Raw genomic sequence first — 288,358 nt, 5'->3', positions numbered from 1 at the left:
TCGTTTATTCCAACATGAGCGATCTCTCCTCTAACGCAACAACACAGCGGCCGCAGCCCGCCTGCAGCGCGTTTCATAACATTCAACGGCTCAGCATACACAGTCGGGATGGCTGAGAAGATTAATCCTCCTTCTCACAGCCATCCCTAGAGCACTTGGAAACAAGTCTCGTCAGCCGCCAGATCGTCAAAGGGAAGAATGCCTTCCCGTGACGATTCAGCGAGCTCTATCCAGGAAACCATGACGTGAGTCCGCGCTCAGCCTCGGCATGAACGGGGACCGCATCATCAGTCTCGGATGCCAAACCCTCTTCTCTCAGGAAGAGAATCAGACGAGAGCAGAGCGATCTCAGATTGACAAACGCTCACATTAAACAAACAAACAGACAACTCGATAAGAGCTGACTGTGCATGCTCTTGATCCCAGGCAGAAACACACAGCTTGTGTGTATACAATAATTACCTTACTCGAAGCAATTCAGACAAAACAGTCCCTGAAGACGAAGAAGCGGTGTCATGTTGGCAAGGCGCCCTTTTATACTTCCTGGTCGCACCTTGATCACATCATAGGCTGTCGCCGGTCAATAGGATTGCCGTGATTCGATAGTAGTTCAGACACCTGTCACGCTGGAGGCGTTCCCCGTAGCGTCAAGCTGACGCAGCGCGAGTTCCCTTTCGAAAGGGAACTAACGTTAACGTTAATTATTTTATGTAAAAACGTACAAAGTTGAACATATTCGATGTTTTAGTATTTATCAGCGTTTTATGAGGTAACGTTAACGATATGTCCCATGTCAATGAGAGCGAACGTTATTTAAGCCGCGTTTCCACCAGCAGCCGCGCGCAGTCCTACATCACCGGACTAATTTTCCTAATCTTCCCGGTACTTTAGACCGCAGTGGAAACGCAGACAGTAGCAGGTCTGGGGGGGAAAAGTTCCTGTAAAAAAAGTTACTGGTACAAATTGTTCCGGGTAATTTCGGTGGAAACGCGGCTCAAGTCTCACCACCGAAAGTTCCCTAACTTTGAAAAAGTACTACCTCGGGAGCAGGGCCGTTCGGAGGGGGAAATATTTACCAGGAACTTAATTTAGACCCTGGTTCCTGTGGTCGAAACACAGAGTGTTCCTAGTTCCTGGGGAAAGTTACTGCGGTGGAAACGCGGCTTTACGTTACGTTAACGTGGTCTTTAACCACGTTTAAGTAATACAACTTATGTTAGTGTTAAAAAACTGTAATACTATAATGTATTTTAGTCTTAATCTCAGCATGTTGTGTGCTATTAATTCTTCTTAAAGGGATCCCATGGCGTTAAGACTTGTATTATTTACTTTTCACTTTAGATATAACCAACTGTGTTTATGTAAACCTTGCGTGTATTTGACAGTATTAGCATGAATGATAACTTTGTCCAGTAAACATACTGTACTTTTTAATTGACCTGACAACAGTACATTATTAATAAACATTTAGAACACAGAATTTCTCCCCCAGGGGATTCCGACTCCACCCAACCCCCACCATCCCAGCCAACAGAGCCATGTGGGGCCCAAATGGGTTTGACCTGGGCTATCTAACTGGGACCCAGCCAGTTTTGCACCCAGTTTCCATGTAGGCCCCACATGGATTTGCCCAGATGAAATGAACACTGCTTAGTGTGCACACTACAGGCTGTTTAATGTATCACTTAATCAGTGTTGGAGGTAATGAGATAATTAAGTGATTGAATAATGATTTTGTATTAGTGAAGAACACCTGCTGTTAACAAGCATAATCACTGAAGGAAAGAGAAACACAAGAACTACTTCCAGCCACAGCCTTGGATGAAATCAACTGAAGATAAAATACATTACATCTCTCAAGATCTGATTAAACAACTCCACAAACAACATTAGCTTCACTTATTACTAACCAGACTGACTTTGTTTATGTCAGACATCTACAGAAGTTCGTATTAAGAATTAAGAAGAGGCTTAGATGTTGATTACTTATTTGAAAGTAATAGTTTGATTTGATGTTACCATTGTGGCGATCAGTGTGTGCTTTAGTCCGGCTCTTGACTTTTTAACATTAGTTTTTCTCTTGACAGCTGTGTCTGTTTGTTATGGCGAGAACAGCAAGAGAAAATATAATAAGATGCTGTAAGCTGATTTATGATAAAAATATAGTCATCATATATTGGCTTAACTCATTGATATTATGTGGGAGGTTTATATGGGTAGTATGTTATTAATTCTGTTTTATTGTTATGATTCTACATTTTGTAACTAGTTCCACAGCAATTTATAGTAATGATTAAAACAATTTAAAAATGACGAAACCCCTAATTAAAACGTTTTAGTTGAATTAATTATGAAACAATTTGAATAAACGTACATTTTAATGTTGAAGTCAAGTTTAAGCCAACTAAAAAATATTAATTCAACTAACTTTAAAACTAATTGAGTAAACGTACATTTTAATGTTGAAGTCAAGTTTGAGGCAATTAAAAATAATTAATTCAAGTAATTTTGAAACTAATTGAGTAAACGTACATTTTAATGTTGAAGTCAAGTTTGAGCCAATTAAAAATATTTAATTCAAGTAATTTTAAAACTAATTGAGTAAACGTACATTTTAAAGTTTAAGTCAAGTTTGAGCCAATTAAAAAATATTAATTCAGGTAACAATTTGTAGCATGAAATTGAGTGAACGTAAAAAATCTGTGGAACTAGTTACTAAATAATAATTCGTTGAAAGCACTTGAAATTTTTTACAGTGTACCACCAGAAGCCTGCACAGTGGTAACAAGGCATGATGGATCCATGTTCTCATTCTGTTTACGCCAAATTCTGACTCTACCATCTGAATGTCTCAACAGAAATCGAGACTCATCAGACCAGGCAACATTTTTCCAGTCTTCAACTGTCCAATTTTGGTGGGCTCGTGCAAATTGTAGCCTCTTTTACCTATTTGTAGTGGAGATGAGTGATACCCAGTGGGGTCTTCTGCTGTTGTAGCCCATCCGCCTTAAGGTTGTGCGTGTTGTGGCTTCACAAATGCTTTGCTGCATACCTCGGTTGTAACGAGTGGTTATTTCAGTCAAAGTTGCTCTTCTATCAGCTTGAATCAGTCGGCCCATTCTCCTCTGACCTCTAGCATCAACAAGGCATTTTCACCCACAGGACTGCCGCATACTGGATGTTTTTCCCTTTTCACACCATTATTTGTAAACCCTAGAAATGGTTGTGCGTGAAAATCCCAGTAACTGAGCAGATTGTGAAATACTCAGACCGACCCGTCTGGCACCAACAATCATGCCATGCTCAAAATTGCTTAAATCACCTTTCTTTCCCATTCTGACATTCAGTTTGGAGTTCAGGAGATTGTCTTGACCAGGACCACACCCCTAAATGCATTGAAGCAACTGCCATGTGATTGGTTGATTAGATAATTGCATTAATGAGAAATTTAACAGGTGTTCCTAATAATCCTTTAGGTGAGTGTATATACTGTATATATATTTATATCATTTATATTATATATAATGAAAAAAATATCTCGTGCTGTACGGCGACTTCTCTATTTGGATCCCGTTTCAGTACATGAGTATATACAATAACAACAATCTCACCCACCCTCGATTCTCAAGCCAAATCTATATAAAAGTATTATCATTTTCTCTGTGGATAAATCAAAAGCGCAGTACTATGCACTTATACACTATATATTTATGCACCATGTACTCAACCATGTAGTGTATGAATTTTATAAGCTTATTTTGTCATTCAACATTGGAGCCCCTCCCCCTCCCCTATGTAATTAAAGCTATGAGAGCCGTCGAGTGCATGAAGTGTCCAACATTCCACACTTCTTTTTTTTCTCGGTCTATTAAGAACATCACCTAAGTATTTAATAAAGTGTACTTCTTGGGGGGAATTTTAGTGTGAACTCATTACTCGCACTATTTATTCAAAACCTCATTGAATTGTGCACAAATTCGGACGCTCTCCGGAACACTGTTTCTGTGCAGTAGCTGTTAATTGTATCACTTATTGCTTGTCGTTTTGGATTCGCTGTCAACCTTAAGTCACTTACTGCTCATAAAGAGCTCAGAAAGAGTTGGTGAAATGTTTCAAATTATTTTTTAAATGAGCTTGTCAGTGACTTTGCACTGCTCTGACCTCACCGCTACCCACTTATCAAATAAAAACTGCACTGCAACAAAAGACGTGTGCTTTTTATATTTAAGTAACTCTGTTTACTGTGAGTTTTAGTTAATAATGCATCATGCAGTCTAATATTCATAGTCTATCAACTCTATGTGTGATCAAAATCATTTTAAATATTTGTTTGTTGACAGTTGGCAGCGTCTGGCTTGTGGGTTTGGACTAATTTTATTAGCTATGTTGCTGGCAGTAACTGCAGCTTTGAAAAAACTAAAATTTAAGTTGCTTAAGCCGGCTTGGGCAGTTTCAGAATTTGCATGCTTTTAGTTTGACAGGTTTTTGTAGACGTAAAGTAACACATTATATCTAAACAGATCTGTTTAGATATAATGTGATTACTTGGGAATGCCATTGCAGTGGTTAGAGGGAACCCTAGGTTTTAGTGAAACACCACCACTGATTCCCGGCATACACAGAATAAAGGGGCGAGTTGAGTTAGTTAGTAATGTATTGAAATCAGTGATGGTAACGGGTGTGACCAGTGCCATCGCAAGACGGGTGGGAACTTGGTGTGCGAGTGGGTTGCGACAAATAAAAAAAGTGGTTTTGACCTTTTTCAGATTCGGCAGTTAGAATTTAAAATAGACTGAGTAAAACTCAGTATACAATCTTGGTCTCGCACACATTCATAAGAATCTACTGCATAATAATAATAATAATAACAAAAAAAGCAATTAAATAACCTAATTAAAGGATTAAAAGCGATTTAAGGGAATAAGTAAATAAGAATGGTAAGAATGGTATGGTTCTTGGTCTAATTGTAGTTATGAAGTAATCAATTTAAACTGTTTGAAAATAATATTTTATGTTAACCCTTTGACTGTTTCACCAATTATTATTACATATTCGGGTCTCTAGCGACCCGGATCTATCATCTGCAAATTTGTTTCCAGAAAAATAATTTGATGACTATGTTTCAGCATATAGAAAGGCACATTCTACCTTTACAGCTCTTACACAGATGACTGATGGATGGCTTAGAAGTATGGATAATTCTGAATTAGTTGGAGTGGCTATGTTGGACTTCAGTGCCGCTTTTGATGTTCCATCATATTTTAACTGAGAAATTGAAGAGCTACGGCTTCACTAGTTCTGCTGTTGCACTGATGAAAAGTTATCTTTCCCACAGAACTCAGCAGGTTTTTTACAATGGTTCCTTATCTAATTATAAAGGTTTAGTATGTGGTTTACCTCAAGGAAGTTGTTTGGGTCCTCTTTTGTTTTCTGTTTTTATTAATGATTTGCCTTTAACTGTCAAAAAAGCATCAATGACAATGTATGCAGATGACTCAACTGTTTACTATGCTGCAGACTCATGTGACAAACTTAATCATGTTCTGTCTAGAGAATTGGATTCGGTGTATGAGTGGGTTAGCGGAAATAAATTAGTCTTAAATATATCCAAAACTAAAAGTATGATTATTGGATCAAAAATTGAAGCTGGGATCGGAATTAAAGTTACATATAGTAAGGTTATAGTAAGGTTATATATAAGGTTTTAACCTTTTTCAGATTCGGCAGTTAGAATTTAAAAAAAAATCAGCATACAATCTTGGTCTCGCACATGTTCATAAGAATCTACTGCATAATAATAATATTAATAATAATAATAATAATAATAATAACAAAAAAAGCAATTAAATAGCCTAATTAAAGGATAAAAAGCGATTTAAGGGAAAGTAAACAAGAATGGTAAAAGAGGTTCTTGGTCTAATTGTAGTTATGAAGTAATCAATTTAAACTATTTGAAAATAATATGTTATGTTAACCCTTTGACTGTTTCGCCAATTATTATTACATATTCGGGTCTCTAGCGACCCGGATCTATATCTAACACAGATGGATTCTCTGTTGCAATAATATAAAACTCTCCTGATATTAGAGTAACAATTACAGAAGAATAAAATAAAGCGTGTTTTGTGATCTTTTGGAGCTTGGAAGGATTCAGTTTGAGCAGATGTTTTATACCTTTATCACTGTGCTCATCACTGTGCTCATCAGAGCACATACCAGTACATCCAGCATCTGGTTCATATTCGCCAAACATATTCTCAAACCTATAATTTTAAACATCTTCAAAATCAATATTTTGATGGCTGACAGCTTCTTCACCAGATCCATCAAGTGACAGTGACAATATTTGACTTTGTTCAGTACTTGCTCTACAGTAAATCATTGAGCCATTTCAAGTTTTGTTGATGATATTCCTATTATTTTGTTTTCTGCCTGCAGTAAGTATGAGTGACACATCACTTCATCATTGTGTATCATGCATCGCCACCTTCTGAAAAGCTGTACTCCGATTGGTCGGCTGGAGCAGTGTGTTGTGATTGGTCAAGTGCTTCCAGTGTGTTTGGGAAATGTCACACCCACTGTCACAAGGGCTGTGCCAAGTGTGCGACCGCACGGCCACATGCATCTACATATATTTTATGTTGTTTTTATGTAGTTTATGTCAAATTTTATGTTATTTACTGTTTTTATGTTAATTACTGTTTTTCCACCCTACATCGATAAAATAAAATACCTGCTATCTATCAATTATGCATAATCAAGGCCACATGGGGAAAACAAATCTGCAAATTATCATTATAATTAGAATTTTTAGGCTGCTCTCCTCAGTGGTGCTCATCAATGTCAAAATGACCGAGATGGCCAATCAAATCAAAGAAGTCAGGTCTTATTGTCTAGCTTTCACAATGCTCACAGAGAGTTCGTGGAAATATGTAATTAGATGCAAGCAGCCTATTAGACAACTGTTTTACAATAGAAATGTTCAGCGACCTAGAGTAATAGACTATCTAGTGCTGAAAACTACTCAACCTTTTATGAAATTTTGCCGTTTTGAAATTAGATATGAATAGGAGTGAATGTGTGAACATTTCAACCCTTAAATGCATACTTTGGGTCTTTAGTGACCCGGGATGTCATTTACTACCCCCCTCCTCCTCATTAATTTTTTTAAAGTTAGACATCAACCTTCTTAGTATTCCTCAATCAATTCATTGTAAACAATAATATAACAAGAAAACAATATATAATTGAATGCCTGTTTTTCCACTAGTTTTTTGTAAAAAAATTAAAAAAAATAATAAAAATTGTATAGTGTCACTAACGGCCCAAGGTGTGTAAGAGTATGGATATTTTTTTCTGCACAACAATCAATTCATCTATAATGATGAAATAAGTGTCACGTACGGCAAGGAAAAACTGAAGTGAGGAATTGCAGACAGAAGATGGAATTTATTAACAAAATGAACAAAAACACAAAACAAAACCCACAAGGGGGAAAATCAAAGTAGAAATACAAAATCAACTAGGAACGGAACATCAATAATCACAGGGAAAAACAGGAGACAAAAGACAGTGATCCAACACAAGACTGCAAACACGAGGAAACTGTAAAGGGCAATAATCAGGAGGGAACAGGTGGGGTTAATTAAACAATAATGAGATAACAAGAAGGGTGGGGTCCAGACAGAAGACAAGAAGCCCTCTCCGGACTCAGTGCATGGGACGGAGCCCTCTCTGGACTCGACACAGGAAGTGGAACTCTCTCCGGACTCTGTGCACGGGCCGGAGCCCTCTCTGGACTCTGTGCTTGGGCTAGCCATGGCAAGGCAATACACTTGGGCGGCTCTGGACACTCCTCCGAGACGACCGCGGGCTGCTCAGTAACAGGCCCCGAATCTCCAGAGGAAGCCCTGTGCTCCTCCCAAGCACGTAGGACTGCCGCCACAAAAAAACCCAGCACAGCCCTCCTGGCCATGTCAGAACTCGGGATCACCGGACCTGGAACTACTGGACTGGGAACCACCGGACTCGGGACCACCGGAACTTTCACAGATGAAGTCTCTCTTCTCCTCCTCCATCATGGTACCACCGGAACTGGAACCATCGGACTCTGAACCCTCCTTCTCCGTCCGCGAGTCCTCGGAGGGCTGGGGCCTCCACTGACTGTTGGTGGAAAACAGAGACAGTCAGTGGGCTGGGATGCTGCTGGCCGAAGACGTTCGGACTCCTTCAGGTGTTAAACAAAGTCCCAGAATCCCAGCTTTCCCAGCCTCTCCATCCCCCCAGGACAGAGTGGCATATCCAGGCAGAGATTAAAAACCTCCTTACTTTCCGTCTCACTGTGGACCAAATGATCCACCTCCACAAGGAATTGGCACGCAAACTCTCTTACGTCAGCCCCTTGCTGGCGGATGTATTTAGAATTCACGTAGCACATGATCTGTAGCCGTCTACAAGGTTCCATGAGGGAGGACGGGGAACAAGGAAAATACATCTCCTGCTGAGTCCTCTAATGGTCGGACCGTTCTGTCACGTGCGGAGAGGAAAAACTGAAGTGAGGACTCAACTGCAGAAAGAAGTGAGAACAAAATGAACAAAAACACAAAACAAAACCCAAGGGGGAAAATCAAACTAGAAATACAACATCAACTAGGAACAGAACATCAATAATCACAGGGAAAAACAGGAGACAAAAGACAGCGATCCGACACATGACTGCAAACCGAGGAGACTATAAAGGGTGATAATCAGGAGGGAACAGGGGTTAATTAAACAATAATGAGATAACAAGAAGGGTGGGGTCCAGACAGAGGACAAGAGGCTTGTTCGACTTGATACAGCGATGTGCAGACCGATCGGTGGCTGACTTGAAGCAGTGCATGCCGGTTAGAAATGTTGACCAACTTGAGACAGCGCCGACGCCACGTGACAGTGACGTATGTCAACAAGGTGCCGCGAGAGCGATTCGAGAGCAGCCGGCTAATACAGCCGGTGCAGTTTCTCTAGAGCGGCTGCACGGACTCTGATGACAACACAGCTGTTCCACAATTGGCCAGATTCACCGCATGACAGCGATCACATGTGTTTCGTGTTTATTCTAAAACTGTTCCACTAAAGTAGCCTGGATGCCAGCCGAACTTAGCCCCGCCCACAACATTTTTACTCGGGCAGTTCGGTCTGGACTTGATCGGTAGAGAAGTAATTATGCCTGAACAGAAACTGTTCGGACCAAAGAAATTGTCAGGGCGGGCTTTAGACGATGATGGACAGATGATAAACAGTAACGTAATCATCCACGTCACCAAAGAGTGCTTGGGTTGAATTTGTTCTAATCCTAAACGGAAAATTTGTTCGTATGCATTCACCTTTACTATTTCTCTCAGAAATGATGATCGTGTTGGTAAGTACTCTGTGTATCCTTAAATTCTTTTTTTAAACACCGGCAAAGATCATTTACACTCATCTTTTTCTTCTAACGTTAGGCTACTTATTCCAGCATGCGTGCAGACAGGGTTGCCAAGTTTTTGCAACAAAACCCGCCCAATTGCTAACGTTCCTCAAAACTAGCCAAAAACAAGCCCAAACGCTTTCCGGGGGGTGGGGGGTGGGTTTCTCCGGGAAAAAAAGGCATTTGGGGGTAAAATATGTTATTTTGGCAGGGCTGCCTGCTAAAATTCGCATTCCTGGGTCTGTATATCACATAATTGGTGTCGCTTCAACCCGTGGACTTGGCAAATCACAGTGCAGTTGAGTTCTGTTGACATTTGACAACTAACGTTATGCATCGCTCCATTGCTCTGATTGGTTGTAGGTCTATCCAATTGAGGTCTTTCCTGGTTCGGTTGAAACACGCCCCATAATCACAGCCCAACGGAGCAGTATCAGACTCAAATTCTGACTAGAATTGAGTATGACGATGTCACCACTAATGCGCATAAATCTGTTTTTTATAACAGTAAAACCTCCTTTCACGTAGTCGCGATGTTATATTGTCATGTTTATCAAAATAAAACATAGACCCCACTTCATTAATAGTGTAGGCTTATATGTTGAACTTTATTCTTGTACAAACACACGCTTTATTAAGCAGTGCACAGGGCCGTTTGAAGGAATTTGGGGGCCCCAAGCAAAATGGACATGGACCAACCTCTTTATTTATATAGCGCTTTTAACAATGCAGATTGTTTCAAAACAGCTTCACAGTGTTAAAAAGGAAAATAATGCAACAGAATTTTATTCAGCCGTACAGCCATTCCGGAGAAAACGGTGATGTCATCAGTTCATACAAAGCTATAGCAATGTAATTAAATATGATAAACAGTGATTCTGGAACAGATCTGCATCTTCCTTATCCCGTTAAAAAACATATTACAGTATGTAACGATTTTCCATCCATTCGGAAAAAAAGTTGCACCAACTGTTCGTTACAAGCAACATTTGCCGTCAGGCAGGTAAGTTAGCTAACATAAACATATTTTTGCTAGCCTACCTGCTCCAAAATTACACCATTTTTGTACAAGACAAGTAGAGCTATTTTATCCAGTGTAATTTATCACTTACCACTATCTTGTTTTTTCTTATCCTCCTCTTCCTTTCTCTTTTTTTCTTTTCTGGCTTCCTGAAGCATAATTCCGCTTCATGATGACTGCCGAAGAGGTTTTGTATTTTGCCGGCTGCAGAGATCATGTGGTTGGCTGGCTGCTGCAGCGACTACTGAGAGGGGCCCCTTTGAGGGGGATCCCGATAACAGTGTCATTGCACTTTACTGCATCGATTATCAAAGGGGCACTCACAGTTTGTCGTTGCATTTTATTCTTAACCTGTCGTTGTCTTGGGGCCCCAGGCCAGCTCGGGGCCCCAAGCAATTGCTTGGTTTGCCAAAAAGGTATTACATGACAATAATGTCTCTGAAACATCCGTGTATTGCGAAATATTACATTTATTTCACTTCAGCTGTGATAAAGTATGCAAACACAGCGCAAGCGTCACTACGGGATGCAGAAAGTTTCTACTCTCGGCTACTCTATGATCTTTGCATCCAGCCGGAGCCGATGTCGAACACACCTAAGAGCACATGGCCCAGATACAAACCACAACACCACATGTGCAAAACAAGACAGGGCAGACATGTGACAATAAGTGCAATTCACCTTTTTTCCACAAGGTGTCGATATCTGATACACAATGATGAAGTGAAGTTTCACTCATACTTACTGCAGTCAGAAAAACAAAGAATAGGAAATATCATCAGCAAAACTTGAAATGGCTCAGTGATTTACTGCAGAGCAAGTACTGAACACAATCAAATATTGTCACTGTTTGAGATGGCGAATATAAGCCAGATGCTGAATGTACTGGTAAATGAGCTCTGATGAGCACAGTGATAATGGTATAAAACATCTGCTCAAACTGAACCCTTCAAAGCTCCAAAATATCACAAAACACGCTTTATTTTATTCTTCTGTAATTGTTACTCTAGTATCAGGAGAGTTTTATATTATTGCAACAGGTTGCTAGAGACCCGAATATGTAATAATAATTGGCAAAACAGTCAAAGGGTTAACATAAAATACTATTTCCAAATAGTTTACCAAATTCATTACTTCATAACTACAATTAGACCAAGAACTTATTTTACCATTCTTATTTACTTATTCCCTTAAATCGCTTTTGGTCTGAGTCGTTACTAACTAACTCAACCAGGCCTCGCCCCTTTATTCTGTGTATGCCGGGAATCAGTGGTGGCGTTTCACAAAAACCTAGGGTTCCCTCTGACCACTGCAATGGCATTCCCAAGTAACCACATTATATCTAAACAGATCTTTTTAGATATAATGTGTTACTTTATGTCTACAAAAACCTGTCCACGGACATCAATACGAAACATGCAAATTCTGAAACTGCCCAAGCCGGCTTAGGCAACGTAATTTTTGTTTTTTCAAAGCTGCAGTTACTGCCAGCAACAGAGCTAATAAAATTAGTCCAAACCCACAAGCCAGATGCTGCCAACCGTAAACAAACAGATATTTAAAATGATTTGATCGCACAGAGTTAACAAACTATGAATATTAGACTAAAATATTAAACTGCATGATGCATTATTAACTAAACCTCACAGTAAACAAGAGTTATATATAAAAAGCACACGTGTTTTGTTGCAGTGCAGTTTTTATTTGATAAGTGGGTAGTGGTGAGACCAGAGCAGTGCAAAGTCACTGACAAACTCATTCAAATAATTTGAAACCATGGACAGCAATACGAAACATGCAAATTCTGAAACCACCCAAGCCGGTTTAGGCTACTTACATTTTTTTTTTTTCAGAGCTGCAGTTACTGCCAGCAATAGAACTACTAAAATTAGACACTTTATCAAGCTGGTAGCCTAATATCAACACACTTCATACCTGCTACTTCAGGCAGTCCAAACCCACAAGCCAGACGCTGCCAACCGTCAACAAACAGATATTTAAAAGGATTTGATCGCACATAGAGTTAACAGATTATGAACCTAAAATATTAAACTGCATGATGCATTATTAACTAAAACTCACAGTAAACAGAGTTACTTAAAGCTGCAGTCCGTAACTTTTTGCGCTCTAGTGGTTAATAAACAGAACTACATGCGTCTTGCGGAAGAACATTGCAGCCGGAGCTACTTCTCTCTGTTTATGTCTATGGTGAGTCATGCAGGGACTGTGCTCCTCCGCAGCAGTTTCTACCAGTCTGGCCTGAAATAGTCCCAATATAAACACTTATTATAAGTGTACCATAATGATTCAGGGTAAGACAAAAACACAGTTTGGAAAATGGATTCATGTTGTACATTCTCATTATATAATTTTTGTACATCTTGAACACTTTAATTACATAGGGGAGGGGGAGGGGCTCCAATGTTGAATGACAAAATAAGCTTATAAAATTCATACACTATATGGTTGAGTACATAGTGCATAAATATATAGTGTATAAGTGCAAAGTAGTGCGCTCTTGTTTTATCCACAGAGAAAATTATATTTTTGTTATAATGTATAGATCTTGCTTGAGGATCGAGGGTGGGTGAGATTGTTGTTATTTTATATACTCTTGTAAAATCTGCTATTGTGATTTCTACATTTTTAAAATGTATTTTAATTGCCAAAAACACTGGTGAAGAACTACACAATACCACAATCCTGAAAACGGGATCCAAATAGAGAAGTCGCCGTACAGCAGCGCTCATCACGAGATAATATTTAGATTATCTATAATAACGAATATCATCGTGAGCTGTTTATTTCCCCTGTTTGGTCCCCTATTTCATTTCTCATATTTCCCTGGCGGGAATTATTTAAATAAGGAATATTGTGACGCATTTGTTCCCGGAAGAAAACTCACTACAATGGAGGCGTTTCAGGGAGTTCAGAAACAGTGCGCACTGATATAGAGAAGTACTCCTGCTGGAGGGATTTTGTGCTTTGCAGAGCTTTTTCATGCTCAAACAGCAACATTACACACACTAAAGCCTCTCTAAAAGATGTGTTAACAGAAGCTTTGACAGGGGTTAAACTGAATGTATGTACATGAAATGATTTATGGGGGTCCCTAATTCACAGGGCCCACTGGGTTTGCAGCAGACTGGACAAAGAACAGCCTTGAGCTGCAGATGATGAGATACGTATTGAGTGAAAACAGTATCATAATCCCACACATGCACACAACAGATGCACAAAAACCCATTAATGCAGACAACAAATTCATGCAAACATCATGCACTCAGGATGTCATTTAATACACAAATAAATGCATTTATTAATATAGCTGTTTGTATCAGTATCAGTGGCGTCACTACTAGGCCCAGTTTAGGAGGGCTTTAGCCCCCTAAATTTCCACCCAGCCCCCCTATAAATGTGTAATTAACACTAATTCAGGATCGCCTCAGTCCCCTTTGAAACTCATATGAAACTGGCGGAATGCTTCAGCTGATCCCTGTATTAGTCTACAGTATTCAACATTTTCTACCCCTGCTCCTTCCAGCTTTTTATTTTGTGGCTTAAAAGGACTGAGGCTTGCGGCCCTGTATCGACTACTGATCCCTCAACAAGATTACTGTTAAATTCTGTTACAAACTCGCCACTTACCTTAAGAAGACCAGAGCTGTGTGGAGCAGTTTTATGATGGATAGATGCACTTTTATGGATTTCATAAACGAGGCAACAATTCACTGCCATTATAATTCTTGGATTAGCCAGGACTTTTTTAATATAACACCGATTTTATTTGTCTGAAAGAAGAATGTCATATACACCTAGGATGACTTGAGGGGGAGTAAATCATGGGCTGATTTTCATTTTTGGGCGAAATAACCCTTTAAAAGATAAACAAAAGAGAAAGTAATTCTACCAGAGTGTGGTCATGTGAAAGACTCTCTCATAAAAATTCACCATGTGTTTCTTATCTCTTTAAACAATAAGTTAATAATTCACTCCAATCAGCTAGTAAAGATAAGAGCTCCAGCAGGCTTTCAATAGAAGCACTGTTTTCGACTCATCTTGACATTGTGTCACAGGGTGTTTTGGTGACGGTTCATGTTCATTGTTCCTTGTTCATGTTTTAAAGGTCCCCTTCTTCACGATTCCATTGTTCAAACTTTAGTTAGTGTGTAATGTTGCTGTTAGAGCATAAATAATACCTGTAAAATTATAAAGCTCAAAGTTCAATGCCAAGCGAGATATTTTATTTAACAGAAGTTCCCTTTCAAAGCCTACAGCGAACGGCTGGCTTGGACTACATCCTGGTACTTCCTTCTTTAATTACGTCAGTAGAGCAGTAGAACAGACTAACCTCCGCCCACAAAGAAACGCGAAAAAGGGGGCGCGGTCTTGTTGCTGTCCCACGTGGAGAAGCGGACGGTCGCGTGGAGAAAAGGAACTGTTGCGTTGAGTGTGTTTATGGCCATGTCATCGAGACGCTGTTATTTTCATCCAGGAGTCAAATCACCTTTGTTTGGCTTTCCCAGGGACGCTGTAGAGATTATTGAACGCATACATCGCTCCGTTAAGAGGCGTGACCTTTCCAACGTGCGCTAAACTGCTGTCAAATTACAACACAGGAACCGCTTTCACGTGCGCTAAGCTGTGGTCGAATCACAGCACAGGAACCGCTTGCACAATCAGAACTCGTTACGTGTTTCTGAAGGAGGGACTTCATAGCACAAGGAAATCACCAGCCGTTTTTAGGACAGTGGAAACAGCGGTACACAGATAAGTAAATTGTGTGAAAAATACTGTGTTTTTTTACACGCGAAACATGAACACATGTTATATTGCACACTGTAAACACAATCAAAGCTTCAAAAAAACACGAAGAACGGGACCTTTAAGTTTATCATGTTCTTGGTTATGTTTTAGTGTGTCATGTTCAGTCTTGTCATGCACTTCCTGGTTTTGTCATGTGATTCCCATGCCCTCATGTGTTGTGTCATGTCATTGGTTCATTGTCTCATCATTGTTCACAGGTGCCCCTTGTCTTGTCATTAGTCTGTGTGTATTTAAGCCCTCATGTTTGCCATGTGTCTTTGTCGAGTATTGTAAGTGTAACACTACTGTGGGTGAGTGCTGTGTCATGTCAAGTTGGAGTCTATTGTGTTCCTGCTCACGTTCGGATATAATAAAGGCTGCGTTTGGGTTCACCAGTACAACTTGCCTTCAGTGGACATTCGTTACACATTGACACTGACTTTATTTTTCTACTGTTACAGTTGACAAGTGGGTTGTTTGTGCATGCACGTCATCAGATTCAGTGCTAAACCATCATTGAGCAAAGCAGATGAGTCCTGTCAGTGTTGGCAATGCGTAGGATTCATGCCTTAAGAGGTTTTTAGTGCAGAGTGGATGAGGCAACAACAGGCAGATTGCATGGCGTATCATGATAAGATGTTGTGTTAGTCATGAAGGCTTGCGCTCTGTACCGTGGAAAAGTAGAGATGTGGGAACTCAACTCAGAATTATTGTTTACTTACCACAATATGTGAGTCAGTGCAAGAGGAGTTGCCTGCACCCATTTCACTCTTATCAGTGTATTTCAAAAACATCTGTCAAGTTGATGAAAGCTGGTAATGACGTGGTTGTGTATCAGGGCGTGTTCACACTTGACGTGTTTGGTTGGATTAAAACAAACCCTGGTGTGATTGCTCTGTTAGTGTCGTTCATTTGAATAAGGCTGAACTCTGGTGTGGTTCCAATGAAATATAAACGCAACACGGACCAAAGACATGCAAACGAACCAGGAAGTTGAGACCCTAAAAAGGACAGAAAGCTCAAGCATACCTGTTTTTTCTCGTCAAGTCACAATATTGCCCATCACCAGAGATGGCAAAATTACACACATCCTTCACTCAAGAAGTACAGATACTCATGTTTAAAGTGACTCTGGTAAAAGTTGAAGTACACTTTTTCACTCAAGTTAAATTAAAGGAGTATGGGCTCTAACATGTACTTAAGTAAAAACTACTACCTGTTTTACTGGTAACTGGACCTCACATCATACAACCCCAAATCAGAAAAAGTTGGGACAGTATGGAAAACGCAAATAAAAAAAAGAGAAGTGATTTCTAAATTTACTTTGACTTGTATTTCATTGCAGACAATATGAACACAAAATATTTCATGTTTTGTCTGGTCAACTTCATGTCATTTGTAAATATGCATCCTTTCCTGTCATTCAGACCTGCAACACATTTCAAAAAAAGTTGGGACAGTAAAGCATTTACCACTTTGTAATGTTGCCATTCCTTTTCACAACACTTAAAAGACATTTAGGGACTGAAGACACCAAGTGATGAAGTGTTTCAGGTGTAATTTTGTCCCATTCTTCCTGCAAACAAGTCTTAAGGTGGACAACAGTACGGGGTCTTCGTTGTCGCATTCCATTCCATCCATTCCTCCCAAAAAATACCTCAAATACTGATTCATCTGACCACAGTACACGTTTGCACTGTGTGATGGTCCATCCCAGATGCCTCCGAGCCCAGAGAAGTTGACGACGCTTCTGGACACTGTTAACATAGGGCTTCCTTTTGGCACAGTACAGTTTTAACTGGCATTTGTGGATGTAACTACGTATTGTGGTACTTGACAAAGGTTTGCCAAAGTAGTCCTGAGCCCATGTGGTGATATCGCTTATAGATGAATGACGATTCTTGATGCAGTGCCGCCTGAGGGATCGGAGATCACGGTTGTTCAGCTTAGGCTTGCGCCCTTGTCCTTTACGCACTGAAATTCCTCCAGATTCCTTGAATCTTTTAATTATGTTATGCACTGTTGAATGTGAAATATCCAAATCTCTTCCAATCTTTCTTTGAGGAACATTGTTTTTAAACATTTCAATAATTTTCTCACGTATTTGTTGGCAAACTGGCGATCCTCGGCCCATCTTTGCTCCTAAAGGATTAGACCTTTCTTGGATGCTGCTTTTGTACCAAATCATAATTACAATCACCTGTTGACATCACCTGTTTCAAATCACATCATTATTTAACCATTTTACCTCATTACTAGCCCTAAATTGCTCCTATCCCAACTTTTTTTGAAATGTGTTGCAGGTCTGAATGACAGGAAAGGATGCATATTTACAAATGACCTGAAATTGATCAGACAAAACATGAAATATTTTGTGTTCATATTGTCTGCAATGAAATACAAGTCAAAGTAAATTTAGAAATCACTTCTTTCTTTCTTTTTTTTTGCGTTTTCCATACTGTCCCAACTTTTTCTGATTTGGGGTTGTAATACATTATTACAAAATAATTTACAACAACTTACTCATTTTGTTAGCTAATGAATGTATGCAGGCTGAACAACCACCATGTAGAACACAGGTAGAGAAGAGACTAAGCTGACAAAAAAAAACAAAATGCAAACAGAAAGTAAGAGTGCAAGCTTAATTTCACTTCACCTGGTTACCCGGTTCTACAGCATATGGAAACTATCTGATTAAACCTGTCAGAGATTTCGGATTAACAGATAAAAAAATTCACTTACCCTCACGTTGTCCCAGACCTGTATGAGCATGAAATAAGATATTTTGAAGAATGTTTGTAACCAAACATTTGATGGAGAAAAAAATACTATGGAAGCCACTATGAAACTCTTCAAAATATCTTCTTTAGTGTTCAGCATACAGGTTTGGGACAACTTGAGGGTGAGTAAATTATGACAAATTTCATTTTTTGGGGTAAACTACCCCTTTAATATTGGAGAAATTAAGAGCAGAGTATACATTTCCATATAATTTTTTTTTAAAGCATTTCTTTAAATCAGTACTGTTCATATTGGCGACACGACATTCCAGAGACAGGCCTATTCACTGGCCTGAACAATTTGAAATAACAATAAAACATGGAATTTAACTGTGCTTTCTCAAATTCGACAGTGAATTCTTGAAAGCCAGCACTTCGTGCTTTTTAGGTTGACACAATTCGCAGGAATCGTTTTTGATGCAGACAGTTTCGGACATCTCCCTCATATATGGCCACGTTGACATCGCTAGCTCCCTCTGTCTCATCCATAATGTTCGCCATTCTTCCTTCTGCCTTGCTCCGTGGTAGCTTCGTAGACTAGCCTATGTCTGTGTCGAGTGATAGCCTTGAAATGAAAAAAAAAGGCGTACAATGACAAGAAATATTGATTTTGCCACCAAATACAGTTTAAACCTAAGTAACAAGCCTAGTTTAAAAATGTAAGAAGTAGAAAGCACATTGTTATATTGCACTTATCTACACTCTAAAAAACACTGGGTTACAAACAACTAAATTTGGGTTGTTAGGAGCTGGGTAATACAAAAACTACCAAAACACTGGATTGCTACGGCTCTCACCCCAAAAATATTTTTTATCTTGCGGATCAAAAAAATTATCCAATCCGTGACTCATAAACCGTAATATGATCCACACCGTGAGTTTTGTGATCCATTGAACCACTACCTACTAGGCATATATCCCCCCCAAAAACGTCATCTAATTAACACATCTGCCGCTTTTGTTCTGACTAAATGAAAACTATATCAGTCACATTCCTGATGTTAAATCGAACGATTGCTCAGTCAGATCAGATCACACATTGCAAATTATCTCGCTACCTATTGAGCAACTGAAATGTCTGTTCAGCAGAAATAAAGCCATCTGTGTCAGTCCCTTCAGATCTCTGAGTGGTCAATATTTATTCTTGTTTCTAACACAGGCTCTGTCTCTTTCATTTCCATTTTTGACGCAGGTTTGAGATTTCTTGGTTTTGACAACAGTGACTCCAATTAGACCTTTCTAGGTTAAAAGCAGGCATCTAGATGACAAGTTTAAATTCAAAGCAACTGCATCCTCAGCACACGCCATATAGTAGCTGGATGTACTTCTTTCTGTTTGATGTGTCTTCCTACATTGCTTAAGAAATGAAGAGCCACATCAATCAGGGTTAAAACAGAATAATATGTTGTTGCCAAACATATAACATGCTACACTCTAAAAAAAAAGGTTCTATATGGCACCAAAAATGGTTCTTGGCTCGTAATCATAGGGGAACCTTTATTAGTGCTATATAGCACCAATTTTGGTGCTTCAGTGGTTCTTCAGCGGTTCTTCAGAGGTGCTATATAGCACCTTAGTCAAAGAACCGGTGAAGAACCTCTGAAGAACCACTGAAGCACCAAAATTGGTGCTATATAGCACTAAAAAAGGTTCCCCTATGATTACGAGCCTCAGATGTAAAAGATATTCACTGTCAAATTGAGGCCAAAATGAATGGGAGTCAATGAGATGCTAACAGCTTGGTTAGCAATGGCTGCCCCTATGGAAGGTATGCTTTCCGGGGGCTGGATTACCCCCTTGGTTTCATTAGGTGGAATGAAACTGCCGAAACTGCGTTTGATTGAAAGGGGCGGGAACAAACCACACAGTCACACATCTGTAATTCCTCACAGTTTAAAAGTGAAGTTAATCTGTCTTCACCTCGTGGGTTTTTGTGAGAGGAGAGAGATTTTGTGATAGCAGTGATTGTTATAGCAGTGATTTTCCCTCATTTGTATGCAAGTTAGCCTACTTGCTAAAAAATATTTGTGCATGCCAGCAACAAGTGTCCCTTGTGAGATGATTTTTTTCAAAGGCTGGAGAAATTATATGTAAAAAAAAAAAGTCGGCTAAGTCCTTCAACAGCAGAGCAAATAAAATTTTTGAATAAAAATGTTATGTAACAAATGTGACACATTCTGGCTTTACTTAGGCTATTTTTATTCATCTTCATTTTTCCTGACCAAAAAAAACTATAGTTATTCTCAATGAGTAGGCTAGAGTTTGAAAAACCAAGATCATGTAGTTGTCAGCTAGATGTAAATTTTTAATTTTTTTTTACATGGATCGTCAAGGTTATTTCAGATCAACACATGCAAGTGACCACTAGGTGTCGCCGTAGAGACGGGTGTCGGATAGGGATGGGCCATACCACTTATTTTGTTTTTCGAAACGATACCAATATTTTCAAGGCCAGTGTCACCGATATCGATACCGATACTTCTAAACTGAACTTTTTAATTATTAAATGTATTAAATTATTAAAATGACTAAGAGTAAAATGGGTAAAGATCCACACTTAACAGTATATATGAAAGGTATTTTAACATTCAATATGCCTTAATTGCAACTTATTAGATCATATTTTTGTTTACACATGGTTAAAATATGTTTACTTGTAGTGTTAACCATGGAAATCTACAAATAGTTGAACTATGGTCACTGTAGTAAAAAATAAACCATGGTTCATTTTCATAAGGGACTGCCAGTGGCAGGACGTTGCACCCATAAAATGCAACCTTTTTATTCTGACATGATTTATATTAACATTAGTTACAGAATAGAACATTATCAATATCAACTTTTAAAATTACATTTAAAGAGTGTAATTGCACTATGTAGACTACAATTTCTATTTCTTTATTGTGAAATAACTCAAACATATGTTTTTTTATCTTCTGATGAGTATTGTTCAGAGCTGCGTTTCCAAAAGCATCAATGGTTTCTTATGATAGTTTTGGGAAACGCTGCTCTGTTTGAATACAGTGTCATCAGTGTGCGAACGCTCTCTCTGTGATTGAATGGTTCTGTCTTACAGCATTTCCATGCGTTCAGATCATGGTTCAGATGAGCAGGAAAATAGTCCTATACTACACAACTATTCGGTAACAGGCTATTCGTATTGTATGCATTAAATAACCTTTTTAAACAAGATAAAATAAACCCCCCAAAAAAAAACTTAGTATCGATATTTTTATTTGAGTATCGATACTTTTCGATGCTCGCATCAGTATCGATATATCGATACTTCATATCAATACGCCCATCCCTAGTGTCGGATTGATTCGAAGCTTCGAAACAATATGGCACACTTGCTTCAACTGTTTCAGTGCTTCACGAAGACTGGTCTGCCCATCACTAGTTAAAAGTTTATTAAAATCTTCAATATACAGAAGGGTGCACACTTCTTATATTTCTCTTTGCTGTTTAACTTTACCTGAGTCCTAGATTACTTGAGGTCCATGGAGTGACGGCCGCATTCCATGTGGCAGCAGACAAAGGCGGAAGCGGGGCTTCAGCCTCCAAACTTATGCTGTTCCAGAGGAAGTTGGACTGTATCATCATGTGTTGATTTAGGAGGGATCTTAAGATTTATTTTATTTAGTTATTCCTTTGTTTGGTTTGAGTATTTTCTTTTCATAGACCGGTATGGTAAAATCTATTACATTAATTCATATAATTTATACATTGTAAAATCAAGATTAAGTTGGAACTATAATATATTAAGTGAAATTTACACAATTTATTCATCTAATAAGTTAACTGAGAAGAAAGAGTAAATTTTATCATATATTTACAAATACTATTTAATGTTTTATAGTCAAATCACATTCACTTAACCCTTGTGCAACCTTATGGACATTTTTGTCCATTTCAGTTTTGTTTTTTGTTAAAAGTGTGCCTTTGTTAATGCCAACTACATGAATTTTGGCTCAGGTGTTTATTTTTATTGGAATTTTAATATTTTATCCTCATTTCCTTCAAAAAATCAATTTTACCCTCCATACAAAAAATACTCACACTCAGCACCTTGTGGACAAAAATGTCCACATTGAAACCCATTAAAACTGGAATTTTTTAACCCAGGGCCATTTGACTATAAAATGATACAATATTTGCAAATAGGCATTCATTCTATTGGCAAATTTGACATTTTTAGAATTTTTTACTAGATTGTGCCATATTTTCAAATTTGGCATATAAAAGAAATACTTGCTTTATTTGTATTTTCTACTTATGCATATTATAGTCTATTATAGAGTCAATTGGAAAAATAATGCAGCTATAATTGTGTGGGTATATTGGTAAGGATGTCAGAGGGTAGTTTGCATGTGTTTACTGAAAATTGAATGCGTGTTATTAGTTTGAAAGAAATTATATTGTACTAGCAATCAAAAATCCCACTCCATGTATGTGTCACACCCACGGCAGGGTCATAGGGCCATGTGAAAACTATGAAAAAGGTCAAAGGAGGTTAATGAGCTTTGAGGTTTTTCTTTTTCACCCAAACACGCATCTTAACCCTTGATTGCACTTTTTCAATTGTTATTGTTTTTGTACGGAGATAAAAGGTGCGCTTGAATTTGAAGTAGAAGTTCAGAAGCCCCTAAACACATTGTTTTAGTTTTCACCACAACACAATGCTGATTGTTTAGTCTGGTAGGTTTTATACAAAGTTTGAGTTCACACAGGTTTTCTCACTTACAAACCTATAAATATGTGGTGCTTGGGGGGTTGATAATTTCATAATTTGCAAGATGATGAGAAGGTACTCAGCAGAGGAAGCTCTGAAGCTAGTGTTGCCCACTGAAGCTGGTGATGAAGAGTTGAGCTCAGAGGATGAAGATGAAGAGTTGAGTTCAGAGGATGAAGAGTTGAGTTCAGAGGATGAGGTTGAGTTTTAGCTGGAGTCTGACCCCTCTGATAGCTCTTGTTCTTCTGATGAAAGCACTGAAAGAGAGCACATGGAGGATACAGCACATTCTCAGTGGAATTCAAAAAATGGCCAGATTGGTTGGTCTTCCACTCATGCTGAGATGCTGCACTACTGTCCTGCCAAGGGTATGACCCCGGGTCCCACATGCTATGCCATTGCTTGCATCACAACTGTCCGGTCCTGCTTTGACCTCTTCATCACCGAAGACATCATTCAGCTGCTTCTGGAAAATACCAATTTACAAGGGATGCGTTCTGTGAAAAACTGGACTGTATTCGATTCCACTGACATCCAGGCATACATCGGCTTAATTATTCTGGCTGGAGTATACAGGTCCAGAAATGAATCAACACCATGTCCCACCGTAAACTCATGCTCCTGAGCTCCAACCTGAGGTTTGATGACAAGCTGACACGATCTCCAAGTCACAGGGTCGACAAGCTGGCTGCATTTCGGACTATCTGGGAGAAGTGGACAGATCGCCTTCCTATGCTGTTCAACCCAGGCCAAGATGTCTGTGTGGATGAGCAGCTGGTCCCTTTCAGAGGGCGATGTGGATTTATGTGGCATAAAGGTTTGGGTCACTTGTGACGTTTTGAACAATAAATATTGATTTTGTTCAAAGTGATCTTGTATTTGTTTTATTTCTGGAGCAAAGATGGCTACTATTCTATTATTCTATTTATTATCTTATTTATTATATTTTTATTTAAAAGAACAGCGGCATTATGTAAAGAAATAATAATTTTAATGATTTTAAAGCATTCAGATTTTGAAAATGAATGAATGTTTGGTAATTATGAATAGAAGAGATGCTGATAAAAAAACAGTCAGTGAAAGTGGAAAAAAATATTAATATATTTTTTAATATATTTTAAAATGCCTCAAAATTAATGTTGTTGTTATTCACTGACATACCCAAGAATCTACTAATCAAAGAAAAAAAAAATGTTTAGCATGTAGTATATGGAAAATTATTGTAATAATAATTATTTTTATAGAAAACAACAGTGGCGTTATGTAAAGAAACCAATTTGTAAAGCTTTAAAATTCTGAAATGAATGAATGTTTGGTAATTATGAATAGAAGAGGTGCTGATAAAAAAAAAGAGTCAGTAAAAGTGGAAAAAAATATTAATATATAATATTTCTATGACAGTTTTTTGGCATGGACATTTTTGTCCATTATGGAGCTAAGTGTTAGTTTTTTTAAAAATCTGACACTACATAAAAAATATAAATGCCTCAAAATTAATGTTGTTGTTCTTCATTGACCCACCCAAGAATCTAATAAGCAAAGAAAAAAAATTCTTCTTAGCTTTTAGTTTATGAAAATAAACTACTATTTTTCATTTTTTCATAAAAAACACCTATGGCATTATGTAAACAAACCAGCATTTAAAGGGTTAAATTTCTTAAAATTAATGAATGTTTGGTATCTATGGATAGAACAGATGCTGGTTAAAAAAATGACATCAGTGAAAGTGGAAAATTTTTTAATAAATCATATTTCTATGACAGTTTTTAGAACTGGCCATTTTTGTCCATTATGGACCTAAGTGTTAGTTTTTTTTTAAATCTAACACTACATAAAAAATATAAATGCCTCAAAATTAATGTTGTTGTTCTTCATTGACCCACCCAAGAATCTAATAAGCAAAGAAAAAAAATTCTGCGTAGCTTTTAGTTTATGAAAATAAACTACTATTTTTAATTTTTTCATAAAAAAAAACACCTATCGCATTATGTAAACAAACCAGCATTTAAAGGGTTAAAGTTCTTAAAATTAATGAATGTTTGGTATGTATGGATAGAACAGATGCTGGTTAAAAAAATGATATCAGTGAAAGTGGAATTTTTTTTTAATAAATCATATTTCTATGACAGTTTTTGGGCATGGACATTTTTGTCCATTTTGCGTCTATGCGTAACTTTTTTTTTTTAATGCACAAGGGTTAAAAATACTAAGTACATTTTAATCTGAAAAGCAAACTGCGTTTGAATGCGCGCGCACGTTTTTTTTTTTTTTACAACAAGATCCCGCTTGTTTAGTGGTGGCAGAGACGGTCGGTTGATAGGGTTGCCACCCGTCCCGCGAAATACGGAATCGTTCCGTATTTACAAGCAAAATGACGCGTCCCGTATCAAACCAATACGGGACGCGATTTGTCCCGTATTTTACACAGGTCCACACATGTGTCACCGGTGCAGGCCAGGGCGGACTCGGATGACCAGCCGCCCCTGACTCCAGACACCACCGTGAGGAGCCGACACCACAGCATTAATTCAGCGTGCATCAGGTAAGGCAAACAACTGCAAATCACTCACACAGTAGGGCTGATCAGAAGCCTCGCTTCATCCATGCATTTGAATGGGAATATTCAACTCTCAATTCCTCTCCAGCGTATCTGAAACAGATGTCCTCCTCAATAGTAAATTTCACATTCACATTCTTTTCTTCAAGCTTTACATTTGATTCAACGATGTAATTAATTCACTTATCTTTCTCTCTTCCTCTTCCGGCACAGATCCAAGCAGCAGTTCAATCCAGTAATATTCCACAAGCAGCTCTAAACGACAGACTCCAATGGCAGTTAATCACTTACACGAACTTCCAGGATTACAGCGTCCAATGTAAGCGCTCAAACAGGAGATCTTCTACCCCAAGACACAACGACAGAGACCCAGCCAAAACAGCTGATTAACTGAACACCGATTGACTTTTACCAGCTCGACCTCAACCCTGACCTCCTTCTTCTCTTCTGAATGGCTCTTTTATCCTCCTCTTGTGAAGCGGAAAGCTTGTGCAAACACCGCTCCTCTCTCTCTCTCACACCTGCCGTGCATCAGCAGTAAATAGGTTGGACAATATCTCTGCTACACCCGGAACCGGAGTGAGGTGTTACACCAAAATCATTCCCCTCGGGGAACATGGAAAGAAAGAAAGGTTCCGCTTTTCCCAGCATTTTGTCACCCGTGACATCCCCCCCTGCCAATCGGTTCTAGTCCCTAGAACCGGTCTTTCTAATGCCAGTCGCCATTTCTCTCAGGTGGCTGTCCTCGGGTGTCCCGCTGGGACCGTCGGGGTGGCGTGGGTGGAGCCACTCGGGCCTCCACTTCGGGGTTCCCTGGGACTATTGCCCACCCTATCATGGGCACATTGGGGGCAGGCGGCGCACTCTGTGTTTCAGCCGCTGGCTGTGGATAGTTCGGACATGGACGGAGCAAATTTCGATGAAGTACTCGTATGGGTCCCGGTTTTCCCTCAGGCCGTACCGAGTAGACTGGAGTATCAGGCCCCTGTCGGTGTTCCACCACATATGGTGTCGATTCCCAGCGATCATGGAGCTTTCCTTTCCCTGGACGTCGGTTGTCCCTTACCAGCACTCGATCTCCAGGCAGTAAAGGGGCTTCTCTGGCAGTTCGATCATACAGTCGCTTGTTCTTAGCTGCTGCAGCACTCAAATGGCCTGAAACTCGCTTTTAGGCATTTAGTAATTGTTGGTGGTGTCGATTTACCCAGTCCGTGGTGTTGTACTCTCCTTCGGTGGCCTCGGTGCCCAGGAGCAAGTCTACAGGTAGACGTAGATGACGCCCAAACATGAGATAAGAAGGGGCATACCCGGTGATGCTGTGCACACTATTGTTATAGGCTTGTAGTAACGTAGGGAGGCTCTCGGCCCATCGACACTGCTGCTCACTCTCCAACGTTCCCAATAGCCCCAACAGGGTCTGATTGAATCTCTCGCACCCTTCGTTACCCTGGGGGTGATACGAAGTCGTGTGTGTCTTTCGACAACCATAGAGATGGCTAAGCTCCTGTTTGACTCGGGACTCAAAATTTGGACCTTGGTCCGAATGGAGGATCTCTGGACAGCCGAACGGCTGTATTACTGTTCTCCAAAGGGCATTGGCTGTAGTTGCTGCCGTCTGGTCTACAGTGGGGATGGCCCAGGCGTACTTGGTAAACAGATCGGTCATTACCAGGATATTTTGATATCGATCCGCGGGTCGCCCTAGGGTCAGGAAGTCAATCCCTATGATGTGTAGAGGCGCCTTCGGCCGAAAGGGAACCAGTGGGGCTCGAGGCTCCTTCCGGCGTTTAAACAGCGTGCACCGTGGACAACTCTGAACAAACTCTTCAACTTTCTTCTCCATCTTTGACCAGTAGAAATACCTCCTCAGCAGTGACAAAGTCTTTTCTTGGCCCTGATGGCCAGCATGGGTGTGATAGGCAATCAGCAGCTCTTGGACTTGGTCCTCTGGGACCACCACTTGATACCTGGTTTCCTGAGTTCTTGGATCTCGCAGTGAACGACAGATTACCCCTTCTCTGATCCGCAATCTCTTCCACTGTTTCAGGAGCTGTTGTACTCCCACTGTCTGAGCCTGCCTTTCCTCGGCTCACAGCCTGAATCCCCGCCTGAGATGCGAGGCGACCTGACACAGGTCTTCATCTCCCTGCTGTAATCTTCTCCACCGTCCGGGGTCCCATCGCCAACTGGACGGAACATCCCCCTGGGTCCCGGGAGCTTCCACGACCGCCACCAACAATTCATCCTCTTGACCAGGGGTATCGAGGTGCGTTTGACCATCTCTCTGAATGGCTGGGAGTCTGGACAATGCATCAGCATTCGCGTTTTCTCTGCCAGGTCGATACTTAAGCCGATAGTCATAATTAGCAAGCTGAGCCACCCACCGCTGCTCCACTGCTCCCAACTTGGCAGTCTGCAAATGGACTAGAGGATTGTTGTCCGTGATCACAGTCACCTTAGCTCCCCACAGGTAGTCTTTGAATTTCTCGGCCATGGTCCATTTCATGGCTAGCAACTCTATCTTGAAGGAACTGTAGTTTGCTGCGTTCCGCTCTGCAGGGTGTAAACTTCGACTGGCATAAGCAATTACCTTCTCCACTCCTTGTTGCTCTTGGGCTAGTACCGCCCCCAATCCTGCATTGCTGGCATCGGTATACAGGAGAAACGGCTGAGTGAAGTCTGCATAGGCTAGGATAGGAGCCCTCAGAAGTTCCTGCTTCAGATTTTGAAAGGCTGTTTCACATGCTGAGTCCCATTGCACCGTCGATGAGCTTTTGCCACGGGAACGTCCAGTGCCAGCAAGAAGCTGGTTCAATGGCTTAGCAAACCCAGAGAATCCTTTAATAAATCGTCGATAATATCCTACGAAACCTAGGAAGGACCGCACTTGTCTCACTGTTCGTGGGGGTTCCCAGCCTTGGACTGCTGCAACTTTCTCTGGATCAGGGGATATACCGGCAGCGCTGACTCGATGTCCCAGGAATTGTACCTCTTTGCAAAACAACTGGCATTTTTCTGGTCTCAACTTTAGCCCATATCTCTCCATGGCTCGGAAGGCATTCTCCAAGTGATGCAGGTGAGTTTGAAAGTCAGGGGAAAAAACGATTACATTGTCTAAATAGACCAGCGTGGACTCGACTAGTTGCCCTCCCAGGCATCGCTGCATAAGTCGCTGGAAGGTCGCGGGGGCTTTGCACAAACCGAACGGCATCCGGTCCCACTCGAATAGCCCAAACGGTGTGGTGAAGGCAGTTTTCTCTCGGTCGCAGTCATCCATCTGTACTTGCCAGTATCCGCTGGCCAGATCCAAGGTTGAATACCATGCTGCTTGAGTCAAACTCGTGAGTGAGTCTTCGATCCGCGGCAATGGGAATGCATCTTTCTTAGTCACACTATTGAGCTTGCGGTAGTTGACACAGAATCTCCAGGCTCCCGTTTTCTTCTGTACTAGGACAATCTGGGCTGCCCATGGACTACTACTTTCTCGAACAATCCCTCCATCTAGCATCCCTTTTAGCAGAGCGCGGACTTCAGTGTAGAGAGTGGGGGGCACCGGACGGTACCGCTCCCGACTAGGTGTTGCTTCTCCGGTGGGTATTTGGTGCTTAATCACTCCTGTACAGCCATAGTCTTCCTCATGGGTTGAGAACACATGTTTCCACTTCTTCAGGAGCTCCTGGAGCTGTAACACTTGTCCTTCCTCCAGGTCCTCACCCTTCAAAGACTCCCCCATCAAATGGGTCGGCATTTCCCCTCTCACAGGTCCTGAACTGGCCTCCACTGGACGGACGGCAACTTCTACCACCGCAGGGCTCACCTGCCTGAAACAGACATCTTGTTGCTCTTGGACTTGGACAGGACGGACAGATGAAACTCGAACCAGACGTTGGTGCCGACGAAGGAGTACTGGGTAGGGATGGGCGTTTCGCACCTTCACTGAAACTGACTTGCTGCATGGACTCTTCGGCAATCGGCCAGGATCTGGTCCCAGTCCTGCCTTGCTGCTAACGGGGACGTTCGGGCCGGTCGGCCTTTAAACAGCTCTTCCCAGCAATCCAGAATGACATTCATCCCTAGCAGTGCTCGATGGAGACCCAAGCAGTGGTCTCGAACAATGACAACACCCTTCTGGTGGACAGGGACCCCTCGAACCAGAAAGTCTACCACGATGTACCCAGTGTAAGGAATATCCAATCCATTCGCTCCACGTAATGTGAGTCTTGAAGTTTCCGTCCTGTGAAGCCGATGATCCGCGAATAACTCCAGAGCCAGACTCTCTGAAAACAAGGTGACCTGAGAACCTGTATCGACCAGACAATTAATCTTCATTCCATTAACTTGAACTTCCACGGTGGGGCAACGCCCAACCCAGTCGTCTCTCATCACCGGAACAGAACAAGGGTCTCTTGAAGGGGTCCTGGCCACTTGACCCACAGTGACCGGTGGGACTAAAAACCCCCTTGAGAACTTCGATGACGGTCGCATTGTCCACAATTGATACAGATGGGTCGACCCTGGTGGTCCCACTGAAACCGGGGGCCCGTCGGACGCGGAGGGCGGCGTACAGGTCCTTGCCCCTCATCTGAATATGATCTTCCTCGCACCATCGGTCCACCCTCGACTCGACCGCGATGAAGCTCACTCAAAAGACTCCGAGACAACTCTGCCATCTGTCCCTTAACATCCTCCAGTAATTCTGTCCTCAATTTCTGCTTCCACTCATTTGACTCAACAGGCGCGGGTACTGTGGCGCTGCTGGCCGCCACACGAACTGGTGTCCGAGTCGTCTCTCCCTGATCTGACTCCAACGCCAAGGCCTCTTGTCGAAGAGCCTCAAAAGACATAGTGGGGTCTCGTCGAAGCTGGAGCCGTATGCCCTGGCACACCGGTCCTTCGCGCAGCCCCAAAACAAACTGGTCTCTCAATAAGCCATCTCCTTCTCCCAGTCCATGATCTTGTCGACCTTTCAGCCGGCCAAACTGCTCTCGCAGTTTCAGGGAGTATGCTCGCAGAGTCTGCTGAGGCCCCTGCTGACAGTTAAAGAACTGGGCATGAAGAATGGCTACCGGGGTAGAATCTCCATATACTCCAAACAAGAAATCAAAGATGTTCTTCGCAGTGGCCCGCGTGGCTTCTGATGCAGCAAGAACTTCTCTTTTAGCTTCTCCTTCTAACGATCCTAGCACAAACTGTACCTTTTGTGATGCGCTCAGTCCTTGTAATCCAGCCAGATATTTTGTCTGCGCTTTCCAGTCCTGAAAACTCAGCTCCGATCCTGGTCCTCCATAGCGTTGTGCCCAAGGGGCTCCCATCATGATGGGCATTACTTGCGAGCGAACTGGTGGGACCTCTTCATCCGCCATCGCGTACCTGTGGCCGCTACAACTCACGGTGGCAACCCTGCCGACGTACGCCAAATTGTGTCACCGGTGCAGGCCGGGGCGGACTCGGATGACCAGCCGCCCCTGACTCCAGACACCACCGTGAGGAGCCGACACCACAGCATTAATTCAGCGTGCATCAGGTAAGGCAAACAACTGCAAATCACTCACACAGTAGGGCTGATCAGAAGCCTCGCTTCATCCATGCATTTGAATGGGAATATTCAACTCTCAATTCCTCTCCAGCGTATCTGAAACAGATGTCCTCCTCAATAGTAAATTTCACATTCACAGTCTTTTCTTCAAGCTATACATTTGATTCAACGATGTAATTAATTCACTTATCTTTCTCTCTTCCTCTTCCAGCACAGATCCAAGCAGCAGTTCAATCCAGTAATATTCCACAAGCAGCTCTAAACGACAGACTCCAATGGCAGTTAATCACTTACACGAACTTCCAGGATTACAGCGTCCAATGTAAGCGCTCAAACAGGAGATCTTCTACCCCAAGACACAACGACAGAGACCCAGCCAAAACAGCTGATTAACTGAACACCGATTGACTTTTACCAGCTCGACCTCAACCCTGACCTCCTTCTTCTCTTCTGAATGGCTCTTTTATCCTCCTCTTGTGAAGCGGAAAGCTTGTGCAAACACCGCTCCTCTCTCTCTCTCACACCTGCCGTGCATCAGCAGTAAATAGGTTGGACAATATCTCTGCTACACCCGGAACCGGAGTGAGGTGTTACACCAAAATCATTCCCCTCGGGGAACATGGAAAGAAAGAAAGGTTCTGCTTTTCCCAGCATTTTGTCACCCGTGACACATGGTTCAATAAACACATAAGGATTTTGCAGTGTGGAAAATACTGATAGCAAATATAAAGAAATCAATTTCACAATAAGTAGTAGAGAAGTTAATTTGCGCGTGGTTGCGTTTTAGCGGCTTTGTTGCCATAGCGGCGGAGTCTCGAGAATATGCGCTGTTTTTTGAAAACAGATCGAGCTTGCGTCCCGTCCACCGTTTGAACGCAAGAGGATCTCCAGATATAGGGCTGAATAAAAAAAAGGTATCAATGGGTCTGTCCAGTAACTTGTGATGAACCTCAGGCGAACTGCACACTTTATGAGAAGCATTTCAGTTGCTCAGACTGACTGACTTAAAGCAGCAGCGCTGACACACACATCCGTGCTTCTATAGGCCTATTGTTTTTTAAAATAGATAATATATTTATATAATATTCCATACATTATCAGAGCTTGGCAGACATAATTATTATATATTTTTAGACAGGTTAATTAATAGATAATAGCCTAATTAATGTTATTATTAATGTTTAATTTTAATCATACATAATAAATAATCCTGCCATATAAAGTTTGACATTTATTAAGAGTATTTAGATAAAAATGGGACAAATAATTACATAATAATATAGTCATAATTTAAGTAAATTAATAAACAATTAAACATTTTTGAATTCCAGAATTGTCAAAAAAAGCGATTACTGGTTCAGAAGGACTGCAAAAATGAAAATTCTGTCATCATTTACTCACCCTCAAGTTGTTCCAAACATGTACACATTTCTTTGTTGTGTTGAACACATAGGAAGATTCATTCCTACTATGGAAGTCAATGGTGCCCCCAGAGTAAATGATGACAGAATGTTTTAGTTTTGGGTGAACTATCCATTTAAAGTGCACCAAATGAGCTACTAAAGAGTCTGAGCCTTACCCAGTCTGATTACCTTCATAGTAATTTAATGTTAGCTGGGCATGATTAAGCTCAAACTGTCATGATGTTACAGTCTGTAAGGAAATCGATGTAACGTGCTGGCTGCCTGTGTGTGTCCTCTAGCTAATGTTAGCCTTATTTAAAAGCGTCTAGCCGTTTTTATATCCACTGAAAATTTCGCAGCAATTAATTTATCAAAGCTGGTCTGCACCAAAGAAGGAAGGTTTGGGAAAATGCAGTATCAGATGGCAGGTGAACTTGGATACCAATGTGTAGCAGCAAGTGCCTGTATAATGTCAGCCATTTTATTTGAGTGAGCTAACGGTATGAAGGTCCGGTCACCTTTTTAATGAAAATAAAATATCTAATGTTTTTAAAACCTAATGTTAGACCACAGCCTTTCACGGCTAAAGTGAGGGAGGAGTTGGGCTAACTGTTAGCCCAAAGTTAGCATCAGTAGCTTCAGCCCTATGCATCTCAGTCTAGGAGCTGAAGCAGGAACAGTTAATGTTAACTTTGAATGCAATGGGCGGCAAGCCCCTCCGCCTCGTTTCCTTGCCAATTGTCAGGTCCAAACTCGTCACAAACTTAATGCTGAATTAAAAGGCATTAAAACACAATGTAAATGAGAACTCAATGCAACAATTTGTTTGTAACAATGACAGGCTCAGGATGCAAGTGCAAAACGTTCTTTATTGAATGACAAGGTTCGCAGTCAAAACCGGCAGTCCACACACACACACACACAGGTGGGTCAAACAGACACAAGCTGGATGGAAGGTGACGTAGGGACCTCGGTGGACAGACGGTGATCGTGCTCAATCCAGGTGTGGTGAATCCTCGTGAAGGTGCCCATAATCCCAGTGCTGAGTGGAGAATCCAGAACGAACACGACGAAGAACAAGGAATCCAGGAACCAAACGACAGCGAGGGACAACCAGGGCAGGAACACACACCGGGGAAACCACAACGATCTGACAACATGAAACACCAGTCACTGCACATATAAAGACACAAACAATTGGAACCAGCTGGTGCTGCTGATCAGCAGTGATCAGTGACCACGCCCACAGACACAACACGAGACGAGAGAGAGACAGCAGATTAATGAACCGTGACATTACCCTCTCCTCTAGGAATGCCTCCTGGCATTCCCAGACGGACTTACCTGTCGATTGTAATCATCGATCAGGGAGTGATCCAGAATGTCTTTAGCAGACACTAGACTTCTCTCCTCCGGACCGTAACCTTCCCAGTCCACCAAGTATTGAAATCCGCATCCCCTCCTTCTCGAATCCAGAATACGGTTAACCGAATAAGTGGGTTCCCCATCTACGAGACGCGGCGGGGGAGGAACAGGGACCGGCGGATTAATGTGTGCATGAAACACGGGCTTAATTTTAGATACATGGAAGGCGGGATGAATTCTCCTGTACGCGGGAGGAAGTTTGAGTCGGAGTGCCACCGGACTAATGATCTTGGTGACAGGAAACGGGCCAATAAATTTAGGAGCAAGCTTATTAGACATGGATCGGAGAGGAATGTTCTTAGTAGAAAGCCACACTTTTTGACCAACGACGTATACGGGAGGCCTCGACCGGTGGCGATCGGCTTTAGCCTTGGTGCGCGCCCCTTCCTGGAGAAGAGTCTCTCGGGCTCTGCTCCAGGTGTGACGGCACCTCTGGATGAAGGCGTGAGCGAAGGGGACCGCGACCTCGGATTCCAAACTGGGAAAAACTGGTGGCTGGTAACCTAAACTACATTCAAACGGAGAGAGGCCCGTGGATGACACTGGCAAGAATTGTGAGCGTACTCCACTATTGAGAGTTGCTGACTCCAGGAGGAAGGATTCCTGGAAACCAAACATTGCAACACTCTCTCCAAGTCTTGGTTGGCTCTCTCGGTTTGTCCATTGCTTTGAGGATGAAACCCCGAAGATAAACTGACACTCGCCCCCAGAAGTCTACAAAACTCTTGCCAAAATTTGGACACAAATTGGGGACCCCTGTCAGACACCACGTCCATCGGGAGGCCATGTAATCGAAAGACGTGATCAATGACAGTAACCGCTGTCTCCTTGGCTGAAGGTAATTTGGGTAAAGGAATAAAATGAGCCGCCTTCGAGAACCGGTCCACAACGGTCAAAACGACCGTCTTGCCCTGGGAGGGCGGTAATAAAATCTAGAGCGATATGGGACCAGGGTCTCGAAGGGACTGACAGCGGTTGCAATAACCCATCCGGAGGGCGATTGGAAGTTTTACCAGTGGCACAAACCGAGCAAGCCAAGACAAAATTGCGGATGTCGCGAGCCATAAGTGGCCACCAGAATCGTTGTCTTACCAAATAACTGGTGCGGTGCACCCCTGGGTGGCAAGCTATGCTGGAACAATGTCCCCACTGAATAACGTCGGACCGATTTCCCTCTGGCACAAACAAACGATTCGGTGGGCAATCGGGCGGAGGCGTTACCCCTTCTAAGGCTGATATAACCTTCGATTCGATCTCCCACCTAAGAGTGGAGACAAAAAGGGTCTCGGGTAAAATACACTCGGGAGTAGACGGGCGTTCGGATTGGTCAAAAATTCGAGATAAAGAATCGGGTTTGATGTTTTTGGAACCCGGGCGGTACGAGAGTGAGAAGTCAAAACGTCCGAAAAAAAGTGCCCACCGAGCCTGCCTAGAGTTGAGTCTTTTAGCAGTTCTGATATATTCTAAGTTCTTGTGATCAGTCCATACTATGAAAGGTACCCCTGACCCTTCCAACCAGTGACGCCACTCCTCCAGCGCTAACTTGACAGCCAACAACTCTCTATTACCAATGTCATAGTTACGTTCGGCAGGTGATAAACGATGAGACAAAAACGCGCAGGGATGCATCTTGTCGTCTGTGGAAGAACGTTGGGAGAGAAATGCTCCTACCCCCACCTCTGATGCGTCGACCTCCACCACGAACTGACGTGATGTATCAGGTGCAACGAGAATGGGAGCCGAAACGAAGCGGCTTTTGAGTTTGACGAATACAGCTTCAGCTGTATTGGACCTCCTGAACGTCGTTCAGGGGGAGGTCAAGGCAGTCAGAGGCGCGGCTAGTTGGCTGTAGTTGCGAATGAAATGCCGATAAAAATTGGCAAATCCCAGAAACCTCTGTAGGGCCTTACGGGAATCCGGACTTGGCCAATCTATCACAGCCTTAACCTTGTCAGGATCCATACGCACTCCCTCAGACGAGACGATGTACCCTAGAAAAGGAACACACTGTGCATGAAAAACGCATTTCTCCGCCTTGACAAAAAGCCCATTCGCTAACAACCTCTGAAGCACTCGTCTGACATGCTGAACGTGATCCTGGAGAGAAGATGAAAAAATCAATATGTCGTCCAGGTAGACATATATGAACTGGTCGACCATATCTCTCAGCACGTCATTGACGAGTGCCTGGAAGACCGCTGGGGAGTTGGACAGCCCGAACGGCATGACCAAGTATTCAAAGTGCCCCCTAGGGGTATTAAACGCGGTCTTCCATTCATAACCCTTCCTTATGCGAACCAAATGATAAGCGTTACGTAAATCCAATTTTGTGAAGACGGATGCTCCCAGTAATCGCTCGAAAGTTGAAGACATCAGCGGCAAAGGATAAGTATTCTTTACCGTGATGTTGTTCAGCCCCCTGTAATCAATACACGGTCGCAGAGAGCCATCCTTCTTCCCCACAAAAAAGAACCCCGCCCCCGCTGGAGATGAGGAAGGGCGAATGAATTTGGATGCTAGCGAATCAGAAATATATTTCTCCATAGCCTCCCTCTCTGGAACAGAAAGTTAATATAATTTGCCCTTAGGCTGAGACTCACCCGGTACTAAGTCTATAGCACAGTCATAGGGACAATGCGGAGGAAGAGAAGCAGCACGAGACTTACTGAACACTCTCCTCAGGTCCTGGTACTCCACGGGCACGTTAGATAAATCCACTACCTCCTCCTGGAACACAGAGACAGGAACAGATGAACAAGCAGACACTAAACAAGACTCATGACACAAACTACTCCACTCAGACACAGTGTTGTGGCCCTAATCGACTCTGGGGTTATGCTTGGTGAGCCACGGATGTCCAAGTACAACGGGTGCCAAAGGTGAGTTCATGAGAAAAAATGTGATGGTTTCTGTATGATTGCCGGATGTGATGAGAGTGATGGAGTCAGTAATGTGAGAAATGTTGGGTAGTGATTGGCCATTGAGAGCGTTGACGGAGATGCAGAGTGTAAGTGGAGAGAAGGGAATCTGAAGTCTTTGAGCCAGTTTAAAGTCCATTAAATTACCCTCAGCTCCCGAGTCCAGTAATGCCTTGGTGTCGTGCATGTGAGCTGCCCACCTTAGTCTTACCGGGAGGAGTGTGGATGATGAGGTCTTCTCAGCGGAGATCCCACCCGATAGTAGCCTCAATGTTACTACCGGGCTTGATCTTTTACCGGGCAGGAGTGGATGAAGTGGCCCGCCTTGCCGCAGTACAGGCAAAGTCCCTGGGATCTCCGCTTCTCTCTCTCCTCCCAGGAAAGCCGAGCTCTCCCCACCTGCATGGGCTCGTGATCAGCGACGGGGCTGACCGTGTCCCCCCTGCCGGAGCGGAATTCCTCCACGCCGCGAAACTGGTGATTCTGCTGGAATCGGCCCATTCTGCTCAACCGAGCGTCGACTCTTAGCGCCATTTCAATGAGTCCATTCAAGCTGGTAGGAAGGTCCAACATATAAATCTATCTTTGGACACGGTCTGCCAACCCATGCAGGAATCTGTCCCACTGCGCCTCCTCGTTCCAACGGCACTCTGCGGCCAGGGTGCGGAACTGGATGGAATATTCCGACACCGAGCGCTCTCCCTGGCGGAGATCGGCGAGTAACCTGGCCGCCTCTTTACCCGCCGCCGCACGATCGAAAACCCTCTTCATCTCCGCGGAGAGTGCCTGGAACGAGGCGCAGCATGGGTCTTGACTCTCCCACACCGCCGTTCCCCAAAGAGCCGCTTTACCAGCCAATAAGGTAAGAACGAAGGCCACTTTGGACGGTTCCAGATGAAACGTCTGCGGTTGCAGGGAGAAGTGCATTGAACAACGGGTCAGAAATGCTCTGCAATATTCAGGCTCACCTGCGTATCCCTCCGGGGTGGGCAATCGCGGCTCTCGTGGGGAACTCTCCTCCGTTGGTATAAGCTGCACGGGCGGTGTGGGTGGCGCAGTGGGAGTCCCCAGCAGTTGTAGTTGACGGGTGAGCTCGGACACCTGCGTCACAAGAGCTTGGACTGCCTGACCTGTGTGGGCGATACCTTCCTCTTGTTGATCCATTCTCGCTATGCTGCGTGCAGCGAACTCATTCCAACTCGTTGCGCTTGCTGCATCCATCGTTGGTCAGATCGTTCTGTAACAATGACAGGCTCAGGATGCAAGTGCAAAACGCTCTTTATTGAATGACAAGGTTCGCGGTCAAAACCGGCAGTCCACACACACACACAGGTGAATTGTAACATGAATTGTAAATACATTTGGCATTAACTTTTAGAGTATTATTTTAACATCACAAATTGTCTGGTCTTTGTGTGTGTAATTCAGGCCTGTATTTAATGTGTGTAATAACAACAGAGTAAAAAGGTTGGAAGGACCCCTTGCTGGATTAATAAAGTATACATTATTTCTATATCTACAGGATTTAAACTCGGCATCAGACTATTTGGCCTAGTTCCTAATTGTACTTTTGTATTTTTTTTTTGTCAATTCAGGTCAAGGAGGAATTCAGGAGAATAATTACGGTTTCACTGGAGCAGAGCTTTATGTACAAACATGACCACTACACAAAACTTATTGCCCTTATGATGGCCAAGAGAGGTGTCATCGGGACCAAGCTGAGGCCGTTCATGGACAGACTGAGCCGGGTAGGCTTATTTAAAATAGTCATGCATATATATAGGTATATATGCAGGACAACTCCTGCTTGTAATGCACACAGTATTGACACATTATCAATCTGTTCACAGAACCAAAGCATTGAGATGAGACGTGAAACTGTCTAAAAAGTAATTTTTAGCAAGCATGTTCGTTCTGCACTGATAATGAATATCTGTTGTATTTGTTTCTCAATAGAGTTGTGTTCTTTCTTTCTTATAAACTGTATGCAGGAGGACACTCGCAGTGATGCCGCTGAACATATCCTTAAGATACTGGTCGTCCATGGTGCTGAGTCCATCCTTTTGGAAGGCAGGGAGATGTTTCCAGGATGTTGCAGTACTTCTAAAGCTTGCACACTGCTGATGGAACTTATTTGTGCCCTCAACCTGGCATAGCCCCCAACACTGCGCTACACCTTTGAGGTGTTCCAGAAACTTTTCCTGGACCTGGATGGTGTTAAGATGTCCCCAAAAGTGCAATCTTTAAAGTTGAAGTTGCTCTCCTAAATGCTATTGACATAGCATGTGCTGTACAATCAAGGCTGTTGGTACACACCAATTTACATCTCAACGATTGTAACAAAAACTTGAAAAGATAGATTCGTCTCTATTGGACCCAACGCCCATGTGCAGGAGAGCTTGTCTTTATGGATATTTCACTGTCAAACACACAGACTTGGACTTGCCTTAAGTTTTGATTCCCCAAAAGACTGTTAATGTGGTTAAATTTGGCCACGACTACTTGTTAGTTATATTGTTGCATTTGTTGTTGACTATGTATTTTGCTGGTGAAAGATATAAAAAAGGGCACTGTGGAATGAATATTGTGTCAGTGTGAAGATAAATATCCATTTCAGAACACTTGACCACATTAATATGCAAGTCACTAGATAAAAAAAAAGTACTTGATGCAGAGAAAATTACATTTATTTGGTAACACTTAAAAAAAGCAACATTTACATAATAATAGTGAGTAATATAAATTCATTAAACTAAGTAATTCAAAATGTGAAATGGACAGACATTATAAAATCTACTTGAGTAAATGTTAAAGATTTATACAATTTACTTGATATTTTCACAACAGTGATGTTCCTTTTAAAATTAAATTTACTTAATTACTTCTAATAAATACACCCTGCTAAGTTAAATATAATTAAGTAACATTTACTTAATGTTTTCACAAATATTACATTTATAGTTAAGTACATTTTACTTGATACTGGCAAGTAAGTTGTACTTGATATCACAGCAGTACAATTTACTAAGAAAAATCGAGTGCAAATTGTTACAATGATTTTATCAAGTAAATCATACAAGTTGTTTTTATCCGTGTATGTGTGGTTATCTGATTGTATTATGTTAGGCATGATACGGGGTAGTGTGTTGTAAATGTTATTTTGTTTGAGTTTATTTAGTAAAGGTATTATTCTGATTCTTACCTTTATTTTTGTTCGGTAGAGGCTAAATGGGTATTTATAGCATTGTGGGGAAGAGCAGTTTTTGCCCAGCCACAGTAACATCATGACCTGCTGATCTTAGTGGTTTGATTTGTTGTTACATTGTTTACTGGGGAGATTTATTTTTTAGGCCTGTTTCATTTTGGTTACTTTCAGTTAACAAACATCTCAAGTTTTGCTTTTTGTATGAACTTTGTTTGAAATCTGCCGCTGAATATAATTTTTCTTTGTCTTTTTGTTGGAAGAAATAAACTTCCGTCTTTTGTCACTACCTGTCCTGCCTGTTCTTGGCCATGACCACCACAAGACAGAATTGCTAAATCAAACCGGATGTTTATAATATGAGTTACTGTAAGATTCTGATATTATCTGATCCCACAAATACCACTCTCTCTGCTCCCTCTGCTGGCGACCTTTCTGAATGTTGATGAGATGAGTATTACATACCCTGCATCTCAATGTGCACACTATCCACCCTACCCGCCCTAAATAGCATTGAATATTACTAATGTCACATACTATTTAGGATGGATATTATATGCACATTGAGAGGCAAGCAAGTCAGTTTAAATTTTTCATTTCATCTCCCAGTTTAGCTTTCAGAAGGAAACAAAAAATGTGAAAGAACATGAATTTTCAGTTCCTGTCAAATGTGTTTGTCTTATTTGAAAATGTAAAAGAAAATGCCATTTAAAATAATTCTGCTTTTACCGCACCAAAATAAAATATAAAATACAAAACCAACTAAATCAATCAATTTTGCAGAAATTAAGTTAACACCTTTATTTTTTTATCTTGGTCATGGATGACGGAAAATCTCAACACTTTTGATGAATGACTACACTGTTTTAAATTTTGTCATTTCATCTGAATATCAACACATTAAATTTAGTCGTTCAAAACCTAGTTTTGAGGTAAATTGATTTAATTCTGTGTTTCTGGAAAATAGTGATCTGACTGTATTATGTTGAATATCAAAGTTTTTTGTCTATTTTGTTAATGAGGGATTAGTAGGGGATTCGTGTCTATTTGTTAAAGAGGGTACAATAGTACCCGTGAAGACTTAAATGTAAACACAGCTTTTGTGTCTTTATCAACTCTTCCATATTATACTGGCCCTGAATCATCACAAATACATATATATACGTATAGCTTGCTCCATTTCTCTACGCGTTGCTCTGGTCTTCGTCAACAGCCGCTTGCACCACCTGCTGGTGAGAGCGACTAACAGCAGATGGTGATTATGCTCAGTAATCTACTGCTATTCCTGCAGTTCCCGGATGCGAACTATTTTCAATTTGAGTCGAAAATTGCCTGTCGAATATAATAGGTTGTATTTTTTAAACAGAACTAATATTTTGGAAGTGAAATCTGAGAGGTGAATATGGATTATTGAATTTGTAGCCTAATAATGAAAATGTGTGTGGAATGTTTTGAATTTAAATATTCACATTATACAACCATGTTGAATTTCATCCCATAAAAATGCAAGCCCTAAAAATACAATGCATTAAAATGCAAGCATGGTTAATGCAATGCATGTTTTTTCAAGTAGCGCAATTCAACAAGGTTTTTTTTTGCTTCAAAAACATTTGGCATTATACTTCCATAGGTATTTTGACATATTTTCAATTAAAATATGGGCAATTAAACATGTAAATATGCATATGCCTGTATATACGTCTTTGAATAATTTTACCTTTCAGATTAATCTCTTAGATTCTGCCTTCTCTGTCATCGTTTTTTTCAATTATTCAACTTCTTCATTTTCAAAATTCAATTTTAAACAGAATAGTTTATTTAGTATTTTACATTAATGACCCTTTAAAAAAAAAAAAAAAAAAAAAAAAAAATATATGTATATATATATATATATATATATATATATATATATATATATATATATATATATATATATATATATATATATATATTGATTGTTAAAAAATATTTCAAAAGACATACATTCTGTTTAGCAACAAGTTTAGCTCTTTGAATAATTTTACATTTTGTTCAATGACAACTAAATTAGCAAATTTATTTTCTATAATAACACACTGAAGCATCATCATCCTGCACATGCTAAACTTATATCTAAATATGTTACAATTTAAAAGTAAATGCACATATATAATATGCTTTAATTGAGCTATTTACAATATCTTCAGGTTGAATTTAAATGTAATGCTGATAAATACTGGTGTAGGAAAATGGAAAATTACATCAATGGATTACTGTACCAAATGTTGCACACACACTCATATGGGAAATGTAAATTCAATGAGTATATTTCACATTACGACGCCGCTTAATTTGAACTTGAATTGACCAACGAAACGCTCCTAGTCAAGTGTGCACGAATGCCATTTGGAATTCCCCCTCTGTGACCCTCAGGAACAAACCATTATTATCGAAAATAGGGGTGACGCCGCGACTCTTGCACATATAGTTTGTATTAACGGGGATATTGTGCTATACACATAAAATGTTGAATATATAAATATTTGTTCCAAGCGACTTGTTTCGACAGAGTCTCGTTAGTTGTTTGTTTTGGGTGCGATGAGATCAACGACGCCCCCGTCGGTCACGTGAGCAATGGATCAGTCTGATTTCGCAGCTCAGCGCGTTTGTTCGCGTCGGTCAGTGTGTTTGATTCACTGAAGCGGTGATCTCAACCAACGATAAACCAACATGTCTGTGGCTTTCGCACAGCACCGGCAGCGTGCCAAGGGCGATATAACGCCTGCCGGGATCCAAAAGGTAATTTCATTTAATCATTTATCAAGCAGAACGGAATTGCGTTTGCAGAAGTGGGCTCGGCTAGTTAGCCGTGACATCTCTCCCGCCAACACCATTAACAAAACACCCCAGAGACATGTCTGTCATCTCATTTAACGGCTCCTACGAGACAGAAACGAGTATAACGCAGAGCTGATTTTGACTCATTGTGCAGCGTTTTAACGATGTTGAAATCTGTTCATCTTCGCCGTGTCTTTGTTAGCCGCTACGCGCTCGACACTCGGATCAATCACAATAGAGGCTTGTGTACTAGCATCGCAATGAATGCGTTCAATCGAGGAAAACCGTGCCATCGACGTATTATTACTAATAATGTTACTATAGACATAATATGGTTATAATTCACATATCGTTACACGCACGTATGCTAATAGATTTCTCCTTATCGATTACGTATGTCTGATTTGAGCGGTCCACCTTGGCTTTTCGTTATTCATGTCTGATTTGCTCAGTTAAACATTTTTCTTATTGATGTAATGTTATATGTACCGTTCTTCATTTATCACGTTTGATTTGTCGATCCTTTGTGCTTCTGTTTTCATTACTCGGGTTTGATTTGGTCCGTTTTCTATTACTCATGTCTGATTCAAGTTGATTAGTTCCCCCTAGAGTATTGTTTTTGTTTTATTATAAGCGAAAATATATGATTTTCACAACAAATCTGCTGTAAGATATTATACCCCAGTACATAATTACTTGTGGCAAAGATGTTACAAATAAAATTAAAGTGCACAATAATAGAAAACCAAGGTTTTCATTGCTTCTAGTTGTGCTCATCCTCTAGTCTAAATCACTGCACATTTTGTGTTATCAGAAATATGATGATATGAATCGGTTTGTGCAATAAACACACATGCATGCATTCACATTTGTTTTGCTTCTATCTTTTGATGTAAGCGGTCAATATTTGGTCATGTCATATTCATTCATTTGAAATGGCATATCATTTTAGTTTGAGGAAATGAGGTTGTCGTCTTCTCTGAAAGCATTGCACACATTAGGTGTTTTTCTTCCTGTCTCGGGAATCTTTATTACTAGCTCAGTGTAACATTATGAATTAATGTTTAGGATTATTTATGTCAAAACACAGAAGTATTTAAGGCAGCAAATAAATGTAGTCTTTACTGGGTACATTTACAAAAAAAAAAAGAAAAACAGGATACAAAATTATTCAATGACTGAACAGTGCGGATGAATTCATGCACCCTCTAAAAAATAGCCATGCAATAAAAGATTGATCTTGGGACTTGATTTTGTTTAATAAGTGTGCACTGATGCAAACGGATCACTTTACCCCGGTAGACCACCATGGTTTTGCTTTTGATGTGTTGTCTTTTAACCAGTTTTCTTTAACTTACATCCGGTCTGATATGATCAGCTGAGCTTTTAATTAATGAAGTCAAACTAATTATTATGCTTTTACTCATTTTCCCTCTTTATTTTGCTACCTTTAATAATGTTTAATTAACATTGTGATGTTTCACTTGCAGTTACTGGATGAAAACAATCAGTTGATTCAGTGCATCATGGACTTCCAGAGTAAAGGGAAAACAGCTGAATGTTCACAGTAAGTTCGGTGACAAAGATTCTCATGCACTTTATGTCTTTGTATGTATGTGTATGTATGTGTGTTTTTCTTCGTACAAGCCTCGGGTAAGTCTCACATCATGTCTTAACCAGATGCGTGGTAAAAGAGAGATTTTCCATGTTAATCAGAGTTTCTATTACAACATCATTGAAAGTATGACAATGATAATCTCAGGTTCTGATTATGTGCTTTGTTTGAATATCATTTTCAATGTGATCTTTATAGCCGTACTGAAAGCGACAATGCATATTCACCTCAGATCTTAAAAACAAGTAAAAGGAAACAAGAATGTTCAAACTCGATTTGAACAAGAAGTGTATTCTATGACCAAGTCTAGGGCTGTCAATAACCATTATTTTGGTAATCGAGTAGTCGGTCGATTATTTTGGCGATTAATTGAGTAATCTGATTTTGTGTTAATACAAATAGACATAAACAATATCCTTTAAAATGACTTTAAAATATAATAACATTGATGCAATAATAATAGTTTCAAATAAAGTATCAAAATCATTAATCATATTTTAGTTTTATAGAAAAATGCTGTTAAAATGCATAATATAGACAATCAGCTTATGTCCATTATGTTTTATAATTGCAGAGGGCCTGGTGTCATTACACTTTACAGTAGATCAAATCCTTGTTTAACATTGGACAAACAACATTCAATTAAAATGTTTTCTTAATATTTGTCCACTTCTTTGTGATAGAAATGCTCCAGCCACTGCAATTTCTTGAATAAGAACATGCGGACATGTCGTGATGAACAGTTTGCATTTAGAGACATATAATGATGTATTCTTCTCTGGTGGAGGTTTATAAATGATTTACCTTACTAATCTGGTGAAATGGCGCACATTGCGCTCCCAGATGAACGTTATAAGCAACCCAAACTCGCAGCATATGCAGAGCTGGAGTTTGAGATGCTCCACGCTGGGGCTTTGATGACGTCGACTACGAAAATACGTCGACATGCGTGAAATGCATCGACGCGTCGGCGTCACATTATTTACTTCCTAGAATAGAACAGATTTAGAATAATGGCAGCTTCTGCTCCCGGGCTTTGTGAAAATGATTATTTATCATATAAAGCCAGACCGCGACATTCAAAAGTGTGGGAGTACTTTAAACAGAAGCCGAATAAAACTGTGCTTTGTTCGCTCTGTAACGCCGGTTTCACACTGCACGCGGTGGCAGAGCAGAAGCTGTGCGCGTGGAGAGCAGGAGCCGCGCTCGCCCGTTGGGCTTTCACACTGCCAGTGTTCGTCTCGCGCAGCTGAACCGCGGCGTGTGTATTGCAAATACAGACGAATATTGTCCATTCGGTCACATTTTCCGGTGTTCTTCTCCGACCCCAGTACGTCTCGTGCTTTTATTTATTATGGGCAGCATATATCTGCTGCAAATGCGACCGGGTTCCCCTCTGCCACAAACACATATGCATAATAACATGCTATATATAGGTAGTTTACATGATTAAAGTAACATTAAAGTTAAGATATGCCTCTAGTTTTAATCATGTTTGAAGTTTGGGCAAAAACTTCTGGCAGCTTTAGGCGTTGTTTATGCACATGTATATCTTCAAAATAGACGACTAGTTATACATTAACACTATCTGAAAGCTCCTGTTTGCGAACCTTTTGCAGATAAATATAAGTGCATTTTCGGTTACTATTGACAAATCAATAAGTAAATCATACTGAACTATTATAGTAAACAACTTTTCCTAATTAGGCCTACTCTGTATACATTTTATGATGAATAGTATCATTAGTTATACATAATGTTTAAAATGCTTCTTGGGTTCATATATTTCATTATAAGATGGCTTAAGTACACTACCCTTCCTGTAATACAATTAATATTGTCATCATTCATTGATTTCATGTTAAAATAATATACAAATTCACTACCCTCTTTGAAATACAATAATCGAAAAAAAAAAGAATCATCAGATGAATCTGGAAAAATAATCGTTAGATTAGTCGACGGAAAAAATAATCGTTAGTTGCAGCTCTACTCCACGCATGTAAACGATAACAGTTCATATGGAACAGAACGGAGCCGCTCTGAGATGCACGTAACCGCCATGCATGTAAATAATTAAAGCACTCTATAGCATTATCTGTGCTGTAGTATAGTTTTTAAACCGTTTTAATATATTGTGCAGCCTTAGAAAACGGTCTAAAAATGCGGTTCATGGATTCTCGTCTGTGGAATGCGCCATTTCTGGTATTTTGTCGGTTACTCGTCATGGATATTGCAATTGAGGATTTTTTAAAATCAAGTACTCAAATTTAATCAGAATCGTGACAGCCCTATTTCAGTCACTCCAGTATGTATTTTTAATAATCTTAAAATTGTGTAATATTTATGAATTTGATTATGTAAGTATCAATTTCGTTGCGAGTGCCATGTGTATGCAGAGAGACGCTTTTCTGATAGGCTGTGATTTTTAAAAAAAAAATTTTTATTGATTTTGTGGCGTCTTGTAGTCACGTCTGGTGTGGACAAGGGTTGCAAAATTCCAGGAATTTAAGGCTGGAAACTTTCCATGGGAATAAACTGGGAATTTGCAAAATTGCAGATTAGCCTATAACGGGGAACTTAAAGGGTTAGTAATTTGAATTTTCATTTTTGGGTGAACTAACCCTTTAAATGTAGTTTACATTGCATATTAATTAATTAGTTAATGCACTTTCAGTTAAATTTCTACCCTGCACATTCTTCCATCCCATGCACATTTTATCAAAAATACAGAATAAACCTGTAATATTATGAAATATTATTTCAACTTAAAACCCTTTTATTCAGCAAGAATGTGTTAAATTGATAAAAAAAAGTTATAGTGAACACTTATATCGTTAGAAAAGATTTCTATTTTAAATAAATGCTGTTCTGTTTTTTTTTGTAATGAAACAAGTGAAGTCTTTATGAGTGAGTCATTGAATCATTCACTCGAGATTCGTTCAAAAACACTTATTTTTTGTTTTTTACTTCATCAATGAATCCTGAAAAAGGTTTCAAAAAAATTAAGCAGCACAACTGTTTCCAACATTGATAATAAATCGGCATATCAAAATTAGAGATGTTCCGATACCCTTTTTCCCTTCCCGATTCCGATACCTGGGTTCAGGGTATCGGCCGATACCTGGGTGTGTATCTACATACAGCTGTATATACTACTAGCCCTGTATGAATTTCTAGAATTATTTTATGGTGTGCTTCAAACTTATCCCTTAATAAAACATGAACAAATACATGGTGAACTACTGTATTTATTACAGTATTTTTATTATCTGACATGTATTTGACAGTAATATTATTTATTTTTCTTAAGCGAAAAAGAACTTCAAATGCAGCCACAAATCTAACACTGCAAACTGAAAAAGGTATTTTAGTTTTCCAATATAACTGTATTAAAAAATAAATGTAGGAATATAAAAAATTATATTTTATATTAATCAGAAAATAATCTCTTTACAACAAAACAAGTGAAAAATAAGCAACCATCTAGGCATTATTATTATTAGTAGTAGAGACGTATTATTATTATTATTACATAGAGATGTAGCTAAATCTACTGTACAACAGTAGCCTAATATATTCTGTCAATTAAAAAAAAAATTAAACCAAACTTTTATTTTGACGGGTTGCCGTGAATATATTTGAGTGTCTGTGTTCCTTATATGACAGTTTTCACAAATTCTCATGAAGTGACAGTTTATGCGTTCGTGTCCTCATATAGTGACCATAGACTGTAAAAAAAAAAATGGACGTAGGGAAACTGGGGGAGGTTGCCGCTTGATTGTGACACACGGCAGAATTTACAAAGACCGCGAGCGTCGCGCGTGTGTGTGTGTGTGCGTGCGTGCGTGCGCGGGCGGGCGCCTGCCCGCCATCCACATAGAGACGAAATACTGCTAAACAGTGGACATAGCCTACTGCTAATGCGTTTTATATTTCTTCTTCGCTGCTCTAAACAGTGGTTGCTTGTGGCAACACAGCACAACTTCCTGTGTTTGCAATGCATTCTGAGCAGCGAAGAAGAACCGCGCAGTGGTTAGGATGGATTCAAGTACTCGCTGATACCGATGCCAGAATTTGTTGTGGTATCGGTGATATTTCTGATACTAGTATCGGAAACGGAACAACTCTAATCAGAATGACTTCTGAAGGATCATGTTACACAGAAATAAATAACACATGCATAACCATTCAGTGTTTCCCATACATTGATTTATTTGTGGCGGCCTGCCACAATATCATCATTGACTGCCACAAATAGATTTCAGTGCTTCCCATTCATTAACTTAGCTGTGTTGGGCAGAACATATATTTAAACTTCCCATAATAAAAGTCGTGTTTTGCGCCATTGCTGTCAAACAAACGAAAGCTCTAAGGCTTTGTGTACTTATCAAATTGCAAAACACTGTCTGTTAGACAAAGAGAAGTGTGCACTTCGCTCACGCAATCAGCACGTGATCAGCTTCACGTCTCAGTTCACAGTGAATGCAGTGAACTCCATCCGTGCAGGAGTTTAGCGTGCATTTGGGAACGTAGTGGGCACCAGTTACACATTATTTTTACATCTGCGTATTTGATGATTAGCGCATTTTACTAGATTTGTAGAGATACACTTTCTGCCAAAAATAAAAGCCTGCGTTTTTATCTCTTTCAAGTATAGAAATTAGGACAAAACTAGGGATGCACCGAATATTCGGCCACCGAAAATTTTCGACCGAAAAGTGCATTTTCGGTTTTCGGCCGAAATACTTTTATCACCGAAACAATATGGCCGAAATGTTGTGATGACGCAAACAGAAACCGCGACCTGCACGTGCTTGTCTGAAGCAACTTTCGATCATCGATCATCTTTTCCTTAATAATAAACATGAATGAACTTTGAGGAGACAACTTACGGTCACGTAGCATATGTGGTGTAATCGCTCAGTCTGTGTTTCAACGGCGGAAAGACCTCAATATAACTGAGGCTAAACTAAACAGTCATGTAAGTTAGCATCACATTTACCTCAGGCAGTCATTCAGTGTCCACAGCTGTTAGTTCACTTGAAATCAACTCTTTCACTAAATATATGACCTATATTAGCCGTTATATTCATTATATTCTACTTAACCTGTTAATGATATCTTGATTATTTCATGTATGTTTAAATAAACCTGTCCTGAAAATGACAGACACAAATTATCATATTTCAACAACGAATTGGATAATTAGATTTAGAAGTTATTGCAAATACTGCCTTATGTGAAGTTTACATATTTGCGTACCATGTTATTTGAGTGTTGATTATTAGACCTAAAAATAAATAGCAACTGAATTTAGGCTAATAGTTTGGGCTCTGTTGTTAACCTTTAATATTAATCTGCAAGTAAGGGCTCCCTATATAGTTTACAGCAATATCTTCAATAAACATTGTTATAATATAATTTATTTAAGGACAGATACGTTTTTTTTTTTTCAGTAAACCAATACAAATAAATAAAAGTTTTTTTGTTTTGTGTACCGCTATCCCTATTCTACAGTTAACATATGGGCTATGGCAGTCTTTGCTTTGATACACTATTATGTTGAAGGCCTACAGAGAAAGTAGTTGTATCTTTAAGCAGTTGCACTTGTTCTGAATGCACTTTCTTGTAGTAGTCCTACAGAGAAAAATTTTAAATGCACTAGACCTAAATGCACTTTGTTTTTATGAGAGAACATTTAATTTTAAAACCTTTCTGTAGGTCTGTACAATATTATTTAATGTACACATGAGTGGGGTCAAGTTAAACATTTTAGTTTGAATTTTATTTTATACTGTGCATTGTTGCAATGTGCTAAATAAATATTGGCATAATTTGTAATTGATTTATTCTTTGAAACTTTAATATTAATTTATGCAATTGCAATGCCTTGATTTTAGTAAAGTTAGTACACAGTCATAGCCATAAATGCAATGGTACTAATAATTGGCATAATTTCTTTCGGTGTTTCGGTTTTCGGCCTTTGTTTCCTCTTTTTCGGTTTCGGCCAAGAATTTTCATTTCGGTGCATCCCTAGACAAAATTAATTATGAAAGTTTCATTTATTTTTCAGTGCATTTGTTTTATAATATATGGCTATTAGTCCAGTCACCTTTATTTATAAAGCGCTTTTTACAATGCAGATTGCTTCAAAGCAGCTTCACAGTGGTAACAGGAAAATAATGCAACAGAATTTGATTCGGCTGTACAGCCGCTCTGGAGAAAACAGTAATGTCATTGTCCAGCTCAGTTCAATCATCATATAGTGTCAATGCGGGCAGATCAGTAATATAGTTGAATATTTAGTGTTCTCAACTAAGCAAGCCAAAGGCAACAGATATGCCGGTGGCAAGAAACCAAAACTCCATCAGGTGGCAGGATGGAGAACACAACCTTGGGAGAAACCAGGTTCAGTTGGGGGGCCAGTTCTCCTCTTAGACTAAGGGCGTTTTCACACCTACCTTGTTTGGTCCGGATTTTCGGACTTTTCAGTTTGGTCCGAATCAAAATTACAGGTGTGAAACCTCCCCCGTACCACGGTCCGGACCAAACAGACGAAATTTGGTCCGACGAAAAGAGGTAGTCTCGGTCTGGATCAAAAGCATTTTCTGTATGGTTCGGACTTTCAGACCATTTACAGGAAGTTCCTGTTTATGTTTAAATATTATAATGTTATTTTTAAATTCAATCTAGGCTACATTGATTATGAAAAGTGAAAAGATGCGCAATATGTCAGAAGACAGAAGGTCAGAAATGATTTTGAACGAAATTTTGTATGATTTTGCTTATGAGCCTTTCTTTAATGTGAATTTCGTTTTGTATAAATTGTATCTTCATTTTAATCAATGTTTCATCTGATAATTGCCTGAATTTAATAAATAAGAAGCAAATAGTCTATAGCAGACAATAATCGCGGGAGCGATCACATGCTTTACAAATTAACTTGAGCGCGTCTCAAATAAGCCGAAACTCAGCAGGCTACTTGTCTCACAAACATGAGAAATATGTGTATATAAAGCTTGAAATGTCAACTTTTAAACGTGACGAAAAGAACATAGTCAAGCAATGCGCACTGTTCAATAGAGGCAACGATATGCGTCCGTTCATTCATTCTTGTCAAAGACGCTGACATCAGACACACGTCCGTTTACAAACCAATCAATGTCCAGATGCAGCCCACATAGATGATGACGAGTGGACGCAATTGTGTCACGTAATGTTCTTTAGTGCGCTCGCATAATTGCAATGTGAAACCAAACCAAAACTAACCGAAAGTATCAAATGTATCAAAACGTGAACTTCGTTTCGGACCTTGGTGCAGACTTTCAGGTGTGAAAACGCCCTTAGACACTATATCACAACTATAAGAGGGTTGAGTGCCCTTTAAAGTTTATACTTTTTTCTTTGTTCAATTTGCACACTGAATATGGGTTGGATCTCTTTATTTTGAACTCTCAAAGTGCACCAGATTGATGAATTTAACATTTAAAATGCACAATTTTCTTAAAGGGGTGCATTCCCCTGGACCCCCTCAAGAGGAACGTAGATCCACCCATCACAGTTTCACCAAAATCCTGTGGGAAACACTGCAATTGCTGCAATAAAAATATATTTATTTCACATTTACTAAATTAGAAGTAATTAATTTAAAAATATATAAATTAGGGCTGGTCCGAATACCAGTTTTTGAGCTTTGAAGCTTCGGTAGTAATCAACATCGAAGCTTCGGAGGGAAGGAGCTGAACATATTCTTCTCTCTAATAAAAGCAGGAATCTCGAGAAGCAGCGCGCCTAATATTGTGCGCGAAAAAAAACCTAATATTTTAATACCAAATATGAAAATCAAATACCAACTCATCGAACGAATATTTGAATATTCTGGTCCAGCACTAATATCAATATGCAAAAAAAATAAACATGTCATCTTATGACCAAATAAAATGTTTATAATTATGTTTATGAAAGTTTATATACATTTCCCAAAATTTCCAATTAATTCTATAAATTCCTGTTAAGTGTCCCAGAGTAAGTTCCCTAGGGAAATTTCCAGATATGTTCCTCCCCTTTGCAACCCTAGTATGGACAGACAAATTGCTTGTCGCTGGAATCTCATCGCATCGTGTCCATTGAGGACACGGTGTTAGGTGCACTGTGTTTAATATATTAACATGCACAAATAATCAAGGATGCTGCACATTTCAGTCAGTGATCAACGTGCTTCTCTCTTTTCTCTCTGGCAGTTACCAACAGATGCTACACAGAAATCTAGTGTATTTGGCCACAATAGCAGACTCTAATCAGAACATGCAGTCTCTGCTTCCCGCGGTGAGTATTTATTCTCAGTTTCCCATCTGATACGGGTGGAACTGCTTTAGCTATGGTAAATTAAAATGGGAACAGACCTGAATATATTTATATTTAGTTGTACATGCTTGATGTGTGCGCTGTATGATGTTATGCAGCACAGGTTTGAATTGATTTTAAAGGATTAGTTCACTTTAAAATGAAAATGACCCCATGATTTACTCACCCTCAAGCCATCCTAGGTGTATATGACATTCTTCTTTCTGATGAACACAGTTATGTGGACCCACTTTATATTAGGTGGCCTTAACTACTATGTACTAACATTTTAATTAATCATTTGATACAATGCACTTATTGTGTACATGTTTTTACATTGTAATTACATTTTAAAAAATACCTGCATGTAATTACATCTGTAATTAATATCTGTACATTTGTAATTCAACTGTTGACCCTTCCCTTACACCTAACCCTACCCTTAAACTTACCCATACCACCACACCTGTCCCTAACCCTACCCTTAAACTTACCCATACCACCACACCTGTCCCTAACCCTACCCTTAAACTTACCCATAACACCACACCTGTCCCTAACCCTACCCTTAAACTTACCCATATCACGTGACCACACCTGTCCCTAACCCTACCCTTAAACTTATCCATAACACCACACCTGTCCCTAACCCTACCCTTAAACTTACCCATAACACCACACCTGTCCCTAACCCTACCCTTAAACTTACCCATAACACCACACCTGTCCCTAACCCTACCCTTAAACTTATCCATAACACCACACCTGTCCCTAACCCTACCCTTAAACTTACCCATATCACCACACCTGTCCCTAACCCTACCCTTAAACTTACCCACACCACCACACTTGTCCCTAACCCTACCCTTAAACTTACCCACACCACCACACCTGTCCCTAACCCTACCCTTAAACTTACCCACACCTGTCCCTAACCCTACCCTTAAACTTACCCACACCACCACACCTGTCCCTAACCCTACCCTTAAAATTACCCATACCACCACACCTGTCCCTAACCCTACCCTTAAACTTGCCCATACCACCACACCTGTCCCTAACTCTACCCTTAAACTTACCCATACCACCACACCTGTCCCTAACTCTACCCTTAAACTTACCCATATCACCACACCTGTCCCTAACCGTACCCTTAAACTTACCCATACCACCACACCTGTCCCTAACCCTAGCCTTAAACTTACCCATACCACCACACCTGTCCCTAACTCTACCCTTAAACTTACCCATACCACCACACCTGTCCCTAACTCTACCCTTAAACTTACCCATACCACCACACCTGTCCCTAAGCCTAGCCTTAAACTTACCCATATCACCACACCTGTCCCTTACCCTAGCCTTAAACTTACCCATATCACCACACCTGTCCCTTACCCTAGCCTTAAACTTACCCATACCACCACACCTGTCCCTAACCCTACCCTTAAACTTACCCATATCACCACACCTGTCCCTTACCCTAGCCTTAAACTTACCCATACCACCACACCTGTCCCTAACCCTAGCCTTAAACTTACCCATACCACCACACCTGTCCCTAACTCTACCCTTAAACTTACCCATACCACCACACCTGTCCCTAACTCTACCCTTAAACTTACCCATACCACCACACCTGTCCCTAACTCTACCCTTAAACTTACCCATATCACCACACCTGGCCCTAACTCTACCCTTAAACTTACCCATACCACCACACCTGTCCCTAACTCTACCCTTAAACTTACCCATACCACCACACCTGTCCCTAACCCTAGCCTTAAACTTCCCCATACCACCACACCTGTCCCTAACTCTACCCTTAAACTTACCCATACCACCACACCTGTCCCTAACTCTACCCTTAAACTTACCCATACCACCACACCTGTCCCTAACCCTAGCCTTAAACTTACCCATACCACCACACCTGTCCCTAACTCTACCCTTAAACTTACCCAAATCACCACACCTGTCCCTAACTCTACCCTTAAACTTACCCATATCACCACACCTGGCCCTAACTCTACCCTTAAACTTACCCATATCATCACACCTGGCCCTAACTCTACCCTTAAACTTACCCACACCACCACACCTGTCCCTAACCCTACCCGTATCCTACCTCAAAATCAGCAAAGGTGTTTTGCAATACAATTTGAACACAGTAAGTACATTGTGCTTATTTTTTGATGTAAGTACATAGTACTAAAGGCCACCTAATATAAAGTGGGGCCAGTTGTGTTAATAAATATCCCGTCTCTTCCAAGCTTTATAATGGCAGTAAATGGGGCCAACGAGTTTGAAGCTCAAAAAATCCATCCATCCATTAGAAACGTACTCCACATGCCTTCGGGGGTTAAAAAAGATCTTTTGAAGCAAATCGATGGGGTTTGTGTAAGAAAAATATCCATATTTAAGAAGACTTCTGCTTCTGCCAGACCACCTTCCTTATTCAACTTATGCAGAAAGTGTAACACCTCTCGCTGTTCAAAATGCTTATGCTACGTCCGATGTCATCGTCATGCCAGTTTCACTTTTTATACTCGCTTTCTCTCGCGCCCGGATGATCTGAAAACACCAATAAACAAGTAAGCTGCATTTCAGCAATCTCCATTTGGAATTTTCTGCTCATAATAAAGTGTTATTCAGTTCATCTGTGTTCTGTCACAACTCACGAGCCACAGACGACTAAATCTGCCATCAAACCTTCTCAGTGATGAACTGTAATCCAAGCATGGACAACCCTTACGCAACCTCTCTGTGACAATACAAAGTCTTTTTTTGCTGTTGTTTTAATAGAACAACATTAAAGTAATGTGGAATTTCACTGTTTTAAATTAAGAAGTTTCTTTTTACATTCGGCAATATGATAAATAGTAGGGCTGGCTAAAAAAAATTGATTTCTCGATTTTAATCCATTCTCATTTTTATGAACCGATATTGATTCTTAAATCCAAAGAATCAATTCATCCTGTTTTCAGTTGATGAATGAACCAGAATTTTGTAGAGCCCCTCCCATCCAATAAATCACAATCTTTGTGCTTCGTTACTTTTGATAAGATACAAAGTTTCAGATTTCAAATTGCATCCATTTTATTACGAAAACCATTGTGTCCATAAACTTGTTAGTGGGGTAGAAAAAATGAACTCTAGATATGAGCATTTTGATAAATATATTTACCATATTACATAGGCTATTATAATTTTTTATGTTCTTCCATATTATGCATGTTTGAATAAATCTGTCAAGTTTTTATGATTGCCACCATTTAAATGTTTATATTTCAAAAAACAAATTAGAGTAGAAATTTGATTATGTAATTGTAAAGTTAGTATTATAACTTTATTATTATAAAAAAACATCATTGAGTGTAATTTGTTTGTATTAAAAATCAGTTAGTTAACCATTAATATTAGTAATGCTCAACTTACTACCATGTATAGTTTACAGCATAAGTCATGTTTTATTTGCCATGTACTGTATGTGATATATATACACAATAATCGATATTGAATCGAATCGAAAACTAGTGAATGGAAATCGAATCGTGAAATGTATGTCAATACCCAGCCCTAATAAATAGCCTATAATAAATCATTTAACTAGATGAGGTAAAATAAACCATGCGTATTGGTCGACATTCTCTTGATTTGTGCTTATAGGTGAAAGTGCAACAATTCTGATGAAATGTAAAAATACATTTCTCAAATTATTATAATTTTGAGCTTATCAATTATTATATTGGGATTATCAATGCAGCATGACAAAAATGTGACCAAGTTTTCACTGATAAAAACTAGACTAAAATGCTCAGATATTTAGTCGACTAAAACTTAACTAAACAAAAACAGGACATGGTTGACTAAATATGATAACCAAAGCACATTTGACACAGGACTAAGGCTGCGACTAAATTAAAAAATAGCTGATGAAATTAACACTATGACACTCAACCTTATTTTCATCCGCATAAAATTCAATATGGCATCTACCCTGACTAATTGCCATTATGGGCCATTCCCAAAAAATGTATTAACCCCATATCTGTGTTATTTCTGACTTAAATGATTTGATGAATCAAAATTCTGTAGATGGGCCTGTAGATGATGCACACTAAAGTTTGTGTGAATCAACCAAACTGAGTTAAATTTATTAATTAAAGTGGCACCTTGCGGCCAGTTCTCACTAAATTTGGTAGACAGCTCTACAGGGCTGGAAGTGTGCAGAACAGGGACATATTTGATACTGGTGCATTAGGGGTATATGTGCTCCAGAGTGGACATCAGTGGTTGAGTAAATGTCTTTCTGTGTTTCTCTATAGCCACCCACTCAGAACATGCCCATGAATCAAAGTGGTGCGACTCCTCAGCTCCCCCATGGTCACAGTATGCCCCCAGAGGGGCCGCCCGCCCCACACATGCAGAGCCAGATGAACGGACAGATACCAGGTACATTCAGTGCACTCACTGTCAAACTCTGAGAATGAGCAGTTAAGACTGAATTCAGAACTGTGGCAATTTGTTTGAGAGTTGCTTGGGACTACCTGCAAACTACAGACTGTTTTGAATGCTATTTTACACAAGTTTGTATGTTTTCAAAAGAAATAAGTCTGAGCGCGATTAGGCGTCCCCTGCAGCGTTGGTCTGGTTTAACACTCAACTTGATTATATCAAACCCTGGTGCAATTGTGTGCATATTACGTCATATTACTCTGTGCGTGAATACACTGCAGGCTCAGACTCGCTCGTATCCAAGGTAAATCCTCATCGCGGCACAGTTCGAGTACAACCGGACTCAGACTCCTCCAGGCAGTGTCGGGTTTAGTCCCCCGTTGCACACCTGGGTCCGCATGATAGCTTTCACATTAGCAATTTTTAATGCGAACTGTGCCCCGTTCTGAACTGAACTGCCAGTGTAAAAATGCCCTGTCTTTTGTTGTTTGATTAACATTAATGACTCAGGCGGCAGCAGGTATATTTGGCTGCTGTCACTAATAGGGGTGCACCGATCCGACTTTTTCAGTCCCGATACCGATACCGATGCCTGGGCTTTGTGTATCTGTCGATACCCGATACCGATCCGATACTATTGTTGAATTAATAATAAACTGTATATCTTCCACCTTATACCTTCCTTGAAGAGACTAAAGGCACCAGACTTTACTAACTAAACATAACTAAGACAAAATAACAGATGTATGTAAGGTGTTGAATTCTTATTTATTTAAAAAACAATTGTGCATTCAAATCTAAAATAGAATGTAATCAAACTTCTTTAAATAAATAAAATGTAGCAGTGGAAACAAAAAACAGTGTACAATAGTACAATACAATAGTAATCTGACAGTTACCAAACATTTGTTACACTACAGATAATTGTTTTGGTATATAATCATATCAATATTAAAAAGTAGCATTACAAATTAACAAATAGTCTTAATTTTCTGCCATATGCAATTTTATGCAATTTTATGCTAATAACAACTTTGTTCTGGTTTCACCTCACTCTAATGAGATAATTAAAAATAATTCTTACTACCTACTCTTGCTTAATTGGGTAAGCACACTTGTGTTCTCATTTCAGATGCGTTCTGAGTAAATGATTAAACTGATTCGTGAGTTCAGTGTTGGACAGATCAGTTGTTCTAACCAATCGTTAAAATGATTTGGTTCAAAGGAGTCATTAGGTCACGAATCGGACATTAGCAGACGCGTTGTGTGCGAAATCTGCGAATCCCGCCTGTTAGAACATCGCGAAAGATGTCAACACACAGAAAAAACTTCATAACTGAATATAATTTGTCTCCCATTTATTGAAAGTATGCTTTATGTCAGCTGGTCAGAGAAGAGTCAACATTTTTTGAGCGCAATTCACAAACAGCGGTAATTCAAGGACAAAATTGTCCGAATGTGTCACGTGCAACATGGTTTCGGTCTTCCGACCTTTTGATTTGGAATTGGATTAATTTGTGAAATATGAGAGAGCTAACACTGATTATTTTGAAGACCCAGAGAGCGCGCGCGGGGGAGGAGCTCTCTGTCACTCAGTCACAAGCGCAGCATCTGTTCTACATCACTCGTAAATCACAATAACTCATCAAATTAGGCTTTGGCGGCCGTCAAAAAACGTTCAATGCAGGAAAAACCCTGACTTTGCAGTAATACCACCTCCCCTCGAAACATTTAAGTTACTTTGCAGACATTGCAAACAGCCGACGAACTAGTTGGCGTGGCAAGCGTGAAATATCTCCTCTCTGGCTCGCTCCATGTTGCTTCTAGCATGCGACCCACGTGAAGCTGACGAATGACGTAGGTTCTGCTGCGACGGAATAAAACACCTGGATCGGCTTGTGGATCTGTTCATTTTTCCGATCCCCGATCCAGCTATTTTGTCAGTATCGCGGCCGATATCCGATCCTAATATCGGATCGGTGCACCCCTAGTCACTAAGACCACACATTTGTGAGGTCAGGCACTGATGTTGGCCTGGCTCGCAGTCTCTGCTCTAATTCATCCCAAAGGTGTTCTATCGGGTTGAGGTCAGGACTTTGTGCAGGCCAGTAAAGTTCCTCCACACCCTTGCTTTGTGCACTGGTGGGCAGTCATGTTGGAACAGGAAGCGGCCTTCCCCAAACTGTTCACACAAAGGTGGAAGCATGAAATTGTCCAAAATGTCAAATGTCCTTTCACTGGAACTAAGGGTCCGAGCCCAACTCAAGAAAAAAAACACCCCACACCATAATCTCCACTCCACGAAACTTTACACTTGGTACAATGCAGTCATGCAAGCATTCTCCTGGCAGCCGCCAAACCCAGACTCGCCATCGGATTGCCAGAAAGAGAAACGTGATTTGAAAACACATCTCCACTGCTCTAGAGTCCAGTGGTGGCGTGCTTTACACCACTAAATCCAACGCTTTGCATTGCACTTTGATGTAAGGCTTGGATGCAGCTGCTCGGCCATGGAAACCTATTCCATGAAGCTCTCTACACACTGTTCTTCAGCTAATCTGAAGGCCACACAAAGTTTGGAGGTCTGTAGTAGTGTTGTCACGATACTGGATTTTCTAACTTCGATACGATAACCAAAAAAGTATCGATATTCGATATATAGATATATAGAGGAGAGCGCGGCTGGTATCGATGCTGTAGAAAAGGAGTGTCGTATCGTTTCAGAGATTTCAGTATCGATACATTTCGAAATATCGATATTTTTGACAACACTAGTCTGTGGCTATTGACTCTGCTGAAAGATGGCTACATCTGCGCACTGTGCGCCTCAGCACGCACTGACCCCGCTCTGTGATTTTTATGTGGACTACTACTTAGTGGCTGAGTTGCTGTTGTTCCTAATTGCTTCCACTTTGTTATAATACCACTAGCACTTGACTGTGGAATATTTAGTAGTGAGGAAATTTCACGAATTTACGTATTGCACAGGTGGCAACCTATCACGGTACCACGCTTGAATTCACTGAGCTCCTGAGAGCAACCCATTCTTTCACAAATGTTTGTAGAAGTAGTCTGCATGCCTAGGTGCTTGAATTTATAATGTGGCCATGGAAGTGATTTGGAAAAAACTGAATTCCATGATTTGGAGGAGTGTCCCAATACTTTTGGCAATATAGTGTATCTTCTTGCTGGAGACTTTGAGTAATGTTCTTCCTATAATTTTTGGATTGTTAAAGGATTGTGTTTTGGTTGTATTTTCACATTAAAAGTTATTAATCTCTGTCTGCTTCTGCAGGTCCGAACCACATGTCCATACAGGGCCCTGGGCCGAACCAGACACCCAGCATACCCAGTGGCTCCATGAACATGCCGGCCAGCAGCCATGGCTCTATGGGGGCGTATAACCATGCTGTGCCCTCCTCGCAGGGCTTGCAGTCACAGGGGCAAATGAACATGAGCCAGGGGCAGCCCATGGGTAATTACGGCCCTCGGCCCAACATGAACATGCAGCCCAATCAGGGTATATCTGCTCTCTAGTCTTTTGTAAAAAAAAATTAGGGATGCACCGATATGAAAATTTTGGCCGATAACCGATAATTCTTTATATTTGAAAGCCGATAACCGATATATTGGCTTATAAATATAAATCCAAATTTTTTAATTTTTTGTGTGCCTAATTACGAAAACAAAAGGCTCCCCATTAAAAGCCATGTCCCAAACACTTCAACATAAATCAAACCTATACAGTACAGTGACCTAGTTTGAACACTGGTTCAAACTAGGCTACTGTACAGTCCTATGGCCAACTGTTTAATTTTATTAGCATTAGTTAACATGAACCAACTAGGAATGAACAATACTTCTACAGGATTTGTTAATCTCAACGTTTTCTGAGACATTAAGTTCCAAAGTTGTATCTGTTAACATTAGGTAATGCACTGTGAACTAAGATTAACAAATATTTTATTAACTTACATTAACAAAGCTTATTGCTCTCTGTTAGTTAATGTTAGTTAATGCATTAAAGGCACAATGTGTAATGATTTTTTGATTTAAAATATTCAAAAACTACTAGAACAATGTTACATATTTTGTTGACTTGTGTACTTAAATTATCCCAAATGTTTCCAAGAATGTTTAAATCCAGAGAAATAAGCCATTTTAGCCAAGACACAGAATGTGTCCATGGGTCGCCTATCAATGACATCATACCCGCATTACCGATTTCCGGTTTTATTTAGTAGAAACCATGGAAACAACAAGGACACTTTAATATATTGTGTTTTTTAATCATTGTTATACAGCTCAACACAGTTAGTCTTATTGTTTAATTCTGGTTTTCTTGATTTACCGCAAGTACCATGTTTTACCATGCCTATTATTGATCTAGCCTACTGCAGTGTAGTGTTGTCACGATACCAAAATGATGACTTTGATACGATACCAGACTAAAATACCTCGATACTGAATCGATACCACAGCAAAAAACAGTAAAAGTAAATACAGTGCTTTATTTTTCAACTACAGTAGGTCTATTCAACAGGAGCATTCAACAAAGAAATGAAATGATCAAATGTAAAAAAAACCTGCGTAGTCTTCACTCTATAAATTCAGTTTACAATGATTTTTAATAAATATATTAAACTTATTCAGTCAAGCATGGGGTGTTTTTCTACTTTCTTTTGTTGTTTGATTGACATTAATCACACAAAATATTATGTCCAGCCCTTTAAGACCTGCACGGATCTAAATCATTGTAACGCATCCAATTTCTTACTCGACTCTGTATACGTTCACTAAAGACATACTCGACTTATTTTTGACCTTTCAAACCCAATAATACACGAAAGAGAACTGAAGTCACGATCCTATGCTGTCTGAAAGGCGTGCGCACACGCTTCAGGTCAGAGTCTGGCAGCGCGAGCACGTTCCGCACTGGGCTTTATTTTCTCAAGCATGCATGTTTCTGTTGCTTGCTTTTTCATGCACTGCGCATATATATTTGATTTTGTTGCTTCCATTGTTTAGTGAATGGTGGAAGCAGAGCTCTGCACGCACATCCTTGACTCCTGCTGTCACACATAGACGCAAATGAAGAAATACTGCTCTTATTAGAGTATTAGAGCAGGGTAATGCGATACTTTTTTAGCTCTGGTATATCGTGCAACGCTACTGCAGTGTGCAACGTGTCTCATAGTAGCTAGGGTTGGGTATCGTTTAGGTTTTTTACGATACCGGTGCCAAACGGATACTTTTAAAACCGTATCGGTGACTGAACCGATACTTTAAAAAAAAAAAAGAGCCACAAAACGACAGTGGATGACATTTAAAGAATGGCTTTCTATTGATTTTATTTAATTTTTTTATTCTTTAAATTGATCAATTTATTAAACGTTTAAAGTATACTTAAAAATATAAATAGATACAAAACACAATTTGCTTAACAAATTCACAGTAAAACCTAAGCCTAATTAGGCCTAATTAGGCCTAAATAGGCCTAATTTAACACTAAATAACAGTTGCAGTACTACTAATAACAGCAAAGTAGCCAGTATTCTTGGTATGCTACAAACCAGCTTCAAGGTTCAGCATTATTTTGCATAAATATGACCATATTCGCGCATCGCCTTATTGTTTCCATAGCAACGCGTCATGCTTCTCACATGACACACAGTAGCTGTAATAGTGCTGTATGACAGCTGTATCGGTTTTATTTTCTTTTTTCACAAACTTGTTAACTGTCATGAACCTTGATATTCTGATTTTCAAATATGTGTAAGTGAATGTGTTTTTGTCATTTAAAACCCTTTATAGTGATTTTAATCGATTCTCACTTTTACACAACAATATCGATTCTTAAATCCCAAGAATCGATTTGTCATCCTGTTTTCAGTTAATGAATTTTGCAGCATTTTGATAATTATATGCACCACCTTTCATTCATTGTCATTTTTAATGTTCTTCAATTTAATACATGTATGTAGCCTATAAATAAATCTGGCAAAGTTTTTATGACAGCCAAATGTTTATATTTCAAAAAACTAATTGGAGTATAAATATGATTATGTAATTGTAAAGTTAATATTATAACTTTATTATTATTTTATAAAAAACATAATTTAGTGTAATTTAAGTGTTTGGATACAAATCAGTTCATTTTTTACCTTCAATATTATTTGGCTAATGTAGTACAACTGACTCCCATAGTTTACAACATAGTTCAGAGATTTGTTTTCCTTGAGAAAATTGGCCATGTATTGTACCTGATATATATCTAAAGTAATCGATATTGAATCTAATTGAATCGAAAATCGAATCGAATCGAAAGCTTGTAAATAGAAATCGAATCGAATTGTGAAATTTGTGTCAATACCCAGCCCTAGTGATCATGTTATTTGATCTATAATGCGTGATGGGTGCCGCCATGTTAGTTTGCGCCTCAGAGAATCGGATCTGTCAGATTAACATCACGTAAATTCATCTTCGTCTCACGAAATACATGAAAGTGAGTGATCGCTGAACTGGGAGAAGAATAGATTAAACTATTATCTGACATAAATAAAACACGTAGTCAAGTTATAACTGTGTGAAAGGATTGTTATTGCCGCTTCCATAGATATCATTGTGTGTTTTTTGCTAGTACTTATGAGCATTTAAATGTCTGGAACCTAAAATAAACATTATGTGGTTGAAAACACTGAATAGTTGTGATATATGACAAGTGCTGAGCGCGTCTGTCTATGGCTCGGCACGAGCCAAAGCGCGAAAGCATGTTTAAATTTAAATGGCACCGAAATCTGCGTTCTGATTCGGTCTGGTTACATACATCGGTCGGTTTTGGTACCCAACCCTAATGCTGCGTTCACACCAAACGTGAATAGAGCGTCTGGCGCGAGTGATTTCAATGTTAAGTCAATGGAAAGGCGCGTTGAAACCTCACGTCTGGAGGTCCCGCGGTGCGGAAGGTGCGTAATCTGCCTCATTCGCGCGTCCAGTTCAAATTGGACATCTTGCGCATTACACGCGAGTGGTGCTTTTGTGCATTCACGCGTTTGAAGCGAATTCGCGTCTGACGCCCGAGTTGAAAATTTTTAACTTTGCCGTCAATTCGTGCCGCGTTAACCAATCAGGAGCCTGCTCGCTGCGGTCACGTGGTAAATTGACGTGATGAGAGAACCTGCATAATTTAAAAATACTACTATTGTGACACAAAATGTAGTTTTAAGACTTTTTCAGGTGAGAATGTAGTTGTTTAAAGCTCAAATCTGTGGTTTATTTATAAAGAGAGCGCCTATTTAAAAAAAATAATCTTGTGTTTTTGGAGTTGTGAGATCCAGGCGATCACCGGGCAATCACCGCTCTCGCCCCGGCGAGAGCAGCCTTTCCTCGGCTAGTCCTTCTGACGTTTGCCGCTGGCTCTATTCAGAATACATATTATGAGTAACTGTATTCCGTTACAGTTGCAATTTAAATAGTTGATATTTAGAATATATTTACATTGTTGAAATCAATGGATAACATTAACGATACTTCTCTGTTTCATGAGTTTATTTACTCTCTAAATAAATTAAGGCAGCTCGATGCATTTCTCAGAAGCCCCAAAATGAAAACGAAAAAATGCACGGTTTGCGTGATCAGTCACAATGGAGTCGGAAGAGGAGCAGCGGGAGCTAGAGGTAGATGGAGCCAGAACAACAGAGCCAGGGTCATATTAAAGAAAGAGAAGGGAGAACGAAATAATATATATATATATATATATATATTTTTTTTTTTTTTTTTTTTTTTTTTTTTATATAGCCTATATTATATTTATATAAATTCGTTAGGCTATATATTCGTTAAATATATTATTCGTTTATAATTTTTATTTTCAAAATGTAGGCTATTTAATTGAGATTGAGGTGTATATATACCTCAATTAAATAGCCTACATTTTGAAAATAAAAAATATAAGGCTCAAACATGCATGTTTATTTTAGTAGGCCTACTTCCGTCAGTGAAACAACATACTACAGCCTGTAAAACATTTAAATAAATATCTGTAAATAATCGAAATATAAATATAAGTTAAATATTAGTTAAAGAAAAAAATTGTTTATATTTCCCCACAGACGTGCGCCTTATGCCTTATCCCTTGCGCTGAAAGGGATGACACAAGCAGGAAAGAAGCATCGTTTTCTAATATCTTCAAGTTTTCTCCTGATGTTCCAAAACTGATAGGCTACTTGTAGTAAAATGTGAAGAACGAAATTATCTTCCGCAGGGTCAAGAACGTAGGCTTTGTTTGATTGTGCTGTGAGAGAAAGCGAAACTAAAAATCTCCGACGTGAATGAAATACGCTATACAAAAAAACCTGACCAAGTTTAATAGCAAGAACAAACTGTGTTAAATAAAGTAAAGTTTGAAGTAAAATGTATCTGTCAAACTCCGTTTTCTATTTTACCACAGTAAATTATGTGAATATAGCCTACTCCTAAATAAATCAAACAAGGAAGACACGTTTAATCCCCTGTGAAAGACGTAAATGAGGATTTGGAAAAATAAATAAGAGATTCCATGTCCAGTAGAATAAAATGGAGTAAACCTATTGTTAAATTCGTGGAAAATCGTGTGACCAGATCGCAAAACGCAAGCAAACTTAAATTTGTCTCACCACACAAAGCTTCCTCTCTCGTTCGGCATGAATCCATGTTTCCATGGCTGTGATGTAACATTTTAATTGCGAACCTATTATTTATTTTGTAAATAAAGCTTTGTGCTTCACTCGTGTCATAATATTCACAGCTTCACATACAAAAAAAAAAGTGTTTTGGCCGACCACCGCCGGTGCTCCTGCTTAGTTGACGTGCAACTTTACATTCTCCTATGTGCTGATTTACCAGCCCAAGAGCCAATGGCCCCGTTTGACGTTAGCTAAATATTTTATAATATATGTTTAGTTAGCAGGATTTGATGGCCGCATTCCTACACTTATAAAATGCAATTCAATGTGGAAGTAATCCAAGTATTCAAAATACGTTACTCAGATTGGCGCATGTTAACTGTTTTCCTTTATTCATCGTGTCAGGCTGTCTGTTGCGATGTGTTCATCGCGCGAGTTCATATCGCGATGACGATGAAAATTCGATGTATCGTTCAGCCCTACAGAGTAGCAATATAACTTTCAAAACACTCAAAAAATGTATCTAATATGATAAAACAGCACTGCATACACATGACAGGAAGACGCGGAAGTGGTGACTGTGACATAATAAAAGCTAAGTTAATCTTTGTTAACGTTAGTCCATAAAAGTTCATCTGTTCATGGTTTGTTCATGTTAGTTCACAGTGCATTAACTAATGTTAGAAAGATTTTAATAATGCATTAGTAAATGTTGAAATTAACATTAACAAAGATACATAAATGCTTTATAAGTGCAGTTAATTATTAGTTCATGTTAACTGATCTAGTTAACTAATGAACCTTATTGTAAAGTGTATAAAGTGCACCATAACAATAATGCATCAATGTTTTTGGGGAAAAATGCAGTTTCAAATAACCTCATTGCTGTTTAAGCTGCGTGCGCTGAAGCTGAAGAGCTGAATGAGCACCGGGAAACTGAAGCGCTTTGCTAGCGAGTTATTTAACTCAATGGAACGCATCCTATATAACATTTATCATATATTTATACTATATAAACTTAATATTACGACTTATATCTGCACAAAATGATGAGAATGCATAAGCAAACTTGACTCTTCTTGTCAGAATGTTTAACTCTTGTTGTGGATGCGCTCTTCCCAAAACAACACGCTGAAACAACAACTAAACCCAAAGGATTCACAATTTTGTATTATAAGTGTTCTCATTATAATGTTATGTATATGACAGTCCCAGTTGTTATTAATGTTGAACATTGCTGTTTGAACTGTGCGCTCTAAAGCTAAAGATGATCAACGGCACTAGAGCTGCAACTAACGATTATTTTTTCTGTCGACTAATCTAACGATTATTTTTTCGATTAGTCGACTAATCTAACGATTATTTTTCCGGATTAATCTTATGATTCTTTTTTACTGATTATTGTACTTCAAAGAGGGTAGTGAATTTGTATATTATTTTAACATGAAATCAATGAATGATGACAATATTAATTGTATTTCAGGAAGGGTAGTGTACATAGTAGGCTATGCCATTTTATAAAGAAATATATGAACACAAGAAGCTTTTTAAACATAATATATAATGCTACTATTCATCATAAAATGTATACAGAGTAGGCCTAATTAGGAAAAGTTGTTTACTATAGTAGTTGAGTATGATTTACTTATTGATTTGTGTCAATAGTAAACGAAAATGCACTTGTATTTATCTGCAAAAGGTTCACATACAGGAGCTTTCAGCATAGTTTTAATATAGTATAACTAGTTGTCTATTTTGAAGATACATGTGCATAAACAACGACTAAAGCTGCCAGAAGTTTTAGCCCAAACTTCAAAGACACATTTAAATGATTAAAGCTAGAGGCATATCTTAACTTTAATGTTACTTTAATCATGCAAACTACCTATATACAGCATGTTATTATGCATATGTGTTTGGGACAGAGGGGAACCAGGTCGCATTAACAGGAGATATATGCAGCCCATAATAAATAAAAGCACGAGACGTACTGGGGTCGGAGAAGAACCGGAAAATGTGACCGTCTGTTGCAATACACGCGCCACGGTTCAGCTGCGCGAGAGAACACTGGCAGCAGGGTTGCCAGGTTTACACAACAAAACCCACCCATTCGTTACTCAAAACTAGTCCAAAACAAGCCCAATCGCGTTTCGGGGAGGTTCTCTGGTAAACATCGCGTTCGGGGGGTTAAATATGTGTGTTTTTTTGCAGGGCTGCCGGCTAAAATTCTCATTCCCGGGGCTAAATATCACATAATTGGGATCGCTTCAACCCGCGGACATGAGACACAGCCCGCGGCAACAGTGTAGAAGTAGCCCAATTCCGCGGAAAAAACCGGGACTTGGCAACACTGACTGGCAGTGTGAAAGCTCCCGCTCTCCACGCGCACAGCACCTGCTCTGCCACCGCGCGCAATGTGAAACCGGCATTACAGAGCGAACAAAGCACAGTTTTATTCGGCTTCTGTTTAAAGTACTCCCACACTTTTGAATGTCGCGGTCTGGCTTTATATGATAAATGATCATTTTCACTATGCCCGGGAGCAGAAGCTGCCATTATTCTAGATCTTCTGTTCCATTCTAGAACGTAAATAATGTGCCGCCGACGCGTCGACGCATTTCACGCACGTCGACGTATTTTCGTAGTCGACGTCATCGACGACGTCGACGCGTCGTTGCAGCCCTAAACGGCACAATGAAGCGCTTTACTGCATCGTTAATTAACTCATCCAAACGCATCCTAAATGAGATCATGCATATATATATATACACATACATACATACATATATACATATATATATACACACACACACACACACACGGCAAACATAATACAACTTACAATGGCTCAAAAGGATGTGAATGCACAAGCGAACTTGACTGCTAGTCATGGTGTAACTCCATGGACGTGCTCTTTTCACAACAACACACAGAAACACGGGTGCACAAAGAATTCATAACTTTTTTACAATCGTGTTCTCATTATAATTTTATGTAGCTGATATGACAGACTTGTGCCGCACACATTGCACATAACTGTATTTTCTTTTTCGAAATTATTCCAATCATATCAAGCAATTCAAAACCATCATGACTGGCAGCACGCATCTGAAGTGTCTCAGCTGACAGAAATAATATATTTATCGGCTTTAATATATCGGCCTAATTTTCTTATCGGGCCAATAACAATAAAAATGAGCATTTATTAGCTGATACCGATATGGTGGCCATTATATTGTGCATCCCTACAAAATTAAAATAATAATTATAATGTCAATAATTTACATGTCACATCATGAAAAGAAGTGTCACGTTGAGTGTTCGGGCTTGTGTTTTGCTCTAGGGCCTATAATGCACCAGCAGGCTCCTTCCCAACAGTACAACATGCCCCCTTCTGGTGGAGGTGGGCAGCATTACCAGGGGCAGCAGAACCCCATGGGCATGATGGGTCAAGGCAATCACGTGATGGGGCAGAGGCCCATGCCCCCCTACAGGCCGCCACATCAAGGTACCCTAAACTCTGTTGTTTTGATAAAATGATGAACTTGATCAAGTATCATGTGATGGCGTCATTACTCCTCATCGTGGATTGTCTTAAAGAGGACCTATTATGCTTTTCCACATGTTCGACTTTCTTTAGTGTGTAATGTTGCTGTTTGAGCATGAAAAAGCTCTGCAAAGTTACAAAGCACAAAGTCCCTCCAGCGGGAGTTCTTCTCTATATCAGTGTCACTGTTTCTGAACTCCCTGAAACGCCTCCATTGTACTCTTGAGTTGTCCTCCGGGAACAAACGCGTCACAATATTCCTCATTTAAATAATTCCCGTCCGAGGCTTGCGCAAAATAAAGTTAGTTAGTAGTGTGTTGAAACTCGTGGTTATGGTAAGGTTACAGTTACGGATTTTCCCAATCACAGCACACTGGTCCAGCTGACCAATCAGAGTACATTGTGCTTTTCAGAAGGAGGGGCTTCATAGAGACAAGAACTGAACAGAGCGTTACTGACAGACTGAGAAGATACAAGCTGCAACAATGGAGAATATGGGGGACATAATCCACATTCAAGCACAGAAATCTGGATTTTGTTTTTGGGCTCTACTAGAACAGACTTAAAAAAAGGGCACAATAGGTCCTCTTTAATGGTGTCTGTGTGTGTATTTTTAGGACCTCCTCAGCAATATGCTGGTCAAGAGGAATACTACACGGAGCAATACAGTCATGGAGGACAGGGAGCACCAGAGGGTAGGATGCATTGACTTGCAACCTGCTTTACTTTTTGATGTTTGTCCTAATTCAGATCTGTGGAGAGTGTAGTAAATGTTTGTTCAGTCCTTGAAGGCGAACCTTGAAGTAGGGTTTGAAAGACTTGTATTTGTTAGAGTCGACGTCGACTAGTCGCTGATGACGTCATTAATGAATACTGCCCACAAGGCTATTGATCCTACATAACAGCTTATTTTGATCAGTTCTTTGGATCTTTATATTTCTCACAGATTTCTCCTCGTTCTAAATCAGATACAGATAAAGTAGCACAGTAAAGATTACATTTATATGAATACATTAGTGAGAGAGCGATTGCGTGTGAATTACCTGGCAGCGTCTCTCTCTACTAATAGTGAAGCTGTGGGTTTTAGTTACTAAGGAATATATGCTAGAACTAAGCTATTTTATTGATAAATCACAGAACGGTGTTGACCGTAAGTTTCTTCGCTCCTGAATGTTTCTATGTTGCGTGATTTTGTGCGTGATGTGCAAGCTACTGTGTTGTGTGTGTGTGTGTATGTGTTACAGTGCAGCAGTGCTTTAGTTTAGAATGGCCATTAACTTCTGGTACAATAAACTGTTTAAAACGTGCATTCACCAGATCAATTTTGAGCACCCAGATGGTATAATCAAACATATCTTTTGGAGCGCTCTCAGAGTATGCATTTATTGGTGATTTTTAACTGTTGGAAACGGAGTGTAAAAGTGGACTTCAAAGATTTCTTATACTGTTGTGCCCTCTATAGGCCATGACCAGCGACTAGTCGATGTCAAGCTCAAAGCGTCATGGCAGAGCATTAAAGTCGACTAGTCTGTGCAACTTCTACCTTGAAGCCCTTCATCCTTGCTATTATAAAACCCCAAAATCCCCAAACTAAAAATAAAGAAATAACAAACAAAAAAAATTGCGCAGAAGACAGAATGTGCTTGAAGATTATGAAAATCTATAGTGTGTACTAGGGCTAGGTTGACAAGATTCATTTTGATGAACCGATACTGGTTCTTACATACCAAGATCAATCTGTGATCTGTTGGTGCGTGAATAAAACTTCACTGAAGATTAATGCGCCTGCCATTCAATAATTACAAATAAGCTTTGTGCTTTGTTGCTTTTGATGTAAAAGAAACTCTTAGCTTTCAAATGTGTACATTTTATCAAAAATGTATCAATTTTATTCAAACAATTGATGTTTTAGCACTCTTTAATGTGGCATGACTAATTGCTGTAGCGCCTCAAGCGGCAAATGTTCAAGTGGCACATCTCTGAGAAGATCCATATGACACCACTGCTGGTTTCTCTTTCAACCGATAGCCAAGATCCTTCAGCGTTAAAGGGGTTACCCTCATGCCATCCCTGGTGTATAAGACTTTCTTTTTTCAGATAAACACAAATGAAAATGTTTAGGAAAATAATCATCTCTGGTAGTCCATATATTGCTATTGAATGGCTGTAGCTCAATTGACAGATACAGCGATCGTGATGGTGAAATCACAATTACCTGTGGATTACAAAGTACAACATGTTCCTGGATCAATGTCTTTGTTGATCCTGGAACAACTTTCCATTCAATCAGATTTGAGGGACAAGTTAACAGTCTCCACCAATCAGGAATAACATTGACCACTGACAGGTGAAGTGAATAGCACTGATTATCTCTTCATCATGGCACCTGTTAGTGGGTGGGATATATTAGGCACCAAGTGAACATTTTGTCCTCATAGTTGATGTATTAGAAGCAGGAAAAATGGGCAATTGTAAGGATTTGAGCAAGTTTGACAAGGGCTAAATTGTGATGGCTAGACGATCAGAGCATCTCCAAAACTGCAGCTCTTGTGGGGTGTTCCTGGTCTGCAGTGGTAGGTATCTATCAAAAGTGGTCCAAGGAAGGAACAGTGGTGAACTGGCGACAGGGTCATGGGCGGCCAAGGCTCATTGATGCACACGGGGAGCGAAGGCTGGCCCGTGTGGTCCGATCAAACAGACAAACTATTAATGCTGGTTCTGATAGAAATGTGTCAGAATACACAGTGCATCACAGTTTGTTGTGTATGGGGCTGCATAGCCACAGACCAGTCAGGGTGCCCATGTGGATCCCTGTCCACCGCCGAAAGCGCCAACAGTGGGCACGCGAGCATCAGAACTGGACCACGGAGGACCAATGGAAGAAGATGGCCTGGTCTGGGGAATCATGTTTTTTTTTTTACATCACGTGGATGGCCAGGTGCGTGTGCGTTGCTTACTTGGAGAACACATGGCACCAGCATGTACTATGGGAAGAAGGAAAACCGGCGGAGACGGTGTGAAGCTTTGGGCAATGTGCTGCTGGGAAACCTTGGGTCTTTGTTGCAGACCATGTACATCCTTTCATGGAAGAGGTATTCCCTGTTGGCTGTGTCCTCTTCCAGCAGGATAATGCGCCCTGCCACAAAACAAAAATGGTTCAGGAATGGTTTGAGGAGCACGAGTTTGAGGTGTTAACTTGGCCTCCAAATTTCCCAGATTCCAATCCAATCGAGTATCTGTAGGATGTGCTGAACAAACAAGTCCGATCCACTGAGGCCCCACCTCGCAACTTACTGGACTTAAAAGATCTGCTGCTAACATCTTGTTGCCAGATACCACAGCACACCTCAGAGGTCTAGTGGAGTCCATGCCTTGATGCGTCTCGGCTGTTTTGGCAGCAAAAGGGGGACCAATGCGATATTGGGTCCATAATGTTACGCCTGATCGGTGTATGTCAAGTTTAGGCTTACAACCAGGGTTAGGTGCTTCTACATCAGTATTATTCACCCATAATTTCCCTCTGATTCTAGGGATAAGTTATGGGTAGGATTAGGTGTAGGGATAGGGCTAAATATTCAGGCAGTAATGTTGTTCCAGGATCAACAAACTGTGATCAACCTGCTGATCGACCTGTTTTTTCCATCCGCATTTTCCGCATCGTGGAAATCATTGTGCCCTACTGTAGCATAAGGACAAACAGTTGTGTTTGTTGTAAACACTCATCGCTGGAGTTCCTGCACAACACATGGTTCATATTACTCAGCGGATAGCCTTGATAAAGTTTTTGTTAATTGCGTGGTGTTTTTTTTGTAGGAAACGCACAGTATGGTCAGCAGCAGGAGGCTTATCAGCAGGGTCCACCGCAGCAGCAGGGTTATCCACCGCAGCAGCAGTACACTGGACAGCAGGGATACCCTGGACAACAGCAGGGCTATGGTATGAATGACATCATCACATTGGCAGATTCATGTCTGTGACATCAGACATCTTTATTGATTAGTGTGTGAAATTTGTATTGTGGAGTGTCCTCTGGCTGGTCAGAACGTGTAATTAAGTTGATGAAGATGAACAGATTGTTGTTTAAACCAATATAAAGGCTCCTTGTAATTGGTGGAGTTTAATGAAGAAAATTCACATTTTGTGTTGTCACTGGTCTGTTTTAAAGCACAAAGGCTCCTTAATTTACTATCAATCACTAGGGGTGTAACGATACACTCATGTCACGAGTCGATATGAATCGCGATACTGAACTCACGGTACGATATGTATCCCGCTATTTTAAGCCAAAATAAAGAGGTGTTTTATCATTTTGGCTTTATTATTAAACAGTATTATTATTAGTGTGTTATTATCAGGACCCACACATATTCCCTCATTGCATTATTATACAATATATTAAACATTATATATAGTCGTTTAATGTAATAATGTCACTGAAACTCCGTAACTTTAATTTCTTCCCCTCACGCATTACTCGCTCTTTCAAGCTTTCAAAGCTCTCACTTTGAAGAGTGCCGTTCCAGCAGCGTGTGCGCTTCAGGTGATCGATGCAATCAATCACCGTTCTAATTGCAAGAAAACTTGTCAAAATGACCACTCTCAAACTGTAAATGTTTAGCGCATCCAAGAATTTAAATTCTGCGTTTACTCACTCGTGTTGTTTTCGTGCTTCAAGCAATCATTTGAACGTCCGTGTTTACAACAGTATGTGCTCTGTGTTAAATATATTCATCATATAAAGCCATTGTGTCTCTTCAGAAGACTTAGATTTGGATTAGACCACTCGATTAGTTATTTTTACGATGCCTTTATGACATTTATTGGATCTTTTATGTTTGAGAGGAATGACTTTTAAATGATTTATAATATTATGTTTCATAAAGAATATCTTCATTTGTGTTTGGAAGTTAAACGAAAAACGACATGAGTACATGATAACAGAATTTACGTTTGTGGTAGTCTACATTTGTAAATTTGTGTTTGGGTGAATTATACCTTATAAATAGGCCTACTACAACACGTTGAGCCTTCGATAAAACAACTCTATATTGCGAATCATATCGTTTCCATCAACGATACAAAACGTCACATTTTTATATCGTGATATATAGTTTAACGATATATCGTTACACCCCTATCAATTAGGTGTTGCCAAAGTCATGTTCTGTTGCTGTATAAATGTAGCAAAAAATGAACACAACCGTTTTCTCATGCATTTTGGTTGCATTTTCTGCCGGCTGCATGAACATTTTGCTTTCTCACGTCACTAGCTTTAAATATGCATCTTCACCGGCTAATGAATGCATAAGTGACCAGCTGAGTATAAACTAATGCAAATAGATTGTGACATTTAACATTTGGGTTGGATTTTGCGTGTATTATTTTAATTACTTATGCAAGAGTCCTCTCAGCCTCAACGGCAAACATGTAAGCTACTGCTGTTCTTTCTCTGCTAATGCAGCATCTCAGCAAATTAATTTCTTTATAATGATATGACAACACATTTCACTGTCAGTTTTACACGCACATCTGATGTGTCGGCGATCTCCGCAGCAGTCTCGCATGTCAAAACAAACACAACGAGGCATCAGTTTTTCCACCTCTAGAGGACGCTCTCTACTGTATGACAGTGCACCCATCTCATCCGCTTCAGCCTCCCCATGTAGCTCCAGCAACAGACACAACCCGGAACAACTATCGGTATGGATTTTTGCCGACAACTGATTGTTCCACCAAACAGCTATCAGTGCCAGTTAATCGGCAAAACCGACAAATCGGTCAACCTCTATGAAATATCATGACAACTGACTTGTGAGGATATTTTACTGGTCCTAACTAGTTATAAATGCTCATAAATGTACATGAATGTAATGGAATCTAATGAAATGCACAGGTTTGTGTGAGGGTTTGGTGTAGGTGGTAGGATCTGAGATATCATGCTACTTTCCATACAAAGCTAATTAATATTTGTTTATTACAGGGCTCTGAACCGGTTCAAGGAACGAAAACCTTAAACGAACTAAATTTTAAGAGGAACAAAAACCAAAACGAAATCAAAATCAATTTGAATCGTTCTGAACAGAAACGTTAATTTGAAATGACCATTAACCGGTTAATAACGTTATTTTATCGTTCTTTTAATATTTTAATCTGCCAGTGACCAATCATGAATTGAGTAGTACAGCATGTGACGTTGACGGATCAAGCGTGAGTGAAATGCCCGCGCACCAGTCATCTATGAATCTACCGGTAACGCAAGTCAGTATAGAGCACGCATTTTCATGCCTCAAGTAAATTTCTTTCCCCGCTGAGGTCTACAATGAATGTGCAGGTATTGGAGGACATTCTTTTCGAACGTTTAAATAAGCAGTACGGACTTTAAGCTCAAATAGACTGATTTAGGCTAGTTTATGGATTCCGTTTAAGCCTATCCAAGTAGGCTACTAGCATCTATCAAACATTTTTCCTATAGTCTTTCAGATTGCCAATACAGAACAGGTCAATGTTTTATATAGACGGTTGATGCTTCGTATTAAATGGTATGTTATATTGCATTAAATGATCAAGCTTTATTAGCTGACTGAATTTGATTATGTGATGCAAGGACGTGTTGCGCAGTGTTTGCTTTGAAATTACCAGTTGATGGTGCATTAAAAGAGCAATGGTTATCCAGTTTATTTATTCTTTATTCATGCAATTTTTAAAACAAGTCGTGTTGAAAAAAAGTTACGTACAAAGAATGTTATCACTCTTCTGAAAAGAATTATGTATAAGAGGGCCACTTTCGATTGTCTAACACTCCATTAAAACAGGTCCGCTGTTTATGCTTTGTAATTAATGCATGTATTTCTGTTGTGGTTTTAAAAATGTTATGAAATAAATATTCAAGTTTAATTACCATGCGTTATATTATTATTGAGTGAAAAATAAGTCCATTTATACATATTTGTTTAAAGTATAGGCTAAATTAAAATAACGTTATTAACCGGTATTTTTTCAAATCAAACCGTTTTCGGAACAGTAATGTTTATTGAGGAAAGCAAAAACGGAAACGCTATAATATCGATTCTGCTCGGTGTGAACCGATTGATATTTTTTTCCGTTTTTAAGCCCTGGTTTATTATCAGTAATAGTTTGGTTGTCAGTTTTTTTTTATTTAATAAATCTGCAGTCTGTGTGTCCAAGTCATTGTAGCGCTAAACACAGACTATAACTGGAAAGTAAACACAGAGTGAAGAATAATGAAGAATGATTAACATTCCATACTTTGCTTGTCTTACAAGTGCTGTGAATGAAAGGAAGAAAAATTGTGACAAAAACACTTACACTTTATTTTGATGGTCCACTTTAGACATTCTACTGACTATATGTAAATTTGCAACTACATGCCAACTAGCAGTCATTAGAGTATTAGTAGACTGTTAAGTTAGGATTAGGTTCAGGGTTTGGGTTAAGTAGTTGCAAGGTTGCTTCTAGTCAGTAGAATGTCTGTTGAGGAGCATAAAAATAAAGTGTTAGCAGATATTAAGCAGACCGTCTACTAATACTCTGAGAGTTAGTTGACATGTAGTCAAAGTTATTTATAGTTAGTAGAATGTCTAAAGCAGACTATCGAAATAGTGTTGCCAATAACCCATAAATTGGACAAATCGTGAAGGTCAGAAATCTACATTGTCTACATTCTTTGTAAGAATACGCAGTATAAACTTCAGCATTCATTTATTCCCATCAGTGAACACACTTCCTTTTATACCAACAGGCCCAACCCAGGGCGCTCCAAGTCAGTATCCAAACTACCCCCAGAGTCAAGGGCAGCAGTATTCTGCCTACAGACCACCACAGCCTGGACCACCACAGGGACAGCCGCAGCGCCCCTATGCGTTTGACCAGGTGAGAACATGGACACAACAGAGCTTTTTTCCTAAAAATATCCACTTGAGACAGGGCTCCAGACTTCAAATTTGAGAGCATAAAAGTACTATTGTTTTGCATTTAATAAGTACAGTTAGTAATATTACATTATTTGTTTATTGGAAATTTAACAAAGCACTGTGCTTGAATTGAGATGCAGATACAATTAAATTTTATTAACAACAGTAATGTGCAAAAAGCTCATTTTTAAAAGTTAAATATTCAATACATTTGTGGTGTTATAGTATCACACTGAATTGACCGACAGCTTCAGTGATTTTAAATGGAGCGCACTTGTTTTTTGTTTAATTCAGTCACAATTTGAAGAAAAGGTTTTGTTTTTCCTGAGACTTTGTGACTTCCTACTTTTTTCCATATGTTAGGGAGTGGAAATGGCCAAGTCAAGAAGCGCTCCTCTGCCGCCATATACTGGTTATAGTGGTCATTTCATGTCTATTTTTTTTTTTAAAGCTGTTTGTTTTCCACAAAGTTGTAGTTTTTCTACATCTTTTAACCTTTTAGTTCTACAAATCATCACATTGAAACTAACATTTAAATTGGATAATATTTAGGGCTTTCAATTGCTGGAAAAAGAACCACTTGAAAGTACTTGTATTTCACTCTCAAAATAAATGACAAAAACAGACTTTCTGCTACAATACCATGGTTACAGTTAGCATTACTACATTAAATGGTGAGTGTTGGCGATTTGTGGTTTGAGAGGACTTGAACTTGTTCATTCATGGCACAATGTTTCTCCTGGTTTCCACGTCAAGGCTGTTTGATCTGATATCTGTGGTTCATAACGGAATTCTGCGCTGAATTTGAATTAGGCATGCTACGATAGTCGGTGTTGCCGGTGTCCAGACTCAACACCGGTTACATCACTTGCCCACCGTGGCACCGCCCACCGTCTTTTTGATTTTTTTTATTGTAATAAAATAATTTAGTTCAGTTAGAGAACAGACAATACAAATAAAAACTGAACGTATCTGCTTAATAAAGCAGGATCCGACCGTGAGTCTCGGCAGCGGCAGGAGTCATTCATCAGATTTAAGAGTGAGGAGCTGGCTAAGATGATTGCGGAAGATTTGGTTTCAAAGCGAAACGTAAAAGCGCCTATTTAAGGGAGTTTGTCATTTGTTTTGTTGTTGTGTTTTTCATTAAAAATAATAGGCTAATGAACCCACAATTCAAACAACCCGCAGCCGAATTGGCGCTAATTCAAAACCGAAAGTAAAATGTGCATTGTTTCCTTTCGCCTGGTTCCGCAGTGCGAGCCTCCACGCAACCCTGACTGCGCGCATATATTTTTGCCGCGCGCACCCTCGCGCTCATGTCGAGTATAAACAAGGCTTTACGGACGAACTGTTATTCATTAATGGCGTGCATCTCAATCATAGACTGATCAATGCTTGATCAGTGCCCTGACTACTGAACTAGGAACTGATTGAGACGCACCCATGGCCTCACAGAGCGCGCATTTACAGACGAGCTGTCATTCACGGTGTGTGCACTGGCGCGTTTTCAGTTCAGAGCGGTCGTGTGCATGTTACTTTCGGTTAGATAGAATTAGTGATTTAAAAGCCTCCGCCGGTGATACCGGTATTACCGGTGTTGTCACACATCAATTAACCGGTGGGAAAATTTCCTCACCGTCACATCCCTAATTTGAATGCTTCCCAGTAGATCTCACAGCAATGTTATTCATTTTGCTGTGAATTGAAACGCTTTCTCACTGGCTCTCCCAGCACTGTAGGAATGGTGTCATAAACCTGTTCTGAGCTTGCGGCACTGCGCTGTCTATTATGGCTTGTTTCCACCGATTTTTGCCATTTCCATTGTCAGAAGTTGTGAATGGTACTCCAATTCCGAACCGTGCCACTTTTCTGGCACCCTTCCGTTGGGGTACCTAGCACAATAGTCTGGTACTAAAGGCTGGAGCTAGACTCACTGCAGAATAGAGATGGGCATTTCAAGCAAAAATAATATTCGATGATTGCTGGGAATTATTTGATAATTATTCGAAAATCGCACCCCTTCCCCGCATGCACGCAAGCTTGCATGTATTGGCTACACACACAAATAAACAGAGAAAGAGAGACCATTCACACTTTCAATCTGTATGATAAACTGTTTAATTCATTACGGTATAGGCTTAACTCAATCCATTTAATGATTGTAATGTGCTTAAAAATTTATATAATAAACATAACCAATTGACGGCTGAGCTGCTGAGCCACTTCAAGGAAACTTGTGTTTCACTTTGCCATCTTAGGGAGAAATCAACACACGTTTTTTTTTCCTTTGTTGCTGAGATTTATTGATAAAAACAGTACAAAATAAAATTAATAAAAAAAAACAACCATTTGTACACATTTACAAATAATATTAAAAAGTGAGTGAGTACATTCCAGCAATCACTCACAATCCTGGCACTGCCATGGTATCTCCCGTCTGCATTTACCACATGTGTATCTGTAGCAGTGAACACATCGCACAGTGGCATGATTGTTCTTGCATTGGTGTTTGGTGTTCCGGCTAAGAAGTTTATGCGCAAGTGACAGCGATGTGAAGAAATTGTCCGTGGTAACATTTCTGCCCTTGTCTAGGAATGGTTCCATCAGCCTCATCACTACATTTTCAGACAGTCTCTCTCCACTGGGACGACTAGGGTCCTTGCCAAGATATGGGAGGACATTACAAATGTACTTGGATTTTAGGTCGCAAGCCACCCAAAACTTGATCCCAAACTTGTCAGGTTTAGTTGCAATATACTGCAGGAAACAGCAGCGAGTCTTTGACGGGAAAAGCTGTTCATCAACGCTGATATGTAGACCAGGGTTGTAGGACGTGATGCAATTGGTGACAAATGATCCCCACACACTGGAAATTGCAGCAAACTTATCAGTCTTCGCTCGATCACTCCGGGTGGACCGGTCATCAAAGCGTAGGTGTCGCATGATGTCTTGGAAGCGGTTTCGCGGCATTGTTCCAATGATATGTGGGTTTCCCAGGTTTGCTGACCAGCAGTCACGTAGTGATGGAACCTTGGTAAGCCCCCGGAAGATGACAATTGCAATTAAAGCTGCGAGCAGCGATGACGGGCCCAAGCCGGTGGCACCGCCACCCCGGTGGCATCAGCTTAACTGTGCATGGCAGGCAATATGCATTTAAACAGGATAATTTTTTTTAATCGCTCGAATGTGTCACATTTACCGCAGCAGCTGATGCCACTATCACCACAAGCCACACCCATGATGTCATTTAAATGTAGATGATTTTTAATGTCATAGGATGAAATAGATCACTTTCAAATATGTAAAATTTATTTATTTACAAATAAATGTAAAATAACTATATCAAAGTAATCTGAATACACCACATTTAAGCCTACAAATGTATGAGTTAAACTTTACACCATCAGAATGCTGTTGTATGCAGAGAGAGAGAGAGAGAGAGAGAGAGAGAGAGAGAGAGAGAGAGAGAGAGAGAGAGAGAGAGAGAGAGAGAGACAAGGTTTTTTTTTATCCTGCTTCAAAACTAACACAATGCTGCCATTTTCTGTTCATTGAGGGGAGGACATACAGAGAGTGGTATATAGATGAATTATTTTAAATAAATAAATATATTGATCTGAAAAATAGTATATTCATTTTAAATTCATCCAGGTTCAAGAGGTAAATTAACATCATCAAGAGAGAAAGTCTCTCACACACACACACACACACACACACACACACACACACACACACACACACACACACACACACACACACACACACACACACACACACACACACACACACACACACACACACACACACACACACACACACACACACACACACACACACTGCCCCTGCCCCTAAACCTACCCATCAAGGGAGACATTCTGCATTTTTACATTTTCAAAAAAACATCACTTAGTCTGATTTATAAGATGTTTTCCTCATGGGGACCTAAAAATGTCCCCACAAGGATGAGGATTTCGGATATTGCCATCTTTGTGGGGACATTTTGTCCCCATAACGTAGGTGTTACCCATGAAATGATAACATTAATTTGGAAATTGTTTTTTTTTTTTTTACTTTTATTCCTCTTGTGCAGAACTCACACAGTACACATTTGGTCGTTGTTGTTGTAGTTTACTTTAGTTGAGTATTTGTGCACATTTATGTGTGTGCGTGTGTGGTCAAACTGCAAACACAAAACAATTCACAATTATTATCTAGTAGGCTAATGTTCACATCACCAAATACGTTTCTAAAACATTGTAACATCAGCTTTGTGTACTAAGCATTAAACTTTGTTTAACTAAATGCAACATATTTTACAGGCAGTACAAACTGTAAATGTCTAAAACAAAACAAATATATAACATTAGGCGTTTAGGCGCTAATCGCAAATAGCGATCTTCATAGTGATACACAAACCATCACAACACTTAAACAACATAACACTTCTCACCACGCTGGGAATATAATGTTAGATAATAGTTTTAGCTGGAATTGTTAAATGTTCAAATCTTCATTTGAGATCAACATGGCTTTCTCACTCAGTTCTCTAAGTTCAGTTTGTTTTTCCCTGCACTTCTTCCTGCACGATCACATCACTTGCGCTCACCGGAACAACCTTAAAGGGGCAGCACCCAACATCAGGGATTACCAGTCCACCCACCCACCCACCCACCCACCCACCCACCCACACACACACACACACACCCACACACACACACACACACACACACACACACACACACACACACACACACACACACACACACACACACACACACACACACACAGAGAGAGAGTGATAGAGAGGGGGAAGGGGAAAGACAGGCAGAGGGCATTCCATAGACTTAATGGTTTTTATACTGTACAAACTGTAAATTCTATCCCCCTACACTACCCCTAAGCCTACATATCGCACACACACACACACACACACACACAACCCCTAAACCTACCATCACAGAAAATATTCTGCATTTTTACATTTTTATTAAAACATTGTTTAGTATGCTTTTAAAGCTATTTTGATTTACGGGGACACATGAAATGTCTTCATAAACCATGATTATGTTGTAATAAACACCCCTCCAACACACCTATTTCTGAGGCTTTGCCCATTTCCACTGACTGACATCTCTGATGTGTGTGTTGAGTTTCAAGCAATTTCAAGCATGCTAAGAGCCTCAAAAACAGCCAAAAGATGATTAAACTTTGACACACTGCCATGGCAACAGTATGTAAAATATCAGGAACCCTTTCGTATGTCTACATCTGCCATGTTTTGTCATTATACTGATGAAGTTTGAAGTAAATCGGGTGAAAACAAGACAGTGATTTAGCATTTTTGAAAGTGACACACTTCCTGCTGCCAGTTGGTGGACACACAAACACACACACACACACGTTTGTTTTTGTGAAATGTGAGGACATTCCATAGGCGTAATGGTTTTTATACCGTACAAACCGTATTTTCTATCCCCTTACACTGCCCCTGCCCCTAAACCTACCCATCACACACACACACACACACACACACACACACACACACACACACACACACACACACACACACACACACACACACACACACACACACACACACACACACACACACACACACACACTGCCCCTGCCCCTGCCCCTGCCCCTAAACCTAGCCCTCACAGGAGACTGTGCAGTTCACTTTCAGTGAAAAAAAACCTTGTTCTGTGATTTATAAGCATTTTGAAAAGTGAGGACATGGGGAACGTCCTCATATTTCACCCTCTTTTTGTAATACCTATGTCATACCCATGTCATTATACACATTTGTGTCCTGATATTTAACAAAAACATGCCCACACACACACACACACACACACACACACACACACACGGAGAGAGAGAGTTTCAAAAATAACAACACTGCTACCTTTTAGTGAGGGGAGGGCAGACAGAGAATAAATATTCAGAAGAAATATATTAAATAAAATAAATATATTGATCTGAAAAATAGTATGATTATTTTAAAGCTATTTGATTACATTTGAATAAAACATTGTTTTAGTATGTTTTTAAACACATACACGTTGTAATACCAGTTTAATACCCATGTCATTATACAAATTTGTGTCCTCATAAATCACAAACAAGAGAGAGAGAGAGAGAGAGAGAGAAACAAGTTTTTTTTTTATCCTGCTTCAAAACTAATACAATGCTGCCATCTTGTGTTCAATGAGGGGAGAGCAGCAGACACAGAGAATTTCTGTTCCCCTTTTTTGTCCTTATTTAATTCCTTGCCATGGAAACACCGTTTGAGATATCCAATATCCGTTCACATTTTAGCATCTTCAGTATCTTTGTTTCATGTTGACCGAGTTTGGTGGAGATTGAATAAATCGCCTACGAGGAGAACGTAAAAATTCAGACCCCGATTTAATCAAAAATTCACCTTCAAACAAAAATATCTGACTTCCTGTTGGTCGGAGCTAATGACTGTAAATTAGAAAGTTGTCCGGCTCGATGAGGTCAATATATATACTGAGTTTGGTGATTGTAGATGAAACGAAGCCCTTCACTTTTGTCAAAAGGTGGCGCTAGAGAGCCCCTCATCCCCACCCGTTTCTGAGGCTTTGCCATTGTGTACTGACTGATATCTCTGATGTGTGTGTTGAGTTTCAAGCAGTTTCAAGCAATTCCAAGCATGCTAAGAGCCTCAGAACAGCCAAAAGATTATTAAACTTTGACACGTTGCCATGGCAACAGTATTTGAAATTTCAGGAATCCATTTCATAAGTCTCTATCTGTCATGTTTTCACATTATACTGATGAAGTTTGAAATAAATCGGGTCAAAATAAGATGGTGATTTAAAGCATTTTTGAAAGTGACACACTTCCTGCTGCCAGTTGGTGGCGCTATAACTTTGACTCACAAAAGTCATATCCATGTGATCGGCTTCTTACAACGAACACACAGCTGAAGTTTCATCCAAATCAGTCAATGTTTGCACAAGTTATAACACACTTCCTGTTTCCCTTTTCTCGCCATAAATTCGTTGCTTCGCCACGGCCAAACCATTTGAGATATCAAAAATCCGCTCGCAATTTAGCATCCTGAATATGTTCACTTGATGCTGACCGAGTTTGGCAATGATCGAAACAATGGCCTCGGAGGAGTATATTAAATTCCAGAGCATGCGTTTTCCGAACAACCCATTATAGCTCACTTCCTGTAGGGCTGACGCATAACTTAGAGCACGAAAGTTGTTTGGCCCAATGAGGTCTATATGTGTACCGAGTTTCATACATGTACGTGCAAGTGTGTTTGATATATGGACCAAGTTTTCAGACCCCACTTTAGGGGGCGCTGTCGAGCCCCCCTGCCACGCCCGGGTACCAGCTTCAGCCCGGCTCTGATGGCCGCGCATTCCGACGCCCGTGCGAAGTTTCAAGAGTTTTCGAGCATGTTAAGTGCCCCAAAAGTACCCGAGAAGTCGATAAAATAATAATAATAATAATAATAATTAAAGCTGCGAGCAGCGATGACGGGCCCAAGCCGGTGGCACCGCCACCCCGGTGGCATCAGTTTAACTGTGCACGGCAGGCAATAGGCATTTAAAATGGGAAAACATAAAAGGACTATGTCAAAGTCATCTGAATTCACCACATTAACTGCAGCTGTTGGTGCTGCTATGACCACAAACCACAACAGCCACATCTATGAGATCAATTAAATTTATATGAATTTCATGTCAGATTATGTCAAAGGTCAAATTGGAATGAGTTCAGAATACCATTCGAATGCTGATGTTGTTTTATTCTAACACTTCTCTTCATGTGTTTTTGAGCTACCTTAGCTACCATTTGTGCACCAATCTTATGCACCATAAAACATGCTTTAATTTCAATATGGGTGGTCCAATAAAATTTTTTTAATAAAAAATGTATAAATGGAGCCAAATCACAGAAACTGCAAAGATGATTTTAATATCAGTGTCAGGTAAGAGTAAGATGCGTGTCTACATTTTATGGAAGTTTATTATAAATAGCCACTTTTATAAAATCATGTGAAATTTATGTTTTAATACATTTATATTATATCAGTAAATAATTAATTTAAAGACATGTGCATCATCATACGTGATCTTGGCAAACACAACACATGACGTTTTTATTTCAAGTGATAGTTATTTGTGATAGCCTATATGAAAGGGTTAAATTATGATCAAGAGAGAAAGTCACACACACACACACACACACACACACACACACACACACACACACACACACACACACACACACACACACACACACACACACACACACAATGATAGAGTGAGAGTGAGGGGGAGGGGAAGGACTGAGAGAAAGGCACACACACAAACTCACAGGGTGAGAGAGAGACCCCCCCCCCCCACACACACACACACAGATAGAGAGGGGGAAGGGGAAAGACAGGCAGATGGCATTCCATAGACTTAATGGTTTGTATACTGTACAAACTGTACATTCTATCCCCCTACACTACCCCTAAGCCTACATATCGCACACACACACACACACACACACACACCATAGCTGTCAACCCTCCCGTTTTTTCCGGGTTTCTCACGTATTTTAGCTCTTTTCCCGCTGTCTTCCCGTTTTAGTATTTTCCCGTAAAATATCCCGTATTTTTACGTTCTGATTGTGTTAACTCAGAACACGCAACTATCTGGTTTAGTGCCAGAAGACGCGAATGAGAAGTCGCGCGCACTGTGAGAAAATTTTCCGTGCACTCATCCGAGAGCGCGCACACGTCTCTCAGCGCGCAAATATTGAGTTCTCTTTCAAGTCTTGCTCTTGAATGGACAAACTCACGCAAAAAGTATGTCAACATATTGATGAGTATTCTAGCAGACATAGTCTGTATATGGCTTAAGTAAGCTTTATACAGTCCAGAAAAGACAACGCATATCCGAGGTCTTAAAGGGGCAGTAGCCTTTACTGCTGTCTGTTTAATGTCAAACAAAAGACAAGGGCATCACTCACTGCTCTTGATTGAATAACTTTTGTAAGTTTAATAGGATTAATCTTTAATTTATACAGTCATATATGCAATGTTATTTTACATTCGATCAATTTCTGTAGGCCTACCTGAAAACTAATGTTAGACGTACCTGAAAAACCTGAAAAGCATAGTTTATTTTATTAGTATCTTTGCTCAATAGTATTTATTTGTGCTGCTGCTTGTATTTAAATGATTTGTTCTTATTATTTTCTTTTGTTTTATTTGACAGTAGTCCTTTTTTCCCTGAACATAGCAAATACTGAACCGTACCGAAACGGTGAACCTTAAACCGTGATACAAACCGAACCGTGAGCAATCTGTACCGTTACACCCCTAGCGTAACGTATGATAAAATGACTGAAAAAAGGTTGGGAAACACTGGCTTAGGCTACTATCGAAGAAGAAGAAGACAGTTGCAGCCGCGCGGTTGGGAGGAAGAGGGAAAAAGTAGCGGGAAGTAAACTTCAAGGAGAGTATAGTAATAATAAATGATAATAAATGGAATAAATAAATAATAAATGAAAATAATAAATGTTATATTTACCCATGGCCTTCCCTGTTATACAGAAATGTAATAGTTATCAAACCTTCCTTAACTGTATAAATAATAAATGAAATATAGATGAATCATCATTAAAGCTACAATTTTCTCTGTTCCCGTTGTTCTTTGATGAACATTAATGACAGGCTGACTCCACAAAATGACTCTAATTTGCCTCTTTGAAAAATAATTCTCTAATTTAACCTTATTACTATACTAATTGTAATATAAATAATACAAATATTAGAAGAAAAATATTTTAAGTGGTCATTATTGACAATAAATATTGCACAAATAGTATTTAGTACCAAAAGATCTCCTCAAAATATTCAATAAATATTATTGAACTAAAATATAGAACATTTATTTAATTGAAAAATAGTTAAGGTGTATGGTCACATTTGACCATCAATTAGTATGAGTATGACCAATTAGTATGGAATACCTGAAGGCTAAGTACAATAAAAAACATTAACATTAATGTTAACATTGTTGCATTACTCTCCATTATAAAACGATCCTGTATGGTTGATGTAATAATCAATGCACACTATGCTGTACTGTTTACCAAAACTTGCTGCAAACCCCTGTAAAGTGGAGCTGTTGTGTATCAAGCCATTCAAATGTATTGACACAGCGCTAGAAGTATTGAGATTTCTGTGAAGCACGACTGCGCGCGCCGCCGGGAGATGATAGAGCATGTCGCAACTCCGAATGGTTTTTCAACACTCTGGCTTTAACTGTTATGCCATATTAGCGCCAAAACGCTATTTATTGTTTGAATTTCGCATTAAAACTTTAAAAAATGTAAAAGCTTAGACATTGTTTAATATCAAAAGCAGGTTTGGCAATTTGGCGTGAGATTAAGTTGGGCAGCGTGAGAGCGTGAGACAGAGCCTGAAAGCGTGAGTGTCACGCCAAATGCGTGAGAGTTGGCAACCCTAGGCAAAAGAGAACTCGATGTGAGCATGAAACTGACGCGAGTCTATCTATGCATCGAGTGTGTGTGTGTGTGTGTGTGTCAGTGTCCCTTGAATAGCTGACATGAGACGCATCCACACAGACAGGACACTGACACACACACATACACATACACACACACACAGACAGGACACACACACACACACACACACACACAGACAGGACACTAACACACACACAGACAGGACACTGGCATACAGCGCGCTCTCTTGTGTCTTGTCGCGCTTGGAAGCATTTACATGAATAGGAGCGTGATCATGTAACGCTAAGCAAAAATGGATATAAAAACGGACGCTGTGTTATTTGCGTTAAATATTTTTAATGCGTTAAGCTTCCGTTTCACGTTGACCGAGTTTGGTGGAGATTGAATAAATCACCTACGAGGAGAACGTAAAAACTCAGACCCTGAATTATACAAATATTCACGTTCAAACAAAAACTTTCTGTGAAAAAAAGACACTTATAAACAGACACTTGTAGAAAATAATGTGAATTTTTTTTAAAAATAAATTTGAACTATGTCAGTAAATAATGAATTTAAAGACAAATGTGTCAAAAGTGATCTTTGCAAACACAGCACATGACCTTCTGTAAAGCACATGTATAGAAAACACACTCACACTCCTCTGTTTTAAAAAAAGAGTTCTGTCTGAATGAGTACATGAAATCACGGCTGTCAGATGATAAGAATTGTAACTCAAATGTGATTTAGAAAATGAGTTCTGTAGTGATATAGTGTCATAGTTCATGTCCACATTAACCACTACGTTGTAATACCAATAGCCATGTCATCATACACATTTGTGTCCTCATAAATCACATAAGCAAGCACAGAGAGAGAGAGAGAGAGAAAGGGAGTTTCAAAAATAATACAACACTGCCCCCTTTTGGTGATAGAGGGGAGGGCACACAAACAGTCAAAAACATTATTAAACTTTGACATGTTGCCATGGCAGCATTATTTGAAATATCAGGAATTCATTCATATGTCTCTATCTGTCATGTTTTCACATTATACTGATGAAGTTTGAAGTCAATCGTGTGAAAATAAGATGGTGATTCAAAGCATTTTTGAAAGTGACACACTTCCTGCTGCCAGTTGGTGGCGCTATAACTTTGACTCACAAAAGTCATATCCATGTGATCGGCCTCTTACAACGAACACACAGCTGAAGTTTCATCCAAATCAGTCAATGTTTGCACAAGTTATTACACACTTCCTGTTTACCTTTTCTCGCCATAAATTTGTTGCTTCGCCACGGCCAAACCGTTTAAGATATCAAAAATCTGTTCGCAATTTAGCATCCGCTGTGTCTTGACTTCATGCTGACCGAGTTTGGCACTGATTGAAACAATGGCCTCGGAGGAGTATATTAAATTCCAGAGCATGTGTTTTCAGAACAACCCATATTAGCTCACTTCCTGTTGGGCTGACACGTAACTTAGAGCACGAAAGTTGTTTGGCCCAATGAGGTCTATATGTGTACCGAGTTTCATACATGTACGTGCAAGTGTGTTTGATATATAGACCAAGTTTTCAGACCCCACTTTAGGGGGCGCTGTCGAGCCCCCCTGCCACGCCCGGGTACCAGCTTCAGCCCGGCTCTGATGGCCGCGCATTCCGATGTGTGTGCAAAGTTTCAAGAGTTTTTGAGCATGGTAAGGGCCCCAAAAGTGCCCGAGAAGTCGATAAAATAATAATAATAATAATAATAATAAGAAACAGAGGAAGAACAATAGGGCTCTGCGCCCTTTCAGGGCTTGGGCCCTAATAAGAAACAGAGGAAGAACAATAGGGCTCTGCGCCCTTTGGGCTTGGGCCCTAATAAATGCCATTAGTTCAGGGAGGGCCATGAACCAATGAACATGCTCCGTTTCCTGTGCATGTTGAATAGTCCATTCTTGAATGCTATGAAGCATATCAAGAGTGATGAAACACAGGAAGCTCTGAAGGCGACTCGAGATACTTTTCCTGGCCTTAGCCGTTGGCTCTCCATCTGCAGCGTACGCTTTGATTGGGGTGAAAGGGAGACACGTCCCCACCTGTTCTTCTCGCCACACTGTGCCATCTTTCGCTGTCTCTGTCAGGTCAGTCCCCAAACGGGCTCTCTTTTTTTGGTTGAGGAGCAGTCTCCTCATCTGCAGTGTGAACAAATTCAAATTGTGAGCAATGGAGAAGTCAAATGATATCACAAATGCATGCATAGATACTAATAATAATTCCAGTATCTCCTTCTCTGTATCGGAATAATGTCTGAAATATCTTCCTAAATAAAAAGATACAACTAAAGCAAAGAAACAACTAATAATGTTTTGCACTTCAGATGGCAGTGCTAAGTAGTACAAACAAAAAAGTAGACAATACAAAAAAGGCAGAGTAAATATTTGTCACTCCACTCTGCTTTTTTGTGTTTTTCTCTTACTGGTTTGAAATGAAATAGGAAATAATATGAAATGAAACTTAACCTGAAGACAGATCAGACAGCTCTGAGTCAGAATCCGGCTGAAGTTCTATGTCTTCTCCATCTGAGTCACAAGGGTTTATTTCACTCAGGATAATTTCCAAGGCCTGCCGAGTGGTGAGTCTTGTTAGCAGCCCTCCCTCCCCCACACATACAAACAAGCCACCAGCAACCATTCACACACACACCCCCAACCCCCCTGCAGATTGCTCAGGTAATGACCACATTTACACATGAATTGATGCTAATGATAGTCAAAAGACTAGCCAGTTAGCATCCACTTGGCTAAAGGAGGGGTCAAAATCTCCGGGTCTTCTAGTGTTAAGAGAGTGAAGCACTGGTAAGAGTTCCTCCATAACTCCCCAGCGATCATCAGTCAGTTTGAGGGTTCGTGCATCTGATAGTTTAGTGGAAGCTCTGTCTGATAAGACGGCAGATATTGACCATCTTTGCTCTAGTAAGCGCTCGAACATGTCATGAATAAAATTCCTCCTAGTTCGGCAGTACTGCACTAATTTGTGCTCAGGTAATAGGGCTGCACGATTAATCGGAAAAAAAATCACGATCTCGATTCAAACATAAATGCGATCTAATTTCTTGATGTTGGCGATTCACTTCCGTGTATTTCCCTCAGATCATGCTGCGTTCACGCGTTATTGGTCACACCAGAGCTTGTCACACTCACACAATAACAAACACTAACCAATCAATCATAAATCTCCACTTCTCTCCTCTCCCTCATTGGCCACGTTCCGCTGTTACTGATGTGTAACAAGGCGGCAGACCTAAACGGAGTCAGATTTGTAGCGGTAAGAGGTAAAAATTAACCCCAGTGTGGAAAATCCCGGTGGTGACGGTGAGAGTGAGGATGTAACAACAACACAGGTACAGAAAAAAGGAGCACATTCCACCGTGTGGAGCTTTTTCGGGTTTAAACCTGAAGACGATGCGCAAAGAGTTATTTGCAAACAGTGCTTTTGCATCGTTGCAGCACCGCAAGGTAACACCACTAATCTATACAATCACCTCAAACGTAACCACAAAATACAGTACGAGTTAGCCATGAGAGACAGGAGAGCCACACCACAAAATACCAGCCGCCAGACCACGCAAACTTCCATAACTCAGACGTTGTACGGAGCATCGCCATACCCTCCAAGTTCCCAGCGGCACAAAGATATAACAAAAGCCAGTAGGGCTGTCACTTTTCATTCAATATTTGAATATGTATTCGAACATGACGTGAAATATCCGTAATCGAACTATAAATAAACTATCCGGTTTTTAAAGTGCCATGCAGAGCGGGTACCCGCGAATATTGCTGAAACGGGTGAAAAACATCCCAACGGATGTCGGATACGGGTGCGGGTCTGACAAGTGAGAACACTGGTTTTAAACAGTCACGTGCAAACGAATATATATAAAAAAGATATGCATGTACAGTGCCGCCGCTCCCATTACGCGCATCACGCGCTGCGTGTCGGGCACCAAGTGCTGAGGGGGGCACCACAAGAAAATGCTCTCTCCACCTGTATTTCAAGATGATAAAATAATTTCAAATCCATATTAGTTTTTTTGTGTTGAAGAAAAAAATAGCATGCAGATAACTGGTAACAAACCAAGCACACGCAGTTTTATCGAACAGTATTTTTATGTTTCCTGAGTTTGGTCTCTTAATAACACTGTCTTAGTACATTAAGCCATGTTAAGCGTTTTCTTATAACTTTTTTTACAAAAACACAAAAACAAAAGAAACAACTAAATAAGACAACAAAAACCCTCTCTCCACAAGGCAAGATTAAATAATCATAAAAATAGAAATAAACAGTAATAAGCATAGATTTACATCTAGTCTGTCTACATTTGTTGTTTCTACATTTTAATTTAATTGTAACTAATTACTTTTATTTAAAATTTTGATTTTTTTTTTTTAAAGTATAAGAAAAAATGAGAATCGTGTAAGAGAATCGTGATCTCAATTCCCATGGAGAAAAATCGTGATTCGCATTTTAGCAAGAATCGTGCAGCCCTATCAGGTAAATTCTGTAGTTGCTGCATTTGTTTCAGTGCTTGTTGCAGTTGTGCTGTAATGGAAATGAGAAACGAGACAACTAGCAGATGCAACTACATGGTTTATGTGTTGAAGCTTGAAACCGTAATTTGTAGCGAGTTGGAGTGTGTGTGCAAAACAAGGCTGAGAGTCCCACTCTAACCATTCAGTGTTTGCAAGCACCATGTTACTCGTGTTGTCATGCACGCATGCTGTTATTTTCCCGCTTAGTCCCCAGTGGTCCATAGCAGTGGACACCGTATGTGCCAGATTTTCAGCAGTATGACGCTCTGGCATGGCTTTGGTCTGCAGAACAGCACTGCGCATTTCCCAATCAAGTATATAATGACAAGTGACCGTGATGTATGATTCGGATGTAAGCGCTGTCCATGAATCTTTCGTCAGTGTCATTTTTTTCAACTCTCGTTAAGTGACTGCGCAGCTCCCTTACATTGTCATCAAAAAGTTTCTCCAGCCTGGCAGTGATCGTTTTTCTAGACGGGACAGTAATCTTTTGGTCTATAAACTCAATAAGACTTCTAAAACCCTCTCCTTCTACAAAGCTGATCGGAAGCATACCTTTAGCGATCATCTTGGTGATGAGGGCCGTTGTTTGCTCTGCCCGTCTAGCATCCACCTTGGTTGATCTGATCATGAAACTAGCCACTGATTGCTGCTGACCTGTGGATTGACCTGCTGGGTGCTTCGCCCTCAGATGATTGTGCATTGTAGTGGTTGACCTATGATAAGCAAGCTTTGCATGTCAGAGTTTGCACTACACTTCTTTTTCATTAATTTTATTATAAGAGCTCCACACAGAACTCTTATTTGACATTGTTACCGTAAGTAGTGTGTGTGTGAGACGATGTGCTGTTCTTCTGTTGTCTGAGAGTTGATTGACATATTTTACGTGCTTTATTAGCAGCGCGTGCCACCCGCTGGTTACATGAACACGTCACCACCGCATCTGCACCGAAAACGTTTACTTGGGTTGGGTACCTATATAACCGGACCGAATCAGAGCGCAGATTTCGGGTCCCTTATTTCGGTGCCACTTAAATTCAAACATGCTTTCACGCTTTGGCTGGTGCCAAGCCAGAGACCGCGCTCGTCACATATCACAACTATTCAGTGTTTTCAACCACACAATGTTTATTTTAGGTTTCAGACATTTAAATGCTCATAAGTACTAGCAAAAAAAACACACTGATATCTATGGAAGCGGCAATAACAATCCTTTCAGACAGTTATAACTTGACTACGTGTTTTATTCATATCAGATACACATTTTGTAGTAACTATATAGTTTACTCTATTCTTCTCCCTGTTCAACGGTCACTTTCATGCATTTTCGTGAGACGTAGATGAATATACGCGTTAAATCCGACAGATCCGATTCTCTGAGGCGCAAACTAACATGGCGGCGCCCATTGCGCATTATTGATCAACTCACACACATTCACTTACACATATTTGAAAATCAGAATATCAGATAGTTTGTGACATAGTTAACAAATTTGTGAATATTTGGAATAAAAAAGAAATAATGAAAAAACTATTACAGCTGAGCTGTCATACAGCACTATTGTGGCTGCTGTGTGTCATGTGAGAAGCATGACGTGTCACCATGGAAACAATAAGGCGATGCGTTCTAAAATATTTAGCCAGAGAATATGGTCATATTTCAAAATAAAGCTGAACCTTGAAGCTGGTTTGTAGCAGACCAAGAATACCAACTACTTTGCTATTATTAGTACTGTAACTGTTATTTCGTGTTAAATTAGGCCTATTGTAGTTGGGTTAGGTGGCTTAGGTTTTACTGTGAATTTAAGTAAATTGTGTTTTGTATTTATTTATATATTTAAGTAGACTTTTAAACTTTTAATAAATTGTTCAATTTAAATAATAATAAAAAAAATCAATAAAAAGCCATTCTTTAATCTCATCCACTTCATTTTGTGGCTCTTCTTTTTTAAAGTATCGGTTCAGCCACAGGTACCATTTTATAAGTATCGGTTTGGCACCGGTATCATAAAAAAACCCAAACCTATTGTTTACTCTGTCGCTTTCTTCTTGGCACGAGAATGCCGTCGATCGCTGCATCACGCCTATCATTAGCATACTGTTGGCGGTGGAAACAGCTGGATCAGGGTTTACAGTCCCGAATCGTACTGTACTGAACCGTACTGCACCGCTCGGTGGAAACAAGCAATTATTGGTTTTGTTTGCCGTTTGTTGTTTCTTATATGCAACAGAAATGGCAATTATCTCATCAGATAAAAAAGGTTGTGAAATGCACCTATTTGGTGACAGTCTGGAGCCCTGACTTGAGACATTTGTTAATAAATACCCTGTTTAATGAGAATTTGAGTGTCTTATATAGTGTGACTGTTATCTGCTGGTGTCCTCATGTTCACTAATTTCTTCATGTGTCTCTTTTGAATTATTGCGGCTGTATTCATCTGTGATAACTCCTTTTCAAACATTTGTTTCTCACTGTCTTGGAATCATTAAATGAGATGATTTAAACGTCGCTTTTTATTCCCAAATATTCCTGTATTTGAAAGAAGAATTTTTTCTTCTTCAGTATTACAATGTCAATTGCCAAGTCTGTCTTACTAGCTGTGTTGTTTCACAGGCCTTCAGTCACCTTGTATCTTTCTTCACAGGGGCAGTATGGAAACTACCAGCAGTAGATGACGAGGATTTGACTTCCTATCCTAGCGTCTCACATTTGGAGCTGTGTGTGATCTGATGAAGGGCTACTGCGCTCTCAAGATCTCTATACATCACCTATGAAGAGATGAATCTTCCCCGCTAATGTAGACTGAACTCTTCATTCGGCCACAAGCATTTGAACAAACTGAACAATGATTGGCTCGATTCTCAGCACAGGTGATCTAATTGTGACTTGACAAAAAAAAAAGAGAAAGCGTACACATTTTAGGAATTTCCTGTCGACTCATATGTGCATTTTTGAGTTTATCAGAGAAGCAATTTCATAGCAGCAATGCCTTAAGTGAAACAGCTGCCTTATTTACAGCAACTTACAAAATCAGTGAAAATACATAAACACACACAGCAATGTTCATAAGCTATGGAACGTGTTTTGTTTTTATAATGAAATTCATTGTGTGTGTTGTTGTTGTTGTTGTTGTTGTTGTTTTTCTTCTCCTCTCCTGCTAATGTCAGAGAAGCAATAATGCTGAGGTGCGAATGAAGGCTAGCGGAGAGGTGGAAAATGGTTTTAAATTTCAGGTTCAAAACTATGCTATGATGTATAAATGTATTTTATGCTTTATCAAATAGAGCTCAGATTGAGTCCAGGTGTTGAACAGTAGCTCAAAGTGTCGTCCCGTGTGCTTATTGACTGTATTGAATTTTTGTTGTTGTTTTGTTTTTGGAGGTGGGACGTTCCATTTAAAATTACATGTATGTCTTGCTGAAATTTGATTAAAATGATCTGGTACTGTAGTGGTTTGTATTTCAGTCATGTTTGAATTATTGTGCAGGTTAAAAATATATATATATATACATTTAAAAGAGTGGACTGAAGAGTCTCATGGAAGTTGTCAAACTTTTTAGGGTCTAGTATCTTGTAGTGTGCCTGATTAGAGACATTTGCTATTGATGATTTTTAAACTGCACTCTTTTGCTCTTGAGGCAAGAATTGTTAATTAGTGTTTTATCTACACTTCTGGGGTTTCAGTTAGCCTATATGTATGTTTTTGCTTCTCCAGTTCAGTTTAATGTGTGTGTAAAGCTAAAGCGAACATAATCAAATATGGGCTATACACCTGTGAATATTTTTTTTTCTTTCTTTCTTTTTGAATGAAGGTATGCACATACAGCTTTCACCTTGTACAGTTATTCACTGTGGTTATGCGGTTGATTAGATAAAAAAAATGTTTGTACAGTAACAATGTACGATTCAACAGTGTTTTTCATTAATGAGCGAACAGCATGTCTCGGAAACTGTTAAGATAATGACTTAAACGCTGATATAATTGACATTTCAACAATATATACAAATAGCACTTAATTTCGATGCAAGTAATGCCATAGAATTTTTGTAAATTTGTGTTCTAAATATTATTGTTTCTTGTAGAGTATGAAGTTGAGAAGTTGATCAATGAGAAGCTTCACAACTTAAGTAAAATAATGTTGGCTGTTACGTATAGACTTAAAGACCCAATGAAATAAAAATGAGTTTTATGACTTTTGGTAAGAATATGATAGCCTTTAGGTTATCTTTATACACTCCTAAACATTAACACAAGATGTATGCTTAATGCTTTCAACATTTAAACTCTTTTCCACCAATAATGATCAACAATTTTCATTATCCCTGCTAAATTATGAATTCCACCTGCATTTGATTAAAGATAGTCACTTGCAGTGTTGGGGGTGACGCATTACAAGTATCTTGAGTTACGTAATATTACTTTTTCTAAGTAACTAGTAAAGTAACGCATTACTTTTCAAATTTACAACAAAATATCTGAGTTACTTTTTCACATTAATTTGACTGACAGCTCTCCTGCCTCCATGTTGAGAAAAATAAGTGCAGAGGCGTTGTGTGTAAACATGATGGTTATTGTAGTTCCAGACTATATGTGAGCATTTATTTATCTCACTTGCACAATAAAGATTCTGTACTCCTCAAAATGAATAAAATCAGTCAAATGCAAAATCAGAGAACTATGCAACCTCCAATAATTAAATGTTAAATAAAACAACAACTTTTATGCATAATCTACCTTTATATTTAATTTACCAATGTCTTGCTGCTGACCTTTGATGATGAAAATTACTAGATTTTTTGTTTTATTGGTAAAACTTTTTTCTCCTGCATCCTATTCTACCATTATCCAGAATGGCAGCACAGCAGAGCTGCTCCCTCTACTGTTAATGCGTGAATTTGCATTTTTACCTTAGCCTGGGGCTTATTTAAATTTTGGTATAAAGAGGTCTTTACCGTTGCACTGAAATATAACTTTTTTGTTTTAAACAAAAACAAGCCCAGTCCAGGTGAGAAAAAGTAACGTAACACATTACTTTTCTTAAAAAGTAACTAAGTAACTCAATTAGTTACTTTTTAAGGGAGTAAAGCAATATTGTAATGCATTACTTTTCAAAGTAACTTTCCCCAACACTGGTCACTTGTTTACTATACTGCTAAAAAAAAATCAAGGGAACACTTAAATCACACATTGGATCTTAAGGAACAAAATATTCAAGTTGAACATCTTATGCATAATGTGTAATTTTGTAACAAAATTATGTGACAATACTCAATGGAAGCCAAAATCATCATCACATTGAGGGCTTGTTTCAAAATCTTCAAAAAGTCTCCTGGACAGTCTGTGGTGCTACTTGGCAGCTTTGGATGCTCCGATACATAATGTCCCAGAGGTTCTCAATTGGATTTAGGTCCCGAGAATGTGAGTGTCAGTCAATGGCATCAATGCCTTCATCATCCAGAAACTGCCTACACACTCAGGCCACATGAGGCCGGGCATTGTCATGCACCAGGCTCCTGGCACCTAACGGATGGGTAAGGGTATCACTGGCTACCACACAGAGGTCTGTGAGACCAAAGGATATTCCTCCCCAGACCATCACTGAACAAAACTGGTCATCCTGGATGATATTGCGTGCACAATGTTCCTCACGGCATCTTCAGACTCTTTCATGTCTGTTGCGTCCTCAGTGTGAACCTGCTCTCATCTGTGAAGAGAACCGGCGCCAATTCTGTTGTTCTCTGGCAAATGCCAACCGAGCTGCACGGTGCTGAGATGTGAACACAGGTCCCACTGGAGGACACCGGGCCCTTATGCTACCCTCATGAAGTCTGTTTCTGACAGTTTGGTCAGAAATATGCACACCAGTAGCCTGATGAAGGTCATTTTGTAGGGCTCTGGCAGTGCTCCTCCTTGCACAAAGGAGCAGAATACCGGTCCTGCTGCTGGGTTGTTGTCCTTCAACAGCCCTGTCTAGCTCTTGTGTAACGGCCTGTTTCTCGGTATCTCCTCAATACTCTTGAAACTGGGATACACACCAAACCTTGCGATGGCATACGGATGTGCCATCCTGGACGACCTAGACTCCCTGTGCAACCTGATTGGGTTGCAGGTACTACCTCATGCTACAAGTAGTGCAATGACCCTAACAAACACAACTAAAGACAAACCAATCAGTGATTGACACAGCAATTGTCTGTGGCCACCATCTGCAGAACATTCCCTATTTGGGGGGTTCTCTTGCTGTGGTCTCTCCATTGCGCCTGTTGTCACTTTAATTTGCACCAAAGTAGGTGATCCTGATTCACAATCACTTATGCTTCCTAACTGGACAAATTGATATCCTGGAAGTTTAATTGGTTTCACGAGTTCACACTTACAAATAGTCAGATAGTAAATAGTATGCGTATTAGTATGTGTATTTGGCGTGCTGTCCGAGGAGAGGGCTCCGAGCTCGGTATTTGACCTGAACCCAGAGTACTCCCCCCTTATCTCTGGTTAGGAAGTAACCAGATGAGTGTGAGAAACACGGGGTGGTGGAGGGATGCTGAAAACTGTCAATGAACATTGGTGAGTATTTATATAGTCCTTCACTTGTGCTGATTGGGTAGACATGTTGATTGCTGACAGCTGGTTAGAATGACATAATGATTGGATAGATCGTTTGCTGACAGCTGGTTAGAAGGACATGATGATTGGATGGATCATTTGAACGTGTTCCTCCCAAACTTTTTTAATAAAACATAATTTCATGAGTTCACGAATCAGATAGTAAATAGTATTCGTATTTGACGTGCTGTCCGAAGAGAGGGCTCCGAGCTCTGTATTTGGCCCGAACCCAGAGTATCCCCCAAAAATTGCAAACCAATGCATGACAGCAGCCATAACATTACTGATGACCCCCAAAATTGCAATGCGTAGGCTGATTGTGCTGTTTGGGGGGTTAGTTTTGAAAGACCGGCAGAGTTCTCGTCATATTGGATGAAAACATCACTGCTGCGGCAGTGAAGGTGAGTTAGACAGTGTTGAGCTCCTGCGGGAGCAGAGGAAAACATAATTGTTATGGCAATGGAGAATTAGTCGGAAGAGTTGAGCTCCTGCGGGAGCAGAGGAAACATCACTGCTGCGGCAGTGGAGAAATTGGTCAGAAGAACTGAGCTCCTGCGGGAGCAGAGGTGACATCTCTGCTGCGGCAGTGGAGAATTAGTCAGAAGAACTGAGCTCCTGCGGGAGCAGAGGTGACATCACTGCTGCGGCAGTGGAGAAATTAGTCAGAAAAATTGAGCTCCTGTGGTAGCAAAGGGGACATCACTGCTGCAACAGTGGAGAAATTAGCCAGAAGAGCTGAGCTCCTGTGGGAGCAGAGGAAACATCACTGCTGCGGCAGTGGAGAATTAGTCAGAAAAAATTGAGCTCCTGCGGTAGCAAAGGGGACATCACTGCTGCGGCAGTGGAGAAATTAGTTAGAAGAGCTGAGCTCCTGTGGGAGCAGAGGAAACATCACTGCTGCGGCAGTGGAGAAATTAGTCAGAAAAGCTGAGCTCCTGTGGGAACAGAGGAAACATTATTGCTGCGGCAGTGGAGAAATTAGTCAGAAGAGCTGAGCTCCTGTGGGAGCAGAGGAAACATCACTGCTGCGGCAGTGGAGAAATTAGTCAGAAGAGCTGAGCTCCTGTGGGAGCAGAGGAAACATCACTGCTGCGGCAGTGGAGAATTAGTTGGAAGAGCTGAACTCCTGCGGGAGCAGAGTAACGTCACTGCTGCGGCAGTGGAGAAATTAGTCAGAAGAGCTGAGCTCCTGCGGGAGCAGAGGAAACATCACTGCTGCGCCAGTGGAGAAATTAGTCAGAAGAGCTGAGCTCCTGCGGGAGCAGAGGAAACATTATTGCTGCGGCAGTGGAGAAATTAGTCAGAAAAGCTGAGCTCCTGTGGGAGCAGAGGAAACATTATTGCTGCGGCAGTGGAGAAATTGGTCAGAAGAGCTGAGCCCCTGTGGGAGCAGAGGAAACATCACTGCTGCGGCAGTGGAGAATTAGTTGGAAGAGCTGAGCTCCTGCGGGAGCAGAGTAACGTCACTGCTGCGGCAGTGGAGAAATTAGTCAGAAGAGCTGAGCTCCTGCAGGAGCAGAGGAAACATCACTGCTGCGGCAGTGGAGAAATTAGTCAGAAGAGCTGAGCTCCTGTGGGAGCAGAGGAAACATCACTGCTGCGGCAGTGGAGAAATTAGTCAGAAAAGCTGAGCTCCTGTGGGAGCAGAGGAAACATTATTGCTGCGGCAGTGGAGAAATTGGTCAGAAGAGCTGAGCCCCTGTGGGAGCAGAGGAAACATCACTGCTGCGGCAGTGGAGAATTATTTGGAAGAGCTGAGCTCCTGCGGGAGCAGAGTCACGTCACTGCTGCGGGAGTGGAGAAATTAGTCAGAAAAGCTGAGCTCCTGTGGGAGCAGAGGAAACATTATTGCTGCGGCAATGGAGAAATTAGTCAGAAGAACTCAGCTCCTGCGGGAGCTGACGAAAACATCACTCCTGCAGCAGTGGAGAAAGAGAATTCCCATGTGGAATGATGGTATTAGATGAGTCGGATATGTGGGCTTGCGGGTATGTGTGGGAGAGCGAGGCCGGAGCTGAAAACCTAGCTGATGAGTGTTCATTGGGCTTCTTTGATATGGATGCAATTTGATCTGATATATTTCTTAAAAGCTTCTGAAGACCAACGACCGAGTGTTTGGATCTGGTGCTGGGAAAGGCCTTTTTGGGTAGCTGTGGTTGCTGCTCCTATGCTGAATGAATGGCTGGAAAAGTGGTCTGCTTGGATGCCTGATTGAATCAAGATGGATTTAAGGTGTTTTTGGAACCAAAAATGTGTGACAGGGCGGTTGGAATCATCAACAAAGAGTGGGTCGGATGGGAGTTTAGCCTGAGCATTTCTGAAGTTTAAGTTAAGCTGAAAGGGTTTGGTATGGCTGAATTAGTGCAGGGAGATTAAAGATGTAAATGAAATGACCTTTTTTCATTTTGTCTGTTTTACTTTGTTTAATAAAATAAGACATGGTGTCATCGTCTAACACTGTTAAATTTGTAATTGTGGGATGGATTTTTGGGTTGAAGCTGGATGTGGTGGTGAGTTCTGAACATCTGAGAAAACCAAAAAAGGCCAGTATGAACATGGTGTTGAGAGTGCGTGCTGTGTTGGTGGAGTGGTAGCTTCTGCGGAGAGTGGAGATGCATTTGGTGAGGATTTCTCGGGTAATGGGTTTCCTGGTGTCTTGCTGTGTGGGTTGGGATCTTTGGATACCTTTGATGAGAAGCGATGTGAATTGGCTATTTCAGGAGATGGTGGGCCAAATATAAGTTTATGAAAAAATTGGATCCCGCTTAGATAGCCTTTAATGGAGCTGGCTTGGAGGTTCTTAATGCTGTCTAGATAAGTTATGAATGAGGTAATTGTGAGAAGAGAAAATCAGGAAACGGTAGGCTGTAAGTGAGGTGGAATGACTTGACACATCTCCAAGCGGTCAAATAGGATTGTAGGGTTCTAGGGGATACGGCTTTAAGAATGTAGTTGAGAGAGGTGTCAAGGAGAGTTTTCAGTGGATGGTTTATGGGAATATCAGCTCTGAATAATGAGGTACTGGGGTTGGGAATGGGTCCACCTCTGGTGCCAACAGCTTGAATCTCTGAGAGAATCTGAGTCCTGATGTTAATGGTAATGGGAGTAGGTTCCAAGGCTGTTGTGTTTGGTGGGATGGGCAACGGCGTTACAGAGGACAGGGTAAAGGGAGTTTTGTTTTGGTAGATAGTATTAGGAGGAAGAGAAGCCGGGGTCGAAGCCGTTAGCAAAGGCAGCCTCACGCACGGGTCAGCCCCTGAGGCCTGGGGAGGAGCGAGAAAGTTAAGAAAAGAAGGAAGCTGAGAAGAAAAGTAAGGCATCTGGACCGGCGCCGTTAGCGGAGGCAGCCTCGCGCTCGGGTCGGCCCCTGGAGCCTGTGGGGGAATTAAGATATTAGAAAATGAGACAGGCTGAGAAGGAAAGTAGTGCATCTGAGCCTGCGCTGCTAGCTGAGGCAGCCTCACGCTAGGGTCTGGTGGTGGGGCTGCAGGCCACAGACAGGGAGGAGGGATAGAAACAGCATGAGAAAAAAGTTGTGACGGCTGAGCCTTTGCTTCTAACAGTCATATTTGCGTCAAAGGAACTGCCTGCGGGCAGAGCAGAAAGAAGAGGAGAGTTAGGCCTGGCAGACGCGGAGTCTGGGACGCAGCCCAAACTTGCTGAAAGCCTGCTGCTGCAGCCTGAAGCGTGAGGAAGCCCTGATCTTGTGATTGAAGGAGCCAGAGTTCTGTGGACGCAAAGATGGAGCTTTGCAACTTGTGCTCACTTTAGCATTACTGGAGGGAGAAGTGGATTTGGGAAAAGGGGAGGAAGATTGAAGAGAAACATACAGAGTATATAACTGTACTTTAGTCATCTTTCTAGAGAAATTAACCTCTGCACTGATGAGCGCTTGTCTTAGGCTTACGACTGTCCATTTCTCTATTGCTGGAATTGTCGGATTGGCCGAGGCGTAAGAAGATGTTGGAGATGCTGGTTGGTGTCTTGTTGGAGGAGCTGAGGGTAATCCTCTGCGACGTCCATGTATTGGCTCCGGGGGATTGAGAAATGACATCTGGTGGAGCATGGGTGCTCATGATATCTGAAGAATGAGGTGAAGATTCCTGGGAGATGGGGAACTCGTCGTCGGAAGGGTAGAGCTGGATTTCTGACATTTGCAACAAACTGGCAGACCAAATGCTGAAAACTGTCAAAGAACATTGGTGAGTTGACTGGGTATTTATATAGTCCTTCACTTGTGCTGATTGGGTAGACATGTTGATTGCTGACGGCTGGTTAGAAGGACATGATGATTGGAAAGATCATTTGAACGTGTTCCTTCTGAACTTTGTGTTAAATTTAGTGTTAGAGTGTGGCCGTTTACACAACATCCTACCATTTACACAAGTCCCTGCTATATCTTGCTTTGGCTACTGTGTATAGACCTCCAGGGCCCTATGTTGATTTCCTAAAAGAGTTTGCAGATTTTCTCTCAGACCTATTGGTCAACGTTGGTAAAGCATTGATTCTCTGAGATTTTAACATTCATGTAGATAATACAAATGATGCTCGTGGAGATCGGTCTTGCCAGGCTACCTTGAAAGAACAAACTCAGAAGGACAAGATAACACAGAATGCATCTTTGTCATAATAGAGATGTGCTTCGATCTTGTTGCTTCTTATGTATTCCGTTACTCCCCAACCCTGGTCATGAGTGTGCTAGACGACTCCTCTCTCTTGCAGATGGTAAAGGGGGATCCATTTTATAGAAGCTCCCAGTCCACAGACCGTCTCTGGGCAGGCACTCTCTCATCTCCATGTTGAGACCTGACCGGAAAAACACACACAGGCTGTCTTCGTCAAAATAGACGCAATGGTAACGATCCAAAAAGTCCTGTGTGTGCTCCTCGACGAAGCGAGCCCCCTGCGAGAGGAAGAGGATTTGTATTGCCGCTAGATCCATATTTCATGTTCGTTCTTCTGTCACTCACGGTTGTGAAAAAGATGGGAAAAGCTGAATCTAATTGCTGTCAGGAAGGATTTTATTAATTTCATGCTCAAAAACAAAACAACCAGTAAAATGTGACAAGAACAAACAATGAACTGAACTGAACAAACATAGGATTGGAATACAAAGGCAAACAAATCAATGAAATAAACAACAGGTGCAAATCAAATCAAAGAGAAACCATGGGAATTAATACAAGCACAGGAAAACCCACAAAAAAACAATCACAAACATGTATATTGTAAAATTCAGTGTACTGAACTTGAATTATGAGACTGGCGGAGACAGCAGCATAGAAACAGCCATGCATGCAAGTTTCCTACTTTTCTGCCGCTACCTCATAAGACATAGTTCATGAGTTCACACTTAACACACTTACAGTAAAGTAGAATGCGTATTTGGCATGCTGTCGGTATTCAGGCCCGAACCCAGAGTACTCCCCCTGTATTTCCGGTTAGAAAAAGAAACAGGCCAGTGTGAGGAGACAGGGTGGTGGAGGGATGCTGAAAACTGTCGAGGACCATAGGTGAGTCAACTGCCTATATTTATTTAGGCTTCAACTAATGCTGATTGGGTAGACATGTTGATTGCTGACTGTTGGAATGATGTGATGATTGGACAGATCATTTGAATGTGTTCCTCCCGGACTACATTAATAAAACATCATTAGTCCAGCATCGCAGCTAGACATTGTCATGTAAGACAACATCTGTATTGCAAACGCCTCCATGTTGCTGCTGTTGATTTTTGGCGTAGGGTTACCAATGCAATGTCATTGCCATGGAAACTAATGCAGATATTCCAGGAAATGAGAGATTGCCACAGGACGCACAAATTGAATCTGAACAGCTGAGATACACAGTGTGGAAAGTCAATCATTTAGATCAGATTTCAATGAGATACACAAATAATCTGATTTGGACAAACAGTGTGAACATAGTCTTAAGATATAATGTGTGCATTGTGATTCGAGGGGTCAGGAACAGGAAAAATAAGACTGCAACCAATATAAATCTGTGTTCACTAACTGCTATCATAAAGAACAACACAGCTTCTGTTCAGCTCACTCAATATTCAGACAATTATAATTCACAGCACCTCTCAGGGCAAGACTCTGAGCTGCCACAGTGGGAAATGACTGCAATCATTGCTGGAAGGCATGAGTATTCTCCCTCTTTCTCTCCTCTTTGTGTTTCTGTCTTTCTCTCTTTATGATAGAGGGTTTGTGAGAGGAGTGAGGGGGAAATGCAGCTCTCTGCACACTTTAATTGGAGATGTGTCACTCTAAATAAATAGTGTGAAAGCAACCAGCAACCAGAGGCTTGAACTAGCGGCCCTGGGGAAGCCAGCAGCTTTATTGGGCAGCAGCAGTGCCATGGGGCCATAGACGTGTAGCTACGTTAACCAACCCTTTGCCAGTGCTTTACATAACTGCAACCGCCATAACCAGAACTTTTATTATTCTAACTTTACATTTACATGGATAAACTTATTATGTGCCAATGTGGGAAAAATGGGCTTGAATATCTACACAGAGATAACATACTGTGTATGTTTCTTTAGCCTCCCTAATAAACATTTTAACTAGTTAGTTTGCCATTTTTAAAAGTAGGCATACATTGGTTTGTGTAACTGCTTTTGGTAACCAACATGTTCATATTAATGTAAATTATCGAATCAATGCTTTAAAATCTATCTCTACCCTGAACTTACTGTATTACATTCAGCGTTCAAACTGAAAATACCCTTTATGCAATATAAACATGCAAATGAATATCTTAATGTATGTCGATGTTTTTTAAAAACAGAACATTTCAGCATCAGAATTGTCACCTTGAATATTCTGTAACACAAGAAGGAACTCTCTTCATTTAATTGAGTCAGTGTGTCCTGTAGGGGGAGTAAGAGAACTTCAAATGAACCTTATATGAACACGGTACATGGCTTTCACGAACCTGAACACAGCTCTGGAAAATTCTATATTAAAACAAAGACTATCATATCGTATTACTATAAACACAAATAGGCAAGTTAACAATGATTTTCAAAATAATGCAACAAATAATGATAAAAATGCAAAATGTTGTGATCATGGTGACAGAAAAATCAGCAATACATAATGCACAGCCAAAAGACGTTTTTGCACGTGTTTTTGTTATAGACTAATAAATTGAATACAAAATTGAATGTGAACTGTACACTAGTGATATAGTGGTGCAAAGCAGCAAAGTAAACAATGTTTTACCTTTTACTGGGCGCATGATCGTAGGCTTAGTAAAGTTTTCCCAAATCTATTTAGCTATATCGTGTTAGTAAGTTAATGTTGACACTCTCAATGTTGAGCATTTTGGTGCTTTATAAAAAAGGGATAGTGAGTGAGTGTTTGATGGAGAGACAGAGAATGAGATTGAGTATTAGTTACAGTGTAGTGAAGATTGTGTCCTTGAGGTGAATCTCAGAGCCAGAGGATGATGGGCATGTGTTACTCTGGTGTGATGTCAGGGTCTGATGTGCTGTGCGTAAAAGAGATTTGAGAGGATGTTATAACATCTATATGCATAGACAGAAGCTGCTATTAGCCTATTTAATACTCTGCACAGAACTTACAACAGATGATAATCAAGTTATATGTTTATAGCATGACATTTATGCAAAAACAATATATATTTTCAAAATGATTTTGTATATCTTATATGAATCACCATAAGTCTTTGTGTTTCATTCAGCATAAATGTCACCTGCAAGCTTTTTGAGCTTCACTGAGAGCAATTGATACAAGCGTTTTGTTTTTGTTTGTTTTTTAAGTTGTGTTCAATATATCAAAACAATTTTTTTATCACAAACAGCATTTTTACAAATGCCATTTTTTTGCATCATTGGAAGGGCACATTTTAACACAGGAAACTACTTTTAAATAACCCTGGTCTTATTTTACATTAATATTTTATTCAGTGGCAGCCATGTGTGTATTTTTGCTATTATAAGTATGGATATTGGCCAAGAGCAAAGTTAAATATCCGTTTGAGATGCTTTTGTCCTTGAATGGAGTAGTGAGGGATCTCAGTGTGGAGCGTTGGTGAATCCTCTAAATAGCCCACGGCAAGAGAAAGCCTGATTAACATGCCAAGAACCGCTCCAGCTATCACTTACCAACTGTTTGTATTTATAGTTCCTGTCTGTGTGTGTTTGTGTGAAAGAGAGCTTGAGAATTTTTTGGCTTTTGATAGTGTGTTGTCCTGCTGTGTGTGTTACTGTGGCTTAGTCCTCACAGCTCCCAGTGGACAGGAGGTGTGTTTGTTGTAAAAAGAGCGCGGCTACATCTCACTCAAGGTCAAACAGTAATAAAGGTCAGGATTTGAGAAGAATTCTATGATGAGTTGATGTGCAGACAATGATTCATGAGTTTAATTGGTTTGTATTGACTGCTTTGCTATCCCAAAGGTAAAATGTTTGAACAAAATACATTTTCTTGAAAAAAAAACTTTAAATTTGAACGTTTAAAAAAAAAAAAAAAAAATCATAGGTTGCAAAAATCACATTGAATCCAAAATGGCTGAATTCAGTTGGTGAGTAAACCTGAGTCACCACTGACTACAGAGTTATGCCTAATGGCTGATGACTGATGTCTGTGCCAACTTTTATTTATTTATTTATTTTTAGCATGTTAAGTGCCTCAAAAACCATGAAAGGAAATATATTGCTATAATAATATCCTTAGAACAACAATAGGTCCCTTCTCACTTTCAGTGTAAAAATGTTACTTAGGTTATCCCATTGTTCTTCCAAGTGTTTCCTATCCACCTTGATATTAAATTAGAACTATAGAGAATATGAGAAATATTGAGTATAGGGTACAACCGGGCTAAAGGCATATCTTAAGAAAAATTTGCTTTTCACTACTCCCCATAGTGTATGATTGCATAAAAAATAAATATGTTTGTGTAACGAGGTTTGTTCGTGTTGGAAGAAGGAGGCGGGAACCGGCGAACGATCAACAATAAACTTTAATCAAATAAACAAACAAAGTGAAAGTAAAAGCGGCGGCCCCTCACGGACGACTGCCGCACACATACATAAACAAAACGTAATTAAAACACAACTTCAAGTCCAGGCCTGGTCCTCTCTCGTCCTTCACTGTCGTCGCTCCTCCTTTATACTCCTTTCACTCCTCCGTGAGACACGAGGCCTACGGCACGCAGCTGGCGCTTATCATCACTAATGGCCGCGGCCTCGTCCCGTTCTCACGGTCCCTCAGCCTCGCTGCTCGCCACAGTTTCTATTTAACATTTATGGAGCAACAGATTTTGTGTGAAAATAAATCATAAAAGGGGTATATTTACATAAAAAAAATTGTATAAATGTATGAGGTTGCCCCACACATGGGGCAAAAGGCACACATTATTTATATAAATACTTTAGCTAAAATAATGTTTTTAATAATGTCTGTTAAGTTTGCACTATTTTCTGTTTATTTTGATAAATAAAAGAATACATTTTTGTTCAATAAATATAATTGTCATTAAAATATGGTAATATAAAATTAAATTTTAAAAGTACATACAATTATTTTAAAAAGTAAAGAATCGGATAGCATTGAATGAGATCCCATAATAATTTAATAAAGTTTTACATAAGTAACATTAAATCACATGTTATTATATGATATGATTAATATCATATTTTAAATATGATGGTTTCATTATAAATACAGTGATTTTCTCTAAGGTGGACACCCAACTTAATATGATATTTACAAACTGAATCTAACCATGTATGAAAATAATTATTCCGTTATTGAAAAACTGTTGCTTCAATTACCTTGAACAAAACTTAAAATCATAAGAAGACCTTTGTCTCAAAATATATTCAATAATTTGCTACTTAAATCCACAACATTTAAAAAAAAAAAAAAAAATCAAATATTAGATCAAATTAGTACAGATTCAACTTTGTGCTGCTGCCCGTGATCGTGTCAAGTTTGAAAAGCTGATGATTTGTAAAGTGCTGCAGCAAGTTTTTGTGCCATCTATACCCCTTTTCCACCAAGGCAGTGCTGGTGCTGGTTTGGAGCCAGAGCCTAGTTTCAAATTGGTTCTTTGTCTTTCCACACCCAAAGCACCAGCTCCGAACCAGGAAAAGTGGTTCTTAAGTAGCACCAAAACATTGCTGGTCTAGAAGAAAGAAACGCTTGCGCCAGGGGCTGTGGTTACCGTGACCAACAAGATGAACACAAATTGAGATCCACCATTTTTTAAATAGCAGCTAATCGAGCTAATAGCTGCTCGATTGTAATCTCCTAGACGGATAAATTACGGCGACCTGCACGAATGTGTTGGATTCGCTGTGTTTTGATGCCTCTGTAGGATCGTAAACGCAACGCATCAATAGTGACGCAACGTTCGTCATTGTTGATGGAAGGCTAGTTCGAGATGCATTGGCGCTGTGCAGACCGGTCGCCTTATGACATCAAAGTACAACGAGAGCATACGACTCCTTAAGCTATTGAATCACTCATGTGGTATTTTGATATAATGTGCTGATTGGTCTGCGCAGAGCCGATGCATCTCGAACAAGTGTGCTTGTGTTTCCCGCTGCCTCGCTAGCGTTGCTGAGAAAGATGAGACGTATACAGTGACATATGACCTTGCTCTTGCCGTAAAGGCAAACCGGTTCTTAGAAGGCTCGTCAGTCGGACCAACTCCGAACTGGCACTAGCACTGGCTCTGAACTAGCACCCGGTTAATGCTGGTGGAAAAGGGGTACTAGTGGTTTAGAGGAAAATAAAAAAGGAGCCTTTAGCCATATTGTACCCTAAACTGTATTCTTGCAAAGCACCTCCAATATTATTGGCACTATGTGAAGCACATTTACTATAACAATTTTGAGTTACATTCATGGCTGTAAACATGAAGGTAATTTCAGTCGGAAACAAAAAAGGCTATCCCATTGGAATGTGGATGTGATAACTCTGGATTATAGTTTTCACAATGGAGTGCCCTATAGGTGTTCGAGCCCACTCTATAAGGGGTATGGCTTCTCATTAACATGGGCAAGCAGAACGTCTCTGGAGGACATTTTCTCAGCCGAAGGATGGGCTTCCCCAAACACTTTTCCCAGGTTCTACAGTCTGGACGTTTCTTCATTAGCTTCTTGAATACTATCGGGACAAGAGAGCTAGTTTCACATTGTGTGGCCAATATAAACTGCTTATAATCTACAGTTATCTGTTTTCTTCTTAAGTGTTCTTACTTCCTTACAACGTCCAGCTGTGGTGTTCGGATAGGCACCACCCCATTCCTCTACCACCCTGCCTGCTCTGTTATAGTGGACTATGTAGCAGGTTCTGCTGGTTATGTTTTCCTCATAAGCACTGGGATTCACTGCTTATTTCTAATGCTGTTGCAGCAGCTGTTATGCCCTTGAGATAGCATTGTTCATCTATGGTTGATATTGTGTTATTGAACCGGGATTCACTGTCGCTGTAGAGGCTGGATACGCTACTTGAACAGCGTTATTCTACTTCAGTTGAGCTATGTTAAGTGCAGAGATTCACCAATTCTATCACTTGTACTACTTGCACGCTTACAGTGGCTGTGTAGCCCCCCCACCCCACCCCCCTTCTTGGGTGCAGTGTTTCAACCAGGTCCGCTACTGCGCTTGTCATTACAAGGCGGCACTGGTACTGACGTCGCTTAATCAACCCATTTACTCTGGACCCCCGAAATACTGGTGTTCAACTAGGTCTGGTGGACTTCACTGCTGTGTGTCTAGCACTGGAGAGATACTGTCATAAGATATGTAATGTTATGCAACTTGTTACAATAGTTGTCTCATTAGCGTGGTATTTCCTACTGTGACACACTGTGCTTAGGGCCATTAGCTCCGCTTATGCTGTAGCACCCTTCACAGTAACACAGCATGATTTGACACATTCCCCAAAGCGTCAGCTCTGACGCAACATCGAGAGACTAATATTGAAAGGGAACATCTCCAATTACTGCCAATAGGCAAAGCACTATCGTTGTGTTCCAGGGGACATTGTTACAGCTCAAAGAAGTTGCCTTCTGCCAAAGCATTTTGAAAACCAGCTCCTTTCCTTGCAGACAAATTACAGTTTCCAAGGAGGCAGTGTTACTTTGAGCCTACTGTTTGTATAGTGTTAATCCAGTATTAGTTATCCTACACTGTTTATAGACTTGCAGCCTCCATGTTACAGTTAATGTTTTGAGATTTGAGATGTTTATGTTTTATCGTAAATGTAAAACAACCTGATCCTGTTTGAACAAGGCATGTGACTGTTCTGACTCAATTCTCCCAATTGTTTGCTGTCATTTTGGATCAAAATTCTGGCTACTTATTGCATGCATTATTGCACGACTAGGGACTCGAGCTGATGCTTCTTAAGCACAGAAACATCAACTGAAAGGTCTAATACTTGATTGACCGACTGTATGCACTGATGCTTTAGGACAAAATATTCCAAAATATTCCTTTTTTCACCATCAAATCAATACTATTGATGAGATTCCCCTACATAAGAGAGCCTATTCCATTTTTGTCAGCAAGCAAAAGTTCATAAATGAGGAAGTACACTGTAATAAAACCAGATGCGTTTTTGATGCCAAAAAGCATATGAACGCCGGTATAAGTACTATTATTGGTAGTCATCTTTGTATGTACTCAAGGTTGTAAATATGGTTAGTTAGCAGGTTAGCAACAAGCACAGTCCTGTGGGAAGAAGATGAGGCTCAAGCAGCCGAATGGAATGCAAGGCTGACTCTGTCAGTGATTGCGCTGCCCTAATCTCAACAGGGTGAGCCTTCTGAGGAACATCTCAATGAGTCAGAGAAGGGTGATGAAATCACTCTTCCAAGCACACAGCCAGAGGCCACCCCGGTGGCATTTTGCACAGCAGGGGATTTGTTTATTGCCGTCTGTCATCGGGCTGCTGTTCGTCTTGGCAATCAATGGCTGGCGGACTGACTGTGTCAAATATATAACCGACTGGAGGGGAATGTTTTGCCCAAACATCCTCTTTGCCAAAGGTGGTGGTTTCAGGATTGCAATGTGACAAAGATCTGGGAACGACCTGGCATGCATCCCGATTGTGGGATTTAGTGGGTTTTTGAAAATGGACAGAGAAAGGCTTCGCAGAATGCCCCAAGGTGGAACAGTCTTTGGCTGCATTCCTGGCCCCAGAGACGAATCTGAGGTTAAACTCTGCACCACAACTGTTGCACAAACAGCCAAAAGTATCAGCACAGATCTTGGACAAGGTCTATAAAGCTCAGGTGCAAGCTAGGGGCCAGAGCACAGAACTCAGTTTTGCTTCTGTTGGCTTACGTGGCAGTGCTGGACTTTGTAATGAGAACTACAAGGAGCACTAACTAAGCTGTCGGCCACCATATAAGCAGCGCAAAGAATTCTGTGGTTGAACCTGTCTAAAACCATGGATAAGGACTTCTGTAGTTTCGTGGTGCACCTTTGTCCCCTGACAGCAGTTGAAGCCATGCAATCCCACTGTAAGTCTAGGAAAACGGAGGACAAGGTTTTCAATTGACCCCAACCAACAGGCTGCCCGGCGGAGCATCCTCCTTACACTACAGGGCAGCACACAGGCCAGGGCACGTCTCACCATCATCGCTCCCTAAGGCGGCAGAGAACCCAAGGGCAAAAAAACAAGAAGAAGCAGGGGTAGCGATAGACTCGCCTCACGATATTCTGAGAGAAGTGGGGCCAGTGATAGCTCGGCCTGCCCCCACTCTTCAAAATTCACCTCACATCAAGCAAGGGATTTGTTCCACAAAGGACAAATAAACTGCCTACAGTGTGTTATCGCAACCCAGAGCATGTCATTTCACAGTTGCACAAGCACTTTCTGGGGTCAGCAAGGCACCAGTGCGATCACCTGCTTTTTTGCTGATACCAGCGGAAAGAACTTAAAATACATTGTCATTTCATGCCGATTTTAGTAATACATAAGCATGCATCATCTTGCTCCGAGGGACTGCATGCTTGGAAATAATATCGTATGTCTTTAAGCCCATTCAAAGTCGTGGCATCTTAAATATGAATGCTGTAGAGTGCGTCAGCATGGGTACGCATCGTCTACGTTTGGCGTAGTTGCGCCTGGTCCCAGGTTTAGTTGGTACAACAGATGTTTTACGTCCAGCTTGTGCAACCGGCCCCTGAATATCTGGTCAAAGAAGTGGTGATGGATGTAATCTCGAGCCACAAGGTGGTGACCCCGGACATGTCTCTATCTGGATGGGGTGGCAAACTGGCGGAACAAGCATAATGGGACGACTCTCAAGAGCCACCAGCATATACATTTCCTAGAACTTTTAACGGTGTTCCTAGCCCTAAATCAATTTCCTCCATCAATTTGAAATTAGGGAGGACTGCACTCTTTGCGTATCCAACTAGTCTACGTGATCTTAATGTGGGTAGGCACTTGGATGCATTCGCTAAGGTCAACGCAAGTCCCAGGACATTTAAACAAAGACAAATCTGCTGTCTAGAACTGCAATGTACAATCAAGAGTGGAGAGTGTATCCCCAGGGTATTCAGATGATCTGGGCACGGTTTTGCAGGGCTGTTGCAGATGTATTTGTATTGCACGAAAGCATGCACTGCGGGCAGTTTTTCTCGATCTAGGACGAGATGCGCCCAGTGACCAAGTGGTCTTCTTTGAACCTTCTCTCCTATCCACCTCATCCCGCATGTCCTGGTAAGGATGAGGGAGGAAGTTTTGACAATGATTTTGATGGCTAGACCTTTATTATTATGGCCAACCCACACCATGTGCCGACAAAAAGCTATTATGGAGCATCCAGGTCCTGACACCAGAACTGATGCTGAATTAAACAGAAGCGTCAGGACTGCTCCAACCACAAAAGGGACAGAAGAGCACACAGCCAAGGGAATGACCTCAAAGTGTTCACTCAGGCACAGGGATAAAACACATAAGGGGCCCAGTCACCAACCCCATACATAACAGAGCAAAGCAATACCCAGCAAGCAATTTTGCATTTAAAAAATGTCTAATAGCCGTCCAAACACAGCCCTGATGTCTCGGCTAATAAAGAAAATTTGGGCTGTCAGTTAAAATTAGTTTAAAGTTTAAATTAATAGACGTCTAACCATACCCCAAGAATAGACTAGTCATCTAGATCATGAATATGTCAGAGAAATGACACCAAAAACCTTGTAATCACTGTTGACAAGTTGCCAAGTTGTTTAGGCAAAAACGACATGTAAACAAATTCAAGATTATTTTGGCTAGAAGTGGGTTACTCATAGCTGGACTATATCAGGTCTATAGTTAACTGAGACGGTGCAATGACGGTGAAATGGTGGCTATTGCTTGCTAGGTAGAATCCTAATGCTAAATGTTCATTCACTGCTCAAAGCCCATGATGAAGCCTTCAGATCAGGTGACAGGGTGGCACTCACAGCAGCAAGGATCAACCTCACCTGCGGTTTCAAAGAAGCCCAAAAAAAGGCATTTAGAATAAAGGAGCACTTTTTAAGGAATAATTACAAATTCGTGACTGCATTACCACCAAGGAATAATTACAAATTCGTGACTGCATTACCACCTCAGGTGTGCATTATTTTTCGTCCTTAAAACACGTCCTGGATTCAATTATTCTGCTTATACTACGGGAACCACACCTCAAATAATTTCAGATAATGTATTTCAAGACATTTGTCAGGTTTTGTCCTTAAAACACTCTTGTGTGCAGGACTAATTTCTTACGCATCTAAACCCAAGCCTCTGTTGCTAATTCCAAAATGTAATTTTAGAGCTAGTAACGGAGGCTTGAGCCACTGATAGCAGACTAATGCAGTTATTAATGCAGTGAGTTATTAAAGTGAGATCGGCATCTACTAATACGAAACTGTAAGAACAGCGCCGTTAGTTCCTCGCTAGTGAGAAATGTCATGTAGCGTTTAAGTTGCTAAAATATTTTACTGATACAATTTTCAGAGCAGCGCTGACAACATGTTTCTGTGTGAGTATGTGTCCGTATGTGTTTGTGTTTGAGGGGGTGAAAGAGAGTATATGCTTTCTGTACATAATAAAATGTAATTTTGTGGCCAAAAACATGGAAATAATTGTTGTTTTTGTCCTATTGTTTACTATATTTCTGTTCTTGGTCAGTGTCGTTGTGGGTTTTGGTTCTTTTGCTGTTGTAGGCTGTAAGGATCTTTAACTGAAATACCTGTAATGTGGTCAAGACCTGCCTGGAACTACTTTAGCTGTGTGTTTCCCTGAAAATAATTGACTAAGTGACAAACGGGGCAGATTAGTTTTGATATCTCATGCGGACCTGGGTGCGCACCGGGGTTCTGAACCGGAGACTACCTGCAGGAGGTGGTCTGAGTTCGGTTGCATTTGAACTGCGCCATGATTTGTGTGAATGCGAAAGCAACACAGACTCGCGGTGCGCACTTGTTCGGGAAGTAAAGTAACCTGGGCAGTAAAAGCAGTAAAAAACGCTGGGAACAATCATGCTAGAATTCAGACCACAGCAAACGTGCCTATTGTGAAAGCCTCCAAAGACTAAAGGCCAAAGACAACACCTCACCTGTACAACCTCTAACCAGACTATGCACAAGCTGAAGCAGCTAACCCCAGGAAGGTGGTCAAGTTTAGAGACTTTGTATGTTAGAATGCTGTTTATTGACTTTAGCTCAGCATTCAAGACAATCAGACGCTAGTCAGACACACAGAAGCTAACTGAAAAACTGTCTAAGCACATCAGTGTGAATTGGATACTTGACTTCCTTAGCAAAAGTCCACGGGTTGTCAGAATCAACACACAGACCTCTAAACCCATCACACTGAGCACTGGTGCACCACACGGCTGTATACTGAGTCCACTGTTATACTCCCTGCTGACACGTCTGCATTGAAAAACACCAAAGCAGTAGCATCATACAATTTGCAGATAACACCATAACCTTTTTTAGATTGTTTTTTAGAATGTTCCAGTCAGTAAGTTAACTAGTTTCTTACAGATATCATATATCACATGACACAGATAGCACAGTTGCAGTGGATTTAGTAATTTTGTGTTTCCTGCAAGCATATCTATTTTCTTCCACCCTCGCAGTTCAAGTTCAGTAACTTGGATGTAGCCCTGGGCTATTCAGACCCCCCAACCCCCCCTTAAAGTCTATATTTTATGTTTTTGATATATTTTTTTATTCACCAATGATTCACACACAGACAAACACTATACAGAGCTAAACAGAATTCAGAGGATCAAAATAATTTAGTTAACAAAATATTATACTAACATACTGCATTACTTTTGCAGTTTTTTTGCATAACAATTACCTGTTCCTGAGTCTGAATTCAGTCTGTCTGGTGTCGTTTAGCTTTATGCTGTTTATGCTCGAACATCATTAATAATGTATAGCTGATGATGACCTGTACGTTGGAGCGAGTAAGCATGGATTCAAATAATCATCTTTGAAAATCCATCGTTTGCACCTTGAGCACAGATACCAAAAAAGTATTTGCCTGAAATTGGGGCCAGGATTTAAATACATCCAACATCGTAAGTGATTTCTGTTTGTAATAAGTGTCAAATTACACTTTGACTGACAACAAATCCAACTAGCATACAATCTAAGATGTTGTATTTTATTATCCATGAGTTATATCTTTCTATATGTATCTGTTTTACTTTGCATGTAGTTCTTGTTTTCTCCCTCTCCTCATACTTTACAGTCATTCACTATTAGTCCATTTGCTTCTGCTAGACATCATTATTCTGGGACATCTAGGGTTGCCACCTTTAGTGAGGCAAAATAATGGACACTCATACACGAACCCACCAAATAAACAAAATTAATGAAAAAAGAAATACAATTAAAAGATGTGTTGTGGAACTGATTATTTCAACGTGACAACTTGACAGCTCAACAATAAACCATGAGAAAACATGAGATCAAGTATGTGAACTTGCAACAGAACAGGTAACACTTTATAATAATGTTCAGTTATTTGATGGTGTAGAGGGTTTACAGTGCTAGTTAGGCTTTGTTTTGTTGATTTCTTTCCACGGGCACAGATTAAAAGCACCTCTTGTGTGGCTCTGAAAATCTGAGACAGCAAGGGAGCACTAAAGAAAGAGGGATGAGGGCTGTATGTATGTCATTTAGTGAGAGGAGTTCCATTTTGGAAAAGGGAACTGTGGGGATGTAACTTTGCTGTCCGTTGGAGCCGTTTGTCCCTGGGTCTCTCATGTCAGACCTCCTGACAGCAGAGATGAGACCAGCGCAGAGATCATCCCTCACCAGTGAAGAATATTCCAGTGTGACTATTTGACAGCACAGCTGAACTAGTTTCTCGAAACAGGGCAAGGGATCTGGGACCGTCTCCATCTTCAGCTGCTTTAAACATGAGTCCTCAAGGTAACCTGCACTCCTTTACTGATGAAGGCCCAACCCACTAGTAACCAGGACCTAAGTATTATGTCTGGCTCAGACAAAAATGATCCTTTGCAGCTTCAATACACTGAGTTTCTCACAATACACAGGACTAAACAATCTTCTAACTGAAGATAAAGAAATATTATGCAAGTTGCAAACATTTACAGAACGTCTAAAATGTAATTACACATTATAAAGTCATTATAGGAAAAAAAAAGTCACTGAAAAGAAAACCACTTTAAGTATAAACTATTGTCATAGCCCTATCTATGTGCAAGGTGTAATGTGTGCATTTAAATGTAAAAAAAGTTTTTTTTATTTGCATTTGCAAGAGAGGCTTTGTAAAGGTGTAAATCGCATTTCAAGTGAAAGAACATTTTTTTTACAGCCTTTTACTGTTATTCATAAGCTTAATTTGTGTGTTGTTAAACTCCAGCTTAATGTTAACGCAAGTAAATATGATCTGTATTCTTCTCCATTTTTCTGCACTTACACTTCTGCACTTACACCGATATACAGCCAGAAACATTGCAAGTCAGTGATATGCAAGCGAAAACACTTTAAAGAACTTCAAAAACGGATTGACTGCGTAGCACCAATCTGACAAACTGTTGCAAGTTTCTAAATTACTTCTTATGTGTGTAGGGCAAAAAGTTCCCGAAATAACCTGATATGTACTGTTCCATCTTTCTTACAGGTTTGGCACGATTCTCTCACTCATTGTGTTTTGGAAGCACGAGGAGGAAAGCGAGTCCACCTTCTTCTTGTAGCCAGTCAAATGAGGTTCTTGCTGACTCTCGATGTACTCTTATCTGATTGGTTCAATAAACATGCCAGATGCCAAGACATTTATCTTCATTTAGTTCAGCATCGTTCTCACTGCCTGAATGGTACTTTTAGTACACATACATAAACAACTTAATTAAAACATGATCCTTTATAAGCTCTGTACCATTAGGCTAGACTCCTGTGCGTTCATACTGAATTTCCTGCTTTTGGGGGTAGGGTGGGTTGGGGGGTTTCACTACCCTACACCACCCCATCCCCCAAAGACGATTTCAATCAATGGGGATTACTCAACCACCCATCGCAAGCCAAACCCTCCAACCACGTACCCCCAACTGGATAGCAGCCCTCCAGGACTGAGTTTGGACACCCCTGACCTAATATAAGTAGGCATACTCTTATTCTTAGCAGGTATTGTGATACAAACATTTCAACCCTCCAGTAATAATGATCCTATTAAAATAGTCTTAAATGATCAGACAATAGATAATTTGATGATCGCACCATTTAAAAACTAACAGCGATCGCAAAAACATGACTGTCCTTTTACCCACTGGAAATGTGCAAAACAAAAGTACTCCCACAGAAACACTGCCGAGGTGAACGGCTGAACATGTGCTGTGATGAAACAGGATATGAACGAGATGCTGCCAGACGCTGCTGTCATGCTCTGCCAAAAACCCTGATCAAGGGCACAATGTCCCACCACCCTCCATCCACAGACCTGATCTGATCTGTGCTGATGAGCCGGTGTCAGCCTTGCTCCGTGGGACGCCTCAGCCTGCACTGATCCAAACTGGAAGGTTACAAATATTAGCGGTCAGTCTTAACCAACACACTGGCAACATGGTGAAGGTGACAAACGATGTGTGTGTCAAAAGAATGCATGCCAATGAATAAATCAATGGCCTGTTTTTGTGACAAAGAGCACCAAAACATGTTAAAGAGTTCTGTAGTATGAGCATTACAGCATGAGGAGTTTGGCAGGGTTGAACTGCGTCATGGCACTAACCCAATGAGGAGCTGCTGTGGGTAGTGGCATCACATGGATATTGGATAAATGCAATTCACTTAAAGATAGGGTAGGGAATTTTCTGAGAGGCTAGCAATAGCAAGCTAGCTTTGAAAGCATAAGATCCCACCCTCATTTCAGAGTGTCTATAAAGCACCGTCTCCTCCAAAACACATGAACGTGTACAGCAGGGAGCAAACAAAAGTGTCAAGAGAGACGGCATTAAACTACCTCATGTCTCAAAGCACATAAAATTACAATAATAATGGACATAAACAACGTAAAGAGCTCTGACCTGTATCACCTGACTACTGCAGATTAATTTCAGAGTTGATAGTGTTGACCTTGAAATGCTTAAATTTGACGAACTGACAAATTGGATGAATATTTTATGGTTCTACGCCTTCCACAGACGATATATATGAGCAATATCACACATTTAGCAATGCGATATGGCTGTATATCAGCGCCGCTGTGATTAAGCTGTAGGTAATGTGATATACAGTCCATAATATTATATCCATTATAAAAAATCATCCGCTGAGGACGATTGTCCGCTGAGGAAAGCCATGGCTGCGTCCGAAAACTGGACGCAGCCAGTCTTCGGAGGACACATATCAAGGTAGGAAGGCATCAAGGCACGTCTGAATCCATTGTTAGCTTCACTCCCTTCCTCCTGAGATACCTTCATCTGATCAAGTTTTGTCAGCATAGATGTATCCTTCGCTGCCTTTGATATCCCACAATCCTATGCATTCCATTCGTTGACAGTTGAGCTAGAAAAAGAAAGATGGCTTCTGAAAGTTGTGTTGCTGGTCAGTTTGTGTGTAAATGTAGGTTTTTGACCAACGTTTTCCACTTCTGATGTTATTTCTAGCGAGAAATTACTACTGTAGTAATTAAATATTTGTTTCGTTTTCACCAAAGATCTATTTTGCTGTAGATCATTCAACTGTTACGCTGCCTTTTGTGAGGTCAGTTTTGTGCGCTTACGTTGTCTTACAAGTCAGGTTTTCAGATGCAGCCCATATCTTTGTCTATATCCGCGTTTCCACCGCAGGAACATTCCCCAGGAACTAGGGACTTTGGGGTGGTACTCTGTGTGTTTCGACCGCAGGAACCAGGGTCTAAATGAAGTTCCGGGTAAATATTTCCTCCTCTGAAAGTCCCTGTTCGGAGGTAGTACTTTTTCAAAGTTCAGGAACTTTTGGGGGACTTGGGTGCTGAAATGCTGATTGGTTGAGCTCACACAGCATTTTATTTCAACCGGAATTTTTTGTAGTATTTTTTGAGGTTCGTTCTGCGTTCAGTAAATATAAGTATTGCTCTTTCTGTCCGATGGCGTGCGTTCGTCTCAGCCATCTCACGGTCAATGTCCATAATATTTTAAATCTAGCTTTACGAGCTTTCAGAATACGCTTTAGTATCAGTGCTCGTCTCTTTTCCTTCGTTTTGTTATTTACCTCTTTAGTAAACCAATTCATAACCAGCAAAAGCAGCGCTGCTTGCATCTCCTCCATACTTGTTATTGTTGCAGACAGTGTCGTGCAAAAATGATTACTGTCCATCGCTGACTGGGAGCTTCACGGTACTTTAGACCGCAGTGGAAACGCAGACAGTAGCAGGTCTGGGGGGAAAAAAGTTACTGTAAAAAAAGTTCCTGGTACAAATTGTTCCTGGGTAATTTCGGTGGAAACGGGGATTATGTCCTTTTTAAAAGATTTCCCAAGACAGCTAAAACCACTTCCTTGTTTACAACCAGTCACTCATAAAGTCTTTGGCGACATCTAATAGTTTAATAATGTAACTGTCACTCTCACTACAGTTGAACTCGCAATCAATAACGGACCCTTTCTCAATACCAAATACGGCATATTATTTATATAAAATAATATTTATTGAACAATACTATTTATTGAACAATACCAAATACAGCATACTATTTATATAAAATAATACTTATTAAACAATAATATTTAAATCAACAACAATAGCATTATAAAAGACAATAGTAAATAAACACCAGCAAACAGCGCTCTAGTAAGCCCTACAGGATTTAAGTTAAATATAGCCTTATGTTTATATACGAGTCACATTTTGAGGTCTAAATAACTACATTGCCTAAAAACTCTTAAAACTACGTTCAGTGACACAATAACAGTAGTATTTAAAAAAAATAATAATAATAATAATTATGGTGGATTTGCTCAACCGCCATGACAGTCGTCACAAGCAGAGTGATACAAACGGTGAAACAGTCTCAGTGCTGATAATGGAGGAATGTCGCACGGCTGGAAAAGGCTTTCAGCCAATCAGATTCGAGAACCAGAAAGGACTGTTGTATAAATACATTTAGACCACTTAACTTAGTGATTGCTAGGATGTGAAGAGATTTACCAGCATAACACAAATGTTTCTGGAACAAATTGCCCACCCTTCCTTTAATGCATTAACTAATGTCAATACAGTGTTACCCTACATATAATACATGAACATACATGAAAATACTTGCCAGTTTCAGGCCATCAAAGTAAGGTTTCACATTTCACATAATAAACATGACAGTGAAAAGTTTCCATGTTGCTAACTACACCAAACTATGTGGAAGAATAGTGTTGTTTCTAATGAAAGTTGGAGAAGCCTGTGAGGGTTCGGCGCTCTGTTTGTTTGTGTTTGTGGGAAACGGCTGGGGGCTGCAGGTATAAAAGAGTCTCAGATTCGGGGAGAGAGTCTGACAGCGTGTTGGGACCATGCACACAGCTCACATTCAATTGAAAGACAACAGAGACCTCTTGACAGAACGAAACCACATACAAAAAATGTTTACATCCTGCAAACACTATGATTGCAACAAAAAAGCAAATCATATCAATCTTGCGTCTTTTGATCACACTTTGTTTGTGCTTTTGTCAGATGGTAAGTGGGGAATTTACTTGGGGGTGATTCCAAATATTTAGAGACACTTCTCAACTTGTAAAGGCTTTATAAATATAGTGAACATGATAAATAATACAGAGAATGGAGGTCACAACATGAGAGTACTTAGTGCTAATGAACAACCGCAACTTCAGCACCTGTTCAAAGTCCCAGTGCACAAGCAAACATTATCTAGTCTGGTTCTGATACTCATATCTGGTTCCAGTACATATGCTAAAGGTTATACCAGTTTGGGTGCTGTGTTCTGTGCTGAAGAGTTCTTGGGCACAATTCAAGCATTGTTTAGTTCATGAACTGAGCTTTTTTGTTGCTTGCTGTCTTGGGGACTCAAAGCACTGCAATTCTTGTATGTCTATATGCCAGTTCTCTTTCCCCGCCAGCGTTTTAAAAAAAAAGTTGCCAGCCACCGCCAGGGTTTTTGATCATTTTCACAAAAATGTAATGGCCTATAGAATATTTTGTTGTATTACCGTTTTATTCTAGCTTCATGGATTCCTTTTTTATCAACACTTAAATATGGGTAATTTTCAATAAAAAAAGCAACATTTTGAACAAAAAGCTGAAAAAAATCACGTTTTTGTCAAAGACTACATCCAGATCAGATTCAGAACGATGATCAAACACAGATGGAGTCCATCAACACCCCTAATGCTTGCACAGTCCTAGAGCTCGTCCTGGGTTGACATTTCATTCAGTAACATTAGGCAGTTTTGATTTATATGATGTTTAATATTTTTTTTTACAATTTTACATATGCATCTGCTTACATACGATCGCTTGTTTTTTTGCGGCTTCCTCGCTTGTGTTTTGATCAGGAGATTCTGTACTCATTCATAAGATGCGTAATAGCGCCCCTAGCGTCTAACAGTGAAAACCTGGAAAATTCTGTGTTTGGCAGGGAAGCGTTTTCTCACAAATAACGGAAAATTACGTGTTTGGCGGGGAAAGAGTTACAAGTCTTTTAAATACATTTTAATAAAAAATATATTGGCATGCAGCAATTAACGGGGTTCAAGTGCTTTAAGGCCTTTAAGCACATGCGTAAAAAATTTATTATATTTTATTTAGCTAGCCTGAAACCACATAGATCATAGATGGAAAATACCATTTACAGCCAAAACAGACACTTTAAAATGGTTTGATTGATAGCAGTGGACATAGAGCCAAAGTTGCTTAGAATGAGGAGTTCTACTACACCACTTTGGACAAAGACACCTCATGCCCGTTTTTAAGTCAGCTGGACTGACTGTTGCGTACGGACGGACATGAATCGGAATTGCGACTCCAAAGAATCTTTCTGCACTGGGACCCTAAAAACCTAGGACTAGTTCTGAAAAGTAGGCTTTTTGAAAAATCCAAAATATCCCGAAATTTTGCCAGGGTGAAGAATAAAATCCGACATTTGAGCCTGTGACGAACGATTTAGGAGAGCCAACACGTACTTTTGACCGCTGTAGCGCCCCCGTCGTGCCGATCAGGGGGCGAGCCTTGGTGACGTTTTAGACGGTGTGAGTACTACCAGCCCTCAAAGTTTCAAGTCTCCACGACTTACGGTTTGGTCTGTCCAATCACTTTTAGGGGAGAATGCTGATCCTTGGGAAATTTTACAATTAGGCCTACAACAGGGTTTCAGCACTATGCGCTTGAACCCCTAAAAAAAGCAGGAAAGTTTGAAAATGATTAAACAAATACAAAAAGCATAGGCTATTTAAAACAACAGCATACCATAAAATGTGTTTATATGTTAATCAACCCGGTACCTTGGAAGCACTACTTTCTTTTTCTAGAAAAAACATTCTTGTGTAACCAGCAGATAGATCTTACTAAATAGAGAAAGTGCTTTCAAGTTTTAAATGCAATATGCATTCGATTTTTAGGCATTACATCGTTTAACGTCTCTGCATGCTGAATATTCCCATCAAATATTTGTGCTCAGTGTGAAAAATCTTTAAACAGTTCCATAAATCTGTGTTCAGTAACCCAATGGAGGAGGCACAACCCTTTAATATCCAATTACTGAAATATGTAGAATGGAAATGGCTATATTTTAATGTACATTTCTCACAGAGACACTGTTGAGTCTTGTCTACCAGAAGGGGGACCAATCCGCCTTCATAAGACGCGACAGAAGTCCAGGGCTCCGGATCCGGCGACTCCATGATCCGGACGCCAGATCTTGCCGACGTCCCGCGGATTTTAATCATGCCTCTCTGTCAGTGTTTGAGAGCAGCAGGCTGACAATGATTTCCTCCGTGATTACGCACAGGGCGCGTCCCCGCGGGGATGGGGCCCCCTCTGGAGCCGTCCTCATGGCTTTGGGGGCCTCGCTTCCATTTTCCATTATTATGTGGACTACCGGAGCGACAGCGCAGAGCGAGACCTCGCAGGTTGGTGATGAGGAGGGAGCTCGCATGTTCCTCTCTGACTCTCTCTCTCTCTCTTTTTTTTTTTAAACAGACTCAGTCCTGATTCTCAGATGAAATTAGAAATTTGACAGCCTCAATTAGTATTTACTTCGTGCCATTGTGAGGAAGTAATTCTTTTTTTTACTCGTTTTTCGCTTTATTAGATTTTTTTTCCCGATCATTTACAGCGCGTTTGAGGTCTGTCGCGCGCACTTATAACAGATAAAATCAAGCATGTATATGCATTTACAGATGGATATGACATTTTAACTCTCCAGCTGTTCTAAACAGATAGGCTACAGGAATTGACCAACACTGTGATTTTTACCTCGAATGTACAATGTGCAGTATAATCTCGTGAATGCATGCGCTTTATGATCACATATAGAGGAGATATATAGATGTGTGATCTTCAGCGGCTTTCTGTAGGATGTCGCGTCGCAAACAAGCCAAACCAAGAGCTCTGAAAGGTAAGTGATCCTCCTCCTGTATAACGGGCTTTCAAGAAACGAAAACAGAATTTTGTAGGATGTCAAACACCTTCCCAACGGTAAACGCATGTGTTATACAACACCGTTATTTCCACAGGCAGCGCGCGTGAGCGCAAACAGGGGCTCGTTTGAATGCGCGAGACACTATAAAAGCCAAAGGTTTGCGTTATGAACTGCTTAATGTATCCGAGCAGAGCAGAATGAGTCGGCAACGGAAAGTAGACAACCATGCCATTCTGCCCCGTGTTTTATGTCAGTGGGTTTCATTGCATATTTCAGGACGATATGTGTATAAGTGATGATATCTGGATGTTAAATTGGCATGCAAGTTTGGAGTGACACATCACGTGACTGGAGTGGCTGAGCTCTGGCATATCCAGTTGAATAAACATTACGACATATCGTTTGACCATGGACTTGATCTTGATTATGTCTCTAAGCCAGAGACTTTGGCAGTGATGATATTCTTTATATGTTGCAATAGATTTAATAACTTATGCTTGCAAACAAACTCTCACACACTGGGGTGAATCAGACAATTTTATTATTTATTATGATTTATTATGAACTTTAAGACCAGTTACGGTCATATATTTATATGTTGATCTGGCAGTTATTCTGTTTTATTAAATAATTTTGACATTTTGTATGGACACTATAAAGTAATGCTCTACCTTACAATTCCACAAAGGAATCAAAATCCAAATTGATGCTATGCTTTTTTATAGTAAGTGTCTTTAACTACTGTACTGTACTAGGGTAAGATGCAACACGTCTCTGGAAAATAGGGATTTATTAAGTTGAATATCACCGTTTAGTGTCTATATGTTAATGAGGGATTTGTGGACACATTCACGTTTTTAGATTTTATTATTATTTATTGGCAGAATTGGCACAGAATCCCCCAAGTGGTTTTTAGAATTCTTATTATATTTAATTGTAAACTTACTGTAATTCATGGGGTTATCATTTATTAATTCCATGAGTTAGATGCACATTTCATCTTCGCTATTCATTCAAATCTATAGGCTCATTGAGTGAAATCTTCATATCTTCAATTAAAATATGGGCAATTAAACATGTATATATTCACATGCCTGTACATTTACCTTTTTGATGAATCTCTTTAATTTGGATTCTGCTTTGTCTGTCATGGGCTATTCAGTTTGTCCAAATACAATTCTAAATAGATTTTATTTAAATGTAATTATTTAACTCACATTGTTCTTCCCTCATCTTACCCTACTAACAGTTAAAATGGTAATTTTATACTAAACACTTTGTTTACATGTTTCTATGCTGTAAATACATCTGTAACTAACTACAGTTGTAATTAATTACATCTATAATTACACTGTCAATACTGCTAGCCCTTAAACCACACTTTAACCCACCCATACCACTTAACCTGTCACATTTTATATTAGGTGTCTTTAACTACAACATAAAGAAAATAAAAATAATGGTCGTTAGGTACAATGTACTTATTGTGTTCATATTGTATTGCAAAACATGCCATTGAGGTGGATACGGGTAAGGGTAGGACAGGTTTGGATGTATGAGTAGGTTTAAAGGCGTGTTAAGGTGTACAACAGTGTAATTATAGATGTACATTACAGCTGTAATTACATTCAGGCTTAGTACAATGTAAAAACATGTATGCGCATTATAGACGCTTAATATAAAGTGGGACCCAACATTCTGATGAACATTAGCTACTTGAATATTTTTTGACACATTTTGGCACTTTTATTCAAAACAACTTTACATTCAAGATCTACATTTTATCAATACACACATTGGTTGGTAATTTCACCCAGTATATTGGCATTGCTCGTCGCATGCTCTGCTGTTTGAGCTGTATAGAAACACTTATCCTGACTTCTTACTCCCAGTGTTCATGCCATAAAGCTCGGCCACTGGATGAGTGAAGTGTGTGATGGAGGTGAATATGTACCACAGCACTAGAGGTGAGGGAGGTCAGTGAGTGAAGGTGTGTGAAACCTTCTTCAGTCATGGAGACTGAAAGATTAAATGCATATGAGCCGTGCGTTTGATATTGAGGAAGAGATTTCATATATTAAAAATTTCTTATCGTTTTTTTTTTTTCTACAAAAGGCCATTTTAATATATAATGTGCTGAACAAGGGTGACAGCGTTATTGCTTAAGGGAATACATGTCCACAGGCCAAAGACATACATCATCCGCTTGTATGCAAACATGTTCTCCTCTCGTGCTGACATTTACTCAGAGTTGCCCATCTGCATCTCACACACGCGGACACACACGCGCACACACATTGTGTCTCCATGTGTTAGATGTAATGGTTTTTATACAGTACAAACTATATATTCTCCCCCCTCACACTAACCCTACCTCTAAACCTACCCATCACACAAAACTTTATCCATTTTTACATTAAAAAAAAAACATAATTCACTATGATTTATAAGCAGTTTTCCTCATGGGGACCCAAAAATATCCCCACAAGGTAAAGGATTTCGGATCTTAACATCTTAAGTGGCGACATTTTGTCCAATAACATAGGGTTTACATGCACCACACACACACACACACACACACACACACACACACACACACACACACACACACACACACACACACACACACACACAAACATTCTCACTCACTCACTCACTCACTCACTCACTCACTCACTCACTCACTCACACTTCCTCGTCCTCTCTGTCTATGAGACAGGGCTCTTGATGGCCATAAATGAGAATGCCTTTATTTCTGTACATTAGTTGGATGCTTGTTGAGGAGCATTTTATAGAAATGCTGGTAAATCAGTAAAATACCAGCTCTACAATTGTTTACATATCATGCAAATATTTTGACTGTATTAGATTACTGATCAATAGCTTTCTGGCTGATAAATGATCATAATTTGTAATCGTTTCAGAAATCTCTGAACAGATTTAGTGTTTGGCTGCTGTACACATTATTATATGCATACATTGTATACATAAGGAATAATCCATGCTAGGTGTGCATCACACAATTTTAGATAGAACCACCCGACGCAAAGTGCATTACAATCGTGTAATGCACAGCTTGCCGTGGATTATCTTACTTATACCATGATTACTTGCCAACACTGACAAGTTAAAGCTGACATTGATTTGCCTTTTATATTTGATTTGATGGTTATTATTTTCATCAGCTATGACTTGTTAGATCTAGCATTCGGCACCCTTTAAATCTGGCACAGAGATAAAGTTTATTTGACCCCCCACACACACACACATAGCACATAGAGAAGCTATGGTGGCCGCCACAAAGGACACAAATGTCGTCGTCGGAGAGAGCAGAGAGTGACTAGCGCTATGCAGAGAAGTTTGTCCGTTTAGAGCTACTGTAGAAACATGGCGGCGCAAAATGGCGATTTCTCTGTTAGGGGACCCGCGGTGTATGAAGATTGAAATGGCTCATTCTAAGGAAATAAAAACATAACGGTACATTTTGTAAGGTCTTTATACTCCACTGAGGACATCGTTATGTATATATTATATTGCATTTCTGTGAATAGATCCTCATAAATGCTACACACTGAACCTTTAAATGAATTATCAAGAGAGAGAGAGAGATGTGTGTGAATTACTTGCATCTGTGCAGCGTCTCTTTCTACTAATATTGAAGCTGTGAGTTTAGTTACCATCTCGTTGCTAAGAAATGTAATCTAGGAAAGTAGGAATACAGTAGCGAAGCTATTTTATTAATAAAATGTATCTGTGTGCGAGTGGTGTGTGTGTGTGTGTGTGTGTGTTTGTGCTTTAATAAAAGCAGCAAATTAATACAGAACAGTGATTTAAACTGACTGGAACTACCTGTGCATTACATGGTTTTAGTGTATTATTATAATAAATTGTGCATGATTATTTATGTCTTGGTTATATGCATATGTGATCAGAACACGGAGATGTATTTATTGTCATTGTCTAACACACATTCTTCAATATTGTATTGTGTGTAGTACGTTTCTTTACCATTTTCCATTGGATAATACAACATTTCCAGCTGAGAAACAGAGAGTCTGTTTATAGATGCAGTTTTATTGTTAGTGGTCCAAGATGAAGAGCTCATTAACTTTTGATGTTACATTATAATATGATGGTTATCAGTATCATTAGGAAGCATACAAATTCATTAAACAGTTTTATCATTGTGTCTTAAGAGCAACGACTTCTTAACTTCAATGGTGTATATTGGTTACTACTGGTAAAAACAAAGACGAGCTTGACTCCCGTTTCACGTTCATACAGACAGTATTTATCGAGACGCTACTGTAATTTGCTGTTTGAACGGGACTTCAACGAGACTCACACCTGGGAGAAAATGTGGTCGTCAATCCCAGAAACTGACAGTAGCCAAATATGTCCATAAGTAAACAGAGATCATGGGAGGGTTATTTAAAAAAAATATTCTAGTACAAATGAACAATTACTTATTGTTGTACCCTGCATTTTCATGCGCAATATCACAAAATCTACCTAAAATATGTTGATTGAAACCTGACAGGTGTTAGTCGTGTGAGGAGCAGAAATGCTCTGTGACACTTTAAAAAACGTTTCTGCCATGTCGCGCTAATTCACACATAACCTAGTTTGCTTGCATAATTGAATATTAATGTATTTTTTAACACTGTGTCACTTTATTGAATCACAGTGCATTGCATTCTTAATATTTTAAATGTATTATTGACTGACATAAATGATTCATGATTTAAAAGTCAAAATAGATGCAGACAAATGATTCATTGATTATTTGGGGAAATGAATGCCTCATTACACCTCTAGAAGTAATGATAAACGTTTGTCATTTTATAATACAGTTTGTGCAGCTGGGTTTACAGGGGTCAGATCTAGAAGGTTTTGACACAATCTAGGCAGAAAGGAGTAACTCGTCGCTTTACATGGATAAAATAGTGTTCACGTTTAGGTGAAATGAACATTTTAAAGGTTCTATGTAACTTTGTTTTGTTCAAAATGAGCAAAATTTAAATGATCAAATAATAATTAAATAATTATATTTAGTCAATGTATCATCAATCATTTTCCTAAACCATGTTTTTGTCTTACCCTGGTTCTACTATGGTAAGCCTATTATAGGTGTTTATATTTTAGACCTGTCGGGATGGTTTTCGTTGGGAATTGTGTACATGGGTCACTCGTCATATATTTAAATAGAAGTTGCTCCGGCTGCTTTGACGCATGTCTGGTGTGGGAGTGGAAGAGGTTAGTTGTCTCTCTCTCGCTCTTTTTAGTTATGAGAAAGAACCATATTCATCTGCACAGTCCAAAACGTTCTAACTCCCAACTCGTCACATATTGACTCTTGGTCAGGACCCTTTGGCATCACTTTTTAACACACAGAGTACCCCTTTAGCCGCATTTTTCGACGCACAGGGTACTCTATTGATTTCCATCAATGATGGAATGTTATCTCCATGATTAAATTATGTATTGGGTTACAATTTTGCCATCATGGCATGTTGGGTTGTGATTCTCAATTTAATCAGCCAGCATAAATTTATTTACATTTATTTTGTTTTTAAATTTTCGCTATTTAGATACGTTTGAACACGTAACCCAACCCAACCCCATCCCTACACCAACCAATTTGTGTATTATATGATATTAAACACATAATATAACAAGGAGTAGGGGTGTGACGAGACAGTTAGCTCACGACACGAGACAAGCCACGAGACTGGGTTCACGAGAACGAGACGAGACGAGACAAGATTTTTACACCATTTAAGAAATCCCCAATGATGAAATACATGACTAGAAAAATTGTTTGCAGCTGCATTTGAAATGTTTTAACTCATCATCTTGTAATGAATGTCATTTCGGCACTAAATATAGGCACTAAAATGTTTTTGCCACAAACTCAACTGACTGGCTTATCTCCTGTATGATTGTCTCTTTAGACCTTAGATCTGCACATAATTTATGAGCTTCTACAACTTTTGACCTCCTAACTGAACTCCTTTCTACAAATTGATCATAGAAATATAAACAGTATAAATCCAAATGAATAACACAGTTTTCTCTTAATCTTATTATAAGTCATATATCAATAAGTGTAACCATAATCAAAGTTTTCACGGAGCAGCGGGATGATTTCCACTAAAACATTAAGATCCACTCCGTTTTTTACATAAAGATATCATATGGCTTCAGAAGACTTGGAATGCAACATGAGTTAATACTTTTATACTGTTTTTGGTCAATTTTTGCACCTGCGACTCTACTTTTATTTGCCTGTTGCGTGTTTTATATTGTTGAGAACTGGGTAGGTTTAGGGTAGGAGTGGGGTTAGTTGCTCCAAAATATAAAAGTAGCCTATAAACATTAATATCATGTCTACTTTTACAGATGCAAAGAATTATGCATCTCAATCTGATGCACAAGGCAAACAATTGAAAGCAATGTGTGTTTAAAAGTGACGCCGTGGGGGCCTGACCAAGCATAATATGTGACGAGTTGGGTGTGAGAACGTGTTGCACAGTCACACTGAGCCAAAGCACAACCAAAACAATGTTCTTCCGCAAAATGCATGCAGTTTTGTTTTTTAACGCTAGAGGGCCAAAAGTTACATAGCGAACCTTTAAATGTGACACTGCTTTCTTTAAAAGCTAGATTAAGGAAGACACTTAAATGTAGGGTAGGCAATTTTCTGAGCGGCTAGCAATAGCGAGCTAGCTTTGAAAGCATGAGATCCCACCCTCAGTGTTGCCAGATTGGGTCGACGATTTCCAGCCCAAAAGCTCACTAAAACCCGCCCAATCCAAGAAAAAAACGCCCAAATTTGCCAAAATAATGTGATATAATTTGATTGCCATGTCAATCAATGTTGATTAGCACCATTTTATCTCCTTAAAACAAAATGATGATGACAAAATCAAATAAATACATACATTTCCCAGGAAAACAGATCAAAACACATTCAAATACAGTCATGCATGACTAAAATGTCGATGAGTTTAACCCATGGAAAAACACGTGCAAAAAGTGCCCAATATAAGTGATCGGAATAAACAACGTAATTAGCAGGCATTACACACACATTACTGCACACACCACAGCCAAAATATGTCATTCACTGATACTGTACGATAATCCTACAACAAAAATTAACAACAAGAATGCGTTTACCTTTGTGTTGTGCTTTAACTTCAGACAGAACTACAGTAATGTTATGTCTTTCATGAAGTACATATTTGTAGAACATAACGCAGAATTTAACACAGTCAGAATGGATTAATCGTTGATTCAAACCTCTTTCAGGAGCTGTTGGGATGAGTAGAGCGCAGTCTAGGCAGTTTAAAAGGTGCAGAGTCATATTCGATTTCAAGTCATTCAACTGTGCTCTTAGAGTTAGTTATATTTATAGAGTCTGAGAACCACAGGTGTAATCCACGTTTTGAGAGTATACTCTCCCACTCATTACTGTAGATAACTTACTATATATGCCACTGTGGCATAGCGATCACTTGATATCTAGCTATTAGGTGTGTTCGACATCGGCTGCGACTGGATGCAACCGATCGCCGAGAGTAGCCACGTGCAGATGGGGAGGAGCCGCAAATGGAGACGTGAAGTCGGACACTTTCTGCTTCCCATAGTGACGCTCAAGCTGTGTTTGCATACTTTATCACAGCTGAAGTGAAATAAATGCAACATTTGTCAAATACACAGATGTTTCAGAGACATTTTTATTTATGTACTGCTTCATACAGCATCTGTTTGTACAAGAATAAAGTTCAACATATAGCCTATCAATGAAGTGGGGTCTACGTTTTTTATCAGTTTTATTTTGATAAACATGACAATATAACATCGCGACTACATGAAAAGAGGTTTTACCTTTATAAAAACAATTGATTTGTGAGGATTAGTGGAACTGAAGGTTTTAGAATAAACACAAAACACACGTTATCGCTGTCATGCGGTGAATTCGGCCAATCGTGGAACAGCTGTGTTGTCATCAGAGCTTGTGCAGGCGCTCTAGAGAAGCTGCGCAAAATGCACCTGCCGGCTGCTCTCGAATCGCTCTCGTGGCATTTTGTTGACATTCTTCAGTCATGTGGCGTCGGCACTGCCTCATGTCGGACAACATTTCTAACCTGCATGCACTGCTTCAAGTCAGCCACCGATCGGTCTGCGCATCTCTGGATGAAGTCAAACAAGCCTAAAATTTTGCGCTGAAAACCTGTCATGAATGAGAGCGCTCCCTGCTGATCGCTAATTAGCTGTATAAGTAAAAAATCCAGGTGGATCCAGCGTTTTGGGAGCCTGATACCGGTGGATAAATCTGAAAACACCCTTGCGTTGTTGTGTAGAGCCAATCCGTATATTTTGTGAAACGATGATGTCATCACCCCACATCTCGCGCATGCTCCAAGTCTTCTTCTCTGTTTTTAGTGTATCTCTGTGGCAGAATTACAGCGCCACATATTGGGTATCGGTTTGAGTCAGTTTCAGTGGTTTTGTGTATATGCAGATATTTCTTAAGACGAGGGAAAAAAAGATTGGATAGGGAAAGCTCTGGCTTCATGTGGATGTGTCCCTAGTGATTGCTATCAGGATGTGAAGAGACTTTTAACCAGCATAACAAAAAAAATTCTGGAACAAATCGCCTACCCTGCCTTTAATAGTTAAAGATCTGGGATGCAAAGGTAGTTTGAAATAAGGCTGAGCCAAAGAGCATGATTTATAATTTCATCAGCTCTGAAATACACTGCCAGACTCTCCAGTATAGACTCCACAGGAAGACCGACCGCTGTACTGAACGGCATCTGCTAAATGGCAAATAACTCAGTTAAATTATGTTTTTTTGCATTTAGATGAACTTTGTTTTGGACCATTTGGCTGATGTTCGATGCATTATTTGTGCTTGACCAGAGAGCCTTCCGTTTGCATCAAATGGAGGACTTCTTTTTAAAGGTGCTTTTCAAAGCAGCGTTCTGCACTGTCAGTCAGTGCCAGCGACCAGCGGGGAGGTCCCGTCAGGCGGCCCTTTCCTCTGTGCCAGGAAATGAAAGTGCAGATAGTGGAGGTATAATGGAGACCGCAGGGGTAGAGCTGAAGTCTCCTCCCAGAAAGCCTCATTTCTCATGAAGCAGGTGGGAGTCTTTGTTCTCCTCCTGCTTCTGAAATCCAGTTAGTTCTGTACACCTGGCATACAGGAGGAACATTTCCTTTTTAATGGGCAGAGAATGAGGCTGTAATGAAGTGGCAGACACATTCTGCAGCCCAAACTCTGTTGGTGGAAGACATTGGTAGCTGTAAAAATCACTTTATTGGCAAATAAAGAAGAGTGTAGGTTATGTGTAGGCTACATATTCGCTGGAAAGGTGCCATTTGTACAGGAAAGTCTAAGGATTTAAACACCATAACCATAGACATCGGGGAAGCACCAGAGGGGGTTGCGTCCCCATCAATATTAATGGTCAACAAATATGGATTTTTCTGCTTTCTGCTATGGGCTTTAAAGGACATCAGCTTATAGTCAAATTCTCTTTCTCTGTAACCGGGGAGCCACAGGCAGTCTGCTATTTTAAACGATAATGTTTTCTGTTATTTCAGCATTGAAAACTCGGTGTAAAATCTATGTGGTGAGTAATTTGCATACAGATGGAGGTTTAACAGAAAATAGAAAAGTAAAATTTTTTTTTTTTAGATTTTGAGTTTAACCCTCTGGAGTCTGAGCATTTATAAATTACAGAGTAATTTAGCCTACTTACACACAGCGGGGGATCATTGCTTTCTGAAATGAACAGCTTTTCATGGAGAATTATTCCAGGATTATTAAACGCGTCTCAAAACGATGTAGTTGTAGTAGGAATACAGTACATGATGTGTTTGTTTAAGTTGATGTGTGTGTGGGCATCGACTCCGGAGCCTCAGTATTTGAAGCTCAATAGAGCACGCGCTTTGTGGGCGTGGTCGCATTAGTGTATAATGAGCCGCTCAGGAACGACTAACATCTCTCTGCTTTCAAACGGATTACATAAACACAGAATATTTGTTTTTGATTTGGTTTACAGTGTTTAATACCTGACATTTCAGCGTTTCTTTAGACATAGGTCTCATGTTTTTGAGACAAGTATTCACGAAGCTAGAGGTAATTTTCTGAAGACTATCTGAATGAACGTCTTTGAGAGAGAGGCTGCAGATCGTGCATCATGTTTGATTTCTTTATTGTGCAAAAAGCACAACTATTTGTTTTTATTGTGACTGTTCTAAAAAAAATAGAAACTTAACAGATTATAATGATGTATAACACTTGCCTGAATGATAAAAAACGAGTTATTTCAGTCTCTTTGGCACTGATAAGAAAAAAGCGGCGCGAGCGCAGACTCGAGAGGGTTTAAGCACGGCTAGCTGTGCATTAAAGGAACTGTAATAGGCATCTGCTGTTCATTTATGGTGCTCGGTGACCGCATGAAACACACTAATGACCGATGTCTGCGCGAGCAGGTGCGCGGAGGGAGGGAAATACACTACGCTGACACTCAGGCAGGTAGGACATCTTATTGGGCCAAATGCAACGATTGGACAAACATTTGCATTAGCTGTGCATTAAATGATTTTAATGCACAACACAGAGGCAAAGAACCACCACACGCGAAGATCAAAAATAATTTAATGCACAGCTAGCTGTGGATTATCCCGCTTATACCATGGTTATTTGCTGGTACTGACAACTTAAAGCTGTTATTGATGTTTGCAGTGCTATAATTGACCGGAAGGGTAAAACTGACAGTTATTTTTGTCAGTTACGGCTTGTTAGATCTAGCATTCTGCCCACTTTGAGTCCGACACAGAGATAAAGTAGTGCGTAAGATTACCTTTATTTGAATGAATGAATTATAGCATTTATTTGAATTCATTATCGAGAGAGAGAGAGAGAGAGAGAGAGAGAGAGAGAGAGAGAGAGATTTGTCTGTCTGTTCAGCACCTCTCTCTCTTTTAACAGCGAAGCTGTGCATTTAATAACTTCAAGATAGCGATGTAACCCCCTCGTTGCTGAAAAATATATGCAGTGATTCAGTAGCAAAGCTCTTTTATTACTTAAAGTCGCAGCATTGATAACAAGTTTCTGTGTTTGGGAATGTTTGTGTGCGTGCGGAGATCTCCGAGTGACGTATGTATGTATGTGTGTGTGTGTGTGTGTGTGTGTGTGTGTGTGTGTGTGTGTGTGTGTGTGTGTGTGTGTGTGTGTGTGTGTGTACGCTTAAATGAAAACAGCGCATTAATATAGAGCTGTGATTAAACTGAAAGGGAACTACTTGTGCATTAAAGGGTTTAATTGCACACCTTCCAGGCAATCAGAATCGAGTATTCAGACAGACCATGGTATAATTGTAATGAAAGCATGGGATAAGGTTTTGAAAGAATGACTAGCTGTGTTACAAGTGTGAGCAGTTTGGATTTTTGAAAATGTGCACATTATTTGTGAAAATAGTACCAAAGCAAAAAAAAACTGCAATGAGAGCAGCAAGTAGATATATTAGGCTGTTGTCACTTTAAGACCAAATGCACAGATCCATTATACTGATACACACATCCGGTTTACACCCAACTGTTTACTTTCACTTGAGACATAACCGGCTGTGTTTACATGAAAAAAAACTGGATTTGCGATCGCATACTGAGAGACGCGGCTTTCTGTGTCAGTCGGCGCTAGCGCCGGATTGAGTTCTTTCTTACAGCTTTTTGCGCCTCATAACACTTTTTGACAATCGAGCATGTCCCAAATTCGCCATTACCTTTTGAGAGAGGCAGCTTTCTGTGAACCTTTTTAGGATATATTGTGCTTATAACTCTTTTTAACATCGAGCATGTCCCACTCTTTATATTCTCATTCATGCATTTTATCACTGTAGTGTCAATAATGCTATATATTTACATTTCACAATATATACGATATAGCAAAATCTCTAAAGATAGACATTTTATATCGTGGTAATGATATATATCATCATAACACCCAGCCCTATTAAACAGAATGCAAGATTAGAGTCGTCTCTACCAAAATTTCAGTAGTCGATACCAACAACAGTGAAATTTCATGATACCAATTCCGATACCACATCAAAAATGGTCATACTTTTCTCACTTTTAACTAATTATTAACTATGACTATGACTTTTGCCTCAATAAACTCCTAATTACTGCTTATTAATGTTGCTTACTTATTAATAGTTAGTAAGGTAGTTGTTAAGATTAGGTATTGGGTAGGATTAAGAGATGTAGAATATGATCATGCAGAATAAGGCATTAATATGTGCTTTATAATAACTAATAAACAGTCACTATCCTAGTAATATGCATGCTAATAAACAACTAGTTAATAGTGATAATTAAACCCTAAACTAAAGTGTTACTGCAAAAATTCATGGCCGTCGGAACCATTGTATGTGGGTGGGGCAAGACCAAGCCACTTTTTAAGACCAATGATATTGGACCCACTCACTTTTAGTTCCACTTTTTGTATATTTTCTTAATTTTTATTGAAAATAAATGCCTTTCCGATCTGACATGTGATGGGAAAAGGGAGAAGAGCGAGTTCGGCAAAAGGCGGATTTGAACCTCAGGTCAATTTGCGTCAAAACTTTCTACCATATGCTTTACACCTACACTATTGCCCCTGCAAATAATCAGGTGTCTTCCATAATTTTGTATGGCCCGACCAGACATTTATTAAACAAGGCGGGCTATTTGCACTTAATGTAACCCACCCACAACGCCCATGCAAAAATTAATTATCTGTTAAACACACCACATTTAACTTTTTAACTATTAAAAAAGTTAAATATTGATGCAAATGAATAATTATAAAGAGCCTTTAAACATTTTTCCAATTAAATACACTTTGCTTTATTATAGTACCCAATTGCATCCCCATGTTACACTTCAAAAAAGTCAAGTAAACAATTAGAAAAAACTAATTACAAGAAATAGACAGAAAAGCAATTTAATGTTCTCAGTACATTACCTTTAGATTAAATTAGATAGATTAAAGGTACTAGTTATCCAGACAAGGTGGCATTTACACTGTTTTGAAGCGCGTATCCGTGTGTTTTTTTCAGCTAGTGACCTTTTCAGTTGAAAATGCGAGACTGAAGCGACCAGCAGCAGTTTTTAAATGTATCAGCATTTTACTGAATTTCAATGTAATGAATTTAACTAGCTCATAAATTTTAGATATAAGATTCCAGCACTTTTATAAACATCTCCCAGAGATCATCATCACTTTTCATATATCCATTATGTGGACACGTTATAGCTTAATGTGTCCCTGCTCTTAGTTTTTCCTGTATATCTGTGTGCCATGAAAGCCAGCCCAGATGGATAATGTATATGTGAATCTGATCTGCACATGGTGGAGAAGAGCTCTTTGTGCTGGCATATGGATGTGAGTTGTGGTGGTTTAGTAGATGAATGCCTCCTGTCATGTGCATGGCGTTCAGAGGCGGTGAGCAGTAATCAGGTCATGAGTGAGTCCAGCGGATCTGCGGCTTCATTTGTCTCATGTAAAGGTCAGCTCTCATGTGTGTTTATTTTAAAGCTCATATGGATGAGGGTACCTGGAGCCTGTCAGCCGTTAGCGCACTGTTGGCGCTGGTGTGAGGACATAAATACAGTACCACGGATGATGAAGGCGTCTGATATTTCAGGCCAAAAATGGCCTAACTGGGATATTTCTTGTTTGAGAGTTGCTTGTCAGAAAACTTGTGTTTACACGAACCTTGCAGAAAATGCAAGATGCTAATAATTTTAACAAAAATGTCATGTTCTTTTTTTAGTACTGTCCTGAAGCTATTTCACAGATGTTTGCATGCTGTATAATCCACAAGTCACAATAATAACTGAATTTACACAAATTTAGCAACAGTTTACACCCCCCAGCTCTAAATGCATTGTGTTGCCATTATGATCCCTGCTATTATGTTCCAATTATTAACATCTTGCATATATTTTGCAAGGGCATACTGTATACACTTGAACAGAAATGTAAGTGTCAAAAAAAGAAGAACATTTTACATTAAAAAAATAACTTTGGGCATGAATTGTTGGCTTGAAAAATATGTATAGTTTCAGAATAAAATAGAATCAGTTTCCCAGCATGACATGCTTTCAATGTGTCGTGCTATCTGGAGATTTATATAAACAATATGTTTGTACAATAAGTACAGTTTGACAAGTTTGTCAAAGTTTAAAGTCTCCATGAAATCAAAATGGATAATTCGCCGCCATGGAATTATAAGGTTCTATCTGCATTCTGAGCAGTTTTGAGATATTGAGCTTCAAAGATTTTGCATTCCATATAGCAAAAAGGATATGGTGAAAATGAAAATGACAGAGACCCTAAATTTACAATATCAAAATCCTCTCAAATTTGTAAATGGGGATTTTTGGAAAATGCAGAGAGAATATTCTAATTCTAAAAAAATCACTTTCACTTATAACGTTCCAACTAGCAAAAAATTAACTGAAGCAATAATTTTAAAGCAGCACAATTTATTTTCAAACTAAAATTATTTTCTAATAATTGGTTTTAAAACATAAAATTAGTGTAGTAACATGTATGAGAACGTCACATTTAATGCTTTCTATGATATTTATTTCATATTTTAGGACAAATTATTCAAGTAAAACATAAAAGACAGTGCTAAATATTTTGTCCCATGCAGATGTTAATTTTAGGTAAGAATATGGTGGGTAATTAAACCCATTATTGCAGGAACCGTTAGTTTAAGTTTGAAATAGTTATATATTATAGTAGATTTAAAAGCTAGAATTTTAGATAGATATGGATGGATGGATGGATGGATGGATGGATGGATGGATGAGAATTCTAGATAGAAGATAGAGAGATGGCCGTGATATTACTTGGCCGGGTGCATGTGCATCGCTTACCTAGGGAACACATGGCATGGCATGTGGGTGTTACTTTGACACGTACCACCTACCTAAGCATTGTTGCAGACCATGTACACCCTTTCATGGAAACGGTATTCCCTGGGGGCTGTGTCCTCTTCCAGCAGGATAATGCGCCCTGCCACAAAGCAAAAATTGTTCAGGAATGGTTTGAGGAGCACAACAACGAGTTTGAGGTGTTGACTTTACCTCCAAATTCCCCAGCTCTCAATCCAATCACGCATTAGTGGGATATACTGAACAAACAAGTCCGATCCATGGAGGCCCCGCCTCGCAACTTACAGGACTTAAAGGATCTGCTGTTAACATCTTGTTGCCAGATACCACAGCACACCTTCAGGGATCTAGTGGGATCTAGTGGAGTCCATGCCTCGTCGGGTCAGGGCTATTTTGGCTGCAAAATCGGGACCAACACAATATCAGGATCATAATGTTATGCCTGATCGGTGTACATCACAATAGGGAAGAAAAGACTAGCGCAACTTCCGTTTTATGGCGACTTTAAAAATAGTATAGTATACATATTATTATTGCTGTCCTGTTGTGTGAAACTTTCTGTAGTTCCATGTCTAACGTGAATTGAACAACCAAAGCGATGGAAAAAAACAGAAGAAAATCATGTCAAGGAGGGAGATGGCAGCGTTATTAACTGGCTCTACACTATGTGTCTTCGTAAATTATCGAAAGATAAATTATGGATGTAAAAGTAAAGTATGCCATTCTTCTCATAAAATATATGTCAAAAAGCATGAATTAATGTTTAGTTGCTGTGATTCTGATCCATCAGGTCACACACTTTATTTTATGCGTTATAGTCTCATAGAGCAATGGATGTTGTTCACGTCATCAGTGGAAACTTATAAAAAAAATAGTGTGAAAAGTAATTTCCTCCTAGTCATCCTAGCATTGGGAGAAAAAGAGCTCTGGAGCGGCACCAGATTTCATTGAGCTGACTGAGGCAAAATGCAGAAGCGTATATGGAGTTTGTTTGGTGATAATGTGCAGTAAGCAACAGTATATGAGTGAACTGTCTCTAAAATAACGTTGCTGTTCTTATATCGTGTTGCTGGGATCAGTGTTCAGACGTCTCATTATGCATCTCTCTCGCTTTCTCTCTCCATCTTTCTCTTATAAAACTGTATCTTTTTACTGCTCTGGCCCTCGCTATTCTTTGGACGAGAATATGAGTCAAGGAGTGCATTAGACTGAGTGTGAGTGTGTGCGTGTGTGTGTGTGTTTAGAGAAAGAAGATCGATATCCAGAATGAACTTGTGCTGCTGGAGGAATTGGAGAAAGGAGGAAAAAGAGAAATCACTTATTCATGGCATTTGTGTATTGATATATTGCACTTTTCAAAATCTGTCTGTTCACACAGGCTATATATTTGCGTTTTAGATTTTCCTGAAAATATATTCATATCATGTCATGATCTGCTTTGTGGTGTCTTGCTTATTAGACTTTATGACTGTAGAATAACCAGTGACAGTAAATAGAAGAGTGCCACGTTTCTCCTATCGGAAGGAGAAAGTGCTGTGCTTTAGAGATCTGCATATGTTTGTCTTGGTCTCCATACATTTGTTACTTGAAAAGCAATGTTTCAGAGTGTGACTTTATGGCATGCTAAAAACGAGAACCAAGTAGATTGCCTAAATGCTTTATTATGTTTTACTTAGTCCAGTAGTGCTCACTTTCTTCAGTGGCCTGCCCTGCTTTGTGTGGAGGCTCGTGTGTATTCAGGAGAGCGGTCAAATCCTTGAACGCTGTGTTATTGATCTGTCTCACTATAGTGCACATCAATGGCAGCATCTCGAGAGATTCTCCCAGACACAGATTGTTAAAGTTCAGTCTTAAAATAACTGCTACGTTCAGGGCATCTTTCAGTGAGTTCATTTACGATTTGCTTATGCTTGAGTTGTCATCTTGGTAAAAAAAACTGTTATGTAGTATAAACTTTAACAACATCCTTAGTCTGATGATGCAATGTGATCATGTGAGTATTTTTATGTATAAAATGTGGTTCTACCACTTGCACATTTACTTGCATTACTTGCACAGTAAAATGTACAATACTGATGTATGACACCATCTAAAGTGTAAATCATTTACATATAAACAACTTTACAGATGCAGAAATTTTTACAAAATCTATGAATTAGGGCTGTCAAATGATTAATCGCAATTAATCGCATCCAAAATAAAAGTTTGTGTTTACGTCGATGTCCGATGAAAAACACGTTTGTCCATTTTGCCGATTTTGAGATTTTTCGACGGCTTGAATGTCCAGGTTCATTTCCGTATACAGTATGCTTCACATATCTAAATGGCCAATGAAAAGCTGTGAAATCATGTCATCTGATTTTCACGTATATCCATTTGGTGTCAAAGCTGTCAATCACGCCGCGTATCTCCCGCCCTGTGGAAGCATCTCGTTGGTCTCGCCGGTCTCGTGAAGTTGTTTCATCGAAGCTCAGCACTGGATAGCCGAAAGTACGACATTGAAGCTCTCCAGTTTAGTTCTAATCTAGTTCTTCACAGATTAGTTTGCTTGCTAGTATGTAAATAAACTCGGTCTCATTGATAAGATTCAGCCTTTTTTTTCTTAGTCAAACTGATCAAATTATAGCCTGTAATGCTACTGTCATGATTGTCACTAGAACATGCCTCACTCATTCTGCGATCACCAGAGGATGAGAATGTCTAGCACATATTCCTCTGTCAATATGAAACGCGACTTGGCCATTCTAATTAATGATCGGAAGAACGCGTATCGACCACCGTTACTGTAAAATATGCACGTATGTCCATTTAAACTCAATTTTGGTCAAATGTGGATTATATCATTACACTGGCAAGAATATGGTTACATGTAAAGATGCCGTACCAAGTATGACAACGCTACATTCAACTGCTTTTGAAATACGGTGTTTTTTTCACTTCCTGAAAAGTAAGCGTTTTGGACATACGTGAGTTTCATCGGGCAGCGACGAATGTGTCTGTACTGTGTATAATTATTATATTTGAATACATATACATACATGCATATATTTTAAGAAAAAATTACATGTATATACTGTATATACATTTATATAATTTATATTATATATAAATATATTTACATAATATATATAATGTAAATATAAAAATAATTGTAATGCCCTTATTTTAATAAATAACAAATGCCCTTTTCACACGATGTGATATAAGTCTCGGGTGTCCCCAGAATATGTCTGTGAAGTTTCAGCTCAAAATACACCACAGATTATTTGTTATAGGATGTTTTGAAAGCCCCTATTTGGGTGGCAGCAAAAACGTGCGCTGGTGCTCCCTGCCCCCTTTTCAGAATAGGGCGGAGTCTTTACAGCTCATGCTAGTTTGGATAAAGGACAACAACAACTTGAGTGTGGAGAACCTCACCAAGTGAGAGGAATTCTCAACGATGGATAAATACCAACTGTTTGACCAACTTCATTTTTTGAACATGTAAGTACCGCATGTAATATTTTGTGAATGTACGCAAATCGCCTTTGTGAATGTGCTGGTTAGGACGCTATACAGTGGATAAAGTAACCATTGTCTCTGTATTCACAGAGATCAGAGCTATGCCATTAGTTTTATTTTTAAGACGTAAAAAAAGTGTTTTCTGAATTGTACAGGCGACTGTAAAAAATATGGACGTACTGTCCGTGACGTCACCCATAGGATTCTGAATAGCAGTTTTGAAGTGTAAAGTAGGGACGAGCTGGCCGTTGCCATCTTGGCAGCGCGTTACTCCCTGATAATAGAAAATGGGCAAATAGGCAGGACTTGGGCAGAGCTGAGGTAACGCGATGACTAACAGACAGCAGATAAATGGCTATCCACCTGTCACTCAAAGTGGCCACGCCCTTAATTATGCTGAACTTTAAGGCTTTATATAACGTAAACGAATGAGTTATATAAAAATTCACCCCCCTCACAATTGTTATGAAGGGCAAAGTTAGATATATAGACAAAAAACACAATTTCTACCAGGCTGTAGACATGTTTTTTTCTGCTGTAAATTTGGGCATTTTAACATGGAGCTCAATGAGATTCTGCTCCCTTCTGGAGCCTGTCCCTAGTGGCCAGTCGATGAATTGCAGTTTAAGTCACTTCCGTATTGGCTTCAAGAGAAACTGCGGGAGGTTGCCGCTTGGTTAAAAAAACAACTAGTCTCTGTGAATACAGTAAGAGAATGGTAGCTTTAGCCACATTAGCACATTCAGAAAGGTGATTTGCAAACATAACACATTATAAAGTGCGGTACTTACATGTTCTGGATATGAAGTTGGATCACGAAGATTTTATCCATCACTGAGAAGCAATTTTTGTGCAAATTGTAGTCCTTACCAGGCATTTGTTGTATTTCTTAAAAAGAGATTTCTGTAAAATAAAATATCTCCCTTTCCTTTGAACTTTGAGCGTCATAACGTTGCAGATGTTGTTTATGCTCAAACAGCAACATTACACTTTAAAGACTTTAAAAACATTTTTTAAAAGTCTATTTTACATCTGACAGGGACAACTCTGAGCAAACTCTCTATAAAAATACATCTTCCAGATGAAAACATGCACATGAAATCGTCTAAGGTTACGTATGTAACCTCTGTTCCCTGAGAACAGGGAACGAGCGCTGCGTCTAGCTGATGCTATGGGGAACGCCCTCGGCGTGACTGGTGTCTGAAGCTACTATCGAATCACGGCAAAGTCTTTGACCGACGTCAGCCCATGACGTCATATCGTGCGACCCGGAAGTATAAAAGGGCGCCGTGCCAACACATACACATCTTCTCGTCTGAAGGGACTGTATGGCAGATAGGCCCTGAAGCATGGCAACGCGACGCAGCGCTCGTTCCCTGTTCTCAGGGAACAGAGGTTACATACGTAACCTTAGACGTTACCTTTCGAAAGGGAACTCTCGCTGCGTCTAGCTGACGCTATGGGGAACGATATACCAACGCCGCCATGCTGAGGGGAGTGTCTGCCCATTGGCAGTGACAACTGTCAACACAAGTAATTCATAGAAAAACCTGAGCGATTCCCCCTCAGGTCACTGGGCTGACAGTGACAGCACTCCCTACGGTCATAGCCCAAGCTATGCAACTAAACGGAACCCTAACGCACTGCGTGGGGTTCCATCCAGACAGCTCGAAGGCCCGGGACCACTACTTCCACCGAAGGGGTCCCTTTAAGGGAATGTGGCTAGGGGACCCGAAGGAACCCCAGCCAGTCACTACTCGGGAAACCAGTTCTCCCGAGTGCCACCAGGGAGGCCTGACCTGGTGCCCTAAGTTTTATGGACACTTCGGTTTATCCAACCCTGTCTGTTCAAAACAGAGCCTCTGGATGGTGCCCAGGGGGCATCCAAGCTAAGGGACTGAAACACTGGCAGTCCTACTTAGCCCGGAACTCAGAGACGGGTTATCCAAGAGAGCAATACTCAGCGTAGTGCTTTTCAACCCTTGCTATCGAGGGGAGTCTGCCTGCTCAAATCAAGGATCTACCAGGTGCTTGTGTTTCAAAGCAGTAGGGAGGCCGAAAGGGCCTAATGACTGATCTAACAGGGAGGCCTCATGAGAGGCCTACGACCGTCTGACCAGGCTCAGGCGGCTGAGCACTCATAGACGACCCTCATTGAGGGGAGCAGCTGAGCCTGCCTGGCGAGTAACCTCCAGCTGTAGGCCCAACTACCACAAGTTCTCACAGAGAACTGGTAATCAAAGTACCCAGCTCAGGAACTTCACCTTCAAGGAGGCCCTGTGGGCCTACTACTTGATAGCGGGTATTCCAGGGATAGCGGGTATTCCTACTACCTAACCGCAAGCCATGCTGGAAACCCAAGCATCCTGGCTCGGGACTCCGTCCTCAGGGAGGCCTAGTGAGGCCTACTACCTGACAGCAATACCGCCAATTTTCAGAGCGTTCAAGCTCACTTCCAGGGAGGCCTAGGGAGGCCTACCACCTGCCAGCGAAGCATGGTCCTGCTGAGGTTACCCTTGTTTTCTCAAGGAGGCCTAATGGAGGCCTACTACTTGACAGTCAAGCTACGCAGGCTAGTCGAGCATCCTGTTTAAGGAACCCGTCCTCAAGGGAGGCCTATTAACTAACTACCTTAACTAACTACCTTAACTACCTGATAACCAGCCTTTAGGGAGGCCTGGAGAGGCCTACTACCTGTTTGCAATACGTGCTAACTGTTTCAAATGACTGGGTCCCAGGAACGCCTTAGGGAGGCCTGATGGGGCCTACTACCTTGTTCGAGTGACCACAATCTGGGAGCTCACCCTCTGGGAGGCCTATTGAGGCCTACTACTCGACAGTCAAGCTACGCAGGCTTTTCGAGCATCCTGATTAAGGAACTCGCCCTCCAGGGAGGCCTATTAAGGCCTACTACCTGATAACCAGCCTTTAGGGAGGCCTGGAGAGGCCTGCTACCTGTTTGCAATTCGTGCTAACTGTTTCAAATGACTGGGTCCTAGGAACAACTTAGGGAGGCCTGATGGGGCCTACTACCTCGTTCGAGTGACCACAATCTGGGAGCTCACCCTCCGGGAGGCCTATTGAGGCCTACTACTCGACAGTCAAGCTACGCAGGCTATTCGAGCATCCTGATTTAAGGAACTCGCCCTCAAGGGAGGCCTATTGAGGCCTACTACCTGATAACCAGCCTTTAGGGAGGCCTGGAGAGGCCTGCTACCTGTTTGCAATGTGTGCTAACTGTTTCAGATGACTGGATCCCAGGAACACCTTAGGGAGGCCTGATGGGGCCTACTACCCTGTTCGAGTCAGGGAGGCCTATTAAGGCCTAGAATTAACAGCAGGCCTTCAGGGAGGCCTGATGAGGCCTACAACCTGCCTCTGGGAGTGACCACAATCTGGGAGCTCACCCTCAGGAAAGCCTAGTAAGGTCTTAGAGTTAACAGCAGGCCTTCAGGGAGGCCTGATGAGGCCTACAACCTGCCTCTGGTAGTGATCACAACCTGAGAGCTCACCCTCAGGGAGGCCTAGTAAGGCCTTACAACTAACAGCGGGCCTTCGGGGAGGCCTGATGAGGCCTACAACCTGATAGCCTCCAGGCTAGCTGTCCTGATGCGCACATCGGTACATACCTCCAGTGAGGCCTGGTTGAGGCCTTCCAACTGAAAAGTGTCTTGTTCAAGAGGCCTACTGAGGCCTACAATTGACAGCCGACCTTCAGGAGAGCGTATTTACCCCTTTTTAACCTGATAGCCAGCTAGGCTAGTAGTACCTTGATGCTTAAGCATTGGCACCTGCCTTACTAGAGGCCTGATAAGGCCTACCACTGTCACCATACTCTTGAAAACGGTGCAATCCTTCCTGCTAACTGGGACAGACATATTTGCAAAATGTGGGTTGTAGTAATATTAGACCCTACGGCTCGTCTTCATGGAGGCCTGCTGAGGCCTAACACATGATAGCTACCCATTACTATGGGGACCCGTTCCAGGGAGGCTTTTAAAAGCCTACAAGCTGTACGAGTTTCGCAAAAACGAGAAATAACTGCCAGACAAACAAACTGACTGCTACTTAAACCAACGACTGGGCCTCCGGTCTAAGTGGTGCACAACCAAAGGTGACGGTGCCTCAGCAACGCGCCTCCTTCATCCACATACCAACTGACGCCGCAGCGCTCAGTCGTAACAGAGACAAACTAATCCAACTTGCAGTGGCTTAGGGAACCGAAGACACATAGTAACCCTAAGTGGTAGACAAACACTACATTCTATCAGAAAAGTGTGCTACCGCCTAGTAATCCGCAAACATTTCAAAGAAAAGAGCAGCGGCCTAAACACTACTCTCAAAATGAGAGGAGGCCCATCTTCTGATAACCATATGCGGTGGCCTACCTGGCGCCAACTTGACCAACCAGGGAAAGCCAACACACGCTCACATACACAGCCCAGAGACTGGTGCTGTGTTAAGCCTAACTAAGCAGGGGAAAGACAGTTCTCTCTGATGAATACCCAACTCTATACAGGAACCTGGGGTCTGTAAGAAATACATATTTTTAGTGTAACACACAAAAATGACCACTCTCACCTGCGGCATGCTGAGCGAAGACTCATTGTGCAGTTCTCACCCCCATGTTCTACCGCCCTTGAATGCCTGAAAGGGGCGTTCTCACTGAGCAAGTCCGGGCGGGCCATCAGAACATAGTTCTACTATCATGGGCCCGCCTCAGGCCTGATGTAAGAAGCGCCTGGGTAAAAAATCATAAAAAGACATTTAAAAAGGAAAAAGGAGAGGGCTAGGATGTAACCGCCCTCAAGGGAAGTGATCCATCACCAACGCCCTCTTTGAGAGCGTTTGTCCTGGATCACCTCCCTCAGATCCTTTTTCCCCGCGGGAATCCCGTCTCCTCTGTGCCCCGCCCCTCCACGGAAGGGGGGGGGGGGGGCACGAGAGGAGACGCTAGCCCTCTGGTCCTGCCTACAGTCCTCAGACCGTGAAGGACCAGGTCCCGCCTGCCTGGGTGGGGGCGCGCATCTCAGCGGTATGCATGCTCTTAAATGCCGCTGAGCGCGCCTTCGCCTCCCTGAACTTTCCAACCACCGCCTCAACGGAGGTGCCGAAAAGTTCAGTAGGCGAAACCGGCGAATCGAGGAGAAAGCACTTCTCTTTCTCCCCAATATCAGCCAGGCTCAGCCACAGATGCCTCTCCGTGACCACCATAGCCGCCATAGAGCGGCCGATAGCAGCAGCAGTCTGCTTGGTGGCCCGGAGAAAAAGATCTGTGGTGCGGCGCAGCTCAGCAACCGCCTCAGGGGACAGCCCGGCCCCCTGGTCGAGATCCTCCAGCAGGTCCGCCTGGTACGCCTGAAACACCGCCATGGTGTGAAAAGCAGCACCAGCCTGACCTGCTGCCGTGTATGCCCCTGCCATTAAAGCACAACGTGATTTAGAGAGGCAGAGTTTGAGCTCTTAGTGTTGATGCCCACGAAATGCGAGAAAAGTTCGCAAACTTTCCTCGCCAGTCGGTAGCCTCAACACATATCCATATTCCCCTATCCCCTCGACATCAGCAAAGTTAAAACGCTGATGTTGATGAATATTGGGTCGAATATGGATTCTTCCATGCCCTCTCGATCTCTGTAAGAAGATCAAGAAGGAATGGAAGGCTCATCTGAGCTGATGGTTTATGGCCAAGGAGAAATCGATCGTGCAATCTATCACGAGCGATCTCTCCTCTAACGCGCCAACATGGCAGCCGCAGCCTGCCTGCAGTACGTTCCATAACATTCATCAGCTCAGCATACACGGTCAAGGTGGTTGAGAGGATTCATACCACTCTCACCAGCCATCCCTAAGAGCACTTGCTGTTTAGTTTCGTTAGCCGTCAGATCGTCGCGACGATCGGCGAGCTGCATCTGAGAACCCATGATGTATGCCAACGCTCAGCCTCAGCTTGAGCGGGACAGCATCATCCAGTCCCAGATGCCAAACTCTCTTCCCTCAGGAAAAAAGCCAGACTAGAGTGGAGCGATCTCAGATTGAAAACCGCTCACACTCACACACAAACAACTTCAAATGAACTTGACAGTGCATGCTCTTGATCCCAGGCAGTAAATACACACTCGTGTGTATTAATAATTGAATTTGTTTTACCTTAACTCGTATAGCAGTTCAAACAGACAGTCCCTGAAGACGAGAAAGATGTGTATGTGTTGGCACGGCGCCCTTTTATACTTCCGGGTCGCACGATATGACGTCATGGGCTGACGTCGGTCAAAGACTTTGCCGTGATTCGATAGTAGCTTCAGACACCAGTCACGCCGAGGGCGTTCCCCATAGCGTCAGCTAGACGCAGCGAGAGTTCCCTTTCGAAAGGGAAAGATGTCTCTGCGATGTATGTGTGCTATCTGGGTTTGGTCTTCGTCAACAGGTGCTTGCACCAGCTGCTGTTGAGGAAGACTTAAAGCAGACTGAAATTATGCATCGGTACTCTACTTGTTTTCCTGCAGTTCCAGGATGTGCAGCGTTGAATATTCTGCCGAATTTGAACCACTGAATTTGTGGAAGCTAATTTCAAAAGCGAAATAAAATGGACCGAAAATTGCCTGTTGAATATTATAGGTGGTATTTTTAAACACACTGAATATTTAGGAAGTCTGGAAGGCTAAATTTGTTTATTTATTTTGAGTTGAAATTTACGTCCACGTGGAATTTCAGACCCTGAAAATGCAAACTCTGAAAGTACAATGCATTAAAATGCAAGCAACGTTGATGCAATGGATTTTTTTTCTTTCAATTATTGCAATTCAACATGCTTTTTTGTTTAAAATAAATGTGTCATTATTTTTCTTCCATATCAAGACTAGTAAATTGGACCTGCTGTGAGTGACGTGGTAAATCTGGTTGACAGCCTCTTAGATGGTAGACTGTGCAATTTGTGTTCCTCAGATTCCCACATGCTAGGCAATTTTGTGCAAATGGGCAGTTTGTGAGCGTACACAATGGAACCCATCTGAGATGTTCATCTGAATCAATGGAAGTTCCTCTGAGAACAGCCAGTTGTTTCTTCAGTAACTCCATTATAGAAAAAGCTTTGAGGTACTTGAAATCTGTACGTATATTTAGGCTCCTTGAGTACAGTAAGTAATCACAGAACAATGTTGAGGATCAGGGATATTCACATCAGGGTCCTGATCACCTCCTCTTGTTTATTTTGCAGTTTATAGTACATTATGTCTTAAGTAATCGATATGGTCTATTCAATTGGGGAACACATCCTGCAGAGTTTATTTCCAATGCTCTTAGAGCTTAAATCTACACTGCATGCAGAATTATTAGGCATGTTGATTTTCTGATCATATTTTTTTTTTCCAGGCATTTTTACCAATTCCAAACCACATTAATCTTAATAACTACTATTCATTTTGTATTTGATCATTTATAAGTGATACATAATTGTCCATGATGGCTGGAAATTAAAAATGCCTTATGTTAAGGCGTGCAGAATTATTAGGCCCGTTTTCTTTTACAGATAAAATGAGCCAAAAGAGAGATTTAACTAAAATTATGAAATGCCCATGAGATGGAAACAATACTAATGCAATACTAAAAAAAATGCAGTTAAGGCATTACCATTGGACAGTGAAATGCAGATTGGGTCAGCAGGGTCAGACAAAAGACAAATGTTAACTGCAAAAGAATTAAGGACTAAGTGTGAAACCATCAGAAACCCTTTAGTCTCCAGAGCAACCATTTTCCAGAACTGCAACCTACCAGAAGTGCAAGGTGTCAGGATCTCAGAGACTTAAGTAAGGTAAAAAATCCTAAAAAATGACCCCACTTAATAAGAATCACAAGCTGAAGTGTTGTAAAAATACATTGAGAGTGAGTCTTGAAGGACCAGCACCACATCCACATCAAGATGAACAATTCATCTTCCAGAATCTGGTAATACGTTTTGGGAGTTCTCGGTAATAAGTTATCCTATCCTGAAGTTTGTTTTGCAGAGATGGACTAAAAATTAACCCCCAAAACTGACTGCCAGATTCTGGAAGATGAATTCTTCAAACAATGGTACAAGAGGATGTGGTGCTGGTCCTTCAAGAGTCACTCTCAACCTATCTGTCTATAAAGCTAATAAAAATCAGTCTTAATGTGTTTTACAACACTTCAGCTGAAGTGGGGGTCATTTTTTAGGATTTTTTACCTTACTTAAGTCTTTGAGATCCTGACACCTAGTGCAAGGTGTCAGGATCTTAGAGACTTAAGTAAGGTAAAAAAGACTCCAGGTAGGTTGCAGTTCTGGAAAATGGTTACTCTGGAGACTAAAGCGTTCCTGATGGTTTCACACTTAATTTTTCACCTTTATTCTTAATTCTTTTGCAGTTAACATGTGTCTTTTCTTCACCACCTGTTTTTGTCTGACCCTGCTGACCCAATGAGCATTTCACTGTCCAATGGTCGCCTTAACTGCAATTTCTAGTATTGCATTAGTATTGCATCCTTCTCATGGGAATTTAATAATTTTTGAGTTAAATCTCTTTTTGGCTCATTTTATCTGTAAAAGTAAACGTGCCTAATAGGGATGCAACAATACAGTTAGTCCACGGTTCAATACATACCTCGGTTTTTAACCACGGTTTTCGGTTCGGTTCGGTTAGTTTCTGATGGCTTGTCACATCAGTTTTTTGCTATTCTATTCTTAGGCGACAGGAACAGCAAGAGGTTAAGGAGAAAAAAGACTTTTTTATTGCAATACTCTTTCTTTATTTGACTTAAAATAATTGAAAAACCTTACTTAAACTTAAAACTTTACTTAAAAAAAAAAAACCTTGCACACATTCCAGTGTATAGTATAATATAAAATAAAATAAATATATATATATAAAGATTTACACTGGCTCAGAGCTCAGAGCTGTACAGCAGCATTTAATTATGAAATTGAATGAACAAATGTAAAAATAAAACACTACATAGACTTCACTATTAAATGTACATTGATTCTTAGTTTAGTGCGCACGCTCGGAAAAGTTCATGTTAAAACCGTGCATAAGCACGCGAATGAAATGTTTAACCGGCAAGGCTTTAAAACGCATGCAAATAAGGAACTTTCGTGATTGTGAATAACTATAGTGTTCCGTGAGTATAACTCTACCCCTAACGTGTGATGTTAATGTATGTCGTGTTGTTCAGTATTGGGATGGAGGCAAATGATAGAATTTGAAGAAAAATAATTAATTAAATGCAAAACCGAAAAAAAAAGCAATTCACAAGCGCCTATTGAACCGTGAATGCCGTACCGAACGGTTCAACATTATATTGAGAATTGTGGCATCCCTAGTGCCTAATATTTCTGCACACCTGAATATGGGTGTTTATAAGGTGTTTTGCATTTCCAGCCTCCATGAACAATTATAAATCACTTATAAACGATTAAATACAAAATTAATAGTAGTTATTAAGATTTTTGAGGTTTGGAATTTGTAAAATGTTCCTGGAAAAAAAAAATATGATCAGAAAATCAAGGTGCCTAATAATTCTGCACGCAGTGTAAATGCAACCAGCTTTGTGAACACCTCTTCCTCAATACATTAAGTGTATTACTTCAACAAAGAATGCATTGTTGTTGTCAAAGGCCAATACATGACAATTTGTCCTCCACAGTAGCTGGTGGATACAATTATCTTCAATTGCCTGGCGGCAAGTGTCAATTTCCCACCCTGGTCATATATTTAAAAAAAAAAGTTTTTTGCTAATAAAATGTATGCAGTAATCAATACAATTACTGCTTGAGCAAAAATATCTCTATTATGTCTGAGAATCTCTGCTTGTCCTCTATAATAATATGAAAGCAGATCTTAAGGTCTATTGATGACCATCACTGGTGTGCTTAATCTCTCAGATCCAGACGCTGCTGCGGAGATTGAGTCAAAGGATGAAGGAAATGGCCATCTGAGGAGCCAGATCTGTCCCGAGGAGGAGGAAGAGGAGGAGGAAGAGCAGGCGTTTGAGCCCCTGAGCACTCTCACTCCACACAAGACTCATCAGTGTCACCTCACAGGTAAATAAGGACGCTTTTTTTTTTTTTTATCAGACACACACGATCACTTTAGGGTCTCTAGAATTTCTCAATGATAAGAGAAAGTGATAACAGACTAAATGTTTGGAACTGCACAAAAGTGCATATTAATTTCACAAGCTCCTTCAGAATGAAAGTGAACTGCACTGTGAACCACTCTCAGATCAAAATGGTCAGAATTTCTTTGGAACATTGACCTCGCTAGATAATAGCTAATAATATTGTATGTAACATATCTTTCTCTTTTATAATTTGAATACTGATTCATTGAGCAATACCTTGACGTTTCTGCATTGAGCCAATGTGTAGGAATTAGTTAGGAATTAATTAGGAATTAGTAGATCCATTCAAAAGTCAGTCAGACGCTCAGATCTGACGCAGTTCAGACACAGCCGATGTTGCTTCATTATTATTTTCATCCACTGCTTTATTGCAGTTTGTTGCTTAGGCATAAATTTTTACTCAAACATTTTATGTTTGGTCCCTAGGTTGGAGATTCGGTTTCTATAAATCAGTACTTCTGCATAATTGATTTGGCTGTATTTGATCAGCGACTTCTCTGCAGACTTCTGCCATCCGGGCAGGCCCTCATTAAAAAAAACCCTGTTTCGCTGACAAATACATCTTAATTGTTCAGTACTTGAGATGGTGGTTTAAATGAGTTCCCTGTGGAGGCCAAACTGAAGAATGTAATATTCCTTTGGGAGCATTGCAAGTCTGAAGAAGAGCAGAGAAGTGTGCAGGTGAAAACCGATTTAGAAGTAGCTCAGTGTGAACGGTTAAATAAGTTGCTTCTTCACATGGGTCTGATATTACTTGCATTCACTATTTGTATAACATTTTCACTGATTAAATTCAGCAGGAAAGGCTTGAACACAACCATTAATCTTCATAATTAGCCTGATTTACTGTGAGCCTTGCAAACCTTAAAGTGTAACTTAGTTGATTTTCAACCCGCTTTGTATTGTTACAATGTTGGTAGTATATGTACAATAAATTAACAAGGTTTACTTGATCTCTGTGTTACCGAGACTGAGAAGTTCATGCTTATTTGTCAGCAAAAGTTGAGACTTTTGACAGTTTTCGTGAAAACTACAGATTGTACTTCCACATTTTTTTGTCCCCGCCCACAGACGAAGAGGGTTATTAATAGAAGAGTTATTGTAAGGGTAGGTTTATCACTGAAAATTGTAGCAAACTTCAGGCCAGATTTACTAACAGCTTGCGTCAGCGCAAACCCTCTTTTAGCGTTAAAAAACTACTGGAAAATTAGCGCTGAAAAGGCATAGATAGTGTTATTTTTGTGGCTGACCTTATTGTATATGCATTTGTAGGAGTTTCCCTTTCAGGGACAGTATTTATTGGAGGAGAGTATTTAAATTAATCATGCGAGGTGTTTTACAAAGGTTTGTGCTTGTCAATTTACTGGTGTTTGCACCATTTTTTACCGCCCAAAAAAAGCACTTCTTAAACCAGACGTTAACTGGTAGATTGTGTTGGTCATTATGGAAATGATCCAGCTGTGTCTGTGTTCTTTATTTCGTCACGTCGTCAGTAGATCACACGCAGAACTTTCCACTCCCATCAGCACTTTTTTGGAATTGCGCTCTCATGCTAATTTGCCCTGTTTAGTAAATCTGACCCTTAGTCTACTCTTTAAACAGCATTATGGTAAAAATGAAACACTATGTCAACAGTTTTCTTACCACATACACAACAGCTTTTTGCTTCGGGAGGTCGAGTGGAACTGACAGAACAACAGTTTCTTTCAGTTTTCCCCTCCGTTTGGCCTAAATTACTGTGTCCGTGGTCCTCATGTTGCTGTGTTCTGTCCGTATTTACGATTCTTTGCAGCCTTTAGCCGCTGCCTACAACACGCTGGTTCCTTCACTGGAAACCAAAAGTAACCCACTCCCGCTAAACATTCACTCTTTGAATTCTTGCACAAACTGACACCATTATCTCTAAAAGTTTTTTTAAAATAAGTATTTCCTACTAAAGCAAAGAGCTATTTGACTCTTGTTAACCCTCTTGTGCTGCTCATGTGTCAGTCAAAAATTACCGAATTTGTATGTTCTTTTCTTTTTTCAATTAAATGTTTGTACTATATTTTAGTTTGATAATGTTTTTTATTTAATGTTTTGTATTTTTACTTGATGTTATGGTACTAAATTATATTTATGCAATAGTTATATTTCATTTGTAAACATTTTTAACATGGACCTGAAAAAGAAGTGAAAAAGTTTAAAAAAGTGAACTTGAACATTGTTCATTTATTGTTATGACATTTTTATATGAAATATATTCTTTCCAAAACACATTTTACAAATGAGTTTCAGGAAGATTTTGTTTGGGCGCAGTACCAAAAGCTTCCACTAGATTAAATTTGTCTTCCATTATTTTCCAATGCGCAAATTTTTGACCGCGTACAATACAGCGTTTTTTTCAGAACCATTTAACCTTTTCGAATCATGTCCATGATTGTTTTGTGTTTTTTACTCCAAAAAAAAAAAAAAAAAGTGGCAAAAACCTTTGCCAAGAATCGTACCATTCCGATGAAGTAAAATTAATATATATATATAAAAGGTAAAACAGCAGCCTTTTTTCTCTGTTTTCACTAGTCAGGGGCGCTATTACACATCTCCTGAACGATGACATCTGATCAAAACACAGGCGAAGAAGAAGCAGAAACGAGTGATCTCATGTGAAAATGACCAAAAATGTTAGTGGTGACTGGCAAGTGTCAAATGTCATGTTTACGTTCACTTTAAGACATAACCGACTATGTTTCAGATGATACTCGACAAGACAGGCACATAATTTTGTGTGAATATTCATGTGCTGTGAGACGCGTGGGCATGCTTGGGCACGAGTTCATATCGGTGGCATATCTGCAGCATATAAACCGTTGCCGTATCAGCCGATAAAATCGTCCGACCGATAAATCGGTCAGGCATACTTAAAATCCCTGGTAATAACACAAAATTTGACACACCAAGTCCACCCCAAATATCTATTGGAAAAAATACATATTGTACTTTTTCCCATGATACCACAATTGTTTGATTAACATTATGCAACAGACTATATATTAAGACCTACTGTACCGCACGGATCTAATATAATTTTACATATCCGATGTATTTCCCCAACAGTTAACCAAATGTTCACATAAGGCATAACAGATGATGTTTGCGTGAATATTAGACAAGACAGATATTTTGACTGTAATTCTGTGTATATCTGTGAATTTTTCATGGACAAAGGAAAGGTACTCCTCTCAGAAAACATACAAATAACGATACTTCTAGATGTTTAATTGCTATTTGGAGCAATGGGATCACTAGACGAGGGCTTAAAATTATCCTGTGCGCATTCCCACTCATTTTGCCAGCATGTTAAATTACATGTTAAATTGCCAGCATGTTAAATTACACAAATATTAATTACAAAAATGTATGTGCTATATTTCCTTGCAAGAGGTTTTATCAAGAAGTTGGCTGGTTAGCATGGTGTAGTTAACCTAGCTAGTACTATACATGCAGTAACTACACCATTCATGGAATAAAAATCATCTTTCTGCATTGAGGACAAGTGAAGGTCTTGAAACTGTGTTCTAATGCTACCATCAGCTATTAGTTATTAGACACATGACGTTAGTGGCTCAGGTGATTGGCTCGAAACCTCCCCTGCCCAGAACTGATTGCCCATAAGCACAGATGGAAGGAAGCAGGTTGTGTACGTCTGGGAAGTCCTGAGCCAGGTGAGATGATTACAAATGCTAACGAGCAGCTTTCTTTTTAGGTATTACAGACCCTGATGGTTTTGTGGGCAAAACAATAAATAAAATATTTGTGTTACTCCTATCTTGGATAGTATATATGTGAGGGAACACTGACTAAGGCTGTGACTGATCGAACTGATTTTCATGCGAAAATAAGGCACAAAGAGAGAGAGGCAGGAAGAGATGTCACGTGTCACCTCGATCAATGGCTGCCGTCGTCTCGGCTTGTCCAGAGCAGCTTTAACACCTCCCTGTGCACTTAAGCCATGACCACTGCATTGCGTTATGGGAATGGGCCGATGGATCCACCCGTGTCCCTGATGTGATTGGACTATTGATCGTGCTAATGCAGAACTGCAGAAGCAGGTTGAGAGAGAGAGACAGCTATAGGAATGTCTCCCACAGGACCTGCTGTCTTCCACAGGAACGGGAAAGGAAGAATGTATGCACCCCCTCAACATTCCTCATACTGACCCCCCAATCCGGCTGGCTGTTTTTCCCACCGCAGGGGTGCTGCAGATGATTCGTGCGGGGCTGAAGCGATGCATCCCTCGGGAGGGTGTCTTTCTGCCGGGGTAGAGCGGTAGGAACGCTCCCCAGAGGGGGATGGGAGAGGAATGTTTACCTCTTAAAGCTCTCAGCGCCGGTGGGGTTCTGGCTCCGGCCCGGCTGAGGATTGAGTTTCTGCGGCTGGTTTCAGCATCCTGTCGGTTCAGCCGCTGCTGTCCTCAGGGAGGCTGGAAGTGCAACAGCTGTCCATCTCCACATAAACGCTCAGTGATACAGCTCCTCAAGGTCACCATCATAGGCAGATAGGCACATTTATCCAGTTAAATGGGAAAAAAAATTATATATATATATATATATATATATATGCTGTCAGAATTACTGTATAAGAGATGACAACACATGTCGTTCTGCTCAGGGCTGTTCATGTCCTCGTAATTATGTGTTTCTATGGTAAAACTATCGACACACATATGAATCTGCAGCAGTCAGGTGGTACAGCGGTCTCATGGTGCAAGTCAGCACTCTCAGAAAAGTTCCACGAGGACGTGAACACTTTCTACATGCCAGAATCTCGTAATTACGGTAATTGCAACATTAAGAGTTATAAACTGCCAGCAGGTGGTGAAGCCACTCAAAGCACTTGAAAAAGCTTTATTTAATGTGTTGATGTAATTTCCACTAAAACAGGAAGACAGGGTGAGACATATCGAACAGCACCTCCCCTTTTTAAAATAGCTACTACTTACTTTTAAATGTACTAAAGGTACTGATCTTTAAGGGCTAGCTAGCTTTAAGGGCTATACTTCATTTCAATCAATTGATATGCTCCTTCCTAGTGCTTAAAACGCCTGTTTAAGAGGAGATGAGTCTAATGTCACAGGCAGACAGAGAGCTCAAACAGATGAGAGCTCACTCTGACTTTGAGTCATCAGATAGCCAGCAGTAAGGAAGATCACATGAAATATGCATGATTGCAACTGCAAATATTTTCTTGTCAAATATTTCATATTTTATTTAAAAGAAATATTAGGAAATCAATTAACGTGTGATGACAACATACTGTAAAAAAAGTTTTCAAATGTATAAAACTAAGAATAAATTAAAAAGTAGTCATATTATTTCTCTTTAAAACTACTACGGCAGCAGAGAAGATGCACTGGGCACTAATTTGTTTGCTTATTAGTGAGCATTTTTATTTATTAAATATTTACAGTTGTGCACCTTAAAGGGATAGTTCACCCAAAATTTACTCACCCTCAAGTTGTTCCAAACCTGTATGAATTTCTTTCTTCTGCTGAACACAAAAGAAGATAGAGTGAATATTGTTGGTAACTAAACAGTCAATGCGTATCGCAAACTTGGATTTTCGGATCATGAACCATTTCTTAAAAATGTTATGAATTGTGATTCAAATTCTCAAATTATTAGAGACTAGGGCCCTCACAGCCCTCTTTCACATAGTTCCTGTTTACAGCTGGTATTAAGATGCGTAAATGTGATTTTTCAGATCTTTCGATCTAATGGATGAAATAAGCTCACGCAATTTACATATGAACGCGACCGGAGACGACGGAAAAACACACGGAGAGCAGCAGCTTTTGTTTCTGCTCTACAAGACCAGCCGAACATGATGAGTGCGTGTTAGAAATCAGGAATGAAGAGAACATTGTGCTTGGTACGTTTTTCCTCTTCAAACCAAACTTTGGTCTCAAGCCGACAAAGTTTAAATCCTGTCTGGCTAGTGCATTTCCTATAATGTTTCCGCTTTAGGATCACATGAACGTCTACACTACGAAAGCAATCTGGTCGAATGTGTTTTCGACTACCTCTGGAAGTGGTGGAAAGTGGACAAGATCAAAACGTTTTAGACCCTGTTTACACCTGTAGATCGGATCGACCAAAATGTTAATCCAAATCTTAATATCAGGTGTAAACAGGGCCTTAGACACGTATTGTACTCTTTATCGCATTTTACTGGATGGCGCTTGCAATCAGGACTGTCACACAATCATGACATCTCTCTGACAATAGCTTTGTAGTCTCGAGTCAAACCGCTCAAATCACTGATAAAGCTACTCATTTGATTTGTTATTTTAAGCGTGATTTCATGCATCATTATCTTCCGAAAAACCACAGTTCATAACACAAAACATAATTTCAGAAACATGATCTGTCATGACAGGTTGAGGAATGCCATTGCCACCGCTAATGTTTTATCAGTGTCACAAATTAATGAGCTAATCATTAATAAATTCATCAGTTCGACAATTCACTGCAGTTATCTCGTGCTTGGCAGTGTTATGAATGTGTATCTGTGCCGTATGCCACAGTCTCAGTGTTCAGTGCAGCCCATATTAAAGCCAAAGTGTCATTAGATATTCAAAGCAGCTCCAGTCTCAGGAGACATATCTATTCCTCTTCCCTTCTCTCTCCTGAGCTTCACACCGCACATCCTATCCTGCTACATATAAACTATTCATTGAGCTTTGTCTGCCATCCATAGCTCTTCTCTATAAAGATGCAAACAAAGAAAAACAGGCGAGCTATCTTTCTATCGGTCTGTCTGTCTGGACTAAAGCCAATGGCTAATGAGTTCCTACTTTGCTTTCCATTGGCTGCCACATACAACAACTTTAAGAATCATAAGCATATAACAGTTAATAGCATTATAAAACTCATAATTTGTACAAGGTTTATAACAACACAGTTACATTTCTTGACCCCAGTAGACATATTTGCAGTCCGTGAAGCCCCGTTGAACAGAAATTACAACTGTGCATGTTTGTTTCACATAATGACTTTAGAGATTGGAGATTGGCTGTTTAGTTTGTAAGATTTAGGGCCTATTTTAACGATCTGAGCGCATGGTCTGAAGCACAATGCGCAGATGCACTTAGGGCCACTTTTGCTAGTTTAACGATGGAAAAAATGGTCGGTGCGCTAGGCGTATGGTCCAAAAGGGTTGAACCTAGTCAGTGTTGGGCACGTTACTTTAAAAAAGTAATTAGTTAAAGTTACTAGTTACTTCTTACAAATAGTAACTTTAATATGTCAAATAACTTGGATGCCCCCAATATTAGATATGTTAAATGAATGAATTGGACACTAAATAGAATAAATTATTATTATAAATCATAGTACATTAATGTACACTATTGTAATGTTGCTGTGGGACAATGTGAGAGACACCTATGAAATTCAATGCATTATTGTAAATATTATCAGTAGGCCTAATATAGTGTAAATATTATCAGTACTATACTTTCCTTTGGTAGTGGTGCTCACGTTATCACCTGGGATTTTAGCCACTAATTTTGTGGCATATGATGATGTGAGGCGCTTCAGAATCACTTGCCACCGGCGTGGAGAGACTCTTTTTTTCCTGGGCATAATTTGCACGTTACTTAAAGGTGAACTATGTAGGATTTTTGCAGTAAAATATCCAGAAACCACTAGGCCAGTGTTATATATTTTGTTCAGTTGAGCACTTAGAATATCCCAAATGTTTCCAACTATTTGTAAATCGTGAGAAATTGCTATTTTAACCTGGGAACCGGGACGTGTGAGCTATGCGTGTGAGAGAGCCGCCTGTCGATTGCGTCATATCTGCGTTCCCCTCTGTTTCCGGTTTTATTCAGTGAAACACTTTACTCTCACTGCAGTGTGAACAAGTGTCATAGCAGCCGCCGAGCGAATGTCATAACTTCCTTTTCAACACACTCAGATATATCTAATACGATAAACAGAGTTGCGTTACCTCATACTCATGACTGGAAAAGAGGAAGTGGCGCCGGCAACCATGTCATAATAAAAGTCCCGCCGGCGACTATGCCATAATAACAGTCCCGCTCTTCAATCGCTCCTGCTGCCTTGCTCAGCTCCACAACACTCGTCCTGCTCTACTTCATACTACAGTAATGTTAATAATCGCATCCATGAACATGATTTCTGCCCGAGTCCTATCCTGACTCTTTTCCACCGGCTGTGAGGCGAAGACCACATGTCCCAAGATTCTGCGCTCAAACATGGCGTCATCAAAATACGCCTGTTTTGAACAGGCAACCTCTAGTGGACGGAAAAGTTACATAGTGTAGCTTTAAATATTCTTACCTTTCACCTCAACGAGGGAAAAGTAGCACTTATACTTCCAATTTGCGAAAGCTACCTTTGAAGTCGTTGGACCATCGCTGAATGTGCACTGAATGTGCATATGCGTGTGCGTCATAGGTGTGTGTGTGTGTGTGTGTGTGTGTGTGTGTGTGTGTGTGTGTGTGTGTGTGTGTGTGTGTGTGTGTGTGTGTGTGTGTGTGTGTGTGTGTGTGTCTGTGAACCATAGACCGTGAAAAAAATAGGTGTGAACTCAACCTATCAACTTCAACCTTGTCTCCCACCCACCAATCATCATCAGTTATGTGTACCACCGCACCCACCCCCAACACGCATGGCTGGTGCGCGCGCACACGCACACACACACACACACATACACACACACACGTTGCAGGTCCGACTGACAGAGAGCCTGTTCGGATGAAAAGCGCTTCAGTGAGCTTAATTATAGTAACGCGACTAACGAGGGAACATTTTTTTCCCCGCAGTAACGCTAACGGCGTTGTAACGGGAGAAACAGTAATTAGTTTGATTACTCGTTACTGAAAAAATAATTCCGTTAGTAACGCCGTTTATCTGTAACGCCGTTATTCCCATCACTGAACCTAGTCTCTTAATGAGTCATGGGTGAGTTTTGGGCGTAACGTGCAATAAACCATTCAGAGTCTCATCTCCCATTCCCTTTAAAAGCCAGTTGCGCTCGGAATTTGCCAGCTGAAAGACTGAACGCTTCTCCTTTTATTTTTTTGTGCTGGTGTGCGTGAGTACGTGTGTTATACTCAGAGTGTACGTGTGTTGTGCACCCGCCTATAGACGCATATTACTAACATGCTCTTTAAATACCACAAAAATTGCTGCGCTATTGACTTTAGACCAGGTATTTGTTGGTCAATTGCGGATGTCGTTTTCAGTTGGCGCACGCCCATGGACGAACAGATTGGCGCGAGTGCATTTGCCATTTAAACAATGTGGCGCAGGACGTGAACATGATAACTGCATCGGGCTGAAATTAGCAAAAAACACTTGCGTCGCGCATGGCTTCGCATTGCGAATTGTGAAATGAGTGAAAAGTGTAGTCCAGTGCGGTATTAGTGGGATCCCAGATCCCAGTTCTGGCAAAGTTCTCTCAAAGTTATGAACAAACGTTCTTCCAGTAATGTTAATAAAATATTTGTTCAAGGTTATCTGTTCTCAAAAAGACAGCATAAAAACATTATTTATAGATCGTTCATGGAACGTTTTTTGCAATGTTTAGTTGGATGCTTGCCTACATATTTTTTAAATGTTACTACTTCTTTCAGAGAACATTCAAAGGTAATGTTCTCATTATGTTTACAAAAGGGTAAAATTGAATGTTCCCTTAATGTTCACATAACCAAGAAAAAAAACTAGATGTTTTGAAAATTAAGACAACATTCAAAAAATACAATTTTTAATGGGTGCATCAGCAAAACGTGTTTTTTTTTGTCAGCTGGGATATTATTAAACTCATGGGATAAGCAGATCATGAGACGATGTCTGTTATTTTTACACTGCGAGAGCAGAATTAAAATGAAAATCCAAGAACCTGCAACCCAAACAATGATAAATGATAAATAAATGGAACATTAAAACCACATAATCACATTTTAATTTATGTTGCAAATAGAGAACCAATCCTGAGCTTTGGTACTAAAGGTTTTTGAGACTTAACTGAACTAACAGACTTATTGTTCACATTACAATCATACATCTGGATTGAATCACTTTCAAAGGACTGGATGTACTGCATTTGATGAAGAATGTACGCCTTAAGCATCAATAAAGTATGCTCTGTAAGTATACAAATGTGTAGTATGAATGCTACTATATTTGTATTTTTTGAGCCTGATAAAAACACTGACTGAATGCTCATCAGATCAAATGTTTACTGTTTAATAGTTAATACAGCAGATTGCATATCTTTATTATTTAATTAGTGACACGAATTACCAGGCATGGAAATGTATTGGGAAATACAAAGTAATAAAAAATGAAAAAATAAGAAAGAAATTATCCTGGCCTTCATTAAAATCATTCAGGTTTTAAATATGGAAATCCTTCCTTTCTTTTTAGCAGCCATTTCTTGCTCCAGAACACATTGTCAGCTAAAGCAGGCCCATTCTTGATTCAGAAACCTTCATGCATGTCTGCAAACACACAGCCTATACCTACCATAGTTGTTGTTCCAGATGTTTGTGCTCTCTCTGTTTGCTTGCATGGTTGGAAGCCGTATTAAGTATTAAATGTTTATAAGTCTGTGTCTAGTCAAGACTGAGCTGGATTGCTCTCTCTCTGTTTGTCACGCGACTGCAGATAACAGGGATGTTCAACCAGTCTGTATGTGGAAAAATCCAGGGTAATGTAAAAGACTGATGCAATGAAAAAAGAGAGATTGACCCTTTTCACATTCCCAGGGTTCTCCAGAAGCGGAAGTTGTCATAGTTGGGTAAACATCTATAGTAGTCAATGAGAGACGATAGCAAATATAATTTTTTGAATTCCCATTTTGCTCCAATAGCAACAACCAAAAAAAAATCTGTTAAAGCTTTTCGACAACTTTTCAAAAGAGGTAAAAAAAAAAACCAGAGAGATTGATTACTTCAGTCATTGGAGAGAAAATTTTCAAATTTGCCCACAGCCATTATAATAGAAACACCCTCGCATTTTGTAATTTACTGACAAGGTAATATAACACAATGTACAGTGTTATAAATGTATATTAAAAAAAATTAAAATATGAAAAATGATTTGCAATGTTGATAACTGTGGAAAGGCATCATCACAGTCTGCGAAAAGTGTCCATGGAGAATCATCTACACCAGATTGTAGACTGTAATATGTCAAATTGATTCAGCTGAGATATCTATCTAGATAAGGTAAGAATTTAGTTAGCTAGCAGAAGTTATTTGGCAGAATAATAAAAACAGCATAACATTAGGAACAACAAGATCCTGCAGCTTGTCTGGGACCTTATCACCCTGTCTAGGATAATTTTTTTCTGACTGTGTATTCTCCCCTACTTACATTTTAGGGACTATATTTTTTGTGCAAAAATGCATTTTCCTAATGCGTAGACCATGCTATATTGTACTATACACTGGTGTGCATTGTGCAATGCCCCTTAGTATAATAGTCCAAAAGTATAGTATAACGTCCAAATATATTGTTGCTGTGCTGTGGAGGGTTAAGTCGACACTTGTAAATGCATGGATGTGTGTGTGTCTGAACGCCTAAGTAGTGGATGGGACGCAAGTTTGGGGTCTCTGCAATTTACAGTCTCTAACAACCACACAATTTTAGAGCAGAAAAAGAAAAGAAAATGAAGATCTATACATACAAAATAGTGTTCCAACAAATGTAATTTAATTTTAAAGGATAGTGGATATCAGCAGATGCACAATCTATCGCTGGATTCACACATACTCCGTGAGCAGCATGTTTCATTTCGGTGGCCATATTACAGAATTCACACTGGGAGCGTGCCGAGTGGTGTCACATCCCATTCAGTAAAATGAAAATGCCTTGCTTATGTTTCTGTGAATCCACTACAGAGCATCAGCAATGCACTTTAAATATGTACTTTGCAAGATGGGGGCAGAGTGTATATGAGTGAAAAAACTGTTTTAAATATTTAAATGTTAGCACATGAAGCCAGAATCTATGCTTGTTTCTTGACATGTCTCTGCAATGATGGATAAAGTAACCTGAGGGAAGCACTGCACTGCAGTCATTTGGACCCAGAAAACCTGTAAACCCTTCGCCTGAGGATGGCCAGAGGTCATCTCCACACCTCTCCCTATATACTGTCTGTTTAAATTCAGCTTATGTCTCTCATCGGACTCTGGAGGAATGACTGATGCTGCAGATCTCCAGTCAACTCTCATATATTGACCTGAGAGGTATTGCGAGGTGCACATAGGTTTAGATTTGCTACTCATGACTGTTTTAGGTCAGGTGTGATTGGGTTTGATTTTAAGCGTGGATGCAAAACACTTCTCTTGACTCGTACACCATCGGATGTTTTTTTTATTTCTGAGTATTGCTGCTGCTGTTTCCCCATTTGTAAACACACATCAGTCTTTTCTACTGTTTCGGCTTCTCTCCACACTGGCCTGTTCAGTATTCCAATCTTGTCCTCCTTTGAGTGATTTTGCTCAGACACGTCTAGCTCTAGGTAAAGGGTCCCCAGAGAGCACGCTCTCAACCCCTGGGTCGCCGCATCATGAATACATTATGATCCCCCCCTTTCCATTCGGTTGCCACGACAGCACTTTCTGAGCCAGCGGCCGATGAAGATGGCGTCACTGCCGCCTCACGTCTGGTCCTCGATCTTTACAGCTCTTCTGTTGTCCTTTTAACAGCGTTTGCATGTTGTCTTCTGGTCAATAAAAGAAAAACTTTGCTGCTTTTTCCTTCCTTCAAAAGACCTGCTTTGTTTACAATCTGTTCTTCATTGTCCTTTTTCAACATATGTATAAAACATGGCACCTCAGGTAGAGGAGGTTGTCCTGTAAATGGCCAGCGTGTGCACGCTCCGAACACTTCACTGAGCAATCTGTCAGCATGTCAGCAACACATGTTTTGTAAAAAGCTTCCAGTGGGAGCCAGGGGAAAAGATCGCTCCTGCCAGACCAGAAAGGAAATGCCCCCCCCCCTCTCCTTCCCTCATTGTGGTGGGTTTTCTAACGCTCGTATGTTCAGCCCAGAGCCGTCTCTCCTCCTCCCCTGAACTTCAGAAATTTGAACTGCGAGACCCTTGGGGGACTTCCAGCTCTTTCCTTTTTCTTCTTTTTCTGCTACTTCTTCCTCTCCCGCTCAGATGAAATGGTGGAGATATATTGTAGCCGGTCCCCAAGCGGTCTTCTCTAATACCTGAGTTTCTATAGAAACTGGAAATTACCGGCAGGATCCTTCGGGGACTGTTTTATCCGCAGCAGGATGAGGGAGGCCAAACCGGCGGGGAGGTGAACACACGGCTGAAATGAAGGAACGTCTGAATGACGGGGGCCGCGGGGCTTCGTCTCGTCTGTGGGCGGGGAGTCTTCACGTGAAGGGCTCTTGTTTAATAAACTTTCAGCACGGCATCATGGGGGTAGACAGCTCCACAAATACCCGTGTGTGATTCCTTTTGTCTGAGCGGCAGCTTTATGTGTGTTTCTGCAAATTTGATTTTTCAGACTGCCTTTTTTCCACTGCGACTGTCTTCTCCACCCCCTCTCCCATGTCTTGTGCCTCTTAGTATGCTGTCATTTTTCTCAATCTGTTTACTTCTCTGTTCTTTTCCTCCCTCATTCAGCAATGTTTTCTCATTGTTTTGCAGGTTTCTCTCCCTGCACAACAGCGGTAGTTTGTGTAGGTGCAGTGCATGTCTGGATCACTCCCGCTGCTGTATTTAACAAAAGTTGTATTATTAGGCTGTTCTGGTTCATGCACTGAGGCTTCACATTTTTGTCAGTACGTTTATTTTTCATATCGTAGCTGCGGTATACACATACCAAATCATGAAAAACAGAGATGGAACATAGACCTGCAGTGGACCAGGGAAGAGTAACTTTGGTCCTGGAGGGCCAGTGTCCTGCAGAGTTCAGTTCCATCCCAAATAAAACTCACCTGTTTGTAATTTTCAAGCAATCCTGAAGACATATGCTGCGTCCCAATTCGCCTACTTATACTACGTCCTAAAAGTATGTACTCTTTTTGTGAAGAAAAAGTACATACTTTTGAGTGTGTAGCAGAAGAGTATGCAAGCTTTGGGACATACTACTTCGTCATCTTTAACGGACTCTGTTACGTGCGTCCCGTCACCGTTTAAACTGCCCTGTCAATCATCGTCACAGTTAAAATCCCCCACTTTCAATTTAATTTCCTACCGTATCGGAGAGAAATGTAGTCGCTCGTTGATCTGCCTTTCGTGGGTCTTTAATGCAGAGACTCCTCGCATGTGTTTGCAAAGTTAATGGCCAAACGTATCATTACAAAAGTTCTCAATGCTGCTGAAGGAGAAATATAATGTGGATAATATTGAATAAATATCTTTTCGTCAGGTTAAATACTGATAATTGCTCACTCAAACCACTTTATCTAATCCTCTCCACTTAACTGTCAGTCTCGCGTAACCGTCATGTTTGTAGTTTTTTAACACTTTTTATCCGTGTTTGCAGTTCTAATCGAATCCTCGTCCATCTCGCAATGGGTTGTGGGCAATATCAGCCGTTAGAGTGCGCATCGATCTGCACTTCGGATTCTGACCGGAAATAGTAGACCATCCGGGAATTTTTGGAATACTCTTTTCAACATACTACGATTTGGACATACTAATTCTTTTTTCGAATACTATTTAGTACGGATAGTATGCGAATTGGGACGCAGCAATAGATTAGATTTTTCAAGTGTGATTAATTATTGTTGGAGCTAAACTCTGCAGGACACTGGCCCTCCAGGAACGGTGTTGCCCATCCCTGATCTAGACCAATATCTAAGACAGGATTCCTTGAATCCAGCCCTAGAAAGTCAGTGCTCTGCAGAGTTTAATTCAACCCCTGATCAAACCTACTGTAAATGTAATTTTTACATTTGCTACTCTGAAGACCTTGATTAGCTTGTTCAGGTGTCTTTGGGTGTGTTCACTCTTGGCATGTTTGGTTGGATTAAAACAAACTTGTGCGATCAGGTTGTGAACATATCCAAATGCCTTTAGGTTCGGTGTTAACATACCAATGTGAATGCTAAGCTGACCAGGGCTAAATTCTAAACCAAAATGCACCAGGTGAACTGAACTACAATTGTGAACAAACCCTTTGATTAATGTTGGAGCTAAACTGTGCAGGACAATTGCTCAAGATCCAGACCGAGGGCTGGCAGTCGAGGAACTTGGCTGTCTATTTTAATTAACTAAAATAGATAACATGCTACACTTAATCTCGCATTCATTTCATACACTGATATGTTTGTACAGAGGCAGAGTAGCATCCCTGCAATGGTGAAGACAATGTGTTGACCTGTGGATGAGTTCATGGGCCCTATTTTAACGATCTGAAACGCAAGTGTCAAAGCGCGAAGCGCAATTAACTTTGTGGGCGGGTCTCGGCGCTGTTGCTATTTTCCCGGCGGGATAAATGGCTCTTGCGCCCGGCGCAAATCTAAAATGGGTTGGTCTGAAGTAGCTTCATTATTCATAGGTGTGGTTTGGGCGTAACGTGAATAAACCAATCAGAGCGTCATCCAACATTCCCTTTAAAAGCAGGTGCGCAAGTTCCATTATGGATTGCTATTATTATGGCGTATTTACCAGGCGCACGCCAGGAGCGGTTCACAGCCGAGGAGACTGATGTTCTTGTAAGAGCAGTGAAAGACAGAGAAGTGAAGTTGTAATGTTGTACATTATGGTAAAGGTGATTTCACAGTCTTTTTTTTTTCAGTCTTTCAGTTTTTTCAGTTTTTCAGTCGATTTTTTTTCCTGGTTCTTGACGGACAAACCAATTTGTCAGATGTCCTTATATACATATATGTCTTGCCACTATTGGGCAAACAGGTCTTATCCTTAATTATTACAATTAGCCTGAATCATTTGTAAGCTAGATTTATGCCTATTTTTTCAAATCTTCGTGGCACACCACAATGATTTCCGTCATCTCATGTGTTAATATTTTTTTAGTGTAACAATTTATGATTTGCAAAAATAACTGTTGCATCTGTGTAGGTTACATGAGCAAAGTGTATGCGCGTTGTGCACGCTATACATTATGGTCAAGCTTGCGCCCTTAAAATAGCATAATGAACAACGCGCAACGTGCCACTGACTTTAGACTAGGTTTTTTCTGGTCAGTGGCGCAATTGTTTAATGGAACAGCAAAATAGCACCAGGGATTGTTTGCGCCGAAACACGCCTCCTTTTTTGCGCTGAACCACCCAGGGAGCGCAAGTTCATTCACTAGTATAGCAACGTGCTTCTGTGGAGGGAAAAGCGCGCTTTGCGCGGGTGCAAAATAGGAATGACACATGCGTCGGTGTACAAAGTCAATTGCGCTGGGTGCAAGATAGGGCCCCATGTGTAGTTCTTAGGATATGGACTGCAGTCTTGTCTGAGACCAAAAGCCAAGATACAGATCCAACAGGTTTTAAGAGCAAGACCATACGACCTCCGGTGGGAAATCCAATATCCAATCTACTCCACTCTTGTCTTGTAAAGATGACACTAATGTCCTGAAAATTATTTGGGGTTTGTAAATAAGTAGATCCAAACCTATTCCGATCCTCAGTTATTCTAGAGTCCACTAGCTCATGAATATTGCTTTAGACTTGAATCTTCAGATTTAGTGAAATTAATCTTCTTTTCTACTGTATCAGCTTGCTGGAACAGCCAGTCTTGGTCATTGTGAGTTTTTAGAGCAACCTCTAGACCTCACTTCAGGTCCAACATATATTAAATCTGTTTGTCTATTGCAGCCAACAATCTCATTCAGTGAAAAGTCCTGCTTTATGCAAAGCATATCTGAAAATCTTAAGTTGGCACAGGTCTTTACACATGGGTTCAAGGAGTGGAAATTTTGAAGAATGTAGCTACTAGTGTTTTTTTCCGCCTCATGCAATTAACAAGAATAGAGACTCTAGTATTCGCAGAGCCTGATTTCGCCAAGTGCAACATGTTCCTGGATCAGCATCTTTGTTGATCCTGGAACAGCATTCCAGATTTGAGGGACGAGTTTACAGTTTATATCAAGTTTAAGTTTATATGTCAGTGTTATTCACATATCACTTCCATCTGATTTTAGGGATACATTATGGGTAGGGTTAGGTTTAGGGGTAGGGATATGTTTAGGATTACATTTTTGAATGTTGTTCCAGGATCAACAAAATATGCTGGCCTATGCTGGCAAAATGATTTTCACATTTTCTATTAAAAAAACCTTGAAAACGATGTATGATTTGTTGGAATCAGACAAAAAAAATGGCTGAGCTATACCTGTTTGAAGTCAATAGAGGCAGCAAAGTCAATTTTGAGAAAAATCGAGTTAAAGTTTTCTGAATGTTCTAAAGCAAAATCATCCAACCATGTATTCAAATCCCTGGTAATACCACCAAATTTGGCACACACCAAGTCAAAAACAAATATATATAGGGAAATATTTTTTTACCACAGTTGTTTGATTAACATTAATGAAACACACAGCCTATATATTAATGTCTACTGTACTGCACGGATCTAATATAATGTTAGCAAATAATTTTATCTGATTTTGTGAAAGAAATTGGTCACAAATCTAGCTTTTTTACATCTCTCATAAGCATATTTAAAGGTTCCAAAAAATGTGATATAGACTTTTGTCAACTAAATAGATTAAGGAAGCATGCACCTGATTGCTAACAAGATTCAGTTGCTCATATCTTGGATTTAAAATTCATCACCATTTCAGCATGTTTTTTTTCTTTCTTTTACACATATGAACATCTTTCAAGCTACCGTTAATGACTCAATGATCAAAATGCATGTCCTTCATTGCTTTAAAATGTTAAAAGCTGTAAAAAAAATGATGTAGTTGTTATAGGGCATAAACAAGTGTGCCACAGCACTAGAGATGGAATTGGGACCAGAACGGGAAACAGTAATTAAACCCTGAAGAATAGACAGAGTTAGAGTCACTTTATAACATGGGTATGTGTAGATGCCATTTCCTGCATACTAATGAAGCACTGCAGATATCTTACAGTAGTACACACACTAAACTGTAAATGTGGTTTTGAATAGTGGTCATGGATGTAAATTAGGTTAAATTCAATATGCATCAATGATCAGTTGTTCTTTTGATCTGTTGTCTGCCTCTACTTGTGTTTCTCTTCTGTAGTGAGAAAAAGGGAGGGTGAGATGAATATGACTGTGGAGAAACGAAGATGTTTGCTCATCTGGAGCGGATTAGAGTATGTGCAGTTAAAAAGACCAAAGCAGAACGTCAGTGTTTGAGTCTGGTTTTCTCCACATTGTTGGGACAGAGTGTCCTCGCAAGGATAATAAAACTTGAAATCAGCTCCGTTATTGGGAGCAGCCAACGGTCCCCTTGAGCAAAACGGCTTAATAAACATACTAAATAATGTCTTGATGAAAATGTATGATGAAAATGTAAGAATGCTGCAGGGTTTTTGTAAGGCTTAGGTTATGGATGTAGAGGTAGGGTTAGAGAACAGAAAATATCATTAGCGTACTATCAAAACAAAAATCAGTGGACATTCCCCACTATCATGGCAAAAAAAATCCCCCACTATGTTTTGGAAAAAAAAAAAAAAAAAAAGAACACTTAAAGTGTAACTTCGCCGATTTTCAACCCGCTTTGTATTGTTATAATGTTGGTACAGTAGTATGTGTAAATTAACAATGTTTACTTATTTTCTTATTTTCTGTGTTATCGTTTCCGTCCATCGGATGACGCAATTTTTGTACAGCATATGTTAGCTTGAGGAAGCCAACATACAGTTATTTGATTTAAACTTGCTTGATTTAAAACGTGGTGCTTGTGAAGCAAAGCATTATCTCTCATACTTCTTTCTCTTAATCTTTTTTCTGGACAAATCTTAGGTGTGTAATTCGTCCCTCACTGTTTGCCGTAGACCCATGAATGAGGTATCAAAACCTTCAAACTTCAAGCTTTTCAAACTATATATTTTTTTTTATATAGTTTTATAGTTTTGGGACGCAAATCATTGAATTCAAGTGTTCCAATCACTTCCATGGCCACAGGTGTATAAAATCAAGCACCTAGGCATGCAGACTACTTCTACAAACATTTGTGAAAGAATGGGTTGCTCTCAGGAGCTCAGTGAATTCAAGTGTGGTTCCGTGATAGGTTGCCACCTGTGCAATAAGTCCATTAGTGAAATTTCCTCACTACTAAATATTCCACATTCAACTTTTAGTGGTATTATAACAAAGTGGAAGCAATTAGGAACAACAGCAATTCAGCCACGAAGTGGTAGCCCATGTAAAATCACTGAGCAGGGTCAGCGTATGTCAACAGCAGTGCATAGAGAGCTCCATGGATTGGGTTTCCATGGCCGAGCAGCTGCATCCAAGCTTTACATCACCAAGTGCAGTGCAATGCAAAGCGTCAGGCAGTGGTGTAAAGCACACCGCCACTGGACTCTAGAGCAGTGGAGACGTGTTCTCTGGAGTGACCAATCACACTTCTACATCTGGGGTTGTTTTTCAGGGGTTGGGGTTGGGCTTGGCCCCTTAGTTCCAGTGAAAGGAATTCTAAATGCTTCAGCATACCAATATATTCTGGACAATTTCATGCTCCCAACTTTATGGGAACAGTTTAGGGATGGCCACTTCCTGTTCAGACATGACTGCGCACCAGTGCACAAAGCACGGTCCATAAAGACATGGATGAATGAGTTTGGTGTGGAGGAACTTGACTGGCCTGCACAGAGTCCTGACCTCAACCCGATTGAACACCTTTGGGATGAATTAGAGCAGAGACTGTGAGCCAGGCCTTCTCGTCCATCTTCAGTGCCTGACAATACAAATGCGCTTCTAGAAGAATGGTCAAAAATCATCCTAAACCTTGTGGAAAGCCTTCCCAGAAGAGTTTAAGCTGTTTTACCTGCGAAGGGTGGGTCAACTCCATATTAAACCCTACAGATTAGGAATGAGATGTCATTAATGTCCATGTGCATGTAAAACTTTTTCCAATATAGTGTATATATGTGTGTGTGTGTGTGTGTGTGTGTGTGTGTGTGTGTGTGTGTGTGTGTGTGTGTGTGTGTGTGTGTGTGTGTGTGTGTGTGTGTGTGTGTGTGTGTGTGTGTGTGTGTGTGTGTGTGTGTGTGTGTGTGTGTGTGTGTGTGTGTGTATATATATAAACAAAAATAACAGATGCAATTATTCATGATTAATCGATTTGACAGCACTACTAATAACATATATATGTATATTAAAAAAAAAAAAATATATATATATATATATATATATATATATATATATTTACATAATACATACAATTAATACAGTAACAGTATTTAGTGTATGTTTTATTTAACTGCGTGTGTCATTACCGTCGTCTTTATAGTTTAAACCAAACTCTGGCACTGCCCCCCATGCCTTCGTCACACTGGTATTTGTGTGAGCTTGGACGAGGAGTTTTGTCCACCTTTGTTTAAATCTAATCATTAATGAATGCAGTGTGTGTGTGTTTGTGTGTGTGTGTGTTCAGGCTTGGCAGTATGTCAGTGCATCTTCACACTGATGGGGAATTCATCCTGACATTTCAGACAGGAGTGCATGAAAAACACACTCTTCGCCTGACACCGTTTTTTTTCTTCTTTCTCTCCTCTCTTTTTCCACTACATGTTTTTTCTTGTTCTGCAGTTGTTTCACCTATGACGTTTGAAACTGGAATTAGTATTAAGTATTAATCTGATTAATAAGATCTACTATGAAGGGTCAGCTTACTGTGCTGAATTTAAACTGTTTATTTTATTTATTTATTTATTTTAAACTAGACTTTCCCAGATTAGCTACGATGTCATCTGCCTCCTGATACTATTTGTCTTTCCATTTATGCAGTTCTGTGCATTATGCACTTGACAATTGTTTTCGGTAACACTTTATTTTACAGTTACATGTTAAGGCCAAATCACACCGCACTGACAAGCGCCAACAAACATCAACAAACAAGTTGGCCGTTGGATTTAGAATTTAATGAAAAATAACTGTCATGTTCACACTGCCCCAACAAACTCTGATTGAACATGTTCAGTCGGTTGAAAACAAACCCTGACCAATGGCAACAGACACAGACTGGGGTAACACACTGATCTGACAAAACCCAACAAACATGTTTGTTGTTGTTTGTCTGTACGATGTGAATTGGTCTTTACATGTAGTTACTATAATAAGTTCTATAAATTGTACATAATTACATGCAACTAACCAAAACCTAACCCTTTTTATGTAGTTCATTATTAGTACTCACTTAAATGTATAATTGCACTGTGACTAGGACACCATAAAATAAAGTGTTACTTTATTTTAAGGTGTCATTGTTACATTGTAATTATGTATTTAAGTACTGAGTAGTAATGATTAACAACACATACTTTCTAGGGTTGAGGGTTAGTTGCATGTAATTATGCATAATTACTGTTATGGTAAGTACATGTAACATACAGTATGCAACGAGGACACTGTAAAATAAAGTGTTACCAAATAAAGTGTAACCTTCTTTTTCATCTAGTGAAAGAGTGTTTGGTTAGATGTAAGCAGCGAAACATTAATATCTGACAACCGTTGTGTGATATAAATATTAAACAACCAATAGTAATATTCTGTGATGCAAAGTATTACACTTTTTTGTCAAATTTTCCCATTTTGAATAAAAAAACGGGTTACACTTTATTTTAAGGTGACGTAGTTATATTGTACTTACTCAAAAAAGTACTGAGTAATATTAACTAACTATCTACTTACTATAGAGTTACGGTTAAGGTTTGGTTGAGGTATACCTGTAATAATGCATAATTTACTGTTATTAATAGTACATGTAGTAACATGTAAAATAAAGTGTTACCAAAAAACATAGGCTATCATTTAGTTATTTTCTGCGCAATAGGTATACAATTAAGAGTTAATGTATATATTTGCAAATAGATCAAATATATAACTCAATCTTGAGGCCTATTTTTCTTCCCTATTGAGTCATAAATCCGAGTGGAACGCTTCTTGAACAAGAACAAATGTAGGGCGGGGCTTGATTTTGTCTGTGGGGAATTGATTGGATGGTTGTGGTTTGCTATTGGCGGATCTCATGTGAGTGACTGGTTGCCCCGCCCTCGCCATCAGAAGAGAAGAAATGTTTCTGAATCAAGATTACCAAGAACATGAATTTGTGCACGGATAAATTATTTGTTTATACTGCAATATTCCATATTTCATGGTGACTTTAAATCCCTTAATTTATATCTGAGGCCCTTTTTTTCCAAACAAGCATTCAAATTGTTGAATATTAAATAGAATGTAACTATTTGTCCCTCCAAATAAAAAAATAAAAATAGCAGACATTAGGACACCGGCCCCCTTCTTGCCCCCTTTAGAGCTACTCCTGATACCAATAAACGTTGTCACACACTGTTTGCCATTTTGAAGTTGTGGAAACAAGACATGCTGGGAAATGTGTTTGGTGTGAAACAGACATATGAACTGCTATGAGCAGTTGGAGTTTGTTTGGCTCATCCATCTGCTTTTTTTTGGCCGCATGTATTGGTTGTAGCCAAGCACATACTGTTGTATACGGCTGCCCGCACTGCCTCACTCGCTCAGGGTGGGAGAATCAGTGAAGCGGGCTGGGCCGGGCTCTGCTGGGGGACAGATTGCCCTCCCCCCTGGTGGGCCGCAGGGGACAGAGACCCAGCCAAGGCCCCGGGCAGAGCCGCCTTCCTGTTTGCTCACTCATACCTGACCTGCTCAGCAGCACTTCCACTCCCTGAGCGCTGCACGCTGAGATGAGCCCGAGGACGAGCTGGAGAATGGAGCAAAGAGCTGATGAACCTGGCTGAAGCCAAGAGAAGTCAGCATTAAGACGAAAATGGTCGCTTTCCTTTTACATCATGATTGTCTTGTGATTGATCGTCATTGAAAATATTTCTCCTTTTTTGAAGGAATACAGACATGTTCGGATCAATATCGGGCTGCGGTTCTTAGTCTCGATGTTTTCTCGCACAGTAAATCTGGAGAACAGAAGGAGAGGCTGTCCTAGTTTTCACGTCCCAATCTTTCATTTATCTCCGTCTTTCTGGGTGTCCACCTGTGCTGTTTGATTTCTGGGTCACTGACCAAGTGTTAGTGCGTGTGCTGCGGCACATGGGTAAATGTGGACAAACCCGTTGACGCGCTGCTGCTCTCCTGTGGCGGACAGGAAGCTGTGTATGTCCGACGCCAGTGCTCTGATCTCACAGTACCCTCGTGAAAAAGAATAGTATTGATTGTGCACTTAGAGTGTAGCCTACTTCAAATATTAAAAGTTTATATAAAAAAAAAAAAAAACTGTACTTGCAGATAATATAATATTAATGAAACATACGGCCACTTAAGTGTATTTAAGGAGAGTGCACTTTAGCCCCTTAAGCCCTGAAGGCATTTTTAGAGTTGACAAAAAAAAATTTTTTAAGACATTTTTGACATTGAATAACTCAGGAAGGGAATAAGGTAGGAGGGCAATTCTTTTTTTTGTGTGGTAAAATCAGAAAATAATCACAAGTTACAGCATTTGGAACAAAGGTAGCCTTTTTTTGTTTAGCCCTTGACATCAGGAAGGCATTTTTTAAAATGGTTGCTCCTCCATAGAATATTTTATGATCGACACAATGGATTATGTTGGTTTTGGACTCATTTCAATTGGGAGCATCCTCTGTAAGTAATGATGTGCCATTTTCAACAATTTACGCATTTTTCATGAAGTTACAAGCGTAAATGACACTTGAAAGCTGCATTTGATTTTATTTAGCTACGTGTGCGCCTGTGGGGTTTTATGTGTCGTAACTCTGTGAGGAATATCTCATGATCGACGCAATGGATTATGTTGATTTTGGACTCATTTTAGTCGTGAGAATCTGCTGTAAATAGTGATTTTATCATTTTGATCATAAATAATGATCATTTTCACGATCTGAGCCTGTTTCATGAAGTTACAAATGAAAACATGACATAAAAGCCGCATCTGTACATATGGGTCTTGCAGGGCTTCACATACAAAAACTCGCTCAGGTTAGGTCAAAGCCCAAAACAATTATGCCTGCTGTATTATACTCCTTGAGACCTTTCAAATGACAAATGACTGTAACAGAAGTCCACTGGAGGCAAACTTGCAGATCCCAAGTGCAGTTTATTGACAACGTGAACAGATACAAAATTAACAAAAGACTCGACTCGACTCGACTCGGCGACTCCGAACTTACCAACAGCAGTTTACCAACATGGACATGCAATACTAGACAAGGACATGTGGCAAACATGAGGGCTTAAATAGGCCTACCCAGAGACTAATGACTAGACAAGACACACATGTGACCAATTATTAAACAATGAACCAATGACAACATGACACAAGAACACATGAGGGCATGGGAATCACATGACAACCAAGAAACATGACCGTGAACATGACTAACTAAGAACATGAACATGAACATGAAACAAACCGTGACACACTGTTACAATGACGCATGACTATCTGAGCTGTATTATGTTTTTGGGTGGGTGGCGGGTGGTACACTCTGGGTTTAAAGGGTCAACGACTCTTTGTTAACACACTTCTAAATGCATTTTGTAATAATGTCAAATTTAAGTTTTTGCTTTATAGTACATTTTTAATCATTGTTTGTTGTGTTTTAAAGAACACTTATTTTGATGAGTTGACATCCTGAAGTGTGTTCTTTGATATTACAAGGTAATATATTTTAATTGTACTATACATTTGTACAAAACTTCATCAAGTCCGGTTCACACCAAGAACGATAACTATAAAGATAACTACACCAGCAGACGATATCATTCTGTTTATTCTAAGCGCATTTCATTTTCGTCGCCTGTCACTTTAAATGCTTGAGCTCTTTAAAACAGGAAGGATTCTGATTGACTGTTTTAATCATGCATCAGCTGGAAAAAAAGTAATTTCAGCGATATAATTTATTGGTCCCGTTATCGTTATAGTTGTGGTGTGTAATCTACCATTCCTTCAAATTAAAATTACATTAAAGTATATTTTAGTTGCCATTACTGCGTGCCAGTACACTCAGCAGTAACGTTAACCACATGTCAAAGACAATAGAAGTAATTATGACATTACATATAAAGTTGCACTTATTCCTACCCTAGTGGGATAGGCAGTCTTAAGTTCAACTAATTGCATTTAATGTCAATTTAAACTATAATTGACTGTAATGTAATTCTAGCAGTCACATATGAGTCATGGGACCGGATCTTCTCATATGCAGATACCAGTCCTGTAAGAGTGTAATTTTATAAAAGACATTTTCTGAAGGTTATTGTGTATTGTCATCTGTGTGTGCATACATTATGAACTATGGCTAAAGCGCTTTACAATGACACTTCATCTCTGCTATCATATGTAGGTCTCATAACAATGTTATAAAATATATCAAACTATTTTACTGGTTTACTGGTATGGAAACAAATTCTTTTCAAGGGATATTTGGCAAGATTATGTTTTTTCCTCAGCGGTCCGGGAATTTAGGTCAGCATGATGCAATCACAGCTGAAGAGTCAGTAACTGGCCTCCTGAACAAGATTAAACAGTCTTAGCCATCGCCTGTTTGAAATTATGATGGCTATAGATTAGAGGAGGAAGCCTCTAGCTGATCTACAAGTGAAATACATCAATGCATTTCTATATTATGAGCCTTCGAATGTTGAAACCTCACATTGAAATGCTCCAGCTTAAACACAGTTTAATATTAATAAGGGTTGTCAATTGTCAGAATTTCTTCTCACAGAATGTTTCTCACTTAACGTTAAATGTTAATATCACAAAATGCATGTGAAAGACTGCTAATAGAAAGCATTTTTAATGACCTTTTAAGTAACTATACTTAGAATTTAGAGTAGAACTGGGTTTATTGCCGCCTCTGACTTGGCAGCTGATGGCAGCTGGGGTGGCAAAAGAAATTTTAGGAGAGGTCAGTGGATCACCAGGCAGCCCATCTGGATACTTCCCATTTTGAAAGTGTCACCTGAACACCTACACATTATAAATTCAAGCCTGAGACTGGTGATGCCTACCAGTTTGAGTTCATTTCATTCCACATAACTTTTGCATGATGCCTGCTAGGATACAGAGAAGGAAGATTCCTAGAGATCCGGACAAATTTTAGAAAGCTCAAATATTAATAATTTGTGTAAACGCTTTCATGAAAATATGAGCTTCTCATTCCTGAGAAGTACATGCATTTTCCCATTGTTTTCACAAACTGTTCATTATCAGCCTTACAGCTCATAACATCCTCCTCTGTACGATGACATTTCCCTTTTAACATGTTTTCATGTCATTTGTTCCTGTCTACTTCCTTCTTTAGAGTGACCACACCAGTGGGCTATTATTTAGCAGCTTATGATGCGTTCAGGACGTATTCAGAAGGAACGCTTTAAGGAACACAATAAATCTAAGTATTTAAAGATTCAGCACCTCTTTACATAGTTGTTTACCAGCAATAAATAATTACCAAAATTAAGTTATTATAATTATAAACAGTTCTTTCTGGTTCTTGAATCTAATTGGCTGAAAGCCTTTTCCAGCCATGTGATATTCCCCCAGTATCAGCTTGTGGCAACTGTCATGGTGGTTGAGCAAATCCACCAATTATTATTATTAATATTCTTTTTTTTTTTAACTACTGTTATTGTGTCAATGAATGTATTTTTTAGGGGGTTTTTTTTAGGTGATAATAGGTATTTAGACCTCTATATCTAAATGAAGAGTTCAGATGCAAAAACCTATGTCCATCTGAATGTTTTCTTTTAAATTAGCATTTTTTCATCAGCAGGCCTATGTGTAGGTTCAGTAATTTCATTTTAATGGCAATGAAAAGGTTATTAGTCAGTTATTGACCATCAGTTATATCAAACAGGCAATCTTTGGTCTTATTTAACTATTACTTGTTCCAGAGCAAGTTGATTTGGCTAAGGACATAGTTTCATAACTTTATATTTTTATTTAACTGAAATCTGTAATATATACACTGATCAGCCATAACATTATGACCTTATGTTGGTTGGTCCCCCTTTTGCTGCCAAAACAGCCCTGACCCATCGAGGCATGGCCTCCACTAGACCCCTGAAGGTGTGCTGTGGTATCTGGCACCAAGACGTTAGTAGCAGATCCTTTAAGTCCTGTAAGTTACGAGGTGAGGCCTCCATGGATCGGACTTGTTTGTTCAGCACATCCCACGGATGCTCGATTGGATTGAGATGTGGGGAATTTGGAGGCCAATTCAACACCTCAAACTCGTCGTTGTGCTCCTCAAACCATTCCTGAACCATTTTTGCTTTGTGGCAGGGCGCATTTTCCTGCTGAAAGAGGCCACAGCCACCAGGGAATACCGTTTCCATGAAAGAGCGTACATGGTCTGCAACAATGCTTAGGTAGGTGGTACATGTCAAAGTAACATCCACATGGATGGCAGGACCCAATTTTTCCCAGCAGAACATTGCCCAAAGCATCACACTGCCTCCGCTGGCTTGCCTTCTTCCCATAGTGCATCCTGGTGCTACAGTAGCTCATCTGTTTGATCGGACCACACGGGCCAGCCTTTGCTCCCCACGTGCATCAATGAGCCTTGACCGCCCATGACCCTGTCGCCGATTCACCACTGTTCCTTCCTTGGACCACTTTTGATAGATACTGACCACTGCAGACCGGGGACACCCCACAAGAGCTGCAGTTTTGGAGATGCTCTGACCCAGTCGTCTAGCCATCATAATTTGGACCTTGTCAAACTCACTCAAGTCCTTACGCTTGCCCATTTTTCCTGCTTCTAACACATCAACTTTGAGGACAAAATGTTCACTTGCTGCCTAATATATCCCACCCACTAACAGGTGCCGTGATGAAGAGATAATCAGTGTTATTCAGTTCAACTGTCATAATGTTATGCCTGATCTGTGTATATAGTAAGTATAATTTTGACTTAAGATACAACCAAAAACATTTTGTTAGTCAATGTTAAATTTAGTTTACTTATTATAAATAAAGACAGTATAAGAAATTAATGTTTATTGTGATGTATTTTTAAAATGTGCATCATCTTTTCTGCTATGTACTAATTAAATAAATAACACTATCATTTATGAACTTTAAATTCGGGATGCACCGATACCATTTTTTCAGAACCGTTCTGATACCAAAAAGTCTGAGTATCGGCCGATACCGATACCAATCAGATACCAATACAGTTTTGTTTAAAAATTCTATTTCGAATTTCTATACCTCAGTGTGTTGAACTGATAATCACTCTTTTGTGAGGTAAACACAATCTACTAAATACAAACAACTTCATTATAAAGAAAAACAACAAATTAAAACAATTATCACAATCTACTATACTACTATAAACTAGATGGTGGATAAACTAGATTAGTGGATAATTCGGCAGCAAAAGTTACTCTACACAATAATTGAATAAAATCTAAACATTTAGTGGGGGAAAAAAATTATATAGAAAATCTATCTATGCAATATTTTATTGAGCCGTTTCCTTTAACAGTTTAATATTTCAGTTACCGCGTGTGAAGAACAATACAATCTCCAGTCCAGTGTTGTGATCTAACAGACACCCGGTAGAAAGTAAAACGATTTACAGCAATAAATTCCAGCCAGATAAAGACATTTTATGCAAAACCATAGACCGTTATTTACAGATCAAGCATAATAACAGGAACATTGAATCATCTTGGAGAGAGTTTCATCGGGTCGAACACGACTCGCAGTTTGAAAGCTGAATGGAGAATGACTGACAGCCGCAGTGGAGGGAAGCATTCACAAATTAATTTGAATTCAATGACTTAAATATTCATCCTCACATTAAACTATGGAATGGCTTCAGAACACTTATAATATAGTGCACAAAGCATTGATGATGCTTTATAATGTTTTTGTGCCTTTTGTGGGTCACTGGGGCTTAACAATAACACAGAATATTATATGCACAGTATCGGATTTGGATCGGTCCTGTCTGACCGATACCCGATCCAGCAATTAATGGCAGTATCGGAGCCTATACCAATACTGAGTATCGGATTGGTGCATCCCTACTTTAAATAAATGACACTGTCATTACACTTTTTTCAGCGTATTAGGGGCCTTTAATGGAGTAATAGCAGCTATACTAAACCATTAAACCATGCATTATTCCATTTTAAAGCACTCATAAAGCTGATGTTTCCAGCTGTGCAGAGCAGAACAAATGGGTTACTTTGAGAGCTACATGCACTGTATGCTTAAAAACAAAATCCTGCACCAACGTCAGTCCATAAGATGGAGGTCTTCCTCTCAAGAGTGGCAGGATGTTGGAGGAGTGATGCTCAGGAAGGCTTTGGCAGGCCAACAAAGACAGACCCTCAGCTGTAGGGTGTAGGTTTTCAGGACCAGCATCCCCTTTGGCAGGCGCACAGAGGCCGCTGCCATGAGCCGGGGATGAGGACCCATGAGACTCTGGCTTTTATTTACTCAGGCTGCTAGCGTCCTGCACATTTCTCATCTGAGTGAAGTAAGGATAAAAACAAGACAAGAAAGAGAGACAAAAACATGCTTTCTTTTGCCCTGACTCTGATCCCATCAGTCAGTGTTCACACTCTTGCTCATGGACACTAGACAATCCTGACACTGACATCTTAAAATGTGTTAACATAACAGTTGGCTTGCGGATCGGAAGTGCATTATTATATATTTCATTGTATTATGGGTAACCATTTGTGTTAACTTTGTGGCTGAGCATTGTTGATACTTTTAGTTCTGAACTGCAATAGACAAAGAGTCAATGGAAAATTAGATTTAGTTAGAATGTGTATCTTGGGCTGAGCTGTGTAAAGCTGTATGTTTAGAGGAACAGCAGGTCAACCTCTATTGTTATCTGTTTCCTGAAGATAGGCTGTAATGGGTTAAGTGCTCATAAATGCATGTTACCCTGGCAGAACCTGAGGTAAAAACAATGGAAGAGACAGTTAGTAGGTTGCTTGAAGATGTCTCATAAATCCTAGCCATTTCCCCTTGTTTTTCCCCTTTCTCAGCAAAGCCTCATTGGCAATCCACCCCATTATTTAAGTAGAGATATTGAAAAAATTACCAGTTTATGATTTGTCTGAAGAACTAGTTAGTTTTAAGGAAGGCTTGTATAATTACATATTTCTTAGGAATATACATACACTAAGCAAATAGCACAATTAAAAGATAATAAACTACAAATGTCATAATTATGATCTTTTATTTTTTGTTAAACAATGACCTTCTAAATGCAGTTCTGAATGCAGAATGATTCTGTGTAAGCTTGGACTCATGGGATGATTCTTGCTCTGCGTGCAAAAGTTCATAGCTGTTATAGAAATATTGTGATTGCACAACATCCAACAGTTTGAGACTTTTTTTTGTACTGCAACTATTTTAAAGTGGTCATTTGTCTGTTCTGACATACACCTGGGAGTGGATACTATACTATAACAAATCAGCACCAGAACATATTAAGTCCAAAAAGAAAAAGAAGCTATGCTTTTCATGGGGTGCACTTACTTTTTCAGAGTAATGTGATATTGTGAACACTACCCACACCCAGTAATTTCAAGTCTGACAGTAATTGTCTGTAAATGTATTGTTGAATGCAAATAATCGGCACACTAGTGGTGCTTTTGATGGCAATGGTAGATGCTTTAAATGGGACGAATTTAAGAGACAAACCCTTTCGGTTTTAGTTATTTCCAGTGCTGACTATTTGCACGCTAAATTACAACATGCTGTCAGCATGCCAAAATGCTCTACTTATTTGAGAATTGCATCTCACATTAAATGCAGATCATATACATTTTACATTACATTTACATTTAGTCATTTAGCAGACGCTTTTATCCAAAGCGACTTACAAATGAGGGCAATAGAAGCAGCTAGAGCAGTCCAAGGGCAACAATATCAACAATATGCAAGTGCTGTAACAAGTCTCAGTTAATCTAGCACAGAACAGAATTTTTTTTTATTTTTTATTTATTTTTATTTTTTTTTATAAATTAATTAGACAGACAGACAATGAATAGAATGATAAGTGCTATTCTCGATCGGTCAGGTGTTGCTGGAAAAGATGTGTCTTTAGACGTTTTTTGAAAATGGCTACAGACTCGGCCGCACGAATTGAGATAGGCAGGTCATTCCACCAGGTGGGAACGGTCCAGGAAAAGGTCTGTGACAGCGATTTCATGCCTCTCTGGTATGGCACCACAAGGCGTCGTTCACTGGCAGAACGCAAGTTCCTGGAGGGTGTGTAAGTCTGAACGAGCGAGTTTAGGTATATTGGTGCAGAGCCAGTGGATGTTTTGAAGGCGAGCACCAGTGCCTTGAATTTAATGCGAGCGGCTATTGGTAGCCAGTGCAGACTGATGAGGAGAGGCGTGACGTGTGCTCTCTTCGGCTCACTAAAGACCAACCTCGCCGCTGCATTCTGGATCAGTTGCAAGGGTTTGATAGTGCATGCCGGAAGGCCCGCTAGAAGAGCATTGCAGTAGTCCAGTCTGGAGAGAACAAGAGCTTGTACCAGTAGTTGTGTGGCATGATCTGATAGGAAGGGTCTAATCTTCCTAATGTTGAATAGTGCAAATCTGCAGGACCGGGTTTTTGCAGTAATGTGGTCAGTGAATTTTAGCTGATCATCAATCACAACCCCTAGGTTCCTGGCTGTCCTGGACGGAGTTATGGTTGATGATCCTAGCTGAATGGAGAGATTGTGATGCAGTGCTGGTTTGGCTGAGACCACAAGCAGTTCTGTCTTTGCAAGGTTGAGTTGCAGGTGATGTTCCTTCATCCAGGCTGAAATGTCTGTTAGGCAGGCAGCGATACGAACACCAACCGATGGATCATCAGGTTGAAATGAGAAGTAGAGTTGAGTGTCGTCGGCATGGCAGTGATAGGAAAAGCCATGTTTCTGAATGACCGATCCCAACGATGACATGTAGATGGAGAAGAGAAGTGGTCCAAGCACTGAGCCCTGGTTATACAAATCATATACATTCACCTCACTGTCATCACCTCACTGTCTAGTCGATTAGTTGACCAACTTTGACTTTACTTATATTGGAGGAAATTTTACTAGTTTGCTGTGGTTGGTCACCTTTTGAATGATTGCAAACTCTGTTTGGTATATACTTCAAGTATATAAACACAACACATTACAACCATTCATGCACAGAACAAATTATATAAAAACAAAAACATGACTGTACTACATGACTGTGTAGTGTTAAAGTCAAATGTATTTCCATAATGTTCATCCCAATACAAGTTTTCAAATGAGCCACATATGTAGAGAAAATATTGCATACAAAAAAAGAGCAGCTCAAGCAGTGCATATATATTTTTTGACACTCATATTAACACATAATTCAATGTGTATAATCAAGGGGCATTTAAATCATGGTAGCATATTATCAGGAAACAGATCGACCTGCCTCTTAAAATCTACATCACAGCTTCACAACTAGAGAGAATGTTGCTTTGCATAAAATTGGACAACATATAGCACACCAATACATTTATAGATAAAATAAAATGCACACAAACCTTTATTTTATCAAAGGCATGCACCAATTTGATGGAGCTGCACTGCTTTCTCATGAAGAGGTTGCAAAAAGTCTGCGATAAATAACTCAACCCATGGGTTGTTATGTCTGACCCAGGATCTGGGTACCACAAAATCTCCCCAAACACTGGGTTGTTACATCTGACCCAGGATATTGGTATCCATTTTTAGAGTGTAATGGACCTTTCCTTGCATCTAATTTGAACATAAAAGCAGAAATATAATTTTGAAGGGGGAGATTTCTCACAAATACCATTTTGTTAGAAGACAGATATCTTGTTGCATCTGTATACAACAAAACAGTCAAAAGGTAACATATTCTGACTTGTCTTCTGGGTGTTTTTGACAGATGGAACTGATATAGAAGACGACCCATCCTGCTCTTGGCCTGCATCTTCACCATCCAGTAAAGACCAAACATCTCCAGGCCATGTCGATGACTATGAATATGGTGAGGATGAAGGAGGTGCCGGCCTACCCTACCCATGCCAGTTTTGTGCAAAATCCTTCAGTCGCCTGAGCTTCCTTAAGTGCCACGAACAGAGTCACCGAGATAAACTTCCCTTCAGCTGCACATACTGCAGTCGCTTGTTCAAGCACAAGCGCAGCCGCGACCGACACATCAAGCTTCACACTGGTGACAAAAAGTACCACTGCGGAGACTGTAACTCTGCTTTCTCACGCAGTGATCATCTAAAGATCCATATGAAAACACACGCTGCCAACAAACCCCATAAATGCCCAGTGTGCCGCCGTGGGTTCTTGTCCACCAATTCGCTTCATGGCCACATGCAGGTGCATGAACGTGGGAAGGATGGAGCGAAAGGATTGTCTCCTCAAGAGTGGAGGTTAAAAGAGACACGCAAATGCAGCCGCTGTGAGGAGGGTTTCGACATGCCAGAGGAACTGCAGAAGCACATTGCAGAAAGCCACCCAGAATGCTCTTCTCCTGTAGGAGGGAGTCTAGAACCTGGTCTGCAGTGCATTTATTGCCATGAGCCGTTCAGTGACGAGGGAACGCTTCTAAGCCACATCGATCAGGTGCATGGGAGAGACCAGAAGAGCAACACATGCACTGTGTGCTTTGAGCACTTCCCCACTGTAGAGGAGCTGTACGCTCACATGGATATTCACCAACTGCCAGAGTCCAGCAATAGCCCCTCCGTGTTGCCCGTCGGTTATACTTCTGTTTCGAGCACTACCCCAGATTCAAACCTTTCTGTTGACAGTTCGACCATGGCGGAGACCGTTTCCACAGTCCCCAAGACACGTGGGAGAAGAAAGAGGGCCACTCATAATGACGTGTTTAGGCGATCTGCCAAACAGCCAAAAGTTGAATACAGCTGCATTTACTGCAACAAACAAGTTTTCTCAAGCCTCGCTGTGCTGCAGATTCATCTTAAAACAAAGCATGTTGACAAACCAGAGCAGGCACATACCTGCCAATTTTGCTTGGAGATCCTTCCATCCCTTTGTAATTTGAACGAACACCTGAAACAGGTCCACAATGCAGAGGATCCCTCAGGTGTACTTGCTAACCTGTCTGATGGCTTGCTACAGTGCAATTTCTGCCCAGAGGTGCTTGGAGATCTTAATGCTCTGCAAGAGCACATACGGCACTCACATGGCTTTCCGAGTCCAGTAGCCAAAGAAAGCAATGCATTCTTTTGCCCAAAGTGCTTTATGGGATTTTTAACTGAGGCCACTCTAGAAGAACATGTCAGACAGACCCATTGTGACTCTGGAAGCTTGCAATTTGACTCTCCTCTACCGGTCACTCCAAAAGATCCCATTGTGGAGATCTATTCCTGCTCTTACTGTACCAACTCCCCCATTTTTAACAGTGTTCTGAAGCTTAACAAACACATAAAGGAGAATCACAAGAACATCCCTCTTGCTCTAAATTATATCAACAATGGGAGAAGATCTCTGCGAGTCCTCAGCCCCTCATCTCCAGTGTCTGTAGAACAGGTCTCGCTATTCAAACAGAACAGCACTTCCTTATGTTCAAGTGAGTTCATTTGTAACCAGTGTGGGGCTAAGTACACCAGCTTAGACCTTTTCCAGACACACCTAAAGACCCACCTTGATGGTGTCGTGCCACAGCTAACCTGTCCACAGTGCAACAAGGACTTTCCTAACCAGGAGTCTCTACTCAAACACGTGACTGTTCATTTCACCATCATGTCTACATACTACATCTGTGAGAGCTGTGACAAGCAATTCACATCCGTTGATGACTTGCAGAAACATCTTCTGGATATGCACACCTTTCTGTTTTTTCGCTGTACTCTCTGCCAGGAGGTGTTTGACTCTAAAGTGTCAACTCAACTCCATCTTGCAGTGAAGCACAGTAATGAGAAGAAGGTATACCGATGTACTTCTTGCAACTGGGATTTCAGGCTTGAGGCTGAACTCCAAATGCATGTCAAACATAGTCACCTTGAAAATCAGGGCTGCTCACACCGTTGCATTTTTTGTGGTGAGTCCTTTGGCACAGAAGTAGAGCTGCAGTGTCACATTACCACCCATAGCAAGAAGTACAATTGTCACTTTTGCTGCAAAGCCTTCCATGCTGTCTATCTGCTTGAACGTCACCTTCGTGAAAAGCATTGTGTGTTTGAGGGAAAGACCCAGAACTGCAGCACCAATGGGTCCACGTCAGGTAGCGGTGATTCAGTTGCCAAAGATGATGGAGACTTCCAGGGCTTTCTGACCAACAGCCATGGAGGAACTGGTGCAGGGGAGTCTCACAACAGTCGGGATGGCAGCGAAGAAGACTTTGACACCTCAGAGATCATGTATAGCTGTGACATATGTGGTGCATCCTATACCATGGAGTCCCTCCTAACCAATCACCAACTTCGTGACCATAACATTCGCCCAGGAGAGAGTGCTATACACAAGAGAAAGGCAGACATGATTAAGGGAAACCACAAATGCAACGTCTGCTCTAGAACCTTCTTCTCAGAGGGAGGACTTCGGGAGCACATGCAAACCCACCTAGGGCCTGTCAAACACTACATGTGTCCCATTTGTGGAGAGCGTTTCCCTTCACTGCTAACTCTGACTGAGCACAAGGTCACTCACAGCAAAAGCCTGGACACTGGAAGCTGCCGGATTTGCAGATTACCTTTGCAGAGTGAGGACGACTTCCTGGAGCATTGTCAGATGCATCCGGATTTGCGTAACTCTTTGACTGGTTTCCGCTGTGTTGTCTGCATGCAGACTGTCACCTCAACCCTAGAACTCAAGATCCACGGCACCTTTCACATGCAGAAGACTGGAACAGTATTTACAAATCAACCAACTACATGCTCAGCTGCCACACAACTTCAACACAGTCAAAGCCAGAAAGTCGTCAAGTGTGCTGCATGTCTCAGAGAGTTCCATTCTAAGCAGGACTTGGTGAAACTTGACATTAATGGTTTGACATATGGCCTGTGCACGCTATGTGTCAGTGCTGCTAGTAGCAAGAGCTCAACTGTAAATGGAGGGAAACAGTTACATCATGGGTCTCAAACGTCAACAGGTCCTGCTGCTGGATGGACCCAAGGGGAGAGCCTTAGCCCTGCGCCTGTGAAGGGAAAGACTGTCTCTTCTTCCTCATCGTCTTCATCAGTATCACCCTCTATTTCCAAGACCCGTTGTTCCAGCTGCAATGTTAAATTCGAGTCTGAGACAGAGCTTCAGGCACACCTGCAGACTGTACACAGAGACCAAACACCAGAGGGTGCTCACTTAAGGACTCCCGAGGGCTCCCCCATGTCACGAGTTAGCCCCACCCAAAGTGACGAGGTAAGGTGTGCCTCGCAGTAAACCCACATACTCAGTACATTTGCCATCAATACAATAGTGATAATAATTGGTAAAGATTTATTGTGTGGTACCATTAACTTAATTAAAAAGGAGTGGAAAAAAACAACAAACAATTTTTATGTGTACAAAGGACATATATTTTCCTTCCCTCGCACTTTGTAACAAATCCTTCCCTCGCGGGTCAAAATTACCCTAAAATTATACTTTTTTTTTTGCCCAGAGAGCTTATTTCGTTTAATTTTGATAAAAAAAAAAAAAAAATTTAATGCAATTTTTTTGGAGTTTTTTTATTTATTTTTTATTGTATTTACCTTTAAATTACTAGATTTTGTCAATAAACAAAAAGCAAATAAGCAGTCTTCACATTCTTTCAACTTAAATTCAAAATAACTCAAAATGTCATGCATAACCCTTTTAATTCAGCTCACAATATCTTACATTGGGTGTCTTTGCCGACCTCTTGTGAGAAAAAATATATAACAAGATATTTCATGAATCTTGCCTTATAACTCTATATGAAGCAAATGAGCTATTCCGCTGGATCCTAAAGTAATTTCTCTTCGGTATGCATTCAGACACACATTTAGACATTATAAAATAATTTGTTTGGTTACGTTTTAGCATAAATTTCAGGCACAAAACTCCACAAGTCACAAGTTTATTTGTGGTTTAAGTGCGACAAAAGTTCTAGGGTCTTGGACATGATTTAAAAAGAAAAAAAATTTGTTTTGTGTCAAAATTACCCAAGGGAAGGTTGATGGTTTTAAGCATTATTGTCCAATACTATTCATCTGTTTCTTTTTTCCCCACTGTTCAGAAGAAGACTTACCAGTGCATCAAGTGTCAGATGGTCTTTTACAGTAAATGGGACATTCAGGTCCATGTGGCCAATCATATGCTAGGTAAGACTGTTTTTATTGGATTTGTAACAAATGGCTAAACATGTCAATTTTGGGTATGTGACCCCAACATGACCCCTTTTTCCTTTATTTCCCTTTGGTTCTGATACATTTTTATTTATTACACTTTAATGATATTACTGGGAAGCCCACTGAAATATATCTCTTGCATTTACAGTCAAGGATAAAATGGTTTTTTTTTAACATGCATGGGAACTTAAACTTCAATGGTGTTGAAACATTCAGTTTGAGAACAATGTCAAAGCATGTCAAAGAGAACAAAGTTTTAGTGTGAAATTTCAGGAAAATGACAGAATCATTCATGGGTCTTTGTGGCTATCTTCTCTCCTGTTCTTTATTTGTTACTCTTATCTGTTTATGTTCACTAATTTGATGTGTTTCCTGGAAAGAGAACATGTTGGAACAGAATGGCCACTCTGCTTGTAAGAAGCATGTTCCATTTTTCTCAATAGATATAGAAGCTTTTAATTTTCAGTTGGTTCTTCTGAAGCGTGTTCTGTTGCAGTCTCACGTCAAATGTGTGTAAATCTGTACTGTAATTCCCTCTCAACCAGTATGTGCCAAAACTGCAAAGTGGGAAAAAAGCCTGATTTGAGAAGCTTTAAATACCTTTTCCCTTGAAAAAAGGGGCACAATTTCTCCTGTTAATGGCCATCTGTAAAGATGAGGTGAAACGGGGGCCGGGGGGGTCATCTGCGCTCAGCTGTCAGTGCTATTAGCGTATGTAATGGAGCAGGCGCTGTTCTTCAGGGTGTTGTTTCTAAGCACATGTCCCTGCATTATTGCCATCGATAACTCAATATGTAGAGAACTGAAGGCTGATAAATATGATTACATAAGCCTTGTAGATCCTTGTAACTTGGTCTTGTGGTTTGTAAATATAGAAAAGTGAGCTTTCTTTTGTGCATATTTGATTCACAGTCATTAATATAGCTGATTTCCACAGAGACATCTTTCAGAAAGCATTCAGATCTCACACCGATAAGGTAAGGAGGTGGAGGTAGGTGTGAACTGGATAGTAGGGACTGGTCTTGGCCACAGAAGCCCCGAGGTGCCTGCAGATAGAAATTCACAGCTTGAATGGCCCAAATCCATATTTGCTGTTCAGTTGGTTTGTCTGTTGTTGAAGAAAGGCTTAAGCGCCACCGAGGACACAGCTGGTTTGACTTTCATTCAGAGACCAGTATATTTCTGATGAGTCGAGTTGAGACAAAAGGAAAGATGGCAAATTTCCATCATCCTCTAAAGCTTTTTTTTACCAAGTTCGTGGGCCACCTTTTCAAGGACAGTCACACATGGACGTCCTGCATGTGGCATGAGGTGGGGGTGGCTGATTTCAGTGGCTGCAAACACATCCAGCCTTGTGCTGTTCCATTGCACGGTGGGGAGTGAGTGACCCGGGCAGCCCAGCCAGGGGAAGGGTGGGTGAGGTGGATGGCAGAGACCAGTTGGTGGAGGCTTGGAGCAGTGTAGGATGCACATTTGTTGTCCAGCAGGCCACTCTGTGTGAGGCAGCACTGTGGGCTGATGTCATGCTGAAACGAGGAAAAAATCTTGTGAAAAAAGAGGAATGAAGTGAATAAACAGAGCAGGGGAGAGACATTATTGCAGTGTATAGCATGTCTTATTAGATGAGTTATTTTTTAAATGGATGTTTAAATGGATCATGTATAGATTCATGCTTGCTTTTTTAATGGCAGTCAGATCAAAGAAGAATGTGTGCATTTCTTGACAACATTCTGTTGGCTTTTCCATGGGGATGATTTCAGCATGGCGATGGCCAACGGAAACTGTAACACAATTAATTGAATGGAAAATATTGAATGTGGAGAGATGGGAAACGGTTTGCATTCTATAATGATTGAAGCAGTTTAAAATTACAGATGAACTGAATATCACAATCAAACTATTTTACATTGAAGAAGGGGAAACATTGCAGAATAGAAATGTGCAAGACTCTCGGCTACATTGACTTTTTATGGCCATAATCAATGTACAGCAGATGTATTTGTTTGTTTGTTTGTTAAATGTGTTTGTCAGTATGAACGTCAGTAAGCTATACTTGTTGTATGTCGACCACAGGGTGTCACTGTGGCCTCAACCCTTCGCCCTCGCCTACTCTGAGCTCGATTGCTATGTCTGAGGTAAACCACGCCCTCCTCATTACCCTACGCAGGAATAAATGTAGGAAGAAATAAATGTAGAAATAAATAAATGTAGAAATGAATAAATGTGGAAATAAATAAAATAATAAATAAATAAATATGGAAAAAATAAATATATACATAAATAGGGAAATAAATGTATAAATAACTATTTATTTTCGTTTTTTTGCTTTTCTATGTATTTTTTTTTGTATACTTTGTATACTATTTGTATACTTATTTATGTATTTATTTATTTTTAATAATGGCAGGTTTGGAATTCCATAAATGATGATTAAATAGCATTGTTGACATTTTTTGCATGTTCCAAAGGCAAGAACTATTCACACAAATCAATAACAACGCAAGTCACACATGATTAAAACTACAGTTTGATTAAATATTGTACCACATTTAAGGGTCTCTTAAGTCAGTTAATCTTAAAGGTCCCATGGCATGGCATTTTTCTATTATTTTATAATGTTTCCTGAGGTGTACTTATATTGTTAGTATGATTTTTACATCATAAAATGTCATAATTTAGAAATAAAAGGCATTTTTTCTATACTGCTCTTTGCCCTGTGGCTGAATGCCCTGTTTCAAGAGGCGTGTCTGCTGTGAGACTTCAGTAAAAAAGCCCACTGTTGTGATTGGCTGACATCTTTGCATTTGAAATGAGCGGAGGGGGCATGGTTTAACGAGGTCTACCAGGCACGAGCTGCTGCCAGAGAGACGGATGGACCTGAGTTCACTTCACATCAGTTCTCAGCATGTCTCAGTTCAGTGAACTGTTGTAGATACTAGAATATACTTCAGGTTATTTGTTTATTTCTAGTCGGAGGGGCAGAAAGTTAGTAACTTTAGTAAAATATGGATCAGCGACTCGAGGACTCGACTACGCGAACCGTTTAGAACGATTCAGTCCGATTTGGTGAACTGATTCGGTTCACTAAAAAGAACCGACTCAAAAGAATGATTCGTTCGCGAACCGGACATCACGGAGACGGAGCGATTGCTAACAAAGTTATTTATAGTAACTACTGAGTTGTGAGAGCGCTGTCTGTCAGCGCGAGTTTATTGTGTTTGTATCTGAGAGTTCTGAATAAACACGAGTCCCAGTCACGCCGAGTCTGTCTTCATCATTATTCTACCAACTTTGTAACACATGCAATGTACCATTACAGCGAGATGAACGAGTTAGTAAGTGTTGATTATAGCATTATTTTTAGATATGTTCCAATCATATGAAAAGCGTCAGTGACGCGTATTGAGTACACAGCTCAAACAAAGACACAACAGCAGTAATCGAATGTAATCCAGTTTATTGTGGGGATAGCTGGCTAGCCTAGCCGGATACCCTCACGCTTACCCCCCTTCTGCTTAATCTCGTGCCGCGTTTGGTTCCTCCGCTGTGGGCCAAATGCAGTACTGGGGGTCGGGGATGTTGAAGGCCGACCGGTCAGTGCAGCCCGAGCCTCGGCGTGCGTGAGGTTTATCTCTAAAGAGATGTGAGTCTGCCGATGTTGAGCAGAAACTCATGACTGTATGCACATTGTAGAACAGATAGACGCGACGAGGACGTACAAAAACACGGAACTCATATTAATGTTGAAATACCTCACAAAATGAAAATTTCATGCCATGGGACCTTTAAATGTTACAAAAGTCAAATACTTTTAGACTTTTAAAAAAACCCTTTTATTGATCTGCTTCTTATATTCTATTCCAAAATCCATTATAGTTTGAATCTACTGTATTCAATGTTAGTGGACAAAAACTCAATGACAAAACAAATAGGAAATTGGACACATTTTGACAGTTAGAAGTACTGTGAATTGCAAATATTTTAATGCTAGAAAAATATGTAGTAATTGAAATTTTCTTCAAAACCAAAAGCTAAAAAGACTAACAAAAGGATGATGTCACCACTTTTTAATCTATTTGCAGACAATGATGCAATAAATTTAATCAATAGGGTTTTCTTTTTCTTTTATTTATTTCGTTTCATAGTGACAGTCCACATCCATATACTCTATTATATCACAACAAACTAAAATACAATTCCAGGATATAATCTTTCAGAATCTTGGCTAACAAATACAGTCTTTGGTCCATGTCAAATATAATGAATATATGCAGAAGTATATGCAGAAGCGTAATTTTCCAACAGTTATAAAATATGCACAAATATTATTGCCCAAGTATGCATTGGAAGTAACAGACAAGATATGTTAGTACACATTAGAGACATCAGTTTTAATTCTGCTAACAAGAAAACCATAAACACCATATTTTTTTTACAATGTACTGTCTTTGATAAATGACGAAGAGAAAAGCCTACTGCAAAAGTAGTCTAGAAGTAAGAGAAAGGCTGTAGTTTACAACAAAGAGTGCTGTGTTTGACTTCAGCAGAAAAAAAAATTGATTGTTCAGATGAAACAATAGAAACAATAAAGCAATACAATTCCATCATCAACATTCAAAAGTGAAAATTACATGATGTGTAGCCAACTATGGTGTCCCATATTTAGAATATTTTGCCGCAGGTCACAGGTTCTACAGTACAAGCAAATACTAAGATACAGATAGAGATGGTGAACTGAGGATTTTGATTTCACCAGTAGATTTAACATTATTTTACTGTATGTACACTTTTTTTCAAATTAATGCAATCATATGATATTAAAATCTAAAAATTGCAAAAACGTATTGGTACTGTTGTAACCTCTGTTCCCTTATGAAGGGAATGAGATGTTGTGTCAAATTACAGACACTAGGGGTCACACTTGGGAGTCCCAAACACCTCTGAAATATTCAGAAAAGGTCAATAAGAATTGGCGAGTGGAATTTGGAATGACATTTTTTTTATTACTTACAGCTGAGCACACCTGGTTGTTTACATTGGGGTACTGTTTTCTTTGTCTGCCGAGAAAGGAACACTACACTAGACCATTTCCGACCCAAAGGTGAGGTTAGTATGTGGATAGTATGACCTGTGGACTTACCTGATGGAAAGAACTACATAGGAAGGAAGTCCCTGTGGTGGGCTCCACCTGATAAGACTACTGGCCACATGGACTCGCAACAGAGCAAGGCTCCGTCCAGGGGAAGACACAGGGTTCACTTACAGGGAACCAGAACAGTTGAAGATTGCATATATGGGATCACCGTTAGGGAATCAGTACATATGGAGCACTTAGGTCAAGGACAATGGGTTCACCTGAAAAGGAGCATATCAAGAGTAATCGGCCAACGAGTACTTTGAGATAGGAAAAGGCATCCTTGGTTGACCAGACATTGGGAACTCACAAGGATACACCCAACCAGTTGTCAGAGTTTTTACCTGTTAGTACCCAAGACTTGAGATGAAACTGGCTGCATGCAGAGATTATAGTATCTCGCGAAAGCCTCAGCTGTTGCCCAGCCTGCAACTCTACAAATATCTGCCAACGAGGTTGCAGTCAGGTGAGCGTAATCAGGAAGGTCATCTTCATGTTGAGGCCACTGAGCTCAACTGGCTGTAAGGGCTCAAAATTATCTCTCTGTAGGGCCTGTAAGACCAAGAAGAGATCCCAAGAGGGCAGGAACCTGATAATTAGGTCGTGCCACCCCAGATACCTGCCACCCACAGTGTTGTGGTTTGCTGCTATTGAAGTCATGTACAACTTAAGGATGGAAGCGGACAAACGCTTCTCTTGGGTCTCTTGATGAAAGGAAAGCACTGACCCAATGCCACATCTCCATGGGTCTTCACCTCGGGAAGAACACCATTAAAAGTAGCGACTTCAAGGCATATAGCCACACAGTAGTGCGGCCACTTGCCTGAGTGATTGTGTCTCATTGCTAGTGATAGCCCTCTGAATACCTTCTCGTCCCTTCCAGGGACCAGACATGGAGGTTCCAGAAATGTCTGGGTGTGGGTGTCAGATTGTCCCCTGTCCCTGAGAGTGAAGATCCTTCCTCAGGAGGATTGAATGTTCAACAATCATTATATTTTGTCACATATTTGACATTGTCGCAGTTCCTCTCTTCCCTGCAGACCCTCCTTATGAAAAGCACAATGTGCTCTGATTGGTTGGCTTGAGCAGTGTGTTGTGATTGGTGAAGGTCTTCGAGCATGTTTTGGGAAATGTTCCAACACTTACCATAACCGCGAATTTCAGCACAGTAACTAACTCAACCAGGACCACCCCTTTATTCTGTGCATGAATCATTTAAATGAAAAATATTGTGACGTGTTGGTTCCCGGAAGAAATCTCATGGCTACAATGGAGGCATTTCAGGGAGTTCAGAAACAGTGACACTGATATAGAGAAGAACTCCCACTGGAGGGACTTTGTAACTTTGCAGAGCTTTTTCATGCTCAAGCAGCAACATTACACACTAAAGAAGGATGAACATTGAAGAAAATCATAGTAGATCCTTTTTAATACACCATATTACAACAAAATATTACAACAAAAAGAAACAAGCTCTAGTGAAAGGTTCCTAGATCTGAACTGAACAGAAATCTAACATTCCTGCAACTCAAACAGGAGAGCTTGACACTATCCATGTTTAGGTCATGGGTTCAATTCCCTGGGAATCCGGGGACTGATAATATGTCAACCTAGACATGAGTCACTTTTACAAGCTCAGATGACTGCATCAGACTGCCCTAGTTTCACACCAGTCAGGTTAAAGGCAGTTTATCATGACACATGTGTGGTTGCCTTATATTTCCTCTTCAGTTTCCTAACTGTACCTTTGCTATTTTGGGTACCTACAAAACCTTTAGTTTAATTTTAAATCTTAAAACCTAAACCTTAAAAAAAAAAAAATTCAACTTGCCACATCAATATAGGCCCGGTTTCACCAAGGGGGTAATTATACACCCGGAAAGCGTACCTTCCATAGGGACAGCCATTGCTAACCAAGCCATCACATGTTGTTAGCATCCCATTGACTCCCATTCATTTTGGCGTCACTTTGACAGCGAATAACTTTACATCTGAGGCATTTAAAGACTCAATTTGTCCATTGTTTATTTCTAAAGAAGCACGACAATGTATAAAAGGCTCCATTACCTTGTATCTTACACTATCGCCCGTAGAAGCCGTTTTTGTAAAAATAGGCTAACGATTGTGTCATAACCACGCGACTCTCGTCGCATAGTAGAGAAATTAGAGGCTACAATTTGCACAAGCTCACCAAAATTGGACAGTTGAAGACTGGAAAAATGTTGCCTGGTCTGATGAGTCTCGATTTCTGTTGAGACATTCAGATGGTAGAGTCAGAATTTGGCGTAAACAGAATGAGAACATGGATCCATCATGCCTTGTTACCACTGTGCAGGCTGGTGGTGGTGGTGTAATGGTGTGGGGGATGTTTTCTTGGCACACTTTAGGCCCCTTAGTGCCAATTGGGCATCGTTTAAATGCCACGGCCTACCTGAGCATTGTTTCTCCATCCCTTTATGACCACCATGTACCCATCCTCTGATGGCTACTTCCAGCAGGATAATGCACCATGTCACAAAGCTCGAATCATTTCAAATTGGTTCTAATTGACTTCACTTTTCAAAGTCTATGGGGTCACTGTGTCCATTTCTTTTACTGTCTATGGGTTTCACAGACAGGGCTTAATTTAACTAAGGATTAATCCTGGTTTAGTCTAAGACATTTATAGGATTCTAATCACTAACTGCATTTAAACTATAATACAACTATAATACATTTAACTGCAATTAGCATACAATTAAGTGTACCAAAATTACATTCAGTTCACACCCTAAAGTATAAAAGTATATTATTTTAAAGTGTATATTATTCCCATAATGAGTACTCTTTTTTTTAAATATGCTGAAGTGCTCTCATTTGAAAGGTTACACGTGACTTGAATGGTATGAATTCTGTAGATTTGTAGGCGTCTCTGTGTTTGTGGTGTTTGCAGAGCTTGGCTCAGTTTGGTTTCTCTTGTTTTTCTCATTGCCTTGGCCCCCTGGGGTCTGCTGGTGAACAGGATGCTGATTAGTGAGACTCTCATTGAAGTCCTTCATCATGCCCTCTGGCTGCAGTCATGGAACCCTGTGGAATGTTCCGGAGACTTCTAATAAGATTCAGGTGCTTCAAACCAGTGGCCCCCTGCCAGATCTTTCCTAACTCCCAGCACCATGGTTATATCTGTCCTGCCCAGAAGAGTTAAATCTTCATCTGAATACCCTATGGAGCTTTAGATTTATATATACTATAATGATTATTGAAACACTAGCTTTTGGTATGATTGTCTTATGCTAATGTTAGTGATATAATTTTTATAAATGTTTTTAACTGAAGGTGGGGTTGCTTGTAACACTACCGAAAACATTGATATCATTTTGTTAATCAAATTATTTTTATATAAACCCCATCAATACCTTACCCAACTACTCCTCTTTTCATTCTAAGCACTGCATGAAAGTTGCAATAGTCGCTATTGTGACATGCTATATCCGAGTGAAATGTATTCTGGAACAAGAACAGGTAGGACGTAGGATGTAGGATGGGACTTGATTTCGTCTTTCGGGAATTGATTGGAACATATAAAGTTGGCTTTGCTAACTATATGGAGGTGGATCTGAATGGCAGTTTGCAGTCAGTTGTGGAGGATATTTAGGCCCAATCCCAATTCTATTTTATACCCCTTCGCCTTCCCCTACCCCTACACCTACCTGTTCCCCTTGCCCCTTGAAACAGAGTGCCAAGGCGTAGGGGTGAAAATATTCCCCTAAGAAATGGGACACCACTACTTTACCATTACACCTCATCATACCCCGTTTCTTTTATTATAAAATCCTGTGACATTTAACCAGTATGAACAGCAATGAAGTGCGTAGGCTATATATCTAACAGAAATCAGGCGCGAGCACGTTTAACAAATTACTCACTCCCAACAGAGTTTTGCACTGTATTTGGACTTAATAAAATGTCGCTCGTTTTCAGTTCAAAAACATATGAGCCAGAGTTTCCTAAGATGATACAGAATGATGCAGAACATACAAGACTAGTGAAGCCGCTTTTCCATTGGACCAAACTGTTCTCTTTGTTTATTAACCGTTCCATTCCGTGCTGATCCGAGCCGGCCGGTAGCCCGGTACGGATATGGTTTCGTTATCTACTGTGGTGCTGCGATAATGTTCATACGTTATACGTCAAGTCAGTCGTTGCCTTGGTAACGCGAGAGTTTACAGAGGATATGTATTGTAAATATTAACTGCGTTATGAAGGATGACCAGATATATATTTTTTAACTATTATTAATATGTGTTCAAATCCCGCAAATAGTGCGTTTAGCAAGCTACGGAGAAACGGCAGCCAGGCGACACGCAGTGATCGATCCCGAGTGGCAACACACACACATTCTATGCAGCACGGTAGTCGGTGGAGGGAAACTCCTCATACCCCTTCGTTCGAAGGGTGGTCCTGAAAAATCTTCGTTTGAAGGGCTATCTGGCCCTTCCCCTTACCCCTACCACTCCAGCCAAAAAAGAATCGAGACACCCCTACCCCTTCACGTGAACGCGCAAAACGAAGGGGTAGGGGAAAGAGAAGGGCTAAGGGGTAGAAATGGGATTGGGCCTTAGTCTCAAAGATACACGTCACGGAGAGAACCGATGTCGTTTCTGTTTAACGATTACAAGGGCAAATTAATTTTAAAAATAAAAAATTATGTGCACAGATAAATAATTTATAATAAGCACTGCAAGATTCTGTTAAATAAATAAATAAGAATTGTCCATTTTGATTTCTTGTTACCTTTAAGCATTTTCATTTAAAAAGATGTATAGAAAAATAAGACATATAAGGATATATACACTCACCTAAAGGATTATTAGGAACACCATACTAATACTGTGTTTGACCCCCTTTCGCCTTCAGAACTGCCTTAATTCTACGTGGCATTGATTCAACAAGGTACTGAAAGCATTCTTTAGAAATGTTGGCCCATATTGATAGGATAGCATCTTGCAGTTGATGGAGATTTGTGGGATGCACATCCAGGGCACGAAGCTCCCGTTCCACCACATCCCAAAGATGCTCTATTGGGTTGAGATCTGGTAACTGTGGGGGCCATTTTAGTACAGTGAACTCATTGTCATGTTCAAGAAACCAATTTGAAATGATTCGAGCTTTGTGACATGGTGCATTATCCTGCTGGAAGTAGCCATCAGAGGATGGGTACATGGTGGTCATAAAGGGATGGACATGGTCAGAAACAATGCTCCGGTAGGCCGTGGCATTTAAACGATGCCCAATTGGCACTAAGGGGCCTAAAGTGTGCCAAGAAAACATCCCCCACACCATTACACCACCACCACCAGCCTGCACAGTGACAGGGCATGATGGATCCATGTTCTCATTCTGTTTACGCCAAATTCTGACTCTACCATCTGAATGTCTCAACAGAAATCGAGACTCATCAGACCAGGCAACATTTTTCCAGTCTTCAACTGTCCAATTTTGGTGAGCTTGTGCAAATTGTAACCTCTTTTTCCTATTTGTAGAGGAGATGAGTGGTACCCGGTGGGGTCTTCTGCTGTTGTAGCCCATCCGCCTCAAGGTGAAAATCCCAGTAACTGAGTAGATTGTGAAATACTCAGACCGGCCCGTCTGGCACCAACAACCATGCCACGCTCAAAATTGCTTAAATCACCTTTCTTTCCCATTCTGATATTCAGTTTGGAGTTCAGGAGATTGTCTTGACCAGGACCACACCCCTAAATGCATTGAAGCAACTGCCATGTGATTGGTTGATTAGATAATTGCATTACAGTTTTTTTTATTCGCTTTGGTACTATTTTCACTAGTAAGGTATACATTTTCAAAACTCTTAGTACAAAAATCTAAACTGATCACACTTGTAACACAGCAAGTCATTCTTTCAAAACCTGATGTAATCCTTTCATTCAGTGGCACATATTTTCAGTCCACATAATCATTGTTTCAAACACAAGATTATTGTAATATGTAATGAGAACATTTGGTTTAATCACTGAAACACAACAGTGTGATGTTCTGTCAGTTTAGTACTTTTAACAATCAGTTCATCCAACAGCAAACAATGCAAGATACATGTTTCAAATCACCCTTGTTGCTGAATTATCTACAGTAACACAGGCTACAGATGCCACATAAGAAAATACGCTTACATTACCTAATTTATGTAATTGAATCTACAATGTTTGTAATAGTATCTATCTATTCAGTGTTATCAAAAGGTGTGATGAAGTTACGACACAGCCATGAGGTTCTGGGCTATAGAACAGAGTTTGCTGACAATACAGTAAATGCGCTCACTGTACCATATGACTGAATCTACTGTAGTTGAGTTTTATAAGGGTGAGTTACAGTAATGTGGCAGTCTCGACCATGGTAATCTGTTTACAGTATCAAATGCATACATACTGTAATGTAAAATGCTGTATTTGATCCCATCTGTTTCCCTTCTTCTGATGCATTTCTGATCAGTCTGATGTTACATTGTCATTGACTATTTCCTTTCCCTTATACTCTACTCTGCTCTGTTCACTCACACACACACTCACTGGGTCACTCTATTTCTGGGTATAAGCAGGCATAATGGTTACAAACTGTATATTCTCTCCCCTTACACTAACCCTACCCATAAACCTATCAATCACACAAAACTTTCTACATTTTTACATTACAGTAAAAAAAAAAGTCCCCGCAAGGACAAAGAATTAGGATACTGCCATCTTTATAGGGACATTTTGTCCCCATAATGTAGAGTTTACCAGGCCACACACGCGCACGCACTTTGAACATAGTAGTTATAATCTAAGATAAATTGCTTATAATGTAAAAATAATTAATTACATATGGTTATCTATATTGGAAATTGCAAACAAAGTAGAAACTATGTATATAGAATCAATATCTAAAAGAAATCTATAGGTGAACCAAATGATTAATTGATTAACCATTAAGATCAGTTGGATTAAATAATAGACAAATGTATTAAACTGAATGAGAAGAGATGCAAATCAAAAGTTTTATAGTAAGAGCTTTATGAAAGGCAGTTACTGTGAATTAAACATTTATATCGATGAAACAGTTATTTTTTGAGGTGAAAAGGATGCTTTGTAGTTTTGTGTATTGTACTAACACAATTGAAAATATGCTGAAATGTTTGAAAAAAGTGCACTTTTGATGATCTGTTGTGATATTAGTACCATGAGTTTTGAAAATGCACACCTTGCTTGTGAAAATAGTACCAAAGCGAATTAAAAAAAAAACTGTAATGAGAAATTAAACAGGTGTTCCTAATAATCCTTTAGGTGAGTGTAGATACTGTATATAAGGATGTAGGAATATTACCAAAAAGACAAAAAAAATCTGTCAGTTACTTGAGGCTTTCCTTTTTTCATGGAACGCAAAAGGAGAGCTGGAGAATGTCCACACTCCAGTAAGGTCACAATACAGCTATCCCAAAATAGGGTTTGTAAATAATGAGATAATTTTTTTTTTATCCCTTTAATTTTTGAGGAGACAAAAGTTTCAGTAAAGAGCATGAAATATGAGAGATTAAGAAATTTAAATCTAAACAGTGAGTACATTTTTATTTTGCATAATTTTCAAATAAATGTAAAATTTGGCAAAAACTGAAAATTATGTCTAGCAATTAGTCTTAGCAAGATCCATCAATTTTAATCAAAATCAATGCCATTTCCACCAAAGAATACTTTTAACATAAGTATACAAAATATAAAATGTAATTGGAAATAACAAAAATTAAAAAATCCTGCCAAACTGTGTTAGAATGTGTTTTAACAAATGTGAGTTTGTTTTCTGAACGTCTTATAGTTACACAAACACACATAATCAGAATATATACAGTATGCTTGTTGACTAGTTACTGGTGTTCAAATGCCCTTGAAAGAGGACCATGAGCATGTCATTGCTCACATTGTCTCCCCCCTCCCACACACCTTGAGACTCAAACCTTAAACACTCTGTTTCTCAGATTTTTTTTTTTTTTTATGTTTCTAATTACTAATTAACTTGAGAGATTTCTAATGTAGTCCTCCTTCAGTGAGGTGCATGGAGGGCAGCAGATCATTAGCTTCAATAATGAATGTGGATGGGGCAGATAATGGCCTGTGATGTGCCCACACTGACAGCACATTCACAAGACAAAGGATTGAGCCAAATACAGTGAGACTGATACAAGAGCATCTGGAAGTGCTGGTTGCTCTGATGTTTTATATGTTGATGTGAAAAGCTGATCAAATGTGTTTTTTTTATCATTTTATCATGCATATTTAGACACGCCCTGTTATTAGGGGCCAAGCACCGAAGGTGTGACAGTACCTATTGCATCCGTTGGATTATTATTCTTCCGTTTCTTATTCTTCGGCTCTTGAGTCTATGGCAGCCCATAAAACTCTTGTGGGAAAGTTATGAAATTTGGCACACTGGTATATTGGACAGTCCCAATATTAACTACAGCAAATTTGGTGTCTCTAGATAAAACTCTCTAGCGCCACCACTTTTCAACATTTTTACTCTGTTTATGCTAATAACTTTTGAACCATAAGGGTTAGAAACAAAATTCGATTCCTTGCTCAATATGATTTGATTGCTACCTATGACGTCATTTTCCCTCATGAAACTTTCCCCGGCAAATTTTCCCGCTAAAAAACTACTTATTTCTGGTTGTGATTTAGCGTTAAAACAGTGTTCTTGTGCTGTGTTTTGAAATCGGTCATCACTATATAAGTCGTTATTTAGGATAAAAAAAATATTCTCGTCGCTTCATAAAGTTATTGTAGAACCACTGTAGTGAGATGGACTTTGTAACGACGTCTTTAGTACCTTTTATGGGTCTTGAGAGTGTAAAGTGCATTGTGCCAATGGAGGCCTTTCTGAGCCATCGGATTTAAACTAAAATATCCTCATTTGTGTTCCGAAGATCAGGGCCGTGCAGAGAGTTCTTCAGGGGCAGGGGCTCAAATGTAAAAAAGGGGCAATATATATATCCTTATGCTCATCGAGCCTGCATTTATTTAATCAAAAATAAAACAGTAGCCTAATATTGTGAAATATTATTACAATGTTCTTTTTAACTTTTTATTAATCAAAGAATCTTGAAAATAGTATCACAGTTTCCATCATTGACATTAAATCCTCATATTAGAATGATTTCTGAATGATCATGTGACACTGAAGAGTGGAGAAATGATGCTGGAAATACAGCTGTGATCACAGGAACAAAATATATTTAAAATTATTTAAAAATAGAAAACCATTATTTTAATAATATTTCACAATATTGCTGTTTTTTATCAAATAAATGCAGGCTTGATGAACATAAGAGACTTCTTTCATAAATCATGCTGCATAATATTAAAAACTGGTAACGTTAATATAATAAAGTCCTTTCACGTAACCATTTCACCATAATAGGTCTGTAGATGCCGGTGGCACTTGGGTTTTGTTAACTTTGATAGTTTCATGAAATAGTAAACGGTGTATCAATATACATAAATACAAGTGAATTTAACACTACTTACCATTAATGCGACTTTTGCTGCTGCATGGTTTTGTGCATGTGCAGTGATTTATTTGTTGTCAGTTAAAATCCATTTTGTCAGTGATGCAATTTATAAAATGAGACAAACCGCAGGAAATCGTTCCACAAACGTTAGTTCGTCTGTCCATGTAATTTTCAACCGATTTATGAATAAGAACAGAAAATGACCGCTTCACATCGCCCAATGGAATTTGAACTTGCTTTGCCAGATCACGATTGGTTGGTGTATATACATGACAAACGGGCATTGGTGAATTGTGTAATACTTTAAAATATATAATATATAGATTTGTAATTAAATCAACACATTAGCTCTGATTATGGAGGGGAAAAAAAAATTGGTTTATTTTTTCCCGTAAGGCCACACACTCTCTGAAAGGACCATATTTGGCTCGAGAGCCGTTTCCGAACAGAGGAAACTCAGCTGTCAATCAAAACGCGCGCAACCCATAGCAACGCGTTATGGCAACGCCTCAACAGAAATGTCTGACTTTTGAGCCGTTCGTTACTATTGTATACATTGTCATGTTATAATAATCACATTTATTTAGTTTTATTGACCACGATATTATCATTGATATTTGTCTGAGAGGGGCACTTTTGATTCATTTTGAAAAAGGGCAGGGGCTCGAGCACCCAAAGCCCCCCCCTCTGCACGTGCCTGCCGAAGATGAACAGAGGTCTAATGTGGCGTTCACACCGGACGCGATTTGCGAGAATAATTTGCGCTAATCGCGCGAAGGTGGATGCTTGAACATTTTGAGTTTACTCGCTTCATTCGCGCGTGAAATTCGTGCAAATCGCGTGTGACATTCACTGCACAACAGAGTCACAGACGCGAATTCGCGTCATGGGAGGGGCTTCTGCCAGCCGGCTCATCTCGTTGAGAAATGGCTGACATGGGCTGTGTTTACACGTCTTTTAAAAAAAAAAAAAATCTACTTTTAATGTGTGACAAAACGTAGTTTTAAGACTTTTTCAGTCGATAATGTAGTTGTTTAAAGCTCAAATCTGTGGTTTATTTATATAAAGAGTGCCTATTTGAACATTCTATCTGGCGTTTTGTGAGCTCCAGCGGATCAGCGGTGGCCAGCGCTTGTCAAAGCCGGTGAGGGCAACCTTTCCTCGGCCAGTCCTTCTGCCGTCTGCCGCTGGCTCTGATGTCTCTGTGGTGTGTCTTGAGCTATAATTCGTCTTGTAACGGCCGATCTTTGGTCTCATGGATCTATAATTTGTTCCCTGGCAAATCGTTTAGGCTGAGGGCAAAGAGAAGTTTCATTACTTTATATTTTTAGGCTATAACTGTACGTTGCAGTTGTTACGTTAGCCTACTAGCACTGACTTTGAATGTTTGACTGAATTGTTTGCTTTATTTCATGTGTAGCTTATTATACCTTTTACTTATACTTTTGTATTATTGATCATACATAAACTTGCATTTAACAAAAAGAGACTAGGTTGTGTTTCATGTCATTTAATGTTATCACAGTGATAATCATATTGTATGAACCAGATATTAATATACAGATTTTCTCCTCATTGTTGTCACTACTAGAGCAAGCTCCTGATTGGTTAACGTGGCGCGAATATCCACCAAAGTTCAGATTTTTCAACTTGAGCGATTCGCACGTTCAAAACGCTCAATTCGCGTCCTTCGCGCCGCCTCATTCGCGTGAATCGTGCCGCAGAATGCCATTTCGCGTCTCTGCATTGACTTAACATGAAAATCACTTGCGCGAATCGCGTCCAGTGTGAACACACCATTACGGGTGTCGAACGACATGAGGGTAAGTTATTAATGACAGAATTTAAATTTTTGGGTGAACTAACCATGTTCTGTATGTGGTAGCGGTGCTATATAGCACCTTAGCGAACCGGCAAAAAACCTTTGAAGAACCACTGAAGCATCAAAATTGGTGCTATATAGCACTTAAAAAGGTTCCCCTATGATTACGAGCCAAGAACCATTTTTGGTGCCATATAGAACCTTTTTTTTTAGAGTGTACTCACTCAAACTTTCTGTTCCAGCTTTCTCAAGCCAACTTCAAAGTTTGTATCGACAAATTTTTTTTTTCTAGTTATTATTCTTCATCTGACCCTAAAATTTACAACTCTATCTCCTCCTTGAGCTTTAACTCCACATACTCCAAACTCGGCTCAGACCTTCAGACTGTTCTGACTCGGTGTGCTATATCTTTTATAAGCGATCGGGGGTACGATGTACGCCCCAGGGGCAAAAAAGTAGCCGAAAAATCCCATAGACTTAACATTGCTGCAAACTCTGATGACTCATAACTCTGAGCGAGGATTTCGTACAAACTCGTGAGTTACCACATTTGAAGAGGCTGGCAGCCTCTGTAAGAGGACGCATCGCAATGGGGTGTGAGTTGTACCCCTGGGGCGCAGGAGCTCCCCAAATTTCCCCATTGACTTATTATGGGGAGGGGTGTCCCATTAAACGCATGTATTTCTCTTAATATGGGAACTTGCATAGGGATTTTGTATTGAGCACAGCTCTGGATCACAGTGTCACAGAGACAAGGGGGTGGGCTCAATTTACTCAGCCAACCAATCACTATCTCAGGATCATAGTGACACTATCAAGCCACGCCCTAGCAACCATTTACAGCTACCTAGCAAATGATCCCATAGACTTCCATTGAAAAACATCAAAGGGATATATTTTGATAGAAGTGTCATAGAAACACGAGGGTGGGTTTGTTTGACTCTGGACATCAACAGCCAATCACATATCACCTTCAACACTTCCTAGCCACGCCCTAGCAACCATTTTCAAGCACCCTAGCAACCCAAATCAAAAGAGCTATATTCTCTATTCTGAATGTCATAGAGGCATGGGGGTTGGTTTATGTCATTCATAGTGACAAGCAGCCTTTGGAGTATCATCATTGGATGCTGCCATGCCACCCCATAGCAACCAAACAGAGTACCCTAGCAACCATATACCAAGACCTATATCTCTACCTCAGAACATCATAGAGACATGGGGGTTGGGTCTTTTGGCTCATGCTAACAAACTGAACTTTCAACATGGTACACATGCTAGCGGTGAATAGCTACATGCTAATAGTGATTAGCTTCGGGTTAGAACATGACACAAACAAGTCAAAATGTGCTAGCATCATGCTAGCAATATATGCTAATCATGTTAGCAAAATGCTAATTGTGTTAACATTATGCTAGCAAAACATGCTAATCATGTTACCATTTGGTTAAAAACATACTAGTATCATGCTAGTAACATGCTAATTGTGTTAGCATCATGTTACTAAAATGCTAACCATTTTAGCATTTTGCTAGCAAAACATGCTAATCATGTTAGTATCATGGTAGCATTATGCTAATTGTGTTAGCATAATGCTAGCAACAAGCTAATCATGTTTGCATCGTGTTAACAACATGCTAATTGTGTTAACATTGTGCTAGCAAAATGCTAATTGTGTTAGCATTATGTTAGTCAACATGCTAATTATGTTAACATTGATGCTAACAAAACATGTTAATCGTGTTAGCATTATGCTAGCAACATGTAAATCGTGTTAACATCATGCTAACAACATGCTAATCATGTAAACATTGTGCTAACAACATGCTAATTGTGTTAGCATTGTGCTAACAACATGCTAATTTGTTAACATTATGCTAGAAAACATGCTAATCATGTTAGCATCATGCTAGCAACATGCTAATCATGTTAACATCATGCTAGCAACATGCTAATCGTGTTAACTAATATTGCAAATCATTGAGGCTGTAAGCGCTCTACACTGACTTGCGTTACCGGTAGATTCATAGATGACTGGTGCGCGGGCATTTCACTCACGCTTCATCCATCAACGTCACATGCTGTACTACTCTATTCATGATTGGTCACTGCCAAATTAAAATATTAAAGAGAACGATAAAATAACGTTTTTAACCGGTTAATGGTCATTTCAAATTAACGTTTCTGTTCAGAACGATTCAAATTGATTTTGATTTCGTTTTCGTTTTTTGTTCCTCTTAAAATGTCGTTCGTTTTCGTTTTTCGTTTTCGTTCCTTGAACCGGTTCAGAGCCCTGCATAGAAGACCATTTTGGGTTCCAGAAAGAACCTTTAGTCAGTAAATTTTATTTTTCTTAGTGTGACGAACAATTGAATCATCTAAAGAACCTTTTCCCATTATAAAGAACTTTTATTTGTGAAATGGAAAGGTTCCATGGTTGTTAAATGCCTACACAGAATAGATTTTATATATTTATGTATAAGGCCATCTGGAGTCTAGTTTTGTGTATGTTTGGTTGCAGTCGGCTCTAAAGTAATCATTTTAATTTATCGATTAAACTTTTTTGGCATGAAAACACCCATATGTTTTAGGTCACCCCTTTCCATATGCTGCACTGTAATGAACATGAATATTTTGATTGGGATTTGAATTTAAGCATATGCATTTTGATAGTGGACCGTGTCTTTTTTTGTTGTAATGACTTTCATTTAATTCAGATCTACTGAAACGTGAATATAGACGAACATTCCCCAGAACAAAACATAACTGTGGAAAAAGGGTATGTTCATTTGGGAAATCATTTAGAACTTTAAGTCATTTTCAAGGTTCACCAGCGTGGCATGCTCAGCATTTCCCATCATTAAAAGCATGAAGTGTTAATTGCAGTTTGATCTCATTAGTGATTAAAGTCATTTTCTTCGAGCATCTGAACTTCTCTGATGAAGACTCCTCTTCTCGCTTCTTAATGGCAGCGTTTCCTGCCAGTGTCTGCTAACTCTGCCGACTTTGGGGAAAGATGCTTACGCTGTAATGATTATTATCATTAAGAAGTATGAAGGTGCCAAGCGTTGGTGACCCAGCTGTTCATTAAAGCAGGGATTTTTTGTAGCCGGAGCCTGAGCGCCCACCCATAAGCAGACCTCCACCTGCGCAAAGTCCATCTCTGTCCAGTGGCTCTCTTCTTTGACCTCCACACAAGCCCTGTTAATGTCTCTCTGTAGGTTGTTGGTTAAACGGAATTTCATTTTGTTCATGTAATCATATCAACATCATAATTTATTCTAAATAAACATGATTTAATTGTATTTCTGTTATTTGGATGTGGATGGAAATATCTGCCCTCACAACTCTGCAACAGAATGAACTGAAAAAAATGAAACAGAAAGATCTGTACTTTTACTTATACATAATTATTGTCAAACTTCAAATCATCTGCTGTGAGCAAAGTTTCTGTTATTATGAATTGTAGTTATTATAAGTTGAATATCTGTCTGGTCATTCTATAAAAATATGTTTTACAAATTCATCTTGTGAACTCATTTAGGTTTTTTTCAAATGGAAGAACACATCTTATTGGCACACCTTTAAAAAAAAAAAAGGTGTGTAATTGACTAATCAACTAGTCGTTTAGTCAACTGGCCATCTGTTAGATTCTGAAAAAATGTTCACAGCAATTATAAGTGGAAGAAAACTCTATTATCACTCCTCTATCTCTGTCTTTTCATACCAAAGCAACTTCATTGCATTCTTGCATCTAGGCATGCATTTTTTTTATAGCAAAAAGCCTAATAAGAGTAAACTTTTATCTGAAAACTCTCAAAAAAGTATGGAAGCCCTGAACCTCAACATAAAAAATAAATCAATAAAAGATTATAAGAATTATGTCGTAGCAATACGAGATGAGAGTCGTAATAATTTGAGAATAAAGTAAAAATTACGAGAATAAAGTCGTAGCAATATGGGACTGAAGTTGTAATATTTTGAGAAGAAAGTAGGCTAGTGCGTGAATAAACGTGATTATTTAGAGAGGGGGAAATCACAGTATTACGAGAAACAGCGTGATTATCACAATGAATAGAGAGCTGTTCCAACAGCATGGGTGTGGAGGATTTAGTTAAATCTGCACGGGAAATTTGGCAGTAATTTTGGCTGGAATTCGCTTTGGAATTCTATGGAATTGTGTGAAAGTCTTACAACGATAACATTAGCACAAATAAGTTTACGAATATATAACGCTGAAACATTTAGGCAGCTCTAAAACAATAATCTTCTGGTGTAGCTGCAGAATTATGTCTCAAACTAAGATGTTCTGTTGTCTCTTATACAGTATGTCTACCGTACAAAAGAGACTGTGTGAAAATTCCACTTATTCTGCAAAAAAACATTTGTGCATTTGCTTTAGTTCTTCACATGTGTTTTACATTAAAAATAGTAATAAGAAATGTTCTGAATTAGGCTCTAACCACTCATCAATCACTCATCATCCATAACCACATTATGGCCTATAACTTTTGGTGTATTGTCAAAAATGACTGCCCCCCCCCCCCCCTTCTAAATATCCAAGGTAAATATCTACATAATAAATAAATATTTTTCATTATATTGAGCTTTGCTTTAGGGACATTCACCAATCAAGCAGTGCTCTTTGATACTCAAAGTGAAAATGAGGACAATTCTGCTTAACACTGGCTGACAAGAACACCTTTGGATATTAAAAAGAAAGAAGAAGAGGTTGTAAATAAAAGTAAATTATTAAAGTTTTTCTCTCTCATTTGAGACTGGGCCTCAGCGTCTCTTTGAACTCTTTCCTTATAGAAAGAATGGTCTGTGGTCTGGGGTGACGGGATGGGGGGCTTCTATGATATTAGACTGCATAGCCTATAATAAAAGATAATGAATTTCAAAGCTGAACCAAACATATTTTTATTCAAAGATCAACAGTCTGTCATTAGTCTTTAGTCTGCCACAAAAAAACAACATTAAAATCGTGAACTCAAAAAAAACAATGACTGTTGTAAGTAACAGTGCGTAAATTAGACCTTTCTGTATAGCCTAACTAATAAGCTTAAACGAAAATAACGAAATAATTGTGTAGTGAAGTATTTTTTTGTACACCGCGAACAATCAATCACTCCTTACGCGTGCATCACTGTCCTCCTCGCGGCTGCAGCAACTTGCGCTCTCTTCATCAAGGCTTAAAACAAAAAGGGGACAAAAAGGTCGTATTGTCTTTACTTTCATTGCTAAGGCTGTGGCAATCCATGCATACTAACCCACCCACTCCTCCCAGTACCTGCAGAGGTACCGTTTTTGCTTTTTAGCAGCGTGTTGGGGTTCCGGTAAGCTACACCAGCCATATGCCAACGGATCTGAAAATTAGCTTATCAATGCATATCTAAATTCGCGCCTAGCCAGTATTTTTTTTTAACTTAGAAAAAAGATGCTGCAGCCAATGAGCAGCCGGCGGGGGCTGGTTGCAGGACGACTCAACCTCCGCAGACAGTTTTTAATGTTTATCAGACAATAACTACTCAAGATTTTGCTTTAGTATAATTTTCAGGACAATAAGGGCCAGATTCGGGATTCGGGACAACAGTTTAGATTTCGGGACTGTCCCGAATTTTTCGGGACGTCTGGTGACCCTAAGTAAGTGGGATTTTCACACGGTCCCTTGTGTACGGTAGGCATATAAGAGGCAATGGAACATCTTAGTTTGAGCCATAATTCTGCAGCTACACTAAAAGATGATTGTTTTAGAGCAGCCTAAATGTTTAATTGTAGTTGTACAGTTATATCCTCATAAACTTATTTGTGCTAATGTTATCATTGTAAGACTGTAGCTTCCATAGAATTCCAAAGCGAATTCCAGCCAAAATTAAATGAACTTTTAACTTGGAACGGTTCTCTATTCATTGTGATAATCACGCTGTTTCTTGTAATACTGTGATTTCCCCCTCTCTAAATAATCAAGTTTATTCACGCACTATAGCCTGCTTTGTTCTCAAAATATTACAACTTCAGTCCCGTATTGCTATGACTTTATTCCTGTAATTTCGACTTTATTCTCAAAATATTATGACTTTAATCCCGTATTGCTACGACTTTATTCTCATAATCTTAGAGTTATTTATTTATTTATTTTACATTGCGGTTCAGGGATTCCTTAAGAAAGTATTTCTTGACTAATTTAATTATTTAGTGATCCATAAAAAAATACAATACAAGTAAAGGAGAATACACTGCATTCCTTCCATGGGCCAGATCCTTTGTCACCTTTCCGATAAAACACAAACATCCTTGTACACGTAATAAAAACTGATTAAAGATTAAATGAAATTATAAGATTATAAGATTCAATTATCATTCAGCAAGATATAATGATAAAAGAAATCAATTTAAGAGGGGATCATAAATAATATTGTAATGTTGTTGCGTGTTTGTCGTGTTACTAGGTTTGTTTTCTATGCCTGTCTTTTTTCGCTTCAAATTGAGGTTCTAATAACCCTGTGGGGCTTGTTTTGCTATAATGGCCGTCTCACTTATCCCTTACATGCCTATCATGAATAAGGTTTGTCATTCGATTTATCTCTCCTGTGCATTGGAGACCCTGGGTCCTGACGTGGCCACGTTGGCCAGCCTTCCGGGTGTTTGCCAGCTCGTGTGTCCGTGTGGAATTGAGGTTGTATGAAAGCAGCGCAGTGAGTGCGGCGGCAGTGGCGTCCCAAGCTGCCCGTTTGCTTGCCTTCATCAGCATTCCACCGATGAGAGTAATTAAAGCTCAAATTAATTCTGCTGTAAGCAGACGAGCCGCTGAATAACTGATATTGGAGGCGCGATGATGAATGCGCCACATCAAGGGTGAAGCCCTTGAGACACTGCAGAAAAAAGACATCTCCTTTGTCTGCTCTCATTTTTACTTCGGCTCACTTCCATAACCTAGTAAGCTGACTTACTGCCGACTGCCTACATGGGCACCTGCCTTTTAAGGCCGCATATTAACTGAGATGAAACCTCAGATTTGGAACACTTTATAGTTAGCGACAACAATAGCACTCCTCATGTGAAAAGGACTGTAAAGCCTTAATGTGGCTTGGCATTGACTCTAATGAAGGGATGGAGTGGCAATATTTCAAAAGATATATCTAACACATTGGTCCAAAATCTGCCATTGGGCTTAGATCTGGTGCCTGCGAAGGCCATAGCATATGACCCAGTGGACCTAACCCATGCCAACAAAATTCCCCCACAGAATAACAGAGCCACCAGGTCCCCAAATTTTCATTTGATTTGTCCTTGTGTATACATATATATATTCTGTCTGCAGCCTGTGGCCCCCTCTGCAATATCCAATTGGAGGCACCTTTCCCTCTTCTGCTGGAAAACTGCGGCCAGATGGAGGAATTTGATTAAACAGCAGTGGAAGACCAAATGTTCCATTGGATCCAGAGTCAGGCTGTGAGAGAGATCATGTGGGGGGTGTTGGGTAGGAGTCTGAAATGGCCTTCTGGTGCGAGCGGGCCAGCGCTCTTTCCAGAAAGAGGCAGCCGCTGGGGTGCAGTAATGTAGAAGCCCTTTTCCAACAACCAGCTGGGCCTTTTAGGAGCTGCTATCCCCACTGCAGACACCCAGCAGCATCTGAGCAGCTTGACTTCACCATATGTGGAGGTTTTTTAACGCTCCACCTGGTTTCCCGGGAGGAAGTTGAGCCGCTGGGATGCCAGGAGCAGGTGAAATGCTCTTAATGCAGCCAAGAGTATAAGAAAACAGCTCGGTGCGGATGACCTTGGAGCCTGTGCCCAGGCTAGAGGAACATGGTCCGTTTTACCCGACAACTTCATATCCAGATCTGTTTGTACACACTTAAGACACTGGACATAAGAGTGGAACAGATCAGTAGCCCTGCCCCCCTCTCCACACCCAACAGTGACCAATCTCCCAGGAGCTGAAGTGGGAATTCTAATTAGACTCCATAGTGGAAAAGGCGAAGGGATGTCTTTTCTTCACCATTTAAGGAAGTTCAATCAGCAACAGGAGCTGCTTTAACAGTTTTATTCAACTTCAATAATTGTCTGGTTTTGGACAAAAGAAGGCTACAACAGACATGATTGCAGAGAGAATGATTAGTGACCTCCAGCCCACTCTCTAGGACTCGTGCTGTACACTACCAGAATGAGGAAACGAGCAGAGAAATAAAAACACAAATCCCATGCACTAAGGCCCTCCGGCAGACACTATCTCTGACATCTCCTAGAGTCTAAGTAGGAGGTTAGTTTGCTGCGCATTGGATTGGCATCTGACCTTCTACAGGAGAACTCCAACAAGCTAATCTGCTTCAACGCTCCCACATCTGTGCCATGCATATTGTGTTTGGCTTTGAGGTTGGGCTACAATGAAATCCATGGTTCAGTATGTACTGTACCTCGATGGCAACTTGGAATAGACATTAGTGAATAAAATAGTAATTACTAGCAAGAATAGTATTTAGTTAGATAACATGACTCATCCATCCATAGGTTTTCATGTCTTCTACATGTGCCACACTTAAAAAAGATAACACACTTTAAATGTATTTCTAGTCACTAGTGTGGGCTTAGAGAGTCATACATAACCCAATGGTTGCGGGGTCTATTCTCAATACTGACAGGAAACGACCTTGAGAAAGGCATCTAACCTCCAATCGCTCCCTGGGTGCCATAGCAAAAATGGATGCCCACTATGTGTGTGTTTGTGTGTGTTCACTACTCATTACTCTTAATGTGTGTGCACTAACTTGGATGGGTTAAATTCAGAGGACAAATTCTGAGTATGGGTTACCATACTTGGCCTTCACATGTCACTTTCACAGCACAATAAAGTATTTCTATCGGTTTGAATGAGTGCTGTGAGTGAGGTGTCAGAAACAAGCACTCTCTGTGTGTCTTTAAGCATTTCTATTCATGCTCAGATGGGCAGTACATGTAAAGCACTTATGGCACAAATAACAAAACATTAATATTGAATCGTTGATTTTTATAGTCTGAATGTCAGTAAAATGACACCGAACACACCTCAAAGGTTCCAACATATTCCTATTCACTCTCAACGAATTTGTTTCATTTTTAAGAAGGTATGGGCTGATATATATTTGGATCTGGTCCAAAGTGGCTAACTAGCATGCATCTTGTGAGCACAATGTCCAAACTGCACTTGGTACAGATGGAGAACAAGACATTCTGAGTACACATGCCAATTTTAATCAATCTCCAATAATAGGGGCAGCAATAACTGAAGAAAAACTTTTGGTAACACTTTAGTTTAGGGTGCAATTCTCACTATTAACTATAGTTGCTTATTAGCATGCATATTACTAGGATATTGGCTGTTTATTAGTACTTATAAAGCACATATTAATGCCTTATTCTGTATGACCATATTCTACATCCCTTAATCCTACCCCATACCTAAGTTATTGAGGCAAAAGTCGTAGTTAAAGGGTTAGTTCACCCAAAAATAATGTCATTTAATACTCACCCTCATGCCGTTCCACACCCGTAAGACCTCCGTCCATCTTTGGAACACAAATTAAGATATTTTTGTTGAAATCCGATGGCTCAGTGAGGCCTGCATAGCCAGCAGTGACATTTCCTCTATCAAGATCCATTAATGTACAATTTTTTTTTAAATCAGTTCATGTGAGTACAGTGGTTCAGTATTAATATTAAAAGCGACGAGAATATTTTTGGTGCGCCAAAAAAAAAACTAATAAATACTTATATAGTGATGGCCGATTTCAAAACACTGCTTCATGAAGCTTCGGAGCTTTATGAATCAGCGTGTTGAATAATTATTCAGATCGCTTCGATCGGATTGATTCGATACACTGATTCATAACGTATCTTGAGAGAGGAAATGTCATTGTTGGCTGTACTTCTCCTGTAGAAGTAATTTAACAGAACAATGTTTTTGAAAGCACCTGACAATCACGTTACACCTCAGCAGCAGAATAATTGATAAAAAATAAACAAGAAAAAAAAAAGGAATATTTCATTAATAACTAACCACTAAATAATGACTTACTGCATGAGGTGTCAGAGCTGCATGACTGAATCAGCATGCAATGTACAGTTTGCAGGAGTGTGTTGTTTGAAATGCCTTCCACCTTGTAGACTCGAGTGAAATTCTGGCTGCAGAAAGAAGAAAGAGTGTAGTTTGTATTTAAAGGCTGTCTTCCCCCATTGTAAGGCTGCGAGTTCAGCGCTTTGACCTCTGTGCGGTTTGTGTTGGTATGTTTTTTTCTTCTTCGTGGTCTTCTTGACAGGTCTGGCAGCAGATCAGAGTCTACTGGCAGGAGTCTAGGGAAGCTGATTTCCTCCAAAGAAAACAGCCATCTGAGAGTTGAGGCTTTTCTCTGGACAAGTAGCACATGTGTTCATGAGCACATGTGGAAAACCGGTGACTTTAAAGTGGAAAATGGAGCTATTCACACAATCATCTTTATGAAGAGAGAAATTGCAAGAGAGTCTTGTTTGGGCAGCTGTTGCCCTCATTGCATTAGATGTTGTGGGTTGTTCCTCTCATAGTGCCCACATTACTCACCCTTAGCCATGACTCCCAGAAGACCTGAGCAGCATCACATTGGCCATACTGATCACGTGTACCCTTCATGTACCCTATCACCTGGAATATACCAGGGTAATACTGCCCTGACTCCCTTGAGATGCGAGCGCAGCCGCAGTCAGGCTGTCAGCCGCGGTGAGTACACATCCAGCGGGAGTGAATTACTGAAGGCTTTCTTCTGTGCCTGTGTGTGTGCGTGTGTGTATAATTACGAGCGTAGAGGGAGCGTGTCTCTCAGTTTTGTGATTGTGAGGTGCAGACAGCAGCCCGAGGGTTCCCCCCATCCGCGTGTTCGGATGCGTCGTCTCACACATCAATACAAACACACACACAACACATTCTCCCACAAGGGCGCCTACCCTCAAAATCCCCCGCTAATGGAAGCCACTGCAGTTTTCAGTCAGGTTTTCATGCACAGCTCCGTGCAAATGTGATGCCAACAGACATTTCCTTCATGACGAAAGAGAAGAATACTGAAAATACTAAGTTGCGTTCATATCATTGCTGTTTTACAACATAATGCAGTCAAATACATAGCCTTTCAAGGTCGCTCGCAGGCGGTCGACGTATGTGTACTAAAAAGTTTGATCTTTTTCCAGTGTCTGCGGCCATTTTCTCCAGAAGTTATGACCTTTCTAAATCTAAAGTTGAGCCTATCTCATAACCCCCTCACACAAGCGCTTGTCAATGTGGGCATCTGTTGTTGCAGTCTCCAGTATTTGCAGTATTTTGTCGTTTTTCCATCTCTTTAGAGTTAGTTTTATACTGTGAAACAACGGCCCAACAGCATTTGACTTCTTTAAAAACCCCATGAAATCAAAACATTGAGGTTTTTAGTTGTGGGGATTTAAGTTAATTTGTGTTAGCTTTGTGTTCATCTATATGGTAATGTATGGAAGCTTGTTTCCACCACAGAATAGAATTTTAAACAAGAATTTTAAAAGATAATTGCAACTTTTTATCTCACAATTGCAAGTTTATGTCTCACAATTCTGACTTTATATCTCACAATTGCAAATGTATATCTCACATATATAAGTTTGTATCTCACAATTGCAAGTTTATATCTCACAATTCTGACTTTGTATCTCACAATTCTGACTTTGTATCTCACAATTCTGACTTTATATCTCGCAATTCTGACTTTATAACTCACAATTCTGACTTTGTATCTCACAATTCTGACTTTGTATCTCGCCATTCTGACTTTGTATCTCGCAATTCTGAATTTATATCTTATAATTACAAGCTTATATCTCGCCATTCTGACTTTGTAACTCACAATTCTGACTTTATACCTCACAATTCTGAATTTATACCTCACAATTCTGACTTTATGTCTCATAATTACAAGCTTATATCTCGCCATTCTGACTTTATAACTCGCAATTCTGACTTTGTCCATCCATCCATCCATCCATCATCTTCCGCTTATCCGGGGCCGGGTCGCGGGGGCAACAGTCTAAGCAGAGACGCCCAGACTTCCCTCTCCCTAGCCACTTCCTCTAGCTCTTCCGGGGGAACCCCGAGGCGTTCCCAGGCCAGCCGGGAGACATAGTCCCTCCAGCGTGTCCTAGGTCTTCCCCGGGGCCTCCTCCCGGTGGGACGTGCCTGGAACACCTCCCTGGGAAGGCGTCCAGGAGGCATCCGAAATAGATGCCCGAGCCACCTCAGCTGGTCCCTCTCGATGTGGAGGAGCAGCGGCTCTACTCCGAGTTCCTCCCGAGTGACTGAGCTCCTCACCCTATCTCTAAGGGAGCGCCCAGCCACCCTGCGGAGAAAGCTCATTTCGGCCGCCTGTATCCGGGATCTTGTCCTTTCGGTCATGACCCACAGCTCATGACCATAGGTGAGGGTAGGAACGTAGATTGACCGGTAAATCGAGAGCTTTGCCTTGCAGCTCAGCTCCTTCTTCACCACGACAGACCGGTACATCGACCGCATTACTGCAGAAGCTGCACCGATCCGTCTGTCAATCTCCCGTTCCATCCTCCCCTCACTCGTGAACAAGACCCCAAGATACTTAAACTCCTCCACTTGAGGCAGGAACTCTCCACCCACCTGAAGCTGGCAAGCCACCCTTTTCCGACTGAGAACCATGGCCTCGGATTTGGAGGTGCTGATTCTCATCCCAGCCGCTTCACACTCGGCCGCAAACCGTCCCAGTGCATGCTGAAGGTCCTGGTTAGAGGAAGCCAACACGACAACATCATCTGCAAAAAGCAGTGACGAAATCGTGTGGTTCCCAAACCGGACACTCTCCGGCCCAAGGCTGCGCCTAGAAATTCTGTCCATAAAAATTATGAACAGAACCGGTGACAAAGGGCAGCCCTGCCGGAGTCCAACATGCACCGGGAACAAGTCTGACTTACTGCCGGCAATGCGGACCAAGCTCCTGCTCTGGTTGTACAGGGACTGAACAGCCCTAAGCAGGGGGCCGCCGACCCCATACTCCCAGAGCACCCTCCACAGGATGCCACGAGGAACACAGTCGAATGCCTTCTCCAAATCCACAAAACACATGTGGACTGGTTGGGCAAACTCCCATGAACCCCCCAGCACCCCGGAAAGGGTATAGAGCTGGTCCAGTGTTCCACGACCGGGACGAAAACCACACTGTTCCTCCTGAATCAGAGGTTCCACTATCGGCCGAATTCTCCTCTCCAGTACCCTGGCATAGACTTTCCCGGGGAGGCTGAGAAGTGTGATCCCCCTATAGTTGGAACACACTCTCCGGTCCCCCTTCTTGAAAAGAGGGACCACCACCCCGGTCTGCCAGTCCAGAGGTACTGTCCCCGACCGCCATGCGATGCTGCAGAGGCGTGTCAGCCAAGACAGCCCCACAACATCCAGAGACTTGAGGTACTCAGGGCGGATCTCATCCAACCCCGGTGCCTTGCCACCGAGGAGCTTTTTAACCACCTCGATGACTTCAGCCCGGGTGATGGACGAGTCCACCTCTGAGTCCCCAGCCACTGCTTCCTCAACGGAAGACATGTCGGTGGGATTGAGGAGATCCTCGAAGTATTCCTTCCACCGCCCGACGATATCCCCAGTTGAGGTCAACAGGTGCCCATCTCCACTGTAAACAGTGTTGGTAGGGCACTGCTTCCCCCTCCTGAGGCGTCGAACGGTTTGCCAGAATCTCTTCGAGGCCGACCGATAGTCTTTCTCCATGGCCTCACCAAACTCCTCCCAGGCCCGATTTTTTGCCTCCACGACTACCCGGGCTGCAGTCCGCTTGGCCTGCCGGTACCGGTCAGCTGCCTCCGGAGTCCCACAAGCCATCCAGGCCCGATAGGACTCCTTCTTCAGCTTGACGGCATCCCTTACTTCCGGTGTCCACCACCGGGTTCGGGGATTGCCGCCTCGACAGGCACCGGAGACCTTACGGCCACAGCTCTGAGCGGCCGCAGCGACAATGGAGGTGGAGAACATGGTCCACTCGGACTCAATATCTCCAGACTCCCTCGGGATCCGGTCGAAGTTCTGCCGGAGGTGGGAGTTGAAGATCTCTCTGACAGGGGGCTCGGCCAAACGTTCCCAACAGACCCTCACAGTACGTTTGGGTCTGCCGGGTCTGTCCAGCCTCCTCCGCCGCCATCGGATCCAACTCACCACCAGGTGGTGATCAGTTGACAGCTCCGCCCCTCTCTTCACCCGAGTGTCCAAGACATATGGCCGAAGGTCTGATGACACGACCACAAAGTCGATCATCGACCTCCGGCCTAGGGTGTCCTGGTGCCACGTGCACTGATGGACACCCTTATGCTTGAACATGGTGTTCGTTATGGACAAACCGTGGCTAGCACAGAAATCCAATAACAGAACACCGCTCGGGTTCAGATCAGGGGGGCCGTTCCTCCCAATCACGCCCCTCCAGGTGTCACTGTCACTGCCCACGTGGGCGTTGAAGTCCCCCAGTAGAACGACGGAGTCTCCAGTCGGAGCACTTTCCAGCACCCCTCCCAGAGACTCCAAGAGGGCCGGGTACTCCGCACTGCCATTTGGGCCGTAGGCACAAACGACAGTGAGAGACCTATCCCCGACTTGAAGGCGCAGGGAAGCGACCCTCTCGTTCACCGGGGTGAACTCCAACACATGGCGGCTGAGCTGGGGGGCTATAAGCAAACCCACTCCAGCCCTCCGCCTCTCACCATGGGCAACTCCAGAGTGGTAGAGAGTCCAGCCTCTCTCGAGAAGTGTGGTTCCAGAGCCCAAGCTGTGCGTGGAGGTGAGCCCGACTATCTCTAGTCGGTACCTCTCGACCTCCCGCACAAGCTCAGGCTCCTTCCCCGCCAACGAGGTGACATTCCACGTCCCTAAAGCCAGATTCCGTGTCCAGAGATCGGGTCGTCGGGGGCCTCGCCCTCGACTGCTGCCCGATTCACAAAGCACCGGCCCCTTACGCTCCCTCCTGCAGGTGGTGAGCCCACAGGAGGGCGGCCCCACGTGACTCATTCGGGCTGAGCCCGGCCGGACCCCATGGGGGGAGGCCCGGCCACCAGGCGCTCGCATACGAGCCCCAACCCCAGGCCTGGCTCCAGGGTGGGGCCCCGGCTGCGCCATGCCGGGCGACGTCACTGTCCTTGGTGTAATTGTGGTCATAAGGGTTTGTGAACTGTTCTTAGTCTGGCCCGTCACCAAGGACCTGTTTGCCTTGGGAGACCCTACCAGGGGCATATAGCCCCAGACAACATAGCTCCCAGGATCATTCGGGTACTCAAACCTCTCCACCACGATAAGGTGACAGTTCAAGGAGAGGAATTCTGACTTTGTAACTCACAATTCTGACTTTGTAACTCACAATTCTGAATTTATACCTCACAATTCTGAATTTATACCTCACAATTCTGACTTTATATCTCACAATTGCAAGTTTATATCTCACCATTCTGACTTTGTATCTCACAATTCTAATTTTGTCACGCAATTCTGACTTTATATCGCACAATTGCAAGTTTATATCTCACAATTCTGACTTTATATCTCATAATTACAAGCTTATATCTCGCCCATTCTGACTTTGTAACTGACAATTCTGACTTTATATCTCACAATTCTGAATTTATACCTCACAATTCTGACTTTATATCTCACAATTGCAAGTTTATATCTCACCATTCTGACTTTATATTTCACAATTCTAACTTTGTCACGCAATTCTGGCTTTATATCGCACAATTGCAAGTTTATATCTCGCCATTTTGACTTTATATCTCACCATTCTGACTTTATATTTCACAATTCTAACTTTGTCACGCAATTCTGACTTTATATCGCACAATTTTGACTTTATATCTTGCAATTCTGACTTTATATCGCACAATTGCAAGTTTATATCTCACAATTCTGACTTTATATCTCATAATTACAAGCTTATATCTCGCCCATTCTGACTTTGTAACTGACAATTCTGACTTTATATCTCACAATTCTGAATTTATACCTCACAATTCTGACTTTATATCTCACAATTGCAAGTTTATATCTCACCATTCTGACTTTATATTTCACAATTCTAACTTTGTCACGCTATTCTGACTTTATATCGCACAATTGCAAGTTTATATCTCGCCATTTTGACTTTATATCTCACCATTCTGACTTTATATTTCACAATTCTAACTTTGTCACGCAATTCTGACTTTATATCGCACAATTTTGACTTTATATCTTGCAATTCTGACTTAGTATCTTGCAATTCTGACTTAGTATCTCACAATTCTGACTTTGTATCTCACAATTCTGACTTTAAATCTCACAATTCTGGAAAAAAGCTTCTGGATACAAGGTAATGTACTCCAAAACTAATATCAGATATACGCATTTAAAATGTAAAGTCTTCTTCTACCATTTACATTGAATCATTTAGCAGACGCTTTTATCCAAAGCGACTTACAAATGAGGAGAGCAATAGAAGCAATCAGACCAACAAGGGTTAACGTTTAAAGCATGAAGTGCTGTAGGAAGTCTCAGTTAGTCTAGCACAGTACATGTACGTTTTTTAGTTTTTTTATAAAAGAAAAACTAATTGAACAGGTAAGTGCTGGTCGTAAATGGTCAGGTGCTGCTGCCAGGAAAATGGACCAAAAATATTGACAACATCCTCTTTCAAATACACATTTTTGTCTCTACAATGAAAAAGTCAAATTATCTTTGCAGACTCAAACCACAGAACATGGTATCGTAATATTAAATATTTCCATTACAGCATCACTTTATCTTACTTACTGGATAATTTGTATAATATTTTGTTCTATGATTTGAATAGAATTCAGACGTTAAGCGTCATTTGTTTATTATTTGTGCCTCTTTGAATAAGGTATTCATCTGTGGCCACATCTTTACTGACTGCATTACAATTCCATATCACTTCATAACATTTAAGAATTGATAAATAATTGAACTAGTATAAGTAGTATAGTAGTCTAGAAGTAGTATAAGCAGGGAGAAATTGTCTCTGGGCTATTAAATGTATAAATGGTTGATCACTTATAGCATTTTTGTTGTTATCGTTGTTCAAGAAAAGCATAAATTGGGTTATTGTTTTGTTGAAACATGTACAGAAAATGGAAAATATCTTCTGTTTTTACTCATTTAAATGCATAAGCTATGCACAAGAAATAATCAGTCATCCAGGATGTATCACATTATGGCATAAAATAATTTTCATACATGGCTGCTTCAGATCTCTGTATCTTGCTGGTTGTGCTGCATGTTCTTTAGCAGGACACAATCCGACGTGAGCTGTTTGATATCCGGCGTGTAATCTCACAGGACCTGCTCCTCCGTGCCGTCTCATTCATTTGGCATGCTGCACAACAATCTGATTTGTTTGCTAATTGTGTCCTGTTCTTTATCTGATTGGTGCTCTTGCCTCTTTTGAATTGTGAAACTATGGCAACAGGCATCAGTGGGGCGGCTACAGGAGCGCACGAGCCAAAGAAAATCAGCCCTGTTGCAGACATTTCTCTGGTGCTGTATGGTTTATATGTAGAAGAGAAATTATTTAAATCCTTTGTAGATTGGCACTGATGGTTACGGGAGATAAATATCCACATCTTTGATTCGCAAACCGTTCTTTTCTCTGGACTCTTCAAATGCTCATGGTTTTGTCCCATGTCTAATGCTCCCAAGAGTCAAAATGCCTATTATTGACCATGTTTGTTGCAGGACTGATGTCAATTCTGCAAGCGTGTGCCAGTCATTCTCTCGTTCACTCTGTTATTGTCTACAATGTCTCGCTTCTCATTTTTCAGCAATTTATTCTTGATCTCAATGAAAATGTAAGAATAGCTGAACTGAGAGTAAGGAAGGGCGGTGTGGAGGAAGTGTGAATCTGCTGTGTGAGGCAAGATACCGTCCCGCGTTGATTCATCACGTCTCCCTGCTGGATTGTGAAGGGCCGTCTAATGAAGTTCAGCCCGTCAGAATGAAGGGACTAATTCTGATTTAGCTGAGCTAATGAACTTCCTCTCTCCTGGTGTGAGCGGCTCATGGGGCGGCCGGCATACTGACGGAGAGACACTGCTAGATGAGGAAAGAAAGAAAGCGTGTAAAATGCTTATTTGGTGTTGCTGAGAGGTATTACAATGAAATGTGTGTGTGTGTGCTCTGAAATTATGCTAATGCTTGACTTTAGGTATATCTGCATAATCTTATATGACAAGGATAAAGATTTGTTCAAGTCTGAAATTTTGCCACAAAAGCACTTACAAAAAGATTTTTAAATCTCCATGAACCCGTCACATTGACCACATACACACTGCAGAGTGAGAACGGCATTTAAAGGGGTCATGGATTGAGAAATCAAATTTTCCCTGATCTTTTGACATATAAGAGATCATTGCACTGTAAATTCATACTGGACATTTCAGAACTTCCAAAGGATGCTAATGTTAAGAAAGTGGCTGTTTATTTTGAACTTTGTCTCAGTAGAGTATTATTTGTTTGTTTGATTCATTTTACTGTGGACTTTTTGGTAAACCAGTCACAATTCAACACAGGCTTTCAAACAGACGTTCATGGAAATATATGTACCCGACAGTAATGTAACAACAGGCGTTCAGTCACACATTTGTTTATTGTTGTTTATGTATCTGTAAATTAAGCCAATGATTAACAGGCAACTTCACATTGTTTTACTTAGTAGCAAAAACTTAGTACCTCTGTTGTTATTACATTATACACAGAAAGCAATCACTCCCTTTATTATGGTTGGAGCCAGGGCTTGACATTAACTTTTTTACTCACCAGTCACTGTGGCTAGTGGTTTTCCAAAGTTACTAGCCACTCAGCATTTTCACTGGCCACAATTTTGACATCGATGGGGGAAAACTGCCATACACCGAACAGGCATGACCACCTTCCTAAGGTGTGTTGTGTTGGTCCCCCTTTTGCTGCCAAAACAGCCCTGACCCATCGAGGCATGGACTCCACTAGACCCCTGAGGTGTGCTGTAGTATCTGGCACCAAGGTGTTAGCAGCAGATCCTTTAAGTCCTTAAGTTGCGAGGTGGGGCCTCCATGGATCGGACTTGTTTGTTCAGCACATCTCACAGATGCTCGATTGGATTGAGAATTTAGGGGCCAAGTCAACACCTCAAACTCATTGTTGTGCTCCTCAAACCATTCCTGAACCATTTTTGCTTCGTGGCAGGGCGCATTATCCTGCTGGAAGAGAACACAGCCAACAGGGAATACCGTTTCCATGAAAGGGTATACATGGTCTGCAACAATGCTTAGGTAGTGGTCCAAATAAGTGGTCATCTGCTGCCATCTACTGGTTATAATGGCAATTTCATGTTATTTTCATGTTAAAAGTGTTTGTTTTCCACCAGATGACAGAAATTCTCCACTAAAGGATGCCACATCTTCCCTGTTATTAATTAAGTTAATTTTACTGCACAAATGTAAGTTTTTATAACATAACATAATATATATATATATATATATATATATATATATATATATATATATATATATATATATATATATGCACTCACCTAAAGGATTATTAGGAACACCATACTAATACTGTGTTTGACCCCCTTTCGCCTTCAGAACTGCCTTAATTCTACGTGGCATTGATTCAACAAGGTGCTGAAAGCATTCTTTAGAAATGTTGGCCCATATTGATAGGATAGCATCTTGTAGTTGATGGAGATTTGTGGGATGCACATCCAGGGCACGAAGGTCCCGTTCCACCACATCCCAAAGATGCTCTATTGGGTTGAGATCTGGTGACTGTGGGGGCCATTTTAGTACAGTGAACTCATTGTCACAAGACACAAGAAACCAAAAATGTGAAAATTTGAAAAATGTGAAAATTTGAAATGATTCGAGCTTTGTGACATGGTGCATTATCCTGCTGGAAGTAGCCATCAGAGGATGGGTACATGGTGGTCATAAAGGGATGGATATGGTCTGAAACAATGCTCAGGTAGGCCGTGGCATTTAAACGATGCCCAATTGGCACTAAGGGGCCTAAAGTGTGCCAAGAAAACATCCCCCACACCATTACACCACCACCACCAGCCTGCACAGTGGTAACAAGGCATGATGGATCCATGTTCTCATTCTGTTTACGCCAAATTCTGACTCTACCATCTGAATGTCTCAACAGAAATCGAGACTCATCAGACCAGGGGACATTTTTCCAGTCTTCAACTGTCCAATTTTGGTGAGCTTGTGCAAATTGTAGCCTCTTTTTCCTATTTGTAGTGGAGATGAGTGGTACCCGGTGGGGTCTTCTGCTGTTTTAGCCCATCCGCCTCAAGGTTGTGCTTGTTGTGGCTTCACAAATGCTTTGCTGCATACCTCGGTTGTAACGAGTTGTCATTTCAGTCAAAGTTGCTCTTCTATCAGCTTGAATCAGTCGGCCCATTCTCCTCTGACCTCTAGCATCAACAAGGCATTTTCGCCCACAGGACTGCCGCATACTGGATATTTTTCCCTTTTCACACCATTATTTGTAAACCCTAGAAAGGTTGTGTGTAAAAATCCCAGTAACTGAGCAGATTATGAAATACTCAGACCAGCCCATCTGGCACCAACAACCATGCCATGCTCAAAATTGCTTAAATCACCTTTCTTTCCCATTCTGACATTCAGTTTGGAGTTCAGGAGATTGTCTTGACCAGGACCACACCCCTAAATGCATTGAAGCAACTGCCATGTGATTGGTTGATTAGATAATTGCATTAATGCGAAATTGAACAGGTGTTCCAAATAATCCTTTAGGTGAGTGTATATATTGGGGCAGGAGGAATTTTCCATTCTAACTCTTAATCTCGATTCTGCTTCTCTGTTTGTGATCAGGCTATTTAAAGCCGTTAAACTCTGGGAACGTTTTCAATGATCCAGTAATCGAATTCATTCAAACAGTACAAAACTAATGTAAAGAAGGCCAGGCTGATCACATCACATAAGAGAGAATAGAGACTCACATTGCGTTTTTAGTTAATTGTTTGTTCCAGTGTGTGCTTTGCTTTAAAACACAAGCTCTGTCGAATTCTGCGATTCTGAAGAGCACAATTTTGGTGACGTACCGGAGTTGTACAGTAAGCGCGTGAGTGTCTGATGCAATAAACCGTGTGTGCGTGCACTCCAGATCACTGATCTGACGCTGCATTCATGTACAGACACACCGTACATTCGCGTTGTTTCCACACACACTCAGGAAGGGTAATGTTTGATTTGTCATATGTACATTTTTGTGATTAGTAATCGTTTATCAGTCAAAGCAGTTGATTTAGGAGTTGTTTTGGCATCTCTGTATGGTCCTGTTCGGTATCGAAGCAATCTCGTTGTTGTTGCTCTGTACCCATACTATACACTGTGAATTATTATATATATATATATATATATATATATATATATATATATATATATATATATATATATATATATATATATATATATATATATATATATATATATATATATATATATATATATATATATATATATATATTATCCACATATTGCCTACAGTAATATGAAGTTTTTCTATATTCTTATAAAATATTGATTGATATTATCTGGTTATTTCAAATGATTATAAATTAATTAAATATTCAGGGCTTTACTTGATTGGTAGTGTAGAACCTATTGTTCGTGTCTTCCCATGTCTATATATATAAAATCATACTAGCCCCCCTACTATTGAAATCCTAGAATCACACCTGCCTATAATAATTTGAGAATAACCTTTTGTAACCTACAATAATGAGCAGCCCCTTGTTAATTTTCTTCTAGAACCAGTCTTGATTTGAATGTGGCCGTGAATCACGTTAAATAATTAATAATGATCTCATGGACAAGTGAACATTCGGTATGAATACAACTAAAGATGCTTTTCTCCCTTTGTCTTCATTAGACACGCAATGTCAGACTCTCATGCAAAAACGCTACAGCGTTACGAGTATATACACGTGTCTGTGTGTGTTTTGCCAATCTGTGAATCTACAGCTCAGAACCATCATTAATCATAAACGTTTGATTTGATGAATTTCCCTTATAACACATTATTTTCAGCGTTAAATGAATAAAGACATGGCAGTCCCACATGAGCTGCTGAACTCATCAGGGAAATCACACACACACACACACAGGAGGAGGAGTCAGTGTTCAATTCCCAGGGCTTTAATCACTGTTAATTTGGCTCATTATGTATGAATAGATGCACAACTCCCCTCAGTGAGCTGTTCTCAGGTCAGTATCTGCCGCCGTATAGCTGCAGCTCCGCGTGTATCCATTGCAGATCAGACAATCTCTCAATGCATTGTGACAGACCTTTCAAGATCTTATTTCAAATAAATACAGTTCTTCAACATTTGTTCGGCAATCTTTGTTCTGCTGAAATGGAGCTTTTCCATTACAGGAAATGTTACATTTTAAAATATACTACAGGAGAAACTGTAAATTGTAATTATTTGTTTTCAGTTATTTTAATGATCAAATATTCATGGGCCTGGTTTCACAGAGATGGCTTAGATTAAGCCAGGATTAGGCCTTAGTTCAATTAGGACATTTAAGTAGCTTTTATAAACATGCCTTTGCATGCCTTTTAAACATTACTGGTGTGCATCTTGAGACAAAACAATGGCACTGACATATTTTAAGATATGCTTTCATTTAAAACAGCTCAGACTAGGCTTAAGCCTTGCCTGTGAATTTGGGGGTTAATCAAGTAATTTAGATCAAATAAATGCAGACCGCAACATAAGAATATTCTTTTCACAACGTAAAAAAAAATCTTGCTCATATCTGTGGTGTAGCTAGTAAGATCCACTGGTTATCAAGGCAACCATGAGTACCTCAAAGCATCATATTCATCTGTTCAGAAGACCAGCTGAAGCACGGCTGATGTAAAGATGCTCCTCTTGTTCGGACTTTGATCATCAGACTTGCATTTTTTGCCTAGCGGGTTATATAATTGTAAATAAAAGCAAATAGTGCCACACTGATATATAGAGACCAGAATATCAAAGATATTGGAGGTGGGCTCTATTGACTTGGAAAGGTCAAACGCCATGCAGACAACGTAACAATCAGCTAGCAATGCCCTGACAATCACCCAGAACACCCTAACATTGTGAAGGTACAAAAACAGATGTAAAATGAAGTCAGTGAACTGGTAGTCGTGTCTGGACTGCCGTAGTGGTGTTTGAAGATCCTGTCACAGTTGACGCTATGCTGAAGGCCATCTGTGGCCACCTGTGCTAACGACTCCTCTGGGGGTTTGGCGGGCTGCAGCTGCTCCCGTGTGGCACGTGCCCCTGGAGTCGCTTGTACAATCGCATCTGCACACACAGACCTTCAAGTTCAGTCCACCTCTCTGATATAAGTCACGAAATCAACTCTGCTATATACACGCAATACTTAATGCCACATGTAACACACCTTAAAAAAGGCTTCTTTTTTTTTTACATTTGTAAATTACACTGATGAAAATGTGTAAAATGTGTAAAAACAAGATAACGGTATGTTTACACGTCAACGATGTTCTAAAAACAGAAATGTTTTTCCTTTTACGCGATTCGTGCTAAATGATCCCCGTTCACACGGATCTGCGAAAATGACAAAAAAACTCTGTATTCTGCTGCCAGGCCAGTAGATGGCACTGTCACTTGTAAAAAAACTCTACACACCTATAGACTATGTGTATGATGTTCTCGTTTACATGGAGACGTAAATGATATCCTTTTCAAATTGTTTTACTTATATTATTTTTCTTCAAAAGACTATGCTACATAATGACAGAAAAAACCTTACTTATTATTCATTTTTCATGTTGTTGTGAGCTGAGCTTGAAATACTCTTTTTATATCGTGATGAAATTGAGGAACCGTGTGAATTAGTGGAATGTTTCAAAATTGACACAATAACAAATTATTTAAATGTAAATAAAATGTACATCCGGAAAAAAACTATAGGAACAATACAGTAGAGCAGTGGTTCCACACTAGGATATGTGTACCCCTGGGGTACGTGAGGTGACCATAGACTGTAAAAAAAATATGGACGTAGTGTCCATGACGTCACCCATAGTTTTCTGAAGAGAGTTTTTGAAGCCTCAAAGTCGGGCATTGCCATCTTGGCAGCGCGTCACCGCGTGTCACTCCCGAATAACAGAAAATGGGCAAAGAGACCGGATGTGGGTAGAGCTGAGGTGATGTGAGAGAACCTGGGGGAGGTTGCCGCTTGGAGGTGACTGCGGGGGTACGCCAACAAAATACTGAGTTTTGCTGTTCATTTAATTCTACATCACCTTAAAATTGAAAAATTAAAAGCATGTATTTCTAACAGGCAAAATACAGTGAAAGGTCAAATGCATGATAATAAATTATGCTACCATAGCAGGTCATGCTACATTACTACCCTTATTGACAATGTACCTTTGTAAAGGTGGGGATTTATCGCTTACCAGCATGAAGAACAAATATAAACACAGATTGTGTACAGAGATCGATTTAAGGCTCAAACTCTCTTCGACACAGAAAAATACCTTGTGTGAGTTCTTGTTTTTATTGTTGATCATCAAGAATGCAATGTTTCCAGTTTAACAAACAAAAGGGTAATATTAAGTGATTAAGCACAGCATTGTCAGTATTGTTTGCTCTATTTTGCAAGGAAATAATAGGGAGCCACTTTATATTAGGTGGCCTTAACTACTATGTACTAACATTTAATTCAAACCCTTGCAACTGATCCAGAATGCAGCGGCGAGGTTGGTCTTTAGTGAGCCGAAGAGAGCACACGTCACGCCTCTCCTCATCAGTCTGCACTGGCTACCAATAGCCGCTCGCATTAAATTCAAGGCACTGGTGCTCGCCTTCAAAACATCCACTGGCTCTGGACCAATATACCTAAACTCGCTCGTTCAGACTTACACACCCTCCAGGAACTTGCGTTCTGCCAGTGAGCGACGCCTTGTGGTGCCATACCAGAGAGGCATGAAATCGCTGTCACGGACCTTTTCCTGGACCGTTCCCACCTGGTGGAATGACCTGCCTTTCTCAATTCGTGCGGCCGAGTCTGTAGCCATTTTCAAAAAACGTCTAAAGACACATTTTTTCCAGCAACACCTGACCGATCGAGAATAGCACTTATCATTCTATTCATTGTCTGTCTGTCTAATTTATTTATAAAAATAAAAAAAATAAATAAAAAAAATTCTGTTCTGTTCTGTGCTAGATTAACTGAGACTTGTTACAGCACTTGCATATTGTTGATATTGTTGCCCTTGGACTACTCTAGCTGCTTCTATTGCCCTCATTTGCAAGTCGCTTTGGATAAAAGCGTCTGCTAAATGACTAAATGTAATGTAATGTAATAATTTGATACATTGCACTTATTGTGTACACACATGTTTTTACATTGCACTTACATTTTTAAAAATACCTGCATGTAATTACATCTGTACTTAATTTCTGTAGTTGCATTTAAGTTAAGAACTCTAATGCAATTTCATGCATTCTGACTTATTTACACTGTTAAAGAGTTGGATGCTCATGCTAAACATGTCGACATTTTCAAAAAATGAGTTAGATGTATTACAGAGTATTTATGTGCCAAATACACTCCTTCCGGATTCCAACAAGTTTCGGAATGTTTTTTTGTCGAATGTCTGTGTTTTGTTGGCAATCGGCGTGTAAGTGCATATAATGGTTAACAGCACGAACGTATAGTGAAAAGAAAGTTATCCAGGGAGTGACAATGCCACGAATGTATTGTGTGTGTTTGTCATAAGTGTGAATGTGTGTCTCTTTAGCTCTGCCCACTGCACTCCTCCACGAGTTCGTCTGTTTTCGGAGAGTCGGTACAGCTTATCTGTCTTTTATAAATCTAATAAAACTAAAGAATTTCTTTTGTGATATGATGGATCCAATGTCACTCTTTAGGTACTCAAGATTAACATGAGATTGGCTGAAACGGTGTGTACCCCTCCTCCCCCTTCTCATAATATTTACGTGTTTTTAACATCATTGCATATTTCTCTATTGAAAATGTTTTGTAAAGGTATTTATAAAGGTAGAAAATTCACTGGAAAAAACGATTTAAGGGTTCAAATATTGTCCCGTAAGGAAAAAGGTGTGACTGCAGTCTAAAGCACCGTTTCCACTGAAATTACCCAGAACAATTTGTCCCTGGAACTTTTTACCTAGGAACTCTTTTTTTCCCCCAGACCTGCTGCTGTCTACATTTCCATCACGGTTAAAGTACCATGAAGATTAGTCTGGTGACGTAGGACTGCGCACGCCGACTTTACAGTTCCCACTGGATTTCGTTCGTTGCAAATAAATGTAATAAAGCCTGAACTATTTTTTTAAACTCCATTGTTGATTCGAATAGCAATCAACTCTTACTGCACGCACCACAACAGACTTTTAAAAATAGTGGTTGAAATAAAATGCTGCGTCGGGTCGACCAATCAAAATGTTGCGTGAACTCAACCAATCAGCATGTTCAGCACCCAAGTCCCACCCCCAAAAGTTCCTGAACTTTGAAATGGTACTACCTCGCGAGCAGGGCCATTTTGAGGGGGAAATATTTACCCGGAACTTCATTTAGACCCTGGTCCTTACGGTCGAAACACACAGAGTAACCACCCCAAAGTCCCTAGTTCCTGGGAAAAGTTCCTAAAATGGAAACGCTGCTTAAGTGGAAGTTAGGGGGTACGCAGAAGTTTGTTCATCAATAAATATTAATTTACTTCAAGAAGGAAATTTAAATATCTAGTTAAACTAGCTTTGGGCCATTTGTCATTGTGGCATAGAGTTTTTGTCTGGTGTATGCTCTGTTTGTGTCCGCCTGCCTGTTTCCTTTGTTAGTTTCTTGCTTACTGATTATGTTATGCACCTGTTTCAGGTTCTGTTGATTACTTTATTTTAGGGGCCATTTATGCGACACATTTATGCGTTTTCAACTAAATACAGAAAAATGTTGTGTGTTTTGGCCATTCATTTACGATTCAATGGGGGCCTTTTGTTGGCCTGAAAATCCTAACTTTTGAAAACGGGTTTCAAAGTGTAAATTTTTGAAAACAACACCAGTATTGTCTTAGTGTAAACTAAAAAAAGAAAAAAGTAGGTGACAACGCCACCTACTGGCCTGGCAGCAGTATTTTTAGTCATTATTGCGGATCTGTGTTAACAGGGATGACAACGTTGTCATCTGTACATGGAAAACGAAAACGAAAATCTTTTCCGTTTTTAGTTCATTGTTGTCGTGTAAACGTAACCTAAACCTCTCACAGTTCTTTGTTCAGTGTCGTCTATGTTTAATGTGGTTGTGTTTTATATTTCCTGAGTTTCTCCTACGTGTTCCCTGCTGGGTTTATTATTAAAGACTGTTTGTTTCTTGGAATCCCCAGAGGCTTCCTTGTCTCATGTTCTTGACCATGTGTTTCTGTGCAAAAAAAAACATGATTCACTACATGAGAATTTTATAAGAATGCTTGAAATATATCGTATAATCGGACATTTCCAGTGACACAGTTTGTGTTTGTGTTTTTCTGTCTTTTCCCAGAGGAAGGTCTCATTCATGAATGTAAACTATGCAGTCAAACCTTTGACTCTCCAGCGAAACTGCAGTGTCACCTCATCGAGCACAGCTTTGAGGGGATGGGCGGCACGTTCAAGTGCCCCGTCTGCTTCACAGGTACATTTTTTATATTTGTATGTGTATATGTCAGAGCAGCATAAAATCAAAACCCTGAATGGGAGGTACACCAAGCATATAACTTAAAACCTAAATCTGCATCTTATGCAATCACTCATCATCTTGATGTATGTCTCTACTGCCAACACAACAGCATGCTTCATCTGTCTTCCTCTCTTTCCCTGGTTCTCTCATTCTTATTGACTTAATCTACAGGGTTTTTCTTTTTTTCATTTTGGCTTTATTTCGTGTTGGCGCCTGACAGACAGGTCCCAGATCTCCTTCCGCACTCATATTGATCATGCAGCAGAGAGAGAAAGAGAAAGATAGAGAGACAGAGAGAAAAAAAGCAGCTTGGTGAGGACAGCTTCCGCACTGCAGAAATCATGACAAACATGAGACTTAAATGAACACATGAATCGCACATACAAACACTAATCTAGGGGCGTTTTCACACTAGAGCTCATGGCACGGACCCAAGTACGTTTGACATCATTTGAATTGTGCAAAAGTCTGAACTCAGATTCTGCCTGACAACAGTGGCCTGGGGTTCAGATTATGTGGTCTTGTGGATTGGTATGAAAGCAATCCAGCCTCAATTGCAGAAGTGAACTGCTATTGGTGATGTTGCTTCTTCACAAGCGAGACGGATGCCTTGCAAACAGAGCATCCAGTACATTTTCCTTGCTGCTTGTCTCTAAAAAAGGCCGTCAGCAATCAGATCACATTCTTTGCAACCCTTGCAACACTCAACATACACATTTGCGGCAGATAGATGCAAGTATGGTTCTGTGGGAAAATCCCCTATTATTATTTATCTACTGTTGTAAACAGTAGGGTGTAACGGCTCAAATTGGTCACGGTTCAGTTTGTATCACGGTTTTAGGTTCACAGTTTCGGTTCGGTATTTGCTATGTTCGGGGACAAAGGACTATTGTCAAATTAAAATAAAGGAAATAAGAACAAATAATCTAAATACAAGCAACAGTGCAAATTAATATAATAGAGCAAAGATACTAATAAAATAAACAGTGCTTTTCAGGTTTTTCAGGTAGGTCTGACATTAGTTTTCAGGTACAGAAATTGAATTAAGTAATCAAATGTAAAATAACATTGCATATTTGTACTGTATAAATTAAAGAGGAATCCTTATTAAAGTTACAAAAGCTATTCAATCAATAGCATTCAGTGATTTCCCTGTCTTTTGTTGCTTGAATAACATTAAAAACACAGTCAGCAGCAGGAATATTAGGCTGCTGTCACTTTAAGACATAATGCACAGATCCAATATACTGATACTGATACACTTGCGCTGTCTTTCTCGACTGTATAAGTTCACTTAACAGACTATAGCCTCTTTTCCACTGTCAGGCCGAATGGTTCTCAGAGGTAAACGTTCCATTCCGTGCCGATCTGGGCCAGCTGGTACGGTTAAAATTTCATTTTCCACCGTGAGGCTGATAATGGCCGCTCTTTAGAATGTAATTCAAATGCGTCAGTCGTTGCCTTGGTAACGCAAGTTTGTTCAAAAACAGTATGTAAATAGCGAGCGCATTATGGAGGTCGATGAGGTATTTTTTTTTATTTTATTAATCTGCGTTTTTGTCGCACAAATAGCGCGCTTAGCCAGCTACTGAGAAACTGGTAGCCAGGCAACAAACAAGTGACAAATCCTGAGTGGCGACGTCACTTACCGCATTAGACAACCGTGTTGAAAATTCCAGGCCGAGAACGGTTTGTAATCGTGCCGTGCCATACCAGGCTCAAGTGGAAACACAACTGGAACCGTACCTTTCTAGCCTAGAAATCTAGCGGCAGCAAATCTAATTTGCAGCCAGGGTAGTCTAGCAACTCTCAGTTGGCGTGCGAGCTGGAAAAACCAAACTCTGGTCAGGCCAATCACATCGTGTATAGAGTCGTTGGGTGGGCTTAACATAATGACGGCAGAGTTGACGCGGTTCCGCATACTACTTGTAAACAAAGAAGCTGGCAAACAGCGGTCCTTCGAATCGGCTTTGGCCACGACTCTGGAAGACTTGGAGTTAAGCTTTTCTTTGAGAAAAGAAAAAAGAATGGCACTGAAGTCATTCGTAAGAAAGGAAGATGTGTTCGGAGTTTTGCTGACCGGATACAGTGAAAGTTTAATCTATCAACTAGCTCCGCTTCACCTTCTTCGTTGCTCTGGTTGGTTGTAGCGCTATCCTATTGCGTGCAGAGGGAATTTTAAAGACAACCATTTATCCCGCCCCTCAGATTGAGCCCTGCCAATGGTGAGTTCCCAGACCCAACATCTTGATGTGGGTCTGGCTTGTCAGGCTAGTACCTTACCATTCTAAGAACCGTTCAGCCCAACGGTGGAAAAGCGGCTTATGTTTGCTAGGATACTTATCAAGATAGACAAATAAAAAAAAAAAGACAAATTAAAAAAAAAATTTGTCAAATTGCCCATTTAAGTGCAAGACTTGAAAGAGAACATTTGTGCACTTCGGATCTGTGCACACACAAATCTTCTCACAGCACGCGCAAGTTCTCATTCGCGTCTTCTGGCTTTTGAATGTTTAAAGTGCCAAGACTTATATGAGTTTAGTTTAAACACAAATAGCAACGTGTGCTGTTCAGGTCTCACTTGCGCTAGCACGCAATCAACACCCGGGTGATGACCGCGTAATGACCGGTCATGTTCCAGCATACGGCAGCACTCGCATCGAACAAAGCTTACAAAGAGTGAGTTTTGTCCATGTTTTTTCTATTATTTATCTATTATTGCTGTTGTAATGTATTATTGGGGAGCTAGCATGTGTACCCATCAACAGAAACATACATTAGCGGAACTGTCTGTTTTACACATTGTTATTTTCAACAAACCATATTATAGATGCATTGTCAGATTTGAGATGAACCGCAGTGCAAGTGCGTGCCGAACCGTAGGTGGAGAACGGTACAGTTAGACTGTTTACACCCCTGGTAAACAGCTGCTGCTAGCACTCTCAGTGGTAATCATGGTGATGACACCAACGTACTGTGGTTCGGAGTCAAATATAATGTGAAGACAGACCTTCGGGGGCCGAGGGTGCAGCTGAAACAATCAAATCTAGTGTGAAAACAGCCTAACTCCAGCTAAAACATTTATGCTCACCACTGAGTATAATATGGCGGGCTCAAATCCACTGGTGCTGTCTGGCCTCTACAGGGACAAATAATGATCGCAAGTAATAGGATTTCAATTCACCAGTGGAACATCTTGAATTATATACATTTTTATTTCATTATTTCAACATGACCAGTTTTAATAGAACAGGTTTGTTTCGGGACTGTAGACAGAGTGGAAGCAGAAATGAAGGAACGTGGATGGGGTAGGACAAGCGCTGCGTGATAATGCAAAGCGAGGGAGGATGAGAGAGGAGAGAGGGGGAAGGAGGTAAAAGAGGAGTTGAGGAGCCATCCAGAGGCAGCGGAGAGATGTCAGAAGTGTCGCTCTCACGGGACGCATTTGACAGCTATGTGAAGTCAGGCAGCCCGCAGCTGAAAGTAGCTCCATTTACCCTGGAGGAAGCTGAGCGCAGAACAAACACTCTGCGTGCCACTTATGAGCTTTTGTCTCACTTTACACAACAAAACATTAGAGTTTTACACTCAATTGTGCACACAATGATGCTGCTTGCCTTTGTAAATATAGGCCCATTAATAGAAATACATAAATAAGTAACTTGTAGTTATAGTTAATTATTGTCTACATTGTTTTTCCAGAAGTCAAGAATGTGGCTGAAAATACAAATGATTCTTTTTTTAAACATTATTTAACATGACTTTTTACCAAACCGTTTATCGGTTTGTTAATATTGAGTTATTTGTATGAAAGTATAGGATACTTTATTCTATGCAATGACGTTAGCCAATCATAACAGTGGCCGTTTACTGATAAGCATTAAAGGAGGCTCGCCATGAAGTGTTACGGTCAGTGTTACGTAACTGCCCTGAGACACAAGGTTGTGGATCCAAATGCAGCATTTATTAAAGGATAATCCAAAGAAACAATCCAACAAACAGGCAAGAGGTCATAAACACATGCAAACAATCCAAAACAAAAACCAGGCAGGAAACTCAAACAGGATAACCCCCAAAAACAGGGCAATCCAGAGAACAGGAAAAGGGTCAAAACCATGGAACAGGAAACAGAAGAGCACTCCGAAATGCAGTGTAAAACATACAAGACTTCTCAAAGAGTGACTGCTTTAACCAGGTAATATAGACAGAGGCTGAATCCGACATCGCCCCCAATACCCTTAAATAGGGCATTATTTGTGGGGACAGCCATTTGTAGTGGTGTCCAAAAACATAGTGGACATTATTGAGTACACTCATTCAATCCCACAATGCACTGCAATAACGAGTGTGCAGCCGATGTACACACAACGGCTGTCCGAATTCACTCACTCGTTTTCATTCACTCCTTCAAGTGAACTGTATCAGTGGACTAAACTAGGGAATAGTGATTGAGGGTTTAGGGGACGATTTTGGATTCAGCCAAAGTTATCAAGGGTAAAATAGAAACAGCTGAAACTAATCAAGGATAATGAGTCCTGGCAAGGAATTCTGGGAAATGCAGTTCATGGTGAGACCAAATGGTCTTGGGAGGACTGACCTCTGGTGGATATCCTGGGCACTCCCGCTGTTGATCGTTACAGTCAGAATGAGAGTTGAAAATAATAGTTTTATATTTATATTTTATATATATTTTACACACACACACACACACACACACACACATATATATATATATATATATATATATATATATATATATATATATATATATATATATATATATATATATATATATATATATATATATATATATATTTGTGCAAAAAAAATACATTTACAAGTGAACATAAATACATATTAAAATATGTTTTATGTTTATTTTATATTTTATGTTAACTGATGCATTAAAATCTTAATTTAAGCCATTAGTGTTAGATTTACTATAGCATTTCTTTGTCACTGTACTTAAGTATATTTTAAAATATCTGTACTTTATCTCAGTATTTTGATTTGGGGAAACTTAACTTTTTACTTTGACTTCACTTCATATTGTTCTCCATTATCACTCATTTGTGCTCGTGTTCAGGATGTCAAACACACAGATGCACGTCCATGTTACCTGTGTAAGTTGAATTAGAAAACACAGGTTCTCATTGACCTTAATAAAGCTAATGTGGCTCTAAATCCAAAATCCAGTGCAGTGGCATGTAGGCAAAAGTTGTTTATCCCTTATAAGAAATTCAAATGAAGACCAGATCTCACTCTTTACCTCAGAGACATGACTAGCCACCCTTAAACATATGGGTCTCTAAAAACAAACAGCATGTTTGAAGTACTCCTGTGAGAATAACGGCATACTCGCACTCTCAAACACACTCTCATTCAGCTTAATTAAAGGCACACAGACCCACTATGTGTTTTAAGTGCCATTTCAAAGATTATATGTGACTGAAATCAGGCTACGCATAAATAAAGAGTCTGCATGAATATTAATATTGTCAATATAATTAGCACTGTTGACTAATAGAGACAGTGTTTTTGCATGTAGAAGGGATTGCCGTTCCTGTGCTTGTTTATTTTGCGGCGTGTCCCTACAGTGGCTCTAAATAAAGCACATCATTATTCCTCGCCGTTCACTATGACTCAAAGCACCGGATTGACCATTATCCAGTGGAAGACACAGAACAGAGCCAGCCAAATCACGGATGGGGAATCAAAGCCGTGCTACATTTGCGGAGTGTTTTGACGCAGGTGGAATTGGTTCTCCCATGATTCAAAGGGCTGGAAACGTTTGGGTTTCCCAGCATCTTGATTCACTTAGTTGTGACAATACTTCTTTTATATGCTGCCAGACTGTACAATTTGAGCTAGGAAAACATGTGTCTTTCCTCATTTGAACCGAGTAATTTTATGAAAAAGAAAGACAGAAATGGGAGGAAATTAATTCCAGGTCTGATTCACTTATATAGTTATTAAGTATCTACATTTCTACCAGCTTTATAATATTCAAAAAAGATTAGCTTTGCCTTCTGAAATTGTAGTTTTATTGTTTGTACACTGCCAGTCAAAACAAACCCCTACTCATTCTTAATTACAACTATTTCCACATGTTTGAATGATAGTGAAATCATTTCAACTGTGAAATAACACAAGTGGAAGTATTAGAATTGTGTAGTGATCAAAATCCGCGAATCCGCCTTTTGCCAAGCTCGCTCTACTCCTTTTTCCCATCACATATTACATTGGAAAGGCATTTACTTTCAATAAAGTGCCTAACGAAATGTTTAATAATAATAAAAGTATTTATTGGGTAGGTGTATGGGAGGGCTTTTATTGTTGCATTTAAGGCGGCATCTATTTAATAATTGTAATAAATATAATAATTTACACTATTATTATTGCATCCTGTTAATATACAACAATACTGGGGTGGAAATAGCATGTATCTGCCAAAGTAAAGTATAAATAGCATCTAATTACTATTTACACATTTTGCAAAGAACTTCTACTTTTATATGGTGTAAATAGAATATATCACTATTTTCACTTAGTGTAAATAGCATCTATCGCCTTTTAGACATCTAAGAGCTTTTTGTTGAGTTGTCAAGTAAATAAATCAATGACACTTTTAGTTTTGTTCTTGCATATACACTACCATTCAGAAGTTTGGGGTCAATATGTTTTCTGAATTCTTTTAATAATCAAGGACGCAATAAATTGATGAAAAAAATTCTGTTTCACTTAAATGCTGTTCTTTTGAACTTTCCATTGATCAAAGAATCCTGAAACCAAACAAAAAAATACCATAGTTTTAAATTTTTTTTTAGCAGAGTGCCTATTTACACTAAGTGCAAATAGGCTGCCTCGTTGGCAGAGGCCTTGGTGAACAGAAATGTATAGTAATGTTTTCTTTATAGTAAAGTTTACACAGAGATGATAGCGTTATCCTTCAAAACTCATTTTCAAAACTTGCACTTTGAAACCTATTTCAAACTTTGCACTCTCAGGCCATCAAAACGGCATTGTCGTGCAAAAGAATGGCCAGAATGCATTAAAAGTTTTCTGTTTTCATTTGAAAATGGTGTCGTGTAAGGGTTAGGTTAATAGCTAATGATTTTTACAAAGGAAATTAATCAATCAAAAACTTACTTAAAATGGCTGGAAAATGTTTTTCTTTTATTTCTGCTGTACAGTCAAAACTACGGTGAGGCATTGCTGCCACATACATATTATTTTTTTTTCACTCAATTATGTCATAATAACGAGATCTTATGTTGTTAAAACAACATCTTTTCTTGTAATAACGAGATCTTATGTCGTAAAAACAACATACGATCTCGTTATTACGAGAAAATTGTAGTTTTTACAACATAAGATCTCGTTATTACGAGAAAAGATGTCGTTTTAACAACATAAGATCTCGTTATTACGAGAAAAATATGTTGTTTTAACGACATACAATCTCGTTATTACGAGAAAATTATAATTATGTCGTTAAAACGACATATTTTTCTCGTTCAAACGACATATGTTTTCTCCTAATAAGGGCATGTGTTGTATAGTGATGTGTGTATATATGTCTGTATCCACATTAGAGAATTTATTTAGCCCATGCCTTTGTCACACTTGTTAGAAAAGCAGAAGCAAGCCCAGCGTAAAATAGACTCATCCGCTGCCTGTATCAGTGGCAGTGCCCATAGCACGAAATTGTTGTCATTTATTGATGTAGCCTATAGTTCTTAACAGCCATGGTTAGCAGGTGCCATGGATCGCTCATGATTAGCCTCAGTGGCGTAACTTTAACCTAGTAATGACGGACCCCGGTGCAGCCACAAATATCATAACTATCTATAGGCCTACTGTAATTAAGACTTTCAAGAAATGTATTAAAAACAGAAAGACGCTATAGTTTCAGCCTTACTCAAAGGCCGCGTAAACATGGCCAGTGGGTTCGTTACGCACGCCAATCCATTCCCGGCGTTCTTGGTTTGCTTCTTATTTATTAAATATACAGGCAATTCGATGAAACCTTGATCAAAATTAAAATACAATTTATAGAAAACGAAATTCACTTTAAAGAAAGACATTCTACAAAACAAAACTCAATAAAAATCATGTCTGACCCCACTCCATATCAGACATATTGTGCGTCTTATAGCCTATCTTACTCATGCAGACAAAACCGCCTGCGCATTTTTTCCTTTATGACAGCTGAAACAACTTACATGGTTTTTTTACCACTTCGTTATTTTGGCTTGGAATTTCGTTTGTTGGAAATATGAACTGAATTTAGAAAGGCTTTTGAAATGAAAAACTTTATTGTTATTGTGAGTTTACACAAATAAAAGTAGACCGTTTATAGTTTATAATTATGTGTTGTACTTATCTGTATGGCTAAAAGTGACGGAGTATTGTGATATTATTTCCTTGTCATAAAGGAAAAAATGCCGGCGCTTTCGTCGGACAGAGGGTTAGGCTATAAAGTTTCATAGTTAGGGTATGTTTAAATACTAGCCTATTATATTATTTTTTTGATTTCATATGTTGATTATGGAAAGTGAGCAGCATGAGTAAGACGCGCAATATGTCTGAAGACATGGAGTGGGGTCAGACATGATTTGTATTGAGTTTTGTTTTGTAGAGAGATCTTTCTTTAAAGTGAATTTCGTTTTCCATACATTTTATTTTAATTTTGATCAAGGTTTCATCTAATTGCCTGTATATTAAATGAATAAGAAACAAACCAAGAACGCCATGAATGGCCTTTGAGTAATGCTTGCTGCGTTCACACCAAATGCGAATAGAGCGTCAAAATTGCGTCTACCGCGTCTAGTTGGACGCTTGAACATTTTGAATCTATAATTTGTTGTCTGACAAATCGTTTTGACTGCAGGGCAAGGAGAAGTTTAATAACTTTATTTTTTAGGATATTTAAATACATGCAGTGAAGATAATGACCACATTTGTGTGGCTATTAATGTGAAATAGCCTATATTTTTTATGAAAAGTAAAAGAGGCAGAGTGGTGTTTTATGACATATTTCTCCTGGAGCGCATTGAACGTGCGTCTATTTCGCTTCAAACGGTCGATTTATACGCGCGTCCAATTCACTGGACGATTCAAAATGTTCAAGCGTCCACCTAGACGATATTCGCGTTCGGTGTGAACGCAGCATAAGGCTGAAACTAGCGTCTTTCTGTTTTTAATACATTTCTTGAATAGTATATGTCTTAATTACAGTAGGCCTATAGATAGATATGATATTTGTGGTCCGTCATTACTAGGTTAAAGTAATCATGAGCGATCCATGGCACCTGCTACCCATGGCTGTTAAGAACTGTAGGCTACATCAATAAATAACAACAATTTTGTGCTATGGGCACTGCCACTGATACAGGCAGCGGATGAGTCTATTTTACGCTGGGCTTGCTTCTGCTTTTCAAACAAGTGTGACAAAGGCATGGGCATAGTGACACACATCACTACAACTAATGCCCTTATTAGGAGAAAATATGTCGTTTTAACAACATAACATCTCGTTATTACGAGAAAATTATGTTGTTTTTACGACATAAGATCTCGTTATTACGAGAAAAGATGTCATTAAAACGACACAAGATCTCGTTATTACGACATAATTGAGTGGAAAAAATTATATGTATGTGGCAGCAATGCGTCACCGTACAAAACCATCTTTATTGAATTAATTTCCTATTATCACTGTAAACAATCTGTATTGTAAAAAGAGCTATATATAAATGAAGGTGACTTGACTTGACTATAGGCACAATTTATTTTTGTCTAATTTCAAGAAATTAAGCATAAAGCTTTGCAGCAGAAGGTTTTAGGGTGGAAAACCAGCAGTGTTTATGGAAAGATTTGCATTAATACATGTGTTGTGTTCCTTTGCAGTGTTTGTGCAGGCGTGTAAACTGCAGCAGCACATCTTCACCGCTCACGGGCAGGAGGACAAGATCTACGACTGCTCACAGTGCCCGCTGAAGTTCTTCTTCCAAACCGAGCTTCAGGTGAGATGATCTGATGAGAGCAATGCTCACAGGCACTGATGAGGATCATATGACCAGCCTAATACACCCCCCATCACACCCTTTTCTCTGTAGAATAAATCAATTATGGGAAAGAAATATGGTTGTAAAGAGGGTGCTTCTGCAATGGCATTAACCAATAAACTTTGCATGAATCATGTCAGTATAGATGTCAGACAGTTTTTGTGACGCTGTACAAAGGGAAGATCATTGCAATCAGGCACTTTGTCTTTGCCATCAAGCTTAAATGTATTAATTTATTCTAAATGTATGTAAATCTAATACCAAATGGTATATGAAAAAAGTAACATTACAATTGCAAATAGTTCATTATATTTTAGTGGATGTTTAATCGGTTGCTAAATCTTTTTTGGAGGCTCTTAAAAGAATGAAATTGATTTAAAAATGTTTGCCTGTCTATTGTCACAGGACAGCCACTTATGAATTTGGGACTGTGCATGTTCTTGTGTTGCCATCAGCCAATCATGGCACCATTTCCTGTGGCTTTAGAGTAATATAGCATTTTCAGCTCAGTTAATTGGCTCAAATAACCAACAACCGAACTGCATTTTCAATATATTGTAGACCTCCTTAGTTGATTTTCTCATATTGATTTTTAACCCCTTAACTGCCAACCCCCTTTTTGAGAATAGACGCGAAAATACACTATCCAAACTTAAATGGTTGTTATTCAAGAATGCTTCAGTTTTATTTGGGCTTGTTTTAAAGACGACACTCACCAGATTATTGCAAAGCACTTCAAAAGCACTTCAAAAAAGGAAAGTATGAAACAGTTATGGAAGTTAAAATTGACTGTAAATCAAATGTACTGTACTGTAATGTTTTTACTCTAAAATCAAAGCCATATGTCTAACCAAGTTGTGTTCCAAATTTGAAGTTGATATCACAAATATTGAAGTCCCCATGAGATTTTGTTTAGGCGTAATACCAAAAATAGCCACTGGGTATCACCCACATTCCATTGCTTTTTTTATGCATTCTCCTGTAATAAATTAATACATTTCGGTCCAAATATAACTTCTATCACAAAATAAGGAACCTTCAGACCTTTCCGACGATATGTGTTTTGTCAAGATTAGAAAAGGTTTTGATTATAAAGTATTCAAAACATTTTGTAATATGAAACCTGAAAACGCTCACTAGGGGAGGAGCCCGCAAAAAGACTATGTGTATAAAGTACTATTTCTATGGTAACACAGTGTCCAATTTCAAAAAGATTTTGCAGTATGATTTTTGAGTTTGTACACTTTCTAATAATACCTAATGTATGATAATTATTAAAATATGTGATATGAAAAAAAAGTAATAAAAAAGAGTGCCAAGCATCCTGCTAGCGGGATGGTGACATTGAAGGGGTTAAAACTGCCTTTATACCACCGCTGTTTTTTCCCCTCAGTATTTATGCAGGCCTTGCACACATTAATTTTCGATTGCAAGAATACACATATCCCTTTCTGTTTCTATAGCTATAGAATGTGACAAACTATTGGACTTTAATGACTTTATTAGCTAAGGAACATCTAAACATTTAAAAAGTTACTTGAGCTTATAATGATACAAGCAATATTTCTGCTTGTGTTTGTAATGTAGCCTATATACTTCTAAAAAACCCTCATACTTCTAATGTATATGTATACATTATATACATAATATATGTATTATGGCTTCCTTTGCCCTCCACAGTTAGTTAAAACAAGAGGATTTACTCCAGGTTAGTGGAGGTTTAGTCTTAGTGTGACCCCATGTCAATAAAAAGCTTCTCAGAGAGGATTCTTAACTTTAGTGCTGTGATGAATATAAACAGCTATAGTGAAGACAGCAGTGAAATCTCTTGGTAGACAATGAGACATCTCATTGATAAATAAATGGGACAAGTTATCCACACATAAGGAAGCTAGCCTTTCCTGGGACAGTGCCTCGTTTAGTGGCTGGAACTCTCCTGGGAAATATGCTAGATATTGCTTGTTATAAATATAATACATTTTATATGATCTCATACATGTGCAATTTCAATTATGTTTATACACGTATTGTGTGCATAAGTGTGCATTGATGTCACAAGCAACTAACACTAAACCAAACCAAACCAAACCTTAACCTATATTAACTACATGTTAATTAATATTACTCTTACTTGTGTAATTACACTGTAACAAGGACACCAAGTCGGTATAAAATAAAAATTCACCCCGTCTATTTTCTAAATGCACATTATAGATCTTACTGTGAACAATTCATCCGTGCATTCATTTTTATGCAGGATTTTCCCGCCTCTGAATCTCACGTTCATCTGCCTCCATTTTTGAGTGTCACGCTCATCTCAACATCCAATTAACAACCGATACATAGAATGAATTGCCGCCCTACATTTTATTCCGATTATGCGCCTCACTCAGATGTACGTCACAATACAGAGGAAAAGATCTGTTGCTTCTTCTGTTTCATCGCAACTTTAAAATAAAGTGTTACCACTGTATGATTAAAAATAGTTTATCACATCACCACATTTACAAGCCTAAATTTCTTCATTCTTGTAATAACATCGGAAATTTCACTAATATATTGAGCGTGGTTTTCATCTCAGAAATCTAGTCATCTTAAGCTAGACTGCTACCCTGTATCAGGTTTCTGACGTGTCAAGAGAGGGAGTTTCTGTATTATGGAGAACTTCAAACAAGAGGGTTTACTTGTTGGTTTACTTGCTGTCAGAATTGTACCAATTTTTCCGTGCTTCAGAAAGTGAAGGTTGTTGGCAATGATGGCCTAGTGGTCAGCGCATTGATACAGTGCAACTGCACCTCTGGTGCCCCGAGTTTGAATCCCTACTTGAGGTCCTTTCCCGATCCCGTTCCCCCTTCTCCCTTCTCAACCACATGCTTTCCTGTCGGTCTCTACTGTCCTGTCCGATAAAGCATGAAAAAGGCAAAAAAGAAAAAAAAAGTGAAGGTTGTTTTCTTTGGACTGTAGTTTTGTGTGGGCTCTAGTTTTCTCAGTTCTTGACACCGCAGTCATCTCAGCTCAGTCAGAGAGTTCAGAGGTCATCAGAGCGGCTGGATACAGTGATGTTTTATTTATTTGTGTAGAGCTGAAGATGAAGGGCTGTGCAAGACAGTCGACCCCCAACCAAGCTCCTTACATCACCACTGACCTGCCAAGAGCACAATGGGAAAAACTCAATCTAATCAGCTCTCATAGGAGCAAACTCCTCACCTTTACACCCTTGCTCACACAATAACACGCACTCCTAAATACAAATATGAATGTTACTTATTTGTCAGATTGAATGCATGTGCTTATAATTTTCCTACAGTTTGGTCCCGAGTCTCTTTAGATTCCAGAGTTACCTGTTTCAAGATCAAATATAGTAATTTGAATATTTCTGCTGGTCAATAGGGTTAAATGATTGAAATATTTGCTTATAAAATTAGGTATGTCTCATGATAGGTCCATTTACTTGCACATACCGTCTTCTCTACAATTTCATCAACATTTTATGAATTACAACTGCCATGATTGAATAGGAAATGTTAAATATAATTCTGACTATGGTCTGCTTTCTGTTGGTGGTACATCCAAAAAAGTCTGTTTATCAGCCCCTATGCATGAGAGGTAATGTAACAGCATTAATAGGACAAAATCTATTAGTTTACATAGAAAGGAATTCCTTTTGCACTGAGATGTAAATATGACAGTGTATTTTAGTCCAATCAGTGGCTGGTTAAACTGGATAGCGAGTGGTTAGTGAATAAATAATTGTTTACTGAATTCCCAAATCAATTAATGGTGCCAACACACAACCCTCCGACTAATTCATGACAGCTACAACATGTTTCCCTGAATATTTATTTGATCATCATTCACAGTGGACAAAACAACTAACCCAGTTTTCTAACCATAGTTTTCCATCACACATACTTTTGACATCAAACTCTGAAGTTCTAGCTTACAGTTCACAGTGAAGCACAACAAGAAAAAAAAAAAAACCTTTAGAGTTCAGTTTTAAGATGTTTCTAAAATATTTGTACACAAAAGTGTAATGAAAGCTCCGATATTACCCATGAGTGACACACATGGATGCAGGTAGATCAGATATAGACGGCAACAAACTCCAGCGTCCTGTGAGAGTTTGCGGGTGTGTGTTTGTTCCTGCCTCTGGCTGGGTCTGATGTGTGTATGCAAACACATCGTCTTGAGACGGTGACAAACCCTCGCTGCAGCCCATGAGCGTGCTCATTCTCTGCTCATCACCGCTGGGAGACACACAATCCAAACAAACACTTTTGATCTCTGACACACTTCTGCTTCCTGTAAACTTCCTGTGAACTTTTCACAAGTGATTTTACTAATGCGAATTAAAAGATACTTTGCTTCAGCATTGTCAAGATGCACACTGTTGTGAGAATGTTTCATTTGAAGTCATTTATCAGAATCACTGTACTGATAGCATTATTGAGGAGAATGAATCTCGGTCAAACTTTACAAACTCAGCATTTTCAAATTGAAGCCTATTTATAATTATTGTGCATGCAGCTTTCATGAGCTAGTATCAATTAATATTTGGTCAATTTAAACTCTTAACCCTTAAACGCATACCTCGGGTCTTTAGTGACCCGGGACGTCATTCACTACCATCCTCCTTCATTTTTTAAAGCTAGACATCAACCTTCTTAGTATTCCTCAATCAATTAATTATAAACAATATAAAAAGAAAAGATTATACAATTATAAAAAATAAAATATAATTCTGCATAACAATAATTGAATCTTTGAATCTTTGATGAAGTGCAATTCAATTAAATTCTTAAAGATGAGAGGATGGATGGATAGATGGAGGGAGTGATACCATCTGCATTACTGTTAGCTTGGCATTTCACAGTATAATAGCAGTCAAATAAAAAAACATTGAATTATTCTGGCATTCGTATCCTTGTTTGTTCTCAAAGGCTGGCTTCTCACAGCATGGGATACATGTCAATGTTCAAGAGCTCATTTAGTTAGTCATTACAGACCCAGGAGGCGGCGTTGAATTTTGAAAACATGATGATGAAGCTGGACAAAGGCCTCCGGGACTCTTCGATGGCCCCTATTTGCAGTATTATGCTCACCTCCTCAGTAGTCTGTCCGCAAACCCAACTGGGCCGCGGTCTTATAACTACCCCCATGGACATGCAGACATACAGAGTCTGACTGGAAATCTTGAAGAACACTTTTTAGAATTTTCTGACCAGATGGCTTAGATTCCTTTTTACTTTCTTTTTGGAGTCCCTACTCAGGTAAAGAACAGAAACATCTCTCTTGTGATGTTCTGTAAACTGGCTTTGCAGAGAGGAACCGCTTCAGGGTATCTGGTGGGATAAGCAATGGATGAAATGGAAAATTAGGGCACTTCTTGGCATTCAGGAAGGGAATGAGTCTCTCATGATGCTCTGTCAATTTAGACGTTTTTGCTGTTATAGAGCATTTTGGGGATTTGATGGTGTGTACGATGGCCATCCAAGCATGGGTATTAGGGCAGTCGAGCAGCATAGCGTCTTCGTGGATTCCTGCCACTGTTGGATGTTCTGATGGGAAGGTGCCCTCTGGCTGTGGTCTCGCTGACATTGGCTTATTTTGGAAAGTTGGGATCCTCTTCTCAGCTTCTCTAGTGTATGTTGCCTCCGCCAGCTCTACTATTTCAAACAGCCAGCCAAAGTTTGATGAATTCTTCTTCCCTATTGCTTTCTGCTGGGCCCAGGGCAGCAATGTGAAGGAGTTTGTTAATGATCACATTATCAACGACCTGGGCCTGTTGGGTAGACCAGAAAAACAACCAGCATTGTGCCAAGTGGGCTGTCTGAATATGGATGTAATCACTCAAAAACGCTGGATCGCACCAACCAGTGACAGTCCCACTTGGGTCAGCATTGCCCATCGTAGTCGTCTGTAACACTGGGAGACAGAGGGAGAGTGAGAATCAGAAAATTAATTCCAGTGATGTCCTGCTAACCTCTTGAGGCTTTTGCTGTTCCATAAGCTCCCTTCCTTGATAAAGGATATTGCCTTCAGGTGTTCCTGACTCATTTGTTCGCTTCTGCTGATTACAGTTACAGAAATATTGAGGGTATGCATCGTATGCAACTAAAGGTTGGACTCAATATAGTGTTCCTTACAACTTGGCAAAGATCCAGTGATCCATGGATCTTGACATGCAGCCAGGAATCGTGTTTTCCTAACACATATGAGCCTGATTTCGATACATAAATATTTATCACTGTCAGTCATCATAATTTCGAGAGTGAATCCCGCTTGTATATGCGGATAGGCCTATATATTGAAGTATGTATGCTTGCCAAGAATGGGAAAAAATGTTTTATTTAAATTCGGATTATACAGGCCTATTAATTATTTTGTATATATTGCCTAGAAAGCAAAGAGTGTTCCCTTTATAATCACTAAAAGCTGTCACTCATTCAATGAACGCGATCTCACAAAGTTCCGCTATATTAATCAATGAAGCTGACGACACAATGAATCTCTTATTTAAATAATGTCTATATTTAGAGAGGATTAGCACACGTGCAGAACACAGCACTGGACAAACACTCAAGCGGACAGTGGATTCTAACTTCAACACCTGTGATTGGCCATTGCATTGTAGAAATCAACAAACATGTCTGTGATTGGCTACATTACTCACCGAAGTGAAAACACATTGGAAATTGAATCATTTGACGAGTGCAAATACAAATACAGCACTGGATCTTTTGCCAATAATATGCTATTATTCTGAATAAAACAGATTCTAGACCAGCAGTTAATGGCATCTTTTCCCTCTAAAAGCAATCAGTAGCAGCAGCAGGCGGCAGTGGTTTGAGTGAGAAAATTACACGCTATTATCAAGTCCGTCTACCTCGGTCCGGAGGGGGGCACAGGGATGTCCATGGGGTCGGTGGCCAAAACCCACTTTGGTTAAACCATTGTAGATTTGTCACATTTTAATAATGTTTGAACAACATTTAAAACAAAATCAATAAACCAGTTGTATTTCTTTGTTCTGTCTTCAGTCAATTTCAGGGTGCTTTCACGCCTGAGTGTTTGTTTCGGAACCTTGTGCATTTTCTCCCTTGGTTCGGTTCATTTAGGCATATGTGAACGCGGCAATCACGCTCGGATCCGCACCAAAACAATCACTTAGGCAGTCTCGGCCCGATTTCAAACAAACTCTGGAACGCTTCGCTTGAGGTTGTGAAAGCAATCTGACCCAACAAACCAAATGGTATTATAATTCATAATGGGACATGTGCTATATAAAAAGCAGTAGTGTCTGATTCTGTGAGTGGACACATTAGTTATCACAGTTGAAAACCAAAGCCTTAAAATGTTGTGTAATTGCACTTCTCCGTGCAAGAATGCTGTCCCGACGAAGCCTTGATTTCTGCTCCAGCTGCATAACATTCGTATAAAGTTTGCGTGTGCCTTGACACAGTTAACCTCTAGATCCAGAGAGAGCGCATTTGAATTTGCTGCAGTATTAATACTAATGTAGATTATAATTTGACAGTGGGAATGACGGCTACATTCGTATAGTGTTTGCGTGTCTCGACAGTTACAAATAAAGCCACAATAAGCTCATGGATTGAATTTATCAATCATCTTGATGGATGATGCAGAGGAAACTCTGACCAATAAGAGGACAGTTGTACTCGCATGTGACTTGCATAAACACATTTTAGTACGATCTGAAAGGTTGCCTTAAAAGCAAACCAAACCAAGAAGAAAATGCAACATTGTAACAAATTAAGTCCCTAATCTATAGGTGTGAAAACGCCCTCAGAATCTCTTTTGATTTGGAAATATTTTGACCAGATTTTGTTAAACAAGAACAGTCTAAAGCAAGCTTGTGTGTTTGTTTTTCAAAGCATAATTGTGCCGAATCAATGTGTTGAAATGTTTGTTCATACAAACCCAGTGTGAACACTCATCTGTGCAGATTACTTTAGGATGAATTTAGAATCGATTCCAATTTTTATTAACTCATTGTGTTTCTTTTTTCAGAACCACAGTCTGAGTCTGCATAGCAGCTAACAACAGAACTGCCTGGAAGAGAAACAAGACCCCACCATGGCCCAATAAATATATGGATATTTCTTTTTGTGTTGCACTCAACTTTTTGTCAGTCAAACAAAACAACTATATACAAAAAAAAATGAAGACTGAGGTAGATGTTTGATTTTCAATGTTTAATATCAAACCAACCTATTTGTAAGTAAACCTCATGTTTTGACTTTCCTTTTCTTGTAAAGAGTCCTGATTTTTATTGTTAAAAAAATAAATGTGTTTGAACTCTACAAAAGAAACGAATCATCAACTAGATTCAGCTATTATGAGGACAAACATGGGCTTACAAACCAAGATGATATCAGGAAAAACTGAGCCTTCATCACTAGCCCAGCCTGCCTATGTCTGAATCTACACACCTTGTGTGACCAGTACACCATGCTCAAATGTCAAACTTTTGAAAGACATAAAATATAAAGAATAATATTCTGAATATATGCAAAGTCAGAACAAGACATACGCAGCAGTATTCAATTCCCAATAATCTTCTCTTAACCTGAGGCCATTACTCAGAGTTAGAGAAACTGCTGTCCATCCATGTTGACTTATGACTTGTATATTTATGTTATTAATGTTTACTGCTTGCTAAAGTTTTTTCTTTCTATAAGAAAGAGGGTGATACATTTATTCTCTGTTGTCTCTATTCGTCTCATTGGGATGGGCTACACAAATGCTGTCAGGAGCATGTCAATGGCTGACTGATGTGTATTGCTCTGCTCTTACTGTATCAATGCTGTGTCTAATATGTACAGTATATACCAGTTTTACATAAAATGAAATTGACATGCACTTTTGCAACACTCCATACTTTCGTGGATGTTCTTGTTTTGAGCTGACTTCACACTTGATAAGTGGCAGCTGGACATTTTATTATTTCCATGACATGTCAATTAAAAAAAAAGGTTCTATAAAAAATATTAACTGAGGTCCGATTTTGTTGGACCTTTTTGTGTTCTCTTGTGATGAAAACATTAAAATTGTATGAAGAAATGGATTTACTGTGGTTTTCCAAAGATGTTTCATTTCTGTGTTTTGATATGCTTGTTTGTATGTATTCTTTTTCCAAATATCATATGGAATGAAAGAAATATAAATTTATTTTTCATACAAAAAAGAAAAAAAAATAGATGTGGCACTTTCCATATGTAGGATACAAAACATGTCTTGAAAATCAGCAAAGAGGCTGAACTTTGATAAAGGAGCAAATCTTCAAACATGACAAGCTCTATAGAAGTCACGTTTTCACCTTTAGTGAAACAATACAGTTCCCTTTCGTTCAGTCACTACGACGTAACGTTAGTGACTAACGAATGGGGGTTTCGCTTAGAAGCCTATCAACTTCGAGTTTAGAGAAAACGCCCAATGGCGTGCCAATGCCATGGGCATGCGGAATTTGCATACGTAACTCCGCCTCACTGCGTGAGTATATAAGGAAGTACGAGGCAATATCGCATTATGTTTCTGCTTTCGGAGCCAAGAGTACCTACCTCTTCACTCCTACAGCCTTCTGAGACTCTGTCAGCTTCTTCGAGACGAGCAGCTTTCCAGTCGGTGTTGGTGTGACGGCGCGTTCCAGTGATCGCATACTTCCTGCCTGCTGATCTGCGCAGTGGTCCGTTTGACAGCTGGTGTGTGTTTCCCTGGGCGCTTCGGCATCGACTGCGAGGCTTTCCTCTCACAAAAAGAGCTTGCGCGTGGCACGTCTTTTTCAAGACGGCTCGCCCGTGCACTTCCGGGTGCGATCGATTTTCCGCTGCTGTCTATGTACTCATTCACTGCTCGAGCGTGTTTGGGCTTCAGCACGTTCGGGCAGTGTTTGCGGATGTGTCACGCTTTCCATTGCGGGGGCGTGACCATCGCGATGTCGCGTTCGAGACTCTATGATCTCCGTGAGGAGAGAGAGTCCCCTCTGCCACACCCCAATCTACCGTCCCCGAGTGAGATGGTCCTTTGGCTGGTGGCCAGGGTGACCTGAGGGCGGTGCTGTGGTATTAAGAACCCCGACGTTCATTCCTCGGGCCACGCCCCCCTCTTATACATCGCTCCCGCGAGTGTTGGATTGAATCTACGGCCCGTCTCTGACGCCCCGTTCGTTCAGTTCACGCTCCGGATAGCAGTGAGATATCGATCGCCGCATCCCAAGGTGGGCTGGAGTCCTTTGGGGATGACTATTAGGTTGTGCTCCGCCTCCGGGTGTGTCAGCACTGCCTGATCTGACCTGAAGTTGACAGCCATGTTATCTCGGGCAGCCGCGAGTCGCGCGCTGGTGTGGAACTCCGCCCAGTCGCGGGTGCTCGTGGTTGCGCGATTGGTTTTTGGGGGCGGCACCCGACAGCTGTTGGGCCCCGCCCCCAATGCCTTTCGCTCCCGGGGTGCATGAGGAGATCACGCGGTCCCGGAAGTCCCCGTGCTTCCCGCGACCGTTTGGTGGCCTCCTCCGCCTTCTCTGCCCTTGATGGGGCCGCGGCCTAGGGTACACTGGGGCCCCCTCCCCCCCACTGTTAAACTCTCTGTTGCGCACTACGGTGTCCACAGAGGGCTTTGACGTGGCGTGGTGTGGCTGTCCTAAGCACCCTCCCAAGCCTGTGGGCTCGTCTACTTCGGTGGCGTGGTCCCGCAGAGCTACGGGCAGGCCGCCGCCCCTTTGCACATGCACAAGGGTGGAGCCGACCCAGGGCTCTTCATTGAGCTGCGTGCCGCAACTGACCCCGCCCCCGGGCGGTGAAGGTGGCCACACGCTCCCTGGGTCGGGCGATGTCCACAGCTGTGGTCCGGGAGAACACCTGGCCTTACCTGGTGATGTGGAGGACGTTGAGTGGGCCCGCCCCCTCAACTCACCCATATCCCAGGCTGGCCTCTTCGGCGGCGCGGCTGGGAACTGCGCCCAACAGTTCTCGGCCGCCCCAGAGCAGACTGAGGCTGTAACACGTACTGCCCCGGCGGCCAGCTGCTGCACCACCCGCCGGCTCAGTCGCCTCAGTTCGCTCGCCGCCGAGGGCGCCCTCCCTCTTCCCGCCCGGCCCCAGCAGCAGCCTTCACCTGGGCCGCGCCGTGGAGGTGGTTGAGGATGTCGCCCAGTCCGCTCCCCAGACTGGTTAAACGCCAGGCTGGAGGTGGACAACTCAGAGATGGGTTCCAGTTCTTCCCAGGGGATGGTAGCAGGGCCTCTCCTTCCCCCGGTGGAGGGCCGGGGGAAAATCCTTCCGCTGCTGGCCCCCGGGCTAGCAGCGCTTGGGAAAGAACTCATGTTCCTGTCTCTGAGGACCCAGAGACCGGTGATGACAGTGCGCGCCACCCTCGGGTCTCGCCACTCGCATCCCTCTCTGTCGCCAGCCCTCTGGCAGAGCAGACCCCAGTGGAACGTGTGTCCTTCCCTGGTCTCATCTGTCAGGACGCAGCCGTTAACCGTGCCCCGACCCCGGGACGCCCAACAGCCTCCCCTGTCCGGGCCGGTAACGCTGCCTCGCTGCCCCACCCTGGGTACGTCGACCGTCCGTATGACCCCGTTGGTGCAGTTCCTGGAAGCCTGGCTTCAGCTTCCGGGGCTGTCCCGCTGGGTCGCGCGGACCGTCAGGCGCGGCTACGCGATTCAGTTCGCGCAGGCTCCTCCCCGCTTCAGGGGAGTCCGCTATACCGTGACCGGGGCCCATGCCCCCGTCATGCGTGCAGAGATTTCCACCCTGCTGGCGAAGGGTGCGTTTGAGCCTGTCCCTCCAGCCGAGATGGAGTCGGGGTTCTACAGCCCCTACTTCATTGTACCCAAGTAAACCGGTGGGTTACGGCCAATCCTGGACCCTCGCATCTTGAACCGATCCCTTCACCGGCTTCCGTTCAAGATGTTGACTGCTAAACGCCTTTTCGAATGCGTTCGTCCTCACGATTGGTTTGCAGCGATCGACCTGAAGGACGCCTACTTTCATGTCTCCATCCTTCCTCGACACAGACCGTTCCTACGGTTTGCTTTCGAGGGGAGGGCATATCAGTACGCGGTCCTCCCATTCGGGCTATCTCTGTCCCCTCGCGTCTTTACGAAGATTGCTGAGGCAGCCCTTGCGCCCCTTCGGCAGCACGGGGTTCGCATCCTGAACTATCTCGACGACTGGCTCATACTGGGCCACTCTCGGGAGCAGATTTGCGGACACAGAGATCAGGTGCTCCATCACCTAGCCCGTCTGGGCCTTCGGGTCAACTGGGAGAAGAGCAATCTCTGCCCAGCGCAGAGGATCTCTTTTCTCGGTATGGACATCGACTCGATCGCCATGTACGCGCAGCTTTCGAGCGAGCGCGCGCAGTCTCTGCTGACTTGCCTCCGTCAAATCGAGAGCAAGAGTGCGGTTCCACTGAAACTATTTCAGAGGCTCCTGGGGCATATGGCATCTGCAGCCGTGGTAACGCCGCTCGGATTGCTTCATATGAGACCGCTTCAGCACTGGCTTCGCGATCGAGTCCCGAGATGGGCATGGCAGTCTGGCACGCTCCGGATCCAAGTGACTCGGGCCTGCCTACAGATGCTCACCCCGTGGTCATACCTCAGTTTTCTCCGGGCCGGTGTGCCCTTAGAACGAGTGTCCAGGCATGTTGTCGTATCGACGGATGCCTCTGCCACGGGCTGGGGTGCCATGTGCAATGGACAAGCAGCCGCGGGCACCTGGACAGGACCCCAGCGCCTCCTGCATGTCAATTGCCTCGAGTTGCTGGCAGTACGTTTCGCCCTGCACAGCTTCCGAGCGCTGCTGAGGGACCAAAATGTACTTGTCCGGACAGGCAACACGGCCGCAGTAGCGTACATCAACCACCAGGGCGGTCTACGCTCCCGCCGTATGTCTCAACTCGCCCGCCATCTCATTCTATGGAGTCAGAAACGCCTGAGGTCCCTTCGTGCTGTCCATATTCCGGGAGTCCTGAACCACGCAGCCGACGAGCTCTCGCGGTTTCAGCCTCTCCCGGGAGAATGGAGACTCCATCCCCGGACGGTTCAGCTGATTTGGGAACAGTTCGGCGACGCACAGGTAGATCTGTTTGCCTCCCTCGACTCTTCCCACTGCAGCCTGTATTATTCCCTGACCGAGGGCACGCTCGGCACGGATGCACTGGCGCACAGCTGGCCGCGGGGCCTACGCAAATATGCGTTCCCCCCAGTGAGCCTACTCGCACAGCTCCTGTGCAAGATCAGGGAGGACAAGGAGCAGGTCTTTTTGGTCGCCCCGTACTGGCACGGCCGGACCTGGTTCCCCGAACTCGTACTCCTTGCGACAGCCCCTCCCTGGCCTATTCCTCTGAGACCGGACCTCCTTACTCAGAGACGGGGCACCCTTTGGCACCCACGTCCCGACCTCTGGAGCCTCCACGTGTGGCTCCTAGACGGGACGCGGCAGGTTTGAGTGGCCTACCACCTACGGTGGTCGCCACCATCACTTCCGCTAGGGCAGAGTCCACTCGGCATGCCTATGCGTTGAAGTGGAACCTCTTCGTCACCTGGTGCTCTTCCCGCCAAGAAGACCCCTGGAAATGCCCGATCGGGTCCGTGCTTGAGTTTCTCCTAGAGGGGCTGGTGCGAAGGCTGTCTCCCTCCACCCTCAAAGTATATGTGGCTGCAATATCTGCCCACCACGATCTCTTGGAGAACAAAAAGGTAAGTCAGCACGACCTGGTCATCAGGTTCCTGAGGGGAGCCAGGAGACTGAATCCTCCTCGCTCTCCTCTCGTACCCTCTTGGGACCTCGCAGTAGTGTTAACTGCTCTGCAGAGACCTCCCTTTGAGCCTTTGCGGTCGGTTGCTATTAAGTTCCTGTCTATGAAGACGGCTCTGCTGACCGCATTGGCCTCAGTTAAGAGGGTCGGGGACCTGCAGGCATTTTCGGTTGACGAAGCGTGCCTGGAATTCAGGCCGGCTAACTCTCACGTGATCCTGAGACCCCGGCCTGGATATGTGCCCAAGGTTCCCACCACTCCGTTTAAGGACCAGGTGGTGAACCTGCAAGCGCTGCCTTTGGAGGAGGCAGACCCAGCCTTGGCATTGCTCTGTCCAGTACGCGCCCTCCACGCCTACGTAGACATGACGCAGTGTTTCAGGGCCTCAGACCAGCTCTTTGTCTGTTATGGTGGAGAGCGGATGGGAAGTGCTCTCTCAAAGCAAAGGCTGTCTCACTGGATAGTAGACACCATTGCTTTGGCTTACCAGCAGCAAGGCCGACCATGTCCCCTTGGTGTGAAGGCACACTCCACCCGGAGTGTGGCCTCCTCTTGGGCTCTAGCGCATGGCGCCTCGCTAGCAGACATCTGCAGAGCTGCAGGCTGGGCGACACCCATCACATTCGCCAGATTCTACAATCTCCGAGTGGAGCCAGTGTCCGACTATGTACTCGCCCCCCGAGGGGCCGGTGATGGACCAGGCTCAGGTGTCTTCGCTTGCTCACCACTCCACTCCACGGACTGGATACGTGCGATATTTCCTCAGGTGAGCTCCCCGAGAGCCCTGAGCTTCTCCAGCACTGTCGACGCCGACATCAGTCCAGTCTGCCCTTTCGAGCCCAGACCCTCATGTCCGGCCAGGTGCCCCATGTGCATGGTTCCCTCCGGCGACCCCCACATGTGTATTTCACCGTAAGTCTCCGCAGTGAGCGGGTTTCTTCCCTTGGCGTGTCCCCGCCACCCCTAGGGTTAAAAAATCCACCTTCGGCTGGTACCCTAGAGATCTTCCATATCCAGCCCTTAGCGGGTCATATGTGTCTCTTAAGTCCTCCCCACGGGTAGGCATTTTGGCATTCCCTCACTGGGATATGCTTCCCAGTGTACCTTGGTATTCCTGTGTTAAGTGGGAGTCCTTTGTCCGTATTAGTCTTACGACAGGGTACTGGAAGACAGCTGAGTGGCGGGATTATATTGGGACCCCCATTCGTTAGTCACTAACGTTATGTCGTAGTGACTGAACGAAAGGGAACGTCTCGGTTACGGATGTAACCCTCGTTCCCTGAGGAGGGAACGGAGACGTAACGTCCCCTTGCCACATCAGCTGTGCTACCTGGAACGCAGGAGTTCAGTCTTGGCTCCTCAAGCAGGTAACATAATGCGATATTGCCTCGTACTTCCTTATATACTCACGCAGTGAGGCGGAGTTACGTATGCAAATTCCGCATGCCCATGGCATTGGCACGCCATTGGGCGTTTTCTCTAAACTCGAAGTTGATAGGCTTCTAAGCGAAACCCCCATTCGTTAGTCACTAACGTTACGTCTCCGTTCCCTCCTCAGGGAACGAGGGTTACATCCGTAACCGAGACGATTTTTTTAAAGCAGTTTTGCAGTAATAAAGAGGAAAATAATGATTCAGTAATGCATACAGAATTCAATTTGGCTGTAAAGCAGCTCTAAAAAAAATAATAAGCAGTCATTATTCAGTTGAAATCAATTCACAGTTGATTCCGTTTGGTTCAATAACTGTGAGTTTAATTCATCTATAAAGCAGCTTTAGAGAAAACAGTGATGTCATCATCCAGCTCGGTTCAGTTCTCATCCAATAGTGCCAATGCATTCAATTTAATAATATTGCAGAATATTAAGTGACTCAGGAGGTCTAATGTAATTTTAAAACTTTATCTTTGTTACATGCTGTTTCATGCTGGCTTGATAGGCATGACACTTTATTTTAATGGTTATCATAATTATGAACCATAAAGTACTGTATGTCTTTTAAGTTTTCACCCCCTCTCCATACCCCACCCTATACTTCAGTTAAACATATTTTGGTGGGTCTTAGAAGGGAGTGTCTAAATGGGTCCTGGAATGGGAAAATTTTGTGAACCCCTGGTGTAAAGCACGGTGCCACTGGACTCTAGAGCAGTGGAAAAATTGTATGTAGAGTGACGAATCACTCTTCCCTGTGTGGCATTCTGATGGGTGAGTCTGGGTTTGGCAGTTGCCAGGAGAACATTATCAGCCTGACAGCATTGTGCCAACTGTCAAGTTTGGTATGGGGCTATTTTTCAGAGGTTGGGCTTGGCCCCTTACACCCAGTGAAGGGAAAACAATGTTCCAGCATGCCAAGACATTTTGGACAATGCTATGCTGCTAACTTTGTGAAAACAGTTTGGGTAAGGCCCTTTTCTAATCCAGCATGACTGTGCCCTGGTGCACAAAGCAAGGTCCATAAAGACATGGATGAGTGAGTTTGGTGTGTAAGAACCAGACTGGCCTGCACAGTGATCTCCCCCCCCCATCAATCACTTTTGGGATATTGTGAGCCAGGCCTTCTTGGCCAACATCAGTGTCTGACCTTACAATCTGGAAAACTGGAAAATTCATAGAGCACCAGATTTATTGTGTCACAAATTTATTGTGGCTTTATCTCTATCTGTCGTGACACACGCAAACACTTATACGAATGTAGCCATCATTCCCGCTAAATTATATATATATATATATACCGTATAAATATAGTATATATATATATACTAAAATGGTATATTCCAAACTTTTGACCAATATATATATATATACATATATATATATATTAGTACCTGCCAAAAGATTTCCAGAAATACATGGAAAAACAGTAATATTGTGAAATATTATTACAATTTTTTTTTAAAATATTTATATTTTAATTCACTTACAAATATAATTTATTTCTGTAATGCAAAACTGAATTTTCATCAGCCATTACTCCAGTGATCCTTCAGAAATAATTCTAATGGTGCCAGTGACAGTGATTTCAAAACTGGAAAATGAAATATAGCCAAAATCCTTACAATAACAATTTTTCAAACGTCAATAATTCCTACTAAAATTGTCCAATGAAGTGACTATGAGCGGTGTTTAACTTTATTCCCAATGGTATGGTTGGTGCTCAATTCCATAAAGAGAGTTCATCTGTTGTATTCCAGTAGCTCAGCTGGTAGAGAGCAACACCAAAGTTGTGGGACTCATTCACAGTGGATACACACACAGATTAAAATGTGTTCCTTATCTGCAATAAAAGTTGCTTTGGATAAAAGCACCTGCAAAATGAATACATGTAAATGATTTGCTTCTTGATATTGTTGTATACTGATGACCTGATGACATTGCTTTCTGACTGAACACACCTTTCATGTCTTAAAGTAACAAAAGAAGGTGAATGGTGAAGTCTTTAATTGTAACAGTGATTTAGTTTCCTCTCACTCCAGGGGCGCATATGGTAATACGGTGCCTGTGTTGAGGGAGTTCTTCATTTAGACTTCTTTTGTTGAAATCTCTCAAACATAACTGCCCTTGAGCAAAGCACTCAACCCAGGCTGCCCCATGGTCTTAATAACTAGCTGCCTAATTTAAAAATAGTTGACCCAAAAATGATTTATTTATCCTCTTGTTGTTCCAAACCTGTATGATTTTCCTTCAGCCCTTCGCTTGTTTCTCACATGGCTGGTTTGAATATTTGTATGTGGTAAAACTTGACAATAAGGTTCATTAGTTAAGATTAGTTAACTACATTAGTTAACATGAACTAATAATGAATTGCACTTTTAAAGCAATGTTAAGGTTAATTTCAACTTTTACCAATACTTTATTCAAATCTTGTTAACATTAGATATAAATTGTGAAAAACAAGTTAAGATACAAAGTCGCAATTTCGTTTTTAATCTTTTTTTATTCCGCCTCAACTTGAATTCTGTCATAAGACATGGCGGTGCAGATGCAGGCAAGCCTCCGCATGCCAAAAGCAAGTGCAGCTATGCTAACTTGTAACCTCTCAGGTCTCCCTATCAAGGAGACCTCCTCACTTCTAGGGAGAGGCTTATTAACCTGTTAGCCTGCACCCCCGCTTTTGAAAAAAATCCTAAGAAATGGCATAATCAGACTAAAACCGTTACAGTTAATGATTCCTTTGCACTAAAATCATAAGTATGGCGTCATTTGAAAGCAGACACTTGGCAGTTTACTGTAAATTCAAAATTATAATTATTTTCATAATCAAAAATAGCTATAATAAGCTTCAAGGTTTTGTAAAGTTAATAGAAATATATTTGTATGAAATATCTTTATGAAAATAAAATTGAAGTTGGCATTTTAGCAATCTAGAAGTGCACTACAGCTGAAGCCACATGTCTGACCATGTTTTATTTCAAATCTGAAGATGATAAGTCTAAAACTCTGAATTTTATGAAATGTTTTTCAAGATCATGTCATATGATTTTATTTTGAGATTTCTCTAAAATGTTAACTGATATTTATTGCCATCTCTTCTGAGCTACTATTCAGTTTATTGTCTCTATTGTTGAGGTGCAAACTGCCCATTCTGTTTCAGTCTCCCCAGAACACTTTCACACCCCCTTAAATTATTCTTTTGTCTTCATTGTAATCACTGACGACTCTCTATTCAAACTGTTCTATTCAAACCTCATTTATGATCAAACTTCTCACTTCACCTTCTAAAAAGCCTCAAATGCCGCTGTTGACAATAGAAACATTTCAGTTGGTTTTTCATTTCAGTCTATTCAAAATTATTAATAAAAATAACTTATTTGCCCAGGTGACAGGTGCATTGGCTAGCTAGCATGTTAGCTTAGCACACAATCAAAATACAATAAAGATTAAAACCATGTTTTTTCTCCAAAATTACTTTATATCACAAGTGGGATGTTTTAAATAACATTCTGTGGTCTCATTTGGCTTCGGATCAAAAAATCAGACAGAAAATGTATCATTTTACAATATTCTGCATATTGGTAAAAGCTATGTCGAATAGCATTGCATTATAAATATAATCTATTATGAATACACCCAACATGGTATAAAGAACACAGACAAACCATACATCGTCGCGATTGTGTGTTTATTATCTTCAAATGTCTCTATTTGCATCTTTAGCGATCTCAGGAAGCTTTTATTATGGACTTCTATTATGGCACATGGTATCTTCTTCGTCTGTCTGTACCATATATGGACTACATGTGCACAGAGCGCCCTCCGGCTGCCAGTATGAATTGAAAACAACACATAAGAGTCTCAATCGCTCATGATTAGGCTACATCTGCGCATTTTGAGGAAGTATTGAATAAAAAATACTCCTCTGTTTAGAAATTTGACACAGACATATGTGAATCTATCAATATTTCTCCTCATCTGCACACTTTTGAACTAAAAGCCCTGAGGGATGTTGATTTGTCGCGAGTCTTCGTGACGAGAATAGAGGACTTTTTTTATGAATGAGAGCAGCTGAGGCTCATATTACAATCAAACGGTACCGACGCGGTTTTCATATTCATAACTCCTGACACATATTAACAAATTACTGTCACTATAAGACTTTTAGAATAAAAAATATGGAAGCTTGACTCTTAGATCTTTTAAATTATGTATAGTTTGTCATTGTGTTGTGGCTTGTTTCCGTTGTGTTGACTTTATTTCATTGTGTTCTGGTTTGATTTTGTTGTGGCTTGTTTCCATTGTGTTGTGGTTTGATTTCGTTGGGTTGTGGCTTGTTTCCGTTGAGTTGTGGCTTGTTTCCGTTGTGTCGTGGCTTGATTTCATTGTGTTGTGGCTTGATTTTGTTGTGCTGTGACTTGATTTCATTGTGTTGCAGCTTGATTTCATTGTGTTGTGGCTTGTTTCCGTTGTGTTGTGGCTTGTTTCCATTGTGTTGTGGCTTGATTTCATTGTGTTGTGGCTTGATTTCATTGTTTTGTGGCTTGTTTCCGTTATGTTGTGGCTTGTTTCCATTGCGTTGTGACTTGATTTCATTGTGTTATAACTTGATTTTGTTGTGTTATGGCTTGTTTCAGTTGTGTTGTGGCTTGATTTTGTTGTGTTGTGGCTTGTTTCCGTTGTGTTGAGGCTTGATTTTGTTGTGTTGTGGCTTGATTTCATTGTGTTGTGAACTTATGTTTGCTTTTGAAATTTAGTTGTGTTGTGCACTACTGGGCCACCGTATAAATGTGTGAAATTGATTTAAAAAAAAAAAGACAGACCACTGTGATCAGCTCACTGTCTCATGGAAAAGTAGGAGGATATTCAGTCAACAAAGCTTAAAGGGGTGGTAAACAACGATTTCACTATTCTAACTTTAGCTAGCATGTAATGTTGCTGCTTGAGCATAAACAACATCTGCAAAGTTACAACGTTCAAAGTTTAAAGCAAAGGGAGATATTTGCTTTTAAAGAAATCAGTTTCTAAGAACTACAGCAAACGGCCAGTAGGCGACTACACACATTCCTCCAGGGTTGGTGACATCAACAGGCTCAATATTTACATAAACCCCTCCTCCGAGAATATTAAATAAGGGGGGGGGGGGGGGGGGGGGTGAGGCCATTTTGTATCGCGGCGCTGTTGTGGTATAGTTACAACACTTAGGCTGGAGTGTTGTTGCCGCGATGCCGAGGAAACGCTGTTATATTCATCCGGATTGCAGGTCTGGGGTACTTGCTTTGTTCAGCCTTCATAAGGACAGGGGTGCGTTGCAGAGCGTTTAACATACAGCATGTTATATGCAAGTGTGTTTGAGACGGAGGGAAACAGGCGCGTGCGGGGCTCCAGCAGCACATCTAACAGAGGAAAACATCCACAATGTTCGCGAGTTCAATGCCAGATTTGCACAACGTCAGCGCGCCGAGACAAACGCAGCCAGTGTGTGAATGCACGACGCGCGCGGGGCTCCCTCCCGCAGCCCATTTCACGGAGGACAACTTTCACAATGTTCGCGAGTTCAATGCAGGAATCACACAACGGCTTGTCCTGAAAGCTGGATTTACAAACAGAAGCTGTTTACGGGCCACAACCTGTAAGTCTGATTTATATTTCATCGATGTGTTTTCCTGTAATATGTTGTAGCAAGGAAGTAAACAGATGACAACACTGTTCTGCAAACCAGTCTGTTAAATGCTCATTCATACTTAACGTTATCCGACGAACACCTATCGTTACAAACACTAACGTTAAAATCTCAACAGCGAACTTGGCATTAGTGTAAATGATTCTTTGATTAGAGCTTTTATGCATTATTTATCTACAGGCATGCTAAACATGGTTCTGTGTGTGATTTGGCTAACTTACTAGTTAAAGCCAGTGCTTAGTGTTCGTTTTGGGTTAATAGTTCTTGCGACAGATATTTGGCTATAATCGTTCTAAAAATACAAAAGTAACAGTGCCATTCAGTAGCGATCACTGTAGATCCGCAGTCTTTACTCTTGAGGAATGAACAGGTTGAACAGGTTCTGCTCGATCATCTTCACTAAAATGTTCTGGGTCTGATTCGGGCTCAGATTGGTATGTTTTTATTGACGCAATGGTTTAATACTGGCTAATACTGACCAAAGCACAGTCTACCGGTAAAGGGCGTGGCGTTTCCGACAAACATGCACTGCGGTTAGCGAATCGGAACACACTAGGCCAGCTAACCAATCAGAGCCCACTGCGTATTTTTGAGGGACTGGCTTCATACAACCCGGAAAGCATCAGACCGTTTTACAAGGAGGGACAGAGCAGTGTAGAATAAAGGTCAAATATATGAAAAATAATGCAATTTTTTTTAAAACGAAGCATGAACACATGTTACAGTGCACCCCACAAACACAATCAAGCCTTCAAAAGAATGTGTTTTACCACCCCTTTAAAGAGAGAACTCTACAGCACTGCACTTGATCCAGGATGCAATGGCAAGACACTCATTGCATAACATCCTCATTATGCATAGAAGCAAGGATGAGATTGTCAGGGTTCTGGCCTGGCAGCCTTGTCTGTGTTGTCCTTGTTTAATGTTTCTATGTTTGTGTTGTGTCTAAGCATGTGGCTCTGTCTTTGTTTGTGTCTGCCGTGTGTTCCTCTTGTCCCACCTCCTTGTTTCCTGTTTCCACGCCCCCTTGTTTAGTCCTTGTCTAGTCCTCGTTTCACTAATTGTGCTCACCTGATCCTCATGTGCTATTCCCTTTATATTGAGTTCCTTTCCCTCCTGTCTTTGCTGGTTCGTTGTATGTATGTTTTCAGTGTTTGCTTGCTCATCTTGCCAAGGCAGTTCTAGATTTAGTGTCTCCTATATTTCTGGCTTTGAGTTTATTTATTTTCAGTTTTTGTTCCTGAATTTTTTGTCAAGTTTCTATCTTTATTTTGCTCTAGTTTTCTCCAGGCTTTATTTTGGTTTCTCTTTTGTTTTTTCCTTTTTCTAGCTCCAGTTATATTAAGTTTATCATTTGTTTCTGGTGTTCTAGTTTCGCCAGTTTTTATTTTCTTGATTTTCTTTTGTTGTCTTGAGTGTTGTCTCGTGTTAGATACTGCCTCCTCTCTGGGATTCCCTGCCTGCTGGTTCCTTCCGCCTGGTAGCTGGACTGGCTCTGAGTGTGTGAGCAGCAAGAACGTATCTCGGCTTCATTGTGTCCTGCCCTGTCTTCACCCCTACCATCTACCTGGCCTGGTCAGTCCTCAGAGGTTCTTCAATCTGCTGTATCTTGGAGCTGATTCCAGCAGTCACCCTCATCTGTCCTGTCATTGTTCCCCGTTGGCCCTGCTGTTTGGACTCACTCATCCACTATCCTCTTGTGCCTTATTGAACTATCCTGTCACTAAATTGTCTTTTGTTCACTTTGCATCTGGGTCCTCCGTTTCAGAAGTCCTGACAGAGATATATGCAGTACTTCGAGGAAAAGAACTGCCAGTGAGAGAAAAGGTAAAGACCTGCTACAAGAAATGGCGAATGTCAACACTATTATTATTATTCAACTACAGCAAAAAAACAAAGGATTAATTATGGCTGTGATATACCAGGTCATGCAAAAAAAGGGAAAAAAAGATGCAACACAGAATTCCTTATCACAAATTCAATGTCAATGATAAAACTATATGACTCATAGCAGTAGCCAAAAGACACAATGCGGAGAGATATTTTACCACAACCCACAAGATCTTCAATACCAGCTAAGCACCAGGTACGTCACTGAGAAAAGAAATAAAGTTAAGAGCAACATTGATTTTGCAGCAATAATTTTTCACCAGACCTGTTAAAAAGTTGGAAGCTGTAACCAAAGCCTCATTTAAGGTTGCTTTTTTTGACAAAATGCACACATACACATACAAAATCATTATTGGATGGCAATGTTGTCAAGGGAGCAATGACTGTGATAGTGAATAATCTGTTGAAAGGTGCAATCATTACTTGTGAATCATATGTGGTAATGTTTCTTTGTGTCTAATGCTGCCTTCACGTGCTCTCGGAATTATCGTAAATACGAGTTTCCTAGGTAAAAATTGCACATGAACGCCCTCCACTTTCGAAATTTGAATGGGATGAGCTCGTAATCTCGACTTCAGAAGTGGGAATTATCAAATTTCCGATAGCACGTGAAGGCAGCATAAGGAGACACTGCCCTGTACCTGTATGTTCTTATTTTCTTCATGTATTGCTGTGCTCGGGACGTTTCTGGTTGAGGCATAAGCTGCAAAAAGAGCAGATCCCATCTTCGGAAATGTTCTTGGCTGTGGCAAGTAACAGTGGCCCCACTTATGAGAAATTGCAGATGAGATTAATTTGCCTGACATTAGTCTTACTGATAAGGTGCACCTGTTGATTGGACTTGACATACTCGCCCCTCGTGAGCTACACCGTGGTCAAGCAGGTGAATTGTTTGCCATCTTAACCAGTCTGGGGTGGACACTACACAGTCCGGTAGCTGACAGTTCCACAACAGTCCAATTTCATACAAGCCGGCAACTCTCTACAACAAGCTGTAGATTTTTGGAACTTAATGATCCAGTTCATATCAATAATGATGATGATGATATTTGAGAAGCAAGTCATGGGTCTCTGGAATAAACAAGCAATTAAAATAGACGGCCACTGCACAAAGCATATCCCTTAAGGAACACCCACCTCTATTAGTAAGCAACTATTTAATGACCAAACATCCTCTGGGTTTACTAGGAAAGAAGGACCATATACTGCAGCAGATGTACGCAAAGGTATCAGAGACTCCAGGCAAAAGTGTTATACAGAGAAAGTTCTTGAAGTCAACAGAGATGATGGATGTGTATGGTACCTGCCTCATCACCAATTACTGCATCCAACTGAACCAAACAAATTTTAATTGCTTTTGCCTGTGCTGCTTGGTACAAGGGTACTTGAATTCACCAAGGCCCAGACCTCACAAACTACTGGTAGTTCTTCTCAAGTTCAGAGAAGAACCCATCCTCCTAAATACCAAAAATGACCCTGAAAATACACCTAAACACTACCGCATGACAGTCCACCTTTTTGGAGTTTGTAGCCTCAGTGCTGTAAACTTTGCTTTGCAATGAGTTTCCGAACACAATCCTAGAAATGTATTTGAGGAATCTATGGAGACGGTAAAGCCAAACTTTACCATGGATGACTGTCTGCAGTCTGTACCAACTAAAGATGCAGCCATTACACTTGCTTCTGAACTGAGCAAGTTGTTCATCAGGGGAGGGGAGTCCATAACTGTTGAATACTGGGCCAATTCGTTGCCTGAGGTCAAACTCGATCAAAAAGATTTGCCATAAAATGAACCATTGGAGTCCTGTGGGATGTGTAAAGTTATGTTTTACATTCAAAGCCTAGACGGTCAACAGAATGTCTAAAACAAAGAGATGAGTGCTGAGCACAACCAGTTCAGTTTAAAAACCCTTGGTTAGCGAACCACTGTTGTGATTAAGACCAAAGCATTTTTTCAAGTTATGCAGACTCAAGCTCATTTGGGAAAAGTAGGATACATGAGCACATAACAGTACAGTTGAAAAGATGGCTGCCTGATTTAATTTAGCTGTCCGCACTAACAATACTAAGATATTGTAGGCCATCAATTGGAAGTCGTTTGTCAGCAGCTCAGCTTCACCATTTTTCTGATGGGTCAGAGTTGGCCTATGGTGCAATTTTTTTTTAACTGTATGAACTGTAGGCTGGTAATATCAAAGGCTAGATTTGCACCTATCAAGACAACTAGTATTCCACGGCTGGAACTACTGGAATTACTTTCCACAGACCTGGATCAGCATGTAAAACATAATTTGGAAATTCCTATCACTAAGACTTTCTTCTGGATGGACAGAACAGTGTTGTACTTTAGTACTTTAGTGGTGTTCTACTTTAGTACAACACCAATGAACATTAATGGTTCCAGACCTTTTGTTTGTAGGAGTGACCAATTTGCACCATTTGGTCTTTACTTAACAGTTACAACAATTTCCAGAGGATGAGGAATTGGTCCTCATCATCATTAGTCCGGTGGTTCCAAGTTTGGTCTTGTTTGCTGTGTGGGACCTATTGTTAATGTAAGATCAATAACTAAAATGTGACGGGTCTTGTATGTTTAGTTTTTTGTGTTCAGTTTTTGGGCAGTGTTTAGTTCCTTTGTCATTTTGTTTCAGATTGGTTCACTGGTTCAATCACCATTCATACATACAAGTCCGGTGGTCCCAAGTTTGGTCTCAGCCACAGAGGCCATCACTGCCACAAAGAGACTGAATCCCCAATCCTTGTCGTGTCAGCTGCCCTGTCTGTTTTCTGGTTACCTCCCACCCTTGTGCCCACCTTCCTTCCTACTCCACTGGTCCAGGCCAGCCTCCTAACTCCATTGTCTCCGCTGGCTCCACTTAGCTTCCTAGCTCCATCATCTTCACTGGTTCCACCCAGCATCTTAGCTCCATCATCTCCACTGGTTCCACCCAGCATCTTAGCTCTATTATCTCTACAAACCCAGGACCCTTCGACCCATCGGCTCCACCATGGCCTTCCATCCCTCTGGCTCCACTGTGGTCCCTCGTCCTACTGTCTTCACCTTGGGATGTCACCCCCCCCTGGTTTCTCTGTGGACTTCCTGGCCTGCGGCTGCACCTGGCCCCTCCACACTTTCAGCTCCACCATCCCTTCGCCTTCCCAACCCCCAGCTCCATCTTGGTCCTCAGATCCCCTGGTTTCACCTCGCCCCTCTGGCTCAGCAGCGTCACCCTGGTTCTCCAGCCCCCTGACTCCGACTTTGTTTTCAGTCCCCCTGGCTCCACTCTGGTTTGCAACTCCAAAGTCTCTGCCATGGGTCATATGACTCTGTCTGTTCCCTCTGCTGGTTCTGCCATGGTCTCTTTCTCCAGGGATCCTGGCCCTCCTTTCCAACCCGATAGCCTCCTCTCTCTACTACGGTGTAGTTTGTGTTTATGGCGCAAGAAGACATCTACCAAGAGGGGGCGTTATGTCACATCTAGTCTGTTTAGCCCTCCGTTTCAGTTGTTTGTTGTCTGTTCTGGTCAATTAATGGTTTGGTTTTACTGTGCTCCTACAATACCTTGCTCCTGTTAATCTTTCTTCTTGATTAATCACCAGATTTGTGGCTGTTGATCTTGAACTTAGTTGTATTTTAAGTATATAGTCATCAAATGGTCATACGTGATTGAGTTTGGTGACTTTAACGTTTCCATTTTGTTGTGATCTAAGGCCTTCTGAATGTTGAATGATTAAAATAACTTCCTCGGCATGGTAAGCAACACTTAAGATAATAAGATAATAGTGAGATAATAATGTTGATTGTGTATGCTTAATATTGATTGCTTATGTGAGGTTTGAGAATTGTATTTCACTCAAGATGTGAATAAAGTGTTGCTTATTCTAAGGGATTGTTCTAAGGACCCATCAGCCTGTGCCATCTAGAGTTTCATGACAGAACTTGGTATATATCCTAACACTAATGTTTTCTTGATTGGTTGGTTGGTTTCAAGGCATTCTATTCTGCTTTATTGTTTTTCAGAGCCATTTTTTTCTACAACCAGCTCTTCCATCTAGGTCCCTAAACACTAAGTATAGTTAATTATTTATGACAGTTTATTGTTAAAACGGCATATTGTTCATGACAAACAGCCCTCCTGATCAACCATTCCATTCTGTTTGTTATTATCTTTGATATTTGTCTTTTATTCTGCTTTTCTTTTGAAGAAAGAAAAGGAAACTTAATTAAATATGTAACAAAATGGAGCAGCATCTTTCTAACCTCTCATGTCATTAAAATGGAGATGAGTATTAAAGAACAACAGAATAATGTCTTGTGTGAGATATTTATGGGAAATGTTATGTAAGCATGTCACATTTTTCTGTCTGTATGTTTCATGTCATTATCACTTCTTGTTGTGACGTTCCTCAGGGACCCACCAAAGGAATGGCATTAGAGAGGACTCAAAGAGTACAGTGAAACACTGTTTCCATATTACAGATTTTTTTTTTTTTGTTATTGTATTGGTACTATTTTCACAAGCAAGTGGTGAATTTTGATTACTAACTTTTCAAACTAATCAGATAAAAAATCAGTAAAAGTACGCTTTTTAAATACCCACAATAAGTTTAATTTAAATAAACATTTCATTCACAGTAACTGCCTGTCATGATACTATTGTATAACAATTAAACTTTTCATATGCATCTCTTCTAGTTCAGATTTTAAAATGTTAAAATGTTAACAAAGAGCAGGATACAGTGCAAAATAGAGGACACAATCAATGACACTGTAAACGTCAGTTTTATTAGTGATGCATTAGAAGGAGGGATACTGTTGGCAATGTATAGACAATAGTATCATAAATATTATAGATGCTAGTCAGTTACATAAGTAATGTAAGCCTATTTTATAATGTGTCAACTGTAACATGTATTACTCAAATAACTGATTGATAAAAAATTACTAAATTGAAAAAAAAAAAAAAACTGAAACCAAAAAAGATTATACTGTTGTGTTTTGGTGATTAAACCAAGTAAAAGCCAGAGTTCAGGATTTGAAAAAAGATAGTGTCAACAGTTCGGAGTTTTGTACAACCGTTTTGAAAATGTACACATATTTCATCTGAAAACAGTACCAAAGTGAATTAAAAAACAGAATTAGGCATAAAACGAATCATTCAGAGCCCATTCTTTCAGTAGAAGCACTTTGGATGCAACATTATTAATAACCATCTTTTTAATTATCTTTATTGTATCAGATTATTAAGAAACTGAAATAAAAAAAACTGATTTTTTCCACCCTTAAAATCACAATTTATTTAGTTGTATAATATTTAATTATTTTCTTTTTCACATTTAGATGTTATTTGTTTCTTTCCTATTCAGCCACTGCATTACAAACAATCTAAAATGGATTACAATTTACAAACCTTTTCATTGGACTTGGAGTATGGTTTATGGTTAGGTTATGCTAAACATAACCTATAGACTTGTTTTGAGTTAAAAACTTAAAAATCAGAGATTAAAGTGAATCCTTACTAAATGAATATCTGTATTGTTAAATGAGTAACACTTTACAATAAGGTTCCATTAACTAATATTAAACAACAATGAGCAATACATTTGTTACAATATGTATTATTTTCTGTTAATGTTAGTTAATTAAAATACAGCTGTTCATTGTTAGTTCATGTCAGCTGTGGTTCAATAAATAATATTAACAGATTAATCTTTTGGTTTTAATAATGTATTAGTAAATATTGAAATTAACATGAACTAAGATTAATATGTGCTTTCAAAGTATTTTTCATTGTTAGTTCATGTTAATCAATATAGTGAACTAATGTTAACAAATGAAACCTTGTAAAGTTGTTGTAAATTGTAAAGTGTTACCGTTAAATGTTGATTCTCAGAGTAAAAGTCGGAGACGATCTTGAATATTCTTATATCTGACCATAATTTATTATTTCATATAGATGAGCAGATGTTTTACTGGAGTAAACTATATCCTAATTAAATCACTGTGCTCAAATACAAACTATACAATATATGGATTCAAATATTTGATTCAAAACAAAATGCATTGATTTTGAGTGACGTAAAAAATAATGGAAGGGCTAGTAAACCCCCAAATTACATGATTCTCACTAAAGTTAAAGAGAAAGATCAACAGTGACATCTAATGGACAAACTCAGTCAGCACAACAAGCCCAACAGAAGATATGTCTGTCTGCCTGTATACAGGAATAATGCAGACTGTCATCATTTTGTTTAATTTATTTATTTTGAAATGATGCAAAATACAGTACTATAATAAACAGGAATATGGTGTTATTGCATGAGTGTGATTTCTCTGTAGCAGTGACATTGAGAACAGTGACATTTAGTGGTAACACATCCTTTAATGTCACATGAGTTCATTAATGTTTTAACTTCAGCCTAAATACACACTTCCAGTCAAAAGTTAAAATGGATAATACAAGAAAAGTGGCCACATATGAAAACCAAGAGCTGTGTCTAAAACAGTTTAGATTGTGTAACATTTTCCAACAAATATTTCCCATTTGTGTGTCACAGTTCATATTTCATAGTTTGATGACTTCAGTATTATTTTGAAATGTGGAAATAGTAAAAGACTAATAAATATGTATGAATGTCCAATTACTGACTGGTAGTGTGTACAATTTAATCTTAACCACAAAAACAAAACTACTATACAAGTTTGTTAATATTTTACAGACTTTTATCATCCCTCAAAAATATTTCACATGTGGATTTCTGAATAATTCCTAGCAGAAAAATAGCTCTATAATCTAAATCATAGATTAACTATTTGTTTTTCACTGTCTGGAAGAAAAACATGACTGAGAGAGCTCATAATGTATAATGTAAAGTAAATTTGCTTATAATATACAAATAATGCAAAAGACAAATGCTAATATTGTGAAAAATGAATACTTAATGTTACTTAATGTTCACTAAATAACATTTAGCAGCCAGTATAATACTGAATATAATAACAATAACACTGATTTGCACAAGATGTACATAAAGATCTACCTGAAGTACAGTTAAACAAGCTGAATCTGTTTAAGAATATAACACTACTGCTTACTTACAGTTAACTAAGATAAGCTGAATCAGAAGCAGCCTTCAAGAAGTGATGGCACCAGTGTAGTTGTGCGGCACAAGTTTAATACAATTATGAAACATATTTCTGAGATGTGTATGTTGCACATAATGGAAGACAATGTCAGCATTTATTATTTTTCATGTTAAAGGCACAATATGTACGTTTTCGTCGCCAGAAGTCGCAAATTTCAAAACAATAACAAAGGTGAAGCTTGATGACGCTATAAAGGAGAGTCGAACGATGGGAGATGCCGTTTTCACCATACAGAGATGTATGGAATTCACAAATCATGTTCACGGATGAGGTAATGAATTAGTTTGTGTATTAACTATACATTTTATCATACTATTTTATGTCATCGTAATGAATTAGCTGCAAGGAAAGTGAAATACACCGATCAGGCATAACATTATGACAGGTAAAGTGAATAGCACTGATTATCTCTTCATCACGGCACCTGTTAGTGGGTGGGATATATTAGGCAGCAAGTGAACATTTTGCCCTCAAAGTGAATGAGTTAGAAGCAGGAAAAATGGCCAAGCGTAAGCATTTGAGCGAGTTTGATAAGGGCCAAATTGTGATGGCTAGACGATCAGAGCATCTCCAAAACTGCAGCTCTTGTGGGGTGTTCCCAGTCTGCAGTGGTCAGTATCTATCAAAAGTGTTCCAAAGAAGGAACAGTGGTGAACCGGCGACAGGGTCATGAAAAATACTTTGAAAGCAGTTCATGTTAATTTCAATATTTACCATCCACCGCCTAAAGCGCCAACGTGAGCATCAGAACTAGACCACGAAGCAATGGAAGAAGGTGGCCTGGTCTGAGGAATCACGTTTTCTTTTACATCACGTGGATGGCCGGGTGCGTGTGCCGCTTACCTGGGGAACACATGGCACCAGGATGTACCAGGAAGAAGGCAAGCCAGAGGAGGCAGTGTGATGCTTTGGGAAATGTTCTGCTGGGAAACCTTGGGTCCTGCCATCCATGTGGATGTTACTTTGACACATACCACCTACCTAAGCATTGTTGCAGACCATGTACGCTCTTTCTTGGAAACGGTATTCCCTGGTGGCTGTGGCCTCTTTCAGCAGGATAATGCACCCAAAATGGTTCAGGAATGGTTTGAGGAGCACAACAAGAAGTTTGAGGTATTGAATTGGCCTCAAAATTCCCCAGATCTCAATCCAATTGAGCATCTGTGGGATGTGCTGAACAAACAAGTCCGATCCATGGAGGCCCCACCTCGCAACTTACAGGACTTAAAGGATATGCTGCTAACATCTTGGTACCAGATACCACAGCACACCTTCAGGGGTCTAGTGGAGTCCATGCCTCGACGGGTCAGGGCTGTCAGGCTATATATATATATATATATATATTAGGTCATAATGTTATGCCTGATCAGTGTATAATGCTACATTAGCCTGTTACTGATATGTGACCATTTGATTTGGTGGGTTAATGTTTTACGTGTTTAAAATGATCATACAAAGTACATTTGAGCACACCCACAGTATTTGCAAGTAATGGCTAAATATTTTTGTGCAGCACATACAGTATTTCAATTTAACTGCCATAGACTTAAGCGTTACTGAAGTACAAACAAATTACAATGTGTATGCATAATTTAATCAGCATAACCCACACTGAATGATGTACAATTACGAACACTTGTGAATCTACCCATGCATTATCAGCTGTCACGTCCTATCTACATCTTCATCTGTAACTTTATTCATATCTATTAAAATCATCTGTACATGACTATTACTTGTAAAATAAATAATATTTATTTGCTTACCTGTCTATTTAAACGCAGGCAAGAGCGGAGTCTCTGTCAAGTCCAAGTTTGTCGCAAAGCTCTCTCCATCTCGAAAACGCTCCATCTTGATATTGGTCCTTGTTTTATTTTTTCCGTTTGTTCAAAAGCCTGCTTGCCTCAGTCTATCTATGTTTACGTTGTTTTTTTTTTCTTCTGTACGCGCCAATGATTAATTGTGATCTATGATGATGCTAGATGCTGCCGCATTTGTCCACGTGTGTTGCCATGGTTTCTTCAAGTAGCGCGGATATTATGCCATTGATAGGCGACAATGACAAGGGACAAGCCATTATTTAAAATTAACAAATCCTTGAGAACTTTTGGGATAATGTACGTACACAACTACATGAAATATGCCACACTATGCAAGTGATTTTAGGATATTTTATTACAAAAATCTTATATATTGTGCCTTAACCCTCTGGGGCTCTTCAGTCATTTCTGACCCGAATTTTTTTAAATAAAAAATGTTAAAAATCGTAGCTTCATCGGAATGGTCCGAAACTTGGTGACTTTATTGGTACTTGGGGACAGGATTTGAAAAGTCTAAGTGGTCGTAAAAAAATAGTCACACTCAGGACCTTCGGGTCAAAAATGACCCCCATAGGAAATGAATTTTTGATCTGAAGGTCCTGAGTGTGACAATTTTTTTTTATGACCACTTAGACTTTTCAAATCCTGTCCCTAATTTTTTGGGTGTTCATATACCAAGTACCAATAAAGTCACCAAGTTTCGGACCATTCCGATGAAGCTACGATTTTTGTTTATTTTTATAAAACGCAAGATCCACTATAGTGGTAAAAATGTGCTATTGCATGATAAAAAATGCTCAATGTGTCCACCGGATGGCACCGATCTCATTTAAAAAAATGTAACTGTTTAAATAAAACATTTATATATATATATATATAATTTCTTTTTTTTCTTTTTATTAAAGCTGTATTTCATTTAAGAGTCAAGCCTAGGCCTCATTAAAGCTAATGATATTCAATGGGAAAAAATGGTTCATAATTATTGCATAAATATTAATAATAAATCATAAAATTATCTCGAAACAACAAAAAAGAAAAGAAAAAATATTATTGAACAAAAATATATTTCATTGATTTCATTGATCTTTTTATCTTAATCCCGCCCTCTGGGTCATTTTTGACCCGAAGGTCTTGAGTGTGACCCATAAATGAAGAACCCCAGAGGGTTAAAGGGGGGAAATTGTAATTTAGGGATGTTGTAGGTTTGAAATCATAACCTTTTCAGGCACCTGTGCCAGATTACGCCTCCATGTGACTTTGTGCTCCTAAAGCGTGATGCGAATTTAAGGGCAGAACATAGAGATTGCTCTGATTGGATGATTTTGCCTTGTCAGTGTGTTCATGCCCACAGCCCACTTCTCATGCTCGCAATCACTGCACAGATCCTGAGTGGGTCATACAGCAGGAAATGGAGTGACTAATTACAAAATAAACAACTCAGACATCATCACTGTCAATCACATATGAATCAGAATGATGAAATGAGTGAGCCACTTATTAAAGAGCTCACAGCTTGATTAAATTAAGGGTGTATAAAACATCAGACACATTTTTCAAGTACAGACAGTAACTAACCTATTATGTTGTGCCTCATGTTGATTACATCCATAGCACAGATCTGCCTATATGGTAAAATAACAAGCTAGTAGGCTCATTTAACATGACTCTAACTACATTTTAGCAAATCTATAAAAACGTACTGTACCTACACATCCAATTCACTGCAGTGTGCTGAAATGAACACTAGTCAGGTTCGGGGGAAAAAGGAATGCAGCAATGTACAGAGACATATTTGATGAAAACCTGCTCCAGAGCGCTTTGGACTTCAGATTGGGGTGAAGTTTCATCTTCCAACAGGACAACGACCCTAAGCATACAGCCAAAACATACAGCTCAGCTCCACACACTCGGTCCTGCTCTGCTTCATACTACAGTAATGTTAATAATCGCATCCATGAACATGATTTCTGCCTGAGTCCTATCCTGACTCTTTTCCACCGGCTGTGAGGTGAAGACCACATGTCCCAAGATTCTGCGCTCAAACGTGGCGTCATCAAACTACGCCTTTGTTTTGAATAGACGACCTCTAGTGGACGGAAAAGTTACATAGTGTAGCTTTAACCGTTACAGGCATATATAAAGTAGAAAATATTTACAGTAAAAAAACCTTATCAGGAACTTACTCAAAAAAAAGCAGCAAAATAATCGTTCATTAATCGTAATCGAGGTAAAATGTTCAATTAATCTAGCTTTTTATTTTTAGTCAAATCGTTACAGCCCTAGTTCTTAGTAGTCCTCTGGGAGGTATGAAAAAATAGTAGTTACTGATTAGCTAATAGTGAATTACCTCATTCAACTGAGCACTATTACTTACTAATTTGTTAATAAGAGTTTCTTGTTAGTTAATAGTAGTTACTAGAATGTTAATATTGGGTTACTCATTTGTTCCTGTGTAGTTACTAATTTAACAGTAATATAAAGTGTTAACAACTTTTAACGTTATCAGTTAGGTTTAGTGGAGATGGTATGTTATTTTCAAAAAGCATTAACCTTTTAAGGCAACTCACCAGACATTTAATTTCTGAACTCAGTATGACAGAAGAAATAGCATGTTGCCACTTTTACGGTCATCTGTTTTGGAGAAAATTGAACGCGCTTCTAGTGCCACTCACTGAACATTTCACTTTGAAAGTTAAAGAAGTACCGCAATATACATTTTGCAAAACAATATTACATTATCTTGTTTTAAGCATATTTTTACTGGAAAGCGACAAAATAGTGATTAAGAAAATTACTTTTTTATAGTGTATCTGTTAGTTGTAGAGTTTGAGGTACAGTATGTCATTTTTCATTTATGCAATGTAAACTTTACTTGAAATGATAATATATGATTTCTGTTGTTAAAATTCTAATAGGTATAAGTGCTAATCTAAATCTAAATTCTTGACACGTGACACCAGAAACAAAAACTATACATACTGTACACCATAACAACACAGCTCCAGCTTGTCTCAAGAACTGGCGCAGTTACACCTGACCTTGTTGTTACTATCTCTAGTACTGGACCCATTTTCATTAGGATCATCATGTGTTTACCATCATTTATCATCCTGTATTTATCGTCATTATAGAAATGTTCTTGGTTCAATATCATGACCAGAGAAATAACTATTCATTATTAATAGTTCATTATAAGTAACCCTCAAGGAACATATTAAAATAAATCCATGTCATGACCCCATTAAATAAATTAAATTGAAAAATAAAAATGTATCTTTTTCCCCTACCTAAATAATTTTTACAATACTTTTTGGAAGTGCAAATACTTTTCTAGGTATATGAACATATGGGTTTACTAATACATGCATTGTCATAACAGCGAAGTTGTGAATGATTGATTGTGAATGAAGTTGTGAATGATCAACCACTGAATGATTGTATAAGATTCCTGATAAATAGGTTGATAAGTGATATGACACCAGCTTAATGTTGTTGTTTTTTTGTTGTTGTTGTTTTTACAAACTGTGAATTATAATGTTTACTGCCTGGCCCTGTTGTAGCCCTACTGTTGTTGTTTTTTATGCTACACAAATGCTGTTAACTCTTTTCCCACCACTGGAAAAAAATAAAATCGGTGTAAAATAACACAATCAATTAAACATCAAACAGCATATAAATCAAAACTGCCGAAATGAAATGTTGAACTTGGACGAGCTATAGGACTGTGAAGCTTTGTGGTTGCCTTTGAAAAAAACATGGGTTTCCTCAAGTTTTTTGCTTTTTTATGAAACTTACCCACATTCAAGTATTGATAAAAAAGAATGCATGAAGCTAGAATAAAACAGGTTTTGTTTGTTTAAAAGCTGAGGGTCTGTTCTTTCTTTGCATGTTCAGATATTCCTACAACAAAATAGTCCGGGGCCATGAAAATATGAAAACTGGTGGGGAAAGAGTTTACAGACTTGTTTTGAACCAGGAACATTCCTTTAAATGTATAGGCACTTAAATCCTCTTTTTCATACACTGTTTTCAGTACATGTGTGCTGATCACTCAGACTATCTGTGAGTGCTGGATGGATGGTCTGTCAGGGGTATGGTGGTCCTCTGCCGTGGGCACAGGATCTTAATGAAGGCCCTACGGAAGCTGCTGTGGCACAGCGGGTAAAGGAACGGGTTGATTGCCGAGTTCAGCCACAGCAGCCAGAACGTCACCTCATACCAGTGGTGTGACACACAGTCTCCTCTACACGCCGCTCGCACAATCATTAACAGAGTGTACGGCGCCCAGCACACTGCGAAAACACACACGATTATCGCCAAAGATTTAGCAATCTTCTTGTCCTGCCTTAGACGCGAGCGCTGAACACACCGCATCGACAGACCGGCGCTCTCCGATCGCTTCTCGCTGTCTGCAGCGCTGGTCTTTTTGAGTGTTAGTGAGTTCCAGTAGATTCGCACGCTCATGCGCGTCTTCTTCCCGTACAGAGCATCCTGGCTCCTAGGAGAACAGGATTCTGTTTTACTGCCGAGTCTCCTCCGACGGATGCTGAGGTAGATGCTGATGTTGAAGAAAGCCACGGATAAAAAAGGCAAGAAAAACTCAACCACTGAAGCAGAAAGCAGGAAGTACCAGGTGTAGTAGAACTCGGCAAAGCATTCATTGTCCGGCACGCGACTCCTGCCTGTCAGCTGCTCCCAGAATAAGATGGCCGGTCCGTAGAGGAGGAAGGCCAGAATCCAAACCACTGCTATCTTGACCACAGCGAAGTGGGTCATTCCTTGCTTTGCACGATAAGATACCTGAGATCAGGAAAGAAAGAAATGGAAAAATTGCATTTAGTTAAAAAAATACAGGAATATGCAATACATTTTTCGTTGTACTAATCAAGTTTGTGCGTAGTTAGTATTTATTTAAGTCACTGTAATAAGGCCAAAAAACACATAATGAACATTTGTTCACAAGCCTTTAGAGCCCTTATGCTCTCCTCCCATACCCGTAACAAATCCTTCCCTCGCCCTAAAATTACACTTATTCTGTTTTTTTTGGTCCAGAAAGCGTATATAATTTCATTTTTATAATGTTTTCTTCTATTATTGAATGCATTTTTTTTATATATTGTTATTTTTAAAAATGTATTTACCTCTAAATTACTATATTTGATGTTAAAATATAACCACTTCATATTTGTGTGCAGTCTGCGTTGAGACTGATTGATTTTTATTTGAAAAAATTCAGTTTTTTTTTTTTTTTTCCCTAGGTTTGTTTGTGTATGGAATGGATGTGAGCATGTTGTGCATTGGGGAAGTTATATAGTCTCATGCCTTCATTTGTGTGTTTGTTTGTACTGGATTGGGCCAGATTTATTATATTTATTATAGAGATCTTGCTACAAAATGACATTCACAAGTTCTCACTTACATATTAAATAGAGTAAAGGTGTTAATTAGGTTAATGATCTGAACGTGCTCCTCCCAAACTTTGTTAATAAAACATCATTTCAAATCATCCTGCCCACTCATTCACATAAAACTATATATTTAACTTTTGTGAGACACTTTTTGGTTTAGAAAGGTTGTATGAGAGGGAGCGTCAATGGTCATGAATACAGATGAGCTTCACACCTGGGGAGACAAAGACCCTCCCCTAATCAGCCTATCAAGATGAAATGCTGCGAGACAGCCTGAAGAAAGAATGTGAGTAGACTAAAGGTATGTTTTGTTTGGAGTTTAATTACAAAATAGTGTATTTAGATTTTGATTATATCGTGCACTGAACAATATTATATACGCAACACTTTTGTTTTTGCCCCCATTTTTCATGAGCTGAACTCAGATCTAATACTTATTCTATGTACACAAAAGGCCTATTTCTCTCAAATATTGTTCCCAAATCTGTCTAAATCTGTGTTAGTGAGCACTTCTCCTTTGCCAAGATAATCCATCCTCCTCACAGGTGTGGCATATCAATATGCTTATTAGACAGCATGGATATTGGCAAGAACTGAAACATGCTGTCGTATACGCCGATCCAGAGCATCCCAAACATGCTCAATGGGTGACATGTCCGATGAGTATGCTAGCCATGCAAGAACTGGGATGTTTTCAGCTTCCATGAATTGTGTACAGATCCTTGCAACATGGGGCCGTGCATTATCATGCTGCAACACGAGGTGATGGTCGTGGACTAATGGCACAACAACAGGCCTCAGGATCTCGTCACAGTATCTCTGTGCATTCAAAATGCCATCAATAAAATACACCTGTGTTCGTTGTCCATAACATACACCTGCCCATACCATAACCCCACCGCCACCATGGGCCACTCAATCCACAACGTTGACATCTGCAAACCGCTCATGCACACAATGCCATACAGGCTGTCTGCCACCTGCCATGTACAGTGAAAACCAGGATTAATCCGTGGAGAGAACACCTCTCCAAAGAGCCAGACGCCATCGAATGTGAGCATTTGTCCACTCAAGTCGGTTACGACGACGAACTGCAGTCAGGTTGAGACCCCGATGAGGATGACGTGCATGCAGATGAGCTTCCCTGAGACGGTTTCTGACAGTTTGTGCAGAAATTCTTTGGTTATGCAAACCGATTGTTGCAGCAGCTGTCCGGGTGGCTGGTCTCAGACGATCTTGGAGGTGAAGATGCTGGATGTGGAGATCCTGGGCTGGTGTGGTTACACGTGGTCTGCGGTTGTGAGGCCGGTTGAATGTACTGCCAAATTCTCTGAAACGCCTTTGGAGACAGCTTATGGTAGAGAAATTAACATTCAATTCACGGGCAAAAGCTCTGGTGGACATTCCTGCAGTCAGCATGCCAATTGCACGCGCCCTCAAAACTTGTAACATCTGTGGCATTGTGCTGTGTGATAAAATTGCACATTTTAGAGTGGCCAGCCTAAGGCAAACCTGTGCAATAATCATGCTGTCTAATAAGCATCTTGATATGCCACTCCTGTGAGGTGGATGGATTATCTCGGCAAAGGATAAATAGGCTTTTTGTGTACATAGAAAAAGTCTTAGATCTTTGAGTTTAGCTCATGAAAAATGGGGGCAAAAACAAAAGTGTTGTGCTTATAATTTTTTTCAGTGTAATAAGTGTCAAAGGCACAGTTTTGAGCACAGATTTGAACACAATCACACATGTTTGTTACACTCTTGAAAACAGGTCCTGTTCAACTGAAGACATAAATTAACATTACAAGCCTGGCATTTTCACAGCGTTTGTTACTTCTTGCCATGCATTGCTTTGCAACATACACAGATTCATCAATGGCAATTACTACTGGTCAGTTTTGGTGCCACTTTCTGTGATACACCATAGAGCTCTGTATTAAGTTTCTATAAACTCTTTATTTGTCATGTTAAAATATAGCTCTTTGTGCACAAGGAAAGCATTGGTGGGAGCATTGTCCAAAAAGTCTTTTAGTACTACTTCATGGTTTTGAAAGTGACATGTGATAACTCATACTCTGAATTTGTCCTCTGCATTTAACCCATCCAAGTTAGTGCACACACATTAGGAACACACACACTGCAAACCGTGCAAACCGTCAATGCCCATGTGTTGGTTGTAGGCAGTCACAGGAGCCCAAATGTAGCAGTACAGATGATGCTGACATCTCTCCATTTATATTTGTATTACATTTTATATTTGAAGGGAAAATTCTGGTTAATTTGTCCAAAACAGCCATGGGCCAAGTCTTGTGTTAGTTCTTGTGACTACAACAGGGCACACCTTAAGAAAAAAATACTTTTCACTACTCCCATAGTGTATGATTACAGAAAAATATAAAATTATAAAATATATACAAATCATAAAAGTGGTTTATTTTCTTTAAAAATCTTATAAATGTATGAGGTGGTGAGGGGGGCCTTTTACCCCACAGACAAATATTCTGAAAGCTTTAAAGGAGATACCTTAATAATTTAATATAGATTTACAGTAGTAGCAATAAATTATATTTTATCATTATGATTAATATAATATTTGGTCATTCATGTTTCATAATAAATATGGGTATTATCTCTTATTATCTCTAAGGTGGACACTCAACTTGATATATGATATTTACCATCTGAAACCATGACCATGTCAACCAGTGTTGGGTAAGTTCCTTTAAAAAAGTAATTAATTACTAGTTACTAATTACATCTTCAATAGTGTAAATAGATTACTGTAGAAATTACTCAATCCAAAAAGTATTTAAATACTAATTACTTTAAAACCTATATCAACCTCGACTAGTAAGTGATTTAAGGTTTAAACGGCTCTTTTAATTTTATTCAAATAAATAATATAAAACTACATAAATTATTCTTATTAACTGACCAAAGTATTAAAAATGTGAGGATGCATGTATTTTTAAGTTAGACTTTAAAATTTGATGTTAATTCAACTATTGTATTATATATAATTGTTCTGCAGTCTATACACAGTATTTAGTTCAATTACATCAGAAGTAAGTGTGATTAAATTAATAAAAAAATAAAATAATAAAAAAATAAAAGTAATCCCTTACTTAACTTTTAAAGGGAAAAGTAATTAATTTACAATAACGAGTATCATCATGTTAATTATTGCACCTTTTACCCTACTTTTACATATTATTCCATTACTGAAAAACTGCTGCTTTAATTACCTTGAACAAAACTGAAAATCATTAAGAAGACCTTTTTCTCAAAATATATTCAATAATTTTAGCGATTATAAGAAAATAATTCTTATTTGCTACCTAAATCTACAATACTTTTTAAAAACATGAAATATTAGATCGAATTAGCACAGAATCAACTTTGCGCTGATCGAGGATCAGACTAATTTTCACGCGCATCTTGAAAAGCGGATGTTTTGGAAAGCGGTGAGGCAAGTTTTTTGTGCCATCTAGTGGTTTAGAGGAAAATAAAATCAAATAAGCCTTTTACCCCTTGGAGCCTTTAGCCCCGTTGTACCCTACCGTTGCTGCGGAATGGGCTGTTTTTTTTATGTCTTATCAAAGAAAAAAAAAGTGCAGGAATCCCTCTGGTTGGTGTGAGCAGTCACATGTGTGTTGGATGGCCGAAGGAGGTAGCCTGATCTTACCAGACTCTCGTACATTTAATTTGTACAGAGAGTCTGGCCACTCTCCATTCAAGCATTTACTTCCTTGAAGGCGGGTACTCTGTTGAAGTTTAAAACTATTGGATCTGCCAAGAGCCACTCTGGATCTGCTATAACCAATTGCTAACGCGAAACAATTACCGTCCGAATAGGGCTTCAGCCAACTCCTTCACCACTAACGGAGAGAGCTGGAAAGGCTTTAAAGGTCCCGTTTTTTGTGTTTTTTTTTAAGCTTAGATTGTGTTTACAGTGTGCAATATAACATGTGTTCATGTTTCATGTGTAAAAAAACACAGTATTTTTCACACAATTTACTTATCTGTATACCGCTGTTTTCACTGTCCTCAAAACGGCTTGAAAGATTTCCCTGTTCTATGAAGTCCCTCCTTCAGAAACACGTAACGAGCTCTGATTGTGCCAGCGGTTCCCGTGTTGTGATTCGACAGCAGCTTAGGGCACGTTGCCCGGAAAGGTCACGCCTCTTACCATAACGGGGAGATGAACGCGCTCAAACTACAGCCCCTGAAGGCCAAACAAAGGTGATTTGACTCCGGGATGAAAATAACAGCATCTGAACGACATGGCGACAAACGCAACCGAACCGAACGCAACACTTCCCCTTCTCCACGAGGGAGCAACAAGACCACGCCCCCTTTTTTGCGTATTCTTGTGGGCGGAGGTTAGTCAACAAACTGTTCTACTGACGTCATTAAAGCAGGGAGTACAGGGATGTAGTCCAAACCGGCCGTTCACTGTAGGCTTTGAAAGTGAACTTCTGTTAAATAAAATATCTCGCTTGGCATTGAACTTTGAGCTTTATAATTTTACAGGTATTATTTATGCTCTAACAGCAACATTACACACTAACTAAAGTTTGAAAAATGGGATCACGAAGAACAGGACCTTTAACTTCTGGAAATTCGGCAGCGGTGCCACAACGGAATGAATGGCTTCACTCGCATCTTTCTCTGCCTCCATTACTGAACTACAACTCAAACTAGCACACTACATCAACGTCATCGTTCTCAGCCACTCCCTCTGTTCGCTGATTGGACCGGTAAAAGTTTGTTCGGAGAAAACCTAAGAATATACCGCAGTCCCAAACGGAGTACTGAAGGAAAATGAAAATTGAGCAGAAAGAACGTAGGAGGGCGGAGCCAGGCTACAAAGGAGGTGGACCCCTGGAATTTTTTCCTCCGTCGAAAAAGTCAAAGTCTGCCATAGGGGAACTTTTCAGGTACCGAAAGAAATTAAGCGTGTTTAGCACAAGTGAAACAAATACTATTGGCTTTCTACCGAGGCAGATAATGTGGCTAATTAACTAGCTAACATCAACTAGTTTCCCCCCTCACGTTACCACAGAACAGAGTACTATGTTTCTGCGATTTAGAACAATAATTATATTTAGCTGGTATCACGTCTACTTTTGTTTTAGTCTTTCACCATTGTGTACAAAAAACAAAAAAACGTCTGGCTCTCTGGCGTCTGCCACTGTTTGTGTGTTGTATGGAGAGAAATCACATGTGTGTGTGGTGTGTTGTACGGAGAGAAATCACGTGTGTGTTGAGTGTGTGAGAGACACACTCACGCTCTATCTGTCTTCCTTGTGTATATGTGCAGCAACACTGATATAACAATAATCGATTTTATAGCATTATTTGATATTATTCTCAGCAGTAGTAGTATATAATATCAATAAAATAAAAGATACAATCTGTCTGGAAGAAGATTAAATTAAATTAAACTAGGAATTAAACAACAAATAAAAGGTTAAACTAACATGTCAGTCTTCATTTTTTTAGAGCAGCAGTAGCTCAAGCAGCAAAGGCTGCAGTACAGCCCACAATTCAGCAAACATTTGAGAAACAAATCGCCTATGCAATCACATCTAAACATGCTAACGACCTGAACAATACAGTGGCATACTTCACTGCCAAATACATGATGCCCTTTCAAGTTGTGGAGGGTTTTTGAAACTACTGAATTTGGCAGTGCCTCTTTACAATGTGCTGTCAAATTTTTTTTTCAAAGAATGAAATCCCCCAGATGTACACAGAAGTCAGCTTTGTTCAGGTGCAGAAACAAGTCGCAGAAGAGTTGTGGTTTTC

At 40.2% G+C, this 288,358-nt stretch overlaps 2 protein-coding genes across 7 annotated transcripts; both read left to right on the top strand.

The window, feature by feature from the left end:
- Nucleotides 1-42,436: 42,436 nt before the first annotated feature.
- ss18 (SS18 subunit of BAF chromatin remodeling complex) lies at nucleotides 42,437-96,961 on the top strand. 5 transcript variants are annotated; one of them, XM_079819560.1, is made up of 10 exons: nucleotides 42,437-42,606; nucleotides 44,136-44,212; nucleotides 52,504-52,588; nucleotides 56,935-57,061; nucleotides 60,360-60,584; nucleotides 69,071-69,235; nucleotides 69,892-69,969; nucleotides 73,088-73,210; nucleotides 77,034-77,164; nucleotides 94,934-96,961. In XM_079819560.1, the coding sequence occupies exons 1-10, from the start codon at nucleotides 42,538-42,540 to the stop codon at nucleotides 94,958-94,960; spliced, it is 1,107 nt and encodes a 368-aa protein (XP_079675686.1). In that variant the 5' UTR covers nucleotides 42,437-42,537; the 3' UTR covers nucleotides 94,961-96,961. The 5 variants fall into 5 exon arrangements, with proteins under 5 accessions (XP_079675686.1, XP_079675688.1, XP_079675690.1 ...); XM_079819561.1 differs by having other exon boundaries at nucleotides 42,452-42,606; nucleotides 60,360-60,539; XM_079819562.1 differs by lacking the exon at nucleotides 69,892-69,969.
- Nucleotides 96,962-124,437: 27,476 nt separating this feature from the next.
- Nucleotides 124,438-254,475, top strand: LOC307128003 (zinc finger protein 521). Of its 2 annotated transcripts, none has more exons than XM_079819518.1 (7): nucleotides 124,438-124,942; nucleotides 153,336-153,494; nucleotides 186,617-190,065; nucleotides 190,904-190,988; nucleotides 235,139-235,270; nucleotides 245,228-245,343; nucleotides 253,417-254,475. In XM_079819518.1, exons 1-7 carry the CDS (start codon nucleotides 124,903-124,905, stop codon nucleotides 253,444-253,446), a joined length of 4,011 nt encoding a protein of 1,336 aa, XP_079675644.1. In that variant the 5' UTR covers nucleotides 124,438-124,902; the 3' UTR covers nucleotides 253,447-254,475. The 2 variants fall into 2 exon arrangements, with proteins under 2 accessions (XP_079675644.1, XP_079675645.1); XM_079819519.1 differs by having other exon boundaries at nucleotides 124,443-124,942; nucleotides 190,907-190,988.
- The last annotated feature ends 33,883 nt before the right edge of the window (nucleotides 254,476-288,358 follow it).

The sequence above is a fragment of the Gobio gobio genome, assembly GCF_949357685.1.
Source record: "Gobio gobio genome assembly, chromosome: 6".
NCBI lineage: Eukaryota > Metazoa > Chordata > Actinopteri > Cypriniformes > Gobionidae > Gobio > Gobio gobio.
The sequence above is the reverse complement of the archived record's forward strand: the minus strand, read 5'-3'. Positions and strand labels throughout refer to the sequence as shown.

What these genes read in the sequence shown, in the direction of transcription:
- LOC307128003 (XM_079819518.1), top strand. Translation starts at nt 124,903, where the DNA reads ATGTCGCGTCGCAAACAAGCCAAACCAAGAGCTCTGAAAG. An exon ending in CAAACCAAGAGCTCTGAAAG is followed by an intron (nt 124,943 to 153,335) that starts GTAAGTGATCCT and finishes TTAATCTCTCAG; the next exon opens with ATCCAGACGCTGCTGCGGAG. An exon ending in GTGCCCCGTCTGCTTCACAG is followed by an intron (nt 235,271 to 245,227) that starts GTACATTTTTTA and finishes GTTCCTTTGCAG; the next exon opens with TGTTTGTGCAGGCGTGTAAA.
- ss18 (XM_079819560.1), top strand. Translation starts at nt 42,538, where the DNA reads ATGTCTGTGGCTTTCGCACAGCACCGGCAGCGTGCCAAGGGCGATATA. An exon ending in CTACAGGCCGCCACATCAAG is followed by an intron (nt 69,236 to 69,891) that starts GTACCCTAAACT and finishes GTGTATTTTTAG; the next exon opens with GACCTCCTCAGCAATATGCT. An exon ending in GCCCCTATGCGTTTGACCAG is followed by an intron (nt 77,165 to 94,933) that starts GTGAGAACATGG and finishes CTTTCTTCACAG; the next exon opens with GGGCAGTATGGAAACTACCA.